Here is a 273,143-nt window from a genome sequence, read left to right as displayed (position 1 = left end):
CAGGTAGGGTTGCCACTGAGGATGAGATACAGCTCCTAGTAGACGCCACATGTTTTCAGAACTGCACCAGAGTAACGTTTGGCCTCATTTGCCTTCTGGTACGCCTGCCTCAGCTCCTTGATCTTAGCACGGCACTGCTGCGTGTCCCTTTTGTGCCCCTTCTCAGCCATGCCACGAGCAATCTGCTCTTAGGTGTCAGAGTTCCTATGGCTGGATCAGAGATGCAACTGCACAGCCTCCTTTCCCCCCTGTCCCAACAGATCCAGCAACTCCAGTGTACTCCAGGCCGGAGCACATTTGCTGTGGAAAGCCATCATGGTCAGCTGGGAAGATGTGATGTGAGCTGTCCACGCGCAGCAAACAGGAAGTGGAATTTCAAAAATTCCCAAGGCTTTAAAGGGGGAGGAGTGCATGCCTTTTTACCTAGCTACAGGGCAGCAGAGTAGAAACTGCTTACCAGAGCAGTCATGATGGGCATTGTGGGACAGCTATTGGAGGCCACTTAGGGTGACATAAGCAGGCGCAGTATCTGCACTGACACTGCGTCACTCTACATTTGTTGCAAAAAGCTCTATGTTGCTCATTGAGGTGTTTTTATTATGTCGGTGTAGCAAGAGAGTTTAAATCGGGGGGGAGGAGCATTGTTGTGTGTACGCCTCCATTGTTTTGTTGACGAAACCTGACTTTTGTCGACAAAACTATGTAGTTTAGACTAGGCCTAAGGCTACTTTCTGCTGGAAAACAATAACATGATGGGGTTGGCCTTGATCCCAGTAAAATCAATGAGAATTATTTTGCAAACACCTACACAGGCCAAATAGTATTTAATTTATATGACTATTCACAAGAGGTGAAATTCATCCCTGTGTTGAAGCGAAGTGGAACTTAAGTGATAGAGATGGCTGATTTTTACCTGATTCATTTTTGTCCAGGTTCATTATCCATTATATTCCCAAACAAAATCTGGGGAACTAGTTTTTGTTCTAGCAACTATTTTGCAGTAGTTTTTCATTACAGCAACTAAGGGTCATTGCTGATTATTTTTATTATACATTGAGAAGTGCACCCAATGTTGCACCCTTTTCTATTACAGTAGTGTTGTGTGAAAACATCTGGAAAAAGAAGCAAAAGGCCAACCATAAGGCAGAAATTGTCTTGTCCAAAATGGGAATTATACCACAAGAATTATTAGTGTAATGCTTCATTCACTGGACTACTGATATTCCGCCAAGTCTGGAGATGGCATGAAATGCTACTGTCCGTATTTTAATTCAAACTAAGGTCAGCCAGTACATAATTACATCCGTGATATTTCCCTGTAGTCTTTTGATACTTTTACAGGATTGATATGAAGGTTTCTCCATAGTTTACAAGGCTTTAAATGGCCTTGCATCTTCATTTTTGTCTGAGTTCATTATCCGTTATGTTCCCAAGTATAATCTGTGCTCTGTGATTGCTGCGGATGCCAGGGAGCAAATCACAGTTGGGTGGAGAAAGAACACGTTGGCATTATGGTTTTTAATTGTGACATTCGCTCTCTCTCTGAACGTTTCTGGATTTGAATGGGTGTGTTAATGTCACCTGGCTTTTTCTAATTAGCTGCAATTATCTGCTTTGCTTTCAAGGTATTTATTACATTTCAGGGATTAATGTAAAGTACCTTCGGATGCACCTCCGTAAAATGTGTCAAATGACATTAATGTTGTACCAACTACAACTCAAATGATTTTCTCCCAAGGGACCTCTCAGAATGTTTCCTTATATACTCTAATATGTGTGCTGGAGTATCTAGGTAAAACAAACAAAAGTGAAATGCTGAGAGAATTTCCTAGCTTGCATGAATTCATGTTAGATTAAACTCGAGGGCACATTTTCATCATTCAGTGCCTACATTGAATTTTGAGGGATTAAGTGTGACTTGAGTGGTACAGCCTTGTGTTGGTCTGGTGCTCAGGGCGGAAATTCATCCAATATTCCTGCATGTGCCAGCAGGTTTTTTATGTTATTGATTAATTATTTAGGGCTAAATCATGACACCTAGTCCTGTGTAAGGAGTGGCATGTAGCTGGCACAAGCACTTAAATGGCCTATGGTAGGGCTTTATGTAGGGGAAGACATATATACTTCATATGGCAGGGAATAGGACTCCATTGGTCCCAAATAGGTAGCAAAGAAGGGGCTAATAGGAGTAGGTGGAGGAGGGGCCATTGCCTCTGTGCTTTATATGGATCCAGTGACATAAAATCACACATAGCACACAGATGGGCTAACATACACTAACAGTAAAGTTATTTTAGGGGTGGGGTATCTGTCCCTCATAAGCCCTAAAGACAAAAGGGTAAAGTTTTTCAACATGTCTAAGTGATTTAGGAGCCAAAGTGCCATTGATTATTTTTTTAATGGGACTTAGGTTTCTAAGTCACTTAGGTGCTTTTCAATATAGTATCCACAGTCTAATTACTCAGGCTTTGTACAGAGTTGAATGCCAACTATGAGGCTATGATACTTCCAGTTCTTCCGGTATACCTGCATTATTATTATTGGAAATATTGTTATTAATTGATCAGAAAACAAAACTCTTCATATGAGAATTTTTGAATGAAAAATCTTTGCTTAAAATGTTTCAGACAAAATCTTTCCATTTTCCTTCAGGAAGTTTCAAAACAATTTGGAACAAAAATGTAATAAATGCCTCTCAATAAAGAAAACAAAAAGTCCTTTATTTTGAAGGAAAGCTAGGAAAAAAGGCTAACAGGCAAAACTTGACATAAACAGAAAGGCTTTCAGAGTTATGTTTTTCAAAGTACAATGACATTCTTAGGGCCATCTGAAATTCATCAAGATTTTGTCAGGTTGCACAAGAGGTTTGTAATTAGTTCTGTGTGCAGCTTCAATGCTTCTCATAATGTGCTTTCTTCTCATAGAGACACTGTCAGCTCTAACTGGATCCAAAATTTAAGTTTTGTGAAAATAAGCTTTTGCAAAATTTAAGACAGTGAGCTAGATTCTTTGCTGTGGTCAATAACACAGTCCAATGTGGGGGCGTGAGTAGTAGTGTTTAATGCACGCAAAGCTGACATATAGCTCACTTTTGCACTCCTTGATTCTGGGCTGGCTATATGTTGGTTCAGACCCCCCAACATTAAATAGAGCAGCCTGGAGACTGAGCTACGTCAAACCAGATACCAACAACCTCAAAAGTCCAATTTGGCAGGTGGGTTCAGCTGTGTTTAAAGGAACCTTGGCCTTGCCTCTTGGCAATGGCCACACCAAAGCTATGCTGGATCCATGTCAATGGAAGACCCCCCCAGTACTGGTGTAATTTTCCCATTGCTGGTTACACTGCCTTTAGAGCCCATTTGCACCAGAAGTTTTAACTCAAGGCAGCTGTACTGTAGCAAAGACTCTGGGCCACTATGCTCCTATGATATTTTAAAATAATGAAATAATACAAATATTTCTGTTTGTATGCTTGCATTAATGGTGATTTATTTGTACTTTTTTATTTGCAAATAATAAACATTCATGCAGTATTTACACCCCAAACAATGCAGCTAAAAAATGTATAGAACCTGACAGCGAACTTGACTAGAAACTGTCTATAAATAAAACTGAAAGTGACTTGTTCATTGTACAGCTCTGTTGAGACTTCAAGCTAGCAAATGGCTTGGAGAAGTTTTGGATGATAATGAAAGAAGAAAATACACAACAATTCCAAGAACAGAAAGCTCAAATCTAGGCACTAATGTAATAACAAATCTAGAGGCCCCAAATGAGACTGGGGTCCCATTGTGCCTGACACTGTACAGGCACGTAGTAAGAGACAGATATACTCCTCAGCATATTTACTAAGGACTGTATTGTGCCTTTAAGGCACAGTTGGCACTGGAGTAACCACTAAAGCAAGAGAGCCAAGAAGCACTGGGCCTGAAAAAGACATACTGGTTGTTACCCTGCTACAATAGAAGTCAATGACAAAACTCCCTGTAAACTGATGGAATGACTCAGCAGAAAAAAGTCAGTCAGCAACCCTTCCTCAAGGGTTAGTATTTATAATATGATAGTAAAATAAGTTAACAAAGTGAATAGAAAATTCCCGTTTAGGATTCATCCCAGTCCTGTGATCTTTTTATTGTGTAGCCCAACCTTCCCCAAAGTATTTTTTCCCTCTCCCAAGCATACACTCTTCTGGTATGCCAACACTTAACGTGTTAAACCATACCTAAAAAATTAACACCATTGTAAATTCGAAAGTAGACACTGTCATGCTGTCTGGAGTGGCTCATAACTGTGAGTGCCTATCTCAGGGCAGACTGTCAGAGAAAAGTTTGTTCTAGGACACAAACTTTTGTTGCTACTTGGGTTAAGCGCAACTAATGACAAACATTTGTGCCCTGTTTAGGCTAAAATTTGCAATAATTGGTTAATATGTTAAAATATGAGTAGAAATTCCAGTGTAGACATAGGCTTATAGACCTTCCCCTCTCATCTGCGCAAGGGGAAGGGGAAGCTGAGCTGAAGTTAAAATAGCCCTTTTTCTCAGGACTCCGAGGGCCAGATTTTCAAAGGTATTTAGGCACCTAAAGATGTAGACAGGTGCCTAGCAAAATGGGAGTTAGGTGACTCGTAGCTTTTGAAAATCCCACTAGGTGCTTATCTGCATCTTTAGATGCCCAAATAGCTTTGAAAATCTGGTCCCCAGTGACTTCACTGGAAGCAGGATTCATGTTCAATACCACAGTTCCAAAGAGCCCAGCGGCTGTGCCACCCTTGAAGGGGGTGCAGCAAAAGCAAGCCTTTGTGCCCAGCTTGCTCCACAGCCACTCTGGAGAGGTTAGCACTGCTACACATACTAGACTTGCACTCAGTAAAGCACGTGGTCCACCTTGGCCCTTATGTAGGTATGGGATAGTTCAGGAAGCTCCATGTACTTTCTGTGTTCCCTTTGCACATGCTTGCAGGGCTCGGCACAATCTAGTCCTAACAGTTCTTATTAAGAGAAAGAAAATGAGAAACTGCAGGCACTGCAGATGTTATGTTGTAGTGGAATTCCCAGATGCAACATGTGTGCTTTGTTTCCAGTAAATGGAAAATTGCCTGGAGCCAGACAAATACGTTCCAGAATAAACAGAGGAAAAGATTTGTAATTATAGACTAGCACTGATCTACTTTATTGGTCCTTAAACACTTGGGCCCAGATCCTCAGCTGATGTAAATTGCAGTAAACTTATTGACTTCAATGGAACTCTGCCAATTTACGCCAGCTGAGGAATTGGCTTTCACTGTTTACAAAGTTAGAATTGACAATCAGCTAGTTCATTTTTGTCTCGACAGATTTTTTTATAATTTGTGCATATATCAGAGCATTCAAATAAATACACAAAAGAAAGCCAAACAATTCTGTAACAATGAGCAGAAGAGCTTGTGCAAATGGCAGGTTTTCCTACTTTAAAATGAGTTAACATATTTAAAGTAGGGCAGCAACGTTCTAAAACAACTTTACTCTTTCCAGACAGGCTACAACGTGATGATCTATTTAAAAAATTATCATTTGGATCAGTTGCACATCAAGCTCAATGTTTGTAAAGTGCTTTGGGAGGAAAGGTAAATTATTATAAGTACATATAAGTAAACAAAAATTATTTTAGGATTATTTTTATTATTTTCCAGATCAAGCCTAAGTGACACAGTTTGCTGTATTTCAACTTCTTTGACTTTCTAATTAATAATATTCACTGTGACAAAGATTTTTTTCTTTGCTTTTGCACAATATTGTAAGCATGTGTTATATTTTTCAGAACTCAGGACCTAAATCACTCCTTGGAATATGTGAAGAAGTGGGCCTTAAGGATTTGTGTGTGGCAAACTTGCATTTGTGAACTCAAAACAGATTCCCAACACGTAGCTCATGTATGTTTTATACAGTTTGCATTGGCTCATATTCTTAGGTGCAGAGTTTTGAAAATGTGGTCCTTAACCGCCATATTTGGCACTAACTGGCACCAATGTTAGCAGCCTCAGCAAAGAGGCCAAAGACTGACTGGGTCATGGAAACTGAATTACCCTCTTACCTTTGGGAATGAATGCTTCTGTCAAGCATTCATGCCTATTGCACAAGATGTATAGCAGCTTCCTGGGAAAAGGGGATCAAGACATCATGCTCTTAGGTCAGACTGTTTAAGGCAAGGTTGGTGTCTAGTAAAATTATCAGCCTCCATAATTTAAATAAAGGTGAGACACTTGACAATAAATGTATAACTGGTTGGATGACAAAATGAAGGTGCTGTGCTGGCATAGTTGCATCTGGCAGGGTATGCAATTCTGCATGAAGCAAGAAAGAATTAATAGTGTGATGTAACCATCTTGTTTAAATCTGGCCTTAAATTTAGGTCTCCCTTTCCAAACTGCATATAAATGAGTGTCCTGGGAATGGGGTTAAGATGGGACCAAGATTAGTTTATTCCTAATTGTCCTGCTATGCCATAGAGCCCCTTTTGAGCTAGCCAAGTTCCCCTCTGCAGTTGTACTGGAGTCGCTAAAGCTGATGGTTCTTGAAGATGGCAAGTCTTCTGGTACAGCTCTGGTTTTGTGGATAGAATGACAACCATAGGGCTGATAGTGGTTTCTGGATCAGTTCAATGCAGCTTGGGTTTAGACTGGGATGAACTGAAGGTTACACCCTTCTTGGTGACTCTCCTTAGCTTTAGGAAGGAACATGTCTTTCTGTCAGGGCGATGGTTGTTTCAGTTGTTTGCCCTATTAGGTAAATGGAGCCAAGGCACTTCTAGAGAGTTCTAGGTGAAAATACTGTTCTGCTGACTGTTCTATTCTATTGATGGCTTGGTAGGACTTTATAATGATCTTTTGTCCTTGTCTATCAGTATAGTGACCTTGAATGCCTTGACTCCATCTCCACAGGTCACGCTGGTGTCCAGATGAGACGGATGTAGTGTGAGAGAGGGCAACTAGCAGAAATCATACACTGTCACTTAAAGACCTTTTGAAATCATATTCTCTGGCTCTGCAGGAAGTAAGAAAGCATTTCATTATCTCCACTATAACATCCTCAACATACAGAAATGTGGAACTGTTCAATGTGGCAGACAGTTATGGAGCATGATGTTTTAATGACAAGTCTGTGGTTTCTAATGGGGTAGATGGAGTCTCTCCTAGGCTGCTTCATCCCTTTCTTTCTGAGAGGTCTGAGAGAGAGCTCCTGGGGTGATTCCTCATCTGCCTGAAAGGCTCTCTCATGGGGAACCACACATTTCTCTCTGTCACTCTTCCTGTTCAATGTGAACATCAAGGTTAGGGCCTGATCCAACTCACAGTACAGTCAAAGGAAAGAGTCTTGTTGATTCAGCTTCACCTGAATTGGTTGCTGCAAGACTCATCTATCTCCCCCGGCTTTTGCTAAGGAACAGATTGAATGACAGTGGATAGTCTGATGTGGGGGATTGTTATTAAAGCATATTTTGTGACATGGGGTTGTTTTGAATGGGTGGGTTGTAATTATCCTTAATTTTGTACATTTAAATATCTGTGCAAGCACCTAGAGACTTGGATTGACACTTCTTAAAGAAATATGATTAAATAAAGGAAGAAATGTTATGACAAAATGTCCACGGCCACAATCCGGACATCTCTGTACTTAGGGCTGCCTGACACTCCTCATTATAAGACCCTGTTTTCAGTTGATCATAACTTTGCCAAACTTTAACCATTCAGGCTGAATTTTTTCATGCCAGGTGTCTGGTTCAGGCTGAATATTTTTTAAAGTTTGGTAAAAATGGTTAGTCATTTCTGAGAATGCAATTAGGAAAAAATACATTGCTTTATCCATGTTAAAAATTTTTTTACAGTCATTTCATTGAGAAGCCCTAGCATCTCCATGCTGTGGAGCAGGAACCTAACATTTGGGAGAGAGGTGGCCTTTGTATCATGAATATGCCTTTTGCTGTTCCTGTGAAAAAATACCGCTTGAATGCAGAGAGCACAAGAACCAGATCTGGAGTGGGAGTGGGGTGACAGAGGGAGTAAATTAGGACAAGGAACCAGGGGTGGAGTAAATGCTCCAGTGGCATAGCTATGCCAGAGACAGAAGGAGTTCTTCCATCACTGTACTAAATCCATCTCTCCGAGAGACGGTAGGTAGGTGAACGGAAGAATTCTGTAGACCTAGCAGTGTCTACACTGGGGCTTAGGTTTGCTTAATTACATCGCACAGGGCGTGATATTTTTCACAGCCCTGAGCAGTGAAGTTAAGCTGACCTTACTTTGTAGTGTAGACAAGCCCTCGGACTGACCAAGCAGACACTGCAACACGGAGCTAAGGGGGGAAGGAAATAGGGATGGTGGACTTCAGCAAAGCTTTTGACCAGGGCCGGCCCACAACATTTTGGAACCTGAGGCGGGGAGCTCAAATGACGCCCCCATACCCCCTCGCTTGGGCCAAAACTTTGAAAGGTCTCAATTCTGCCTTCTTCCTGTTCTATTCCTCTCATGCTACTGCTCTGTTACCTACCCCAATAAAGGAAAACTAACAACTTAAAATGCCTTCTTCAAAAATTTTAAGTAACACTTAACTTTCAAACGCCTGAACAGCAAATGTAACTTTTCTTGTCTGCATAGTAAACACTGGCATTTTTATCTGTTTGAATAATTAAAGTGGTGCTTTCCATGCCTTCTTGGTTGCAAAGATTTAAACTGCTTCCTGAAGGTCCACAGTCTGGGCCAGCTCATGATCTACTGAGATGGTTGCAAGGCCGACTAGCCTCTCCTGTGTCATTGTGGAGCATAGATGTGTTTTTATTAACTTAAGCTTGGAGAAGCTGTGTTCTCCACTGGCAACTGTTACAGGAAGTGTTAGAAGTACGCGCAGAGCAACAAAAGCATTTGGAAAGAGGGTGGTCATCTTACCTGTGAACATATATTCCTTTGGAGTTGATCCTGCTGAAATGTATCTTGAAAGGGCTTTCAGTTCATCACCTAAATCACTCGCATCAATATTGCGCATGTCATCATGTGTCAACACTGTCTCTAGTGCCCTGCATTGCTGGTGTAGGTCTTCTTTAGCTACAGTGAGGAGTTTTGGAATATCATACAACATCGCAGATATACTGCTGTGTTCCTTGAGCTGCATGAAACATTCTTCAACTGACTGTATTGCACAATCTAGCACCTGGTTAAAGAATTCAACTTTGAATTGTTGTTTGGGGTCTCTTATGGGATTATCCCATGCCTCATAATCAAAATGTCTTCTTCGGTAACTCTTGTATTCTTGAATGGATGGGAAAATAGCTTCAGTGTGAAGTTCCTCTGCCAACTTCTTTGCACTCTTCAGAACATTTTGAAATCCCTCATCTGACTGGTAAGACTGTAGGTATGACTTTGCTTTGTCCAGTTGTTCCATTGCTCCAGATATATCAAGGTCAACACCTTGGAGTCTCTTGCTTGCAACATTTATTTCAAACAGTATGTCATGCCACAACACTAAGCCACAAAAGAAATTTGAAGTTATGTATGTTTCTGGTGATTCCATTTCCCTCTGTCACTGTTCTCCCACAAACAGTTCCTGTCATAGCATTATCCTCCATAATGGCAACTGTGGCATCATCTATCTTCCCAATTTGGTGTTTGATAGGCTTTATCGCCTCCACTTGACTTTCCCATCATGTGGCATTCAGTGGTTTCACTGTCAGAGAGGATGTTCCCAGATGTTGCTTCAAAATTTGCCATCGATGAGTTGATGCAGAGAAAAATATATAGATGCTTTGAATTACATTTAAAAAATTCAGCAGCCTCACTAGAAGCTGATGCTGCATCACTCACCACCAAGTTCAATGAATGAGAACTGCATACGGCACAAAAAGCACGAGGGTTTAACTCTCAGATCCATGTCTGCACTCCTCTGTTCTTTCCTGTCATGTTGGCACCATTATCGTAGCCCCTCATCTCTCATGTCAGCCTATTGTAATTCCCGTATCTTTCAGCTTTTTAAGAAGCACATTTGTCATACCAGCTCCTGTTGTATCATCAATGTCAATAAATTCTAGAAAATGCTCTCCGACAGTCACCATTGCAGGGACATTTTTACTAGGTTCTGTTGTTGTTACAAAATGCACCATTAAAGTAATTTGTTCTGTATGGCTGATGTCAGGTGTGCAGTCCAGAATAACAGAGCAATATCTTGCTGACTTCAGCTCTGCCACAATCTTCTGTTTGACTTTTGTTGCCAGTAACTGTATGATCTCATTTTGAATTGTTTTTCCAAGGTAGTAGTGTGTGTACATTTCTTGGGTGGTGACTCTTCTTAGATGCTCCAGGAGTACAGCATCAAGCTCAGCCATCAGCTCCACAATTTTAAGGAAGTTTCCATTGTTTGGCACATACAGCTGATCTGAAGTGCCACGCAGTGCTAGGTTGTGGGTAGCAAGCATTCTCAAATGGCAATGAGCCTTTGTTCCTGTAGAACCCAATGTGGCTGGAACATTAGATTGGAAGAGTTTGCAACAAAAACAGTACGCAGCATTCTGTGTTTTTGAGTACATAAGCCATGGCCTCTCCACTTTGTCACCCTTGGGGATTTCACGCCAGTAATGTGTTGGATGGAACCTTCTATTTTCATTGTCTTTGGGGAACATGAAGTTTTTCACTTGCTGTGGCCCATGCAGGACACGGAAGTCCCTCAGGCTACTGCTCAAGTGGGTCCACGGTCCTGGATCATCAAGACTTAAGGAACTAAACTCAGCAGCAGCTGTTTCTTGCGCCTCCACCACACTCTTCTCTGATCTACACTTTTCTTCAGGAATGTGCATGGTTACATCCATTTGAGATGGAGATATGGATGCTGCAGTAGCTGCCAGGTCACCTGCACTCTGACTAACTGGAAAATCAGGCATCTCCTCACCACTCACATCCACACTGGGGCCGGAAGGCTCACCATGAACATTTGTGTCTGTGTATCTCTGGAGAGCTCCTTCCTGTTTAGATAGAAAAGCTTCCTTTGCTTTCTTTCTTTTTCTGAATGCTGCCCCAGAGGGGAGTTTTCTTCTTTCACTCATGACTGCTGTTCTGTGCCAGCTATAGTGGCTCTCAACACTCAATTGAAGGGGGCAAATAAGCAGGCTGGTAGCAGGGCCTGAGTGAGGGAAGATATCAGCATCTTAATGGCCTAACTGGCTCCTACTACTTCAGTTGGCTGCCTGTTCTCCTCAAGTGGGTTCAGGGAAGCAGCAGGAAACAGGAAGCTCCCTGAGAAGCTGGTGTTAATCAGTCCAGGCTTCTGGGGGTGCTAGAGAGGTATGTAAGAGGCTCCTCCTCCTCTCTCTCCCTGCAGCTCCTCCTGCTTTCTGTTATTCCCTCTCACCTTTTCTCCTGCCTGCCTGTTATGTCTCTTGTGCTCTCCTTCCTCCAGCACAGCACTCCACCATCTCTGTGCATCTAGAGCAGAGAGAATACATATGCACCAGCAGCAGACACAATTTTCTACACTCTGGGTCCTAGTGGCACCCCACTCCCCCCACAGTTTGGCACCTGAGCTGGCCGCCTCAGTTCGCCTCATGGTAAGGCCAGCCCTGCTTTTGACACAGTCCCATATAACATTCTGATAGGTAAGCTGGAGAAATGTGGGCTTGGCAGAATACATAATTGGTTAAACAACTGCAAACAATGAGTAACTTTTAGTGAAATGATGTCAGATTGGAGGAAAGTCTTAAGTGGGGTTCCACAGGGATGTGTTCTGGGTCGGTGTTATTTAACATCTTTATTAATGACCTGGATGTAGGAATAGAGAGCACACTGATCAAATTTGCAGATGACACAAAGCTGGGAGGGTGGGGGAGGGAGGGGTTGCCAACGCTTTGGAGGATAGAGCTAAAATTCAAAGGTTTCTTGATAAATTGGAGACCTGGGTTATAGATGACAAAATGAAATTCAACAAAGACAAATGTAAGGTGCTGCACTTAGGGAAGAAAAAACAAATGCACAAATACAGAATGGGGGATAACTGGTTTGGCAGCAACATTGCTGAGAAGGATCTGGGAGTGGTGGTGGATCACAACCTCAACTTGAGTCAACAATGCGATGCTATTGCAAAAAAAGCAAATGCAATTTTAGGTTGCATTAACAGAGGCCAAGCATGCAAATCACGGGAGATGATAGTACCACTCTACTCAGCACTGGTTAGGCCTCTGCTAGAATACTGTGTCGAATTTTGGTCACCAATGTATAGAAAGGATGTAGAGAAACTGGAAAGGATCCAGAAGTGAGTGACAAAGATGATCAAAGGGATGGAATGCAAGCCAGATAAGTAAAGATTGAAGGAGCTGGGTATGTTTAGTCTGGAAAAGAGGAGATTAAGGGGGGATATGATAGCAGTCTTCAAATACTTGACAGGCTGCCATAAAAAAAGATAGGAAAAAATTGTTTTCTCTTGTCACAGAGGGCAGGACAAGCGGCAATGGGTTCAAACTACACCATAGCAGATTTAGATTAAATCTCAGGAAAAACTTCCTAACTGTAAGAACAGTAGGACAAGGGAACAGACTGCCTAAGAAGGTCATGGAAGCTCCTTCACTGGAGGTTTTCAAAAGGAGGCTGGATGGTTTAGACACAACAAATCCTGCATCTTGGCAGAGGATTAGACTAGATGACCCTTGCAGTCCCTTCTAACCCAATGGTTCTATGATTCTATGACTGGGAGCCAGTGAGATGGGGGGGAAGACTGAGATCAGATGAGGAGCTGGGCCAGAGCCCTGGTCTACACTAGGACTTTAGGTCGAATTTAGCAGCATTAAATCGATGTAAACCTGCACCCGTCCACACGATGAAGCCCTTTATTTCGACTTAAAGGGCTCTTAAAATCGATTTCCTTACTCCACCCCTGACAAGCGGATTAGCGCTTAAATCGGCCTTGCCGGGTCGAATTTGGGGTACTGTGGACACAATTCGACGGTATTGGCCTCCGGGAGCTATCCCAGAGTGCTCCATTTTGACCGCTCTGGACAGCACTCTCAACTCAGATGCACTGGCCAGGTAGACAGGAAAAGAACCCGCGAACTTTTGAATCTCATTTCCTGTTTGGCCAGCGTGGCAAGCTGCAGGTGACCATGCAGAGCTCATCAGCAGAGGTGACCATGATGGAGTCTCAGAATCGCAAAAGAGCTCCAGCATGGACCGAACGGGAGGTACGGGATCTGATCGCTGTATGGGGAGAGGAATCTGTGCTATCAGAACTCCGTTCCAGTTTTTGAAATGCCAAAACCTTTGTCAAGATCTCCCAGGGCATGAAGGACAGAGGCCATAACAGGGACCCGAAGCAGTGCCGCGTGAAACTGAAGGAGCTGAGGCAAGCCTACCAGAAAACCAGAGAGGCGAACGGCCACTCCGGGTCAGAGCCCCAAACATGCCGCTTCTATGATGAGCTGCATGCCATTTTAGGGGGTTCAGCCACCACTACCCCAGCCGTGTTGTTTGACTCCTTCAATGGAGATGGAGGCAATACGGAAGCAGGTTTTGGGGACGAAGAAGATGATGATGATGACGAGGTTGTAGATAGCTCACAGCAAGCAAGCGGAGAAACCGGTTTTCCCGACAGCCAGGAACTGTTTCTCACCCTGGACCTGGAGCCAGTACCCCCTGAACCCACCCAAGACTGCCTCCTGGACCCAGCAGGCGGAGAAGGGACCTCCGGTGAGTGTACCTTTTAAAATACTATACATGGTTTAAAAGCAAGCATGTGAAAGGATTACTCTGCCCTGGCATTCGCGGCTCTCCTGGATATACTCCCAAAGCCTTTGCAAAAGGTTTCTGGGGAGGGCAGACTTATTGCGTCCTTCATGGTAGGACACTATACCACTCCAGGCCAGTAACACGTACTCGGGAATCATTGTACAACAAAGCATTGCAGTGTATGTTTGCTGGCGTTCAAGCAACATCCGTTCATGTGTTATCCTCAGGAGAGTGAGATATAATCCATGGTCACCTGGTTGAAATAGGGTGCTTTTCTTCAGGGGACACTCAGAGGAGCCCATTCCTGCTGGGCTGTTTGCCTGCGGCTGAACAGAAATGTTCCCCGCTGTTAGCCACAGGGAGGGGGGAGGGTTGAGGGGGTAGCCACGCGGTGGGGGGAGGCAAAATGCGACCTTGTAACGAAAGCACATGTGCTATGTATGTAATGTTAACAGCAAGGTTTACCCTGAAAGAGTGTAGCCAGTGTTTTATAAAATGTGTCTTTTTAAATACCGCTGTCCCTTTTCTTTTCTCCACCAGCTGCATGTGTTTCAATGATCACAGGATCTTCTCCTTCCCAGAGGCTAGTGAAGATTAGAAAGAAAAAAAAACGCACTCGAGATGAAATGTTGTCCGAGCTCATGCTGTCCTCCCACACTGACAGAGCACAGACGAATGCGTGGAGGCAAATAATGTCAGACTGCAGGAAAGCACAAAATGACCAGGAGGAGAGGTGGCGGGCTGAAGAGAGTAAGTGGCGGGCTGAAGAGAGTAAGTGGCGGGCTGAAGCTCGAATGTGGCGACAGCGTGATGAGAGGAGGCAGGATTCAATGCTGAGGCTGCTGGAGGACCAAACCAGTATGCTCCAGTGTATGGTTGAGCTGCAGCAAAGGCAGCTGGAGCACAGACTGCCACTACAGCCCCTGTGTAACCAACCGCCCTCCTCCCCAAGTTCCATAGCCTCCACACCCAGACGCCCAAGAACGCGGTGGGGGGGCCACCGGCCAACCAGCCACTCCGCCACAGAGGATTGCCCCCAAAAAAGAAGGCTGTCATTCAATAAATTTTAAAGTTGTAAACTTTTAAAGTGCTGTGTGGCATTTTCCTTCCCTCCTCCACCACCCCTCCTGGGCTACCTTGATAGTCATCCCCCTATTTGTGTGATGAATGAATAAAGAATGCATGAATGTGAAGCAACAATGACTTTATTGCCTCTGCAAGAGGTGATCAAAGGGAGGAGGGGAGGGTGGTTAGCTTACAAGGAAGTAGAGTGAACCAAGGGGCGGGGGGTTTCATCAAGGAGAAACAAACAGAACTTTCACACCGTAGCCTGGCCAGTCATGAAACTGGTTTTCAAAGCCTCTCTGATGCGTACCGCACCCTCCTGTGCTCTTCTAACCGCCCTGCTGTCTGGCTGTGCATAACCAGCAGCCAGGCGATTTGGCTCAACCTCCCACCCCGCCATAAACGTCTCCCCCTTACTCTCACAGATATTGTGGAGCAAACAGCAAGCAGTAATAACAGTGGGAATATTGGTTTCGCTGAGGTCTAACCGAGTCAGTAAACTGCGCCAGCGCGCCTTTAAACGTCCAAATGCACATTCTACCACCATTCTGCACTTGCTCAGCCTGTAGTTGAACAGCTCCTGACTGCTGTCCAGGCTGCCTGTGTACGGCTTCATGAGCCATGGCATTAAGGGGTAGGCTGGGTCCCCAAGGATACATATAGGCATTTCAACATCACCAACAGTTATTTTCTGGTCTGGGAATAAAGTCCCTTCTTGAAGCTTTTGAAACAGACCAGAGTTCCTGAAGATGCGAGCGTCATGTACCTTTCCCGGCCATCCCACATTGATGTTGGTGAAACGTCCCTTGTGATCCACCAGAGCTTGCAGCACTATTGAAAAGTACCCCTTGCGGTTTATGTACTCGCCGGCTTGGTGCTCCGGTGCCAAGATAGGGATATGGGTTCCGTCTATGGCCCCACCACAGTTAGGGAATCCCATTGCAGCAAAGCCATCCACTATGACCTGCACATTTCCCAAGGTCACTACCCTTGATATCAGCAGATCTTTGATTGCGTGGGCTACTTGCATCACAGCAGCCCTCACAGTAGATTTGCCCACTCCAAATTGATTCCCAACTGACCGGTAGCTGTCTGGCGTTGCAAGCTTCCACAGGGCTATCGCCACTCGTTTCTCAACTGTGAGGGCTGCTCTCATCTTGGTATTCATGCGCTTCAGGGCAGGGGAAAGCAAGTCACAAAGTTCCATGAAAGTGCCCTTACGCATGCGAAAGTTTCGCAGCCACTGGGAATCGTCCCAGACCTGCAACACTATGCGGTCCCACCAGTCTGTGCTTGTTTCCCGAGCCCAGAATCGGCGTTCCACAGCATGAACCTGCCCCATTAGCACCATTATGCATGCATTGGCAGGGCCCATGCTTTCAGAGAAATCTGTGTCCATGTCCTGATCACTCACGTGACCGCGCTGACGTCGCCTCCTCGCCCAGTAGCGCTTTGCCAGGTTCTGGTGCTGCATATACTGCTGGATAATGCGTGTGGTGTTTAATGTGCTCCTAATTGCCAAAGTGAGCTGAGCGGACTCCATGCTTGCCTTGGTATGGCGTCCGCACAGAAAAAAGGCGCGGAATGATTGTCTGCCGTTGCTCTGACGGAGGGAGGGGCGACTGACGACACGGCTTACAGGGTTGGCTTCAGGAGGCTAAAATCCACAAAGGGGGTGGCTTTACATCAAGGAGTAGTTCAGGCAGGACTTCACGGAGGGTTCCAATAAGAAATGGTGCACCTAAGTTATTGTTCTTATTGGAACAAGGAGGTTAGCCTGGCCTCTGATTGATACATGGCTAGATCTACCTCGCAGCACCTTCTCTGTGAGTGACTGCAGTGTGACCTAGAGGAATGAGTCCCCTAGACAGGGCAGGAGGCAAATGAGTACAAACATATCTGGTCTATTTCTTGTTTTGATCCACTCCATCTATCTTTTACATCTTTGGCTGGCAGCAGACGGTGCAGAAGGACTGCAAGCCATCCACATCTCATGGCTGCTCGGCAGAAGATGGCACAGTACGAATGCTAGCCATCCTCATCTCTTGCCTGCCTGGCAGAAGATGGCACAGTACGATTGCTAGCCATCGTCATCTCTTGCCTGCCCGGCAGAAGATGGTACAATACGATTGCTAGCCATCGTCATCTCTTGCCTGCCCGGCAGAAGATGGTACAATACGACTGCTAGCAATCCGTATTGCCTGCCTGCTCACCATTAGACGGTTCAATACGACTGACTGCAGGAGTAAAGAGAATGACCTGGTCAAGTCACCAAAAATTTAGTCCCTGCGCCCATGTCTGCCCAGGCGCTCCCAGCCGACGTGGCCAGGAGCACCTCGGACATGACGAGGACGGGTACCAGTCATACTGCACCGTCTGCTGCCAGAAGGCAATGGGTTGCTGCTACTGTGTAGCAATGCCGTACCGCGTCTGCCAGCACCCAGGAGACATACGGTGACGGTTACCTGAGCGGGCTCCATGCTTGCGGTGGTATGGCGTCCGCACAGGTAACTCAGGAAAAAAGGCGCGAAACAATTGTCTGCCCTTGCCTTCACGGAGGGAGGGAGGGAACGGGGGCCGGACAATATGTACCCAGAACCACCCGCGACAATGTTTTAGCCCAATCAGAGTGCTCCATTGTGACTGCTCTGGACAGCACTCTCAACTCAGATGCACGATTGTTTGCCGTTGCTCTGACGCAGGGAGGGGCGACTGAGGACACGGCTTACAGGGTTGACTTCACGGAGGGTTCCAATAAGAAATGGTGCACCTAAGTTATTGTTCTTATTGGAACAAGGAGGTTAGCCTGGCCTCTGATTGATACATGGCTAGATCTACCTCGCTGCACCTTCTCTGTGAGTGACTGCAGTGTGACCTAGAGGAATGATTCCCCTAGACAGGGGAGGAGGCAAATGAGTACAAACATATCTGGTCTATTTCTTGTTTTGATCCACTCCATCTATCTTTTACATCTTTGGCTGGCAGCAGACGGTGCAGAAGGACATATTGCCTGCCTGCTCACCATAAGACGGTTCAATAGGACTGACTGCCGGACTAAAAAAAATGACCTGGTCAAGTCACTAAAAATTTAGTCCCTGCGCCCATGTCTGCCCAGGCGCTCCTGATCACACAGGCGACCAGGAGCACCTCGGACATGACGAGGACGGCTACCAGTCGTATTGTACCGTCTGCTGCCAGAAGGCAATGGGTTGCTGCTACTGTGTAGCAATGCCGTGCCGCGTCTGCCAGCACCCAGGAGACATACGGTGACGGTTACCTGAGCGGGCTCCATGCTTGCGGTGGTATGGCGTCCGCACAGGTAACTCAGGAAAAAAGGCGCGAAACAATTGTCTGCCCTTGCTTTCACGGAGGGAGGGAGGGAAGGGGGGGACTGACGATATGTACCCAGAACCACCCGCGACAATGTTTCAGCCCCATCAGGCATTGGGATCTCAACCCAGAATTCCAATGGGCAGCGGAGACTGCGGGAACTGTGGGATAGCTACCCACAGTGCAACGCTCCAGAAGTCGACTCTAGCCTCGGTACTGTGGAAGCACTCCGCCGAGTTAATACACTTAATGCACTTCTGTGGGGACACACACACTCGAATATATAAAACCGATTTCTAAAAAACCGACTTCTATAAATTCGACCTTATTCCGTAGTGTAGACATACCCAGAGACTGAGACTGGCTAGCAAGGAGACTGGAAACCTGTGAAGGGGAGGGCTGAATGGGAGAGGGAATGTAAGCCAGTAAGAGGGGGAAGACTTGGACAGGGAGGCAAGGGGGGAACTGGGCCTGGCTGAGAAAGGAATCCGGGGGAATGGAGTTGTGGGTGCTCAAAAGCTGTGAAAATCAGGCCTGTTACATTTAGATATCTAAATATGGATTTAGGAGTCTAACTCTGGGCATCCAAGTAGGAAAATTTTAACCATAATGACCAAAGACTGTCTGTGCAGGATGGTAGAATTAAAAAACAACAACCCATAGGCCACAGCCAGGATGGTTGGGGGGCGGGGTGTATCTGTATGAACAGGTGTGTAAGGTGCTGTTTCTTTTTTCTTTTGCAGAATCGCAAATCTTTTCGGTTTGGTGTTTCCTGGGGTAATCCTGAGCTATGCAAATCTGAGACAGAAAGTACATTGTGGAAAAAGGAACATTTACAAGGCATGTTCCTTAAAGGAGAGTTTATTTCTGGGAAAAAGTAAATACTTCTATGAAATCAGTTACACATTAAATTATATATCCAAGTGGGTGTGTCTTCACAGCACAGTTAGGTTGAGTTACAACTTAACTCCCACCCATACACAAAAATCTCTAGTTTGAGATTTAAACTTGAGCTAGCTATTAGATGGGAAGAGGAATTAAATTCAAATCATGTTGATCCTCTGTGGGGATGCAACAACTCATTAGCAGCTAATTCAATCACTCTGCTAATCTAATCACACTCTGCTGCTAATCAAATCACTATGTATAATTCCAGTGTTGTTCTGAATTGTGGTTGCTTTAAGTCTGTATCTACAAAGTAGACTCTTGTTAGGGCTATGGGAGGGGCTCTCCCATCTGCATAGTTAATCCACTTCCCCAAGAGGTGGCAGTTAGGTCAATGAAAGAATTCTTCTGTCGATATAGCACTGTCTGCACCAGAGGTTAGGTCGGCTTCACTGTTGCTTAGGGGTGTGGATTTTTCACACCCCTGAGCAACATAGCTGGGTCAACCTGAATTTTTAGTGTACACCTGCCCTAACTTGAGCTAGGTTAGCATGAGTATAGTAACTTAAGTGTACTCACTGAAGTCGTGTCTACATTACCACTTATATCAGCAAAACTCATGTCGCTCAGGGATGTGAAAAAAACACCGCTCATTGAAGTGGTTTTATTATGTCGATGGGAGAGCTCTCTCCCATCAGTATAGAGTGGCTACATGACTGATCTTACAATGGTGCAGCTGCATTGGTACAGCTGTAAGCTCGCTAGTGTAGACACGGCCTAACTCAAGGTAACTGTTGCAGTGAAGATGAGGCCAGAAAGAAGTGATGAATTATTTATTGATTGTTGAAAAGTACTTGATTTGTTGTAGGTTAATTGATATTTTTTTAATGCAAAGGCATGGCCAAAGAAAAAGGAAATACTGTGATGTTCCTAGGTGTCTTCTTTGTACTTAGGAGCCTCTTCCAATGTGTAGAAAATGGAGTGTTTTATACCCGAATATGATGCAAACCATGACACTACACCTGTAGTGCTTTGAGAAATGTAGTTCAATAGCTGAGTAGTAATTTTGTTGCAGGCATATTTATTTGTGACTGGGGACATTAAACAGAGGTTCTTAACTGTGATATATGGACCACGGGTGGTCCACATAGTTTTTGCTTGTGGTCTGAAGAGAACTAGCTGGTTATGGGTAGTGACCTTCCTCATTTCCAGCTGCTAAGATGCATTAAAAGAAGCTAAAAGTATATTAACTACTCTCATAATATTATTTATCCATGTGAGCAATTGCTAGAGTTCTAACAAGAATGGGAGGTGAAGTGGGGTCTAAGCAATCATGAATGGAAGGAGAGATGTCCATAAGACATTCTCTCTACTCAGATGTCAACCACACTATAAAAACCTTTAAAGAACTCCTGCATTAAAAATATGAGTTCTATGAAACCTTATTTTCACTAAATTGTGGTAGATTTGGTTTCATTATATGTGAGTTAATTTTTTGTGCTGTTTTTGTGGAAGAGGAATATTTTAATGTTTGGGAGTGAAGGGATTATGGGTATCTTTTGTTACATATAGAAGAGAACTGAACATCCAGAACTGAACTGGGTCTCTCCCAGTAAGATGTAGGAATGGCTGGAGGCAGAAATGTCAGTTTTGCTGAAAGATTTTTTGCTTGTTTATTATGCATTTTACCAAGCAATCTCTTAAACTAAATAATTTTTCTTCTACCAATTTTCTTTTTTAATCATTTTAATCAAATAGAAGCTTTTTATACATTCACTGGTTTCTGAATGAATGCCCCAGCTTCTCACATATGTATCATCTTTGTTTACGTTTTATTATAGTAATAGAGATTTAAGAATTAAGCACAACTAAAACTTCGTAATATGAATTTCAATCAACTGACACAATTCACAGTCATTTAGTAGAGAGTCATCAAAGGGTTTCTTAGTAAATTGTAGGATAGGAAGGACTCAGCTAAATTACACTGTCCTCTAGTGGCAATCAATGTTGCTGTGCTCTACATTCTTACTAGAAATAATAAACTGTCTTGTGGTTAAAGGAGAGCAAATATATGGGATCAAATTTTTCAGTACTGTGTCCACTAATCTTAGGTGCCTCATCATTTGAGTGCCATCTTGATACATTTTGGACCAGATTTTCAGAGGTGCAGTGCACCTGCATCTCCCAATGACTTCAGAGAGAGGCAGATGCCCACAGCTCTGAAAATCAAGTTGGCACCCAGAAATTAAGGCACCCCAAATTAGTAAACATTGTTGAAAATTTTGCCTTGGGTTCTATTCCCAGCTCTGCCACAGACTTCTTGTGTGATTGTAGGCAGCCATCTAGGTCACAATGTTCAAACTTCAATGGGAGCTGCAAGCACTCATGGCTTGAGGCATCTCAGTTTGGAAAAGAGCTTTTAGCTTCCTTGGCCTTGTAAAGAAACTTGGTACTACAAGCACCTGCTATGTTTGTAGGACATCTCAGGCCTAAAGCTTTACTTGTGTCATCATCTTCTCCTGTGCAAAGTATTTTACATCCACTTTGTAACTCACTGTGCACAGGTATAAATGACTACACAGGGTGAAAGACAGTGGAAAATCAGGTCCTTCAGATCCTCACCACAAAAGTTCTTGCAATAGTGCACCAGTTTTTCTAGCACCAATGCAGTACTAGTGTGGACTGGAAGTGCTGTGCTGTAGCTGCAATGGTATAATTACTTCTTGAGTCTCTGGGCACGCCTACAAGGCTCCTTCCCATGCTGCTGTGCCAACTCTGAACACTGAGCTGCTTGTCAAAACTCTCACTCACTGTCTGCATGCAGGGCTGAGAACAGCTGAGATGGTACTTGGTCAGTCTTAGATTTACCCATTCCCCACTTCCAATATCCCAACCTCCCATAGCACTAATTAAAGGCTCAAAGAGATACTGCAAAATACACCTTTATTAACATTTCTAAGCACGTTTCCAAACTGGGTATTTTTTGTTCTACATGGGACTAAAATATTTTTTAAACATGTACATAGGCACACATTCCAATGTGCTTACTTTAGTGGCTGTTGTCATGCTAGTCTGTCCACTGCCACTGCAGCATCTCCTAAGCTCCTGAGATCAAAATAGAAAACAGGGAAGGGACATTAGTTAAAATATACATAGCAAGGTTTATATAAGGAAGATTGCCCAGATCCGGTTTGTACGCTGTAACATATATTCATGCTGTCTGAGCTGTTTGGATTTCCTATGGTGTCCTGGGTTCCTGGACTGTCTCCATACCGATCCTGAAAGATGTCCTTACCAGACCAGGCCACAGAGAGAAAGCCACATGACTTTATCTCCATTGGCACTGGCTAAATCCCAAACACTACCTGGATATCAACCTCTTTCTCTCTCTTCCCCTCCCCCCACCCCACATGTCCTTTTCCTTCCCTACCTTATTTCTTCTCTTTCCTATCCCTCTCCTTTTGCCTAATAAGAGTCCAGCCTAGCTGGTCAATACTGAATATTTTACAACACTGCTGTAAGCTTGTGATCAGAAAAATGCAGCAAAAGCATTGCCCTAAACAGCCTGATGCTAGTAGTGTACAAGTTTACCAGCACTCAGAAGGTATGTCTACACTAGTGCAATTAAAAACCCATGCCTAGCCCATGCCAACTGACTCGGGTTTGCGCTAAGGGGCTGTTTAATTGCAGTGTAGATATTCAGGCTCAGGCTGGAGCCCGGATTCTTAAGACCCTGAGTAGTGGGAGGATCCCAAGCTCAGGCTGCAGCCCGAGCTGGAACGTCTACACACAATTAAACATCCCCTTACGCATGAGCCCAAGTCAGTTGGCATAGGACAGCTGCAGGTGTCTATTTGCACAGTAGATACCCCAAGTGTCTAATATGACGATGTGCTGTGCCTGTATTTTTCCAGCAGCGAGATTGCAAGTAAGACTCAACACCAGAGACATTTTTTCTATCTTTGCTGTCCCTTTCCTTCCCCTTTATTATGTGTTTATGCTCGTTTTGTCCTTTAGGAAACGGGATCAGACTTTATCAACAACAGCTCCAGCCCATCTCACCTAACTTCTTCTCTTTTCCCCAAAAAGACAACTACCATCTAAGAGACTCTCATACAAGGATCCTCCCTCCCCCTTTAAAGACTCTCTTAAGGCTAAAGGAAAAAAAGGATGTTAAAATAAAAGCGTTACGTAATTCTTTACATTTCAAACACTTTGTTTTTCCTTCTTTTTTGTATTTTTAATACATGGTTAAAAACCCTTTTAACCATGTGTTTGCCATAGTATTAAGCAGCCTGAGATCTCTGTATATGAAACCCCAAACCCTGTTTAAAACTGTGTAATGTTGGACAGTTTAAGGGTCAAATGATCACCTTTGTGTCATATAGTCCATCTAAATTAATACAATACAATACATCCCACTGGTGTCCATCCAACACCTCCCACCTCCATAATCCAAGGAAGTGTTCAGGAGGCTGGTGGTTTACAGATTCTGTACCAGCACTCTGTTTACCTCACCAGAGGGAATACTCCAATTGACCATTCAAGCAGCTTTAGTCCCTTTGCAGTACTGGAACAATGAAAAAGATGAATTCACTTGTAATTATGAAGTCTATTATGATGCCTTACATTGTCAGACTCTTCCTGAACATAATCACAAGCAAGAGCCTTTGCTAGACTTATAAATGGGATTAAGAGTAGGGACATCCCTGACTTGTTCCATGGATTAAAATGAGTGTGGAAGAAATTATACTTGTGAATAACACTGCATATAATAATTAACTTCGTTAAATGTGTAAATCCAAGTCCATTTTATGTACTAGAAGGTTTAAGACTGTTTTGTGGAGTTGGGAGACTTTTCTTTATCAATTATAAGCAACTATTATCCCGTATTTTCAGGATCTGTAGCACACTGCATTACTTTCCGAAAGAGAATGAGAGGTGGCCTTGTTGAGCATCAGTCCCAAATCTTGAAATGAATGAGATTATCATACATGTTATTCTGATATCCAGCAATTCAAGAAGCTTTGTAGGTCACAGTTGAGCAACAGTATAGGTCAGTACGAAGACAGGTAAGTGGTGCTTACAAGGTTTGCAAAGTAGTGACATCTGAATCTGTCTACAAATGGTAGATTACTTAAAAATAACCTAATGATTTTTGAGCATTTGGGATTGGTGACACTGCATATTACTCTCCTGCATATGGTGACACTGCATATTATCCTCCCTTTCCCCTGTCCCTGCCCCCCACCAGGCCGGTGCCCCTATGCTAAAGTTGCCAGTTCTGGTTGGATCTATTCTGGGAGGTTTAATCACATGACATAACAGTTTTAAGGCCTGAACTACTGGGAAAATCATTTACAATTACTACCCAGCAGTTTGCCCCAGTGGAAAATAAGGACCTGTGGATGCAGCAGATTCTTCCTAGGCCAGCAAAGAAGTTCAAGCCAGTCCCATAATCACTGTGAGAATTCCCCAGGGTCTCCCCCCTAGTTGCTCACACCAGTACCTGGGGAATTAAGCTGTAATTCGTGATGCTTCAAGACAACACTGGAGGGTTGGCAAACAACCCCCTCCCCCCCCCCCCCCCCGCAACGCAGCTGCTGTGGGCCACCGGATCTCCTCCCCCTGCCCTGCCCCTGTGTTTCCCCTCTGCTCGGGCCCAGGCTCCCCATCTGTGTCACCCCATCTCCCGGGCCCTGGCTCCCCCGGTGTCACACCCTCTACCCTCCCCGAGGCTCTCCTGTCGTGTCATCCCTTCAGGCCCCGAGTCATGTCACCCCAACTCCCGTCCCCACTCCCCTCGAGCCCGGGCTCCCCCCGTGTCACTCCGTCTTCCATCCCGGCCCTCCCCCGGCCCAAGTTCCCGCCCTGTGTCACCCGCTCACCCCGTCTCCCGTCCCCCTCCCTTCGGGCCCAGGCTCCCTTCGTGTCACTCCGCCTCCCGCCTCCCGTCCCCCTCTACCTTCGGGCCCAGGCTCTCCCCCCGTGTCACCCCTTGGGCCCTTCCCCCAGGCGCCCGCCCCGTGACACCCCGTCTCCCTCTCCTCAGGCTCCCCCGCTGAGCCACCCGGCCCTCCGGTGCAGGCTCCCCGCCATGTCTCCCCGGGCCGGGCGGAGCGGTTTGGCCGCAGCACCCGGAAGTGGCGGGCGGGATATAGCGGAAGCGGTGGGCGGGCCCGGGTCTCTTTGGTGCTGGCGGCCGGAGGAAGATGGTGAGTGCCAGGACTGGGACGGGGAAAATCCGCTGCCATCCAGCGGGATTCGGGGCCTTGCGGGGCGCGGAGAGGCTGCCCGGGGGCCGGCGTGTCCGTACGCCACGGTGGAGCTGCGCGCCGGAGCTCTAGGCTGCCTCTGCGGTAAGGCCACGGCGGGCCCGCGCGGAGGCGCCGCCCCGGGAGCTGCCGCGGCCGGCCTCTGCTCCCTCTTGCCGCGCTCGGAGGCTGGAGGAGCTGGACACGCTCCCCCTGAGAGAGCTGGGGCCGCGGGGTCTTCCGCCTCCGGGTCCTCTCCGCGAGCATCTTCCCTCGCTGTCCCCCGCCGGGCTAGAACTCACGGGGCTCTGCGTGGAGCGAGGCCTTGTGCTGGCGAGGCGGCGTTACTAGAGCTCGGTATTGAAGGGTAAACCCCCAACCTGCCCTGTAAAGATCCGGTAAAAGCCTCCTGCGCGTTGGGGCTCAGTGGTGCAAGAAGGGGTTGTGGTAGCGCTTTAATAAGGGGAGCCAGGCAAACATTGGGGGACATGAGATAGGGAGGGCAGCCGAGATCTGTGACTTGTCAAAACGATCCTGCCGAGTTGTCTTTTTGATGAAAACTGTGAAAATGTATCATTGGCTTGTGCAGAACGAGCCTGCCTTGTTGGTGAATTGATGCTGTTCCCCCAGTATACTCACAATGAGAGATCACTTGAGGGGTTGAGAACAGAATTAGGAATCTGTAAAAATTTCTAAGCGGTTGTGTTATCTCATTTTTTCCGTCATAAAGGTGGGATATACAGAAATGTAAGTAATTCCTGTTTAAGAAAGTGAGATGTGATATGTAAAACTGAGATGTGTATGTTAGATGTATTTCCACTTCTGCATTTGTGTGTACCTTTGGTTGTTTCATTTAAAATGTCTGAATGTGAGAGTTTCAGAAGACTTTACTTTGTTTTGAGGTATGTGGTTAAGTGCTAGCCAAAACTGTGTTTTTATTTAATACAGCTTTCTGACATGCAAATGTCTGAATTGTATTTCAGACTAAGGGAACATCATCATTCGGTAAGCGCCGCAATAAGACCCACACTTTGTGTCGTCGCTGCGGATCCAAGGCATACCATCTCCAGAAATCCACCTGTGGGAAATGTGGGTATCCTGCTAAGCGCAAGAGAAAGTGTAAGTACGGAACCTTCAAAAATTATCTGTGTAAACTTGTTCTTTGAATTAGTTTTTCATGAAGAAACTGTTTATACAATACCAGGATAGTCACTTGTGAAAGTGATGGTTCTGTCTAAGTGAATACAACCAAACCAGTGTGGTTTTTTTGTGATTTAATAGAAAAAATATAAGGAATTCTGTGGTATTTTGCAATGCACCTTCTGTTTTCTTTATTTACATAGAGAAACTTCTATGAGAAAATACGCGTACAATGGGATGCTCTGCATATAGCTGCACTTCTCCAATATACAATGTATCCTGTAGAAACAACCATTGTTAATGGTTTAAAATTTTAAAATATTTTAGTGGTATTACTGTTGCTCTGGTTTATTCCCACTGTAAAACAGGGATGGTACTTGCCTATCTCATTTTATACACTTAATTGTGTAGGTGAAACAAAATAAATCTGTGTAAATTGCATTCTAGATAACTGGAGTGCCAAGGCTAAAAGACGCAACACCACTGGTACTGGTCGTATGAGGCACCTGAAAAATGTCTACCGTCGATTCAGGTACAACACTGAATTTCAATCATGCAAGTTACACTATAACATGAGATCTTACACAGACTTCAAATACCTTTTAAAAACCCATTATCTAAATGAATACTTATTGCCATTTTCTTTTGTAATTTATGCAGTACGTATGTAGTCTTAAATTTTTCAGTTTATTGTAAACATCTTGTGATGGAAAAGGTATTTGATAATTCATATATTTAACCCAACATACCTTGGTAGCATTCTCCATTGGTTTAGACTTGCAGTTCTGAGTCCTAATGTAGGATCTGCAACTAACATGCCAAGTGAACTTACCTAAGTCACCAAAGGTTTAATGAATGTTTATAAATGCTTTGGAAAGCTCAGTTAATGGGGGCTACATAGGGCATAAAGTAACTATACCAGTGTTTTGTTGTGAAGAACCCAAGAGGAAAGGAGTTAGAGGGGGTTTTACACAATGATAATACAGTCTCTTTGGGATAATTCGTTTTTTTTGTTTTGCTTGCTTGTTTTTGCACTTTTGTTTGGACTTTTTGAACTATGCATGTTTGGACTACATTTGTTCTAGCAGACTTTAAAGGAGTTTCACTTCATTACTAAAATGATCTCTTTTTAGAAGGTATGTCTTGTCCAGCACTTGTTTTTGAGCAGATTACTTCATGATATTATTAGATCTGCTGATTCTGCCAAGCACTGATAAAGTGAGTTGAAGGCATTCTGCATCTCACAGAATTGGGCCAGTTGTCCACTTGAAAGAATACTTATTTTTTTATCTTCTGGGTGGTGGTAGTTGCATAGTAACTACCTGTAACTCAACAAATTCCTGAAGCAGAACTTCTTGTAACAGGTCCTTGAAAGATTTCAGAGTTTTTTACCCACATGTGGCATTACCAGCAGAATCCCAGGATATGATTATGATCGTAGTATTTTGTTTTAAATTGTGGAGGAAATCACATCATATAAAAGAGAAACAGAAATGTTTGATTTTGATTTCCATAACAACAGCCCATGAATAGCTAACATATTTTTTGTTAGCCTGTTCCTTTTGCAAGAAATGCCATGATTGCCAGTGTTGATGAGTTAGCAATTTGGTATAGATACTACAGTAATACTAATCCAGGAACATGAAACTTATACAACTGAGAGAGTTATGTTTGATAAGTTGAAATTGCATTCAAAGTGAGAATTAATCATTTTAAAGTTGTGCCTTTCATGTTTCAACATAGAGTTCATATGTAGTCTAAAGCATCACTGCTCCATGAAGGTATAAAATAAAACTGAAACTTCCTTTAAAATGAACATTGATTTGATAGTGATGTCTGTAGTGTTGCTCTTGAAAGTCCAAAAAAGATTTATAGCTAGAGTCAGTGTTAGCTCTTATTCTTTTGGCCAGCGTAGTCCTTTCCTAACAGCCGCTGTCAAAAAAAAAAAGTTGTAATAAATCACATAATGTCCTGCTTCCTACAACCTGCTACTGGATACATCTAAGGCCATGTCTGTGCTACCACTTAAGTTGCTCAGGGTGTGAAAAAACACCCGCTGAGAGACATAAGTTACACCGACAGAGTGCTGTCTATACCGGTGTTTATGTCAGCAGGAGAGCTTCTCCTGCTGACACAGCTAACATTGCTTGTGGAGGTGGTTTTATTATGTTGATAGGAGAGCTCTCTCCTGTCGGCATAGAGCAGCTACACAGTGATGTGCGGCTGTAAGATCACTTATGTAGACATGGCCCCAAGGCATTGGTTAGCTGCATTTAATTGCCTTATCTTGGTGAACTTTGCAGTGACTGTTCCCTTGTTTGTTTGTTCCCTAGCTGCTCTCACTTTGCTTCAGTTTTACTTCATTAGTAATTGGAGACTGAGGGATTTGTGTTTGGAGTAGCCTTACATCTAATCATACAGTACTTACTAAAGTGAAACTCCCCTTGGCTTCAAAAATCACTTGCTGGGAAAAGAAAAATAGAATTATTTCTACTGGAGTTTACCTGAGTAAGCACTGCAGGATTGCATCCATTATGTTGAGACCTGTACTTCTGGGTAATATAACTTTACTAGGAGTGAAATTTTAAATAGACACACTGAAATGTTCATGAGCAGCTTGTCAATGATGTTTCTCTTTAAAAAATGTCTGAACATATGAGTTCCATAGTGATTTTGACTTCTAACTGAGATAAGCTGAACCAAAAACATTGTCTGAAACTTTCTAATAAATACCACTTTATGGAGCCTGGAATATAAAATGCTTTCAAAAAATACTAACTCTTATTGTTTTTGTACGTACAGGAATGGATTCCGTGAAGGAACAACACCTAAGCCCAAGAGAGCTGCCGTTGCAGCATCCAGCTCATCTTAAGGACTCATCTGTTTGTTAAAATAAATGGTCTAATCCAGAAAAAAAATTGTCAGGTTTTTTTTACACATATTTTACTTTCGTGAAATGGTAAGGTATCTATATATGTGCGCGCGAGTGTGTGTAATAGATTCTGACAGAGTGTTGTGTTGAAGTTCATTAAACCCGTTCCTTTAAGTGATTTCTCATCTGATCATATTTCTATCTTTAAGAGTGTTCATCTAAATACTGTAATTGCTGAATCATAGAATCATAGAATATCAGGGTTGGAAGGGACCCCAGAAGGTCATCTAGTCCAACCCCCTGCTCGAAGCAGGACCAATTCCCAGTTAAATCATCCCAGCCAGGGCTTTGTCAAGCCTGACCTTAAAAACCTCTAAGGAAGGAGATTCTACCACCTCCCTAGGTAACGCATTCCAGTGTTTCACCACCCTCTTAGTGAAAAAGTTTTTCCTAATATCCAATCTAAACCTCCCCCATTGCAACTTGAGACCATTACTCCTTGTTCTGTCATCTGCTACCATTGAGAACAGTCTAGAGCCATCCTCTTTGGAACCCCCTTTCAGGTAGTTGAAAGCAGCTATCAAATCCCCCCTCATTCTTCTCTTCTGCAGACTAAACAATCCCAGCTCCCTCAGCCTCTCTTCATAAGTCATGTGCTCTAGACCCCTAATCATTTTTGTTGCCCTTCGCTGGACTCTCTCCAATTTATCCACATCCTTCTTGTAGTGTGGGGCCCAAAACTGGACACAGTACTCCAGATGAGGCCTCACCAGTGTCGAATAGAGGGGAACGATCACGTCCCTCGATCTGCTTGCTATGCCCCTACTTATAGATCCCAAAATGCCATTGGCCTTCTTGGCAACAAGGGCACACTGTTGACTCATATCCAGCTTCTCGTCCACTGTCACCCCTAGGTCCTTTTCCGCAGAACTGCTGCCTAGCCATTCGGTCCCTAGTCTGTAGCGGTGCCTTGGATTCTTCCATCCTAAGTGCAGGACCCTGCACTTATCCTTATTGAACCTCATCAGATTTCTTTTGGCTCAATCCTCCAATTTGTCTAGGTCCTTCTGTATCCTATCCCTCCCCTCCAGCGTATCTACCACTCCTCCCAGTTTAGTATCATCTGCAAATTTGCTGAGAGTGCAATCCACACTGAAGTTTTTTATGGGAAAAGTATATAAGCATTCTTTATGCCAACACAACTTTTACGCTGAATAATTTCAAAACTCCCTTCTGCATAACAAGTCTTCTACATATACATCGCTTATGGTTGATATAATTACTAATTTGTGCACAATTCTAGATATGAATATAAATGCACATTTTTTCCTTATTCTGCCTAAAAGAAAGCATTTCACTTACGAAGGAACTATAAATATTCTCATCCTAATAGAGTTGCTATATGCACTGGAGTGTACTTTAAGAATAACTTATGTCTTTATTTAGCTGATGGCTGTCATTTAACGTTAGTATGTAAAGTTTTTATTGACTTATATTCTGAAAGTAGGCAGTTCTAAGGGAAAACTTTTTTAAAAAAGGGGTTGTCTGGTCTTATTTATCTTCTATTTTAGTGTACTAATGTTCTGTTCACTGTTTTTCACAATTTAAAAAAGACAGGTCTGCAAAAAGTGTCTAACCCATTTGTTCAGAGAGTCATCATTTGGGTTGAGTGAAGTTTCCAACTAATGGAAAGAATAGTGTTTAAGTCACTAATGAACATGTGGCCTTAGCCTAGTCCTTATTACTAACAAGACCTAATCTGCAATTGAGGGTCGGGCATCTGGATAGACACCTCCCCTGCTCCTCCAAAAAGAAAACAACAAAAAAAGCAGGACAGCAGTAACATTCTGTTGCTAGGATCAAGATACCATGTGTGAGGGGGTTCCCCGCTCTCTTCTCCTCCCCGTCCCCGGGGATTAGTGCTCTGGGGGTTAGGGATGTGCTGTATGTGTGAGTTACTTGTGTAGGTTAAATGAGCAGATGTTTTGTGCATTAGTCTGTATGTTGTGGGAGAGGGCTGGTTAGGAATCTCTCGGAATGGGTGTTGATGGTTCTGATACTCCATAGCCTGCCCTGGAAGACTTGGTTGGTCACCCACAACTGGTTCTTTATCTCTCTCAGGATGATGCCATTGGAAAAACTGCTGTATGGTGAGTGTAGGCTGGGTGCAGTGACTTGAGGCCCCTTAAGTGAGGGAGGGCAGAACAGGCAAGACAGCAAAGGTGAGCATTTCCTGCAACAGTAGGCCTAAAACCAGGCTGAGATGTTTATGGTTCCTTTTGTTTCACCTTGTAACAGGTCAGGAGTGCAGGGTGTCAACAAGCAACTGTTACTTCACCTTATTACACTATTGAAAGAAGGGTCAGTCACGAGTTTATACTCTACTAAAGTTTATACTCTGATATTTTGAAAGGATGTTAGTCATGTCTTTGCTTCCATAACCTAGACCTGGCCTGGTATTGTAGAATGATTACTTTCATGGTAAAGGTCTACCATATACCTATTTCCAGCCTGGTAGATGGGTATATGGTAGAGCACGAGCAAATAAAGATTGGGGAGGGAGTGCAGCAGATCTATCCAAATTATGTAATTGTAGATCTACTTGGGCCATTTCTAAACTAGGAAAAATTACTACTGCCCCACTCTCCTTCCCTCAGCTGATCCTGTTATGATAGCAGAAACCCACTCTATCCATCAATTGTTTTGATATTACCACTTTTGTTAAAGGAGACCTTTTAAGACTCATTTTAATTTCAAAAGCATTTTTAATTCTACAACTATGTAATTTGCTGTGGTGATGGTTTCTCATGTTAGTCTTGTTAAGTATGTATAGTTCGGCTAAAAAATGCCTATGCGTCGTATGTGTAATGAGATGCATCTATAGCACATGTGCCCCATCCTGGCAGAAGTGTAACTGAGCAAATGGGGATGAAATTAAAAGAAGGTAGGATGGTTAGGCAAGCTTCCTAGTATTGAATGCTTTGATATATCCCACTTCTCCAGCTTCCTTGAATGAGAGCATCCCCAGCCCTTGAAGCATAGGGAAAGCTTCTGTCCTGACACACCTAACAATAGTAGATGTGACCTGCTAGGTCTTTCCTTCAACAGTATGTAAATTCTTTTTCTACATGGTAAAAAAAAGTTCTGATTTTTTTTCAAGGACACAACTGACCTAGGAATTTTTATTTTGTGAGCAATCAGATCTACTGACTAAAAAAACCAATATGCTGTTGTAAAGAAAAATGCCTAGCTCTTTGCTACTACTGCTTGTCAGTTTCCCTGATGTGAAATATATTGGGCTGTCAGAAAAAGGTCAACTTATGTCATGATCAAATAGAAGTGCTGGAGCAGAAAATCAATAATGTGTGTAACACTGAAAGAGGAATGAAAGGGGATTTTTATTCAGTACTGCAGTATAATAAGCTGTTGATTACTCGAACACCAAGTGAAAAATGTGCAAATGTTCAGTTACACTTTTATATTGTATTCATGGGAATTTCATAAATGATAGAAAAGTCTTATATAGGTACAGTTGTTGGAACTGTTGGTCAATATCAATTGAACATTGTTGAATTTGTGGACTGAAGACTGAATATCATCAGTTTTTCCAGGTTCTTGCTTTGCTGTAATCTGCTAAACTACTAATGTTTATTATTGTAAGAAACACCATAAAATAGTTCATGTGATAATTACTGGTGAATTATTTAATGTTAAAATCACACTTTGTATTTGAGAACCATTTTTCTTGAAGGGTAGGAGTGAAGCACTTATAAGAACTAAAGTTTACAGTTTTTTAAACGTTCTGAAGCTTTCCAATACACTTAAGCATGTCCATATTCTAAAAACAAAACAAAATCTTTTAAATAAATATCCCTTTATTGATAACTAGCCTATCAATAACAGGACCATTCAGACCCGATTGTAATCAGTTTTAGTCTTTTTGCCATCTCTTTTTCAGAGCTTGGATCAGACCTTTGTTTATAAGAATCCTCTCTGGTTCTGTAGAGGGCTATAGCTTAGAGGATTTGGAAAAGGCAACTGATAGCTTTCTCCTCTGACATCCTCCAGGTTGGTTAGTTAAGTCACATTTCTCTCAAGTTTTGTTGAAACCTAATAGACCAAAATAGGTAGAGGCTGTTTTGTTTTCTAGTTTGGTGCAGGTAAACTTTTTGTCCAAAGTCTCTGAGAGAATTTCACTGCATTTAAAGTAAGATGGGGGATGGAGGCATCCATGTGGTGACCTGACATGATGTCTCAGGAGATGTGCTGCCTGCCAGGAGCCCACATCTTAGAAGCAATGGAAAGGGTGCTGAGGATCATCTGTCCCTCTGACAGTTACTCCATGCTGCTTATCCATGGAGGCACTAATGATACTGCCAGGTCTGACCATCAACAGTGACTACAGTGGCTCTGGGAGTGTGAGGGTAAAGGAGTCAGGGGCGCAGGTTGTTTTCTTGTCTATGCTCCCAGTCTCAGGGTAAGGGCTAAGGCAGGGACACGCACATCCTGAGGATGAATGCATGGCTGCACGGATGTTGTTGATGGGGGGGATTTCTGATTCCTCCACCATGGGATACTGTTTCAGAAAGAAGGTCTGTTGGGGCAAGATGGGGAAGAGCCTCTTTGCACACTGACTCACCAACCTAGGGAGGAGGGCTGTAAACTAGGTTCAAAGGGGGCAGGTGACAAAATCCCACAAGTAAGCATAGAAGTGGCCTTACCAGGGGTGGGGGGGGAAGGGAATAAGAAAAGTTACAATAGGGTCATAGGAGCAACAAGAGGGAAGTCATTTCAGATGTCCATACACAATATGAGGAAAAACAGGAAGAACTGGAAATATTAGTACATAGCCAAATTATGACTTAATTGGTATCACGGAGACTTGGTGAGGTAAATCTTGACTGGAACATTGGTATAGGGCAGTGGTTCTCAACCTGTGGCACAATCTGCACACAGCTGCGGCTCATGTGACATCCTCAGGGCCATTCAAGTAGTATTGGATGCGGCCCACGTAAGACGTGGGCTGCATATGTGGCCCACAATGGTAAATAGGTTAAGAACTACCGGTATAGAGATTTAGTTTGTTCAAGGACAGGCAAGAAAAAAAGGTGGTGTAGTTCTGAGGTCCAGAAAAAAGTGAAAAGCAGACCAGCTGAAAGTCTCTTGGTAAAGATAAAAGGGGGAAAAAATAGGGGTGATGTCATGGTAGGGGTCTACTCACAGACCTCAACATCAGGGAGAGGAAGTGGATGAAGCATTTATAAAACAATATCCAAAACACAACCCCTGGTAATAATGGGGGACTTCAGCTACTCCGACATCTGTTGGAAAAGTAATATGGCAAAACACAACTGTGATGTTTCACTCCATATTCTTTATGAAAATATGCTTATGATGTAAATATGACATAACTGAGATGTACTGTATGCAAGATGGGTCTCATAAGATATTGGAAAGGTTATAATTTCTTGAATATGATTATCCAATTTGTATGCCTGTATCATTTCTGTATCTGAAGTTATTGACTATATATCTGTATTTAAACTATGCTACTTTGGGTGATGCCCACTGCTAACACTTCAGGTACAACAATGGAAAAGCCAGACAGGGCAGATGGCTCATCAGCGAGGACAATGGAGTGTGAAAAGGCTTGGCCTTCCTGTGGACCCTCCATACTGCCACTAAACTCATGGATACTGTAATACTACAGAGTCAGGTGGTCTTGTCACCTGATACTAAACATTACCTGAGACTGCTTTCAGAGTGGTAGCCGTGTTAGTCTGTATCAGCAAAAACAACGAGGAGTCCTTGTGTCACCTTGGAGACTAACAAATTTATTTGGGCATATGCATGGAGTGGAAAATACGGTAAGTAGTATATAGATGGGAATTACCTTTCCAAGTGGGGGGTCAGTGCTAATGAGGCCAATTAAATTCAGGTGGAAGTGGCCTACTCTCAAGTTGATTACTTTTGTAATGCTAACGAGGACAATTCAGTCAAGGTGGAGGTGACCCATTTCCAACAGTTGACAAGAAGGTGTGAGTATCAGCAGAGGGAAAATTACTTTTTGTAGTGACCCATCCACTCCCAGTCTTTTTTCAGGCCTAATGTGATGGTGTCCAGTTTGCAAATTAATTCCAGTTCTGCAGTTTCTCGTTGAAGTCTGTTTTTGAAGGTTTTTTGTTGAAGAATTGCCACTTTTAAGTCTGTTATTGAGTGTCCAGGGAGACTGAAGTGCTCTCCTACTGATTTTTAAATGTTACAATTCCTGATGTCTGATTTGTGTCCATTTATTCTTTTGCATAGAGACTGTCTGTCTGGTTTGGGCAATGTACATGGCAGAGGGGCATTGCTGGCACATGATGGTATATATCACATTGGTAGATGTGCAGGTGAACGAGCCCCTGATGGTGTGGCTGATGGGATTAGGTTCTATGATGGTGTCCCTTGAATAGATATGCGGACAGAGTTGGCAATGGGGTTTGTTGCAGGGATTGGTTTCTGGGTTACTGTTTTTATTGTGTGGTGTGTAGTTGCTGGTGAGTATTTGCTTCAGGTTGGGGGGTTGTCTGTAAGCAAGGACTGGCCTGTCTCCCAAAATCTGTGAGAGTGAGGGATCGTACAACCTATCCACCTTGATTACTTTTGTAGTGCTAACAAGGCCAATGCAATCAACTGTTGAGAATTGGACTGCTTGTAACTTTCCACTAAAAGGGAAGGGGGGGGGGGGTCAAGTTTGGGAAACAAAGGATTCCCACCTTACGTAAATCCTATTTAAGGCTGGGGAGGAAGGCAAATGAGATTCTTCCTCTCCATGGCCTGTCTGCCCAAGAAGAAAGACATGCTAACGCCACCTGAAGGGAAGGCAAGGGGGGAGTCCAGACTGAGACGGGGTCCAGTTAGAAAAAGAATATAACTGGAACTCTGAACTACGGAAACTTTGCAACCTGTCTAAAATAACATTTAGGGTGAGAATTTACATTTTGTAAGCTGTTAAGTATAGTGAGCTTAGCTTGCATATTTTTGTTTGGTAGTAATCTGCTTTGTTCTGTTATCTCTTATATTCACTTAAAATTCACCTTTTGTAGTTATATTCTAAATAAATATGTTTATTAACTCCCATTTATGTAATTTCTAGCTGGGGGCAAGGACGGGCAAGGAGTTGTGCATAACTCTTCACATTGAGGAAGAGGGTGGATTTTTATGAGCTTGCGCTGTGCAGATTTTTCTGTACAGCGCAAGACAGTATTATTTTGGGTTTTATCTCCCAAAACGGGGTGTGGCCCTACCTCTGTGTGTGTGTACGTGTACGTGCTGCAAGAGGCCAGAGAGCCTAATATGCCAAAGCAGGGAGAGGGAGCCCAGGCTGATTGAGCAGGGGAGGTTCAGTGAAATCCCAGTACATCAGGTGGCATCCCAGAAGGGATTTCAACCCATCACAGTCCGTCACAACAACATTTACAGTAAGTTCTTGGAATGTATTGTGGAAACCTTTTTGTTTCAGAAAATGGAGGAAGTAACCAGCAGGATGGCCATTTTAGACTTGATTCTGACCAACAGGGAGGAATTAGCTGTGTATCTGAAGGCTGAATGCAATTTGGGTGAAAATGATCATGAAAGGAATGAGGGAGTGCATCAGAATAAGGATAATGGAGCTAAAACAAAAGAAGACTTTAACCAGCTCAGAAAACTGCTAGGTAAGGCCTCTTGCAAAAACAATCTAAGAGATAAAGTTCAGGAGAGCTGGCAGTTTCTCAAGGAACATATTAATGGAACAAGTACCAACTATCCTGATATGACGGAAAGATAGGAAATTACAAAAACCTCATGACTAAATTGTAGCCTTACTCATCCCTCAACTCAAGTTAATTTCAGTGGTTTTGTAGGCTTCTAGTTATCATTGCAGCTTGTGCAAAGTTTCTCCCAAAAGACCATTCTTCAGGCATCTAAGACAGGAGAATGGGCGAGATAAATGTTAGTGTGCTGCATGAGGTTTTGTACGACTCTCCAGTAACCGTGTAATAGGATGTGTGGCTTAAGATAGTAAACCAATGACACTGGAACACACCTTTTAGGGGGGAAGAGGGTATCTTCCTCCTTTTGCTTTCCCCCCCTCTTCCAAATCCCTGTCCCTTTCTTCATAGTGAGATGTTTGATTGCATGGGAGAAGCTTGCCTTTCCTTCACCGTAATAAGATGTCATACAAACAGACGAACAACTTTTTCTGCAATAACAGCAAGAAAGCATCCAAAAATGTCTTGAAGCACATACTATAAATTTGTGTCTCAGAAAGCTGAGAGTTTATGATAGCCTTAGCCTGCTCTTCAATTTATGTTCTATTGCTTGACCTGAACTAAGAGATACACTATATCAGATCACCCCCTCCCATAGCAGAGTATGAAGGGAGGAAATGTCCAGGAGGATTTTCTTCTTAATCATTGCTCTTCTGCAAAGGGAGTGGCAGGGCCTGTTTACAAAGCCCCTAGAATGGGTCCATGAGAGACTATGGGATTCACATTCCATGGCTTTGTTCTCCTGGCTACTCAGTGCTTAATTTTTGCCACAGCTGAGCCCCAGCACCTCTAGGCTTGGCATTCATAGCCCTGGCACCTCTGGGCTCACCACGTCCGTTATCAAAGTAAAAAAAATGCTTGAGCCCTGACACCTTTTTCATTACAAATTAAGCACTGTACCCACTCCCTTGCAATTGCTATTCATAGGACTGACTCCTACCCCAGCAAGTGTCTTAAGAAAGGCAATTCATCCCTAAAATGTATTATCTTTTTGGAAAATGTCAGTGGACAATGTGCATCCCATCCAACACTGGGCTGCTCACTTCCCACAATCTTCGCAAAAGACTGCCATTAAAATAGCCTATCCCTCCCACAAAACTTCAGGTGTGGATTTTATAGGTGCATGATCTGGTCCACTTAGATTTTTCTTCAAAGCAAATTAGGAATTCCCATATGTTCTGTTCTATGCCCGGGAGGCCTAGAGGTGCTCCGAAAAACGCGGCAAAGCGGTGAATTATTGGCTTTATTGAAGGTAAGTGACACACCCTCAACGGGGACTCCAAGCGTTGCTGTCACGGATGCGGAGAGCCCAGCGCACCGGAGCAATGCCTGGGATGGAGTCCAATGAAGGGGCGGATAGCAGGCATTAATATACGCTTAACATTATCAGCTCATGTATAATTACTAAGGGGTTGTGCTCCTTTACTGGCAAGAGGCCACATAAGGCAGTCAAGGCCGGCTGAGGATCGGTTTTGACTGGTTTCTCATGTCTGACACTTACCGATAGTAACCGTCTGCACAAGAAAGCGTTCTTCCCTACCTAGGCCATCACAGAGTCTTCCGCAGCCCCTTACACCATATTTACTTTTTTTGGCTTCTCTACTTTAGTAGAGTCCAATTCAATGATGTGCTGAAGACCCTCCAGATTCCACTGAAACTAATAGGAATTCATAGATTATAAAGCAAAAGGGACCATTGTAATCATCTCGTCTGACTTATATAACACAGGCCATAGGACTTCTGTGAATTAATTTGTTTGAACTAGAGCATACCTTTTACACATCCAGTCCTGATTTAAAGATTGTCAATGATGGAGATTGACCCTTGGTAAGTTGTTCCAATTGTTAATTATCCTTGATGTTAAAAATGTGTGCCTTATTTCCATCTGACATTTGTCTAGCTTCAATTTCCAGCCACTAGGTCTTGTTACACCTTTGTCTACTAGATTGAAGATCCCATTATGAATTTTTTGTTCCCCATATAGGTATTTATAGACTGATCCCATCAGCCCTTATTCTTCTCTTTGTTAAGCTAAATAGACTGAGCTTCTTGGCCTACATCCTCAAAGGTATTTAGGGTCCTAACTTCCAGTGATTGCAATGGAAGACAGGAGCCTAAATACCTGTGAGGATCGGGCTCTTTGGTCTATCGCTAGCCATGTTTTTCCAACCCTTTAATCATTTAATTCAGAGACCTAAGAGTGTTTCAGGATCAAGTCTTAAATGCCACAGAACATGCTGTTCTCTGTTCTATTTATTTGTTCTAAGTTTCAACTGTTAAAGGCCATTGATGTCAATTAATTAGAGGTTTAATTAGGATTTGTAAAGAAATTGGGTACCTGACATTATTTATAAATTTATAGTTATAATGCAAAATTAATTACAATGTAAATAATCTTCAGCTATTCCTTGATAAATGGATTCATTAATTAATAATTATTTTAATTGTATTGTATATTTAGAGGGGGGGAAGATTAGTTATTTCTGATAACATTTGGGAATAAAATTTCAGGTAGACATCTACTTGGCCTCAGCTTTTGCATGTGCAAAATCACATGCCTGCACTTTGCAAACACCTGTGCATTCCCTATCTTGGCTGTTAAACCTGGTGCAGTTACTGTCATAGTATCAGACTATATCCTTTATGAATGGGTTGACGAGTTGTTTCATCCATGGCCCAGGGGACTGTATCTAGTTATATGGTCCCCATCACCATAGTTACTGAGTGCCTCAGAATCATTAATGTGTTTATCTTCACAGTATGAGGTAGAGAAGTATCATCTCCAATTTACAGAGCGGGAACAGAGGCTAAGTGACTTACAAAAGGTCACACAAGAAGACTGTGATAGAACTGGGATTTGAACCAACGTCTTCAGAGTCCCAGGCCAGTGCCTTGACCCACAAAGCCATCTTACCCTCTTGTGTGAAGAGGTACTACTTTAAAACAAATCCTAATGGGACGGAAGCTTGAAAGAGGAAAATGATTCCACTGGGAAAATTATTCAAAACTTACATTTAAAATGTGTACAAACTTCATTTAAAAACAAAGGGGGGGGGAAGTGGCAAGTCTTCATGAAACAAACTGGATCAGAATGGAGTGGACCTGTTGTGACAGAGAGCAAGTTGTCCACTGGGCCCAAGAAGGGGAAGGTAGTGAAAAGGCCACTGTGTAATGTTCATTGCTCAGCAGAGTTTTTCCATGTGAAACAAAGGCAACTAAAGGAGATTAGTTATTCTACCACAGAAATAATCCTAACTGTATAAGAAATATAAACATAGTATAAACATGCTGAAGGTGCTGAAGATCAGTTCAGATATGGATAGTCCATAACAGCCTCCATGCTATGAGACCAACGATCCTCTGAGTAGCATACCAGATGATTCACAGGAAGGTATACAAAAAAAACAAAACCCTAGTGCACTTTGTCTACTGTACAGTATCAGAGGAGAAAAATATTTTCCTGACCTCAGCGAGCAACCAGTTTATAGACAATAGCGTTGCGATTTATTATTATTCTAGCTAAGGCACTAGTGCACGTCAAAATTTAGTGATAAAAATGAAAAATTGCTGCTGTACTATCTTGATTAGTGCTATCTTGTTCTCTCTACATTCATTATTTGTGTTGTGTGGTATTAAAGGACATCAGTTTAACTGGAATTGTGACTAATAATGGAACTGGACACAAATGTAGACATATTCAAAAATAAAATTAGGATCTGTCTTCAGTTACTCTATCCAATAGTTTCTTCACATTAGCTTTTATTACACACAGTCTGTATTTCCTGTAAACAGGAGATTGTGCCTTCTAAGGTTTCATTTTGACTTCAAGAGGTCACTTGCTGTAGATGTTAGCAACTGCTTTATTAAATTGACTCCAAATTCCTGTTTAATTTAAAAATATACAGGTGATTGGTTAACATACTATGCATTTTGAGTCAAATTCTGCTGTCACACACAAGTGTAATTCTTATTTTCTGCAGCCATTGTTTCTCTCTCTCTCCTGTGGCTAGAGTTTCTAGTAATTGGGCTTCATCTAAAGGGGGCTTTTTAAAAAAAAAAAAAAAAAAAGCCCCAGATTAGACAAGTTTCTAGCTGTGACCCTATCACAATTTTACAAAGACAGGGTTAAGGATACAGTCAAGTGTCAGATAAATATTAAAATGCTAATTATAATGTTTGAAATTTGAAGACTAAATCCTTATGATATTTACAAGAAATAAAACATACAATAAAATCTTACTTTCTAATTTCTGCAATAAGGGCTGATCCAAAACCTACTGAAGTAAATGGGAGTCTTTTTTTCAATTAATTTCAATAGGCTTTGAAATCGGTTTTAAATTATTGTATTTCATATTTAGGTAGGAGGTGTGTAATGTAAGAAATATTCTTTAACAGATGCAGAAGCAGATTCTCTTGCAAGATTAATGATCTCTACAGAAGAGTGCCTTTCACCAGGGAGTTGATAACCATTTCAAGAACAAACTCTGGAGCTTTAAAAGGTTTTTTGGCTTCACTAATAGAGTTTGAAAGTCTACAAGTTCAATAACTGTAATACAGATCTTATATAAACTATAACATACTACAAATTAAGCCAGAGAGGTGGATGATGACTTCTCATTGGATAACATCTTCCAGGCACCCACATATTGTTATGGTAACAAATTTCAGGAAAGGAAAAAAGTTAACATTTTCATAGTATTTACTTAGAACACATTGAACAAATATTGTACATCCTATTCCTGTATGAATTATTAAATGCATACATGAATATACTGTTTGTTTAAAAAATGTTGACCAGATTTTCCTTAGGAAATGCTGTTTCATCAAAATCTAAACATTTTTCAGGAAAGCATTGACAAAAAAAATTCAATAGGATTCAAATTCAAATGGAAATTTCATTTAGTCTCTCATCTGGTTTTGACTTATTTCATTCCAACTTTGTTTCACTTTTCAAAACTTATTTTAATATTCTATTCAATATTTATATCTTTTATATTTATATTATTTCAACATTATTGAAACAAAATATTTAGATGTCATTTTGATGCTTCCTATATAAAATACTTCAGAATTTTTGTTCTGTGGTAAATTTCTAAATTTTTACTTTTGTCCTGATTTGGACAGGAAGTAAATTTCAAAATGTCAGAATTTCATGTGCAACAAATATCCATTTTCTAATGAGCTCTGTTTGTGGTCTTAAATATATAATTATACAGGTTGTGCAGTAAGTCAAATTGAAGATTAATATAAATTTTGAGTATTTAAATTAATAATCTTGACTGTTTTTATATTTTAATTGTTGAAATATGTTCAGTGTCTCTCAATATGTAGCACCTATGAACCTAACTACAGTTAAATTTATACAAATGCATACGTACAGTACTATAGTTTCTGGAGCCATTGACTGCAGATGTTTCGTCAGTCAAATAAATCTATCTGCTAAAGCACCCTTCACTGTGACCATCAATTGTGAGTTGAAGGCCTGACTAAATGAAAATTGCCTAATTTGCCTCTGGTGTCCTGCAGTGAGCATAATCTTTTTTTATAAGGTTCTTTAATTGAGAACACCCTGCTGCTAGTTGTGAACAGTTCTAGGATCTGACAACCAGAAACCTAAAGGTCAACTTATGCCAGGGCTACACTAGTAACCTTTGAAGATATTTGTAACTTTAGGGGTGTAATTTTTTTTTAAACAACACTTTTTTTTATATCGGCAAAAGCCCTTGTCTATTTGCCTATAATGGAAAAAAATGCTTTAGCCAGTGTAGCTTGGTAAATTTGGGGGAGTTGTATAAGCTATACTAGCAAACTTCTTCTAGTGTAAATTATACCTTAGTCACTACAATGTGCCACAGGGAGAGGGGCATTCCCACAGGTAGCTGGCACACAGACTTTTCACGGCTTTATAGATCATAACTTATGTCGCCCTACCACTGTAACAAAGAAGCAGCAAGCAAAGCTTTTTCCTTTTCTCCTCTTCTTTGCCAATTTCTCTTACTCCTTCAGGGCCAGGTGTGGCTATTCTTACTCTGAGTAGCAAATTATTCCAGAAGCGGGCCCATTGAAATCAGTAAGAGTAGTAGAATCTAGTCTTCAGTGGAGACTGGATGTAGGGGCTGGGAAAGCAGAGCACACCAATCTCACTTGTGTACAGCATTGTATTCAAGAAAAGAGGAAGTGCTGTAATATCTGGGTTCAATACGTTTCCTTCTCTTCTGCAAGCAGTGCTGATGCAATTTGTCAGTAGGACCAGTTAGGGAACCCAGGGTGCTTATCATTGTGGTAGGAGGAGTTAAGGCTCTTCTAGGTTACCTGATAGGGTTGGCTGACTGCCCTATCTTTTTGTTTTTATTCCTGCAACAGGATTTGAACTGCGCATGGGCACATCCAAAACAACTAAAAATTTCACTCAACTTCCCAAATGATTGAAAATGATGAAAAGGTTGGGGAGGAGGGTGACCAAGTGAAAGACTGAATTTATAGATGTAATTCAAAATGCAGTGACTTCACAGGTCTAGTTGTGGGTCATTTTATTCTGTACTTTGAGCTCATAAGGCATTCCTCTTTGTATTAGCTAATGTTTTTTCTAGGTACAGTTCAATGTGTAGGTTATAATCTCTAAAGCCCCATAAGGTTTTGGTGCTCACTACCTTAGAGTGCTTCTCTCCTTCCATGGTTCCACAGTTGAACTCTGGAGGCAAGGATGCTCAGCAGAGGTTCCCTGCTTCTAGAATCCTCTCCCTCAGCTGGCCTGATAACCCTTAGTCCCTTCAATGGGACTACTCAAATTGAAGTTAAGCACATGTGTATATCTTTGTAAAATTAGCATTTTTCTCAGGTCATTTCTTTAGCAAAGCTAGAACAGAGTGAATTTTATTTATTCAGGAATGGGGGTCTCTTTGAATTGATTGTCAATTTTATTTCTTAATTTAGATGCTTAAACATGGCATATATGGCAAGAACTGGGGATGGGTACATATTTGTTAACTGCAAAGTAAATAACCAATATCTTGAATGGTTCCTGGAAGTGAAAAATACAGCAGTTTTTATGTTACTGGCATCTCAAATGTGATTAGGATACAGGAGCATCATTTAGCATCAGTAGAAACTTGCAGGTGTTCTCTAGAAGAAGCCTGGCCCCTAATACTAAAACTTTACATTTAAAAAGTCACTTCACTATTTACAGAGGCAGATTCCCTCTCTGCAAAACTATACAACTGACCAGATCGCAGTCCATAAGAAATCCCACTCTGATGGCAGTCTAACGATACTTTGCACTGAACCCACATTTTATTCAAATATGAATAATGGTGCATTCTCACAGTATTTTTATTATAAGTACACAGTATGTTCAAGATCTCCCCACTCTGGCATTACTAAGGAGACCAGGTGGCCCTGAAAACTGGGAATATTTAGTGCAAGCTTTTTAATTTTCTGGAGATGCTGGTTTCCTGAAGGAACTGCCAGCTGGCTGAGCTGGTAACACTAATTGGGCTGGGCACATGTGCACTTAAAAGAGCGTCTTCATCAAGCCTGTCATAAGTTATCATAACTTAAAACTCTGCCTTCCTCACTCCAGACCGTCCAGTGATAGTCCCCGATTCAGCTTTTCCCCTACCTGTAGACTCACCTTTGCAAGGTGGCAGGGAAGGCTGGTTGTCTGAGATGGGCACCAGTTTCTCTAACATCCACCCAAACGCCCTCCTGGACGGCTGCCTTCAGCCCTTATGGCAGGTGGTGGATTGACTGCATTTTGGAAATCTGCTTAGCCCCCTTACCCCACCCTCGCATTCTGTCCTCCGCGGCTTGCCTTGCCTTTTCCCAGCCTTTCCCCCTCTGCATTTCCCCAAGCAGTGGCTCGCTTCTCCCAGTCCAGCATCTGTCCCCCTTGCAGTCCCACCTCCTCAGTGTCTCCCCCCGCCCCCCAATCTCTCCCCTTGAATATCCCATCTCTAGCATCCCACCCAGCTCCCAGGGCTGCAACACACAACCCCAGCCCTGGACAACTACAGGACCAGGACGGAGCAACAGCCTGGGAAACACGTCTCAGAACCCCACCGGCGCGCGAGCCCTGCAGCTGCCCATCTGCGCTGCGCCGCGCCCCTGCCAGGTGCACCCTGGGAAGGCGATAAGCTACTAGTGTCCGGTTGTGGTTCCGCTTCCGGGTTTTGGTGCGGCCGGGCGCTGCGTGTTTGCTCCTCCCCCCCGAGCCGCTGTATCCCTCTGAGCTATCGCTATGCGCAGACTCGGCTCCTGGCTCAAGATGGCGGCGGCGGATAAACAGAAACATGAACACGGGCGGGTGAAGATCGGGCACTACATCCTGGGGGACACGTTGGGCGTGGGCACCTTCGGCAAAGTCAAGGGTAAGAGCTGGAGATATCCCCCTCCTCCCCGAGGGGCCGGGGAACTGCTGCCCTTTCCCCTCGTGGCGGGGAGGGCTGCAAGGTCTGCCCTGCGGGAGCTGGGGCCGTTCACCCCACCCGCCGGCTTGAGGGAGCTGGGTCCTTCTCGTCTCCTGCCCTGTGTACCCGCCGCAGCACCCTTGCGGGCAGGCGCCTCTCCCTCCCCAGTCCCGCTCCCCTCCGGCCTCAGCCTCCGCGGTGCGCGCCGCCGCGCTGGGTCCCCTGAGCGGGTGGGGCCCGCGCCGTGCCTGAGGCGTACGCCCGGCGGGCCTGGCTGCCATGCGGCCTGGGCACGTACTGAGCAGCTCGGGCGCCTTGCTCGGCTTCGCTTGTGGCTGGGCTCTTCCGGAGTCCGCGGTTTGCTCCTGACACGTGCCTGCCTTTATCCTAACGGCGCTGCAGCAGCGCGCAGCCCTGGAGCCCGGTTATCTGCCGGGCAGCAATTGCGCCTTGCAGCCAACCGCTGCCCCTCCTGGGAGACCGGACTCTCGCCTCCGCTGGCACCAGCGAGGATGATAAAGGCGATCGGGGCTGCGTTTGATCATGTGCGCTAATCACAGTGAGCTCCCCACGGATTAGCCGTCATTTTCGCGGTTTCAGACGGGTAATGGGTTAGGTGAATCATCGGGTTTGGTATGGCAATTCCTGCTTTTTCATATGGCCCGGAAGTTTAATCCAGAAACCAGTGAGGTAGGCTGGTAAAGCAAAACAGAGCAAAGACTGTTAACCTGAAGTTCCTGGAATTCTGCTCCCAGTGGAAGGACCGATAGCTGTGTCAGGGACAGCTCTTGAGTGCAGGGGTGATATTTCATTGGGACATCTGTGGAAGGTGGACACACTTGTGAGACTGGCGTTTCAGTTTAGGCATCAGGTGAACGTCTAGGTTCCAGCTTCAGTAATGTAGTTACAGCATGGAAAAATAATGAAATCAGTGCAATGCTTTCTGAAATCCTCTTCAGTAGACAGTGGTGTGGAAATGGCCTCTGCTGTGTTGTAACCATTAGCGGGAAACTACAATTGAATTTGTTGATTTTGACAGTGGGTGGGACCTACTGTCTTAGAACAAGAAGTAACCATTGTTTAGAAGAGGAATAGCTTTTTTCCAATTAAAAAATCCCAACTACTTACTTGCTGAAATTCAGTATCACGTCTTCAGTTAAGAGTGACTGTAACCACACTTGCATTTAGAATATTCTGCTTAATGCAATAAAAATATCAAAGTTAACATTAATTTAGTCTTTGTATGTAATTTTGTGATATTGCCACCAAAGGACTTAAAATGAAACTTTGACAATGTAAACTGCTGCGTAAACAGTCATTTCAGCAGCTTTGTAAGGCAGGAAGTTTCCCCAGTTTATAAATGGAGGAACAGCTGCATAGAAAAGTTTTGATGTACCCTAATTCATTGTATGGCCTTGGGTATTTCTACACAGCAAGTAAATCACAATAGTAGTGAAGATGTGGCAACATGGGCTAGCAACCAAACTAGTACCTCAGATCCCTGTGGGTTTGTACTTGGGCAGCTAATCTGCACTGAAGTTTGTGCTGCCACTTCCTCACTATTATTGCTACGTGGGTTACTAGATTAAAATGTGTGGATATGCCTGTCTGTGCTACAATCACACCTTCTTTTGCTATGTAGACATACCCTTCGTGACATTGCCAATACTAGAACTCTGAGATTAGGACTTTCTGTGCGGAATCCACTAGACCCCAACATTCTCAATATCTTAAAATATGTGAGAGTCCTGTTCATATATTGTGGATGTGTAAATTAAAAATTACCCCTCACAGCTGAGTTTGACGAGATGATAGCTTCCCTCAGTTTAATGGAAGGATGGGGCTAAGCCAGCAAATATGTCTAAGATTCTGGACCCATAGGACTGGAATATTTTGTTTTAAAGCAGGCCTGACTAGTTTAGTTTGTGTTTGGCTTCTAAGTTGTGGGGGAGGGGAATCTTTTAAGGAGGGGAGATTCTTGAATGAGATTCTATGTTCATGTGCACATGGCTTTGTTTGCACTCGAAAAAATACTGTGTTGGAAAATATTAGCCAGCATGACAGGTTTCGGAGTAACAGCCGTGTTAGTCTGTATTCGCAAAAAGAAAAGGAGTACTTGTGGCACCTTAGAGACTAACCAATTTATTTGAGCATGAGCTTTCGTGAGCTACAGCTCACTTCATCGGATGCATACTGTGGAAATTGCAGAAGACATTATATACACGGACACCATGAAACAATACCTCCTCCCACCCCACTCTCCTGCTGGTAATAGCTTATCTAAAGTGATCATCAAGTTGGGCCATTTCCAGCACAAATCCAGGTTTTCTCACCCTCTGCCCCCCCCCCCCCCACACACACAAACTCACTCTCCTGCTGGTAATAGCCTATCCAAAGTGACCACTCTCCTTACAACGTGCATGAAAATCAAGGTGGGCCATTTCCAGCACAAATCCAGGTTCTCTCACCCTCCGCCCCCCCCCATACACACACAAACTCACTCTCCTGCTGGTAATAGCTTATCCAAAGTGACCACTCTCCCTACAATGTGCATGATAATCAAGGTGGGCCATTTCCAGCACAAATCCAGGTTTTCTCCCCCCCCCCCCCTCCCCCACACACACACACACAAACTCACTCTCCTGCTGGCAATAGCTCATCCAAACTGACCACTCTCCCCACAATGTGCATGACAATCAAGGTGGGCCACTTCCAGCATAAATCCAAGTTTAACCAGAACGTTGGGGGGGGGAGGGGTAGGAAAAAACAAGGGGAAATAGGCTACCTTGCATAATGACTTAGCCACTCCCAGTCTCTATTTAAGCCTAAATTAATAGTATCCAATTTGCAAATGAATTCCAATTCAGCAGTTTCTCGCTGGAGTCTGGATTTGAAGTTTTTTTTGTTGTAAGATAGCGACCTTCATGTCTGTGATCGCGTGACCAGAGAGATTGAAGTGTTCTCCGACTGGTTTATGAATGTTATAATTCTTGACGTCTGATTTGTGTCCATTTATTCTTTTACGTAGAGACTGTCCAGTTTGACCAATGTACATGGCAGAGGGGCATTGCTGGCACATGATGGCATATATCACATTGGTAGATGTGCAGGTGAACGAGCCTCTGATAGTGTGGCTGCTGTTATTAGGCCCCATGATGGTGTCCCCTGAATAGATATGTGGGCACAGTTGGCAACGGGCTTTGTGGCAAGGATAGGTTCCTGGGTTAGTGATTCTGTTGTGTGGTATGTGGTTGTTGGTGAGTATTCACTTCAGGTTGGGGGGCTGTCTCCCAAGATTTGTGAGAGTGTTGGGTCATCCTTCAGGATAGGTTGTAGATCCTTAATAATGGCCCACCTTGATTATCATGCACATTGTAGGGAGAGTGGTCACTTTGGATGAGCTATTACCAGCAGGAGAGTGAGTTTGTGTGTGTATGGGGGGGGGCGGAGGGTGAGAGAACCTGGATTTGTGCTGGAAATGGCCCACCTTGATTTTCATGCACGTTGTAAGGAGAGTGGTCACTTTGGATAGGCTATTACCAGCAGGAGAGTGAGTTTGTGTGGGGGGGGGGCGGAGGGTGAGAAAACCTGGATTTGTGCTGGAAATGGCCCAACTTGATGATCACTTTAGATAAGCTATTACCAGCAGGAGAGTGGGGTGGGAGGAGGTATTGTTTCATGGTGTCTGTGTATATAATGTCTTCTGCAATTTCCACAGTATGCGTCCGATGAAGTGAGCTGTAGCTCACGAAAGCTCATGCTCAAATAAATTGGTTAGTCTCTAAGGTGCCACAAGTACTCCTTTTCTTTTAGCCAGCATGATAAACCCTATTTTGAGGTTAGGATGGATGAGGACAAGCTGTTTTGTTTTTGTTTTAAATGTCAGCTGGCTTCGTCACCTTAGGGGTAACCCATGACTATCTAACAAAACTTTAAGCACAGCTTGATCTTGTCTGTACCGGATGTTGTCATTATCTAACATCATGTTAATCAGTTTTCTAACGTGACACAGTTCCCAGTATAGATGTGGCATAGATGGCAAGAGTGAATGCAGAGAGCTTGCTGCTGTTCTTGCCACTGGGAAATTTGTAAAGGGAGCATGCTGTTGCCACATCCAAAGGAAAATCCAGCACCTAGCAGTCCATCAGACCTTGTTCCATCAGTAGATTCATTCCTTACCACTATCTGTTCATTCTCCTTGAATCCATCTGCCCAAAAGCAGCATGAGGATTTTGGTCCATGTAATCTCAGCAGCCCTAGACCTGAGAATATCTGGACTTGTGAAAGGGATGAAATTTTCTTCACCTATGAATACTGCGATTATGGTAGTGAGATCCTGTAAAGCTGCTGTGCACCACAACAGAGCCAAACCCTAGCCAGAATGTGCCTCATCCAGAAAATGGTGATGGGGTGTGAAAAACAGGGTTAAACTAAACTCCAAAAAATTAGTTGAAAGACAAGAAAATAACATTCTGCAGTAGTTAAGCCATTATGATCCATAACATAAAAATATATACCTGCAGTTAGTAAAAAGAAATCCAAAAACTGAAGTGCCTACTATGCAGAGTTACTCTTATTAAATTAAAATTCTATTTTTATGAACTAATCACTGCCCCTTTCAAAAGTCTTTTTAGACACTATGAAACCTTGAAGTCAGATGTATGAAACATTCAGACACCGCTTTAATTTAAATAGGAATGTTCCTCTTCGTATTGACTGTTGGATTGCTGCTGTTTGGAGTTTCAGCGTACCACTTTAGATGAGCTATCAGATCATTGCAAAGAAATATGGAGTCACTGTAAGAAGGTGTTCTCTCCAAGAGGGGTTGGAAAACTTAACTGTCATTATGACATTTCTTAATTTTGCTTATTCTTCATTGCTTGTTCATTATCGGAAGCAAACATGTATCCCTTTATTAACTACCTCTTTCATATCTTTCCTATACAAATTATAGTGCTTGATTATCTGGGGGGAAAAGGGTAGGGAGAAGATGACACTTTCATGAACGGAGTTTGGTTACATCACTCCAACCTGCACCCAGTATCTCTACTGAACTGTTTCCTTTTGCACAGGGCTTTGGAGCGGAGCACGGAGCAGCTCTGGAGCAGTGGAGCTGCAGGTTTTTGCCTGGAGCGGAGCCGGAGCACTGCTCCAAAGCCCTGCTTTTGCATATAAAATTTGTCACTTATAGTAGCAAATCTCCTCTGGTTGGACTGCAGCCTTCAGTGATTTCCTCTGCCTTACTCCCCCCACCGCTGGTTCACTTTGCTGTTTGGTTCTGTCATTCTGTCTCATGCTGTGTCTCCATTTTTGATATCCTCAACAAATCTGATCATAGTTGAATATACATTAAAGCCCCTGATAAGGACCTAAATTGTGCACTGTGTGGAGAGGTTTTAAGATGATCAGAAGGTCTTATGGAACCTCCAAATCTGGACTTGGCTTCAACAAACAGGAATCATTTACTTCTTGAAAATGGATACTTTGTTATGTTGATAAAGGCAGTCCCAAGTGGCAGCTTGAGAGCCACTATGCTAGGCAGTAACTGTGGTGGACCCTTGGCTTCCAAGTCCAGCACTCTCTGGGAGGAATGCTTTTACTGTTGCATTTTTCAGGAATCTGCAGTCAAGGTTGAAATACTATAAAGGTTAGGAACCAAGAGATTAGCGAAGCTAGAATTTAAAAACTAGTTTCCCTTTTGTTAAGCAAACATTTTGGCATAAATATATTTAATAGGAGTCAGCATACCTTTTTTTTTTTTTTTTAAATAAACTATGTAGTAAAGGAGCTTGCCTTAATCTAGGTTTGTGGGGCTTTTTTTCCTGCTAATTTAAAATCTTACATCTTAAATTGGTTCTGATTCCGACTGGAAACTTGGAAAAGGTAAAAAGTTCACATTTCCAAATGCAGTTAGGGGAAGCAAGATTCTTCATAAGACTTTTTTCCTCCATTTAAAAAAAAGTAATAAACTTATAGCAAGTAGTGTAGGGGAAACTTTTCTAGATACAGATTGGAGACAAAAGTAAATCCTAAAGATAAAATAGTGCACTTTTTTTTTGTTTGTTCCAACGCCCAAAATAGTGCTGGAAATCTTAGTTTGTAAAATGCCCAAATATGTTCTCAATGAAGCACTTAACAATAAAATTATTGCATATGGCCAAACCAGAAAATAAGGTAATGTGGAAGTGATGATAAAGTGGTCAAATAATGTGGTTGCTCAGCAAAGATGCATAACTTTCACTTATGACTTATTTTAATATGTATAAACTTGTTTAACTCCTATTTTTAAGAGGAGTCAAAGGTCCTCTAAACTTAGATTCTTTACTTGTTAAAATAAGCAAACTCAAGCTACAGTGTGATAAAACAACCTTCAATCTTGACTGTGTTCTCTTCTAAACTTGAAAACAGGTTTAGTTTATGTTGACAGAACAGCTTCATTATGCAAACTGCAGTCTAGGCTAAACCTGTTTCCTAAAAATTTCCACATTGGCATTTGAGTTTTTGTTAGCATGGCTTATGAGGCTTGATAAATTGTGAGTACTGTGAATAAACTACTGGATGCAAATTTTTGCAGATGAACACTAGCAAATGTTTGCTACTGCCTTTAGCCATAAGTAGAGATGATCCATCAGTATAGTTGCGGATCTTGCCGCTTAAAAAAACAAACCAAGCTATTACTGATACACTTGACAGCTTAGTACATGTTTGATTCTCTTTTGCCTATGATTTAAAATGTTTTTTAGGAATGATAAAATAATTCTAGCTTTGAAGAGTATAAAGTTCAACTAGGGCTACATCTAAGCTATATACCACTTCTGGGGTCATGTAGTGTATGTGTAGCTACATGCCGCAGTGAAGAGCACAGTTCATCCACACTGTGTGTAAGTTACATGTTTCAGTGGGGAAAGAGGTCAGAAGCTCCCTTCTGCCAAAGCCTTTACTGTGCCTTCCCTCCCTGCTGCTGGAGGCTTTCCCCATGGTGGGAAAGGACTCCAATGGCAAGGAAACGCACTGCTAACATTTCCCCTCACACACTTCTGCTGGAGTTTTTTGCTAAATGGTGGTGAATGGCTCCGGCTGGCAGGGAGCTGCTAGGGTCTTTCCACACTGTCTCTTTCCCTTTTCCCACTGCTGGAATCTTTCTCAGGGAAAGACTCCATCAGCAGGACACTACCTTGCTAAAAATATCCGTGTAGACAGGGAAGCATGGCTTAGGCTATGGGCAAGTAGAGAGCCATGTAGGGTCTGTACATGTACATACCAACACCATCAGACATGTCTTTACTTGGCTAAGACATGCCTCACCGTCTACACTGCTATTTATGTAGGTGTTAACGGGGGCTACATGGAAAGGTATACTACATGCTCCCAAAAGAAGCATGCGGTATAGAGACACACAAAATGGGACTTTGTTGGGTTGTGTGCCTAAGTGACTACTCATAGAATCAATTTAGTAGATGCCATTTAAATAAGTGGCCCATCCTCAGCTGCTTTTTAGAGGTTGGGGGGGTAAGTGAAATTGTGGCTTCCCTGGACCTCTCTGCAAATAAATGGCTGGTCCTGCAGAGTCTCAGTGATGGACATAAACATCTGTGCAGTTGAAGGTGCCCACAGTAGCTGGAGTTACTAAGTTAAATGGAAAATGTTAAGCATGTAGATGGAATCAGAATTTTGAGTCTAGGAAAGTAAAATAAATTTGTTAGTCTCTAAGGGGCCACAAGTACTCCTTTTCTTTTTATAAAATTATATTGTGAACCTAATTGTTCTCTTCATTTCCCCTCAAGGAAACTATATATTTAGTATGATTCATCTTTTTAAATCCAGTCACATGAATAATGTGTCCAGTTCTGGTGCCTACAATTCAGGAAGGATGTTGATAAATTGGAAAGGGTTCAGAGGAAAGCCACAAGAATGATTAAAGGATTAGAAAACGTAGTGATTGAGCTCCTTGAAACTATCCATTTAGCTTACCAAAGAGAAGGATAAGGGGTGACTTGATTAGTCTATAAGTGTCTACATGGGCAACAAATATTTAATAGCGGTCTCTTCAGTATAACAGAGAAGGTATACTTAATATGATCCAATGGCTGGAAGTTGAAGCGAGACAAATTCAAATGGTAATAAGGTGCAAATTCTTAATGGTGAGAGTAATTAACCATTGGAACAATTTACTGAGGGTTGTGCTGAATTCTCCATCACTGATGATTTTTAAATGAAGATTGGATGCTTTTCTGAAAGATATGATCTAGGAATTATTTTGTGGAAGTTCTATGTTCTATGTTAGATAGATAGGTCAGATTAAATGATCACAATGGCTTTGGAATCTATGAATCTGTGAAATCTCATTTTCAGATGAAAACAGCACTTTTTTGCATTTTAGGTTGAGGACCAGGGATCTTTTAAAGGGTCAGTGTGTGCCAGCCTTTATTTTAGGACTGCCAGCTCTTTTGGTACTCAGGTCCCATGCACAGGATGCCATCTTCCATTTCTCTTGCCTTCTATTTCTGTGATCAAAGCACACACATACTGTGCAGAACAGTCCCCTCAGCATGTCTTGGTGCATACATACAATTGTTAAAGCTTCTAGCCTCCATAGATTGAATGGCACATTAACCTGAGAGGAAAATGCTTTCTGTAGCAGCCCTTGTCTGGGAGGACTAATGGGTATATTGAAACTAGTATGCTTTTTTTAAAAGCATACTGAAAGTAAGTGAAACTTTGATCTTGTTATCAGTGGAAAGTGTTTCCATTTAAAAGAGAATTCTGTTCCATTACATGCTTGTCCTTACTCAGTATGTCTTGAATATCTTTAAAAAAGAAAATACTCCACCTGCTTCTTTTCACTTTCCTACAGAAATCTAGATGATATTTTGAGCTCTGAGGTCTGTCTTTGAATTCATCTCAAAAACGGGATCTGTAAAATAACCAACGATCTGTAAAATAACCAACAATCTGTCACCAATGAGTCTGGTCTATTTTGCCTGTATCAGTTGCCTTGAACTACTCATGCCAGAACTCCTTGCAACATTTTGGGTTGAGGACAGGAAGTACCTTAGTAAATTAGCTTAATTTAAAACCATGGCAATCTTTCTCTTGGAAATAGTAAACAACTATTTCATTTTACTATTCATAGGTGCTGGAACTAGGGGTGATGGGGATGCTGATGAGCCCCTGGCTTGAAGTGGCTTAATCATATACAGGGTTTACAGTTTGGTTCAGTGGCTCTCAGCACCCCCCCCATACAAATTGTTCCAGCACCTCTGTTACTGTTTGTTGTTTAGTTTATCGATGGTAGAAAACACAAGATTGTGTACTAACAAGAAAGGAAGATCAATTACAAAAATTGAGTCTTTACTGAGATTCATGGATAGAAAAACGTGTCTCCCTTGCAGATTGAAAACTGCCCAACCAGGTGAAGGAATGGATTTTTTTGGTTGGCAAAGTTAACGAATATTTCTGCTCACAATTCAGATTCAGCAGTATGGGATACATTTTGAGCCCTGAACAATCTGTTATAGCCAGTCCCTTACAGCAGCATTTCTGAATTTTCCTTTCGCAGGGTAGCTAACTTTATAGCCAACCAAAATATTAGTGTTCATAATGGAAAACATTGGGTGTGTAACTGTTCTGGTGATAGTAAAGTTTCATGACATTTGAAAAGCTCACTATTGCCTAATTTCCTCCTTAGGATCCTCTTTTCAGTGAGATTTTGGTTCTTTGGATATCTACATTGAGTGTAAGAAACTTGAAACAATGTTCTAACTCATAAAAAGAAGTTAAGTACCTTACAGTAGAAAGTTATTCACGATGCTTCTGTCCATAAACATCTCACTATAGGTGTGTGCACACTCCTTGAGCCTCTTAACCAGCATTGTCCATTGGAGCTGCCCATGCACCCTACACACCCTCATACCCCTGGGAATAGCCCCAATAGGAACTGGATTCCTTCACTAACTCAGAAATCCAAGTAATGCCTTCATATCAGCAGGGAAAGAGGGCAGGTCATGGCATCCACATGAACAAAGGCATCTCAGAGAACTGTTACAATATGTTAAGTAGTCTGTCTTTGAGTATTTGTCCACATGAATCCTATTGTGAGTGATTGGCATCCTTATTTTATCTGACTGTAGAAGAGCCTTGCCAAACTGGACATCTGATCTAGAAGTTGTGACAGTGGATAGGGACTACTTGTATGAACTGGATTCCAGGTAGCTGTTCTACAAATATTTGGGAATAGGGATTCCTCTTTAACAAGCCACGGATATTGACTGGGCCCTAATGGAGTAAACCTTAATTCAAGATGGAATAGCAAGTTTGTTCAGAATAAGCCATCTTAATGCAGTCTCTAACCCATTTTGAAAGTCTCAGAGAAAACAGACTGACACTTAGATTTATTAGCAAAAGCCACAGAAAGTCTAGGTGACTTATGAAAATGTTTTTCTACAAAGATAAAAGGGCATAGGCCTACGTACATCTTGTGTGTGGAATTTCTTCTCTGCAAGAGAATTATGTGGTTTAGGAGAAAACACTCAAGTGTATAAACTGGTTGGTATGAAAGTTTTAAACTGTTTGGGGTAAGCATTTTGGTGCAGTTTGAGTGTAACTGTCTTTATGAAATGATATATTGCTACCCTACCATTAATGCATGAATTCCTTCCCACCTGCAAGTCAAGATGTTAGCAACTAGGAACACGTCCTTAACAGAAAGGGAAAATAAAACATGTTACCGTTGGTGAAAATGGCTGGTCCATCAAATATGGGAGTACTGTATTCAAGTTCCAAGGGGGAAATGGCTCCTCGTTTGGTGGCAACACATCAGTCGAGCCTCTTATAAATCTAGATACTGCACAGTGAGAGAAAAATTGAGTGACCATCCACTGGTGGAGGATAAGCTGAAATAGCAGCCAGGTGGACCCTAGCAGAACTAATTGAAAGCTCAACATGTCTTAAAGATGAGTAATCGAAGATGGTTGATATAGGAGAGTCTGGGGTTTGGACATTATTCTGAATAGACCACAGTAGAAAAAAACATTTCCTCTTTGCTTGATCTGGCTTTCTAATAAAGGGCTTTCTACTTTGAATCCAAATCTTTTGTACAGCTGCCAACCATGATCTCTCCACAGAACTCGGGCTGCAAGATTCCGTGCTGTAGATTCTTGGTTGGATGAAGTACAGGGCCTTAGCTCTGGGAAATGATGCCTGGTAGATCTGGAAGTGGAAGAGGTGGATTGATTGATAGATGTCTCAGGTTGGAATACCAGAACTGGCATATTCAGGCTGGGGCTATCAGTATCATCCAGGCCTTGTCTTGGTGAAGTTTTCTTAGAACTCTGGGGATTAATGGAATGGGAGGAAAGGCATAAAGCAGATTGTTGTTCTTTTGGATCAGAAATGTATCTGCTATAGAACTCAGACTTCCTCCTCCCCAGGAGAACATTTGATGTGTTACATTCATGTTGGTAGCAAACAGGCCTAACAAAGGAAGACCCCCACTTTTGGAGTACCTGATTCATAATCAGAACTGACCTTTGCAACTCCCATTTGTGGTAACTTTTTCTGCTTTGGTGATCTGCCAAATTGTTTTGTGTCCCCAGAAGGTGAAGAGCTATTGGGTTGATCCAGTATAGGATGCTAGTCTCAGATATATCGTTGTATGACATAACAGTGATTATCTGCTTATGTGCTGCATAGCAATTGTATTGTCTGACAGAATTTGAATGGTGGTGCTCTAAATGAGGGGCAGAAATGTCTTGCAAGCTAGACTTAACTGCCCCGAAATACAGTACATTTTTGTGCAGTTGAGACTCTCTGCTTGGGACCATATACCTTGTGTTTGGGGAGCTCTCCAAACTCATCTCAGGAACGTCTGTCACAAGAGTCTTTTGAAGGGGGTGGTACATGAAGCTGAACACCTTGGCAGACACTTGGAGGAGCCATCCAATAAGGAGAGATGATGGCACCTTGTGAGGAACTTGTGTCTGTTTGGCTGAAGAAATGTCCTCAGCCAAAAGGGAAGGGACCAGAGAGGTAGCTGTGCATATAGCCATATAATTACAGGGTGCCATACAATGCAGCAGGCTGAGACAAATCCTTAGTTGGGGGAGACTGAATGTGATCAGTGATGTGATTTATGTTGAAAAAATTGGAAGAAGGAACACTCTTGCTGACCTGGAATCTAGGATCGCTGTTATGAGTTCTATGGATTGAGCAGGAGTGAGGTAGACTTGACTTGGCTGATCCTGAGGCCTACCATGGAAAGCAGTTGAGGAACTGTGCAAACGTCCTTGTTGACCTGACCTATGATCAGCCATATGTTTGAATGAGAAGACAAGACCTCTGTACTTACCAAATACTGGACTTTAATAGGAACTCATTTAGGGATCAACGCCCTTGGAGCTGTTGACAGGCTGAATGGAAGTACTCTGAACTGAAGATGAAGTCTGTTGACTGTGAATCCTAGATACTTCCTGTGTGCTGGATAAATTGACAATGGAAGTACGAGTCTTGCAAGTTGAGAGTTTCAAATCAATTTGTGGGCTCTAAGGAAGGGATTATGAAGGAAAGGATGACCATCCGAAACTTGAAATTGGCCACCATCCACCTTTCTTTTTCAGGATGAGGAAGTAGTAGGAATGGAAACAGTTGCTAAGAAACTCTGGTGCTTCCTTTACTACACCTAATCAAAGTATCTTTCTCTGCATTCAGTAGTGTATTGAGAAGTTTCCTAAAGAGGTATGGGGATGTGGAGCTGTCAGAGACTGAAATTCTTTCTGTGCAACTTCTAAGACCCATTGGTGTTAGGTAATAGCAGCCTATATACCGGGGAAAAAAAACAAAACCGGAATCAAAGGGAGGAAAGAAGGGGTGTAAAGATCTTCTGTGACTGGTCTTGATGAAGAGTGTATAGACACAAAGGAATTCTTTTTCTGGAAATGAGGTCTCTTTCTAGGAAAAATCACTGAGGATACAGGTATAAGGAAGACTGAGGCCTCTGCCTTAAAAAATGAAAAGTTTGTTTTCTCTACTGAGATGGCATAGAGCCAGAAATTGGAATGTCAGACTGGAATTCTTCAGTGTATGCAGTATCTCATCAGTTTTAAAATTAAACGTCATGGCACTCAAAAGGCAGATCTTCACTCGTGGCTTAAACCTCTTTTGGAATTCCTGATGACTGCATCCAGAATGGTCTTCTCATAGTGACCATTGATCTGGTTGCAGTGTTGGAGGTACTCAGTGAGACCTGCAAAATGGTTATTGCCACTGATGGACCTTCTGAAAGAAATTTCTCAGATAGCTGCAAAACTTTGTCCCATTGTATGTAATCGTACTTGGCCAGTAAGTATTGGTAAATGACTATATGAATCTGCAAACTAGCAGAAAAGTAAACTTTCCTCCCTAGGGGATACATTTTTCTTGGGCTCCTTAGCCCAGATCTACAGTTGTAAAGTTCTGTTGTAAAAGTTCCCTATGCACTTGTTTCTGTCTTTGGACATAACACACTACATCACTCCAGGCATCCGTACTCTAGCAAGATTCTTAGGCAGGAGAATGCCTGTCTTCTGGTTTCTCTCACCTGCAGGGCCCAGTATGGTAAGTATGCTCAGACGCAGAATGTCAAATTTAGTCACTGTCCTGTAAAATTTCATGAAGATCTCAGAGGTGTTTGCCATTCTTTTGAGAAGGCCCTGGAAGGTCCTGAAATTTTCTATAGTGGATGTACTTGTAAGGAGTCATACCCTCATCAGGTGAGGAGGATGATTAAGCAGAGGCCCAGGTTGAGCCTCATATTCTTCCACAAGGTCTCCCTCTTCACTAAGAGGTTTGTGGTCTTCAGGTTGTAGTGATTCCTGATGGACAGATTGAGGTTCCCTAGCAGAACTTTTAGGAGGAGGCAGTTTTACTCTTGGACCTTGAAGTAGAATAAGGAACAGGCAGTAGAGGCTATGGGATTCTGAGATTAATAGGGTTGGGTCAGTTTCCCATAAAGGAAGAACATAGAGTGCCACAATGGAGGGAACCATGAGGTGAGAGACCTCTCCGGAGCATGAGGCTTGTGCTGAGGAGAACTTCTGACAGGAGCACTCCTATGAAATAATCTGTGTTAAGGCAAATGCCTCCTAGACACTCTTATCATTAGGATCAGAGGATGCTGAAAAGTAAAGCTTCTCTAATGGAGGTGCAGATATCTGTGGAGTGGAAACCAGAAAAGTCTCTGATTTTTTTTAAAGCCTGCAAGGGAGCTACCCATACTGATGAGACTGGACAGGGAGGGATTTTTATCTTTGGTACCTCTAGGTTCCCATACCAACAGAACCCTGGACACGTGATAAGAGATATGTCTAACAATGAAGGCTCTGGTTCATCAGTGATCATAATGTCCACTTGAAATGTAAATGCAGCTTTAGTAGATAAAGGCAGAACTGGGACCATCAGTACTGGAAGTACACTCTCGGAAGAAGTCTTGTCAGACTGCAGTGCTGATAACTGAGGCCAATTGTGCACATGACAACATTGTCATCGAGGTGACGCTGATCACTGATGAAGCAGTACAAAAGGTAAGAGATGCAAGCTCTCAGTCTTAGGCTCTCTGCGCCAATGTGATTTTGAAGGGGCTGATTTTGGTACATGAGCACGATGAACATTTGTTCTCTTCTTGGCTTGGTTCTAAGCTCCACCAGGAGATCTGTGATCTTTCCTGTCGTGGGCAGCAGAAGCTACTGCCTGACCCAAGGAGAGATGGTGAATGAACTCTGTGTTTCCTAGCAGCCTGAGGTTTCTTGACTAGCAGATTTTATTTTCTGGAGTGACATCCATGTAGTTGGGGCACTTGAAGCTGATTTCCCAGCAGACAACAGCTGCTCCTTTGAATCAGACACACTGCATAGATTTCTCCATCTAAAATAATTTTTCACATGCATCACAACCCATCTGTGTGCACTTTGGGGGAGGGAGAGAAGCTACAAATGGCACACTGGAAGAGTCACATCACTAGACAAACCAACCAAGCATCAGTGTGTATATTAACAGTTACAGCAGCCTCTGATGCAGGGTACATTTTGAACTCTGGAGACTTTCTCTGCACCATTAGTCATGCCTTGGTACTGAGGAGTAGATCCACTGAGGAATAACATTTGATTTTTTGGGTTTTTTAACCCAATTGGTTTTAATTTATCAAACAACACTAAGCTAATTATAATCCTAAACTATCTAATTGCTACGGGGAAACAGAACACTGAGGACTCAGACTTGCTAACACAGGTGGTAAGAAATAACTGAGTGGCAGTTGAGGATGTCCTTGTCTTTATATGGTTGACAATACTGAACCAAGTCCCATTATGTTTTATGGCTAGGCCATAAGTGAAGTGGAAAACTTGTATCTTATAACTGTAGCTTTACAAGCTATAGGTAATGCTGCACTGGTAGCTTTACCAGATAAGGAATGGAATTGTACAAAGAGCTGGAAGGAGATGTATTCACCAAAAATATGTAAATTGTTTGTAACTACTTGTTTGACTGTCTAAGGTGTGTTGTGCAACTAAGAAAAGAAAATACCTAGCAGTAATCAAATAAGGGACAAAACCTTCTGAAAACGTGATAGCTATGCTAAATTGTTTAGCTATGAGTTATGTTAATGTTAAGTTTTTTTTCCAAGAATGTTTTTCACTCTTAAGTTGTTTAACTGAGGGGAAATGTAAAATGTAATTTCTGTGCTAGTTGCAGAAACATACCAGAAAGATAAGATAAAAGATTTTGTTGCTTAACCAACATGCATGCTGTACCAAGTTACAGCTAGTGCAGATAAGCTTTGCCTTTTGGAGAGCTACTTTCAAAACAAGATAAAACTGGTAAGAACTGATGTGTAAATCTTGTCTGTTGTAAACTGGGGAATATATATGAATAGAGTTGAGCTTGCACTTTGGGACAGACTGAAAGCTGTAAGTGCTGTGAAACTGTTCTCCCTATAAAGTAATGACCTTTCTGCGTTGTGCTGATCTATTTTTGATTGAGCCTTGTTTATCGGAGGACTTATCAGTAGAATAATTGAACCCCAACAACACCTTGTTGTGAGATGTGCACAGCCTCAATGGACACTGCTGGCTAAAAGGTTGATGGACAACCTATAGTAGGATCTTTGTGGACAAATGCTCTAAGAACTGTAATTTTCCTCTGACTCTTTATTGCTGTATTATATCATTTTTATTGTAGACTTGGGTAAAAGCGGACTGTTCCCTCTGAGTCAATTAACTTTTTTCATCGCTACTAGCTGCATAAATGGTCTTTGCAAGACCGTGATGAGATGTTAATATCCTAACAGGGAACTATCCTGCACTTACAGGGCGAAAGCTTACACACCTTTGGAAAGCTTACACTGGAAAGCTTTCCCATCTGACATTTGTGGTCCTCATGCTCTGGTTATTCTCCCATACTTCATGCTGGTTCTGCTGTGCTGACTAATGCAGTAAATATTCTGTGTAATACTACTTTGAGGTTTTCTTAATAGTCTGTCACAATCTCTTATAAATAACCCTTCTATGTAACTAAAGTAGTAATAGTATGGTTTAAAATTTAGTAACACTGCAGTCCCTGCCTTCAAGGTTTTTGACAATAATCCATTCATTTTTATACAGGCAAATTAGGGACAGGATGATGCATCTCACAGCAGGTCAGGATTATTAATACAACTGAGAGTGATCTTCCCCCTGCCAGGGCCTTTTCTTGCTGCCGTGGAAAACTTCAGCAGGGAGCCACTGGAGCCTTCCCTGCTGCCTCCCCCCGCCAGAGCCTTTCACTGTTGGAAACATCTAGGGAAATTGGGAGCAAGAGCTGGTGAAAAGTCCGAAGAGGAAGAAAGACTTGAGGAGCAGAATTAGGGCAAGGGCTAATCACTACATTAGAATATTAAGTTATTTAGGAATATTAAGCTTCACTGTTTAACTTCCAAATTCTTACAGGCCGTTTTTGTTCAATAAATTAAAAGGAGATGGAGATACTGCAATCTTTCCCATAGCTTCTACTCACTGTTTACCGAGTATAATCTGACAAAGGATTAGGGAGTCGAACCAGAGAACCAGTTTGAACTGGTATTTTTACTTGAACCTGAACCATAATTTTGTCCTATCTACTAAACCTGGACTGGGGGGGGAAAGATTGGGTTACCAGTTAAAATAAAGGTTCAGCATTTTTTAAGCTCAGTATTTTAAAAACTACTTCGATGTTGAGTTATCTGTCATCGGTGTTTTTTGCTGGGTTTGTAATTGGTTTAACTTTTTCATGACCACAGCTTTCCATATTTTTTGAACCATTCCTCAGTGGTTGGGCAATTATTACCCAAAACCTTACCAGTGTTTCTTTTATATATGCTACCACTAATTTGTGTGTGTGCTGTAAATAACTAGTGGTAAGATAACCATTCTAAATTGTATATGGGGTCAGATGAACTGAAGTGTAGATAAATAGACTTTAATTGCCAACTGTAAAGTGTGATTGAAGGTTTCTTAGCAGTTATTCAAAGTAACTGATGAAGCATAAAGTAGGCAATAACTCTATGTAGAAAGTAATGGGAGAAAACCCTAAGACTGATTATTGTCAGAAGAAGAATGTTCCTTGGAGCATGGGGGGGGGGGGGGGGGGGGGAGCAGACTTCCAAGATGATAGCTCCAGAGAAGTATGGGCCTGCTAGCAAATCAGCCAAAAAGCTTAGGTGATTTAGGCACAGTAGGCCAATGGGATCCCTGCTTAACAAGAAGGGTAATGATGGGAATACAAAATAGCCTTTCAGTTGAGGATTCTCTTCTTTGAGGTGCAGCAAAAATGCAGGAACACATGAAAAAGTATCAAGGCCCTGAAAGACATACAAAATCCCTTACTACACAAAGCTAGTGCATTAGGGGTGTGTGTATGTTCTTGTACTTCTAACTTGACTCCTGATCTTACCCTGCAAGTACAGAGGAGGGAGAGCTTCAAAACAAACCTTAACCTATAACCTTCTCCAGGATCATGGGGATAGGAGGAATACTCTAATCTTGCTTGGGTGTTTCCAGACCACACAAGGTTCCAAATGAGATTTATTTTTCTGAAGAGTGCTTGGCAATCCTGACTGACTGTTCCTTCTTCCCTGGCAGTTGGCAAACATGAGCTGACTGGGCACAAAGTGGCAGTGAAGATATTGAATCGACAGAAGATTCGCAGCCTTGATGTAGTAGGAAAAATCCGCAGAGAGATTCAGAACCTCAAGCTTTTTAGACATCCACATATAATTAAACTGTAAGTTTTTAATTTTTATTACCTCTATAATTAGCATTGTTGACCTGGAACACAAATAACCTAAAATATCAAATATAACAGTGTAAACTTAAAGGTAGAGAGCAATGTTACATTTTATTGGAGCAGTAACTTTTTTCCCCTCCAGCAGCTGTCCAATTTCAGGTATATGGGATTTTTTCCAGTGCTTTTGCTGCAACGCATCTTAAGGAAATTGATTTTCTGTGACGAGATGATATCTTTCCTTAGATCTTTGTTGGTTGCAAACTCATCAATAAGCTAGTGTTCATAAATGGAATTGCTAACAGAAATAAACACACAACCCTTCTGTCCTCAACTGGTAGTTAGTATTAAGTGGTTATATTGGACCCTATTTTTCTGTTTGCAGTATGGCTGAGTAATATGGGGTGGAGCTGAGGAAAATAGTTTTTGTAGGGAGGTCCAGACTTATTCTGCCCTAAAGTGTTTTTCTAGCTTCACTGCAGTATGGTGTATCCAGATGTAGGTTTGCTCTTTAGAAGTTTCTTTGAGCCAGGGAATCGGTAATCTCTGGCATACATGACTTTAGTATATAGAAGGGGAAGAACTCTTAAAGGGTGTGTCCTCACTGCAGAGTTAACTCAAGTGATCAGCCTTCAGGTGTGAGCACCTGGGTTGGCCTGCCTAATCTGTGAGGAGCAATTCTGCAGTCATCTGGCATCCACACTATTACTTTTGCTCATATGAAGCATTAAAACTTGTAGGGTTAAATCCCCTGGTACTTAGCACTGCAGTAAGTGGAGTTGCTCTGGTTCTCTCCTAGTGAATTGTGGGTGAACTTGTCTCTCATAGATATCAAGGTCAGAAGGAACCACTATGATCATCTAGTCTGACCTCCTGCACAATGCAGGCCACAGAATCTCACCCACCCACTCCTGCAATAAACCTCTCACCTATGTCTGAGCTATTGAAGTCCTCTAATCATGGTTTAAAGACTTCAAGGGGCAGAGAATCCTCCAGCAAGTGTCCCGTGCCCCATGCTACAGAGGAAGGTGAAAAACCTCCAGGGCCTCTTCCTATCTGCCCTGGAGGAAAATTCCTTCCCGACCCTCTTGTTCTGGTCACAGGTGGGAGTGGGGGTTGGAGGAATGCACGGAGGACTATCAGCACTTAAGTGGCTTATCCTGCATCCATACTGCAATGTGTGAGAGCTCCAGTCAAAGTGTAAGCAGCATTTAGGTTTTAGCCTGTACTCCGAGATGGGCCAGTTAGCTCAGGTGTTAAGCACCACTATGCTTGGGTGGGAGGCTTTTTATATTAGAGCTGGATTAGGGTAACACCTAAAAACTAGAGAGTTCCAGCTGTAATGAAGACAAACATTGATTAAGCAATGTCAAGTATGGTTTCAAGCTCATTGTATCAACTAAGAATGATTAAAATTCTCTGTTTTTTAAAAAAAAAAAGAGAGTAATTGCTTGCCCTAATTTGAAATATACCCTGTTGTGATCTTGACCCTTCTTAACAATAGGCCACAACTTCTTTCCACTTCTAAACATTTGTTCAGCTGATAAAATCTTAAAATCACAACATGTTAAAGGTTGACAGTTTCGTGGCTAAAGTGCCGCAATATAAAATTTTTCTCTACAAACTCATCTCACTGTCTCTAGAATATTAGTTTAAGATAATGTTTCCCAAAATATGAGGCACATCCCTCAAAGACTGAGAGGGTGTAAAGGACTAGTGGGCACAGGGGATGAGGTGTCTCAGATGTTTTCCAGAATTGAGTTTTCTATTTTGAAAACAGTGAGACCTTGTCTACATTTGGGAAGTTTTTATGGCACAGCCATACTGACAAACCTTCATAGTATAGATGCAGCTTGTATTGGGATAAATACCAGCACAGTTTACACCAGTTACCCAGGAAATGTAAGCTATACCCGCAAAAGCACTTATACCAGCAGAGCTATGTGTGGGGAAGAGGAATTCACATGTAGCTGACATACTAGGATAGCTGTAATTTCAGGATGTAGACCAGGCCCTAATCTCTAGCTGTAACCCTGAAGTTAACCCTGAAAACCTAACCCTAGTGCAACTGTTGCAGTAATGTCTGGCTAAAGCCAGGTCAACACTTAAAACTTAGGTTGACATGGCTACTTGTTAGGGGTGTGTAATAGCTAATAGCTGTATCTACACTGAGATTATGCCAGCATAGTTGCATCAGCACAGTTTGCTGCTATAGTCCCTGTAGTGTGGACATGGCCTGAGTTTTCAGAGCACCTGAACTACTAGCTCTGAGGTGTAAACTGTCCTATTTATTTTAGAGGGGGTGTGGTACCTGGGATGACCAGTGATACTTCCCATCTTCTTTGAGCAGTGAAATAGTTAACAAGGTTGACATTTATATAGTATCATATTACGAAGATCTAAACAATATATTTTGAATGAATGACCACTCCTGTTGGATATGTCTGATACCATATGTCATTTGTTTAATTTTCTTCAAGGGAGGCTCAGCTTTCAAAAGTTTAGGAAATACTGGCTTAAACAATGTTGTTGGTTAGAAATAACTTCAGAAGTAGTCATAATGCAGTATATTAAAGAGAATTTCATTGTAATGTAAGATACTAACAAGTCATTTAGATGATAAAGAATGAGTCACTAAACTGAAATATCTCAAATTAAACTATATAAAACTAAATCAAACAAGAATGAACTGCCTTAATAGTCTTGTAAGATAGAATAAGAGCCTCAGAATTCAGGATGCATTAGAAATCTGAGTATTAAAATATATTCTGTTCAGTATTTTGATTGTTTACAAGTTAGCAAGTATTAATCACCCAGGTGGTCTGAGAGCTCATTCTTGTCAGTGTAGCTCAAGAATAACGTGACCAGGTATGCTGAAACTTGTTTTCCCTTACCCTGGGAAATCTTTCTATAAGAAAACACTGCAGTCCTTCTGTTGTGTCTACAAGAAGTTAGTTAATTTGTACCACCAGTATACATGGCATGCCTAAACTGAATCACCACATGACTTTGCCGCTTGTCTGTCTTCATCCACCGTCTTACTGTTACCCCTACTTGTCACATCACATCTAAATATAGACTGTAAAATCAAGGGAGAGACCTAGTCTTTCTGTTTGTTCTGGAAGTAGTAGCTGGCTTTTGGGTGCTGTAGAACTTGTACATAAAATGTCATATAGGAAACCGAGAAAACAAGTCCAAGCATGTTGGGGTTGATTAAACAAACTGTTCAATTAACCACTTCTACATTACTTTAGTAAGCTTCCTAACTTCCTCTGCAACTGTTCGATCTCCTTAAACCCCTTCTAAAGTCCTTAAACCCCTTCCTGCTTGTATTTTAAAAACATTTAAATGTTTGACTCCTTGTACAATAACAAGAATAATGTTGTGTTATAGTGATGCCCTTTGTCTCTAACAAGTACTTGTCTCTTCCTTAGCTTTTTTTTTAGTTATGGAAAGGGGGCTATAATATTTTTAATAGGCCTGAGAAACTTCTGTTCCTAATCTGCTGGCTTAAACTAGGCCTCCTACTCAGAAGTGTAAATTCTCTTTAATATGCTTCCACCTGTTGCTGCAGTGGTCCCATTCCCTGATGAGAGATACTGAAACAGGGATTTCTGAACAACTTAATTTCATATAGGAAATATTTAGTTCTAAAGTATAGCTTATATCCAAATTTAACAAGCCCAATGCTGTTTTAATTATAATTAACTAGTTGTATCTTGTGGGTGTGCAGTGGAATTAATAGATATGTTACCTTTATCAGGTACCAAGTCATCAGTACACCATCTGACATTTTCATGGTGATGGAATATGTTTCTGGAGGGGAACTGTTCGATTATATCTGTAAAAATGGAAGGGTAAGACGACCTTCAGCTCTACAAAACAGTAGATCGCATTTTGTAATCACTTTTGCAAAAATGTTTCTCGCTAGGTGAAGAGCTGTTCTTATCTAGTCTTTCAGTTAGCAGTAGCATGTCTCAAAGTATCCTATCCTTTTTCTAACTCAGTAAACTTTGCTCTGAAACTAACACTAATAAGTGGCGTCTGCTAGTTTAAACTTTCATTCATAAATGTAGTTTTCTTATTTGAAACTGCACTTGCCTCTTTAATTGAACAGTGATACTAATTTTAATCAGTCAAAATTACTGCATCTGTGCAAAGCAGACTATAACTTTATGTAACCTTTCATTTTTAACTTTCTAAAGGTTTTGATCAAGTTGAATTTGCAACTTTTGATGTTTGTTTCAATCCGATATATCAAATGCTTTTTCTACATAAAGCAAAAATAGAGAATGCATGAGCTCCAAGGATGTATGTTCCTAATCACATGACCCCTATGACAGTCATGCTTCTGAAATTGATTGGAATAAGCAAGTTTTGACTGTGTAATTAACTCAGTGGATAACGTTCCTTAAAAGTGTTCTGTTTAAGGCATTGTGGGCTAGAAAAATTCATTCTGGGTTCTACTACTGGCTCTGCCACTGAATCATTGTGTGGTAGTCAGTTCATCTTCCCATCTGTTGTTTTATCTGTAAAGTGTCCAGGCTGTAAAATACTTAAGTGTAACCTGTTGCATTTTTTATTGCATCCAAATACTGACTTGCATGGAAATGTAATACAAATAATACTTACTACTTGCTGATTCAAGAAAAATGTTGGACAGATAAGAGTATTTTAAATGGCTTCTTTTCCTTTCTTAGCTTGATGAGAAGGAGAGTAGACGTTTATTCCAGCAGATCCTTTCAGGTGTGGATTATTGTCACAGGCATATGGTTGTACATAGAGACTTGAAACCTGAAAATGTACTACTTGATGCACACATGAATGCCAAGATAGCTGATTTTGGTGAGCATTTATTTTATTCTAAACTTGATCATGTTCAAGTTTCATCAGATGCTATTTATTAATGCAGAAAATATTCAATTATTGGAGTTGTGATACTTGGATACCATGGTGATGGGCACAGTACAAGAACCTAAGGAGTGTCCCAAAAAGAAATATGAGAACATTGCTTAGTGCACAGTTTTCTTCTCCTTATAGGCCATCTTTGAGCCAGACGTTTTCTGTGACTGGATAGAAATTAGTCTGGCCTGGTCTGGTAGAACAAAAATGTCACTAAGTATTAAATTGTATTTAGCATTTAATGCATGTTACTCCATTTATTTCAAAATTGACTTTTGGCAAGTTCCTTATCTTCTATATCTTTCTCCACTGGTAAAATCGGGACAACTATCCACCTTTTGTTTTAATAACTCAATGTCTTCTGATCCACAAGGACGGTTCAGCAAACTTCATAAGAACCACATCATTCTAGTGAAAGGCATTAATGATGGTATAGCACTTAGTACTATTATTCAGTACTACTTTCCATATCTAACTATAAATTCAACTTAAAATTAAAAAAGTAAAAAGATCTACCCTGATGATGTTGACAGTATAAAACTGAAACTTAAGATAATGAAAGGTAAAAGAGGAACTAACTTCTTACTAATTCTTGCACTTGCTATGTATTGTCTGCTTAGCCAAGGGAAGGAAGGTTATAGTTCTTTACTTGTACAGACTTGCTATAAAAGAGCACAAAATACAACTACAGAAAGACAGGGGCAGCTAGTTTTCAGGACTGCCAGCATTAGGAAACCTTCTTGCCATATAAACATAGACAGGTATCCATATTGCTACATAATCCTGATATTTCTCTTGTAGACATAGTGGATTATACCCGCCCTTGTAAAGCGCTTTGAGATCTCTGATGAAAGGTGCTATATAAATGCTAAGTATTCAATTATTTCAAAGGTATGGTGTTCAAATACATTGGGGGTTGGGAGTCCTGTTAATTATTTCTGTCAAAGGGTTTTACTACATTGATATGCAGAATGCTTTTAGATGAACGATTACTTATTCTTTTACAGCAAAACAAAATGCAGTATTAACTGTTAAAATGGCTTTATTACCGTGGATAAATTTTAGCAAAGCTGTTGAACTTATTTAACTAAACAAGAGTATTTATAAAGAAACCTGTTCAGTTTAATAAGTATGAAAACTGGTTGAGGCACTCTTCTCTATCACTTTAGATTCAAAAAAGGGAGTATTGCATTAATGCAGTAAGCCATAGCCAGAACACTCAATCCTATCCAAGCTGTAGTCTGCAGCTCCCCAGTGGATGTTGAGAGAGTGCCCGTCTGCTGCTGTAGGTATAATCACTATACTGTTCTGTAAAGAGCTGCTATTGAATCTTGTGTTCTGTAGAGGCTATTCCTTGGACTGTTCTGTGGTAGTCTTCCACTTCAAGCATTTGGAAGCAATCACTGTTAAGAATGCTTTCTCTTGTTGAAGTCCCACCTTACTGCAGTCCTGTGTCTCCCTTAGAACAACTGAGTCCTCCATTATGTCTCTGGACATTTCCAAAACAGACTTTTCTTGCTGCGTCTTGGAACGGATGTATTCTCTTAGGCATGCCTAGATCATGTGCATACATGTCTTTAGTTTTATTGAACTGATGCTGAAGAGCAAAACTAAATTCTGGTATACTGTATGCAACATCTTACACTGCACTGTTCTTTTTCTGTACACATTTCAGTAATTCTAAACTGCTGTACTTTATAATTTAGAAAAAGTAAACTGTAACTTATTACTCGTATTAGCATTAGTGGTTGGATTAAGATGCCCATACAGTATGTAATCAGTTTCCTGTAGCTGAATTTTTTTAGTAGCTGCTTTTGTACACTTTCAGGTCTTTCAAATATGATGTCAGATGGAGAGTTTTTAAGAACAAGCTGTGGTTCCCCTAACTATGCTGCACCAGAAGTAATTTCAGGAAGGTAGTATCTCTTATATTCGATAAATGTATTCATGTAGTTGAAAAATACCTTGCTATTCAATATTAAAGATAACAAGACAATATTATAGTACACAAGCTCAACGTTGACTTTCTGTCCCTTGCTAATTTCTTGAAGTTTACCTATACATTGATTGAAGGGGCCAATAAAGCTGACTAGACCACTAGTGTCACTGTACTGTATCAAGTAGTCCGAAATGCAGTGTGTGTATGCTGTATCCAAGTCAGTTTGGTAAAAATGCAGTTTTATCAACTAGAAAATTCATGTACAGTGAATATCATAAACTGTATCTATCACTTTCCAGAATTACCAAAATGGTCTGTTTAGTACAGTATTTTGCCAAACAGTGGGTTCCAACCCACCAGGGGATCGCAGGAAGGTCCCAGATGGGTCGCCATGTCCAGTGGTGGATTAACCCATCACTGGGCCCTGACCTAGGCAAACATTATGGTGCAGAGGGGAGGACTGGGGGAGATGGAAAGCGAGCTCACCCCACACTCACCCTGCAGTGGCAGCTCCTGTGCTGGAAGGCTGGGCCCAGCTTTTTGCTCTAGTGCAGGGTCGCAGCACCATTCAGGTTTGGCCTGGCTTCCCCTTTGTCATGGGGGGAAACTGGCCAAATATGAGTGGTTCTACAACTCCGTGCACCATGTTGCAATGCCTGGAGGTAGGTGCAGTCTCATGTGATAGGAGCTGCCACTGCAGGGTGAAGATGGGGTGGGCTGGCTCGCTCCCCATCTCCACCAGGCCTCCTCTCTGCACTGGGCCAGAATTAGGGTTGTGGTGCCGGGGCAGATGAGGGGATACGTGTCTGGTGAGTCACCAAAAAAAAACAAAAAAAAAAAACCAACCCCAAATGCAGTCGGTGGGTTGCCTTATTAAAAAGTTTGGGAACAACTGACCTAATGAATCATAGTTCACACTTTGGAAGTAGCACTTTATTTTCTGACTAACAGATAGAAAAGTTCCAGGCAGGAAAGTTTGGTATTAGTGTGAACTTTTACTGTGGCATATTAGGCCCAAATGTCACTTTCCCTATTTTAGCTCAATCCTGCAACTATTAAATCGTCCAACACAGTTAGTCAACAGTAGAGTGCAGTCAGATGTGACTTGCAGCTTGTGTAGGTATACACATGCTAGCTTTAATCTAGCTAGCTTGCTAAAAATCAGCAATGAAGAAACAGCTGTGCTTGCTAGCAATGCAAATATGTACCCTGGGAACTATGCAAGTTTGAACATTCCAGGCTGAAGCCCATGCCACTGGTGCATCTTCATTGCTGTTTTTACAAGATAGCTAGATTAAAGCTAGCACAAGTATACAGTACCTACACGAGCTGCAAATTGTACCTCCGTTTGCAGGATAAACATACCCTTAATGGCGTCTGTTCTGGACACCCCACTGACTTCCACCCCACTGCAGTAGTTACTGTTGCTGAGCATAATCCAGGCATCTGATTTATTAGTAAATGGGACAAGGAAACATGGGAACTTAATTTCCCTTCCCCCTAGGATGATGATTGTGGTTTGGATATAATTTGCCAAATACATGTTTACATTGACCAGCCTTGTCACTGTAGTATGGCCTTCCCCTCAATTTAGCACTATGGTAAATTACATAGATGTGTGATTCACACAAAGGCAGAGCAGAATTCATCTATACATCCATGCCCTACCTGTCTGGTGGAGTTCAGCTGCACAATCATGTGCATACTGTGCCTCCCCTGAACAGTGCTGGTAGGCCTCAATTTGTCTGTGTTCTTTTAACTACTACAACATATAAACAAGTTGCAAAAAGATATATAATTAAATGTACTGTGCTACTATAACTTATTAACAGATAACCTTTTCCAGATTATATGCAGGTCCAGAAGTAGATATTTGGAGCAGTGGGGTTATTCTCTATGCTCTGTTATGTGGAACCCTTCCATTTGATGATGATCACGTGCCAACGCTTTTTAAGAAGATATGTGACGGTATCTTTTATACCCCTCAATATCTGAATCCATCTGTTATTAGCCTTCTGAAACACATGCTGCAGGTGGATCCCATGAAGAGAGCTACAATCAGAGACATTAGGTAAAAAACAATAATTGATGTCTAATCACAGATGCCACAGTAGAAATCAACGGAACTAAGAAATCGTTCATAAAAATGGTTCTGCCATACAACCTATTGTTACTCTCCATTGGTATACATATTTGTGTTTTGGCTTTTGGAAATCTGACAGCTCTGGTTCCAAATGGCAAAATCTGCTTATGCCTAGAATTCTATTACTAATACACTTAAAAGGTGTTGGAGTTCAAGATATTGAAGTGTCTGTATTGATCCTTGAGGGGGAAAAAGAGATCCTTCTAAAAATTGGGATTAGGGCAGAAAGAGACATAAAGATGTACAAATCCTAAAGAAAGATAAGTGTTAATGTTAGTGTGTAATATACTTTTCGTGTACCTTCCATCAGAAGATATCAGTGCTTTATGAACACTGGGCCTTATAATAATTGTGCTAATTGGTAGGTGGGGGGCATACTAATCTGACAGATGCTTTTAACGAATAAGGTACAGAGAAGCTAAGTGATGTGATGAAGGTGTCTGGGGAAGACTGTGGCAGGGTAGGGTTAGATCTGATACCGAAGCAAGTGCTTTAACCATAAGACCATGCTTTCACTCCTTGTACAGGACAAATTGCAAAATTAATCTATTGGTTTCCTTGATTAACTGCCCTGTTACATTTTCATATCTTTAGATGAAGATTGTAATATTTTCATAGTCTTTACTACCAATTGTCATTGCAAAATTCTTGTTTCATGACACATCACTGGACATTTCTTATGTAGCTAGCTCAATGCACTGAAATGACAAATCTGCTCTTTATTGTATTTTCCAGTGGGTCAGACAACTTTGAAAAATAAGGTTTCTGCTGTATTTTAACTTTTATTGTGTTTTGAAATGTAAACTGTAAATCTTTGTTCTTGTATGTTGGTTAATACCAGACAGTACCAAAAGGCTGTCGTCTGACAGACTTTTCTTACCCTTTCCTTGGCAGTTTAAGTCTACTAACTTTTGGGGGCAGTGAGGGAAGCTGACTCTTGAATACAGATTAGAATGAACGATGGCTAACAAAATGTTAAAATTCTAGTTTCTTTACATCTACCAATCCCTGTCCTAATGCCTATCAAGGAGGTAGGTTATTCTATATAACAGGACTAGGGACCTTTCTTATGCACAAGTAGTATGTGGATATTGGGTCAAATTCAAGAAATACTTTTGGCAGAAAAAATTTAAAAAAAATTTCCAACCATTTCAAAACAAAACATTTTGACTATTTCAAAATTTAGCTGGACTTTTTTAAAACTGAAAAACACACAACAACAAAAAAAATTTATTTCAGGTCAAATAAAACTTTTTTGGGGGTTAAGCCTATGGACCGAAAAATCAATTATTGGTTCCGGTCTGGCTGGGAGGAGAAGGGGACACCTAATGCATGATGATCAGCAATGAGTAAACATTGTTAGAATCAGACTGAAAATTCCAAAAATAAGGAGTTTGTGTTTTTTGTTACTGCCATCAAGGAGTTGACAAACAACCTACTAGAGTGTGGTTCAAGTAGGGTATAATCTAGAGTTGAAATATTAAGGCCATGTCTATGCTAGGTGAAAAAGGTGGCCAATACAATGTAAAATACTAATGTAGACAAAGCAAATTGTAGTTCGGTATGAACCTCTACCCCCTATGTCAAGTAAAACTACAACTTGCCTGGTGTGTACTAACACTTTTTTAAAAACACACCTCCTTTTCCTGGTGTTGACCTGACCTAAAACAAAATAGAGCTTTCGGTTTCAGCTTTCGTGGGTTATCCTGACATCAACAATTTTCCTTTTTAGGAACAATGAAATGCTTTACTAAATCTCATAATTAATAAAAGTTTGTCTTTAACTATTCAGTTTTCCTTAAAAGTTTACATAAAATCTGTGTGGCTGAACTCAAAACTACTTATTTTTATATCCAGGGAGCATGAGTGGTTCAAGCAGGACCTTCCCAAGTATCTCTTTCCTGAAGACCCATCCTATAGCTCAAACATGATTGATGACGAAGCCTTGAAAGAAGTGTGTGAGAAGTTTGAATGCACAGAAGAGGAGGTGCTAAGCTGTTTATATAGCCGAAATCATCAAGACCCCTTAGCAGTTGCCTATCACCTCATTATAGATAACAGAAGAATAATGAATGAGGCCAAAGACTTCTATTTGGCAACAAGCCCACCCGATTCTTTTCTTGATGATCACCATTTGTCTCGCCCTCATCCTGAAAGAGTGCCATTTTTAGTAGCTGAAGCACCACGGCCACGTCACACACTTGATGAGCTCAACCCACAAAAGTCAAAACACCAAGGTGTAAGAAGAGCTAAGTGGCATTTAGGAATTCGGAGTCAAAGTCGACCAAATGACATCATGGCAGAAGTTTGTCGAGCAATTAAACAATTGGATTACGAATGGAAGGTGAGGGAACAAAAAGCTTTCTGACAGATGGTTATGTTTAGCTTAAAACACAAAATTGATACCTTCCTTTAGGACAGGGGTGGGCAAACTTTTTGGCCCAAAGGCCACATCTGGGTGGGGAAATTGCATGTAGGGCTGGGACAGGGGGTTGGGGTGTGGGAGGGAGTATGGTGTGCAGGAAGGGGCTCAAGGCAAGCAGTTGGGGTGAGGAGGGGGGGCGGGCGGGGTATACAAGGGGGTTCAGGGCAGGGGATTAATGTGCAGGAGGGGTATGTCAGGGGGCTCAGGGCAGGGGGTTGGGGTGCAGGGTGCAGCCCTGGAGCAGCTCCGGGATGGCAGTGGCACACAGCGGGGCTAAGACAGGCTCCCTGCCTGCCCTGGCCCCACACTGCGCTGCTCCCGGAAGCAGCCAGCACCATGTCCCTGCGGCCCTGGGATGGGGGAGAGGCCTCCATGTGCCGCCCTTCCTGCGGGTACCTCCCAGCCAGTTGGAGCCATCTTCCCCCACCCCGTCCCCCAGGGGCTGCAGGGACGTGGTGCTGGCCACTTTCAGGAGTGGTACAGGGCCGTGGGCTGGATCCAAAGCCTTGATGGGACGGATCCAGCCCACGGGCCGTAGTTTACCCACCCCTGCTTTAGGAGGTTTGTGTTTTGTATACATTATTTGTCACGGTCTTTAAAAATTATAATGGAAATTAACTATTTTATCTGTATTCTTTACCAGGTTGTAAATCCATACTACTTGCGTGTTCGAAGGAAGAATCCAGTGACTAGTACATATTCTAAAATGAGTTTACAGTTATACCAGGTGGACAGTAGGACGTACTTACTGGATTTCCGTAGCATTGATGGTATATGAAGGAGAATAAATACATAACTATTGGAATAATATAATTATAAACAATTGAAGAAACTGTAGTGGTGTAATTCGGACTTTCACACTTAAATATCAGTTAGAAATGCGATTTGGAAGGCCTTAAGGACCTGGGGCCTTGTCTTCATTAAGGAAAAAAGGTGTGGGTGGGCTTAATTTGTTAGCTAATTTTGAGGTAAAATCCTAGCAAAGACAAGGCAGTTGCAGTTTTCACATGAGTTGGCAGGTCAAGATCAAGACAATGGGGCATACTAGTCTTTACCTGGATCTGTTAACTACAAACTGCCTTGTCTCCGCTAGGATTTTACTTCAGATTCACACGTTATTTCCAGGTGAAGATTGCATTCTTAGTTTTGTCAGGCTAAGTTGTCCCATATTCTCTGCCAAAAAAAATCCAGTGACCGAAGTCTGCAGATCAAAATCTCGAACAGAATTGTTAATACAAAATTGGGTTTTGGGGTGGGTGTGGCAGATATAAGAGTAGATGGTTATTTACAATCTTTACTATGGAATTCCAGTCTCGGCTTCATAAACTGGTCTGCCAAAACTGCAAAGTGAAGGACAAGTTCAGCAGTGTGAATTTAAATATTTAAACTTATTTTAAAAAATTGTAGAAGTTCATGGTTTAGATAGAGCATAACTCAATGCAAACATACTTTTGTAAACTAATTTGAGCAGATAGTTGAAGACTGGACTAGAGGGTTACTGCCCTTGGTTTCTTCAGCTAATTTGATAACCAGTGCACAAGTGTCTTTGAGTAACTTGAATGTCAAACACCTGTGTTAACCCTGTGAAAAAATACAAGGGTTTGCTGCATCTGCTGTATATATTTTGATTTGTAACATACATATGCAAATGCTGTGTAAATAAAAGTAGAAAACAAGATTACCTTTCAAAGACTTGGTATTAATGGGTGAGGGGACCTCAAATTCTCAGTTTAGTGGCTGTTTGTTATATTTGCCGCTATAAAGTGTTTCATCGTTTTTTCCCGCTTTTTTCTAGATGAAATTATTGAAGCAAAATCTGGGACTACCACACCGCAGAGATCAGGTTCTGTGAGCAGCTATAGATCTTGTCAGAAGGAGTCTGATGGTGATGCACAAGGAAAATCTGCAGATCTGTCCCTTACCTCATCAGTGACATCTTCATTTGACTCTTCTTCAGCTGACTTAACCCCAAGATCAGGGAGTCACACCATAGAATTTTTTGAGATGTGTGCAAATCTTATTAAAATACTTGCACAATAATTTTAAAGATTGGCTTATTTCTTTTGTAGCAATAAGCATGCCTAAATCATAGTCAAATGCTTCCAATTATAATCAAGTTACAATTAACGAAGGCGCTGAAGACTAGCCACATAATGCAGTTTGCACAGGGATTGAAACATGATTAAGAGCAGTTAGATCTCTAATACACTGAAGCTGAAGTGAGTTATGATTACGTTGTCTACTATTCAATAGTATAATACAGGTACAGTAAATTACAGGGCCTTTGGGTGGTTCTCAACATTTTACACTGAGTGCACATTAGGCTTCATAGAACATTACTGTTAACCATAAGGACCGTTTTATTTGTATTTACACTGGCGGTAATTTGTTGCAGTGTAGGTAAATGTTCACCTACTAGCCCAGTGGCCTATGAGAGTGACTTGTTGGGCACAGTCTGCAATTGTAGTTTCAGTATACCATTCAGTTGTCTTACAGCAGGAACACGTTGAAGCTGCTGTGGTGTTCATCCCACTTATAATTGGCAGTAAATAGTCAAGCTAGTTTGGGCGAATATTTTTAAGCAAATCATAACTTACTACTTTTTTAATAACTTTGGTAGATTTTGATTGTGTATATGTTGGAGAGTTCAAACAGTCAGCATTTCTTATGAGTTTGAATACTAAGTAAGCACTAAAGATGAAATCCAGTGGGCTATATTAGGTCAGTGAAACAATTGTGGTCCCATACCACAAGGTTTGAGAAGGCTCATACAAAGGAGATTCTTCTGTCTCCTATGCACCATGAAACAGTGTTCCACAAGAGGGAAGGCTTTCAGTGGGTTCATGAACTGTTCGGTTTCACTAGCCCATTTTAGAGTAGTAGCAGTGGATCAGCTCCTGGCATGCTGCTACAGGCTGAGGATTCCTTAGCCCTATGTGTGTATTCCTTAGCCCTATGTGTGAGTGCTTTTCCAGAATCTGACACTGAGTTTATTCTTAAATTATCAGTGTTCTTTATATCACACGCTGGGTCAGCTATAGGACTGTATAGAACTCATTTTGCAGTTGGAACTATTTATCTAGATTAGGATGCCCAAATCATTTTATAGCACATCTTGTTGTTTTTAATTAAATGATTCTAAAGTTAACAGTGCAATTGATCAGTCATATTTAAACTGAAATATACAACTGGTCAATGCTAATAAAAGCACGTAAATTTGAGTGTTAATATTCCACTGAACTTTTAACACTTGATCACAAATGCTGACATAATTGGCATGAATAGTTTAAGGCTTCTAAATTTAGCAGGTCTGTTTCAGTTTTGCAGAAAGAAATTTGATTTTTTTTAATTTAATATTGGACAAATCATAGCACATGCACATAATGAAAACATTTTAAATGTTTCTCTATTTGTAGTTGGATGTACTTTTGCTCCTTTAACTATGATAAATACAAATTTGAAGCAATTTGTTTATGCCAGAAAATGTTTAATCTTACAGTTGAGTTGTATGTTAACTTCAAAATGGAGTCTGCTAGATCTCTTCCTCCCCCTAGTTTTTCTTTACAGTGCCACTTTATAATTAAGAGAACCCAAACATATAGAGTGAAATCTTGACCATACAGAAGTTAATGGGAGTTTTGCCAGTGAGTTCAGTTTGTCCAGGATTTACCCGCAGTGAACTGCTAAATACAGATGCAGTAAGAATAGTTTATCCTTGCATAGAGTAGTACAATAATCTGGGTTATCTAACTCTAGAAGTTCATAAGTGTTTCTAATATGCACTGAGTTTGAAGAAACCTGCAGCTGCTTAAGCCCCAGGATTTGCTGTGTCTTAGCATTATGAATTTGGGAGTTGCATGGTCTATCAGTAACTGGGTACAAGTTTCAATTTCAACTCTTGTCTGCCTGTCTTCAGAAAAGTGTCACACGTGGTCCCTATAAAGCAGGATTACACTACTGTATTTCAAAACAGAAAGCTGTATTTTTCTTTAAAGATGATGCTTTGGGTTTATACTGCTGACGGAATTTAGATGTTAGGATGGGGGACCAATTACAAATTCTACTATTTAAAAGTTAGTCTTGTCAGAATTAATTCTGATACATCTATTCAATAAGTTATTGTGATCCCTTTTAGCAATGCTGTTTTATTTTGAAATTGTTAAATGTTGCACTTGCACAAATAGCATAACAAACGCACAGTTTTTTATTGCAGTATTTCCTTGTTTGGAAACACTTAAACTGTCTCTCTTGCATATGTTAGATGAAATCTTTTCAACCTGTAGCTGTTCCTGGTTTGCAAATACTTTGTAATGCTCAACACACATGTAAAATGTCAAAGTGCATAAGCTTTACATTTTTATACTTTTCCAGCTTTTGTGCTTTAAGGCGACCATGTTTTTACTTTGTCTTGGAGTATGAAGTTTAACATATATTTCTGGCAGAATGCATAGTTTTAAATAAAGTAAATTTTATTGGTATAAGAAGTCAGTTTTGATGGCCCAAGGCTTTCTCATTTGAATTGATTTTTAAATACGGGGCAGTGAAGGAAGAATTGGGACTATTTAACCTATTTGATTCCAGTTTCATTCATCTGTTTCAAACTTTTACTCTGACAGTTTAAACTACTTTCTTCATCACACATAAAGCTGACTTTCTTAAAATGTTGCATTAGTATCTGGCAATAGGCTATCAAAACAAATTGTTTCACTGCAAGGCATAGTGGGGCTGTGTTGGGGAGATCTTAATCAACTACATCTTTAATTGCAAAGCGAATACTGAAAACTGCTTTCTAGATTTTTTTTTTTTTTCTTTTTTCCCCCCCCTTCCCCCTAAGCTTGCTATACATGGAGAGGCCCCTCAAATATTCTTGCTTTTTTATTGTAATTGTTCATAAAATGTGGATAAATCTGTTTGTCCACGTGTAATGTAACTTACACTGGTAAGGTGGTAAAAGTCCATCTTTGTGGTGCAATATTTCAGAGACCATTTTCCATATGTCTTGACATTGAAATAAATATTTACTGTCAGTTGATTACCATTGTATGTTGTAAGAAATGGACATTTTTTTTTCTTACAAACAAGATGTGCCTACTTCCTATTGCAATTTTTGGCAATACTGAATGAAAAATGCTTGTTATAGCTGTATGACTTTTTACCTTTCAAGGATGTGAAATTGTATGTTAGTCAATATAAAATACTCATCTCTTGTTTGAAAATTGTGTGCATGCTACTTTGTCTTTTTGGTATCCATAAAATTTTGTATACTAATTTAAAGTGGATGCTACATTTATTTCAAATCCAGAAAACTATAAGTATAGATTAAACTAATGGAATAGCAATAACTGTGACCACTGAATGAATTCCATCTCTCATTTCCGTAGCATGCTCACTATTGATGCTACTATCTTCTACAAGATATTTATCAATAACCATGCTTTATAGCTCTACTAACTACACTAGCTCAGCAGTTTGATCTGCTTTATACCCCATAAATCAACACCACAAAACTTGACTTCAGATGAAAGATTAGTGTTGAACTAAGGGTTGGGACGTAGCTGTTCTAAAGCACAGCCCAAGAAGGTGAGAGTTGGCAGTGGGGCACAGTCCCTAAATTGCACCCTCCCAATTCCCACTACCACTATGCCACTCCCCAATTCTGCACCAAAAATGTTGAGTAGCTCATGTTAAGGAGATAGTGTATCGGGAACCTCTTGACAAAATGACCCACAACTTGCTTTCCTTTGATCACACTCAGTTCATTTGTTTTGGAAATTTATCAGGTGCATGACTTGTGATTACATTATGCTAATTTCAAAAGAGAATCTTTCATTCTTCCCTCTTTAATTAATGCTGTTTTCCTTGATACTACTCAAATAAAATCAGAGAGGCCATGTGGATTTTAAAGCACTTTAAAACTTCAGGCCTTAAACCAGAAACTTGGAGCTCAGAACAAAACTTGCAAAAGGAACTCCTGCACAACGCAGACAGAGAACAAATCTGCATAACAGATTATCTGAAAGCTGCCAAGGGAGGGTTCAAACTCTCAGTTCATGGGTGCAATGCTCATCTTAAATACGACTAGGGTTACCTTGGACTACACACAACCTGTGACGCCATACTGTTAAAGTTAGAGCATTTGCAGGCGGAGTCTTGCAGCATGCTTCAGTCTCTGTGATGCATCAGTTTAGCTCAGGTTGGCCTGGAGTTACAAATTTGACCCTCAATAACAGCTGCAATGCCGTTTTCCCAAAGCAGCTATGGATGCTGGGCCAAAGTTGAGATAAATTCAAAGTAGGTAAAATTGGTTAGGTTGAGTTGCAGTTCTGTGCACTGCAAAAATAAAGACACACAATCACCAGGTGATTTTTTGGAAATGTATGATTTTATTTTTTTTAAGGGAGCTATATGTAAGGAACCTCTTGGTCAACTTTCTTGATCCTAAATTTGGACCATTAGTCCTACCCAATACCACAATGATGCAAAGCAAATTTCAAGACTACCTAAAGGAGCATATGGAGTTCAGGGCACTTATTGTCTAACCAATTTCTTGTCTAATAGTGACAATAAGTAGGGTCCAGTCAAGCAGGAAGAGGAAGTGTCAATGGCATCAGACATCAATTTCATGGAAATAAGCTGTCTCAGTTGCTCTGACCTGCTTTGGGAGAGAGGAAGGTATATAACACTTATTGTTTAGTCATGTATGCATTAGAGCAGTAATGTGGCTGCCTGTCCAGCCCATGGAGGTGAGGCTGGAGCCAAAGGATTGTAGCTCATGGCTTCATCATTGTAAGACAGCAGAGCTCTTTGGTAGCCTCATTTCAGTGCTGAGGGAAAGCTGGGGGGGAGGTATAATCACCTCACTTTCTAGACCATTTCTCATGTTTGTTTCCTTTTGGGGTGTGGTGGGGGGGGGAGTGACCAAAGGCCTCTACTCTGCTGCTTCTCATGGTACTGGCCATGTGCTGATCCACCTGGAGCTGGTCCCTGTTTGGGAAGGGAGGAGAGAGTCCTTAATTCCAGCAGAGTAGATGCTTTGTTGTACTATAGAATCATAGAAGATTAGGGTTGGAACAGACCTCAGGAGGTCATCTAGTCCAACCCCCTGCTCAAAGCAGGACCAACACCAACTAAATCATCCCAGCCAGGGCTTTGTCAAGCTGGGCCTTAAAAACCTCTAAGGATGGAGATTCCACCACCTCCCTAGGTAACCCATTCCAGTGCTTCACCACTAGTGAAAGTGTTTCCTAATATCCAACCTAGACCTCCCCCACTGCAACTTGAGACCATTGCTCGTTGTTCTGTCATCTGCCACCACTGAGAACAGCCGAGCTCCATCCTCTTTGGAACCCACCTTCAGGTAGTTAAAGGCTGCTATCATATCCCCCCTTGCTCTTTTCTTCTGAAGACTAAACAAGCCCAGTTCCCTCAACCTCTCCATGTAAGTCGTGTGCCCCAGCCCCCTGAACATCTTCGTTGCCCTCCGCTGGACTCTCTCCAATTTGTCCACATACTTTCTATAGTGCAATACTCCAGGTGTGGCCTCACCAGTGCCAAATAGAGAGGAATAATCCCTTCCCTCAATCTGCTGGCAATGCTCCTCCTTATGCAGCCCAATATGCCGTTAGCCTTCTTGGTAACACAGGCACACTGCTGCCTCATATCCAGCTTCTCATCCACTGTAATGTGGAGGGACCAGCTGAGTGTGAATACTGACTGCTGTTTGCATGCTTGGCAAAAATATTTTACTCAGTCTCCTGGATAACAACTGTCAGTACTTCAACTCAGTGCTCATATCATTGAGAGACAGGTGAGGCACCCTTGGTTCTTGAATAAAATGAACACTGTGAGAAAATCAATAAGCACTGTGAGAAGAGCAAATATTCTAATGACAGTACTTTGGTAAGAAGAACATGTAGTTCCTTGCCAGGCTATTTCACAGCTTGCAATTGTTTGGGGCAAGTTTTTTGGAAAACGACAGCTTGGGAGTTCCTGTGTTTTTCATCTGCACCCTGATCCCCATGCAGATGAGGTGCACGATTATTAAATTAAGCCTGTTGCTTAGCCGCGGTTCAGAGGAAACCAGTGGTCTGTTATTTTCCTTGTTGGGCCTGTCCTGGTCTGGGTACCCAGAAATCACCTACTTCAGGACAAGTCCAACAAGGAAAATAACAGAATACCACTGGCCATCACATACAGCCCCCAGCTAAAACCCTCTCCAGCACATTATCAACGATCTACAACCTATCCTGGAAAACGATCCCTCACTCTCCCAGACCTTGGGAGAAAGGCCAGTCCTCACTTACAGACAGCCCCCCAACCTGAAGCAAATATTCACCAGCAACCACACACAACACCACAGAAACACAAACCCAGGAACCAATCCCGGTAGCAAACCTCGTTGCCTATTCTGTCCCCATATCTACTCTAGCAACACTGTCAGAGGACCCAACCACATCAGCCACACCATCAGAGGCTCATTCACCGGCATGTCTTCACTTCAATCTTCCTGGACATTCTGTAACGGATTTGAAAGTAGCTATATACTCTAACAAAAAAACTGCAGAAACAGACTTCAAAGAGAAACAGCAGAACTAAAATTCATTTGCAGATTTAACACCATTAATTTGGGCTTGAATAGGGACTGGGAGTGGCTGGCTCATTACAGAGGCAGCTTTGCCTCTCCTGGAATTGACACCTCCTCATCTATTGTTGGGCGTGGACCACAGCCAGCCTGATAGAATTGGCCCTGTCAGCACTGGCTCGCCACTTGGGAGGTCACTCCATGTGTCAGTGTATTTATGTCTGCATCTGTAACTTTCACTCCACCTGAAGAAGTGGGGGTTTTTTAGGCACGAAAGCTTATGCTCAGATAAATCTGTTAGTCTTTAGGGTGCCACCGGACTCCGTGTTGTTTTTGTAACACGGCCACGCCCTGACACTTAGCAAGAGAAGTTCCCACTTCTCTGCGGCGCGAGAGAGCGGCGCCCGCGGCCCCCCCATGCCCCAGAGAGAGGGCGGGCGCACGGCCTGCTGGGAGTTGTAGTCCGCGGGCGGGGTCAAGCCGCCCCGTGCTCTTTTCTCCGCGGTTGGGGGAACCAGCCGGCAGGCCGGGAGGAACAACTTCCGCCTCCCCCCAGGTGGCAGCTGTTTCCGCTTCCGTGCGGGGCGGGTTCAAAGGTCGTGCGTTTCCAGGTGGCGGAAGAGCAAAAGCTGGCGAGGGGGCAAGGTAACGGCCTCCCTCCGTAGGGCCCCGGCAGCGAGCCCACCCCGCCTCCCCCGCGCCCTGGCCGCGCTCGGCTCGGCTCTTCTCCCCTTTCGGGCCCGCTCCGCCAGTGGGGTGGGCTCCGGGGCTGCGGCTGTCAGCTGAGCTAACGCGCCGGTTTGGGGTCGGCCAGTCTCAAGTAAAGCGCCTCTGCCCTCTCTGAGGCTGGTGGGGGCCCCGGAGATTGAACCAGGGCCCCCAGAGCCTGTGGCTGTGAGTCAGGGCAGCTCCTCCGCGAATGGAATAGATAGGCGCAGAGGGGGACGCGTAAGCTGCTGAACAGCAAGTTACAAAATCTCAGATCCCCCTCCTCCCCCGAGTCTCTGCCGTGCCATTATACGTGCCATTTATTTAGCTTTATAGCTTAGTATAAACAAATCATCCGCGTTTCCTTGGCTCTCGGTGGCTTTGCCAAAAATAAAGGTTAACTCATCTTCTTCTGGACCTTTCCCTCCGCACCTGCACCAACGTCTCTGCCCCCACCCACCATGCTGCTGTTCCGTGCTGAATGGGGAAGAAACCTTCAGCCTGCCCCAATGGTAAAAAAATTAAGGCCCTTCACAGAGAGCACCTTGCTGATAGCACAGTAGCAGTACGATGCAGAGAGGAGTGCAGTTCCCCAGATATTTAGAGCTTTATAGGTTTAGACCAGTACCCTAAATTCCATTAACCTTCTAAAATGTAGTCGATACACATCCTAGTTATCACAAGCTTTTGTAATTTAGATGCATCTTTGACCATCTTGATGCATCTTGTGGCCTCTGTCTTCTCTCTCTCTCTGCTAGGACGACTTCAGCATTCTACAGCTTTCAGCAACTTCAGACAACTGCTTCTCTTTTTAATCACCCGGACAGAGAAATGTTTCCCATATACTTTCAAAATTACACTGGCCTTGTGCGGTCACTAGACTGCCAGACAATTCAATATTCATGTGATTGAATGGCAGTTTGATATGTTACTTTCTCTGTATCAAGATGAGCAAATTAATCTACTGTATGATGTTTTTTTCCCTCTATACACGTAGAAACCAAATTGTTAAAAAATGTTTTCATCTAGTTTTTTAGAATGGCTTCCTTTGGGTGGAAGAGGAAGATTGGTGAGAAGGTTTCGAAGGCTACTTCCCAACAATTTGAAGCTGAAGCTGCTGATGACAAAGGTCTAGTTGATAATGATGATGTTGACTGGCTCCATGCCACTAAGAGAAGAAAGGAAATTCTGTTGGAAGACTGCCTGGAGAAAAGTAAACAGCTGAAAGATGAAGGTGCACGTTTGGCTGAAAATAGGAGGTACCAATGTTATTTTAATCTTTATTGGGGTTACTTAACACTAAATACCATTTTATTTTTTTCTGACTGGTAGGAAGTATCCAATAGAGCAGGGGTCAGCAACCTATGGCACGCGTACCGATTTTTAATGGCACCCTGCTGCCTGTCGGGTCCCAACCGCCAGCCCCGCTCAGCCCGCTGCTGGGCTGGCGGCTGGGACCCCGGCAGGCAGCAGCGTGCCTGCTCTCCCTGGCCTGCTCTTCTCCGCCCCGCCCCGCCCGCCGGGGCAGGGTGAAGAAGCTTGGTCCTGCCAGCTGCTGCTGCAGGGCAGGCAAGCTCCCCCCTCCCCCACCTCTTCCTCCAGTGTGCTGGGTTCCTGCCCCGCCTACTCTCCCTCCCTGCTGCCGATCAGCTGTTAGCCGTTGAGAGGGAGGGGGAGAAGCAGAGCCGCAGCGTGCTCGCTGCTCCAGGGAGGAGGCTGAGAAGAGGTGGGGACAGGGCATTGGGGAAAGGGGGGGTGGAATCAGTTGCATATCCCCTCCAACCCCCTGCCGTGAGCCACTCTGGGCAGGGGGCTGGGAGCACCCCCATGACTCTAGCCCACACCCCCAGCCCTCTGCCCTGACCCCTGCACCCCCCCACACGCTCCCAGCCTCCTGCCCTGACCCCAGCACCTCCTCACGACCCCAGCCCTGACTCCAGCCCCCCCCCACATCCAGCCCCCTCCACCCCATGCCCTGACTCCTGCACCCTCCTCACACACCCCCAGCCCTGACTCCTGCACCCCCCACACATACCCAGCCCCCCCACACCTCATGCCCTGACTCATGCACCCCACACATTCCCACCCCCACCCTGAGCACCAACCAAGAGCTCCTGCACCCCCCCCCCCCCCACACACATTCCCACCTGCGCCCCTTGCACCAAATGGGAGCTGTCCAGGTAAGCACTCCATACCCAAACTTCCTGCCCCAACCCTGAGTCCCCTCCCTCATTCTAGCTCCTGGCCAGACCCTACACCCCAACCCTCAGCCTGCTCCTTCACCCCCAGCCCTGTGCTCAGTGCACTCCCACCCTCAGCTCAGTGCAGAGAGAAAGGAAGAGCTAGAACCAGGGAGAAGGTAGGTACCCACTCTATGTGGGCAGGGCCGGGATCCCAGACCGGCAGTGGGCTGAGCGGGGCCCTGGCTGGCATGGGCTGGCAGCGTAAGATCAGCATTTTAATTTAATTTTAAATGAAGCTTCTTAAACATTTTGAAAACCTTGTTTACTTTACATACGACAATAGTTTAGTTATATAATATATAGACTTATAGAGAGAGACCTAAAAAACGTTAAAATGTATTACTGGCACGTGAAACCTTAAATTAAAGTGAATAAATGAAGACTCGGCACACCACTTCTGAAAGGTTGCCGACCCCTGCAATAGAGGCTTCTGGATTCACGTAGGTTTAAAAGATAAATCCTACTAAATTGCTTATACAGTCCAGTACTGAATCAGTCATTACAGAGCTGAGTGCATAATTGATTTTTTTCAGTTTAGTTGCTGAAAAGATTTTGAAACAAAATTATTTTTGTTGTTATTTTTTTCTCAATGAAAAACTGAAAATTTTTTGTTCAGGTCAAATAAAGCATTTTGAACAGTGATTCAAAATGACATTTTGAAACAAAATTTTGAACTGTCACAGTTTGATTAAAAAATATTGTGTCAAATTTACACAATTTGACTTTTTCAAAACTTTCTCCCCCATTTTTTATTTGGCCAAAACTATTCATTGAATTTGACTTGCAACTGCATTTTTCTGCATATTTAATAATTGACTGAAAAATTTCAGCCAGTTCTAGTCATTACCACTGACAACTCTTTGGTGGCCTACATGAAGTGAATTTGTAGTCCTTCCTTTTTTTTATTAGATATATGTTCACACCGCATAAACCAACATCATATGGGGTATGATTAGGTATCTTTGATGGTAGGGTAGTCTCAGCAGAGAGACGAAAAACTTACTGCATATGAAAACTGAACTACCTTCTTAGCCTTGGATACTCAGAATCAAGCTTTTGATAACTTTGGAGGGGTGAGGTAGAGACACTTCCACTGTCACTATCATACTGCATCCAGAAAAACAACTTTAAGATAGAGAATATATTTAGCTTATTAATAAAACAAGTTAATATAATTCTGTACAGCTTTTGTGTCTCTTCGTTCTGTTATTTTAGGTCTAAAGTATTGACATTCCTCCAAAATAACTAAAACCAGTTTTAAGTATGTTGTCAATATTTTTTAAGGTAGCAACAGTAACTGTTTATGTAGATACTTATACCAAAAAACACAAATTACACCACATACCTAGATGCATTGTTAATCACTTTGTAATCGTTCAGCATTGGAAGTATCACTTTATCTGTTGCACTTTTTTGATTTATACATTTGAAAGAGATTGTATTTTCAATCTTGACAATGTGAAAACATTCCTATTCTATTATATTCTATAGGTTTTTATACCACACTCATCACCATAATATTCCTAACCACCTGCACTTTTGTAGCTGAGTATTTCACTTGATACTGACCCTGTATGTATATTAGATATAAGCTGGATCTGAGTCTGTCTGTCTTCCTTTTCTTGTATTTTGCTTTGGGATATTGGACATAATGAAAGAATTATTGGCTCATTATGTATCTTAGTATCTTTTTGTATATTTTTACCTTATTTTTGTGTATTATTTAAAATGTAATAAAGCTTTTAAAAAACAGCAAAGAATCTCAGGTATATACACGGGCAGGACACAGATAGCATTAAGATTAAAAAGCTTTAAATTCACTTAATTTTTTCCAACTAAATATTTTGTTAACATAAATTCCACCATCAATATCTGTGGCCTTTTCTGTCTGTTACACTGTTACACGCTGCAATAGTAAGATGTGGACAGGGCTTATAACTTTATGGCAGACCTTAGGTTTTAAAAAAAATTCTAAATATTTCAAGTAGTTCAGAAGTGAAAACCCTCAGTCCAGACCCCTCTCAATCTTTTCATTACTACATTGTATTGGTGGAGGGTCTGAAAATGAGTAGGCAAACCTGGGGTAATTGTCTTCAAGGAATGGTTATTTTTTCTGATGCAAAAGTGGTTCATTTTAACCATGGTTTAGATCTGTGTATTGTATATTATAATGTTGTTTGTAAATGTATACATGACAAGCAATCCAGGCCCTAGGGTCAAAAGGCCTAACAAATTTAAATTCAATTAAAATTTCTTGTAGCCAGTGTGGCGGTGGTGTTTTTAGGAGTGAGACAACTTAGCACATAGTTTTGGGATGGCATTTCTTGCATGTGGGAAGCCTGGAAGAAGACAAAGTTGGAAATGAAAGAAGGGAACGGGGGTATTGAGGCTGGCATTACTGGTGGGGTGAAGGAGGAAAGCAAAAGGAAACAAGAGGAGCAAGAGAGGCTAGGAATAAATTATGTAAAGACTTGAAAACAAAGACAACCCAATTGACTTGCAGAAAAGGACCTAGGGGTTACAGTGGACGAGAAGCTGGATATGAGTCAACAGTGTGCCCTTGTTGCCAAGAAGGCCAATGGCATTTTGGGATGTATAAGTAGGGGCATTGCCAGCAGATCGAGGGACGTGATCGTTCCCCTCTATTCGACACTGGTGAGGCCTCACCTGGAGTACTGTGTCCAGTTTTGGGCCCCATACTACAAGGAGGATGTGGAAAAATTGGAAAGAGTCCAGCGGAGGGCAACAAAAATGATTAGGGGACTGGAACACATGAGTTATGAGGAGAGGCTGAGGGAACTGGGATTGTTTAGTCTGCAGAAGAGAAGAATGAGGGGGGATTTGATAGCTGCTTTCAACTATCTGAAAGGGGGTTCCAAAAAGGATGGCTCTAGGCTGTTCTCAGTGGTATCAGATGACAGAACAAGGAGTAATGGTCTCAAGTTGCATTGGGGGAGGTTCAGGTTGGATATTAGGAAAAACTTTTTCACTAGGAGGGTGGTGAAGCACTGGAATGTGTTACCTAGGGAGGTGGTGGAATCTCCTTCCTTTGAGGTTTTTAAGGTCAGGCTTGACAAAGCCCTGGCTGGGATGATTTAGTTGGGGATCGGTCCTGCTTTGAGCAGGGGGTTGGACTAGATGACCTCCTGAGGTCCCTTCCAACCCTGATATTCTGTGATTCTATGACTTGATAGGGAGTGAAGGGATTCAGCGGGTGTGTGTTTTGTGATTAAAGGAGTAGGTGAAGAAGATGATCTTTGGCAACAGCATTTTTGATGGATTCCAGGAGTGCTAGGTAAATAGGTGAAAGACAGAAGAGTAGGAGAAGGTTACAGGATTCAAGGTAGAATAAGGTGCAGATGAGCAGTTTGGATTAAGAAGGAAAGAAAGAACAGATCTTTGAAATCTTGTGTTAGAGTGCCAGGTTTGGTCCCTGCTTAGATGTGATGGAAGGGGAGTGTTTGTGTGTGTGTGTGTGGGGGGGGTGTGTGTGCGGGGGGCGGGTGAAGCGGGAGCCAAAGGTTACGTTATCAAGACTAAGGGATGCAGTGGAGAGGATTTGAAAATAAAAATAAGATCAGTTTTGACCAAGTGGCGCTTGTAATAATGCAGATCATCCAAGATGAGATATCCGTATAGGCTTGCTTACCGACAGAAATTACACTTAAAGTGGAATAAAAATCAGGTTAGTTAAGCAAGTGCAACTTTCTCTGTGGGCAGTTATAGGCCTATATGGCACAAGCAAAACAGATATATCCATTTAAATCTGTTTTAGGAATATTCATTTATAAAGTTGCACTGGTTAAAGCAAATCAGTTTAGAATCACACCTTTGTGAAACCAGTGCAACTTTGTGAGTAGATTAGGTGTAACGGAAAAGTCCAGATTGGAATAAGTACTAAAGTCCTGTTTCTATCCTTGATCTTTGAAGTTTATGATATGGTGAGTTAATAGTAAAAGAAAGCTAGAGGAAATTTTGAATTTGAGATAATTGTCGGTATTGTTGTGGATATGTATTCGCTCTTTCCTGCTCCTCTGCAACAGGAGTTGTGATGGCAACTATCCAGTAGATGGAGCTAGAGACCTTTTTAAACACCTTTATAGACACCTTTCTTATTATCTTGAAGAATGTGGGGGGGGGGGGGGGGGAGGAGGAGGAGGAAAGGGCAGCCAAATATTTTATTTTGTACAGGCAGAAAAATTACTACTTTTTAAAAAGTTCTTACTAATAATTTGCATTTCATTTTGTAGTTATGTAGTTTTTGCTTTTTTTAAAAAGTTCGAAGTTTGTAGAAACCTCACATTTCTGCTGACATGTATCCCTTATTCCATTTTGTACTTCATAAAAAAACCCAACCCTCTCTCTTCACCATGTGAAGCATGGTGATAAAGCATTTCAAGAACACTTTTTCATTCAGAACAGTTTAAAAGTTGTCCAGTGTCCGATATTTTAGTCTTTGTTCAAAGAAGATAAATAGTTTGGTTTCTCACATGTTAATGTAATTACGTTGCCAAATTGATGGTTGTACTGTGCCCATTCTCAAATTTTTCTTCTTGTGGCAGGGGGCAACCTGGGGGCGCTGCTGGTGCTCGGTGGGGAGGTCTGGGGGCACAGCCCAAGACTGCCGCTGCTGCTTGGGTGGGAGTCAGCCTGAGACCACTACTGGTGCTCTGGGGGAGGAGGGGGCGCAGTGGCTCGAGACTGCCCCAGCAGTCTTGTTAGGTGAGAAAAATATTCAGCAACAATGACACAGTCTATAGAAAAGATTTTTCTAGGCACACTTCACAATGTGGATAGTTTTTACAATTAATAAAATTACTATAGTATATGATACATGAAGTACAAAATCAATGTTGCAACAAGTGTTTCCCAATTTGTTTAATATTTTGAACTAAAGTAACTACATGGCCGCCAAAAGTATCCCACATGTTAAAAGATGACTGTGTAAACTGTAAATATTGTGATGGCCTTTGAACTTTGAACTTCAGATAGATAATGTCTTGGGTAGCCATTTAGAGATGGATTTGGTAAACAATGCTGTCCAGGTAATTCTTGGGTACAGTTACATCAGGGAGACTAAAGACTTCTGTTTTAAAAAACAAAACAAAGAACCCAAACAAAAACAACAACAGCACTTAGGCTTTAATACACACTCCAAAGGGGGTGGATGGGTATGTGTGTGTTAACAGTTATATCCTCAGTGGGGTGATCTGGTTCTGGTGGGGTGAGAGAGTAAGGAGCCCTTGTTCAACCTCCTCTCTGTCTCTTTTGCTGCTGGGAGGCCTCATTAAGGTTGCACAGTTAAAAAATTCAAGAAAATGAAATGTGAAGGTTCCTACCACAACATTAACTTGGCTATATTATACATGTGTTCTGTTTTCTATTAATATTTTCCTTGCTAAATGAATAATATATTAGTTTTTGTTATCAAATGAATGCCACAGATTATGTAGGATGTGCAGTGTGGCTAAATTATTGTTGCTTTGGGAAATTTTGCATTTCCTGACTTTGTTTTAACTGTTCCACAAACATAGGTTTTCTTGTGTTAAAATATTAAACAGAAGTTGAATAGGGAAACCTGGTGTTCTCGTTTTAAGAAGTTTAGTTTGATTTTGCATCCTTAGATTTTGCTTGAACTGCCATTCCTTTATTTGCCTATTCTTTTTAAACCAACATCTTCATGATGAGTAAAAGCTCTCCACTGTTCAAATTCTTTGTTGAGCTATGAGGAAATTATACTCATAATTCTCCTAACGAAGTATGGATAATACAGTAAGAACTCATTACTATTATTTGTAAGTGGAAAAGATTCATGTAATGTTGTCTCTTGATATCATCCTGGGTGCATATGTGATATTTTTAAGAGTGCCCATTTATTACTTGACTCCTCCACAAGGAGCAGTGACGTCCAAATAAATTGCAGTGAAAATGTCAATGGTAATTATCTTTGGTTAGTCTGCTTTATGTGAGTGGTCATAAAAAACATTGAAACGTTAAATAGCTTTATCGCTGTTTGGAAGAACATCTGGTCATATTAATGCAGGCAGCATGATGATTTTAAGCCAACATATTTGAGTTTTGTCTGTAGATTTTTTTTTTTAGAGATTTAGCATGGTTGCCTTATTTTAAACATCATAAAACTGTCCCTGGTGTAAAGGTGTCTTCTGCTGATAGCTCCACTGAAAATGCTCCATCATGTGTTCCCCCCATAAGAGGCAGAATATGTGAATTGTAATTCATGCAGCAGATTTGGGTTCTGGAGTGATTGTGGGTTGATCTTCTCCATGGATGGATCTGGTCGTGGAACATAGGTAGCTCACATTATTAATGCACTGTAAGATCATCAATTCTTTGTACATGTGTACTCCCAGCATCTGATCCAGCTATATCACTAAGCATCATGGACTTTAGGTTTGAAGGAAGTCTTAGCTGAAGACAGTGTTGACTAAACATAGCTGGTTGGAAAGGGGCAAGCAGGGACATGGATATGTGTGGGGTAAGGACCTGAGGACTTGGTCTAGGGACATGTCTACAGGCAACTGAGGATTTAAAGATGGGATTGGAAGAAGAATAGGAAGGGGTATGTGTGTGCATGCATGTGTGTGTGTAATACTAAAGGAATAAATGCTATGAAGCCCTTTAAAATGAGATCTTGGTAAAACAGACTACTTAACAAATCTAATCTGATTCTCCTAATAATGAAAATGGTAACGGATCTGTTGAAAATTTCTTTGTGTCAAGCTAGATAAACTGCATCAAACCCTGATTCTATACAATTAATTTCTGTTGACAAAATAGTCCTTTTCAAAGAATACTTTTTTGAAGACAAAATAGTTCAGCTTTAGCTTTTTTTTAAAGTGAAAGTAGGGCTGGTGAAGTATACCAAATTGACTAGAGACTGAAGTCTGTTGTGTATCCATAAGAAAAGAAAGCAAAGGCAGCAACAGTTTAAGTTCTCTGCTCTAGCAGTGTGCTGAACCCTGAGAAACCACCTCTAGGAGAGAGAAAATTGTTCAGAGCTTTGTTGTCTCTGCTGATATTGTTGACAGGCCTGCCAATCAGTGCCAAATGGTGGTGGCTGTGGATGGGCACTGGGACCACCAATACATTAAATTGTGTACCAGCTCATTTCACGTTGCCCACTAAGTATCTGTGCAGTGGTAACAACTTCCAGTTCCTAACTGACTGGGTAAGATTTGAATTGGTGACTTTGTATCCTAGTCTCAAAGAATTTTTAACTAAAACTGTATCATATGTTAAAAGTTTTCACTATAGTACTTTCTTATTAATAATGCATTACTTTTTCTTCCTTGCTATATGTTCTAGATCATGATCTTTTAGGATAAATTTAAAATAGCTTATGTTTAACTCTTGCTTTATTGATCAGCAAAGACATGCATCCTATCAAAGAGGTTTAGGTGCTTTTCTTAATGAAGGGTGGTTATACTTCTGAGCACCAACATTGCAAGTGGATTCACAAGACTAGAACTCTATTGACTTCACTAGGGCGCCATGCAGACTCTGGGCATGTGTGTGCTGCCCTGCAGTTTGGACAGGAGTCTGAACAGTGTGCGCCAAAGTGCTGCACTGTAACTCCCCCGTGTGGGTTGCTGCAGGCGTGAACTAAAAGGTTCCTAGTTGTTTGCATTAATATAGTCCTCCTCAAACAGGACTGCATTAATGTGAAATAGGAGCCTTTTAGTTCATGCCTGCAGTGTCCACATAAGGAGTTCCAGCACAGCACTTTGGTGCTCGCTGCTCACACCCCTGTAGTCCGGAAACTGCAAGGGCAGCGTAGATGTGCCCTATGAGAGCTGTCTGCATGGATTCACTCACAGGATTAGTGCCTCAGTCACTATGGTTAATTGGTAAAGTAACTTTTGGGGAGCTGGGGAAAGACTTTACCTTTCACATTGATATAGATTTTGTTTGATCTTATTTAGCTGACGAGTAGTCCAGTGGTCAGTTTGTTTAGAGATGAAACACTCCTCTACAAGGCACAAGGGGTGAAATAGCCAGAATTAAGAACGTAGATATGTCTAACATGACTGAAAAATTCAGACTATTTTTGTGCAATACAGGATTACACAACTGAATGTGTTTACACATGGCGAAATATATTGTTGGGCCACATTTCTGAGGTTATGTTTCTTACGTTCAGATTATTTTCCTCATTTTTTGGCAAAAAGTCATTTTGTAACTTTGTTTACTGGTCAGAACTTGCAGTGTGTTCAGGAGGCATTTTAATCTTACTGAATTTTTTAAACTCAGTAATAAGCGCAGAAAGTGTTTTTATAGTGTTTAACATCCTCACATCAATTGGTACCTGTAACAGTTTCATTTTAGTCTACAAGTTAATTATTATTGCCAGTTTTATTATTTCTCTCTCACGTGGTAAAATAGCTGTTGCTTCCTGATAATGCCTCCAGCTGGCTTATATCATTGAAAAGGAAACTCCTTGTATAACACTGGCTTCAAGTGGTTACTTCTATATAAATTTGTTCTGTTTATCTTTGATTTGGTTCCTTTCCTCTGATGATTCTAGCAAATATTATTTTCTAACAGCTCATCATTCTGCCGTCAGAAGGGGAGTTCAGTTTTTAACTGATTTTAGTGATGTTCTGGTTTCATTTGTAGATGTTTCCATGTTTATGTGTAGAAGGAATTACAGATGTTATGAAAACTCTTTATGTGGATTTTGGCTTTTTAAATAATATCCTTTGCTTTAGAACTTGTTACTGTCATTTGACACTAGAGAACTGTAGGATTGTAGCATCAATACCTTACTTGAACCCTGTGTATGTTTTTGTATATATGTATGTTACTGTGTATGCATAAATACTGAAGGGAAAGAATGTATTCAAAGAACAGCCGCAAACAATGAGTTTTTTACTAAGTGAATTCACACTGCATTCAATAACTAATTTCTAAATTCCTATTTGAAGAGGGAGTCAGAGCTCCGCCTTGCCACTCAATGTTGTCAAGGTACAAGGGACCATTTTTTTTTTGTAAAGGGAAAATCATCCAAATACTTGGATAATCATTATGACCTTTACTAGTGGAGAAGTTTTCATGTCTCCTTAATCAATCTGCTCTGATTGGGTCCCTAGTTTGATGCATAACTGAAGTAATTTTGTTTTAAAAGCTACTCGTCTCCTGGAAATATATGTCAAGTTATGTATCAAGTGATACATTAGTATGTGTGGATAATATTGAGTGGAGTACATTTTTTAAAAAAAAGCAGTTCCTCTCAGGTGAGAGTTCCATGACTGTTTCCATTTGAATCTAATCCTCCAAATTTAAGTATTCCATATAGAGGAACTATGTCTTATAAATTTTATTCTGCTGTCCTCGTAATACATGCTATATTCGAAATTAGTGAATGTCAGTTATTATATTTTTATATTTTCTGTTTGATTTTACATTTGGTTTCCACATTCAATATTTGCTTTTTGGTAATCAATGGAAAAATAATTACTAATACCCAAATTCCCCCAATACAAGCCTTATCTATTTTATTCCTAGCAGATTTAGCAAAGGACATAGAATTTCTATTCGTGTCCAAGTAGAATTTGTGGATTTGAGCCCAGAAGTTATATTAATGATACACTTCCATGTACAATGATCAATTTGGTGACTTTCCTATATCTTATTAGTAGGAGAGTAGTTGAATCTGTGGATGATAAAAATGCTGCATCTGGATATATCTGTTGCACGCTGAAGATTTCTGTAACATATACAAAGTTATGAAATCCCTCCATCCAAATCTCAGTTTCATGCTTGAGGAGCATATAACATTTTTCTGTAATTGATATTTGAAGCCATGAAAGGCAATTCCGTAATGCTTTCATAATGAAGTCTCTGATCTGCATATAAATACTGAATTACAAGGTTTATTAACCATGCATTTTTGTTGAAATAGTGTAAAAGACACTTTTTATTTTGTAAAATTATTGTGTGAAGCATAGGTGGTGGTAGGGACAAAAAGTAATAAATTATTCCTGATGAGAGGGTCATTTGGACATTGGCATATATGAATTTATTTTTATGTGCATGTGAGATCTGTAAGTTCAAAGAATAGTTTCCCAGGGTAGCTGATGGGCATTTAAAACTGAGTCTTGATAGATCATTGGCAAATGTACTGTAGAGAACAGTACTATGTTATCCGAGAGATGGATTCTGTGACCAAACATGTCTTTTTTGTGTCTAATTTCTGTGATTGTTCTTGAAGAAATGGACTCATCCTGAGGGTCCAACCTTTGGCTGGGCAATAAATCAGAAATTTGGCTGAAGAGAGAACACATGGTAGATATGTTTAAAAATGCTACTGGTATCATGGTAGATGTGTGAAAGGGCTACTGGGAAACAAATTTAAAATGTGCATGGCAGAGGGATATGTGAAAATTGTTTGCTAGTCTTTTAAGAACAAAAAGAAGGATACTGAAAGTAAATGGAAGCTGGAATGAACCTCAGTCTGCTCAGGGGAGCTGAGGTAATGTTCTATATAGAAGGAGTAGGAGTTAGGAGTGACTCTCTCCTGACTGAGATGCAGAATGATATCAAAATACCATAGTGCTAGTGAGATGAACTGACCGGGGCCTTGGGCACTGGGACAAGTACACATATTGAAAGAAATAATGCCTGTGTTAAGCCAAGTCCAGAATAGTGAGTGTTATTTAATGAGGGGTTATTGAGAAACTGTTCTGGATCAGGTGCTTTTTGAAGTTGTGCATCCTTTTGTGACAATCCAACAGTATGTGCTAAATTAAATTTAAACCTAAAGGTTAGCCTGTTATCTTTCAAAAGCTTTCTCTCTCTTGTCTCTTTAACAGATCAAGTGAGAGTAATGTACAAAAATGATATTTTAACTCTGCATTTCAAATATATTTTGTAATGTTATAGATGAAGATATCCAAGTGGAACCTGAGGTTAAAATTTTAATGAAAATAGCTATAATGTCAAATAACTAACAAACCCCTGTGAACGTAGGGGGGAGGGATAGCTCAGTGGTTTGAGCATTGGCCTGCTAAACCCAGGGTTGTGAGTTCAATCCTTGAGGGGGCCATTTGGGATCTGGGGCAAAAATTGGGGATTGGTCCTGCTTTGAGCAGGGGGTTGGACTAGATGACCTCCTGAGGTCCCTTCCACCCCTGATATTGTATTCTATGATTAAAGGTTATGAACCCAAAAGATCCATGTTAACGTATATGGACAGGGAGCAGCTGGTTCACTTTTTATTTGTGTGGCTCTATGTCTGCTTAGATCAGCAGAAATAAATATTTAGAAAAATATTGTATTCTTGTTTTAGCTCAGTATGTTAATTCAGTAATTGAGCACAAACGTATATCATTCCTTTTATTCTCATTTTCCCTATTTAATAATGTCCTTTCTGGAAGAGGCTGAAGCCAGCCTCAGAATGTTTTTTTCAAGGGCAGTTTTGAAAACTTTGAGATAGAATGACATAAACCTTCTCATTGCTGGCAACCTTGCAACCTCTTCAAGAGCAAGCAAAGGTTTTAGGAATAGCAGGAATGCTTAGCATTTACTCATATCTCAGTTTTCAGCGATAGTATATATTTCCTTCTTGTTACCCCAAATGACTTGATTTTGGTGAACTTTTTTTTTTTTACACACTGAGAGAGCAAGTTCTCAAGGGAACCAGCAGTTGTACGGTTTTATTCCCAGATGTGATGTTAATTTTGCCTTCCCCTTCTGTCATAAATATAAAGGGAAGGGTAACCACTTTTCTGTATACAGTGCTATAAAATCCCTCCTGGCCAGAGGCAAAACCCTTTCACCTGTAAAGGGTTAAGAAGCTAAGATAACCTCACTGGCACCTGACCCAAAATGACTAATGAGAGGACAAGATACTTTCAAATCTGGAGTTGGGGGGGGGACACGACAAAGGGTTCGTCTGTCTGTCTGTGGTGCTTTTGCTGGGAACAGATCAGGAATGCAGCCTTACAACTCCTGTAAAGTTAGTAAGTAATCTAGCTAGAACATGCATTAGATTTCCTTTTGTTTAATGGCTGGTAAAATAAGCTGTGTCTTTTTGTAACTTAAGGTTTTGCCTAGAGGGATTCTCTATGTTTTGAATCTTATTACCCTGTAAGGTATTTACCATCCTGATTTTACAGAGGTGATTCTTTTACCTTTTCTTTAATTAAAATTCTTCTTTTAAGAACCTGATTGATTTTTCATTTTTCTTAAGAGCCAAGGGTTTGGGTCTGTGTTCAGCTGTACCAATTGGTGAGGATTCTTATCAAGCCTTCCCCAGGAAAGGGGTTGTAGGGCTGGGGGGGGGAGGGGGATATTTTGGGGGAAGACGTCTCCAAGTGGGCTCTTTCCCTGTTCTTTGTTTAAAATGCTCGGTGGTGGCAGCATACGGTTCAAGGACAAGGCAAAGTTTGTACCTTGGGGAAGTTTTTAACCTAAGCTGGTAAGAATAAGATTAGGGGGTCTTTCGTGCAGGTCCCCACATCTGTACCTTAGAGTTTGGAGTCGGGAAGGAACCTTAACAGGTTAACAGTGGGGAAGGAACCTTATAATGTTTTATACTGAAAAAGAGAAATAAGAAGATTACACCTTATAATGTTTTATACTGAAGGTTACGCCTTATAATGTTTTATACTGAAAAAGAGAGATAAGAAGGACACCTTCTTATCTCTCTTTTTCAGTGTAAAACATTGTGATTAATGCTTCTCAAAAGTTTCTTAAAACAGTCATAACAATTAACCCTCCAGTTAGACAAGATGGTAAAAATAACAACACGCTTTGGTGGTTCATTATTTCTAGGGCTGTCAAGCAATTACAAAAATTAGTCACAATTAATCGTGAAATTACAAAAATTAATCACAATTAATTGCGCTGACAAACAATAATAGAATACTATTTTTAAATATTTTTGGATGTATTCTACATTTTCAAATATATTGATTTCAATTACAACACAGAATACAAAGTGAACAGGGCTCACTTTTTATTTATTTTTGATTACAAATAGTTGCACTGAAGAAAAAAAAAGAAATAGTATTTTTCAGTTCACCTAATACAAGTACTGTAGTGCAATCTTTTTATCATGAAAGTTGAACATACAAATGAGGAATTATGTAAAAAAAAAAAACTGCATTCAAAAATACAACAATGTAAAACTTTAGAGTCTATAAGCCCACTCAGTTCTACTTCTTGTTCAGCCAGTCACCCAGACAAACAAGTTTGTTTACATTTACAGGAGATAATGCTGCCTGTTCCTTGTTTACAATGTCACCTGAAAGTGAGAATAGGGGTTCGCATGGCACTGTTGTAGCCGGCGTTGCAAGATATTTACGTGCCAGATACACAAAAGATTCATATGTCCCTTCATGCTTCAGCCACCATTCCAGATGACATGCATCCATGTTGATCACAGGTTCTGCTTGATAACAGTCCAAAGCCATATGGACCGATGCATGTTCATTTTCATCATCTGAGTTGGATGCCACCTTCAGAAGGTTGATTTTCTTTTTTAAAGGTTCGGGTTCTGTGGTTGCTGCATTGGAGTGTTGCTCTTGTGAGAATTCTGAAAGCATGCTCCATACCTCATCCCTCTAAGATTTTGGAAGGCACTTCAGATTCTTAAAAGTTGGGTTGAGTGCTGTAGGTATCTTTAAAAATCTCACATTGATACCTTTTTTGCGTTTTGTCAAATCTGCAGTGAAAGCGTTCTTAAAATGAACAAGATGTGCTGGGTCATCCTACGAGATGGCTATAACATGAAATATGTGGCAGAATGTGGGTAAAATAGACAAGGAGACACATGATTTTCCTCCAAGGAGTTGAGTCACAAATTTAATTAATGCATTTTGTTTTAGTGAGCATAATCAGCATGGAAGCATGTCCTCTGAAATGGAGGCTAACGCGTGAAGGGGTATATGAATGTTTAGCATATCTGAAACGTAAATATCTTGTAATGCCAGCTACAAAAGTGCCATGCAAATGCCTGTTCTCACTTTTAGGTGACTTTGTAAATAAGAAGGACCAGCATTTTCTCCTGTAAATGCAAACAAACTTGTTTGTATTAGTGATTGGCTGAAAAAGAAGTAGGACTGAGTGGACTTGTAGACTCTAAAGTTTTACATTGTTTTGTGTTTTGAGTGCAGTTATGTAAAAAAAAAATCTATATTTGTAAGTTGCACTTTCACAATAAAGAGATTGCACTACAATATTTGTATGAGGTGAGTTGAAAAATGCAATGTTATTTTCACAATGCAAATATTTGTAATCAATAATAAATATAAAGTGAGCACTGTACACTTTGTATTCTGTGTTGTAGTGGAAATCGATTTATTTGAAAATGTAGAAAAATATCCAAAAATATTTAATACATTTCGATTGGTATTCTGTTGTTTAACAGTACAGTTAAAACTGCGATTAATCGCGATTAAATTTTTTAAATCGCAATTACAATTTTTGAGTTAATTACATGAGTTAACTGCAATTAATCGACAGCCCTAATTATTTCAGATCTGCAAGGGTTAGAAACATGCAACCACGGGAAAGCTTTGCAATACTAGATATAGAGGTCTTTTGTAAAACTGGAAGTCCCTCGATTTAGCAGTGTTTTTCGGCATTGGTCCAAAACAGTTAAAAGTCCCAGGTAATTTTAATTCTTTGAGGTAAAAGTCATCAAAATTTAGAACCCTTTGAGATAGCCTAGACTTTTGTGTAAACCAAACTTTTTTTAAAATATGTGTTTAAAGGAATTAAAATTTAATGTCATGGGAATTACTGGTTAGAAATGGGGAATTTTACTTACCTATTTCCCCCTCTTTAATTAAAATATGGTATGTGTGTGTTTGTGCAAGTATCTTAATTTTTTAAACATATTGGGTGAGATTCTGTGCTAAACATGTAAGAGATACATTGTGGAACTTACATCCCAGGGTGGGTTAAGGTAGCTTTAAGCCACCTTTGTGCCAACCTGATCATGCACTGCTCTGAGGGCTGGAAAGGTTCATGGTGTAACTTAGCTGCCCCCTACCGCACCCTTCTCCTAACACACTCTTCCCACCCCCTGCATGCCTCCTAGCCTGATTGCAAGGGGGTCCTTGGAAGACAGCCCACTGTGGCAGGGAAATTGTCACTCAGTTGGAACTGTGACTTTTAGTGCCTGTTTACCCCGTGTTAGTCTTTTACCTAACATGAAGCAGTTGGAGTGGGGTAGATTTTACACTAAATTTAAAATCAAATTAGAAGCTGTTTTGTCACAAAGTTTTATCATAGAAAAGTGATTTGTTATACCTAGGACATTTTTGCAGTTGTTTGAATTTATATTTATAAAGGTCCTGGAACGTTTATGTCCTATAATGACAGGTTTCAGAGTAACAGCCGTGTTAGTCTGTATTCGTAAAAAGAAAAGGAGTACTTGTGGCACCTTAGAGACTAACCAATTTATATGAGCATAAGCTTTCGTGAGCTACAGCTCACTTCATCGGATGCATACTGACAGTATGCATCCGATGAAGTGAGCTGTAGCTCACGAAAGCTTATGCTCATATAAATTGGTTAGTCTCTAAGGTGCCACAAGTACTCCTTTTCTTTTTATGTCCTTCTACTATCCCTCTCTCCAAATACAATTTAACAAAGTGGATCAGCCACATAAGGAAGTAACTTGATTCAAAGGAAATTATTCAGTTTTCCCTTAAACATCTTCTGCATTGCTGGGCCCCTCCCAATTCTGTATAGTTTCTTGCTGCTTTAAATGGACATTCAGGGAAATTTATAGAAAGTGAAGGCAGGCCAAGTATATTTAGTGAACTGTGGTGTGTGTGTCTACTGGATTTACAGTGCCTGGTACATTTGGTAACAGTGAAGCAGTTACTACTACATTAGTAACATCCTTATGAGCTGAGTTCTGTAAGTCCCTAGTTTGATCTCTCGTGGATCTCATTCTTAATAGTTTATCCTTTCTAAGGCTTCGTCCATGCACGGATTTGTACCGGTTTAACTTATTCCTTACATTAATCCCATCAAATGGGGTCTGCTTTATGGGTCGTCCCCCTCCAAAGTGCTCTGTTCAGTACCATATCCTCTATCACACTACATGCTAACGTATCTTTATGACATCCCACCACTTCTTCTTGAGTCAGCCTCTCTGTTTTTTTCCTTCAGCCTTGATCTGTTGGTCTCTCTTACATACGTAGTTGTCAGGAATGCACTTTACGTGACCAAACCATCTGAGCCTACACTCCTTCATTTTTTTGTGTAGGGATGTTACTTTGAGTGTGTCTCTAATATACACATTCCTCATGTGGTCTTTCTTGCTTACATCACTCATCCATCTCAACGTTTGCATTTTTTGTGGAACAGATCATTTGTTCATATTTATTCTTTGTTGTCTAACAGTTCCATATTTAAAACTGGACAGACCAGTGTTTTATAGACTTTTCTTTTTGATCTTACAGTTACGTAAAAACATAAGAATGGCCATACTGGGTCAGACCAAAGGTCCATCTAGCCCACTATCCTGTCTTCTGACAGTGGCCAATGCCAGGTGCCCCAGAGGGAATGAACAAAACAGGTAATCATCAAATGAGCCATCCTCCGTGGCCATTCTGAGCTTTGGCAAACAGAGGCTAGGGACACCATCCCTGCCCAACCTGGCTAATAGTCATTGATGGACCTATCCTCCATGAACTTATCTAGTTCTTTTTTGAACCGTGTTATAGTCTTGGCCTTCACAACATGCTCTGGCAAAGAGTTCCACATACTAACTGTGCATTGTATGAAAAAGTATTTCCTTTTGTTTGTTTTAAACCTGCTGCCTATTAATTTCGTTTGGTGACCCCCTAGTTCTTGTGTTATGAGAAGAAATAAATAACACTCCCTCATTTACTTTCTCCACACCAGTCATGATTTTGTAGACCTCTATCATATGCCCCCTTAGTTGTCTCTTTTCCAAGCAGAAAAGTCCTAGTCTTATTAATCTCGCCTCATACGGAAGCAGTTTCATGCCCCTAATCATTTTTGTTGCCTTTTTCTGAACCATTTCCAAATCCAGTATATCTTTTTTGAGATGGGGCAACCACATCTGCACACAGTACTCAAGATGTGGGCATGCATGGATTTATATAGAGGCAATATGATATTTTCTGTCTTATTATCTATCCCTTTCTTAATGATTCCCAGCATTCAGTTAACTTTTTTTGCCTGCTGCTGCACACTGAGTGGATGTTTTCAGAGAACTATCCACAATGACTCCAAGATCTCTTTCTTGAGTGGTAACTGCTAATTTAGACCCCATCGTTTTATATGTATAGTTGAGATTATGTTATGTTCATGTCACATACTACACCACTTATCCCTCTCCATATAAAGGATGCATTATCCTAGCTCTAATTTTATCCTCCATTTTCCCCTTTTCCTGGAATCTGGAACCCGGGTACTTGAAACATTGCCTTTTTAGTGTTGTCTGCCCAACTTGTTTCAAGAATGATTCTTTGGAGTTCATTGAAATTTCATGCAATATAATCTGTTTTTCCGCTGCTTATTTTGAGCCCATGTCTCTCCAACACATCTCTCCACCAGTTTAACTAAAAGATGTGACTTTAAATTGCAATGCAAAACTATGGGTGAGTACTCTTTATGTGATTTAAATCTGACTTATTTTGGTATAGCTTGCATTGATAAAGTCAGACGTAAGCTAAATTGGTATAAACAGTTTTAAACTGATATAATTGTGTTCAGACACGGGTTTGTACTGGTTTAATTAAATCAATTTAGGTATAACTTCTCTGTGTAGACAAGGCCTAAATCTCTATTAATCTGATAGGACTATAAGTCTTCACACTCAGCTTTTAGAGATTGTTATGATATAGATATTGAGGCCCGTCTGTAAGGCCTATACTTTAAGAATTTAGGTCTATGTTTATCATTTAGCTAGTTATAGAGGTATAAAAGAGAGAATCAAAATCTCTGTCTGCCTGTGTAAGGGCCTTCTCTCACTGTGACAGTCTGAGGCTCTGTTCTTAAGCTAAGGCCTTGGCTAAGCACTGGGAGCAGCCATAAGCTGAAAAGCATATGGTCACGTCCTCACACATATCAAACCAATCATATTGAAATAAGGTAATCTGGAGCTGTTAGAGAGGTGATCCAGTCTATCAACTCCTGATAAAGGGAAGAGCCTAGAAGATGTAAAAGGAAATTTAGTTTGATAGTTTTCTGTTTAAGAACTCACTTATCAATAAACATAGTTTGGAAACCCTTATGTCTTTATAGGTGCAGTTGTGAAATCCTCACTTCTGTATTGTTTTGTCATTGTAGTTCCCACTTTGCTATTGTTTATTTGCATGGTCTCTGTCTGGTTCTGTGATTGTTTCTTTCTGCTGTATAATTAATTTTGCTGGGTGTAAACTAATTAAGGTGGTAGGATATAACTGTTTAGCTAATCATGTTACAATATGTTAGGATTGGTTAGATACATTTCAGTAAAATGATTGATTAAAGTATAGCTGAGAATATTACTATATAAATTAGGGGCAAACAGGAAATAAGTTGGGATTCAAAAATAAGGAACAAGGGACTTGGATTTAAGCTTGCTGGAAGTTCACCCCAATAAACATCAAATTGTTTGCACCTTCGGACTTCGGATATTGTTGCTCTCTGTTCATGTGAGAAGGACCAGGGAAGTGGGAGGGTGAAGGGGAATAAGCCCTCTAACAGAGAGTACTGATTTTTCCACCATTTTTTACTTTGGTGTTTCAGTGCTAAGGGAGCAAGTGAAAGTTGAAGGAAAACAGAATTACTCAAGTGTGCATTAGTACTTATTTCCCTTTGAATCTAGCTCTGTCAGTGCATATCATTTCTTCTTTTCATCTTAAACATTGCATTTTCTCCTCCTAGGGAGCAAATGTCAATCTCTTCCTTTATTGCGCAGGGCTTTGGAGCAGAGCCTGGAGCTGGAGTGCAGAGCAGTGGAGCTGCAGGTTTTTGCCCAGAGCTGGAGCGGAGCCGGAGCACAGAAAATCTTGACTGCTCCACTGCTCCAGTGTTTTTTTCATTTTCAATCCAAAATGAATATTTAGCAAGAAAGTCCTAAAGGTGCCAAAAAGTTTCAGATTGTATAACAGTTGATATTAACATCTACGTTACCACTTTACGTAATATGTCACGGTTATTCTCACTTTGGCCGAAATCAAGATTTAATGTACAGATAGAAAATTACAACGTTTTTTGGAGATACATTTTATTAAAGAATCAGATAATTATCAGACATCCGGCAACACTGCAGACTGCTCCCACCCTTGCGCCAAGGTTAGGCGAGTATGTACTTGCGTAGATTAGTTAGATAGATTAGTATGTGTTGATACTTCTTTTGTAAGCGTTGATCAATGAGATGCGCTGAGTGCTGCAAAGTGAAGTGTGACGCAAGACGCAACATTTAAGATATCACAAACAGGTATATTGGAAAAAAAATAATGTTTTTGTTTATTGATATATTAAGATATCGCAAGAGATATTAACCACTTAAGTTCATTTCTCACATGGGCTCCCATTACTGGTACATTTGTTCATTTGTACATGCTCCCGTATCTCTCTGGCAGACTTATTTTATATGTCATCTGTTCAATGGTCTTTTGGTAGCGTTGTTCGTAATTTTAAATTTACTGAAAAAGTTGCCGGCAGCAGGCATATAAATATACAGTAAACATTTTTGCATAAATTAGGAGTGATTTTTGTGATATATCCAGAGTGATTGGAAAATGCCCAACACAACTTCGGGGGTGAATCCTTAGGTTATTTTAAGAAAAAACGTTTCTGTGAACACGTGTCCTAAAACTCTTCCTAAGAGAGCTACAGTCTCTTCAAGGAGGTGATGAAAAGTTAATTTCTGATTAATATCTCAAAAACGCTTTAATATAAAGTAATGAAATTATGTCTGTGTCTTAGCGTTAGTATGTGCTATCGTATTACATTATCCAAAATTATTTAAACCATAGGCGTCCTGAACTGGCAGTTGGTCATTTTTATTTCCTATTTCAAGAAAGGCTTGTTGTCGACTGCCCCGGCTACGAGTGGTAATATTATGTTCCATAATAAGTTAATAATCTTTAGTTATTATTTATTATTACATTTAAAATGTATGGTTCCAAAGTTGAAAAATAAGTAATAAGTAAAATTGTTTGTATTATTCTAAGCATCTAAGCAGATTAAAATTTTTAAACAGTTTTCTTGGAAACGGTTAATTATACAAAATAAATGAAGAGTACCATTTTAATGCATGTTTTAGTATTAAATCATATTCCAGGGTCATATCTGTTAAATAGTGGAACATTTAAAAAATATTAAATAAAATTGGCCCAGTCCCCCCAGTTCATGACGCCTGTAGTTTAAATAATTTTATTTGAATGATGTTGTATGATAGAACGTTGGAAATAAACTTTAATGGGAAAGTGGATTCAAATTGCAAGCACAGTCCTTTTAGTAGAGAGTAAATTTTCGGAAATATGTTTTTCCTTCATCGGCTGGAAACATTATACAAGATAGAACCTGTTATCTTGTATAATCTATTCAGGCTGATGAAGGAAAAACATATTTCCGAAAATTTGCTCTCTTTACTAAAAGGACTGTGCTTGCAATTTGAATCCTCTTTCCCGTTAAAGCTTATTTTCAACCTTGTAACATGTAGCCTCATTACTTCCCAACAATTAATGTTGTAGAACAGTGATAGCATGTACTAACGCTACAGCAAATACCAAATTTCATTGATATATCTATATTAAAGCATTTTTGAGATATTAAAAACTTGGAAAATATTTTGAATATTTTTACCGCAAAATTTCATAAGAAAAACTAACTTGCAATTTATAAATAAAAATTATATTAATTATGTGTATTAAAATACTTCTTACTTCATTAAAACTGCAAGAAACATGTTAAAATATTAAAATATACTTTAATAATAATTTTGTGTAAAAAGAAGGTGCGATCATTTTTGTCCAGAAAATCCAAAATAAATTGGAAGTACCTTAAGTGGTTAAGATATCACAAGCAGGTACATTATAAAAAAAATTAATGTTTTTGTTCACTGCTTTTCGAAGATCGTAACAAAAACCATTTGGATACGGTAGCAGCAGAAGAAGATTTGGCCATGGCTTCAACAAAAAAATCAAATCTGCCCCCCATGATTGATAGCCGATTTATGGAAAAGGATCCCAGCGACGTCTTCACTTTTGAATTTGATAAGCCCAAATTTGGGCTTTTGGGAAAAGCAAAGAAGAAATCAGCAATGTGCAAGGTGGAAAAGGAAGTGAATGGCGAGCTCAAACCATGTAGCTTCAAGACAAATGAAGCAAGTGCCGTGAAAAGTTTCAACCTTTGGTGGCATGTAAAACGTAACCATCCTGAAAAGTATGTGGCTCTGGTTACAAAAAAGGACCAGGAAAATGAGGCAAAACAGAAAGCTGACGCGGCTAAACGACGTTCATTTGGCTCTTTCAAAACTCCTGGAGAAAAGATTTTTTGCGGAGCTTCATCTGAAAAGAAACCCAAAATTGAACAAACAAAACTTGACTCATATTTGAAGTCCTTAAAGATTACAGTCACCATTGATGCCAATACTTTCCGTGAAGGGCTGATGGAAATGGTTTGCTTGAGTTCAACACCGCTCACTACCTTCAGGCTAAAGAACAAAGGATTCCAAACAATTGCAGGTGAAAGGGGTCGGCAGCTTGGCGTTTCGACGAGGCACGATGCGGTTCATCATTTAGTTGTCAGCACAGCTGAGTCTGGTTGCGAAGAGCTCAAGAAAGCTTTGGAGCAATAATTGTGCTACCTGAAAATGGATGCGGCAACCCATGGAAACAGAAATTTACTTGCAATCAATGCTTAGTACTACGAAGAAGGAAAAGATTAAGCTGTGGTAAAAACCGTGGACATAATCGACACTGAAGGGTGTCACAGTTCTTCGTATGTGAAAAATCAAGTAAAAGCTATTTTAGAAACATTTGGGATCAGTGAAATGCACGTGCTGAGCATCTGCGTTGACAATGCAGCAAACATGACGTGTGCCGTCAAAAATTTCAGCGAGGACAATGAAACCATTTCTATCTCTGAGAACCGTGATGTGGACAGAACTAACGCTATTTTGGCTGATGAAGGAACTAAAGGAATGGGTGAAATCGAACTCAACATGGATGCTGCTGCGCAATGGGTTAATGACCCTTGCCTCGTATGTCCAACATGGCTTCATGAGGATAACTCAAAAGTCCAACTTATGAGGTGTGGTATTCACACTCTTCAGTTGGCAATCTGGGATGGACTGAACAAAGAATATGCAAAGAAATTTCGGGCAAAAATTCGACAAGTCGTTGTCAAACTACAGACCCCAAGTATTCAAAGTGTTCTGCTTGATCTACATGGGGTAACTCAATCATTGGATTCTGTGACTTGCTGGGGTCCAACATTTGCGATGATTGATCAGCTTCTCGTTTTTCAATCTGACTGTGAACAAGTGGCTGCTGCTGGAACAAGAGAACTCAAATTAACAAAAGCTGAATGGGATGAAGTGAAGAATCTGCAATATCTCTTGGCAAAGCCAAACCAAACAACCGTGAATCTTCAAGCTGTCGATGTAACCCTGGGAGTTTTAATGAAGCAATGGCGAAAACTGTGAAAATTCTTGCAAGAAAATGGTGGACAAACTGCAGGAGGAATTCTGTCCTCCATGCAGAAACGTGAAGAGAAGCTTTTTGACCATATTCATTTCCTTGCTGGAGTTTATGTTGACCCACGGTATCAGATTCTTCTTACCTCAAGGGAAATACCAAAGGCAAAGGAAGGGTGCCTTGATATTGCTTGACGACTCAAAAAAACAAAATCTATTGCTACATTTGAACTCTGCGAAAGAGGTTGAAGAAAATGAAACACAACAAAAGGAGTCATCAACAATCAAATTTGTGGTTTCGGAAAGTTCACATCCTTCAGAAGTAGCAGGCTGTTCTCAAACTTCCGTCTCCACTCTGAACTTGTTCAAGCGTCCATCCCTGAGACGTCTTCAACCATCACAGGGAAATGGAGATAATTTAAGCACCGATTCTTCAGAAGATGATGCCTTTGAAAAGGAATTGGATAAACAAGAAAGACGCCAGCTAGTTTCTGCGATTCATAATTGTAATGAAGCATTATTCGAGAGAAACTTTCGGGAAGATTGTGAGGTGATGGAGCCTATTGGTAGGCTAAAAGTTGTCTGTTTTTGAGGCCATTCACAACTACCCTCACCGCATTCAGGCTGCCTGTAGAATTGCTTTGAGCATGCCAACAATTCAAGCTAGTGTAGAGCGACTGTTTTCGGCTTTAAAGTTAATTTTAAATGATTTGCGGCAGGCTATGAAAGACGACTTGATGGCTGCAATAATTTTTTACAGAATGAATTATGAATGATTGTAGCTTGTATCATTGCTGATGACATTTAAATTGTTTTAAAAGTCTGAATAAAAATGTTTTTTCAAAATTACAGTATGCACTTTTTTATTTAGTTAAAAATTAATTTGAGGCAGAGCGGAGCTGGAGCAGTCACTATTGGTGCCGGAGTGGAGCAATTCAAAAATTTGATTGCTCCAAATCCCTGCTTTATTGGACTAGTGTGATGTGTTAAAATTAGTGCATTGACTATTAGGCAGAAGTATAAAACCACTTGAATACTTACCATCTCTCATACATTGTTGAGTTGTCGACTCCTGCTTCTGATCTGACCAGGATGCCAGCTTTCATTTCCCACTTATTCAGTTTTCAACCAGGCACCTTCATTCTTTCTCTCACGAAGCCCCTCATTCTTGGGAGGAGTTTGCCATAAACATCTGCAAAACTCTTAATTACCCTCTTTCAAATCCCTCCTTAAAATGCTCATTTATTGTGATGCCTACAAAAAAAAAACTTAACAGTGGTTTGGCCACTAGTGTGCTGAGATTGCTGCCTATCATACTGACCAATGTTATCTTGTTATCTGTGTTCCTCTGTGTCTCACTGTTGTATTCACAAGTTGTCTCTTGTCTTGCCAGTTATTTGGGATGAGGACTCATTTTTATGTTCTCTGTTCCCTTCGTGCAGTGCAGTCCTGGTGCAAGACTGGAGCTAGGCCTTACTGAAATAGCCAGAGTTGTAATAACAGTTAATTAATTCTACCACCTCTGGGGACCACCTATCATGCTAACAGATCTGAACCTGTAAATGTAAATCAGTGTTCCTCTTTAAAGTTTTAGTTTAATTTACAACCCTACACAACAAATAAGGACTTGAGAACTATTTTTGTAAAAATGTTTTGGATTTGAGCTGAAAGTGTCTGTGTATGGTTTGATGGGTTTTTTAAATAAAATAACTCTTGAATCTTTAAAAATTGAGTATTTTGGTACATGGTAAAACATTACAGAGCAAAATTCCTATATTAATGTAAGTGATATTTTATTGAGAAATGCAAAATATGTCCATTGTCAGATCCTTAAATCCAGTGACACTGGCAGGATTGGGCTAAAAGAAATCTGATGAGGTTCAAAAAGACAAGGGCAGAGTCCTGCACTTAGGACGGAAGAATCCCATGCATGGCTACAGACTAGGGACCGAATGGCTAGGCAGCAGTTCTGCAGAAAAGGACCTAGGGGTTACAGTAGACAAGAAGCTGGATATGAGTCAACAGTGTGCCCTTGTTGCCAAGAAGGCTAACGGAATTTTGGGTTGTATAAGTAGGGGCATTGCCAGCAGATCGAGGGATGTGATCGTTCCCCTCTATTCAACATTGGTGAGGCTTCATCTGGAGTACTATGTCCAGTTTTGGGCCCCACACTACAAGAAGGATGTGGAAAAATTGGAAAGCGTCCAGCGGAGGGCAACAAAAATGATTAGGGGACTGGAACACATGATTTATGAGGAGAGGCTGAGGGAACTGGGATTGTTTAGTCTGCAGAAGAGAAGAATGAGGGGGGATTTGATAGCTGCTTTCAACTATCTGAAAGGGGGTTCCAAAAAGGATGGATCTAGGCTGTTCTCAGTGGTATTAGATGACAGAACAAGGAGTAATGGTCTCAAGTTGCAGTGGGGGAGGTTTAGGTTGGATATTAGGAAAAACTTTTTCACTAGGAGGGTGGTGAAGCACTGGAATGTGTTACCTAGGGAGGTGGTGGAATCTCCTTCCTTTGAGGTTTTTAAGGTCAGGCTTGACAAAGCCCTGGCTGGGATGATTTAGTTGGGGATCGGTCCTGCTTTGAGCAGGGGGTTGGACTAGATGACCTCCTGAGGTCCCTTCCAACCCTGATATTCTGTGATTCTATTTCATAAGATATTCAGTATTCACCTCAGTAATGCCATTTATGAATGCAGCCTTGGTACTATAAAAGCACGATACAGATTTTTTTTTCCATTTTTTTCATTATAAGGTACAGTAACTATTACATTTTTTAATAGGTCAAGAACTAACTAACTGCTGCGTATGAAGCATTATTCTTGCTTACCCCAATTCCATGAAAAGAGATTTATTTTAGATCCACTTTGTATATTATTTCTAATCTTCAAGTTAGTTGTTAAAGAGAAAATAAGTAATAGACGTATTAATTTAATACTTGTGTCCAGTTGCTTTTAAACAAAATCCTGTGATTGGTGTTGATAAAGATTACATCAAAAAACAATTTGTTTGAACTGGCTTGATTATTATGGTTCATTTAATTTAATTTTAAATGTTGTAATTCACGTGCGGTACAGTCATAAAACACGATGCCATAGCTATAACAGATCTGGGAGCTGTTCTAAAATTAAAACATACTAAATTGAAAGGGTCATAACTATTAATTAGCAGTTATATTAAAATAACTTTCTAAAGATGCAAGACCTAGAAATGGTACTTGTTACTCTAGTTGACAAAGATATTTAAAAAAAAACAAACCCTGATGCATATTTTGTTGTTACTATTAGTTCAATAAACAGTGTCTCCTATAACTTAGTGTTTTAAATTGGTTTCATATCTATATCGAAGAGAGAGCTATTAAAAAGTTCAGATTAAAAAATATCCAGCTAAAAAAATCCTCTTTTAATTAAGCAAGCAATTGCAAAGTTACTTCCAAATAAAGAGATGTGGAAAACCAGCTCTGTAACAGCTATTACTTTTGGTAATGGAAGGATTTGTCTTTATAGTTATGTAAATTACTTAAAAGTTTTTGTAACATGGACCAATACAAGAAAAGGGATCAGGAGGTCCCTTTTAAGGGTCTGATAATGCTTTTTGTGTGTGCAAGGGGATATTGGCAGAAGAATGTAATGCACATATACCATTTGTGGAGGTGATATCAATATGAGAAATTGCATTTATTATGAACCTTGACTGTCTGAACTGCTTTCTGCATCATTACTTTGTTTCTACCAGGGTTTAAAATTTTTATAGAGAGTTTTCATATACCCGACTACCCCACAGACTTGCCATTATCAGTTGGTTTATTTTGTGGAAGGTATTATGAAATTACTGGTTCTTTAGAAGAGATTTGAAGGAGGAGATGTTATTGACATAATCAGTTCAGAGAGGGTGTTCAGTATGTAGGGTAGGGGTAGAGAAGAAGAAAGCATGCAGAAGTGGGTAAGTAGGCAGTTAAGGCTGGCATCACTAGTCATTTGAACAAACAAAATTCTCATAAAGGAAAAGTATAAAAGGAAAGAGACAACAGCACCTGTCATACAAATGTAAGTGCAGTTGCTGGCTATGTGTGTAGACTGAATATACTGATAGTACCATGTTTAATTGTGAGATTTGAAGTAGGGAGTGAGGGTATCTTTTAGGTGACTGGAGGTGACTTCCACCAGGAAATGTTTGGAGTATACTTAACAATGCAACTTGGGTCTTAGGAAAGACACTTCACAGGTATTTTTATGAGTTGAACTCCATTAGAATCTGCCCAATTCTCCTTTCAGTATAGTGCCAGACTTGTAATAAGAGGCTGTCACTAGCTCAGGAGTTCTCAGAATACATTTTTTGGTGGCCTCAGAATGTGGCCACCAGTAAGAGTTCCTGGCTGCTCTCACATTTTTTTTAAAATACTTAATTAACTTTAGGATAACCAAATAAATGTGCACATATACACATCCAAATAGTTGTAATTCATTTATTGATAGCTAGCCAGTCTGTTGTGAAAAGTGATACTAACAAACATACAAGTATCACTTTTCACAGGAGACTTACTCAGCCCTGGCAAGCCTGGGGACAAATTAAGCCTTAGATGGAGGGTCGGGGGAGGCAGTGGGGCCAGGGGAGATGAGACCTGGGGAAGATAGCGGGGGGCTGGAGCCTGAAGCCCTGCTGCCTGAGCCTGAAGCTTTGTAGCTGGAGGAGGGGGCCCAAAGCTGTGTGGCCGGAGCCTGCCGCCTGCCATCGTGCAGCCAGGGGCTGGAGCCCAAAGACCCATGTCCAGAGCCTGCCGCCCTGCCTGCAGCTCAAAGCCTGAGCCCCACTGCCCTTGGGAAAGCAGGGAACTCACTGGCTGCCTGCTCCTACACCGCTGTGCCCTAGGTGACTCCAGAGAGGGGCCGGGCCCACTCCCTTCTGGTAGCGCCAGCAACCAAGGCAGTGCATCCAGGAGCAACAAGGAGGGGGTGCTTGAAAGTGTAGCCTGGTTTATAGATTATGAATAAAAATTCCCAGTTATCACTTTGAGGGTTGACAGATTAGGCCCAGTATTACAATTGTATTGTTGGGAACCCCGATGTGCAGGTGCAACATTCACACAATAGGAACTCTTTTATATTGACAAATAATTTATTAATATATTTAGCAAAGTTACACACACACTAACTCAGAAAGGTAGATAGAGATAATACAGAAAGTACATCTGAACATCCGTACTCATAACATCCCTTGCAGAACAACCTGAAATGTTAACCATTATCTTCCTCATCATCGTCACCTTCCTCATCTTGACCAGTGGCCATCATTATGACCCCTCCCAAGGGCTACATCTCTCTCCCCTACTGTCCTGGGATGCCACTTTTATAATATGCTATGCTGATGTTACCATGTCTAATGCATATTCAATAGGGGTTTCTCCCCTCTTCCTTATTTGTATTTCCTCCTCTTACCAATATTAAAATGTCCTTTTTCTATAGTTTAGTGTATTTATGATTTTACCCCATTATCAAATATGTCACTTCGTTGCCATGCAGGGTGGATTTGATTTAAATCAAATTGATTTAAATCATGATTTAAAGGAAGACTAGATTTAATCATAGATTTCTACATAAAAGTGCATTCTTGCTGGTTATAACCTCAATATATATATGTTCTTTACAACTCAGTGATAGATGTAGGTTTCACTTTTAGAAGGAACACACTATACATTTTTAAAGCGATTTATTTTGAAAACTTTTCAGATTCGTGTAACAGCTATATCAGAAAATGAATGATTGTTTGGTTATTTCATTTACCAAAGGTAATTGAAGCAGATATTTATGAAGTAATTGGGAGGTGAACTATCTGCAATTCAACAGGTTAATCATTAATATTTGGAGGATTTTCTTGCCATGCTGTATAAGGAGAACATCACCAGACAGACATTAAAATTGTTTTATTTAACTAAAACAACATCATTATATATTCTGGATGTTTTTCTTCAGCAGCAAACATAATATTTTAACAAAGCAAGCATATAAATTTTTGAATTTAGTTAAACATTCAAGTTTTTTTAAAATCAGGTTTGTTTTTGTTAAAATTGTTTTTAACTAAAATAGTTCAATGAAATATTTAAAAAAACAAAACAAAAATTAAATTGACTATGTGAGTCAGGTCAACATGAGAAACTTAAAATATTGGCTTCTGTAGCTGACTCAGTCGTCTTCACCTTCATTTTCCTATTTGTTCATAATCTGGAAAAGAAAAACAAGCTTTCCTGCTTTTTGAGGTCCCAAACAATTTCTCAATTTGGAATGAATTAGTCCAAAGGAAGAAAATATTCTTTCTACACCGGCAGAAGAAGCTATTGCTGTTAAAAGTGAGATTATCACTTCAGCCATCTCTGAAGGGTGCTTAAGTGACTTCCACCAGTTCACTGGTGTGACTTTCTTTAAAACATCATCAGCAAACATATATTTCTTGAATGGTTCACCCTTAGCTCTGAAGTTTGTTATAGTTGGCATTATGGAGGGATGGTTGCTGGATGTCCATGTCATAGCCATCTCCTCTTCTTCAGCAGTTAAGGTTTGACCCGGTACCGAGTATTGAGAATATTTGCAAGAAAATGTGCTAGAGATAGTGCTTGTCCCATTTGTCTTTTTAATGCTTGTAATTTAACTCTGTCATTGCATATGTCTCTTTTTAAGATATCACTCAGTTCCTTCCAGATTCAACAGCATCAGCAATAAAACAGTGATTTCCCTGCATTTTGTGCAAGGCTAGAGAAATAGGCTTCAGGGTACTCAGCATGTGTTCAACATTTCTCTTAAGCCCTATGTTGAGAACCTTGGTTGTGGCAGTGCCGTCTATTTTTTCCACGATTTTGTTCACAAACTGTCATCAGATTAGGCCAGTTCTTGATCTAGTGCTCAAAACAGTCCACTACTGAGTTCCATCGCACGTCTTGTGGGAGAGTTCGCTTGGTTCCTCCCACTTTTTTCAGAGCAGCTGCTGCAAAGTGATTGTTACGGAAGTATTTTGCAATTTTAACAACATTAGCCTTTATTTCTGGAACACTGAAGTCTTTGGCTAGGAGGTGCATCAAATGAGCACTGCAACCGTATGTTATTAGCTTGGGACTCGCTTCTAAATATTTTCTTCTCATCTTGGATACATGTGTAGCATTGTCTGTGACCAAGCTGCATACTAGACATTTGATTTTTTTTTCACAGTTTGTTATAGATTTTACTGCTATTTCTTGTAAGTATTCTGCTGTGTGTGCATTTCCTGATGTATCAATTGTTTCTGTAAGGAAGACATTCCCTTCTTCTGTTATCACACAAGCACATACAACAGGATCATTGTGGACATTGCTCTGGCCATCAAGACTTAGGTTAACAATTTCACCCTCTAGACCTTTTGCACACTGCTCAATTTCTCTTTCATATACTTTATCGGGCAATTTGCCTGCGACATCTGGTCTGTTGTGTGGACTGTATCCTGGTCTTAATGACTGAACCATGTTAATGAAGAGTGGGTTCTCAGTCATACGGAAAGGAGAGTTTGTTGCATAAACAAACCGGGCAATTTCCCCATCAATTATCTTTTTTGTAATCTGCTGGTTCTTATCACAAATTTATCTGTGCTTGTTTCTGGATGATGGAGATTTTTTTTCCTTTTGCTACAGGTGATATACTATAGCTATGTGACATATGATATGAGTGAAACACTATCATTGGCAGATAACTCTGAAACTATAGAAAATGATGGTGGTCTTGAAGGTGGATAGTCTTCAGAATCCATCCTCAACATACAGGATTCTCCTAAACAAAATAAGTCAGCGCAGTAATTTAATTATTATTACCATGCTGCTCATTTAGTATTACTCATTGCATTCACAGACACTCAGTACTACTTTAAAAGTGAAATTGTAAAAGGAAGAGCTGCTTATTTTAGCTATTTATTTTTTATCACAACTGCATTTAAAATGATAGTGCTATAGAATAACAACTATATTTTTTGCTCAAATATGAGAATTTAAGAATAGTCCAGGAGCAAGACAGGCAGTCTTTAAGAAAGAAGTCTGAAATAAAAAAGTTTACTAACCTGAAGATCTTGCATGTTCAGACATGTTCCTTTCATCATCTTCAACGCAGCTTCCTCCTGAAAAGGAACACTTCTCATCATGTTGTTTCATTTGAGAAACCAAACCTTGCATTTCTTTGCTTTACTGTTTGCATTTTGCATGCATGTCTGTCTTACTCACGGATAGAGGAACTTCATTAAAATATTCCCAAACTGGCTCTCTTTTACGGCCTGCTACCATTATAGGTTTTCCCTTCTAGAGAGAGAATGGTATGGTAGATCTCAAATCAATGAAGGCCACATTCAGAAAGACCTCAATACTTCTGAAATATGCTGCTCAAGGACTGTTTGAAACTTTGCACTTTTAGAGAGAGGTAAGGGATTGCCTCTGTGTACGCAAATTTGCAAAGGGACAATAGGGTTGAGGTCTGTTATTTCTCACCTCTATTTATTTATTTATTTATTTATTTATTTATTTATTTATTTATTTATTTGAAAGCATTTTTGCTGTTAACAAGCATGTTATCTCTAGAGACACAAATCCACAGTTTGAGAACTGCAAAACTATGCATCTCTGATGGTGTCTTCTAGACTGAGCACTGAGTCCCATTGGGTAGATAGAAAGAATAACCTAAATAATCTGTACAGAAGCCCCTGGAATCCCATAAGATTGGGTCTCTAATCCATGAACTATGGGAACTCATTTACAAAACTTTTCTTAAACATTATATGAATATATTGTCTCCTACTATAGAATTAGAATTTATAATCCCTATTCCATGATGATATATCTTTGAGCTATAATGTATCTTAATTAAAACTATCTTTAGATAAGTTTTTTCCTCAAAAAGCATTTTATCAAAAAAATCTGATTTAAATTAAAAAAATCCAATTTTGGTGATTTTTTTTAAAAAAAAATCATTGATTTTTATCCACCGTGTTGCCGTGGCACTCTTGCGGTCAGATGTTCCATCCAAAACCTCCCAGAAGCTGGTGTCAGTTCATGTTCTGTGCTTGTCTGATGTCATTATGGACAAAATTCCCCCCTGCACTGTACTTCCAGTTCCCCAAAACTTATGAGTCACCTAAATTTATATACGCCAAAGTTAGTAGGCTTCAAGCCTCATGCTAACTGTTGAAGCCAGTGACTTATAGGATACAAGCCATTACTGTGGAATATAATGCAAAGCAGTGAATATAATAGAGGTAAACTGGTCAACAGGGCTACACCCCTCCCATTACAGCTCAGGAGGCTGTGGCCACAGAAACGCTGCATTAGCCCTTGAAGGCTGCTGCTAGCACAACTATATAGCAGAGATATGTCATCATAGAAATGTTTCAAGTTTTGTTAGCTATAATTCCCTCCCCATTCAATGAGACGTACAGCTGTACGTAGAACTAAGGCACCTACCTTTACAGGTGAAGGCATACAAAAAGAGTCACAACTTTGAAAAAATCAATAACAATTCAAAAATAGTTTTGTATTCTATATGTGACATACTCAGAATACATGAGTGTGATGTGTTATAGAGGGTCTATCAGTGCTCATTTGGGATGACTTAATTACTGACTCTCATTTGTACTTACTTATTGAGAACAAAAGAATGGTTATGGTTTTCATCTCGCCTGTTTTATTGGTATATTTTATTTTAACCCTAGTATAAAATAAATGTGAGTGCCTAAACAGAGGCATAGTTCTACCCGTTAGAGTTCATTCAGTAATAGGAAGCATTTTTATGGTGTAATCCAGAGTTCTTCAGCCTGCGAGATTACACTGGTGTCCGGGGATTGAGACGATCCTGCCCTTCCCATATTGCTACATGGGAAGGAAATCCCGGGGATCCACAGTATAGAAAAGGTTGAGAACCATTGTTTTAGTCCAATAATCTAGTGGAAGAAGTATTTCCAGAACATTTTAAAGAGTCAGTATCAATAAATGCATACCTGGGACGGTAGCTCTTATGATTTATTATTAAATATTTGTATATAGCATTATAGGTATGCATGGCACTTTAGGAAGAGACTAAAGACACTGTGCCACATCTTCCGCTGGTTACACCAGCTTAGAGGAGCTTAAGCCTTATAGCATCCCCATTCCCCATAGCCAGGTGGGCTTCAGGAAAGAAACTGCAGGGAGAAACCAGTCGGAGATACTAGAGCAGCTCCAGGAAGCCATTCAAGCAGGGGCCCATGGACATGGATGATGTCATCAGACTGCTTTTTGCAGTTGTCACTCTGAACATTCTATTCCCCGGGCTGACTGGGGGTTTGCTCCAATACTTGCTGGCCTCTCCCTTCCTTTGTCTTTCCTTCCAGCTAATCCCCTCCTAAAATAACCCTACTGAAAGAATTTGTAAAAAATAATAATAATAAATAAATCATGGGACTAACAAAATGTTTGTGAGCCATCACATTGATTGTTCTGCTTGTATGTTATATCCCTTTCTTATTTGTAATGATGGCCAAAGATCCATGACGTAGCCTTGGAGGCAGACTAAATCTGTCAATCAGAAGCAGGAGCAGTGTGGCTCCACATCTGATAAACTCAAAACTGCAAGATTTCTTCTGTCTTTGCAGACCAGCTTCAGAGCAAATTTAAAGGAGGAAAAAAAGGGGAGGGGGGAAGGGTTTAAATCTCCAGGCTGTCAGTGTCTGCTTTTATCAGAAGAGAGGATTTCTTTTCTCCTCACTCCGTGCTCCCTGCTCAGCCCTGCTTAGCAGGCTAAGAAGAGCAGGATGGCTACTGACAGGGATCCAAAGACAGAGCAAGGAGGGACCTTAGGACCAACGCCTCCATCCTTTCTGCATCATGTGCTCTGCCCAGCCCTGCAGTGGCTTAGGGCTACCCCTGCCAGCAATGCCAGCCCAGTGCTGTCTCCCAGAACAGCAACTGGGCCAAGGAGTCCGTTGAACCTTTGGATTTGGGCAGATATGAACTGGCTATGGTGCTTCCTTCCAGAAAGATACTCCAGAGATGTGTTTACTTTAAGACACTTTAATATACTGGCAGGTATGGCTGAGGTTAACTTAAATAAGGCATGTTACACACCGCATCACCTAGTGGCTGAACAGCATAATACAGTTCAGCATTCCATTCCATGTGGGAACTTTGGAAGCCCCCTTCTGGATCCAGTCCAGCATAAACCTACAGTTGGAACTACCTCTTTCTCAGGGGATGAAAGCTGCTCAAAAGAGTAACCACAAGGTATCCCCTCACTCCAGGTCTCTGTCAGAAATTTTTCTCTCTCCATCTGAGGTGGAGGTGGATCAAGGGGAGGCATAAGAAAGAGGTTTCCCAGATGTTCAGTCCCTTCTACTAACCTGAACATAAAGCACTAACAAGAAGGAGTCCCCCCTTCTTCTATCCGTTTCATGTTCTGAAGAGTTTTATGTAGCGGATTCATCGTGGAGGCACTATAAGAATCACATAGTGAAATCTGTTTCCCTCAAACCACATAAATCTGTAGCGTACAATAGGGCAAAAAATCCTTAGTGCCTAATTCCCCTGCTCACCTTCACAAAGTGTAGCATCGCAAATCAATGAAGAAAAGACCAGGCTGTAGACATATTGTTTCCTCTAGGCATGCATACATACATCCCCAGAAAGAAATTTTCCCTGCCTAGGAGAGGAAGGCAAATGGTTAATTCTGGAGGAAAGCTAAGAGGTTCTGGCACCTTATTCACCATTGAGGTATCTCACAATATACTAATTTATAATACTTTTTAAAAAGTAGACTTGTTATTGGCCAAGTGTAGCAAGACCCCGCACTCAAAGTGATGGTATTTCTCTATTTGTTTGAATGAAATGTGATAACTTTTGAACACTGCATCCAAGGGTCCTAAGCATGAGTGGGAAGAACCTTATTGAGTTTGGTGAAAACTGGAACAGGAAAATGGACACACATTGTTCTTGCATCTGGTTAGCACACCCAATGGCTTCAACCACTGACTTATCTCCCAAACAGAAAGGAAAGAAGTAGGAAACTGGGGAGGAGGAGAGAATTTGGACAGTGGTAGAATGGGCATCATTGGTATGTGGAGAGGTGAAGTAGGGGACACACAAAGCCCCTGGCAGTGGGAAAAGGGTGCCTACAGAAACCCTGGTGTGAGCACCTCACACAGTCCTTGGAATGGGGGAAAAGAGAACCCATGGTGAAAATAGCCTTTGTGGAGGAGAGTTAACTCCTCTGGCCACTTGTGAATCCCCATCAATCCGAATGTTGCATGGAGAAACCTAGTGCCAAAGGTTGCAGTCCACTATAACATGAAGTATATTTTCTGAATATCACAAACTGCTTTGTTTTTTGTTTTGTAAAGATCATTGCATCAGGCCTGTCAGACTCTCTTTAGTTATATGCAGTGTAGTTGTAGCTGTGTGGATCCCAGGTTATTAAAGAGACAAGGTAGGTGAGGTAATATCTTTTATTGGACCAACTTCTTTCCTGTGTGGCTTGAAAGCTTGTCTCTCTCACCAACAGAAATTGGTCCAATAAAAGGCATTACCTTCCCGCACCTTGTCTCTCTAAACTTTCTTTAGCTATGGACCAGTTTTCTAATATACACTATATTTTACTGGTCAGCAGATAGCAAATGTGCTTCTGACTTCACACAGAAACATTAGCAGTACTGTGTAAACTGCTCATTAGCACACTTGTTTTGTGTGTTTGATTTAACAGGAAATCTTGTTTATAGGAAATGCAATCAGTTAATTAACTTGTTAATTAACAGGTGGGTAATTTGTATCTTTTTTTTTCCTACCATGTGTTGCTTTAAATAGATAAATTCTACAGGAGTTTGCTCTTGCTGGATTCAAACATTAGTTACTTGTTGAAACCCCTGCCATCTATCACTTTCTGTCCAGAGTATCCTTATCTGTTTCTTTTGGCAACTTCTATGAACATTTAAGAAGGGATTTCTCTGCATTAGGTTGATGATGTCGCTCCAACTTTATTCACATGTATTAATTCCTATATACTTCCCAACATCGGTATCTGTAAATATTGTTATATTATAAGAACAAAAAGATGCCAGCATCACAAGAAATATATTTATGAAATCATTCTTACAAACTGTATTTTCTCCATTTCCATTGTTCTGTTCAGTTTTCTGTTATAGTTCTTTTATATCATAGTTCTGCTTTGTTAGTGCTTGCAAAAACCTACATTTATTTCTTCCTAACTAACTACTGAACATGCTGTTGAGCATCCTTCAAAAGGTGGGTGCACACTGCACTTTCCTTTGAAAATGTGGCTCTGATTAGCTAATGCATTTGTAGTACTACTGTGGAAACAGTCAAATTCATTAGGTTTAGAAACTGATCTCCCTTAAAAGTCAATTCTTTTATTGGTTTCAAAGCAGGAGCTCCAAGCTATGCCAGAAAGAAAGTTTAAAGGGTTCTAGATGTAAATGTTTCTGTGCAGATGTTGGTTGTATTCAGAACGAAAGGAATAGATATTGTAACTGTAATTCTTAAATATTAAATAAAAAAATTACAGAATCAACTGCAGTAGTAAATTATAGATGTGTGCCAGATAAACAAAAGCTGTCATATGAAACAGGTGCCTCTGAGCAATCTTTGGAAGACCTGTGGTCCTAGGAGTCAGAATTTTTGTAATTTTAGCGATCTCACAGTATATTCAGGACAAATTTAGGTGCAAATCCTCCCCCTGTGCGCAAAACTTAAATGTCAGGTTTTGAGCATGAACTCTCTCTGTGTGTGTGGCCAAGGTAGGATTGTCTCTCCTAGGTCACAGACCACTGTCAAAGTTGCATTGTGGCTGCTGTTGCATTGTTTGAGTGCAGTTTCCTCTGCAGTTTCTTTTATATGGGTGTCTTGGTTAGTGGAGCTTCACAGTTGTAAATCCACTGGTTATGTCCACCAGCCCTCAGACTCTTCTTCATAGCTATGGAGGTGGAGTGCAAAGCATTCTTTGTAGGCTTCCACCTGTGCAGTAGATGGAGGCATAGGGTTTGGGTTATACACTGAGACAGTAAAAATGGGAGAAAGGGAAAACATTAATTTAAAAAATAATTTAGGACCCAGAGGCATAGAACAATGGATTGAGTGGGTTAAACATCTTCAACAGATAACCTAACACAAATACATGAAATGTTAATTTTGTGTTGAATCTTTTGTGCTTTTATTTCCCCACTTTTGCTTTGATGTGAGGAAATGGAAGGGGAGAGTTCTGGTAATCTGCTGCTGCTTCACCTCCTTTCACTTTTACTATGACTAACCATTATCACATTGCAAGTAAAATTTCCATGTGACAACCCAAGTCCCTTTTACAGCACCTTTGCTCATGAGCTAACATTTTTTACAGCAGGCTTTTAAGCATATTTACCAATCTTTTAGTGGCCATATGTCTAAATGAGACTGGATCACAAATTCATGCCTGCCCCTCCAATGGCCATACTCATGCCCATTTATTGAACGAGGTTTCTTTATGTCATACAGAGAGGACATTTCATACCTGGGACATTGCTAGTGGGAGAGCCCGCTCCTCTAGCCAATGAAACGTATACAAGTCCTGTTTAGGGCAGTTAGGAGACTGATGATGGTTTTCATACATCTGACTTTGGCCCTTGGTGGTTACATCTAGCTTTTTAATATATATTACTTTAGTCACTGGGTATCCTCAGTTAGGAATCAGCTTATAACCTTTCTGATTTTTTTTTCTCCTCCAATTTGTGCAGAGCTTGGCGGTGTATTATTTGTGAGGTATCGAAAACATGCTGATCCTGAATTGCTTTGCCATACTCGAGTACATCTCCCTCCATTGATCAATGTATTTAGTTTGTTCTGATATTTTCCAGCTCCTAATTTGCCTTGTATTTCATTGACACAGCGACTGCAACACTTAGGTTTTAAAACTAAGGGAGCTACATTTTTCAAACGGGTTGTCATAAATATAAAGGGAAGGGTAATCACCTTTAAAATCCCTCCTGGCCAGAGGAAAAATCCTTTCACCTGTAAAGGGTTAAGAAGCTAAAGATAACCTCGCTGGCACCTGCCCAAAATGACCAATGAGGAGACAAGATACTTTCAAAAGCTGGGAGGAGGGAGAAAAACAAAGGGTCTGTGTCTGTCTGTGTGATGCTTTTGCCGGGGACAGAACAGGAATGGAGTCTTAGAACTTAGTAAATAATCTAGCTAGGTCTGTGTTAGATTATGATTTCTTTAAATAGCTGAGAAAATAGCTGTGCTGAATAGAATGAATATTCTGGTCTGTGTGTCTTTTTTGTAACTTAAGGTTTTGCCTAGAGGGATTCTCTATGTTTTGAATCTAATTACCCTGTAAGGTATTTACCATCCTGATTTTACAGAGGTGATTCTTTTTACTGTTTCTTCTACTAAAATGTTTCTTTCCAAGAACTGAATGTTTTTTTCATTGTTCTAAGATCCAAGGGTTTGGGTCTGTGGTCACCTATGCAAATTGGTGAGGATTTTTACCAAGCCGTCCCCAGGAAGTGGGGTGCAAGGGTTGGGAGGATTTTTTGGGGGAAAGACGTTTCCAAACAACGTTTTCTCAGGAACCCAGAGAAATGTTTGGTGGTGGCAGTGGAAAACCAAGGGCAAGGGGTAAAATAGTTTGTACCTTGGGGAAGTTTTAACCTAAGCTGGTAAAAGTAAGCTTAGGTGGTTTTCATGCAGGTCCCCACATCTGTACCGTAGAGTTCAGAGTGGGGAAGGAACCTTGACACAGGTCTAATGGCACCCAGCTCCTACTGACATAATGGAAAAAGGCAAAACAGCCGATATATTTTTCAAGTAATAATCTGTCATATATATAAGAATACACAGATGCACATATGTCTATATATATGAATGATATACCTGTGTGCATATATACACACACACAGAGGATATGTGTTTGTGCCTACGTACACTTATGTGTATGTGCCAAAAAAATCGTTTTACTTAGTTCACCATGTTTAGCATTCTCTGCTCAACAGAGACTCTGGACTGGAAATTTATGGATGTTACATATCAAGATTGAGGTTAATTGTCTGAGCTGTGTAAAGAAATTTGCATAGTGCCTGCCCCTTAATCTATTGGTCTGTTCAGGAATACTAAATTATTATTGCCTTTTATAAGTCTCAGGGTGCCATACAGAATTACAAACTTCCTATGTATATCTTTATATATGGTCTCCTCTTTTGCCCATCTCTTTATCTATATAATCTAAAATCTGTGTTTCTATTTCACTCACCAGTAATATGGAACTTGGCAACCATTATACAAAAGCCAGAAATGGTTTAGGAGCAGAAAATAAGGGGAAATACCTTATCTGATTAAAGTAACAAGGGTATAATATCTGGATGAATAGTAATTGCTCATAATGCAATGTGAACAGACGACCAAGGCTAACCTGTTTGTGCGCCATCCAAAAGATGTTTCCAGAAGCACACTGTCCCAGCAGCACAGCACATGAGCATCATGTTATGGTCATAAATTATTGTGATTCACCAATGGTACTTTTTGTAGTGTTCCCATCCAGTTATTTTCTGTGGTTAGTTTGAGAGATCCACTAAGATCAAAGCTTGAGGTGGTATATGGTTGCAGGAACTGACAAATCTATGTAAGATTAAAAAGATAAAATGTAAATTCGATTTAACAAGAAAACAAAACTCATAGTCTTGAATCTAGATCTGCTACTTTGTTTCTAAAAGAATATCTGAATACATTCTCAGTAAAAGACAAGAGTACTTCTGAAAAATGATTAAAAATTCAGCACCAAAATTAATTTCCCATTTATGTTTTTCTGCCTACTGCTTTTAAAGGAAATACAGTTAGAAATTATTTTGGAAACTAAGCTCTGGCTTTTAAGATTTTGTATTAGCAGAGCAGCAACATGAAAGGGGATAATTTCCTTTAGTGTTTTAGACATCTGTAGAGTATTTTCCATTCAGACACTGGAGATTTTATATCTACTGCATGTGCAATCCCTTTGTGTGGCTTCTGAAAATAATGAGTGATTTGATCTTACTTGAAGGCTATAATATTGCTTCCCTTATCAAGCTTAGAAGGTCACAGTATAATGATCTTATCAGTTAAATTATGCTATTGCAGGTTCAAGATTAATAAAATTAATACTCCAGTTCTTGAACTGGGTTTCCTGATATAAAGCTCCTATTTTTCTCCTGTTTGTCATTGTTTATTGCAGTTTCCTACAGAATAATTGTAAACTGAAATGACGCACACTGCCCAAGTTTAATTGTATAAAATATCTGTTGACTTTGCTGAGACTAAATAGAACACCCACATGTTTATAGGCATGTGCTTTTCAGACATCGGGCATATAGATAGCTCCCTACGTATGTTCCTGTTTAGCTATTATCCTCCTGAAATTGTGGAAGTACACTTAAGCCATTGATAAACTACTGAACTACTTTCGGATAGATACATATAATTCATGTTTGTTCTGTATAATAATTTAACAATATGTTTATTTAGATTTATACAAAGTGTGATAAAAGAGCTCCCATCCAGTGCTTTGGGCACTCATGCTAATTTTTAAAAAATATTAACAGAACGGTTACTTCCCTATGAGCAGGAAGAAAAAGGTAGGCTTTGCAGCGTTTGTAGTTTTTTAATCAGTTTTGTCTTTGTTATAAAACTAAAAATGACACTATCCAGATCCTCTCCCTCCACTATTTTAAAGATAATTTTGGTGCTCACTGGGGAGAATGGGCAGTGGTAGGAGATTGGGTTTCTGTTTCTGGCTATGCCATGGTTTTCCGGCTTGTTTTAGATTGGGTAAGTTGACTTACCTCTCTGCTCTTCTTTTGTTTAAGAGTATTGTGCTGCACATACTGCATTTTTTAATAGAAAAAGGAACACTAAAACACTTGTTTAAAACAAACAAACCTGTAAGTTACATGTAGTTTGCGAACAGATGCAAGAAAGAAATATTAGGTAAAAGTTTTGGCCTAACAGTTGTGAAATGTGAATGCTGTAGGACTCACTCATAGTCTATTCTGTATTTACTATCAATCTCATACTGTGTTGTCCTCTAGTTTTCCTTTTATGTTAATAATTATAAAAATTTGCTCTTGCTTCCTTCTGTTTATCCTCACAGTTGTTCTTATGGGGTACTAAAATCACAGAACTACGGGCTTGGAGTTTGCCTGAAGAAACTAGAACAGCAAAACTACACACATGAAGGAAACATAATACACTCTTTGATTCTGTATTTTCTGTTAAGCTACAGAGGGACTAGCCGTGTTAGTCTGGATCTGTAAAAGTGGCAAAGATTTTCTGTTGTTTACCTCAATAATACTGAGGTGTTATACCCTTAGCTGATCAGATCACCTGTGCAAATGAATGTACTTTTGAATGTCTGTCATGTGAAAACTATTTGTCAACTTACAAGAGGTGTATATTTTTTGAAACTCTAGCATTGTCTCCTTGTTAGAATGTTAGTTGCAAAGTAAAAAAACCTTATTTTTTGGAACATTTTTGGCATTACTGGAAAGACTTCTAGATACTTATTAAGACTTATTGTAAGCACATTATGAACATTCATTCCTATAACACTCTGAGGCTCACAAATCCTCACACAATGATAATGCACATAAAATATTGGTCCTTCCCCTCTTCTCAGTAGATTTAATAGTAAAGTGCTATAGTGATCATTTATAGTACTAAAATGCATTACTTTGGCAATTGTACTACAGAACTGATACTAGTGCACTCTGAAGTACTATCAAAAGTAATTAAAATTAAGCTGTACTTGTCAAATAAGTTAATTTAATTTTTTATATTTTTTGTTTGCCTAGTTGCAAAGTTCAGGAATTTGTAGTGACTTGTCTACTTTTTACCATAGTCTCACAATTCTTATTGCAAGTTATCAAAATTCTACTAGGTTATTCCATTTTATAGTATGATGTGGTTAAGTATCTCTTCACCCTCCACTTCCAACATCATTTTGATACAGTTGGGGAAACTGAAATATAAAGTATAAATGACTGGTACAAGGCTGCACAGCAATTCAGTGACAGCGGGGAACTGAACTCTGGAGTTCCCAGCTTCTGAGCTCTGCACAGGATTGGTATCTTGAAGTCAATGAAAGAGCATATAGCTCTTTGTTAGCATATAGTATTTTGTTTTGCTGAACATCAAGATTTATTTTTAAGGAAAATATTGACCTTGGTTATGCCTCAGCCACTATTTATTTTTTGAATCAATACATCTTGATATTCACCTTAACTAAAGTAATTCTCTCATTGTTACAAAACCATTTATGGAGATACATATGCAGACACTAAAATCATCGTTGGGGATAGAGCCCCTGGAGCTTCACCACCATACAAAGTACAGGACCATAGCACTAGAGCTAAGGATTAATTCATCACGGTAACCAGCCATTTGAATGCGGCTTTTGCTTTTGGTGTTGAAGGTTCTGGTTTCTATCCCAGCAGACAACTGTTGTTTCTGTATGGATTTGGTCATGGGTTCAGTCTTTAACCCTGTTTTACAGAAGAGTGTAAACCAAGGCATGGAGATGTTATCTACCCAGGGTCACACATTGAGTTGATGGCAGTGCAAGATGTAGGACACCAGACTCCTGGCTCCTAGTCATGCGCTCTGACCGCTAGATCACACTTCCTTCCATATTCTATATTTCCAGTTTACTCTCTTAACTTGTTGATCATTTGTCATTAAATTGTTATTTATGGCAAAAATATGCCCTTCTATGGTGGATTATATTCAAGGGTCTCAAAACACTTCAACAAACATAATGAATTAAATCCCACAATCTGTATGACTTAGGTAAATAATATTATCCCCATATTGCAGATGAGGAAATAAATTAAATGTCTTTCCCAAGATCACACAGGAAAGCTATGGCGGAGGTGGGAACAAATCCCTAATCTCTTGGCTCCCACGCCTCTCCTTTAGCCAGCAGACCACCCCTCCGTTCCCTCTCCCACCCATGCCCATTTTCTTTGTATAGTTTTTTTTCTGATGCGGTATATAGTGAAGTTATATTTGCATAATAGTGGAAATGACCAAGGGGACCATATTTGCACGTGTGTATGAATTAACAATCTGGAAATTGAAATTATAACTCTTCTTAGAAATCTCATTTTCTAGTACAGCATGATGGTGAAGGTGGTAATTGCTTCTGTTACACAATGAAATGTTATTTTTCATGTGTTCCTTTATGTAAAAAAAGTGAATTAATGATCTTCACAATGTCCATTCATATAACCACACTTTTCTCTCCAATGTGCTGGACTGATTTATTTTTAAACTGATTGTTCTGTTATGAAACTAAATAAGTTTGAAACTTGCTATGTAAAAATGATTTCACTGTAATTTCAATAATTGAGTAATTTTCAACATGTCCATCACCAGTATCTAGGAATCAATAACAAAATTGGTACTGAACAGCTTAGTAGTTACTAAAATAGAAATTCAGACTAATAGTTATATACAAATCTTAATATGGAGTTAAACAAGTATGATATAGTGTATTGTGAGTATTCTAAATATGCTATATTGTGATAAAGTACATAATGTGATACAGTCGCTACTCTTGTATTCCTTGATAAAGCTACTCTTGTATTCCTTTCCCTTAATGACATCTTATTTCCTTGGCCTCAAAACCAAAGTTTACTCTGAACTAAGATTTTGTGTATAAAGATGTCCCCTCTCCCACAAAGGTTTATTATTTTTCTCGGGGAATACATGAATAGTACAAAATACAAATTTTCTTGAGTAGAAGAATTTGCCCTATGATTATAACTAAGGTACAAGTCCTGCTATTTTTACTCAGGGAAAACTCTCATTAAATCAGCCTATTAAATTAAAGATTGATTTATGAGGAGTTTTGACTGTGATGATGGTGGCAGAATTGGGCCCTTTATCCATTGCAAAACAAAAATCTTTAAGGTTGCTAAGAGCTACTGAAAAGAACATGTACTTCTACACATCACATTTAACAAAATAAATAAATAAAAATTAACAAACTTGTGGAAATGACCAGCTAAGGTTAAATATAGAAGTATGATGCTTAGTTTAACATCCCATTCTTCAACGAGCACCTATACCCTAGAATTTTCTGTTTGTGCTAACCCCTACGACTTTGCTTCCTGCTCTTTAGTGAATTTACCTTCCAATCTTAGACCATCTTCATTACCAAAAATAAAAATGTATTTTTAAATCAGGATAACTGTCACGCGGTAAAATCCTACTGGCACTATAGTTTTTTTTTTAAACCACAGTTTGGCTAAGTGAGGTTAGTCATGAGCAGAGTATAGTGTTGACCTCACTTAGCTACTTGCACATGGTCTTTACTAGGATTTTACAGCAAGATAGCTAAGCTATTTAGTTACCCAAAACCCACTTATTTTGGCAGTGAAGATGTAACCATAGTTTCTTTCATACCTGATATCTGACCCTGCAAGTTGAGGCTCAGAATTGTAGGATGTGTTGTTTTGGCATCAATAACTTCTTAAAGGGATTTTAGAATTTCACAGATGAAAGCTCTAGACGTCTTTTAAGTTGAAAACCATTGTGCTTTTACATGGTATTGCATTGCAGTGCTTCTGCATGGCCATACCATTGCAGTCCTTTATCATAATCCCTTTTAGAAGGGATTTAAACTGTTTGTAGTTTTGTAAATATAAAGTGATCTAGGTTTAGGAGGCTTATAAATGTAGATGCAAGTGTAGATACTTGTATAAACCGTGGCATATTGATTATGGTGGTGATTATATACCCAGATCTTGCATGCCTTTAGAACAAACAAACAAACAAACAAAAAACAGCTAAGGTAGATAGGGGCTTTTTTCCGTAATAAACCCTGGAGAATGCTGTATGCAATGTTGTAGCTGTATTGGTCCCAGAATATTAGAGAGACAAGGTGGAGTATGGGGAATGCTGTTTTCTGTATGTGTCCAATTAGAAATTTTAAAAATACGTTTCTTTAGCGTGGTAAAGTCCGCTGATTCTACAGTAGATCTTCAGATACCTTCGTCCAGCTGAAGAGCCTGCCAAATTTGTTCTGCCTTCATAGCTACATGCAGGCTTGACCCTTGTCTGCTGCAGAGCTGTAGGTTCTTTGGATCTAAAACTTCTCTTAACTAAAACAAAGTAAAAAAGTTTACATTTTGGGGTGATTGGACTTTAATTTGGCTGTGTCTTTGTCAAGCTTGTCAGCTAGCCTTTTGAGCTGAGCCACTTGACTCTTTGCTTCCTTTCTTGAGGCTCTGCAGCAGCACATGCTCTGGCATGCCTGTGCAGTCTCCTCTTTGATCTGTGCACTGTAGACCTGACTACAAACAGGAAGTCTTAAAGGGAATATTTGTCATCCTGCACAACTTTCTGGATAGTGCACAGATAGTGAGCTCTACTCATTTTTGTGGCCAGAGAGAAGTGCCCACACACCATTTCCCAGTTGAGAAAGAGATTCAGGATGAAGGTGGAAAAATGTGACCTGTGGGTGGTGGAAGGGAGGTATCTAAGGGTAAGAAGAATGATCTGATGAACTCTGTGTATCAATCGGTTGAGGAATAAAGTTACAGTTCAATCCTTTTATATGGGATAGTTGTGTGGCATAGCACTTTAGAAATTAACTGATCTTTGATGTTTTCTATCAGTTCTGCACATTGGAGGTATCATCAATGACCACGTATTCCATTCATCCTCAGTTGAGAGTGATTTGTCTTTCTACTCTCTTAGAATGATCTCTTATGCTGTCATTAGTCTAGTTCTTAGCCATTTGTTCTTTTGAATTTGTGACTCCTTAAGTCAGATAAACAATTCAAGTAGCACGGGGCTTCTGTAGATGGGAATTTTGTATTTAACATCATGTCTGACTGTATTCCAGATATTGTATGCCTCTCCACAGTTAGTGAGATAAATCTTTTACTTGTTTTGAATGAGTTATTCCATGTGTCCGTTCTTTGCTGAATTCCAATACCAGTCCCTAGCATTCTCTTGATGTCCTACCTGCATAGGTAACTACTTACTAAATTTGGGGATTTGATATCTTTGGAGAGAGAAGTTTGCCCCATATTTCTATTTTCTTTAAGGCCCTGATTTTTAACAATATACCTAAGCTTTGTGGCACACACATAACACTAATATAGTTGTTAAACAATAACTCATATTGTAGAAATTAATAAGGGTTTGTTTGTGTATGTGTGACTTGTTTGCATAAAGATTGTTGGATAGGGTCTCGCTCATTTAATGAGTAACTAAAGACAATACATTATTACAATAAAACACTGAAGTAATGAATAATTAAAACTGTATTTTTTTTATTAGTGTATGATTTATGTGTTCTGTAGCACCTAAAGATCCTCTTTGGACTTCATATATGCAAGCAAGATTATAAAAGCAGTGGCCCTGAATACATGTGATTCAAGCTGAATATCAAAGACCAGAATTTGTACCCTAAAGTGGGTATTTTACATAGAAGTTTTTAATTAAATACATATTTATATAGAAATCTGACTTTTGCTTAATTATCTTGTTTAAGAGTGTCAGGGATTCAGTTTCCCAGATGTGTTGTTGAAATAGTGAGTTGTAAGCAGGAGATGTTTATGTTTCGTAGATTTAGCAAGCTGTCCTGAAATCCTGCCAAGCCTCTATAGCTCCCAGATGGTTAGTAGCATAACTGAAGAAAGCAATTCTGGTAGTTTAGGGGAGCTTTGGGATTTCACATGCAATTAAATAAAAATTGGCAAGATTCTTCAAGTCTTGCTTTCTGAAACCATTGCAGAAGTATCCCATTTTCAAAAAAGAAGGGAGAAAACTGTATTGTTCTGCAGAGAGTCATTCCATTTTTAGTGAAATCACAAAGCCTATATTTTGTAGATGAAATGAAGTATGCTGTGTTATTCCACGGCTGTCAAGTGAGAATGAAATATTCAAAAAAAACTATGTAGATTTTTAAAAAACATTCTCTGCTGATGAAGATTAAACATTTGGATTTAAATTATTTGTGGAGTTGGGTTTTGTTTTTACTCGAAATAAACATTAATTAAATATCCCATAAAATTCAAATGTGCGTCTATTACTGGCCCTATGTGATTTGCCCAAGGTTACATAAGGTATTTTATTTCTTTTACATCCATATACATCTGAGAAAGGAGTTCCTGCTTCCTATGATAAAACTGCTCCCTGTTCTTTCAAAAATAATATTCATGTGGCAAAAAAACCCCCAAAAAACGAAGGTTTCATTTGTATCTACTATGCCACAACTCTGGGGTGGCTGTTAGCCATAGGCATCACATCATATCATGTCATTAAAATTAGGTATTCTGGATACATCTACAGCATAGTTTATAGATATTTACTTTTCATTAGGGGAAGGGAGGGCAGCACATTGATTTACATGTTTATTGTTTGGATGTTTCTGACAGTTGAGAGCAACACAGCATTTGTCATTTACAGTTGCTATTCCTCCTTTCTTGCTACCCCATAAAAAATTATGAAAATGAATAACATTTTAGCATTGGTTTCATCTGTGTTGCTTGTTTACTTGTCCTAAATGGCAACTATTAAATTAACAACACCAGCATCAGTCAATTAAAATTTTAACTGGAATTTTAAAGAAATCGTAAGTTTCTATCTGACTTGAGTTATCCAGGGAGTCTTACAGACACAAACTGAACAGTATAAGAGTTATTGCCACTTCTCACCATTCAGTACAGTATTTCATTTATCCACAATTAGTGTTTATTATATATCTGAAGACTCTTTTTGGAAAAGACTCTGGGCTTAGTTCTCCACAGTCTTGCACTTTGTGTAGTTAGTGACACGTTCGTAAAATGTTGCTATTCTAATTTGGTAACTATACATTGTGCAACAGAGTGAAGAATCAGGCTTCTACATATTTAAAAGTACTGTAATAAAATTGGAGTGAAAATTGTATCTTTAGACAAGGGGAAGTTACTTACCTATGGTTCAGCTTCTCTGAAAACATCATTTTGCAGATTTGTTTTCCTAACTCCCATTACAGTCTGGAGATTCCTTTTTTTAGTTTCAGAGTAACAGCCGTAAAAAGAAAAAAGAAAAGGAGTGCTTGTGGCACCTTAGAGACTAACCAGTTTATTTGAGCATGAGCTTTCGTGAGCTACAGCTCACTTCATTGGATGCATAGCATATCGTGGAAACTGCAGAAGACATTATATACACACAGAGACCATGAAACAAAACTTCCTCCCACCCCACTCTCCTGCTGGTAACAGCTTATCTAAAGTGATCATCAAGGAGGGCCATTTCCAGCACAAATCCAGGTTTTCTCACCCTTCCCCCCCCCCCGCCCTTTCCCCCACAGACACACATACAAACTCACTCTCCTGCTGGTAATAGCCCATCCCTCTTTGAAACCTCTCTTTATAATGCGCATGATAATCAAGGTGGGTCATTTCCAGCACTAATCCAGGTTTTCTCACCCCCCCCCAAGCGCACCCCCCCCTCCAAAAACCACACACACAAACTCACTCTCCTGCTGGCAATAGCTCATCTTACAATGTGCACAGCAATAATCCAAGTTTAACCAGAACGTCTTGGGGGGGGGGGGGTTTGTAGGAAAAAAACAAGGGGAGATAGGCTACCTTGCATAATGACTTAGCCACTCCCAGTCTCTATTCAAGCCCAAATTAATAGTATCCAATTTGCAAATGAATTCCAATTCAGCAGTTTCTCGCTGGAGTCTGGATTTGAAGTTTTTTTGCTTTAAGATAGCGACCCTGTTTGCTGTAGAGGATGTTGATCAGGTGATTCCGCAGTTTCTTTGAGAGCGTGTGGCACAAGCTGTCAGCATAGTCTGTGTGGTATGTAGATTGTAATGGATTTTTTACCTTCAGTCCTTTTGGTACGATGTCCATCTGTTTGCATTTGGAAAGGAAGATGATGTCTGTCTGTATCTGTACAAGTTTTTTCATGCAGTTGATAGATTTCCACTCCATGCGGCTAAATGCAGTGCCTTGCATAATGACAGGTTTCAGAGTAACAGCCGTGTTAGTCTGTATTCGTAAAAAGAAAAAAGAAAAGGAGTACTTGTGGCACCTTAGAGACTAACCAGTTTATTTGAGCATGAGCTTTCGTGAGCTACAGCTCACTTCATCGGATGCATAGCATATCGTGGAAACTGCAGAAGACATTATATACACACAGAGACCATGAAACAAAACTTCCTCCCACCCCACTCTCCTGCTGGTAACAGCTTATCTAAAGTGATCATCAAGGAGGGCCATTTCCAGCACAAATCCAGGTTTTCTCACCCTCCCCCCCCCCTTTCCCACACAGACACACATACAAACTCTCTCTCCTGCTGGTAATAGCCCATCCCTCTTTGAAACCTCTCTTTATAATGCGCATGATAATCAAGGTGGGTCATTTCCAGCACTAATCCAGGTTTTCTCACCCCCCCCCCCACACACACACCCCTCTCCAAAAACCACACACACAAACTCACTCTCCTGCTGGCAATAGCTCATCTTACAATGTGCACAGCAATAATCCAAGTTTAACCAGAACGTCTTGGGGGGGAGTTGTAGGAAAAAACAAGGGGAGATAGGCTACCTTGCATAATGACTTAGCCACTCCCAGTCTCTATTCAAGCCCAAATTAATAGTATCCAATTTGCAAATGAATTCCAATTCAGCAGTTTCTCGCTGGAGTCTGGATTTGAAGTTTTTTTGCTTTAAGATAGCGACCCTCATGTCTGTGATTGCGTGACCAGAGAGATTGAAGTGTTCTCCGACTGGTTTATGAATGTTATAATTCTTAACATCTGATTTGTGTCCATTTATTCTTTTACGTAGAGACTGTCCAGTTTGACCAATGTACATGGCAGAGGGGCATTGCTGGCACATGATGGCATATATCACATTGGTGGATGTGCAGGTGAACGAGCCTCTGATAGTGTGGCCGATGTTGTTAGGCCCTGTGATGGTGTCCCCTGAATAGATATGTGGGCACAGTTGGCAACGGGCTTTGTTGCAAGGATAGGTTCCTGGGTTAGTGGTTCTGTTGTGTGGTATGTGGTTGTTGGTGAGTATTCGCTTCAGGTTGGGGGGCTGTCTGTAGGCAAGGACTGGCCTTTCTCCCAAGATTTGTGAGAGTGTTGGGTCATCCTTCAGGATAGGTTGTAGATCCTTAATAATGCGTTGGAGGGGTTTTAGTTGGGGGCTGAAGGTGACGGCTAGTGGCGTTCTGTTATTTTCTTTGTTAGGCCTGTCCTGTAGTAGGTGACTTCTGGGAACTCTTCTGGCTCTATCAATCTGTTTCTTCACTTCCGCAGGTGGGTATTGTAGTTGTAAGAATGCTTGATAGAGATCTTGTAGGTGTTTGTCTCTGTCTGAGGGGTTGGAGCAAATGCGGTTGTATCGCAGAGCTTGGCTGTAGACGATGGATCGTGTGGTGTGGTCAGGGTGAAAGCTGGAGGCATGTAGGTAGGAATAGCGGTCAGTAGGTTTCCGGTATAGGGTGGTGTTGATGTGACCATCGTTTATTAGCACTGTAGTGTCCAGGAAGTGGATCTCTTGTGTGGACTGGACCAGGCTGAGGTTGATGGTGGGAGGGAAATTGTTGAAATCATGGTGGAATTCCTCAAGGGCTTCTTTTCCATGGGTCCAGATGATGAAGATGTCATCAATATAGCGCAAGTAAAGTAGGGGCGTTATAAACCCCTCCAACGCATTATTAAGGATCTACAACCTATCCTGAAGGATGACCCAACACTCTCACAAATCTTGGGAGAAAGGCCAGTCCTTGCCTACAGACAGCCCCCCAACCTGAAGCGAATACTCACCAACAACCACATACCACACAACAGAACCACTAACCCAGGAACCTATCCTTGCAACAAAGCCCGTTGCCAACTGTGCCCACATATCTATTCAGGGAACACCATCACAGGGCCTAACAACATCGGCCACACTATCAGAGGCTCGTTCACCTGCACATCCACCAATGTGATATATGCCATCATGTGCCAGCAATGCCCCTCTGCCATGTACATTGGTCAAACTGGACAGTCTCTACGTAAAAGAATAAATGGACACAAATCAGATGTTAAGAATTATAACATTCATAAACCAGTCGGAGAACACTTCAATCTCTCTGGTCACGCAATCACAGACATGAGGGTCGCTATCTTAAAGCAAAAAAACTTCAAATCCAGACTCCAGCGAGAAACTGCTGAATTGGAATTCATTTGCAAATTGGATACTATTAATTTGGGCTTGAATAGAGACTGGGAGTGGCTAAGTCATTATGCAAGGTAGCCTATCTCCCCTTGTTTTTTTCCTACAAACCCCCCCCCCCCCCAAGACGTTCTGGTTAAACTTGGATTATTGCTGTGCACATTGTAAGATGAGCTATTGCCAGCAGGAGAGTGAGTTTGTGTGTGTGGTTTTTGGAGGGGGGGGTGCGCTTGGGGGGGGGTGAGAAAACCTGGATTAGTGCTGGAAATGACCCACCTTGATTATCATGCGCATTATAAAGAGAGGTTTCAAAGAGGGATGGGCTATTACCAGCAGGAGAGTGAGTTTGTATGTGTGTCTGTGGGGGAAAGGGCGGGGGGGGGGAAGGGTGAGAAAACCTGGATTTGTGCTGGAAATGGCCCTCCTTGATGATCACTTTAGATAAGCTGTTACCAGCAGGAGAGTGGGGTGGGAGGAAGTTTTGTTTCATGGTCTCTGTGTGTATATAATGTCTTCTGCAGTTTCCACGATATGCTATGCATCCGATGAAGTGAGCTGTAGCTCACGAAAGCTCATGCTCAAATAAACTGGTTAGTCTCTAAGGTGCCACAAGTACTCCTTTTCTTTTTTCTTTTTTTAGTTATGTTTTTCAAACTCTTGCACCTTATTTTTCAGGGTTTTTTTCCTCTGAGGCTTTTTTTTTTTCTTTTTTTTTACACTTTTGGTCATTTTAATTGGCTTTTTCATCTAGGAGCTTCACATCCAATACAATCAAATGAACTGACTGAAATGTTTGGGGAGCTACATTTATACTAGACATCGGCTGGTGCAAAACGGCTGGCAGAATCCCGACCTTGTGTATCCTTTAGGATAAAAAACCCTTGAGAAGTTGGGGGAGTTCTGTCAATATTTTGCTAAAGAAGTAACATCTAGGAATGAGCCCACAGAAATATACTTTCTGTGAAGCAGAATGATAGTTAAGTAGTTTTGCTTTCTGAGTGCTGTCGTGTTTGGTCACCCCACCTCAAGGCAGTTCTGCAGCAGATTTTGAGAACGTTCTGAGCAGGGTAATAAAAATTGTTAGTGGCATGTCAAAGTTTACATTTGACAAGAAACTTCAAAAACTAGGATTATTTATCCTGGAAAAGAAAAAATGCTAAGCAAGTTAAGTGACATTTTCAAAATTATGAAGAACATATAGAAAATGGATCAATCCTTTCCTTTTATCTTGTCACATAATATGAGAGCAGGGAAGTACCCAGTGAAACTAAGGCTGTAATTTAGGAAACAATAAAAGGTAACATTTCTAAAGCAGTATATTGTCAATCAACCTGTGAAATTTTCTACAGAAAGTTATGAAGACAAATGCGAGATAATTTTATGGTCAAAAATACATTTTTTTAATGTAAAGTAATCCATGTTTTTTCTGATCACCCAAGGTGAAACTGGTCACTTTTCAAGTCAGCAGAAAATTCTGCCCTTTCCTTATCCTCGTGTACAACATTGCACAATTTGTTATATGTGTATCATGAGGTGGTGGGTAGGAGATATCTCTTGAGGCATCAGGTACGGATAATGCTTGAGGCAGAATAAACAGCAAGATGGAGAACTCTCTTGTTGCATAAACATGTTTAGTAACCAGGTTTTTTTTTAGATGCACAACAGTGTGTTCATGTTTTTGAGATTGGGATCTGGCCATCAAAGAAAATGTTAGTTCTGATGACACTGGTTGAGTCAGCATTTTGTTCCGATATTGAACAGGAACAGGTATTTTATAGGAATCAAGAAAAATATTAATGTTACTGTTAGTTTTCTTTCCAGGACTAAGCCTGATCTTTGGACATAGGTGCCAGATTTGGTTAATTACAGCATATCAAGGAATATAGCCTGTTTACTTGCTTAATATGCATTGGAACATAGGTCCAAAGGTCCCTCTAGCCCAGTATCCTGACTCTTAGTAGTCAGCACTTGATGCTGCAGAGGAAGATGTAAGCAGCTGTGGGATAATCTACTCCCCACATAGGTCTCATCCTGTTATCTGATAGAGATTGTCTTAAACCCTGAAGCACAAAGTTTAATATCCCTTCTAAAATTTGTTAATTATGATAACTCTATATAATCTTGATATCCATATAAATATCCCCAACCTTTTTTAATTTTGTTAAATGATTGGACTCAATGACATCCTGTGGCAATGAGTTTCACAGTTTAATCACAAATTGTGTACAAAAGTATTTTATCAGTTTTAAATTTCCCACCATTTAAATTGGTTAAATGTCCTTTTATTCTTGTGTTATCATAGAGGAAGAACAGAAGTTCCCGAATTACCTTCTGTGGACCACTTATTATTTTATATACGTTTATCATGTCCCCTCTTATTTGCTTTCCTTTTAAGATACATAATCCCAGTCTTTTCAATCGGCCTTCATATGAAAGTTTTTCTAGGCCCTTGATCATTCTCATCACTCTTCTTCTGAACCCTCTTCGAGTTCTGCAATACCCTTTTTGAAAAGGGGTGAGCAATAGTACAGACAGTATTCCAAATGAAGTTGCACCATTGATTTATATAAAGGCATTATAATACACTATAATATCAGTCACTATCCTATACCTTATACATCCTAACATCTTGTTATTTTTTTCGCCGTTCCCTGCCAATGGGAGATGCGGGAAGCAGTGGCCAGGCCCTCGCCGCTTCCTGCAGCTCCCATTGGCCGGGAACAGTGAACTGCAGCCACTGGGAGCTGCGGGTGCCTGTGCAAATGTAAAGAAATGGCCTGGCGGCCTGCCAGCAGCTTGCCCTGATGGGCCCTGTGTGCCCACGGGCTGCAGTTTGCCCACCGCTATGTAATAGAGTTAATAAAATCTCTTTTTGAAACTTTCTCCTATCTTCAGGATTTGGCTTGGTCCTGATCTCAGTTATAACTTTGTTTTCACTTCAGAAAGTGCCATAGGAAAGACAAAGGTTCAAAGAAGTGTGAAACATTATTTTGCAGATCAGTACTTTTGAGAGAAGATGTGGTTTAATGGTATGAGCATGGGGATGGAAGTAAGGAACTTCTCAATTCTAATCTTTTCGCCCGTTGACTCATTGTGTGTCCTTGAGCAAATGGCTTAATCTCTCTGTTTCTTGATCTGTAAAATAGAGGTAAAAAGGCTCAATTTTTTAATGTTGGTACAGCACTTTGAAAATGTGAAGTGTTGTTAAAATGCTAATAATTTTTGTTGAAACTAAGCTATTATCACAAAGCAAGCCATTAACCATGCCAGCCTGGGCATTACAACTTTTGATATCTCAATTTTTCAGCTACCTATGAAATGTACAATGGCCTAGTAAGGTACTCCCTGGTAGGGCTTATTGTGAATAGAGCATGTTTAAAATATTACAGAAAGAAAGTTGGTAACATTAACAGTGGTCTGCAGAAAAGAGAAGATTTTATCTATACCACAAAGATAGCAAATATGGAGGGTTAATATCTAAAACAGTAGATGGTATCAAACTTATTAGAAAGTCATGGTGTCGATAGTTTGAGTTATTTCCTTTTTTGGTGTAGAACAATTCTGCATAACATGTATGCTACACACAGTAGTGCATAGTTGTCTTTCTAGAAGTTAGATCAGGGTGATTTTTCTGTTTATTTACATGTCAAGGTACAAACTGAGTCCTCTGGAAAGGATTTAGGGGGATCACTGTAGATTATCAACTGAACATGAGCTCCCAGTGTGATGCTGTAGCAAAAATGGGTAACACAGTTCTTTGATATATGGACATTGGTGAGACAGCTGCTAGAATACAGAGTCCAGTTCTGGTTTCCATATATTATAGAAGAACAAGAATCATTTTTGGTCTGAAAAACATGCCTTTCAATAAGAGACTAAAGGAATTCAAACTTTTCAGGTTATTGAAGAGGAAGTTGATCAGGTCTATAACTACCAGCACAGAGAGAAGTTAACTGAACCTAGAGGGCTCTTTAATCTAGCAGGTAAAGGCTGTACTGGATCCAATGGGGAGAAGTCAGCAAAGATCAAACTGGAAATAGGATATTAATTACTCTTACAGTTAAAAACATATATTTGCAATGGATCACAAAGGGAAGTGGTAAATTCTCCTTTACATGGAATCTTTAAATCAAGATTGGCTATATTTCTTAAATCCTGCTACAGGTTGTTAGGCTCGATGCAGAAATCACTGGATAAAATCTAAGATCTATGTTATCAAGGTGGTCAAACTAGTTTTTAAAAATTATATAAATCTTTGGGAATGCTAATATTTTACTGTAACCTCATTGAAAGGAACCAGTCAGCGTAGCTTTGGGTAACCTGAGCCTAATTTTCAAAGATCAAGCATATAGAAATAGCCATGCATATAGAAATATATGTAGTTACTTGCGAATCCCCAAATGGCTTATTAAAAGAAATTTAGACAAAAACATGGTGATTGTTTATAAGAAGTGCATAAATGTATGCCTGGCTTTTGAAAAATAACTCATTGTGTCATATTGATGATACATTGGGGATAGTACTGCCAGAAAAAAATCAAAGCTGTGGAAGGCATTTTTGAAAAGCTAGAGGGATTATCAGCCAAAGGAGTATGTAAAATTTAAACACAAAAAGGTATTCTCCACAGATTGGTTTTTCTTGATATCTTTATAGCTCCTAGCTAAATATTAGAACAGCAATGATATCTCTGTTTTGTCTTCACATTTTGTTAACCTGCGTTGTTTTCCCCCTTCTAGGGAAATTATTTTATGAAAAAACGTACCTTTAGAAATTAAAATAAAAAAAAAACTTTGTGAAAAATAAAAGCCACAAAGATGTGTGTATGTCATTAGACCTACATAATGCGTATGTATGTAACTTACAGATTTTGAAAACTTGATTGCTTGAACTGAAATAAAAATACCTGCTAGTTTTTATTGACCTGCCATGGCACATATACCACACACCTATAGTTAATTCAAATAAGTTTGAAAGCAATTGGTTGCTTTCTGTTAAAAAAAAAAAAAATTATAATACTCTCACAGGAGAATGAGAATATGATTAATTTGTTCCAAATAAAAATATATATACGTTTTCTTTCATTTTCTATTATATGTATTTGCCTACTAAATATCATTTTCTTTGACGATGTTTTTCTTGTTTAAAACTTTTTTTATGCACTAGGATCTCTCATTTGTGTTAGGCAGGACTAGATAAAAAATAGATTCGCTATAGCTTGTGCTTACTCATATCTGCCTTTGAATGACAAATATAGATATGTTTTAATTACAATGGTTTCGTATTTTTTCTAGCTCCTTTCTGAGTTACAAGGGAGGCAGTGTTACCCAGTGGTTAGAGCACTGGACTGGGACTCAGGAGATGTGAGTTCTGTTCCTTGCTCTGTGATTGGTCTGCTTGTGCCTTTGGGCAAGTCACTTCATTCTATGACTCAGTTTTCCCATCTGTAAAAATGGAGATAATGGTACTGAACTTTGTAAGGCATTGAGATGTACTGAGAAAAGCACTGTATAAGAACTAGGTGGTGATGGTGATATTATTTATTATTGTTATTATTATTTATTATCATCATCAAGAACAACACATACAATGTAATTCTGAAATTCAGCATTTTATTTGGGAATCTTGCCAAAGTTTCATCAAGTTCATATAAGCTAAAACGTAAACTCACAACTCTAGTGAATGGGATGGGTAAAACTGGATTCATTTAATTCAACCCAGAATATAGTTTGACTTTGCTCTATGAAAGAAAGGAAGGCTTCATGAATAAATCTGTATGATTTCCAGCACAAAAAATGTCAAGTTAAAATTGAAAGCATATATCAAGGCTGCAACTGGTCTTAGTACAAATTACCTTTGAAAAATGTAAACAAATAAAAAATGGAACCCCTCTAATGTATGAAACCCAGAAAATAGAGTTAAGTTTGCTAACAGGGCACCTGAACTACCTTAACTTTGCCTGTGTGCAGATGCTAGTCTATCATCTTCCCTTTTCTGTATGTAGAGTATTATTTGGGATGTGCAGCACTGAACATTGATTGTGTGTCTCTGATGCTAAGTGATCTTAATAATCTTTGTTCTTTTGATGTAAGCATTATAATTTCAGCCTATGAAGTTTGTATATGAAGGACTGACTCCTGCATGGAGTTGTAAAGCTTGATCCTGCAAGGGCTGAGCACTTCTGTGAGTTAGAGTCCTCAGCCCTTTGCCAGATCTGTCCCTTAAGGAGGAATGAGGAATGATTCCCTTCAGCACGCTATTTGTGTAATTGGAAAGTGGTAAAATTTTTCTAAGTACTGTGTATAACCATTGAAAAGAGCCACACTCAGACAAGGATTTCTAGATTTTGTGGTCACAGAGAATTACACTCTTCACTAATTATGGATAAGGTAATATGAGGTCTTGATATTTTTCAGGACAGTGTTTTAAGGTACCTTGTTTGAGACGTGCAATTCCTTGATTTCTAACATTTGAATTAAAATAAAAAAGCCGTCCAAAATGTTTTTGGAAGATGTTACGGAGTTTGGGGTACAATCCAAACAAGTCAGGGGGTTTGTCACCTCTTACCCTGTAACCCTGAGTGCCTCACAATGCTTTGCCACTATAGCTCCCAGCCTGGGATGTTCACGGTCAGCAACAAGTCTGCAGGTCACACCCTGAGTGTCTGTGTGCTATGCAGCCAGGCCTGGTTCACCAACTCTGACCCCAGCAGCCGGTCTGCAGCCCACAGCCCCATTCTGGCTTCCAACAGCCTTGGTTACAACCAGCAAGGTGACCCCAACACACTCCCAGTCCCAGATTTTCCCAAAGCCATGTGCTCTTCAACATCTAGCCCTCTCCTGGACAGTTCAGAGGTATATAATAAGGTTATTTTAAAGAGAGAAAAGCACATCACAGCTTATTAACTTAACTGGGGTAAATATACCATTTCCTGCAAACACAGCAGGGGATAGATTAAGTGATGCCAAGTGAAAAGGAATAAAGTATTACAAGCAAATAAAGTGAAAACATGCGCCTTAAAGTCTAAAACTTAATATAGCAAGGTAGAGGCTTTGTTCAAGATGGTTTCTCTCACCAATCTTCCTTCTTCCTAGAAATGGCTGACTTTCTTTCAGTCAGGACCTTCCACAGAAGTACAAGGGGCTGGCTTCCCTTCTCTTCCTGTATGAAAGATGTTTGTCAAATCTGTATTCAGTTCCCAGAGACTTCAAACACCCTCACCCTCCTTGGTTGAGATCCATCTTTCTCAGCTTGCAAGATCTCTGTTCCCTTATGTCTGTCTAGTGATGGATAACTTAAGGGTTCTCTGCCCCTCTCTGTATAGTCCAGTAAACCTTTGATAAGCATATCTGTAAAAGTTAAGTGACGTTGTTGCAAGAGGCAGGATGACCTCATGCTGTTCTTCCCTTCCTGTGGGCTTCCCATCTCCTGTTGAGTTCTATGTAAATGAGGCTTCCATTGTTTTTGGTCACATCTTCCTTAATTTCTTTGAATACATGACATTCTCCTGACTGGGAGAGACCTGTTTCTCCCTTTGTTTGGGTCACAGACTGTAAAGCATAATATTAATAGTATTCATAATTCCTTATGTAACGTTAATACATACAGTTCACAGTGATATTAATCACTACAGTGTCATTGACTTTCATAGAAGACCTCTCCCAGTACACTTTTATAATTCAATAATATTGTACACAATCAGTTGATTCAAATGCTTATCACTTGAGGTTCAGCCCTCTTATCTTTTTAGATCAGTAAATCTTTGCAATATATTATTTGAAAATAAAACCAGACCAAGGTTCTGTCTCCTTCTGGATGTAGATGCTATGTGTCTCCCCCCACCCATTTGCTAGCTTAATAGCTTTATGTACCTAATATGTAAATAGATCTTCATTGTCTCTGCCTGATGACCAGGCTGGTCAGAGAAGCAAACACATTCCTTTGTCTAGGGCAGACCTGTTAACAACTCCCCTGACGTGCCTGGTTTAAACCCATTTTAATCATCATTCTAGCATGTATCCACAACTCTTAATACACACCCTGTATGTACATCACACAAGAATATTAATGATCAGTAAGTCACAGGTATTACATTTTCCAGTGATATATTACATATATTATAACCATACTGAGTTGGGGTACGCTGAATTGGTCAGGCCAGTGGAAACTCATTGCCTATTATGCTGCAGAAGATAATATCTACTCTAATGACTGATAAACCACTGATATGTGCCAGCAACATTAATATTAATAGAGATTTTGTGTTAGAATTTCCTTTGTTTTTAAAATAATAATAGAATGGATAAACTGTGGTTTTGGGGGCTTCCTCCCGAACCCCCCACCCCTTATTGCTGACAGCACCCCAACCCCCATGAGTAGGACATCCACTTCTGCCCCATGCCCACATGCTGTCCCACCAGTGACTCAATGATTGGTTGGGGAGCCATGAAAGTGGGTTCCAGTTGGAGGTTACTGCTACTTTGCATGCGCTCAAGAACAGCCCAATGGTATGTGTGGCAGGGAACACTAGCTCTTCTTCCCCTTCTTCATCTGATGAACCTCCTCTGGTCAGCAATGGAACTCCCCTTCTGATGAGCCCTATGAGGTTTATTAGATGGAGAAAGTTGGGAAGCACTAATGCTTTCCCCCAACTTCTGTTTCTGCAGCCTGAGCTATTCTTGAGCATCCCACTTTCCTCCCCTTTGAATCATGAACACTCGTCAGAATGACCAGCACCAATCATATGGAGTTAATGTTAATTACCCAGTTTTAATATACATTTATTTTGCTTGTCCTGTTTTGTTTCTTCATTCTGTCTCTCCTATTCAGGGAACAAAAGGAAAAAACAGGTTTTGGCGCGTGTGTGTGTGTGAGCATTCCACATGCACTGGATTAGAGGAAGAGTAGGTGAAAGGGACTCTGCTTTGATGAACTGCCTGTGGATTTTCAGAATGAAGCTCCGATTCCTTTGGCTTCTTCCCCCAGATCTCCTAAACTGAATCCTCACTTCTCTATCATCACCCCCATGCACAGCTCAGATTCCCCTCATTAAGGGGTCTTCTAACGTTCACGGGTTCCCTAGGTTGTGTACCAAGAGCAGGAATAGTGCTGCATATCCAGACAAGGATCCTAAGACTCTCTGAGAGAGGAGAGAGGATTGTTAATCTACAAATAGTTTGGAGTCAGTGCTACTTAATTAAACCTAAAGCAGTTATAATGTTTAGGGTCTGATTATACTGAATATGTACCTTTACTGTTACATATTCATTTTCCACTAAAGTTAGATGCAAAAGAAAAATACTAGGAGATGTTGACTGGTATAGAGAAAAGGATAGAGGGTAGTTTATTGTGTAGTTTGATAACTGCTCTTGAGTTAGCTTAATTTTTATTACAAACAGAATTTATGGTTTTCATCAAATATTTACTGGAATATCAGCTTTTACATCTGTATCTTATAGCCCCACACAGTTTTTTCAGTAGCATGTCTGACATTTAATAAACTACAAACTTTTTCTTTTAAAAGAATGAGCCAAGAAAGCTTTCGATTAGAGGTAAAACTCTGTAGAAGGGAGATTCCCCCCCCCCCCCTGCATATTATTACACTGAACAGCATGCTTCACCTTTGAGGCTCATACTCAGTTTTGTTTGTAGAACAACAATGGCATAATTTTTTTAGAATTAAAGTGTGTATGAACTTTCTGCATATTTGTAAAATAGATTTTCTACTAATGCAGTGGTTCTCAAACTTTTTTTTTCTCGGACCACTTGAAAATTGCTGAGGGTCTCGGTGGACCACTTAATGATCTTTCCAAATGTTGTTTGTACCATTAGTTAACTGTTGTAAAGCGCTTTGTATAAAAGCGCTATATAAAAAAATTTAATAATTAACATGTTTTTGTTCTACAAATAAACTCATATTTTAATATCGGTAGTCTTATCTTTGACGTATGATGGATGTGCCCTCTGACCCCCACTATGGCAGCTCTCAAGCTGGGGCTGGGAAGGAGGGGCGTCTCTCCCCCACCGCAGCAGCCCCCAAGTTGGGACTGGGAAGGAGGGGGGTCTCTCCCCCACCACAGCAGCCACAGAGCTGAGGCTGGGAAGGAGGGCCGTCTCTCCTCGGTAGCTGCAGCCCTGGAGCTGGGGAAAGTCGCCTCTTTCTCTGGCCGCTGTAGCCCTGCACGTCCCAAATTCCGCCCACCCACTCTTCTCACCCCACTGCCACCTACCCCCTATTCCCCACAAGGCCTTCACCTCATGTTACATATGCGTCTTTTCCTGGGTCAAGGCACCTAATTAGTGGAGCCACGCCTGCGCTTTCATTCTCTTGTGTGCAGCCACCCAGGCGCACATCTTAGAGGGAACTATCTGCGGACCACCTGAGTGGAGCTCACGGACGACGGGTGCTCCACGGACCACAGTTTGTACCTCTGTACTAATGGACGTATTTACATTTTTAACAATAAACTTAATGCTTTGAGAGAGGGTCAGATGAATTACACCTGAAATGTCTTATTTATACATAAGCAACAACAGTCAGTGGTGGGGTCAGAAGAACGAGTAATTTTTCTGTAATTGGTACAGCCCCTACCCACAAATAGGTCTCAATCCTACTGTGCCTTCCTTACAGTTCAAGTAGGTAGTTTTGGAGTGCTGCTCTCCGACAGTGGTCTTTCCTCTTTGATCACTCTGCCTTAAGTTCATAGGTTGAACTGAGAGCAGTGCTAATGAAATTAATGCTCATCATTCTGTTCCAATAGCTGGGAGAGCACACCTGGGCTCCGTGCCTCCCCGGAAGCAGCGACATCCTCCTTGCCCACCTCCTGGGCAGAGGCATGGCCAGGCATTGTACGCTGCCTGTGCCCAGAGCTCTGGCTTCGCAGCTCATATTGGCCAGGAACCGTGGCCAATGGGAGCTACAGGGGCAGTGCCTGCAGGTGGTGCAGAGCTGCCTGTCCATGCCTCCGCCTAGGAGCTGAGTGAGGGGGATGTCACTGCTTCCGGGGAGCCCCCCCAGGTAAGTGCTGCCCAGAGCTCGCCTCACCCCATCCCGTGCCCCACCTTCTGCCCCCTCCCACACCCAAACTCTGCTGCTACTAGCTAGGGGCGTGCACAGTGACCCAAGACTGCCCCAGCAGCGGCCAGTGCGACTGGCGCAGGGGCTGCCTGAGCTGCCCGGGGCGCTGGCCGCTGCAGAAGTCACGGAGGTTCTGTGACCCCCATGACAAACTCACAGCCTTACTCATGATTGAACTGAGGGATTTCCATGCTTATCTAATCCTTTTTGCTATTTAACATTTATATTGTGATAGTGCTGTGCTAGACATTGTACAAACACATAGCAAATGACAGTCCCTGCCCCAAAGTGTTGACAGTCTAAAAGACATCTTGCTACCCCGGCTGAGATTGCCAGCAATTATAATGAAATGTGGACACTTGTCTACTAAGAATGAAGTGAGGTCATAAATACTAAGTTGGTGGTTTAACTTTGAGAAAATGTGAAAACACATTGAAACATCCCTTTGGCTTATATTTAACTTGAATTCTAAACATAGTTGTCAGCCATTTTCATCTGTAAACTTTTTTAAAAGGGTAATTATAGCTGAAGCACTAGTGACAATCATAGTTTGATTGCCCAAGGGGTTTCCATTATAACCTGTTTTCTGTCACTCATAAAGTTCTGAAATCTTCATCTATTGGGCTGAAATTCTCCAGACCTGGTCCCTGCCAGAGAGAGGTTTTTTTTTTTTTTTTTTTTAAGAAAGATGGGATAAAAACAGCTGAAAGCTATTTTGAGTATGAAAAATGTGTGTGTAAAATTTTTCCAGTTTTATACATATTACATAAAAAGTTGCAGTATATATATCTTGTGACTAATTTTAATAGGTCTAGCGCCTAAGCAACTGAGTTAAAAGCTGAAATTTATCAGAGAGAAAGCCCTCCTTGAGGACAAGTGCCTTTGAATACAGTGGAAAAAATCATTATGATTTGATCACTTTATGTGCATTTGAAAATTGCATTTAACAGGCACAATAGTTTATTGGTGTAAAAATATGTGATATTTTTAACACTGATCCATGAGAAAGGTAGGCTGCACTGTTCATGCATGTATACATGGCTAATTTGGCTGTATATTTAAAATAGATACATTCAGTTAAAGTTTACACAGTATAGGCCTGATCAAAACTTATAGAAGTCAATGGAAAGACCCCATTAACTTAAGCAGGCAGTGGATCAGGACATGTATGAATCAGTTGTCTATACCAGTGGTTTTCAAACTTTTTTTCCTGAGGACCCACTTGAAGAAAATTGTTGATGCCCGTAACCCAACGGAGCTGGGGATGAGAGGTTTGGGTGTGGGAGGGGCTCAGGGCTGGGGCAGAGGGTTGGGATGTGGGGGTGAGGGATGAGGGGTTCGGGGTGTGTGTGGGGGGATGGATTTTGCAGTCATGGGATCAGAGAATATGTGGAGCCCCATCCAACAGCATTCCTAGTATTTATCTCAGGCCTTGTCTAAATTAGAAAAATTGCACTGGTGTAATGAAATTAATATAAATTCTGTCTCATTACACTTGTGGAAACCCCTAATGTAAACACACTTAAACCAATTTAAAATCTTAAATATATCAATTTAGCTTAAGTAGTACTTGTCTAATAGATAAAGCCTTAGCCTTTTTCATTTTCAGTCTGCTTCTTTCCATGTTCCCTGTTGGAGGACAACCTAATGCCTAGCAGTCAAATATTTTCCCAGTCACGTTGATGACTGAATCTTTAAATTTTAAGACCACAGTCAGTGCTCCGGTTTACACAGAATATTCTGTTATATTTGAAATTAAAGAAAGATAATTTGATTTACTTTTTAATATGATCTTTTAAAAAATAGGGATTATGATTAAATGCAATGTAGTGATTATACATTGAGTATCTCTTTAGTTGCAGTAGAAAAAATAAAACGGATAGCCAAATTTTAGTAGGCTTCTTAGACTGGAAAGAATTTTAAAAGGAAATCTACGTCAAGAGTGATCAGATGGGATGTTTTTTTCTTTGGTTGTGATTAAAAGAGATTTGCTACTATTTAATCCCAAATCAAGGGACAGAGAAGAAGGATGGTTTTGAAATTAAGGAATTGGACTGAGATTCAGGAGATCTGGTTACAGTTCTCAGTTCTGCCAAGGGCTTACTATGGGGCCTGTGGCAAGTCACTGAGATTTTCAGAAGTGCTCGGCACCCACAATCAGGGTCAGATTTTCAAGAGAGCTCATCTTTTAGGCATCAAAATAAGTAGTTATTTTTTCCAAATGAGCCCAGCATGTTGAGTGCTGATCTGTTTTGAAACTCTGTACATAAGTGGAAGCTGTTGGGTTCAGAACATTTGTAAAAAATCTGGCTCCAGTTGTCAGACCTGAGCACTTGAACACCTACTTCTTAATCTCTCGGTGCCTCAGTTCTCCCATCTGTAAAATGGAGGTAATAGTTCCCTGTATTGTGGGGTGTCTTGAGATATTACAAATATTAATATTTGTAAGATGCGCCAATACTTTGGTGGTGAGGATGATATCAGTTGAAATACCCAGTCTAAACGATTCATAAACATAGTGAGAACATAATATTGTTTTAATAACTACAGGTACTGGGATGCTGTTCACAAATGGGATGAAGCACTTCAGTTAACTCCAGAAGATGCTGCACTTTATGAAATGAAATCACAGGTAACTCATGAAAATTCTTTGTTAATTTAGAAATCCAAAGTTATATTGTAGTCTTAAACAGATTATGCCTAAAACCCTGTCACCACTTGTGTATGTAAAAGGAGAGTGCAACTGCACATGAGCCACTGAGTTGAAGAAATATTGCTTGTTATAGGCTCAGGGATAGATCCCTTTCTCCTCTTTCAGCATAACAGGGAATCTTCTACAGGTTAGAGTATTTTTACCCTTGCCAAGTGTGTCATAATAACATCTCTGTCCAGGTATGAATTCAACGTCTAAATGTAAATTTTAAATTCAGACATTGAAAAATTATATTTATTATCATTACTCCAGGTAAGTAAAGATCTCCGAATCTGCCATTAATAATCCATATGATCTTACTGAAGAATTAGTTTATTGCCACCTCCTTCCTTTTTTCTCACCCCCCCCCCTTCAAAAAAAGAATATATGGTATATGAAATACATGCCCCATATTTTGGTGTCCACTTACTGGCACAGACAAACTTTGGAGGAAAATGCATTTAGTCAAATACATTCGTTGGTCTCAACCATCCAGGCTCTGTTTCAGGGCTGTTTTGATGGGTTAAGGCTCCAGCAACCACCAACACAGCACTGAAACCTTGATATGTAATGTCCCTTTTCTATTCAAGCGGCTAGTGAAATTTTGGGGCCATGGGGACTTTCCAGTTAGAAGTAGAAATTTATGGAGTCTGGTATTCTCTTTGATGCAATCTTGTTTATTTACAAGGAAAGTACAAAGCTCCGCTTCTCCAAAGGCAGGAGGAACTACGAACAAAAGGAGCAGTTTCTTAGTTTATAGCTCCAGACCTCTTTAGCCAACAGACCCAAAACTCTCCAGTTTTCCCCAGGGTCATACTGTGCTCACAGGCTACTTCTTGGCTTTTTTGTTTTGTTGCTTCTGCCTCTTGCTTTGTTCTTGTCTCTTCTCAGTTTCTGTGTGTTCAGTCACACATCTGCACCTGTACACACACCTAACTGCAATACTAAGTGACCCCCCCGCCACAACCACACATGGTGCTGGTTTCTGGCAGACTGTATTAGTCCATGTTTTAGGTATGGTCCTTCAATGTCTCATACAACTACCTTAAATAAAGAACATATTCACTCACCGTTTTGAACTAGATTGTATCTCAGCCCATAATAAGGTTTCACCCAGCTAGTAGCAGTATCAGCTGTATGGACTAAGAAAACTGCTGACCTCACAGTGACTTACTTTTTATATGGCTTCAGTGGCAAAGTTACTGGACACCATTATTTTATGCATGTCCATGTGCTTGTATCCCCCTCTTGGCTAAGTAGAAAAATAAGATTCTTCTTCAAGTTATTGCTTATGTGTATTCCACAATAGGTGTGCGTGCTCGCCACGTGCACTGGTGCCGGACGTTTTTCCGCTAGCAGTACCCATAGGGGGGAGCGACCCCTGGAGTGGCGCCTGCCTGGTGCGGTATAAGGGGAGCTGCGCACTCCCCGCATCTTCAGTTCCTTCTTGCCGCCAGTGAAGGTGTGTCGGAACTGCTCTGCTCCAGCTTTGCCGTAGCTCGTCCCCAGAACTGTTCGTTCGTTCAGCTTTAGTACCTGTAGTTATTTAGCTGTTAAGTTAGTTTAGTTAGTCAGTGAGCCCGGGCTGGGGCATGCCCCGCACCCCTGGGTTTAAGTTGTGCGGCTCTTGTAGGCGTTCTATGCCAAGAAGTGACCCGCATGCAGACTGTTTGCGCTGCTTGGGAGAAACCCATATCAGCAAAAGGTGCAAGATTTGCAAGTCGTTTAAGCCTTGGACCAAAAGAGAAAGTGACATTAGGCTCCGGGCCATCCTCATGGAGTCGGCGCTGACCCTGACCCCAGCAAGCTGCTCCGAATCAGTACCCGGCACTGCGGCGTCAGTACGCAGCAGCCCTCCGGTGCCATTGACCAGTCGGCATCGCTGCCCGTCCCCGGGGCATGCCAAGAGGGCCAGAAAGACTCCCTCTTCTCAGCGGCACTGAGGGAAGTCTGGGACAGAGGCTAGGCCCAAGTCGGGCAGTCCTCGATCCCCACCAGGCCCCAGGCCTCTGACTCACGTTGAGTGGAGTAGCCCAGCCCCTTCAGAACAGGCCTCTCCAGATGTCCTGATGCTGTCCACGCCTGAAGCCCTCCAGGCAGCCCGGGGCGTTATGTCCATGCTGGTGCCCGGAGCGCCGCCAGTGTCGGCCCCGCACTCCAGAGGGAAGCATCAGCTGGGATCTCCGCAGTCGCCTCCGGCCTGGTACCCGTCTCGGTCGAGGGAACGTTCCTGATGCCGATCACTGCCCAGCAATCGCTCGGGGCAGAGTCCAGGTGGATAGCCCTCGACGCTGACCAGACTGTCTGGATGGGTTCTGTCTGGCCAGGACTCGCGGCACCGCTTGTCCTCAAGGAGCGAATATCAGCGGGACCGTGGCGGGCATCGCCATCGGTCCTTGTCTTGGAGAGGGTACCACAGTCAATCATGGCACGGTCGTCGACACCGTTCCTGCTCGGACTCCCGCTCCAAGTCTCCGCCAAGACATCGCAGACCCAGGGATCGATCGCCAGCATTTCACTGTTGTAGGTCCGCCTGTCAAGGCCATTCACGGAGCAGCTGTTACTGCCGGTACCGATCCTCCACGTCGAGATCGCGGTCCCATGGCCATCATAGATCCCGGCACCACCGCTCCTCCCAGTCCAGAGACAGCAGCAGATCTTATGCCAGCCCAATCTCCATTCGTAGCTGTCCTTCGATGGGCCAGGCCAGTCAACCCGAACAGCCGGCCTTGCTGGTGCCACAGCAAGTGCAGTGGCACCGAGCGTTGTGGCCAGCTCAATGGTAGCAGTGGGCACCGTGGCCTCCGGCGCAGCCCCCGGTGGGAGCTTGCTCGGTGGCTGGAGCTTCGGAGGCACCGTCGGCCTCCTTCTCCAGACCCCCGAGAAAGGAGGCGGTGGGACATGTGTCTTCGGCACCGTGCCCGGAGTCCAACCAGGTGGTGGATCCTCTGGTGCTGGCCTCTTGCTGACAGCCGGAGGAGGCGATTGTGGCCCCGCCCGCCTCCATCCCGCAAGAGGCCCACCAAGAACTCTTAAAGAGGGTGGCAGCAAGCCTCCATCTCCAGGCAGAGGAGATGGAGGAGCCCTCAAACCTCCCTGTTTAACGTGTTGTCCCCATTGGCACCAGGTAGGGTGGCCTTGCCTCTCCATGAAGGGGTGGCTAAGATTTCAAATTCCCTGTGGCAAATACCGGCCTCGATGGCCCCCATCTCTAAAAAGGCGGAATGCAAGTACTTTGTACCCGCTAAGGGGCATGAGTACTTGTATACCCACCCGGTGCCCAACTCCCTAGTTGTCGAGTTCGTCAAGCACATGAAATGGCAGGGTCAGCCAGCCCTGACCCCAAAGAACAAAGACTCTAGGAGACTGGACTCTTTCAGAAGGAAAGTTTATTCATCTTCGAGCTTCCAGTTACAAGTGGCAAACCATCAGACTCTCCTGGGCCGGTACAAATTCAGTCTGTGGGGCTCCCTGCCCAAGTTTGAGGACTCCCTCCAGGAGAGCGATAGGAAAGAGTTCAAGGCACTAGTGGAGGAAGGGGCAGCGGCCACGAGGGCGTCCCTGCAGCCAGCCTCGGATGCTGCAGATACGGCCGCACAATCAATGGCCTCTGCGGTGTCCATGAGATGGGCGTCATGGCTCCTGCTCTCTGGGCTGTCCAGTGGGGCGCAGTCTTCCATGCGGGATCTCCCGTTTGACGGGAAAGCTCTGTTTGCGGAGGAAACAGATACAAGGCTGCATGGCATGAAAGACTCCCTCACGACCCTCCAGACTCTGGGCATCTATGTCCCGGCTCCGGCAAAACCTAAGTTCCAGCTGCAGCAGACTCCCGCCCAGGCTACCCTCCTGAAGTACGAGGCCACCCATAAGAAGCAGTGGGGCTATAAGAGATGCCCTCAAAGGCAGTCTCAGCCTGCCCCCCAGCCTGGGTCCTCCAAGGGCAAGCAGGCGGGGAAAAGGAGTTTTTGACGGGACGCTCGGGGGCACCCCACCAGTCCTCATCGGGGATCCATTCCCAATAAAACTTCCCTTCTCCAATTGGTTGTGTGCTTTCCTCCTGGAATGATTACGGCTAACCTCGGACCGATGGGTCCTCAACACCATCTCCCGGGGCTACACCCTCCAGTTTAGTTCTTCACCGCCCCGTCCCCCTTGGGGGACCCCTCGCATGAAGCTCTGCTCGAGCAGGAGGTGGGGCAGCTCCTAGGTCTAGGAGCGATAGAGGCGGTGCCTGAGGAGTTCATGGGCAAGGGGTATTACTCCCGTTATTTCCTTATTCCGAAGGCCAAAGGGGGCTCAGGCCCATCCTGGACCTCCCAGATCTGAACCAGTACATGGTGAAGCTCAAGTTCCGCATGGTCTCCCTGGCCTCCATCATCCCCTCCCTGGAACCCAGGACTGGTACGCTGCCCTCAATCTACAGAACGCGTACTTCCACATCCACATATTCGAGGCGCACAGGCGCTTCCTCCATTTCGTGGTGAGACAGAATCATTACCAATTCACGGTCCTCCCGTTTGGTCTGTCCAGTACCCCCAGGGTGTTTACAAAATGCATGTTGGTGGTAGCAGCCTACCTCAGACGGCAGGGGGTCCAGATATTTCCTTATCTGGACGATTGGCTTGTCAAGGGCACCTCCTGGTCGCAGGTGAGGGATCAAGTGGCGCTCCTCCTGTCCACGGGCATTGCTTTGGGCCTGTTGGTAAACACCAAGTCCACGTTAGTCCCGGTCCAATGCACAGAGTTCATTGGGGCGCTCCTGGACACAGTGTCAGCCAGGGCCTCTCTCCCGCCAGACAGATTTGAGACCCTGAAAGGTCTCATCAACTAGGTCATGAGGTTACTGGTGACAACAGCCAGGGTTTGCCTACAACTCTTGGGTCACATGTCGGTGTGCACATATGTGGTCTGTTATGCCAGACTCAGGATGAGGGCCCCTCCAGCTCTTGTTGGCCTCGAAGTTCTCGCAGGCCACTGACAGGATGGACAAGGTCCTCACCGTGCCAAACTCTGTGATCACCTCCCTATGATGGTGGTGGTCTGCCCCAAACAACATGCTCCAAGGGGTCCCGTTCAGGGACAGGGTTGGGGGCCCCATATGGGAAACTTTCAGACCCAAGGCTGTGGTTGGCTCAAGACCTGATCTTACGTATAAACGTCAAGGAGCTCAGGGCGGTGCGACTGGCATGTATGGCCTTCTGCTCGCACCTGGAGGGCAATGTTGTCAGGGTCCTCACGGACAACTTGGCCTTGATGTTCTATATCAACAGGTAAGGCGGGACCTGATCCTCTGCTGCGAAGCCCTCAGGCTGTGGGACTTCTGTATAGCCCAGGACGTCCACCTGAAGGCCTTCCACCTACCGGGCACCTGGAATGAGAGGATGGATCGCTTGAGCAGGGACTTTTCCTCGCAATACGAGTGGTCCCTCCACCTGGAAGTGGCCCACCGGCTCTTCAAAAGGTGGGGAACTCCCCAGGTGGACCTGTTCGCAACTCAGCAGAACTGGCGATGCTCCCAGTTCTGCACCGGGGCGGCCTGGAGAGGGGCGCTCTCTCCGATGCCTTTCTCCTGTCCTGGTCAGGCTGGCTTCTCTAAGCCTTTCCCCCGTTGCCTCTAATCAGCAGGGTCCTGAAGAAAATAGACAGACAAAGCCTGGGTCTTCCTGATTGCCCTGGCATGGCCCAGGCAGCATTGATACGGGACCCTCACGGGCCTTGCGGTAGCTCTGCCGTGGCCGTTGCCGCTCCGCCTGGACCCGCTCTCTCAGGACCAGGGCCGCCTCCTCCACCCAATCTGGTTGTTCTTCACCTTATGGCATGGCTGCTCAATGGTTAGGTGGAGAGGAAGGAATGTGCTCAGAGCAGGTTCAGCGCGTCCTCCTCTAAAGTAGATGGCTCTCCACTTGCCGCGCTTATTTGGCGAAGTGGTCCCGGTTTTCTAGGTGGGTGGCGGACCAGGGTGTCTGCCCGGTGACTGCCCCGATCCATCTTATCCTTGATTACCTCCTCCACCTGAGGGCCCAGGGCCTGGTGCTCTCGTCAGTCAAGGTGCACCTGGCAGCCATATCGGCCTTCCATCCACTGGTGCAAGGGCACATGGTATTTTCTCATGCTATGACTGACTAGTTCCTTAAGGGTTTGGACCATCTTTTTCCATATTCTAGACCTCCCGGTCCCGCAGTGGGACCTAAACCTGGTGTTGGCTCATCTCACGGGGCCCCCGTTTGAACCCCTGGCCACGTGCTCCTGGTTTCACCTCTCGTGGAAGGTGACTTTCCTGGTTGCAATCACGTCGGCCAGGCAAGTCTCGGAGCTCAGGGCCCTGACCTCTGAGCTTCCATACATGGTCTTTCATAAGGACAAGGTCCAGCTCCGCCCACACCCCGTTTTCCTCCAGAAGGTGGTCTCCACCTACCACATGGGTCAGGACATTTTTCTACCGGTCCTCTGCCCCCAGCCTCACACGTCCAGTGAGGAGTGCCATCTCCAAACGCTCGATGTGCGGAGGGCTCTGGCTTTCTACCTCAAGCGGACCAAGCTGTTCAGAAAGTCCTCGCAGCTGTTCGTCACCTCGGCTGAGGCTTTCAGCGGCTTTCCAATTGGATCACTTTGTGTATCCGTTCATGTTATGAGCTGGTGGGTGTCCTCCCGCCACCCATTGTGAGGGCACACTCAACTCGGGTGTAGGCCTCTTCAGCTACCTTCGTGGCCCATGTCCCCATCCAGGACATTTGTAGGGCCGCCACGTGGTCTTCGGTTCACACGTTCACCTCACGCTGTGCGATCATCCCCCAAACCAGGGATGACACTGGGTTTGGCAGAGCTGTCCTCCGTCCTGGGAACTTGTGAATTCCTACCCACCTCCAACAGATATAGCTTGGAATCACCTATTGTGGAATACACATGCACAATCACTCAAAGAGGAAAAGACAGTTTTTCCATAACTGATGTTCTTCGAGATGTGTAGCTCATGTTTATTCCACATCCCACCCTCCTTCCCCTCTGTTGGAGTTGTCTGGCAAGAAGGAACTGAGGGTGGGGGCAGTGTGCAGCTCCCCTTAGGAGTTGCCGGGGGCGCTCCCCCCTATGGGTACTGCTTGGGGGAAAAACTTCCGGCACCGGTGCACGTGGTGAGCACGCACACCTGTTGTGGAATAGACATGAGCAACACATCTCGAAGAACACCAGTTACAGAAAAGGTAACTGTCTTTTTCCCATCTTTTTGTAACATACATTCAGTGAATTTTTGAATTGGAAATCAGGAGCCAGTTAGAGGGAGAGAAGATAAGATGTGTGGGTTCAATATCCTTTTACCTTTTTTTACTTTTCATTTAAGCTTTTGTTATGCCATTTTCGGTTTTTCATTTAAGATGTTTTAGGTTTGTTTCCCATTCACATGGTTGATTTGCTTCTTTTTGCTCCTTACCTTTTAAAACAATGTTAACTGCCAGACTGCTTCTGAATGTAGGCACACCACAGTAGAACATATCTGCTGTGCTGTCGAATATATCAGATATGTTCTATTATTTCACTGATTTCAGGAAATGACTGCAGCCCAGCAGATGAGGTGGAGGACCAGGAGAAACCATGTTAAATGTTATATGTTTACAGAAACCAAACCCTAGTGTTTGACTGATTCCCTAGTTTGGCGCCAGCAGTATGTTCTCCTCTCTCCACTTAGGCTTTCTCCCTGGCCTTTTAAAAATATACATATTCCTACTTTCTAATGGTGTACTGAGAAGAAGGCAGTTGACATATTCACAATGGCCTGTGTGTGCCTGGGGTATATTTCCCAAGGAGACATTCTGTTTTCTCTCAGACCAGTTGTATTAATACTTTGGGTACATACTTGCTCATAGCAGAGGCCTTAGTAAAATCTGGACCCGGTAACCAAAGGGGAATAGTTCTGGTATTATGTTGGAATTGCTGTATTTGTTGACTCTTACTACCCATTCAGATTTCCAGGAGAAGGTATTTTTCCCTATTGTTTGGGAGTATATGATGACCAAAAGCCACCTCTTCCCCACTCCCATCTCCATGAATCCTCAAATACTATTTTAGAAATTAAGCATATATATCATGTTTTGTCATAGTGCCCTATTGGGAAAAGAACCAAAGGGCTGGTGATTGGCAAGGGGAAGGGACCAATGGGTGGAATGAGACAAAGACAGGAGAGAGAACACTGCACGTAAAAGTAAGAGGAAGTCCACATCAGAAAAGAGAGAGGATTAAAGATTAAGAGAATAAACAGTTAAAAGGGGAAAAATACTCTGAAGGAAAATGTGGCTATTGAAAAATATAGAAGAAAAAAAACAGGCTAGTGGGCAGAAAAGAAAAAGGACAAAAAAAACCCCAAACCCCATGGTGCTATAGTAAATTAATTGTTGTTTATTTTATGGGAAATATGCTTTATTCATTGTTAGAATCTATAATATTATAATTGACTGTTTCCAGTAAAAAAAAAAAAAAAAAAAAAAAGTAAATAAAGGCAAAACTAAAGAAAAACAAAAACCTGAACACTATTTGAATGGGGATGTGATGATAATCACCTCTCACCTCTTTGGATGTTGTCATGTTTTGTTTTTCCTGGGCTGGAGAATGTTTGACTCCTCAAAAATGTGGAAGTTTATTAATAATCAAATATATAGAGACCATTTGTAGTGAAATAACACCAAGATGGCATCCGATTGTGCATAGATACTGAAGGTTTAGTCCTTCTTTAATTGTGGCTTTCTGTTCTTTAGTAGTTTCAAGACACACCCTTTACAGCTTATATAATTTTTCTTCATGAATTCCCTTGGGTAACATATCAAATATACTGAATTATTTGGCTCACATCTCTATGCACGTTATATGTTACATTAGAAAGGCTCTGTTGAAACAAAGGAGTAGGCCCCTGTATTAATTAAAAATGGTCCTTTTGTTTCAGTGGAGTAGACATTAGGATCCATTAATAGCTTTCTTTTGAAACCACTGAATGTTTCTAATGAAGCACACTCATAATTTGTTTTACATTAACGGATCAAAGAAGTGGACGTTTATTTTTCCTTTCACATCCGGCTACAGTTCATAGTCAATTATTTTCCTCTTGATTTTATACAACAAATTGCTTCTCTGAAATTCCACTTAACTCTTTGCATTATTCAAAGCCTGTAGGAGGCAAGAAGGGGCACCTAACATACCTTCAAATATACTTAGAGCCAGGTTTACCAAGGTATATATGCATCTAAAAATGCAGATAGTCACATATGAGGAGTTTTAAAAGCTGACAATTAGCAAAGATACAACTGGTTTTGAAGTGTGTCTGACTCACAGGACTATAATTAGCCAATTCATCCCATTTACTCATTTTAAATATTGGCACAACATTAGCTTTCTTCAAGTCTTCTGAAACTAGCCCAAGACCTTCTGAAAATCAACGTCAATGGTCCAATGAGATCCTCAGCCAGCTCTTTTTAAACTCTTGAGTGCAAGTTATCTGGACCTTCTGGTTTTAAAATGTTCAGCTTCAGTAGCTGCTGTTGAACATCCTCCTGAGCTACTAGTTTAGTGGAAAGAGTATTATCGTTCTCATATGATGAGACTACATAATCTGCTTTTCCCCAAACACAGAAAAGAAATATTTATTGAACACTTCTGCCTGTTCTGCATTACAGAAGTATTGATAATTCTACCATGTCCATCTAGTAATGGACCGATACCATTGTCAGGATTCTTTTTCCCTCCTAATATATATAAAAAACTTCCTTTTTGTCCATAACTCTGTTGGCTATAGATTTCTCCTTATGTCTGTTTGCTTCCATTATCAATTTTCTACAATTCCTAGCTCCTGATTTACATTCATTTCTAACAACTTCCCCTTCCTTTCATTTGTTATATATTATTATTTTTTATAGGTATCTTCATGTCCCCTCTAAACCGGGTCATTTATTTAGCCAATATGGCCATCTTCCTAGATTGTGGCTTTTTTGGGGCATCTTGTAAAATGTTCTAAAACATTTCTCCATTGTCACTGACTTTTTTCTGATTAAATTCTTCTTCAGAGTTGATTTTTCTTATAATTGTTTTCAGCTTTGTGAAACTGGAGTCCTTTTAAAGCACCAGGTTTATATGTGTGTGAGTGCATGTGTAAATGTATAGATATAGATATCTATATCTATATATACGTCCTGGTTTGGACTTTATTCTGTTTGCACATAAAAGTGTGTGATCAAGTCATGATCAATTGTACCTAAGCCAGCATTAATTTTTAGTTCTCTGATCAGTTCCTCTTTATCTATGAGGACAAGATCTAATATAAAATTCTGCTATGTTGCAACATTTGTTTTGTGTTAGGGAATAGTCATCTATAATATTAAGAAATTTAAGGATGTTTTACTACTGGCAGTATGAGTCCTCCAGCAGATGTCACTCAACTGAAGTCCCCCATGATCACGCAGCTTTTTTTCCTACATATTATAGATACATGCCTACAGAAGCGGTCATCCTGTTCCCTAGTATGATTTGGTGGTTTGTGGCAGACACTAACTAATAATCCATCTCGTGCTTTATCTCTTAGGACATTGAGCCATAAGTATTCAAGATCATTCTATTCCTAGTTATCAGCAAATCGGAAAGAGGTAATGCCATTTTTGACATAGAGTGACACTTCTCCCCCTTTTGCCCACTCAGTCCTTCCTAAATAGGTTATAACTATTGATTTTAACATTCCAGTTGTGCAAATCATCCCACCAGGTTTCAGTAATACCTACTAAATTGAATTTATGCCCATGAATGAGTTCCAGTTCCTCTTGTTTGTTACCCAGGCTCCTAGCATTGGTATATAGGTAACTCAAGAATTTCTTCTCTTTATGTCCGTTAGGTCCTTGATTAATTTTGTTCATAACATCTTGATTCTGAGCTAAAATGAATGCTCATATCTTCCCTCTTTTTACCCTCCCATTTCGTTAGTGAACTCCCCTCCTGACTATTCCTCTCCTTGAGGAGATTTGTTCCCTTCTGCTGAGGCTGAGGCCATCCAAACTATATAGCTCCCTTTCCCCATAGAACAGTAGTCCCCAAACATTTCAGTCACGCCCCCCTTACCCCATCCACCTCTGGGAACAGAGCTTCAGCCAGGGGCCGAGGCAGGGCGTGGGAGCAGAGCCAAGGCTGGGGGTGGAGATGAGGCTGGGTCCCAAAGCGAAGCTGTAGCCGGAGGCCGAAGCTGGGGGCAGGGATGAGGCGGGGGCCAAGAGCAGAGCCGGGGCTGGGAGCCAAGGCTGGCGGCGGGGCCGGGGCTGAGCTGAGAGCGAAGCTGAGGCTGAGCTGGGGCCTGGGAGCAGAGCCATGGCTGGGGCGGAGCCGGGACCTGGAATGGAGCTGGAGCCGGGGCTCAGAGTGCAGCCACGGCCTGGGGGCAAGGCCGGGAGCAGAACCACTGCCGGAGCCGGGACCAGGAGTGGAAGCCGTGGCCGCGCCGCAGTCAGGGGCCAAGGCTGGAGGCAGGACTGGGGCTGGGAGCAGAGCCGCAGCTGGGTGTGGGGCCAAAGCAGAGCTGAGGGTGGAGCGGGGTCTGGGGCCCACCAAAACGTTCCTCCTTGCCTCCTTAGGGGGGAGAGTCCCACACTTTGTGGACCACTGCCATAGAAGGTGGACCAGTGTGCTACAAAACTAAACTTTCCATTGTACGCCACTTCCCCAGCCAGCAGTTCCCTTACAAAATCTTCTTACTCCTGAGACAGGAAGGATTTCTAAGAACATTGCTTGACAATCTTCTTCTTCAGCCCACTTCCAAATTTTCTGAGGTCATCTATTATCTGTGAGATACCACACAATGCAGTGTCATTAGTGCAGGTGTGAACCATCACCCATCAATCTTTGCCCATCAACTTCAGAAGCCTATCCAATCTTAGAGTGGTATCTTGGCTTCAGAAAGACAGAACACTGTGCAGTTGGCCTATGCAGAGAGCTCTTTCAATATTTCTGAGTATTGAATACCCAACAAAGATTGTCTGTCTTCTTTAGATGGTTGGGGAACTCTTTGTGGGCAAGCTTGGTTTTCTTAGAAGTTTGGCTGAGCTGCCGTCCACAGGTATGTCCCATACGTCTCTCTGTTCCCTTGGATCAGCCAGTTCTTGAGAAGTACCTTCCACAGTTTCCACATTGAGGACCTGGTATGGATTGGAAACTTCTAGCTGTGTGGAATTCCTCCCAGTCGTCTTCTCTGTGGTGGCCACTGCCTGCCCATCCTCATCTATCTGTAGCTATGAAGAATGCTGATGTTATCTCTTGCTTCTGTACATCTAGGAATAAAGAATGTAGGCCATACTTACAGGATGGGGGACTCTAACCTGCGAAGCCGTGACTCGGAAAAAGATTTTGGGGTAATGTTGGATAATCAGCTGAACATGAACTCCCAGTGCAACACTGTGGGCAAAGGGGTAAAAGTGATCCTTGGATGCATAAACAGGGAAATCTTGAATTAGAGTAAAGAGTTTATTTTACCTGTGTATTTGGCACTGGTATGACTGTTGCTGGAATACTGCATCTAGTTCTGGTGTCCAGAATTAAAGAAGGATATTGACAGATGGAAGAGGGCTCAGATAAGAGCCACAAGAATGACTGACGGATTAGAAAATCTGCTTTATAGTGTTAGGTTCAAGGAGCTCAATCTATTTAGCTTAAGAAAGAGAAGGTTAAGGGATGACTTGATTACAGTCTATAAGTACTTATACAGGGAACAAATATTCTATAATGGGCTCATCAGTTCATCAGGGAAAGGAATTACATGATCCAATGGCTGGAAGTTGAAGCTAGTCAAATTCAGACTAGAAGTAAGGTGCACATTTTTGACAGTGAGGGTAATTAGCCATTGGAGCAATTTATCAAGGATTGTGGTGGATTTTCCATCACTGACAATTTTAAAATTAGGATTGGATTTTTTCCCTAAAAGGTATGCTCTAGGACAGTGGTTCTCAAACTTTAGCAACCCAAGGACTCCTATTTTGATTAATTTTTTTTTGCAGACCCCCAAAGCCCCCGCTCAGCCCCAGTCCCTGCCCCCACTCCACCCCTTCCCCAAAACCCCACCCTCTCCCCACCTCTTTCCACCCCTGCTCCATCCCTGTCTTGCCTCTTTCCGCCCCCTCTCCCAAGTGTGACCTGTCCCCGCTCCTCCCCCTCCCTTCCAATGCCTCCTGCATGCCACTGAACAGCTGTTCCCTGGTGTGCCGGAGGCACTGGGAGGGAGAGGAAGGAGCTGATCCTTTGCCATACTCAGGTTCAATTTTAGCCAGCTGTTCTTCATCCAAGAGCTGATCTCATCCAAACACTGGACCGTCTTGGTAGTACTGGTGTGTCATATGTGGTGATGGGTAGCTAGAGCTGTGTGTCATCTGCATGTTGCTGGGACCTAAGTCTGTGTTGTCTGACAAAGGCATCCACCTGCATGGAATACTTACAGAGCTGGAACCATAGTTTGTATTTAAAAAGATACTGGCAAGATTAATACATGTGTTTGTAAAATGTCCTTGCCTATCTTTGTAATACCACTGGAGAAGATTGAAAATTGAAAGAATTTTTTAAATAACATTTAGTTTTCACCATTTATTTTGTTTCCTTCCTGCTTTTAACATTTACTTGGACAGTTGTAACACAATTGGTCAATTTCATTGTGGTGGTCTGAGTTCGGTTTACTTTCTGATCCTCTTGTAGTGCATAGTACTGTTGTGATCACATTCAAAAAACACTCCAAGAAAATGTTCAAATATAAAAATATTTTGAAAAATTGTAAAGAAATAATTTCTTATCTGTGTGGTTTCTAAAACCTTTTTTTAAAACAAAACCTACATTTTGGGCCTTAACTAAGTTGGCAACATTCTTATAATGCAAGCAAGTGGCTAGTACAGATGTCATTTACGATCTGACTTGTGTTAACTAACTTCCAGGAAGCATAACTTGGTGTAATTTGATGCCCTTCTGCTTTTAAAGGCACTAATCTGAGCAGTGAAAATATTGTTTATCCCAAAATTGGAACGTATAATTCATTCCAAAAATATTATTGTTAATATTTAAACAGTATTTTCATACACTTGGGTAATTTGTTCCAACCCACCATACCAACAAAAATAATAAAGCTGTTGTGCAGCTAAATCAGACAATTTTTTAACTGCAGATTTAGAGAAACAATAATGCATTCACTGAGCAAAGGATCAATTTGTCAGAAAAAATGTTGAGGTTTTGGAAAAAAAAATCTGCCTAACACACTACAGAATGTGATTCCTCTTTAGAATTTCTTGGGATTAGATACAAGGATTCTTTAGAATCCCTTGTTTCAGAGTAGCAGCCGTGTTAGTCTGTATCCACAAAAAGAAAAAGAATACTTGTGGCACCTTAGAGACTAACAAATTTATTTGAGCATAAGCTTTCGTGAGCTACAGCTCACTTCATTGGATGCATTCAGTGGAAAATATAGTGGGGTGATTTATATACATAGAGAACATGAAACAATGGGTGTTACCATACACACTGTAACCAGAGTGATCACTTAAGGTGAGCTATTACTGGCGGGGGGGGACATTTCCAGCAGTTGACAAGAATGTCTGAGGAACGGGGGAATAAACATGGGGAAATAGATTACTGTTTAATGACCCATCCACTCCCAGTCTTTATTCAAGCCTAAGTTAGTTGTATCCAGTTTGCAAATTAATTCCAATTCAGCAGTCTCTCACTGGAGTCTGTTTTTGAAGTTTTTTTGTTGAAGAATTGCCACTTTTAGGTCTGTAATCGAGTGACCAAAGAGATTGAAGTGTTCTCCGACTGGTTTAATAACGTTATAATTCTTGACGTCTGATTTGTGTCCATTTATTCTTTTACGTAGAGACTGTCCAGTTTGACCAATGTACGTGGCAGAGGGGCATTGCTGGCACATGATGGCATATATCACATTGGTAGATGTGCAGGTGAACGAGCCTCTGATAGTGTGGCTGATGTGATTAGACCCTATGATGGTGTCCCCTGAATAGATATGTGGACACAGTTGGCAACGGACTTTGTTGCAAGGATAGGTTCTTGGGTTAGTGGTTCTGTTGTGTGGTGTGTGGTTGCTGGTGAGTATTTGCTTCAGGTTGGGGGGCTGTCTGTAAGCAAGGACTGGCCTGTCTCCCAAGATCTGTGAGAGTGATGGTTCGTCCTTCAGGATAGGTTGTAGCTCCTTGATGATGCGTTGGAGAGGTTTTAGTTGGGGCCTGAAGGTGATGGCTAGTGGCGTTCTTTTATTTTCTTTGTTGGGCCTGTCCTGTAGTAGGTGGCTTCTGGGTACTCTTCTGGCTCTGTCAATCTGTTTCTTCACTTCAACAGGTGGGTATTGTAGTTGTAAGAATGCTTGATAGCGATCTTGTAGGTGTTTGTCTCTGTCTGAGGGGTTGGAGCAAATGCAGTTGTATTGTAAAGCTTGGCTGTAGACAATGGATTGTCTGGTGTGGTCTGGATGAAAGCTGGAGGCATGTAGGTAGGAATAGCGGTCAGTAGGTTTCTGGTATAGGGTGGTGTTTATGTGACCATCGCTTATTAGCACCGTAGTGTCCAGGAAGTGGATCTCTTGTGTGGACTGGTCCAGGCTGAGGTTGATGGTGGGAGGGAAATTGTTGAAATCATGGTGGAATTCCTCAAGGGCTTCTTTTCCATGGGTCCAGATGAGGAAGATGTCATCAATGTAGCGCAAGTAGAGTAGGGGCTTTAGGGGACGAGAGCTGAGGAAGCGTTGCTCTAAGTCAGCCGTAAAAATGTTGGCATACTGTGGGGCCATGCAGGTACCCATAGCAGTGCCACTGATTTGAAGGTATACATTGTCCCCAAATGTGAAATAGTTATGGGTGAGGACAAAGTCACAAAATTCAGCCACCAGGTTTGCCGTGACATTATCGGAGATACTGTTCCTGACAGAATGAGAGACTACTGAATTGGAATTAATTTGCAAACTGGATACAATTAACTTAGGCTTGCATAAAGAATGGGAGTGGATGGGTCATTACACAAAGTAAAACTATTTCCCCATGTTTATTTCCCCCCACCGTTCCTCAGACGTTCTTGTCAACTGCTGGAAATGGCCCACCTTGATTATCACTACAAAAGGTTCCCCCCCCCCCCCGCCCCGCTCTCCTGCTGGTAATAGCTCACCTTAAGTGAAAAGAAAAGGAGCACTTGTGGCACCTTAGAGACAATGCATCTGAAGAAGTTAGCTGTAGCTCACGAAGCTTATGCTCAAATAAATTTGTTAGTCTCTAAGGTGCCACAAGTACTCCTTTTTTTTTTTTTTTTTTCTTTTAAGAATCCCTTGCAAATCTTTTCTTTTCAGGCATGAAGAATAATAGCTGTTAGGTATGTTCTCAGGATTAACATAGAAAGAAACTACTTACGTAAATCTTTGCATATCTGTAGTCCTCTTAATTAGTTAAGTTTGTTAAGGAAATTTTATGTTAATATATAGCAGGTGCCCAATTTACGTAGTCAGCAGCAAAGTAATGTATTGTAAGTGTACAGATTACTTTGTTGTTTAATAAACAGCTTAAATGAATATGCTATCTAAAGACAGTAGGAATCCGTAAATATTTATAGAAAGGAACTAAACAGTTATCTATCCATATTATCATTAATGTATGTTTTATTTTATTGGACAAATATATTTTAAGAATTTTTGAAGAGAGGAAATGAGGTTTAAAGGCCCTAATTGTCACTGGAGGGCATACAGTATGTGCTTACAGAAACTCATCTGGGATGTATGTAATTGCTTAACTAAGGCTTGATTCAAAGCCCACATAAGTCACTGAGAATCTTTGCATTGCTCTCAGTTACTCATTGGCCCATACAGAATCACATAGACAGTACATAGAAAATTTTGTGATGCCCTCCTTTGAAATTACAGTGCAAAATGTACAAGGAAAGGTTTAATTGTAGAGATGTGAGAGATGGTACCATTGTTTCTACGCCATCTTCTAATCACTCACATAGCCCACTGGGAAAAAGTTCCAAGTGGTGTGGAGAAATCTATGCAAACAACCGTCTTCTTGGGTTTTGCAATAAATTTTTTTTTAGCACCCTTTATATATTAAGTTCATTTTAAATATATTTTCCTGTCATTGAACTAGGGTCCAATGGAATAATAATAATAATATTTGGATAATACTTTATATGTTCAAAGTGGTGTACAAGAATCTTCATGAAATATGCAATTTAAATTTTAGCGATGTTAGTACAACGACGTAGGCACTGGTTGGGTTGTTTTATTGCTGTTTTGAATTAGAAATCAGAAAGAACAGACATGTAACATTATTTTATGCATTTAGACCCTGGTTTTCAGTTAGCTCTGCAGGGGAAGATACTTGTAGCTGATAAAAAATCCCTTGCCATCAGTGCAGTTCCATGCAGACAGAGGATTCTACCTGCCCTGAGCTCATTGCTCCTTTTAAAAGGTAGAAATTCAAAATTGGTAAAAGGATATACTTTTTCACACAAAACACATTTAATCTTTGGAACTCATTGCCACAGGAAGTTATTAAGGCCAAGAATTTAATAAGATTCAGAAAGGGATTGTACATTTATTTGGATAAATGGATAAGAAGAATATACAGAGTTAGGAAGGGATATTAAACCTCATGCTTCACAGTTTAAATCAGTCTCTATTAGGCATTTAGATGAGACCTGGTGTGGGGGGCAGATTATTCCACTTCTGCCTATTGTGGAATTCTTCCTCTGACAGCCATTGGAACTGGCCATTGTCAGAGCCAGGATACGGGTCTAGATGAACTCTGTGAGATCTACTATGTCAATTACTATATTCCTTTTGGAGTCTTAGTGGGTATTATTCATGTAAATATGATATTGACTCTGTGTTCCACATTCTAAATGTTCTCATAATAGGTGGTTTTCAATTTTTTATAAATCTGTGTATTAATGAAATGTTATAATAGTCTAGTAACACCTTAAACATTACACCTAGTGAAGTAAACAGAATAAATACAAATTTTTATCTCTAAGTATTTATTTTGACCTGTAAAAGCCATATTAAAGTAGAAAAATATAGATGCCAAAGACATTTTTAAAGATCGCTTTTAAAACTGGAACATAATGGTAAAGATTCAGCACCGAAAGAATTTAGGTTAATTGTAGAAAACTAGATGACAGAAGTAGCAGATAGGTCAAAGCCTGGTGGGACAGTAATTAGCTATTACTGTGCATGTCTTCTAAAAACTACTGAGTACAATTACGAAGAATTTTATTCATCAGCATTTTGAAACTGACTTCATGGAACAAGGAATCAGATCAATTTCACTGGCCATGTGCCCATGTGTACTAAAGCGATCCAGTCATAACAATACAGGGAGCTCATTTAAAGCAGAGGTTTTCTTCAGTCAAACTCACAAGAATGTAAGGCTTAAGTAATTCCAAAGTAATGTGAGTAAGAAGTCATAATACTTCTTAGATTTGATTGTAAAGCCAACCTCCTGAGGAATATTACCATGTTTTAATTAATTTTTACCATAGTTTTGTAATTCCTATCATTTGCCATAATTATAACTTCTTTTACATTAGAACCATTAAACTTCAGTGCACCTTAGTTCTATGAATCTTCATTAATTTAATTCATGAAGTGGTACAAAGTCCATTTCACAATAGAATTGTACTTCTGAGGAGCCACCTACTTGAAATCTTCAAAAGAGACCATGAAATTCTCTAAGGTATTTAAAATGACAAGACAGAAATGTTTGTTTAGACAAGGGGGTCCTCAGACACTGGAATTTCTACTCCATTTTATAGAACATTAATTTTAAATCTTTAAAATTTTATTTAAGTTTTTTAATAGATTTAAGAACTTGTACTAATGAAATGTTTTAATTATAAATGGGAAATGAATCAAACCTGCAATCAGAAAGCTTGACTGAGTAGGAAAGGCAGATTTCTTCTGCCTTCCAAATGAAATTTGAGAGAGAGGTAGGAACCAGCATGTAAAATGAATTTTTCAGGAAAAGCGTGTCAGAAAAGAGCTAGAAACTCTATCTATGGTAGAAAATCCTTAGAGAAAACTGTATATGAATTAGTATAGGCAATTTGAATCATACTTGGGAATTTTTCAGAGATTTTGCCTTGAGCACAGGATGGTAGCATGGAGGATTTAAAAATAAGTTTGTGATTAGTAAGGAAGTTCTCATTGTTGATAGGGTCTGTTGGATCGGTAGAGAAGTATGATGTAGAGTGCATTCATTGTGGGATGAGGTAGAACACAGAGAAATTTGGATATTCATGTGACTTTACTGGAGACCTAAGAAGGTAATATTAAAGTGTTCTGGGGGATATTTGGAAGCTTAGATGTGTATCCTTGCCAAAAAACTAACTGGACTTAACTGTTTATTAGAGATTAAAGACTAAGTTCATAAAAAATCCTCTGAGGGTTTTAGAGGTAGTTTTTAATGGCATATACTCCCTTTGTAAAGCATCATGGACATTTGTCTGTAGAAATACAGATCTATGAAAATATTGTGGGGAAATGTCACAGGAGCCTCTACTCACCGCTAGGGAAGCCTCCTCCTGGCTGCTGCTGGGATTAGCTCTTTCAGCCTGACTCCCTCTTCTTGTGGTTCCTTGGCCAATTATTTCATTCTATCACTCTGCAGCCCCCTCTTACTCCTCAGGAGCTGCAGCACCTCATCTTCATGGCTTAGCCCTCCAGCCAAGTCACAAGAGTCCTTCCCTTCCAGCATATTATCACAGTCTTCCACACTGTCCCAGGCAGTCCTTAACTCCATGGCCCTGGTTGGGCCATTCCTCAGTGTCTAGAACAAACTGACTTGGATGGGCTGCAAGTTCACTGCCCAGATTTTGCCACCCACTCAGTGATAGAGGAACCCAAGTCCACCCTGTACTCTGGTTTCCAGTCCAGATCCTTATCTTCAACAGCAAAGGTCTGAGCAACCAGTAACCTTCTTGCCACTCCCCTGGACTACTTCCTACCTTGCCTATATCCCATGGTTGCATTCTCCACCCTTCTAGCCAAACCCCTTTCTTTTGTGTCTGCTAGACAAACCTTTCCTTTTGGGTCTAAATCTCTTTCTCTCGTTCTGGGGTGAGTGACTGTAGGCCTTTTCCCTGTAGCCCTCTTTCTGCTACCAGGTCCCACCTGTTCCTGCACAAGCAAGCTTCCCTTAATTAGGGCTCTCTTTTCCACCGAAATATCCCCCGTTTCAGCCTAATAGGTTGATTTGCTCATCTGGCCTATGTTAACCCCTTCAGGGTGAGTGTGGGGAGCACACCCCTACACAGGAAGAGACCTCAATATTGATGCAAAATGATATTAATAAAAGTATTATAATTGAATATATTTTAAGTCATTACAAACTTGTTTGCACCTTTACTAACCCTTAAGATACAGCTACAAGAATGACATAGTCAGGATGCTTGGAAGTATAACAATACATATATTGATCTAATTATGTTAAAGGTAATCCAAGAAATTTCAGGTTTCTGCTTCTATCTCCCAAGGACAAACAAACCTCAGAATGACAGACCACGTAAAACATCAATGTTTTAACTGGAGGCCTAATTGTAAAAAGGAATGTACGGTATATTATCAGATCAATACCTCTAAGTAAAGTGGGCTCTACCAACCCCCACCTTTTTGCAAGCAAACCTGCTTGTCGTCTTAAAAATTTAAGAGAAAAACATATGTGTAGTTGGAGAAGGTTTAAACTTTTGTTTATTTTTTAAATGTTAATATGACAAACACCTTTTGCAAAGTGCATACTTGCAAATATGCTGGCTAAATACAAAGCTTCTAATGTCATTGCTTTATAAATGGTAAATGCTTTATATGCTAACATGGAATCTAGTGATGTTGCTTGACTAGTGTAAGAAGCCATTTAAGTATAGAATATTTATATTCATGGAGAATTAGCTAATTACTGGCAGTGCACAGGCAAACCATCAACCAACTCTGGAAGACAAGAATCATATCTAGAAAGTCAATAACTTTTAATTATATTTAAGCTAAAGAGTTTGTAAGTTATTTAATTTAAAAAGAACTTTTAATAACTAAAACCTTTTGTATAAAGAACAGAAGTGTTCAGAATTTTTGAAAACAGAATTTCATTTCCTGTCAGACTCTAATAAAATCAAGAGACTATCTCATAAACTAGACTAAATAAAAAGAGTTAAAACTAACTTTAAAATTTATCTGAACCTTTCCTACCACAAGAAGAGCAAAGGCAACTAACGAAATATTGCATATGCATTAAACAGACTGCATATTCAGAAGCTGAAAGTGTCACCTAACTCAACCCCAAAGGCATGAAGCCATTGAAAGGGTGACAGCCACCAGCTTTAAATCTAAACAGACCTGAAAAGGGTGTGTTTTCCTATCATTTCATGAAAATAGGAAGAAGGATATAAAACTCTGAAGTGAGCAGCCTTTACACATCCTTGGCTACCCTGCTCAGACACAGTACAGCACTCCATAAGCAAGCTGCAACAGACAAATAAGAAAAATGGAGAAGACTCAAGAAGAAACTAACCCAGGAAAAATTCCCCAAGACTTCAGCATGGATTGGTGAGAGGAAGTTAACTAAAACACCACCAAAGGATTAGAATTAAAACTCTTGTAATGATTTTGTTGGAATATTGAAATACTGTAACTTAAAAGACTAACAATTTGTCCCGTTAATCACCATGTTGTTAAGCCATGTATTCCTGGAAAGGAGACTGGGCTAAATAATGTTAAATAGAGAAATAGTGTGATATAATTGGATTTAGGATTCTTAATATTCATATTTAGCCTGTTTTAACACAGCTTCTTCTAAGTAACTAATTTAAATATCTTCTTTGATTTCATAGGATTTAGTTAAGATTCTTATTTTGCTCAGCTATAAACTGGTCAGATTATTATTAATAACTAGATAGGCTTCACTGGTCCTTAAATTATCTTGCCCATACATAAACAGTTTTAATTATCTAATAAGTTGCTAAAACTGAATTCACGATAATTTTGTGAAATAATATACTTTTGTCTTAATTTACTAAGATAAAAGCATCCCCCAGAAGCGGTTCACTCTCAAGGGTGTAATCTCTGTTAATAGGTCTCCACAGAGAGGCATATGGAAGAGATTAATGGAAGTAACCAGTTTATCATTTGTGTTTGATTGTTTGTGCTGTTTTGTTTAATGTTTTGTTTTGGTTAATGTTAATGAAATAGCCATGGTTAATAATTTTCATTATTTTTGCTTGGTCTTGATTATGATGTCCCTTAAGGTATGTGAAACAACATCTATATCTAACTGCTCACACCTTGAATACTGCATGCAGATGTGGTCACCTCATCTCGAAAAAGATACATGGGAATTGGAAAAGGTTCAGAAAAGGGCAACAAAAATGATTAGGGGTATGGAACAGCTGCCATATAAGGAGAGATTAATATGACTGGGACTTTTCAGCTTTGAAAAGAGATGACCAAGAGGGGATATGATAGAAGTCTATAAAATCATGACTGATGTGGAGAAAGTAAATAAGGAAGTGTTATTTACTCCTTCTCATAACACAAGAACTAAGGGTCCCCATGTGAAATTAATAAGCAGCAGAATTAAAACAAACAAAAGGAAGTATTTTTTCACTAACGTACAACCAAGACTATAACAGAGTTAAAAAAAAAAAAATAGATACATTCACGGAAGATAGGTCCATCAATGGCTATTAGCCAGGATGGGCAGGGATGGTGTCGCTAGCCTCTGTTTGCCGGAAGCTGGGAATGGGTGACCAGGGATGAATCACTTGATGATTACAGAATCACAGAATATCAGGGTTGGAAGGGACCTCAGGAGGTCATCTAGTCCAACCCCCTGCTCAAAGCAGGACCAATCCCCAATTTTTGCACCAGATCCCTAAATGGCCCCCTCAAGGATTGAACTCATAACCCTGGGTTTAGCAGGCCAATGCTGAAACCACTGAGCTATCCCTTCTCCCACCTTGCTGCAATCCTGAAGATTTCAACTGCTCAGTCACTGAGGCCAAACATCAACAAACTGACAGAACTGAAGCATTGCCAGGTGTCTGGCAAACACTAAAAACTCTCTGGCAGGTGAAGAATTGTATGAAGTTTTATGACAGTTTTATTATTTCTAAGAAATTCAAAATAAAAAAATACAATATAAATGTTTTCTGAACACCATCTTCAGTGACATTATTGGCCCGCTGGGAGGATTTGAAGACTGGCCCTGGCCCTGGCCCTAAGGTAAATTGAGTTTGAGACTCCCTAGTCTAAAGTAATCCACTTTGGAAGTGAATAAACTAACTTGGAAAAAGGCTGTCTTATTCTGGAGTGAGTATCCACAGGTGGGTTTATACTGAAATGACTATTTCAGAATAATTATTCCTGAATAGCAGTCATGTAAATTTCCAAGTGTAGACAAGCCCTTAGGAAAGACACAAAAAGTGAGTGTAAAAGGAAAGAGGGGAAGGGTAATAGTAATAATAAGTAGTATTTTGATAGACCACCTATGGGTCTGGTTCAGGGCCCATTGAAGTCTGTGGAAGTCTTTCATCAACTTCAGTGGCCTGTATGTATAGCTTGAGAGACTTTTTTTAAAATAAGTATCAGCAGTCCATCTCCGGCTATGTGCCTAGCTATTACCAATAGGCAAATTCCTGTAAGAATTGCAATAGAAGTTGGTCTTGAAGAGCGATATGAATGAGAAAAACGATTGTCTTACAGACCAATTCAGTAAGGCATTCCATGTGTAAGGGTTGGAAGAGAGCAGGGACATGCGTGTGAGAGAAGCAGACAAATGAACTGTCAAGGCTGATATGATGGAGCAAAGGAGGCAAGAGCAACTCAAGAGCAGATCAGTAGGGAGGGGCATGGAAGGATTCAGGAGGAGTGACATTTTGAATTGACTGGCTGGACTGATTGGGTGTCATGGAAGTAGAGGGGATTGCTGTAATCAAGACAGGCTTGGGCAGGATGAAAAGGCCTCGATCTTAGAGGTGTTTGTAAGGAGAGGTGGCAAGATGTGAGTATGGGCTGGATTTGGGTGGGGCAAGACAGAGGGAAGATTCAAAGATAGTGCCTGAGTGGTGGTTATGTCACTACTAGAGAAAGGAGGAAGTACGAGGGTTTGGGAATGTGGGTATGGATTTACTTTTAGCCATGTTATATTTAAATTGGTCATGAGTCATCCAAAAGGAGATGCCATGACATGGAAAGAAATCTATTTTAGGGTATGTTTGAGGGACTGGCAATTAGAAGTAAAATATTTTCACTTGCAAACTGGGATAATTTGATGTGAAAATTAGTGAAATGCAATAAATACAGCACCTTGCAGTAGTATTTTTACAAATTCATTTTTCAGGATAGAACTGCCCTTGAAAGTAGGTTTTGAACAGCTCCTCTTACATTCAAATAAAACTCAGTCACTAGGTTTTGAGCCTTTGGTGCACCATTCAAATGTATATACATGCTACAGCTTTTTCTGGGCATGTAATCTTGAAAATGGATTTAGAAGTATGGTAGATTTTGTCTTGATAGTATGATGCTAATCTGAGCAGAACAAAAGCTTCATTGTACATATTTTGTTTTTATTCATTGTTACAGTGTATTTACTGACCTAGTAAAATCAGATTCTGCTACCTCAATTTCTAAGTAATAATATGGTCAACATTTCATTCTGTTTACATTAATTCCTCTTTGCTAGTCCCTGCAGTGGCCACTATTAAAATGTTATTTGTTAAAGCAGGAAAGTCACAGGTAGATTAATCCAGATCAAGCCAAAATGCTCAAGTGAGTCAGTTTGGTGCTGATAATTCTATCTGAAGACAGGAAGAAGGAGAGTCCTCTGTATTGTGAGTCTCCTTGTTTAAAAATTATCTGGGACTTAAGCAGTTCAATAAGCATTTTGTTCTTTTGTATGCATTCTTTGCTCCCACTCAGAGCAATTAAATATGATATATATATATATATATATATATATATATAAATTGTGCCAAAAAATACACATGTGGGTGTCAATTTGTACCTGTTTTGCATGTGGAAATTGGATATGTCTTTTTGAAAACCTCTCTCTAAATTGAAGAGTTGATTTTAATAGCATTTATTATACATTCCAAGTTTAATTAAAACTCTCTTCAAGGACTTCTTAAAGGACTTTGAAAGAACATTGGTTTGCTGCACAAAATATACACACCCCAGTTCAGCAAGGTACTTAAGCAGATGCCTAACTATAAGCACATGAAGCGCAGTCAAGTCAGGTGCTGCACTAAAGAGCGTTAATGGGTAGGGCCCTGATTCAGCAAAGCACTTAAGCACATGCTTAACTTTATGCACATGCTCATTGCAGGGGAGATTAGAATGGAAGATTTTTCCCCATATTAGAAAATGTATAGCTCAGTAAACAAAAAAGTAGAAAAAATGATGTTTCTGATGAATGATTATTTGAAAAAATAATGAATACATATGTATTATATCGCTGAGTTTACTTTTAGGAAAGGACATCTCCAAACTGCCAATAATATCAGCTGCATGAGAAAACACTCAGATATATGTTTTGGAGTTACTTTACATGGAAAAATATTGGCAGGAGGCATTGAATGCCATATTAGGCTCCTAAAAGTGCCCTGGCCAATGTTTCCTCAGATTTGTACTGTACTCCTGTAGCAACAGACATATCAAGAGATGAATATTAAGACAAATTTGTTAATGCTGTAGTTTGGGCAGCTAACAAAACAAGATCACTTTTTAAACTGGAAGTCTGAACACTGGCCAGCTAATAATTATTGGATGGTTCTGTTTACAAATCTGTTGTAAACGGGAGGAAGAAGACTAGTGCACACAAAATTATAAATAATCTGAAGACTTTGGAAAAGTAGTGGAATATTTTTCAGGCTTTCCTCAAAAATCAGGTCTGCTGACAACTGATATGAAAAAGAAATGGAAAAAAGGCATTAAATCATGCATTTCTCAAAAGAATTCCAGCCACCCATTAAACTCTGTTCTAAGATTATCAAGTGGAATTGAACTGAACCCAGATTTCTGAATTGTACCATAGGGTAGTTACACTAAAAAACACCAACAACTTTGATTTAAAGTGTTCATTGGAATGCTGTTTGTTTTGTTTCTCTTGTACAGAATTATTAGCTTTCTTATCTGTCTAGTGCTTGTACTGTGCTCATCATAGTGCTATCAGAACACTTTACAAGTTATAAAACTAAACATTCAAAATATCTTTGCATCTTTTTTCCCTTCAATCCACAGTCAAGTCAATATGTGGTGGTACTGGTTTAATTTATTGTGGGACATCTAGGTGCAAGAACTGGGTTTTACATTTTGATATGAAGACACAGTCTGTCATTCTAATCTACTCTGGTAGTAATTTTCATAGTTGTGAGCCAACCGCTGAGAAAACAGTTTCCTGTACATGATTATCAGTTGTGACATTTCCGTCATTTCAGTGGAATGTAATTGTCATTAGACTGGTGTCAATTATCATAGTAGAGAGTGTCCGAGATAGTGATCTGAAGTGAGGTTGTCTTGGTAGCAGGTGCCAATTCCACAGAGGGCTTGAAAATAAGTGGATTGTGCTGCTGAATAGGAGGGTCTCTGCATTTTAAACCATATGCAGCTTTTTTCGATTGGTGAATTTTCATTCCTAGGCATAGTGCTTTGCAGTAGCAAAGCCCAGAGCTTTCAAATATAACTATCATTGTTAATTACAATGGAAATTATATATGTTGTTATGTGATCTGTAAGGTTCATTTCCAGACGTAGGTTACTCATGTTTGCTATATTTGTATTTGATATATTTTAGCCTTCTGATAAAAAATACTTTTTTGAAAAATACTTTGAGTTCGTGTCAGAGTTTGACCTTTAATGTTTTCGCCTTCTAATGTATTAAAGTAACTATGTTACTAGCTTAAACACAATTAATGGAACCACCATGGCTTAGTAGTAGATAGGGCTGGAGACTTCCATTCTGCTCCTAGTGCTGCCACTGATTAGCATTTCAAAAATTACTGTGCTATTGAGCAAGTCCCTTGACCTGTCTGTGCCTCCGTTTCCCCATCTGTGAAATGGGAATATTTAACTTGCTGTTGTAAAGCTCTTTGAAATCCATGAATGAAAAGTGCTCTGTAAGAACTAAGTATTAGTAGTAGTAGTAATGGCTATCCAATAATTCAATTCTGTCTAGTTTTTACAAGACAACTAAAAAACAATCCCTTTTGTAGGGAAAGTAAGGAAGCTGAAATTGTTTAAAGATGATAGAACAAGAATGAAAGCTAAGAAAAGTAACCCATTTCTAGCATGTCAGATTCTGAGTATTGTGATGAAAGTTAGTATTGTGTAGGTGAAACACACAGTGCTCTGTTGTTGCTGGTTGTCATATCTACCGCTGATCTGTATATTGGGCAAGTTTGTGGCCCATTTCATAGATATGCATAGGAGCTAACCAGAATAGAGGCCTCTGTGCTTAGAGGAGCATAGGTGCTGCTACTGATGTGTTCCCTCCTGCTACAAGTTGGCAAAGAGAGAAGGCAGTTTGTGCTCCTCTCAGTGCAACTAGGAAATCCCCCAGAGCCAATATGTATATGCACAATCAGTAGCAGGGGGCTCTGGCTGTTGCAAGCTAGCTATTTATGATTTTCTGTTAACTGCTTGAGATTTTGGGGTATCACTGACTAACCTACACCTACTACTTTTTCATAGGTCTTGATGGCTCTACATGAGATGTTCCCAGCAGTGCATGCAGCAGAAATGGCCATCCAGAGAAATCCACATTCTTGGGAGGCATGGCAGACTTTGGGACGTGCCCAGCTTGGATTAGGAGAAATAGGACTGGTAAGAAAACAGCCTTATCAAAGAGTGGAACATGCAGATCATGAATTCAGAACCACGTGTGATAGAGTAAAAGTACCAGAATGCCAAAGTAATTTAATTTCCTTATAAAACTCGAATGTAAACAAGGCAAAAGATTATTGTTCCTTTTATTTCCAGTAATCTTAACAAACATTTCCCGTATAACGTTATTGTTGGGTTTGTGAAAGACCCGGCCAGATCAAAGCCATTCACCTTATTCACATGAGGGATTTAACCAATAGTGTTGTTGCACATATCTAACTATACAAGTGCAGGTGCCTATTGCCTGGCTAGATTCAGTGCAGTTTACCATGGTTTGAAATCCATGTACCTGTTCAAGTCACGGTCTGCATTGGAGCAGCTTGTCTGTAATAGGGGTTTGTACTGTTGCAGCTACATCAGTGTCCTAAACACTCATCTAAACAAGACCTTACTCTTTTCTTCAAGGAGAAGTTTATGAATTTAGCAAATCTATGTGAAAGCAAGGTTGAGTTGTCTACTCCATTAGAATACTTAATTTTGGGGATCAAATATTATAGCCCTCTATTATATCTAGTTTGGCACTGATAAGTTAATTTTACATTGTGTTTAAGAAATATAGGTACATGTGCCCAGAGATAAGTGTGATGGATGCTTAAGTGTCATGACTCGGACATTGGTGGTCAGACCTAGTGGTTGGAGCAGGAGTTGGGAGTCCAGCCAAATCGGGTACAAGGAGGTCAGAGTTCAAGACAGGCCAGTGGGAAGATGGAAAATCTGGCATTAGGAGGCAGGTAAGGTGAGGTCACTGGTAGGCCAAAGTCCAAGGAAGGTCAGAGGGCAAACTGAGAGTCAGGTGTCAGGAGGCAGGCAGGGTCAGGTTACCAGGAGATCTGGGTTGGGCACCAGGTTACAGACAACAATTAAATAGCGAAGTCAAGGACAAACCAGGATCGGAAGCTAGAGTCTAGGGCAGGGGTAGGCAAACTATGGCACTTGTGCCAGAGGCGGCATGCGAGCTGATTGTCAGTGGCACTCACACTGCCCAGGTCCTGGCCACCGGTCTGGGGGGCTCTGCATTTTAATTTAATTTTAAATGAAGCTTTTAAAACATTTTTAAAACCTTATTTACTTTACATACAACAATAGTTTTGTTATATATTTTAGACTTACAGAAAGAGACCTTCTAAAAACGTTAAAATGTATTACCGGCACGCGAAACCTTCAATTAGAGTGAATAAATGAAGACTTGGCACACCACTTCTGAAAGGTTGCCGACCCCTGGTCTAGGGTCTGTTGCAAGCAGAAACAGGCAGGTAGTCTGTGGTGTTCCTCAGACAGCTCCCTTCCATGCTTCATGGTTTAAGTATTGGCACCAGCCAATTAATGGGCTGTGAAGCGCTGCCACTCTGGTCCTGCTGCGTGGTACTTTCTACCAAGCCCAGACCTACAGGGTCCTCCTGTAGGAGCCCAATCTAAGCCTCCTGTACTGATGTGGTGGCATCAGTCACCCAAAACCGCCATAGTCTCTGGTTCCAGCCCTGCTGGTTCATACGTTGTGTAAAATAAAATATACAGAGATCTGGAATCGCATTGAGCTGCAAGTTAATGTTGTTGAAATTTTTTTTAAATTGTTTAAAATTCTTTAACAAAATAAATGAATAAATATAGGTTGGACCCTTTAGCAGATCCTCTTTTTGCAAAAGTGTACACTAAAATACCCTATTTTTAAAAAATACACTTTTACTGGGCAATTACATTGTCCTTGTACATACTGTACATATATGTGTGCGTATTATTTTTTTTTAACTGATAAATGAATAGGTACACAACAGTTATACCCAACTGCTCCTCAACTTACCTTTCCTTGTTAGTGTTTCAGAAGAAGTAGATCTTGTGAGGGAGGAGTCGGTGATGGTCTTCTGGACTAGTTCAGGGAAGTCATGCCATGCACAGCAGTCAGTATATAAGAAAGCATGGAGATGTTTATGACAGAAGTAAACAAGTGGATGGTTAAGGCTAGTGTAGCAAAGTGCAGGAGTTCTGATCATTGTCTCACAGAATTATAAAGATAAAAAAACAGTTTCCCAGGAAAAGCTCACATCAACGCATAGACTAATGAACTGGAACTACAAATAAAAGGGTGGCTATAATTAATAATATCTATCTAAATATCATTCAAACCAGCTATCTTATAATAAAGAGCAATATGGGTGAGACCCCAGTGTTTGTGATGATTAAATGTATGTGACATTCATATCTGTGTACACAGTTTTCCTGCTGTGTTAATTTGAAAGCACAACCAAGCAGAGCTGTTGATGAAAACACATGTAATGAAGGCAAAAGGCCATCAGTAAAATGATTAATAATGGATTCTGAAATAAAAAGATATTTGCTTTATTTTATTTGATCTTTTGTAATACATGGAGTTGAGCAGCTGTGTGATGATCCAAGAATATTACATTTACAGGGAATTCAGAGTCGTGTTAAAAAGAGAATGATTAAAGGTGTAATGTTTAGGCTGACATTTCTTTGGCCATTTATGAGAAATTAATATGAACTGTTTTCTTTTTTTGTTTGTTTTGTGGCTGGATCACTCAAAGTTTTTAAATTTTTTTTATAAATAGAAGCGTCAGTGAGGACTAGTGCCTTTACTGTATTTGAAAAAATTTGATAACATTTGAAAGCTGTATACTATATATGTACAGTGTCTAATTTCTATTGTCTTGATATCACAAGATGAGGATGTTTTACATACAAACTCATGCATATCTAAAGTGTGGCGCACTGAATCACCAGTGAAATTCTATGGCACACACCAGCCTCTTGTGCCCCTACACCAAAGTAAGTGGAACACTGCTATTTTATCCCCCCCAAGGACACTGGTTTTCTGATCACCCACCCTCTGCCAAATTCCCTGGTAATCAATGCTGCCAGTGCACGTGGCCGTCAGCAGCACTTCAAATCAACACCACCAGATCACAGTGCCAAGAAACTAGACTTGCTAAGTAGAAAAGTTTATTCATCGGTGGGGTTGCAATTTTGTATTGCCAGTTACCAAGCCATTTTGGACAAATATGATTTTCTGTTCTATTCCCATCTGGTGGACTTCCAGGACTCTCTCCCTCCTGACCGACAGCAGGACTTCCAACGCATGCTAGATGAAGACAAATTGGTGGCCCAAGTTGCACTCCAGGCAGCAGTGGATGCTGTAGACACTGCCTCTCACTCCTTAGTGTCCAGGGTTGTCCTCCGTCACGACTCGTGGCTCCAGTCTAGTGGTCTTCCAAAGGAGGTTCAGGTGATGCTGAAAGACCTTCCCTTTGACAACAATAAATTGTTTAGCGACAAAATGGACAAATCTTTTCACTCCCTTAAGGAGTCCCGTGCCACCCTTTGCTCCCTGGGTATATATACTCCAGCTCCCACCTGCTGACAACATCTCCACCCTTCTGTCCTCGCACCGCCTATCAGCCATACCCCCGATGACCTTTGAAACTCCTCAGCATCAACCTCACTCTCAACAGCCCTGGCACTCTCCCTCAGCTGCCTCTGCCACTTCAACTTCCCACCGATGACCCAAACAATCGTTTTGACTCTTGTATCAAGACCCGTGAACTGTCCATAACCCTTCTGGACACACACCCCGTTGTATTCAGGGATCGTCAGGCACTCTTTGCCCACACTTGGAGTTCCATCACCTCCAATCACTGGGTGCTGGACATCATCCATTAGGGATACCTGATGAAATTCCTTTCCTTCCCTCAGTGCCACCTGCCGGGGGACGCCCCCCAGACCTCTCCCAACTCCATGTTCTCCAGAATGAAGCCACCACCCTCCTCTGTAAGGGCTCCATAGAACCTGTGCCACATTGCCACCGTTTCTTCTATTCCCCCTATTTCCTCAGTCTGAAAAAAGGGGATGGTATATGCCACATCCGTGCCTTGAAGAAATTCATTCCCAACTTTAGTTTCCAGATGGTCACCATCCTTACTATTCCCTCCCTCCCCCATAGAGCCTGGTTCGCAGCTGTGAATATGAAAGACGCATACTTTCATATAGACATATACCCTGCTTATCGCAAATTCCTTTGTCGTGGGGAATGCCCATTATCAATTTTGTGTTCTCCCCTTTGGAATCACCACTGCCCCCCCTCCCCTTATATTTACCAAGGTCTTTGCAGTTGTAGCAGCCTATATGTGCCGACTGGGACGCCCTATTTCCTTACTTAGATGACTGGCTTCTGGTGGCATCCTCCCACTCCCGCCTCCTGACTACCCATGCACTCCCTGCACACCAGCCTTCAGAGACTAGGAGTATGCATCAATGAAGAAAAATCCGTCCTCGTTCCTACGCACATGCTTACCTTTATTGTTATACCACTAAAATAAAAATCAGCAGGATCTTATTAAAGGGGAAAAGGCAAAATGCCACATTTATTGTGAATACAGAAAGAATCATAGTGAGCAGTTAGTTGTAGCTATAGCATTCTATTCAATTTCATATTTATTCACACATTCATTCATACACACACACACACACACAGGTTCTGCAAGGTTGTTATCATAGTTACCAGCCTTAGACTTTCTCATGCCAAGCCACTGGCCAGGTGGCCTGGACATGAGGAGGACATGTCAGCTGCTCATCTAATGCTCCTGGAAGTTGGTTTGCAGAATCAGACCCCAAAGTTCTCACTTCCTAGAGTCCATTTTTATAGGAATTTCTTCCTATGCCAGTCTATGGAAATTGCTTCATCATGCTGTTGCTGAATCAATCAGCAGATGGCACATTCCTGACGGCTCCGTGCTGCCAGATGTTATCTTGTTCTTTGGTTCTCCCATTCTTGAGACTGTTGGGTGGATTCCAGACTGCCCTCCGGGGGTCCTCTGGTTATTTCCACTTGACACCTTCTTCAGCCGATGGACACTGGATTCTTAGGCTGGCACCTCCCTGATCATTCAGTTATTATCCACACCAAGCATCCATCCACATACATCCTCTATCTCTATTTTAATCACAGTTGTTAACAAAGCAAGATGACTACAACAAAAGGGCAGGGAATCTCTGGGTGCTGTTTCTGTTGTTACAGAGTATTGCTTTGAATCTCTCTCTGTGTGAGCAGTTGTTGTTACAAAGAATTGCTTTGAGAACAGACTCTGTCTTAGAATGTACTAACACAATTAGCAGCTTGCAAGTTTCACACGTAGAGGGAGAGAAACAGTACCAAAAACCAAGAGACCTCTTAATTAGTAATACCCTGGAATTTAAACTATGGGGAATCAAACTCATTTGTGATTTTAATACAGAACTTCTTTAATATGATCCAACTTTATAGGAGCACGTTTGGACTCCATGGCAGCCAGAGCCTTTGTTCCCAGGGACTGCTGCACCACCCTTGTTGCCCTCCTTGTCACACTCCAACATCATCCACGCACATGTGCCTGCCAGTGCCTCTCCCTTCTAGGACATATGGCGTCTTGCACTGCTGTTACACCACATGCCCGTCTCCATATGCACGGCCTCCAACATGGGCTCTGAACAGTCTATGATCCACAGGTAGACTCTCTCACCAAGCTGCTGGTCCTTCCCTCCCATGCACTGACTTCCTCTAGTGGTGGTACAACCACTCCACAATCCTGGTGGGCATGCTATTCACATCCCCACTTCCCAAGCCTTTCTAAACTTCCTCCACTCCTGTCATGTCCTAGTACTCTCAGAGTATGTCTACACTATGAAATGAGGTCGATTTTATAAAAGTCGATTTTTAGAAATTGATTTTATACAGTTGATTGCATATGTCCTCACTAAGCGCATTAAGTCGGCAGAGTGCGTCCTCACTACTGAGGCTAGCATCAACTTATGGAGCAGTGCACTGTGGGTAGCTATCCCACAGTTACCGCAGTCTCCGCCGCCCATTGGAATTCTGGGTTAAGCTCCCAATGCCTGATGGGGCAAAAACATTGTTGCGGGTGGTTTTGGTACATGTAGTCAGTCGCCCCTTCCTCCATGAAAGCAACGGCAGACAATCGTTTCACGCCTTTTTTCTGTGCAGACGCCATACCACAGCAAGCATGGAGCCTGCTCAGCTCAGCTGACCATCACCGCTGCTGTTGTGTCCTGGTGCTGCTGTCAGCAGATGGTGCAGTACGACTGCTAACCGTCATCATCCACCGCTTCCACTGCAACTCTGCTCTCCTGCTCTTGTAAATGAGCTCAGTCTCAATAGCAAATTTCTCCATTTTGTCATCATCCACTGTTTCCACTGCAACTGTGGTGTCCTGGTGCCATGACTCCACCTCGCAGGTCCTCTCGTCGTTCTGTATAAATATCTATTCTCGGTGGCATCCGTCGTCATCCACCGCTTCCGCTGCAACTCTGCTCTCCTTCTCTCCTGCAGACGCCATACCACAGCAAGCATGGAGCCCGCTCAGCTCACCGCTGCTGCTGTGAGCATTGTAAACACCTTGCGCATTATCCTGCAGTGTGTGCAGAACCTGTAAAAGCAGGCGAGGTGGCGACGACTTCAACTCCCTCAGGGAACAGATGGCCAGGATCCCCTGGGGGACTAACATGAAGGGGAAGGGAGTCCAGGAGAGCTGGCTGTATTTCAAGGAATCCCTGTTGAGGTTACAGGGACAAACCATCCCGATGAGTCGAAAGAATAGTAAACATGGCAGGCGACCAGCTTGGCTTAATGGTGAAATCCTAGCGGATCTTAAACATAAAAAAGAAGCTTACAAGAAGTGGAAGGTTGGACATATGACCAGGGAAGAGTATAAAAATATTGCTCGGGCATGTAGGAATGAAATCAGGAGGGCCAAATCGCACCTGGAGCTGCAGCTAGCAAGAGATCTCAAGAGTAACAAGAAGGGTTTCTTCAGGTATGTTAGCAACAAGAAGAAAGCCAAGGAAAGTGTGGGCCCCTTACTGAATGAGGGAGGCAACCTAGTGACAGAGGATGTGGAAAAAGCTAATGTACTCAATGCTTTTTTTGCCTCTGTTTTCACTAACAAGGTCAGCTCCCAGACTGCTGCGCTGAGCATCAGAAAATGGGGAAGAGATGGCCAGCCCTCTGTGGAGATAGAGGTGGTATGGGACTATTTAGAAAAGCTGGACGTGCACAAGTCCATGGGGCCGGATGAGTTGCATCCGAGAGTGCTGAAGGAATTGGCGGCTGTGATTGCAGAGCCCTTGGCCATTATCTCTGAAAACTCGTGGCGAACGGGGGAAGTCCCGGATGACTGGAAAAAGGCTAATGTAGTGCCAATCTTTAAAAAAGGGAAGAAGGAGGATCCTGGGAACTACAGGCCAGTCAGTCTCACCTCAGTCCCTGGAAAAATCATGGAGCAGGTCCTCAAAGAATCAATCCTGAAGCACTTACATGAGAGGAAAGTGATCAGGAACAGTCAGCATGGATTCATCAAGGGAAGGTCATGCCTGACTAATCTAATCGCCTTTTATGATGAGATTACTGGTTCTGTGGACGAAGGGAAAGCAGTGGATGTATTGTTTCTTGACTTTAGCAAAGCTTTTGACACGGTCTCCCACAGTATTCTTGTCAGCAAGTTAAGGAAGTATGGGCTGGATGAATGCACTATAAGGTGGGTAGAAAGCTGGCTAGATTGTCGGGCTCAACGGGTAGTGATCAATGGCTCCATGTCTAGTTGGCAGCCGGTGTCAACTGGAGTGCCCCAGGGGTCGGTCCTGGGGCCGGTTTTGTTCAATATCTTCATAAATGATCTGGAGGATGGTGTGGATTGCACTCTCAGCAAATTTGCGGATGATACTAAACTGGGAGGAGTGGTAGATACGCTGGAGGGGAGGGATAGGATACAGAAGGACCTAGACAAATTGGAGGATTGGGCCAAAAGAAATCTGATGAGGTTCAATAAGGATAAGTGCAGGGTCCTACACTTAGGATGGAAGAATCCAATGCACCGCTACAGACTAGGGACCGAATGGCTAGGCAGCAGTTCTGCGGAAAAGGACCTAGGGGTGACAGTAGACGAGAAGCTGGATATGAGTCAGCAGTGTGCCCTTGTTGCCAAGAAGGCCAATGGCATTTTGGGATGTATAAGTAGGGGCATAGCGAGCAGATCGAGGGACGTGATCGTTCCCCTCTATTCGACACTGGTGAGGCCTCATCTGGAGTACTGTGTCCAGTTTTGGGCCCCACACTACAAGAAGGATGTGGATAAATTGGAGAGAGTCCAGCGAAGGGCAACAAAAATGATTAGGGGTCTAGAGCACATGACTTATGAGGAGAGGCTGAGGGAGCTGGGATTGTTTAGTCTGCAGAAGAGAAGAATGAGGGGGGATTTGATAGCTGCTTTCAACTACCTGAAAGGGGGTTCCAAAGAGGATGGCTCTAGACTGTTCTCAATGGTAGCAGATGACAGAACGAGGAGTAATGGTCTCAAGTTGCAATGGGGGAGGTTTAGATTGGATATTAGGAAAAACTTTTTCACTAAGAGGGTGGTGAAACACTGGAATGCGTTACCTAGGGAGGTGGTAGAATCTCCTTCCTTAGAGGTTTTTAAGGTCAGGCTTGACAAAGCCCTGGCTGGGATGATTTAACTGGGAATTGGTCCTGCTTCGAGCAGGGGGTTGGACTAGATGACCTTCTGGGGTCCCTTCCAACCCTGATATTCTATGATTCTATGATTCTATGACAGCGCGATAACAATAGTGATGAGGACATGGACACAGACTTCTCTCAAATCATGGGCCCTGGGAATTTGGACATCATGGTGGTAATGGGGCAGGTTCCTGCCGTGGAATGCCGATTCTGGGCCCGGGAAACATGCACATACTGGTGGGACCGCATAGTGTTGCAGGTCTGGGATGATTCCCAGTGGCTGCGAAACTTTCGCATACATAAGGGCACTTTCATGGAATTTTGTGACTTGCTTTCCCCTGCCCTGAAGCGCAAGAATACCAAGATGAGAGCAGCCCTCACAGTTCACAAGTGAGTGGCAATAGCCCTGTGGAAGGTTGCAACACCAGACAGCTACTGGTCAGTCGGGAATCAATTTGGAGTGGGCAAATCTACTGTGGGGGCTGCTGTGATTCAAGTAGCCAATGCAATCACTGAGCTGCTGCTATTAAGGGTAGTGACTCTAGGAAATGTGCAGGTCATAGTGGATGGCTTTGCTGCAGTGGGGTTCCCTAACTGTGGTGGGGCGATAGACGGAACACATATCCCTGTCTTGGGACTGGACCACCTTGGCAGCCAGTACGTAAACCGCAAGGGGTACTTTTCAATGGTGCTGCAAGCACTGGTGGATCACAAGGGACTTTTCACTGACATCAACTTGAGATGGCCGGGAAAGGTGCATGACACTCACATCTTCAGGAACTCTCGTCTGTTTGAACAGCTGCAGGAAGGAACTTACTTCCCAGACCAGAAAATTACCATTAGGGATGTTGAAATGCCTATAGTTATCCTTAGGGACCCAGCCTACCCCTTAATGCCATGGCTCATGAAGTCATACACAGGCACCCTGGACAGTAGTAAGGAGCTGTTCAACTACAGGCTGAGCAAGTGCAGAATGGTGATAGAATGTGCATTTGGATATTTAAAAGCTCGCTGGCGCAGTTTACTGATTAGGTTAGACCTCAGCGAAACCAGTATTCCCATTGTAATTGCTGCTTGCTGTGTGCTCCACAATCTCTGTGAGAGTAAAGGGGAGACGTATATGGTGGGGTGGGAGGTTGAGGCAAATCACTTGGCGGCCAATTACACACAACCAGACACCAGGGTGATTAGAAGAGCACAGCTGGGTACCCTGCGCATCAGAGAAGCTGTCAAGGTTCCTTCCCCACTTTGAACTTTAGGGTACAGATGTGGGGAACTGCATGAAAGACCCCCTAAACATATTCTTACCAGATTAGGTTAAAAACTTCCCCAAGGTACAAACTTTGCCTTGTCCTTGAACAGTATGCTGCCACCACCAAGCGATTTTAAACACAGAACAGGGAAAGAGACCACTTGGAGACATCTTCCCCCAGAATATCCCCCCAAGCCCTACACCCCCTTTCCTGGGGAAGGCTTGATAATAATATCGTCACCAATTGGTACGGATGAACACAGACCCAAACCCTTGGATCTTAAGAACAATAAAAAATCAATCAGGTTTTTAAAAGAAGAATGTTATTTAAAGAAAAGGTAAAAGAATCACTTCTGTAAAATCAGGATGGTAAATACTTTACAGGGTAATCAGATTCAAAACATAGAGAATCCCTCTAGGCAAAATCTTAAATTACAAAAAGACACAAAACAGGAATACACATTCTCTCCAGCACAGTGAATTTTACAAGCCAAAAAACAAAAGGAAATCTAATGCATTTTCTAGCTAGATTACTTACTAACTTTACAGGAGTTGGAAGGCTTGCTTCCTTGATCTGTTCCTGGCAAAGGTATCACACAGACAGACAAACAAAAGCCTTTTTCCCCCTCCTCCAGATTTGAAAGAATCTTGTCCCCCTCATTGGTCATTTTGGGTCAGGTGCCAGCGAGGTTACCTTAGCTTTTTAACCCTTTACAGGTGAAAGGATTTTGCCTCTGGAGGGATTTTATAGCACTGTATACAGAAAGGTGGTTACCCTTCCCTTTATATTTATGACAGAAGCTTTGAAAACCAGTTTCATGACTGACCAGGCTACGGTATGACAGTTCTGTTTGTTTCTCCTTGATGAAAACCCGCCCCCTTGGTTGACTGTACTTCCCTGTAAGCCAACCGACCTCCCCCCTTTGATCTCCACTTTCAGAGGCAATAAAGTCATTATTGTTTCCAAGTCATGCATTCTTTATTAATTCATCACATAAATAGGGGGAAAAGTCACAAGGTAGCCCGGGACGGGTGGGTGAGGAGGGAAGCACCAGGTAGGGTGGTGGATGAGGGGAAGAGGGAAGGACAAGGCCACACTACAGTTCAAAACTTATTGAATGCCAGCCTTCTGTTGCTTTGGCAATCCTCTGGGGTGGAGAGGCTGGGTGCCCGTAGCCTCCCCCACTGGCGTTCTTGGGCGTCTCGATGAGTAGGATATGGAACTTGGGGAGGAAGGCAGGCGGTTATACAGGGGCTGCAGTGGCGGTCTGTGCTCCTGCTGCCTTTCCTGCAGCTCCACCAGACACCTGAGCATGTCAGTTTGCTCCCCAGTTAGCCTCAGCATTGCATCGTGCCTCCTCTCGTCGCGCTCCTCCCTCCTCTCACCGCATTCATTTAACGCTTTCCTGGACTCTGCCATTTTTTACCTCCACGGATTTTGCTGAGCTCTTTCAGCGCAGGAGGACTGCATGAGCTCTGAGAACATGTCATCGCAAGTGCGTTTTTTTCGCCTTGTAATCGTGCTGGCCTCTGGGATGGAGATGATAGGGGGAGTGTAGAAACATTTGCAGCTGCGGGAGGAAAAAAAGGGAGAGTATTTTTTAAAAAGATACATTTTAGAGAACAAAGGGAAGACTATTTCACACTGAATCAAGCGATTCACATTAGATAGCACATGTGCTTTTGGTACAAGGTCGCATTTTGCCTCTTATATTCAGTGCCTGCTGGTTTGGTGTGGGACATCACACATGCTCGGCTGGGCAACAGAATTCGGCTTGCAGGCAGCCATGGTAAGGCAAAGGGTTTTGGCTTCTTCAACCTTCATAACATGTGGTAATGGTTTCAAACAGCAGCTCCCTCCTTCCCCATACCAAGCAAAGCCCATTGGGTTGGCCATTTAAAAGGAGGGCCTGCAGTTTTAGGGTGAATGTGCAACACAACCCAACTCCCCTCCCCCTCCAATTCTCTGGGATGATCGCTTCACCCCTCCCCACCCCAAAGGCAAACAGCCCAACAGGGGACATTCAGATCTTTCACTGCACTTTAGTCATTATAAGTGGGTCATTAAAGGTTGGTTTCACTGTACTGCCAAAGACAAATTGAACAGTCATTTTCCCTACACTTTAGGATCTTCATCAGTACAATAGCTTTTCATGAGAAAAATAAAACGGGTTCTGTTTTTTGTAAAACAAATAAAAATAAGAAAGTAGTATAAAGCAGAATTTTGCTAAGTGACACTGTTATAGAAGTTTGCAAATTAACAAGTATCATGTCTCTTTTGTAAATATGGGGTTTGCAGATCAACAAAGAGCAAAGTATTGTATTTCTGCTAGAATGCATATGTGCCAGATATACCCAGTATTATTATCCATATATATTGCTCATAGATCTAGCCAACTCTTGTATTACGTTGGAAGTTTCTATTATAAATTCTGACATAAACCGTTTCTGGACTTTAGATGGATTCCTGTGTCATTTGCCAAATTTAGCTAATTAGAAATACAAAGATATGATCATCAATGGGAATGCCAACATAGCGTGTGACATTAACTTCTGAGTTAGTGGTTCAAGCGTAAAGCAGTCAAATCTGTGGGGTTTCAGACCATGTTGCTGCCATCCTAAGGGAAACAAATCATAACTCAAAACTGATTTTTATAGTTCTGTGTAGGATTAAGGCATTACGTTTTATCACAGTGTTATAATATTCTTTTTTTCTAAGAAGGACACAGTATGCAGATTATTTTGCAGTCAGTAAAATACTGTTTTGAGCACAGTGTTGGAATAGTATAACTCTGCCATTAATATTAAAATCATAAGTGGACACTTGCTTTTCTATTAAGTACACAAATGCAAAATAAAGATGCAATTAAACTTTTAAAAGTTACTGTTTGTTTTATATTTGTGAGACAAGGCAAGTGAGGTAATATTTTTTATTAAATCAGCAGAAGTTGGTCCAATAAAATATATTAACTCACTTGTCTCTCTCGTATTCTGGGACCAACACAACTACAACAACACAGCAAACATTTTATATTTGTTTCAGCGAAAAAATTGGCATTGAGCTTTTCTTTACATTATTCAGCTTGTAGTTTTTTATTTTTGTATGTTCTGTAAATATTGGTATATTCATCAGGTTTTGGTGTGAAAGAAAATTTTTCTTGTTAAGGCATATTTCCCCAACCACAAAGCCAGTAACAGTCACATTTTAGCAGTCACATTCTAGCACACAGTATTAAGGGAGTGTTTGGCCAGATTCTGGGGGAAGTGGAGCTGAGGTGAAGCTGGGGCTAGAGCTAAACTATCAGGAGGCTAATGGTAGCACTGCACTTGGGCTAACTAGCCATGTTTCCAGTATTGATGGGGCAGGAGGGTAGGCAGTCCATACCTCAGACTTTGCATGGTTAGGTGGTCACTTCAATGCCTCTGATAGTCTCGTCAAAGAGAAGACAACACTTTCTCTGCATCTACAATATGGACTTAGTTTGTAGCTTTTGCCAATCCATTGGTTTTCCATGGGAGGCAATAATACTATCCCAAGTAGCTGTTCCCAAGCCAACTTGGGGGGCAAAAGTGGTAGAGAGGAACCATAGGGTCTGAGACAGCTACATGATCTCTGATTTGAGGTAGCCAAAAACTGCAACCAAGAAAAACATAGACTTTGGACATCTGTGCTTTCTCTGGCAGTGTTCACAGTGAAAATGGGAAAATATATCATAGGTAATAAGGATTATCAAGTATTAAATTATCCATCAAAAATAAGAGAAGTACAATGAAAATGTAATAAAGCAGTGCAGACACTTTGACATAAGAAGAAAGAACAGAGGAAATGTGACTCAGTCTTTAAATTGATGGCACAAAATATTCTTTCATTGCCAATCCATTAGTTGACTCATTTGCAACAAAATAGTCAGTCAGATAGCAGATAGTTAATACTTTCAGTCTTTTCTTCGGTATATTAAAGTTGATGATGATCCAGTCAGAACTAAAATTGATTTGTTTTAATTGTTTAGTGTGTAATTTACTTTAATATGTTGTTGAACTAAACTTTGGCCATTTTCCATCAATTCTAGAGCAAATATATTTAAAAAAATCATGTTTCTTTGTATGAATTTGGTACTCACAGAAATAAAGGGTTATAACAGTGAAGCATAAGAAGCATTCTTCACAAAACTCTGCCAATACACCTTAATCCTAATCTGCTACACTTCTGTTGCTCCAGTCTTTGACCTCTCTTGAAAGTCTTAGTTACATTTATGTGCTCCCTCCAAACTCATTTTTACTCATTCTGTAACTCAAGGGAGCACTTACCCACTGAGCTTTCCCATTTTCCAAATCAATAAATTAGAAATGCCTCCAGTTTTCTAAAACCCTAACTGTTCTTTTATAAATAATTTTACGATTGTTATCGGTAGACCTGGTAAAGCCACCCGCAGGCAAAAGTTGCCTAACACTTTCCATGATCAGACCCTTTTTCAGTCACTTAAAACTGCAGACTTTAACCATTTGGCCTGAAATTTCCCATGCTGGGTGTCTGCTGATTTTTCTTAAAAGTTTCAGCTAAAATGATTCAGCTGTTTCTGATAAAGAGATTAGGAAAAATAAGTTTTACCCATCTTAAAAAAATTCTTACAAACATTTTGCCGTAAAGCTTTAATGCCTTCATGTTTTGGAACAGGGCCTTGAAATTTGGCAAGGGGGAGGGTTACTTTGATGCCTAGGATGTGCCTTTTGCTGTTCCCTATGAAAATTTGACCAAATTTGGCTCAATTATAAACCTCTGAATAATCTCAGTTCACCGATGCTCAGTATTATTATTTATATTGCCAGACCCTTAGTCATGGACCAGGTTCCCAGCGTGCTAGGTACTGTACAAACACAGAACAAAAAAACCTTCCCCAAAGTGCTAAGTCTAAAACAAGAAAGAGCAGATGGATACAGACAGACGGGAAAGTGCGAGGGAACAGTGAGACAGTATTGGTCAGTATGGTAGTCAGTGGTCTCAGCAAAGCAGCAGCCTAATCATTGTCAAGGGTTCTGGGTTTTTGTAGGTATAATAGAAAAGAAGGGTTTTAATGAGAGTTTTGGAGGAGGAAAATTAGGTAGCTTTGTAGATGTTTATAGGGCAGGGCTCTAATCAAGCAAGAAGGGTAGCTATGGGAGAAAGCATAAAGGTGCTTGTTTGGAGGCGGCTGTTGGGATGGAAGGCAGAGTTGACATCTTGATAGTGAATGAGACATTACATGGAGGGTATGGTTAGGCCTTGAAGAGCTTTGAAAATGAAAATAAGTTCCTGGTTTTTGATGCAGTAGAGAAGCAGAAGCCCATGGGGGGATGCAAAAGTGAGGTGATGTGGTCCAAATGACAGGCTGGGGAAATGATTTGAAACAGCATTCTGAGTGGATATAGGTGGGGCAAAATTGCATTTGTCAAGGCCACAAAGAAGGATGTTTCAGTATGTGACAGTCAGGGTCCAGATGGTTTTTCCCTGGATCCTGATTGTCACACTGTAATGCGAGATTGATGAGTGCCTGGACCAGAGAGAGAGAGTTTTAGCTGTGTGAATGGATAGGAAAGGCCATATCTTAGAGGTGTTATGCAGAAAGAATTGGCAAGATTAAAACATAGGCTGAATGTGAGGACCCAGATTGTGGTCTGAGTCGAAGATGAGGCTCAGGTTATGGGCCTCACTGGCATGCAGGATGATAATGTCCACAGTGATCAAGAAACAAAGTAGTGAGAAGGGCTTGGGAGGGAAATTAGAGTTCTGTTTTAGCCACGTTGAGTTTTAGTCGATAGCTAGTCATCCATGAAAAGATGTCAGACAGACTGAGATTTTAGCTGAGATGAAAGATGACAGGTCTGAAATAGAGAGGTATTTGAATCGCCAGCAGAGACTGTACCTGAATTTGTGTTTGCAGATGAATTTACTGGGAGACCTGGTTAGAGGGAGAATAGGAGGGATCTAAGGACAGAGCCCTGTGGAACCCACACCAAAAATTGAGGAGGGATTAGGAGGATCCTCTGAAGGAGCAATTAGAGAGGTATGAAGAAAACTGGGAGAGGACAGAGTCACCGGCTAAAGAAAGACAAGATTTCAGGAAAATGTCCATGGTCAGCTGTGTCAAAGATGGCTGACAAATAAAGGCGGATTAGGAAGGAGTACTAGTTCTGCAGTTTGGCCAGGAAGAGGTCATTAGAGACTTTGGTGTGAGCAGTTTCACTGGAATGCAAGGGTGGAAGCCAGTTTGGAGAGGGCCTAGGATGGAGCTTGAGGAGAGGAATTCCAGACACTGATTGTATGCAAAGTTTTCAATGAGTTAGAGATGGGAGGGAAAAGGGATTTTGGGATGGTAGTTGGAGAGGCAAGTGGGATTAAGGGTGGGGTTTTTTTAAGACAGGAGAGACTAAAGCGTGTTTATAATGTGAGCTAAAAGAGCTAGAGAAGAGTGAGAAGATAAGGGGAAGAGTAAGGTCGGGAATGAGATTGGCATGAGTGAGATCAGGAGTTGGGATGGGTCAGTGGGACAAGTGGGGGGGTTTGTAGGAAAGCGAAGATAAACTTCTGCATCTGTGATAGAAGAGAAGGAGGAGAGTTGAGGGAGGGGAAGGATGAATGGAAGGAAGGACAAGTAGAGGAAGTTCACTAGTGAGACTAGTTAGCTTGGCAACTAAATTATCTGAAGATTTCGTTTGTACTGAGCATGCACCAGCCCAGAGCTTTCCCTGAATTTGCTCTTTCTAGCTGCCAGAGGCCATTGTGTCTACAGGCACTGGTCTCAGCATTCTTTTGTCCTCATCACCTCTCCCCTCTGCATTCAAACAAGTCAGGCTGGTGTCATAGTAGCCACTGCTGTTAGGAGGAGAGAATTTCAAGAAAAGTTCTGCTTAGCTTTTGGATATCCTGCAGTTCAGGAATGGAGCATGCTTAGCTACTCTGTGGGGCTGGGGAAAGCTCAGTCCAGTGAACTCATAGGAGCTGTGATGGGATGGAGTGTGCTCAGCAAAGGCAGAACCTTTGGAGAATAATGTTGTTAGCCTCCAACAAACCTCTATCGAGAATGTGCAAACAGAGATTTGTAGGGGCTTATAACTTGGTCAAATTTGGGAGGATTTTCACAAGGTTGGCACAGGATGCATCCCTGACACCAAGGCAACCTCTCTATCAAATTTCAGGTCGCTGCTCCAAATCCTGGACGCATTAGAGCTTGTCAGTGAAATAGTTGTAAGAATCTATTAACATCAAAACTTCAAAAAATAAGACTTTTTAATAAATGCAGAGAACTTGTAAGTAAAGTTCCATGGAAAGAAAATCTAAGAGAAGAAGGAGTTTAGTAGAGCTGGGGCAGTTTTTCAAAAAGACAGTATTAAAGGAACAACTGCCAACTATCGTGATAGGGAGGAAAGCTAGGAAGTATAGTCTAAGAGGCCTATACGGCTCCATCAGGAGCTCTTTAGTGACCTGAAAATCAAAAAGCAATCCTACATTAAGTGGAAACATAGACAAATTGATAAGAGGAGAACAAAAGAATAGAAACAAAATCAGAAAGGCTAATGTACAAAGGGAGTTACACCTAGCAAGGGACATAACAGGCAATAAGAAGAGGTTCTTTAAATACTTTAGGAGCAAGAGAAAGATGAAAGAAAGTGTAAGTCCTCTATTTAATAGTCAAGGAGAGCTACTAACTGATGACATGAAGAAAGCTGAGGTGTTTTATGCCAGTTTTGCTTCAGTCTTCACTAAAAAGGTTAATGGTGACCAAATACTCAACACAAAAAGGGGAAGGAATATAAGCCAAAATAGAGAGAGAATAGGTTAAAGAATATGTTGATAAGTTAGATGTAGTCAAGTCAGCGGGGCCTGATGCAATTAATGCTAGGGTACTTATGAATCTAGCTGAAGCAATCTTGGAGCTGTTAGCAGTTATCTTCGAGATCTCATGGAGGATGGGTGAGGTCCCAGAATACTGGAGAAGGGCAAACATAGTACCTATCTTTAAAAAGGAGAACAAAGACAACCTGGGGAATTATAGACCAGTCAGCCTTACTTCGATACCTGGAAAGATACTGGAAAACATTTTAGACAATCTGTTTGTAACCACCTGGGGGATAGCGTTATAAGGAATAACCAACATGGATTTGTCAAGACCAAATTATGCCATACCAACCTAATTTACTATTTTGATAGGGTTAGTGACCTAATGGATGGGAGGAAGATGTAGTTGTGTGATATCTTGATTTTTAGTAAGGTTTTTGATGCAGTCCCACGTGATAGTCTCATAAACAAACTAGGTAAAAGTGGTCTAGATTACATTTCTATAAAGTGGGTGCAAAACTAGTTGAAAGACCGTATTCAAAGAATAGTTAGAAATAGTCAAACTGGGAGGGCGTAATTAGTGGTGTCACACGGGGGTCAGTCCTGAATGTAGTACTAGTCAATATTTTCATTAACGACTGGGATACTGGAATGGAGAGTATGCTTATAAAATTCACATATGACACCATGCTGAGAGGGGTTACAAAGACAGGATTAGAATTCAAAAGGACCTTAATGAATTGGTCTGAATTCAACAAGATGAAATTCAATGACAACAAGTACAAAGTATTTCATCTAGGAAGGAAACATCAAACGCACAGCTACAAAATGGGGAATAACTGGCAGGTGGCAGTATTGTTGGAAAGGATCTGGGGGTTATAGTGGATCACAAATTGAATATGAGTTAACAATGTGTTGCAACTGTGAAAAAGGCTAATATCATTTTGAGATGACAGGAGTGTCATATGTAAAACATGGGAGAGATAATTCTGCTCTGCTCAGAACTGGTGAGGCCTCAGCTGGAGTACTGTGTCCAGTTCTGGGTACCACACTTTAGGAAAGATATGAACAAATTGGAGAGAGTCCAGAGGAGAGCCACAAAAATGACAAAAGGTTTAGAAAACTTGACCTATGAGGAAAGGTTAAAAAACCGAGCGTGTTTAGTCTAGAGAACAGAAGACTCAAAGTCTTCAAATATGTTAAGGGCTATTATAAAGAGGGTGGTGATCAATTGTGCTCCCCATCCACTGAACCTAGAACAAGAAGTAATGGGCTGCAGCAAGGGAGATTTAGGTTAGATATTGGGAAAAGCTTTCTAACCATAAGGGTAGTTAAGCTCTGGAATAGGTTTCAAGGGAGGTTGTGGAATCCCCATCATTGGAGCTTTCTAACAACACCTGTCAGGGATTGTCAAGGTTTACTTGGTCCTGCCACAGCACTGGGGATGAACTTGATGATTTCTCAAGGTCCCGTCCAGCCCTATGTTTCTATGATTTGATGGGCAAAACCACATATTTTCCCCAGACCTTGTTCTTAGAAATGGATGAAACATTTACAAAATTTTAAACTTTAAAAAACTTTTTTAAAACTCCTAAAATTTAAAAAAATAAAATCATTCTGAGACTGGCACCTGGACTGGAAAAAATTGAACTGAATGGCTAAAGTTTGAAAAAATAATAAGCAACTCAAAAGAGGATGTTGCAATCAGAATGGATTTGATTTAAATCACTAGTCAGGAAGACTTGATTTAATCATAGATTTCTGCATAAAAGTACATTCTTGTTGGTTGTCAAAACCTTAATATATATTCTTCACAACTCAGAGATAGATGTAGGTTTCATTTGTAGACGGTACACGCTATACATTTTTAAAGTGATTTATTTTGAAAACTTTTCAGATTACTTTTAAACCTATATCAGAAAATGAATGAATGATTGTTTTTTTCATTTACCAAAGGTAATTGAAGCAGATATTTATGAAGTCACTGGGAGGTGAACTATCTCCAATTCATCAGGTTAATCATTAATATTTGGAGGATTTTCTTGCCAGGGTGTATTAGGAGGAGAACATCACCAGACAGACATTTAAATTGTTTTACTTAACTAAAACAACAGTGTTATGTATTCTGGATTTTTTTCTTCAACAGCAAACATATAATATTTTAACAAAATAAGCATATGAATTTTTGAATTTAGTTAAACATTCAAGTTTTTTAAAATCAGATTTGTTTTTGTTAAAATAGTTTTTAACTAAAATAGTTAAATGAAATATTAATAAAAACAAAACAAAAATTAAATAGACTATGTCAGCCAGCTCAACATGAGAAACTTAAAATATTGGCTTCTGCATCTAACTCAGTCGTCTTCACCTTCATTTTCCTGTTTGTTTATAATCTGGAAAAGAAAAACAAGCTTTCCTGCTTTTTCAGGTCCCAAACAATTTCTCAATTTGGAATGAATTAGTCCAAAGGAAGAAAATATTCTTTCTACACCGGCAGAAGAAGCTACTGCTGTTAAAAGTGAGATTATCACTTCAGCTGTCTCTGAAAGGTGCTTAAGTGACTTCCACCAGTTCACTGGTGTGACGTTCTTTAAAACATCATCAGCAAACATATATTTCTTGAATGGTTCAACCTTAGCTCTGAAGTTTATTATAGTTGGCATTATGGAGGGATGGTTGCTGGATGTCCATGTCATAGCCATCTCCTCTTCTTCAGCAGTTAAGGTTTGACCCTGGTACCGAGTATTGAGAATATTTGCAAGAAAATGAGCTGGAGATAGTGCTTGTCCTATTCGTTTTTTTAATGCTTGTAATTTAACTCTGTCATTGCATATTTCTCTTTTTAAGATATCACTCAGTTCCTTCCAGATTCAACAGCATCAGCAATAAAACAGTGATTTCCCTGCATTTTGTGCAAGGCTAGAGAAATAGGCTTCAGGGTACTCAGCATGTGTTCAACATTTCTCTTAAGCCCTATGTTGAGAACCTTGGTTGTGGCAGTGCCATCTATTTTTTCCATGATTTTGTTCACAAACTGTCATCAGATTAGGCCAGTTCTTGATCTAGTGCTCAAAACAGTCCACTACTGAGTTCCATCGCACGTCTTGTGGGAGAGTTCGCTTGGTTCCTCCCACTTTTTTCAGAGCAGCTGCTGCAAAGTGATTGTTACGGAAGTATTTTGCAATTTTAACAACATTAGCCTTTATTTCTGGGACACTGAAGTCTTTGGCTAGGAGGTGCATCAAATGAGCACTGCAACCGTATGTTATTAGCTTGGGACTCGCGTCTAAATATTTTCTTCTCATCTTGGATACATGTGTAGCATTGTCTGTGACCAAGCCGCATACTAGACATTTGAGTTTTTTTTCACAGTTTGTTATAGCTTTTACTGCTACTTCTTGTAAGTATTCTGCTGTGTGTGCATTTCCTGATGTATCAATTGTTTCTGTAAGGAAGACATTCCCTTCTTTTGTTATCACACAAGCACATACAACAGGATCATTGTGGACATTGCTCCCAAGACTTAGGTTAACAATTTCACCCTCTAGACCTTTTGCACACTGCTCAATTTCTCTTTCATATACTTTATCGGGCAATTTGCCTGCGACATCTGGTCTGTTGTGTGGACTGTATCCTGGTCTTAATGACTGAACCATGTTAATGAAGTGTGGGTTCTCAGTCATACGGAAAGGAGAGTTTGTTGCATAAACAAACCGGGCAATTTCCCCATCAATTATCTTTTTTGTAATCTGCTGGTTCTTATCACAAATTTATCTGTGCTTGTTTCTGGATGATGGAAATTTTTTTTTCTTTTTGCTACAGGTGATATACTATAGCTATGTGACATATGATATGAGTGAAACACTATCATTGGCAGATAACTCTGAAACTATAGAAAATGATGGTGGTCTTGAAGGTGGATAGTCTTCAGAATCCATCCTCAACATACAGGATTCTCCTAAACAAAATAAGTCAGTGCAGTTATTTAATTATTATTACCATGCTGCTCATTTAATATTACTCATTGCATTCACTGACACTCAATACTACTTTAAAGGTGAAATTGTAAAAGGAAGAGCTGCCTATTTCAGCTATTTATTTTTTATCACAACTGCATCTAAAATGGTAGTACCATAGAGTAACAACTATATTTTGCTCAAACATGAGAATTCAAGAATAGTCCAGAAGGAAGACAGGCAGTCCCTAAGAAAGAAGTATGAAACAAAAAAGTTTACCAACCTGGAGATCCTGCATGTTCAGACATGTTCCTTTCATCATCTTCAATGCAGCTTCCTCCTGAGAAGGAACACTTCTCATGATGTTGTTTTGTTCGGGCAACCAGATCTTGCATTTCTTTGTTGCACTGTTTGCATTTTGCACCCATGCCTGTCTTACTCACGGGTAGGGGAACTTCATTAAAATATTCCCAAACTGGCTCTCTTTTACGGCCTGCTGCCGTTATAGGTTTTCCCTTCTAGTGAGAGAATGGTATGGTAGATCTCAAATCAATGAAGGCTACACTCAGAAGGACCTCAAGACTTCTGGAATATGTTACTGAAACAGTTTCACTTTTGTTTCTACTGCCTGTCTCTCCCTTCTCTCATTTATCTCCAGACTTCTTCTCCTTGTCCAGATCTATTCTGCCCCCAACAATCTATTCATTGAACTTTTTGAAACTTTGCACTTTTAGAGAGAGGTAAGGGGTTGACTCTGTGACACATGTGCAGAGGGACAGTAGGGTTGAGGTCTGTTATTTCTCACCTCTATTTATTTATTTATGTATTTGAAAGCATTTTTGCTGTTAACAAGCATGTTATCTCTAGAGACACAAATCCACAGTATGAGAACTGCAAAACTAAGTATCTCTGATGGTGTCTTCTAGACTGAGCACTGAGTCCCATTGGGTAGATAGAAAGATTAACCTAAATAATCTGTACAGAAGCCCCTGGAACACCATAAAATTGGGTCCGTAATCCATGAACTATTGGAACTCATTTACAAAACTTTTCTTAAACATTACATGAATATATTGTCTCATACTATAGAATTAGAATTTATAATCCCTATACCATGATGAGATATCGCTGAGCTATAATGTATCTTAATTAAAACTATCTTTAGATAGGTTTTTTCCTCAAAAAGCATTTTATCAAAAAATTCCAATTTAAATTAAAAAAAACAAAACGATTTTTAATATTTTTTTAAAGAATCATTGATTTTTATCCACCCTGGTTGCAATCGAAAGTGTTGGCGGCAGTCTTAACTATCGGTGTCAGTATTACCTCTTCCTATAATAAATAACTCCTTATACAGACAGCCGTGTGATTAAAACCACCTTTTTCTTCTAAAGACTGCAAACCAATTGTGGAAATGCTTCACGGGAGAAAGGTGAAACCGACACAGTTCAACAGCGATAACAAAGATAAAATCTTTTGAAAAGGTGAGGTTTTCAGGTGTGTAAAGTGGAGAAGAATGGATTAAAATGGATATCAAAGGAAAGGCTCCCAGAGAAAGTACATGTGCACTTAAAGTACAGTGGTGGAATCCCTAAAAAGCAGATGCTGTCACAGCACAGATGTGCATAAGAATAAAGCTGTGTCTCGACTATAGCTAGTGTCATATATTTTTTTTAAATACCAGTTAAGCAATTAGAATAAACCAGAGGGATGTCGAAGCTGTTCCAGAAATGTGCATTAAAAGTAGCCGATTTGCACGGATATGAATGGTTTTAGCATAATAGTATTATCCTGCAGAATTTGGTTTAGGGCAGCAGTCTGTGTGATTAAAGATGTAAACTGGATGAGAAATAAGAATAAAAACCAGTATCTTACCTTCTGTTTGGGTGTTTCAAACTAGATAGGAGGGCACTAGCAAGTGGTTACAAATATTTTAACCAACATTGGGTGGATTCATGGATTGCTTTGTTTTCTGTCGATTCAATTCTTGATTTTGGCAGAAATTGATAAACATTAAAACATTTCTGATAGCAACATAAAATGTTTTCCATACGTTACAGTGCTGCACTTTTATGAGGATCTTTGATCTGATATAAAGCTAATCCCACCAGTTTTCTGCGCCTCTTTATATTAAGCATTATAATATGCAAATACTTAGCTTAATGTTAGGCTTACACAGAAAGAGCATGATCTATTGTATTCATGTTAAGTATCCAGGCTACACATCAAAATATTGAGAGAAGTGTTGTTGACTCTAGAACATCTGTCTATCTGCCTGCAATTATTAATCTATATTTTATGATAATTATATTTTTACAGTGCCATAAATGTGAATGGTACTTTATGGACAATGATAGGTCCCTGCCCTGTGGATTTAAAAACTTAAGTGGACGTTTTTGTTTTCATTTTTCAATACTTTAAGAAGTTCCAGTTGAGGGCATTTTAATATTAACTCACAGCTCCAAATATCCTCTTGAAGTTAAAAGCTGATTAAAATCAGTAAAATGACACTGTTCTGCAAGAATTAAACTGTACTGTTCTCTGTGTCCGGAGTCCCTTGATTGCAGAACCTTTAGAGTTGGTTATATGCCTCCAAAATAAAAAAAATATATATTTTTCCTGGAATTGAATGGCAGTTTATCAGAACAACAATACCAATAACATATTCTTAAAAGAAATCATGGGTTCCTATTTCTTGAGTGTTAGGATCAATTTATGTAATGGAGTACGTAGATTCCTCTGTATTTTGACAAGAATAACTTGCAGCTCTTTAAACCCAAAAGAAGGACAGAGAATTTTGAAGCAACTCAGATATTTTGTGTACTCACTAAATTAAAGGGAAAACATTGCTTTTGTAGTTAAACAGCTGATCACGTCTGTTTTCTTGTCAAGTATCTATATAAATTGGTTGTAAGGCTAAACTGTATCTCAGCATGATCACCACTGATTTGCAGCACAGTAGCAATGGTTTTGTAGCCAGTTGTAGCTGAATTTGGATCAGTCAGGTGGAAATTTTCATAAGCAAAATACTTTGGTTTGGTTAGCAGTCAGCTTTGGCTGTGGTTGCTTTTAGGAATCAAAATACTTTTCATTGGCTTGAAGGTTTTGTCAGTTTTGTGTGAAGAGGTACTGACTTTACAGTGAATTTAGTTTTACTGTGAATTCATAAGATCATAAAAGCAATGCATATAGTAAGTCAAAGGCTATACAGTAAATCTTAAATCCATTTGTATTTAAAATCTAATCAGTTATAATTTGTGCTCCAGCATTTTTCCAGTATTTCAGTACTTTCCCCTTTATAACTAAGTGTAAAAGCCTTTATTTGATCTGACAGTGAGGCTTTTGAGATTTACTGCTCTCTTCATTTTGTCCTGGATAATCCTGGAATGCCTAGTACTTGGATTTGCTGGAGACAGCCACAATTTAGATTAGCAAATTGGAAGGTGGTCACTCCAAATAGATACAGGAGTACTTGTGGCACCTTAGAGATTAACAAATGTATTTGAGCATAAGCTTTCGTGGGCTAAAACCCACTTCATCGGATGCATGCAGTGGAAAACACAGTAGGAAGATATATATATATATATATATATACACACACAGAACATGAAACAAAGAGTGTTATCATACACACTATAACGAGAGTGATAAGTTAAGGTGAGCTATTACTAGCAGGAGAGAAAAAAAACCTTTGGTAGTGATAATCAAGATGGGCCATTTTCAGCAGTTGACAAGAACGTGTGAGGAACAGTAGGGGGGAAGAATAAACATGGTGAAATAGTTTTACTTTGTGTAATGACACATCCACTCCCAGTCTTTATTCAAGCTTAATGTAATGGTGTCCAGTTTGCAAATTAATTCCAATTCAGCAGTCTCTCGCTGGAGTCTGTTTCTGAAGCTTTGTTGTTGTGATAGTGCGACTTTTAGGTCTGTAATCGAATGACCAGGGAGATTGAAGTGTTCTCTGACTGGTTTTTGAATGTTATAATTCTTGACGTCTGATTTGTGTCCATTGATTATTTTACGTAGAGACTGTCCAGTTTGGCCAGTGTACATGCCAGAGGGGCATTGCTGGCACATAATGGCATATATCACATTGGTAGATGTGAGGTGAACGAGCCTCTGATAGTGTGGCTGATGTGATTAGGTTTTATGATAGTGTCCCCTGAATAGATATGTGGACACAGTTGGCAACGGGCTTTGTGGCAAGGGTAGGTTCCTGGGTTAGTGTTTTTGTTGTGTGGTGTGTGATTGCTGGTGAGTATTTGCTTCAGGTTGGGGGGCTGTCTGTAAGCAAGGACTGGCCTGTCCTCTGAAACCTGTCCAAATAGATAGTAAGTATTCTTGCTTGGGAAGAAAGCTAGATCATTCACAAAAGTTCTCCACTTCTTTGAACAGCTCTGCAAAGTGGGAGAGTTTGTCTTTTGCCATAGTTCCCTGATGAGATCAGGTTTACATGCTCCAGAAAGCTGCTAATCTTGTGGCCAAAACAGTGCATAGTATTAGATCTATTTATGAGATATGTGCTAATTTAAATGGGCAATGTGGGTGGTGTTTATAAACCTCAATAATCCAGATTTCTCTCTTAAATTAAACTGCATCTGTCTGCTCTTGCCCTCCTGTGTGTGTGTAGGGGGGAGGAGGTAGGCGGAATGGAGAGCCAACAAAATAAAATGAGTTTGGCTTGATTTTTTTCTTTTAATTGATCGTATACTTTTGTCATGTTCTTATTAGCATTAAACTCTCTTACAACAAGCGTGGTCAAAATGCATAATTATAAGGAAATGACCCTTTTTATAATTTTGGGTTAGCAACATGTAACCCTTCATCTCCATTGTGCTTTAGGGCATTTCGTCATTCTTTTGTATAACAATGAAATTCTGTGATCTGCTTTTAAATGGTGTTTCTGTTCAGAATGGTTCATGTTTCCAGAGAGAGAAAATTAGTATTCATTGTTTGGCACTACCATTTAAGAGAGTTTTATATTTGATTTTGTTGGATTGGCTAATTTGTATGAAGGTTGTTGCTGCCTTGAAATATGTGAAAGAACACTTTATTATATTCAAGACTTCAATCCTCTGCCAAACTCTCATTTGAAATAATAGCAAGTATTTTCATAAGGCCTTGATTTTCAAACAGTTGTGTGTGCAATTGCAATCCTAATTTGTACTGGTAATTAGCACAGTTGCATGCACGAACTGGGTATCTGCACATGACAATTTCAAGTTATGTACCGTTTGCTGGGCAAGCACCTGATTTCTTCATGTATTCATTCTATTTTCACACAAATTAGGCATGCACATACGATTTTTCAAAAATCAGGCCCAAATTATATGTAAAACTAATCATGGAAAAGCATTCTAGGGAAAAGGGGAGAAGTGCTGTCAGTTGATTTTGAAAGTGGGCTGGACGGAGCAATAGAAAGATACTTAAACAGTCATCTTAGTCACAGGTGGACTAAACGATCTAGAAGGCTGTTTTCATTTCTTTGATTAAACATGTCAGTTCAAAAAATGCTAATCACTCTCTGTTCATTTGTAGGCAATTCGCAGCTTTCAGGTGGCCTTGCACATCTATCCAATGAGCCCTGAACTATGGAAGGAAGACCTTACCTGGGCAAGAAAGCTGCATGAACAGCAAAAGAAAGCAACAAAGACTAAGGCGACACAAGCTGAGGCAAAAGAAGCAGATGTTGCCCATGAATCAATTCCAGACTATGACTTTGAAAGTGATGAGATTGTGGCAGTTTGTGCAGCTATCGCAGAGAAGGAGAAAACTGTTTCAGCAACTAAAACAGTAGTGATTGTGTCTGCTTCAGGCACAGTAGAGACCGTAACTGAGAAGGAGGAAAGTTCGACAACCCCCGATGATACCGTTTTTATCAGAGCCCGATAGTGCAGCATAATCTTTTGCTAGTATTCTTTGGAAATCTAACGTTACTTATCAAGAGTTGGAAGAATTCTTTTTAGCAGCAGTGGAACAGGGTAAAATAGAAGGGGTCATTATTTCTGAAGTAGCTTTTTCAGAGGAAAAGGGTTTTAAAGAAAATATGACAAAACGACAGATAAGCAAAGACCTGAATTTCTGCTGCTTCCATACTATCAACTAGGTGTTGATATTAAAACCCATATTGTAAGACTTCACACATACAATTTGAAAACACTGATTACATTATCATAACTGCTTTCATCCAACTCAATTTCTTAATTGCACAGTCTAAACAACATCTGCTGTTTCTCCTGTAATTAATTATCAGATACTTAAAAAGAAACTGGAAAAGAGAAAGGTGATTTAAGTATTACAGCTCAAACCTGTTAATAATTAACATTATAGATCAACACAATTGAAGTGTGACTCTGAAAGCTTGTTCTCAGAAGTCTTTATTTTCAATAGAGGATAGGGTTTTTTATGAAGAAGTTACAGATCACAGATAGTCCTTGTAAACCTGGGGTCAGATTCCAAGCCTATTGAGATCAGGGGAAAGATTCACATTGATGTCAGTGGGCATTGGATCAGGCACTTCATGCATTATTTGGAGGGTGGTGCAAAACCAAGCAACAATTACACCACACATATTTAGGCACTATTAAATACTTAACTTACACCTACAGAAGAAAGGACATTCAAAATTGAGACTGGAACTGCTCTTACCTTGACCCATCCCAGTACACGTAAGTATATCGCCTTATACGCAACAGTACATAAAATGTTAGGAGTCCCCAGTGCACAATGGGGAATGGATTAGGAATAGATCTTTAGATGCAACTTTTTTATGCTATGGTGATTTTACAGCAAGACTACAAAGAAGGGAATCTATTGCTGTGTTGTGTGGTCAGGTTCCTTGTGGTATGGCACTGCACTCATAAAGAGTTCGATGATTTTTTGTTTTTAACAAGCCACTTATTCTGGATAGCATCTCTTTTTATTTCTGTTGCTTTGTGGGGGCTGTGTACACTTGCTAAAATACATGAACAAAATACATCTTGTGCTGCACACGAGGAACACAGGATGCTTCATTTCGTTTGCTTGCTGGCTAATTCTAAAATTTCAGTAATTCATAATGGGTCTCCCTTTCGTGGGTGGGGTTCTAATGTATAGAGCACCCATATATGGGAGATGTGTGTGTATAATCTTTCCCTTCTGTGACAAAAAATAGTTAAAGCTCTTCTTTTGTAATTTGGAAAACATATTTTGTCCAGGGCTGATATTCAGAGGCTAAATTTCAGCTCAGATAAAATTTTCCTTAATCCCTCAAAGACAGGCTTTATAATAGAATTACTGATAAACCTATACTTGTTGGACCAACAGGCACTGTAAAACTGTTGTACTATATATGTTAATAAGACCGTCTATACAGCCATGAAAGGATCATCCTGTTATTGCACAGCCTCAAGAGAATCTGTGTTCCACTAGGGTAACATTGGCACTGAGAGGGATCAGAGCAGATCTTTCAGGTACAGGGAAGTTCTCCTACTTGAAGATTTGTGCATGGGGCTGTAATTCTACTTGTATGCATTGGTAGGATATATTTGCTATGTCTCACTTGGATAGAATTGGACTAGATGACCCGATATGTCTCTTCATTCTATGCCTTCCAGTGTATGGTACATTCATACCATTCATCCAGTGTATGGTTTCCTTCCTCCTGTCCCAAGTTTATATAAACCCATATCTGCTCCCATTGAAATTAATTGGAAATTAATGGTTCAGGGTCAGGCTCATGAAAGGATGCCCTTGCATACTGTCAACTTGGGTGGATTTTAGGCCAGGTTTGAGAGGTCAGCACTTACATCCCAAGTGTGCAGAACATGTGTTTCCCTCTGATTAGATTAAATTAGATTATTACTTCCAGGTAGTGAGGTGAGTAATAACGTCTTGTATGAGGGAGCACCTAGCACGCTTCTTGTGGTGGTGTGTTATTCCCAAATTGGGAAGTTTGACAGCTGGTGGTATGAAGCTCATTCTAATGTTGTACAGTGTGTTGTGCTTTGCATGCTTAGGTCTTGCTTGTTGGATATCTCCATATTGTAAATAAAGCGTGGACTTCTCTGCTCGTCATTGGTGGCTGTTTATTGTGGAAGCTGGGTCATCGAGGGAGGTGTGCAGTTAAGGGAGGTGTGCCCCTGATGTTTAGTATGTTACGGTATGATCAACCTATTGTCTTTTGTTTCTGAAAGTATTATTTTTTGTATATTACTCTAAAACGTAATAATTACAGTAAAAATTGGTATTGAAAAATCTTGACCAACACTTAAAAATATCCAACTTCTATCCAAAGCAAGAGTTTTCGGTCCCAAAGAGGGAAAGCATTTGAACTGAAAGGGAAATACCTTTGAAACCTATATATGCTTCAACTGCCGGAATTTATTGCCTCAAGCAATTATAGGTAGCAATGGAAACAAAATTGGTATTTTCCACTTTTCAAGGCTTCTAACAACTTACACTTTAATATTTCACACCTTAGTTTAGTAGAAAAACTACAGAAAGCGTTTGTGGTTTATAGGGGCACAGTTATGGCAAGATCAAGCAATAAAAGGCTGTGGAGGAACAGTTTTTTGTCTATATATTTTCCATTCAAGTATACTGTATGCTACATGGCTTAACATAGCTATGTCACACAGTTAGAGTTAAAAATTAGAGAGAGAAATTAAGATGTAGGCAAGGGTTGCAGCACTTCATCACCATGATAAGTAAGTTAAACACCCCCCGCTCATATCCCCCCACAAAACAGACTAAATCAGATCAGGAGAAAAGAGATGCTTTCCAATTAAATTTGAAAAGAGATGAAGAGTGGATGAAGGAGGACTGCTTATGTGACACAGGCAGCAGAGATGGCTGTTAAACAAACAGTAATGAGATAGCATGAGACCAGTCAATGCTAGAAAAATAGCAATTTTCTCCAACGTAATGGGCAGAGTTTGGAACCTGGATATGAGAGAGCTAGCTAGCTGAGGCTCAATTCAGTCAAAATACAGGTAATATTGGTAGGTGTGGGAAGGAATGCAAGAGGTTATATAACTAAGGTAGTGTCACACAAGTTCACAACTTTGATAGGTCATTTTAGATCCACATCTGATTCTGGATGCCCAGATAGCTGCAGTGGCTAAGAGCATTTTCCCCCTCCTCTGTGCCTAATGAGAAGTCTGACCATTAATTTTAGATGCAGATTGTCACTTCAGGAGTTACTTCCAGACCATAGAACTTCCCCAAAATAATCCCTCAAGCGTATCTTTTAGAAAAACATCGAAGCTTGATTTAAAAATTGTCAGTGAAGGAGAAGTCACCACAACCCTTACAAATTGTTCCAATGTTAAAAATGTACACCTTACTTCTGGTCTGAATTGTCTAGCTTCAGCTTCCATCCTTTAGATCATGTTATACCTTTCTCTGCTATATGGAAGAGCCCATTATTAAATATTTGTTCCTCATGCAGATACTTATAGACTGTAATACATAGCACTTCTGATGCAAGTACTTGTGTGTGCTGGCGTACCTTTCACTTTCTACATCCATTCATTCAGGTAAAATGAATGAACTCAATTGCTCCAACGTTAGTGGAAAGCAAGCACAGCAAGGGTGAGAGCACAGCCAAAGATTTTTATGTAATAATTTTGAATGAAGACTCAAGTGTGTTTTTGAAGAATTCATCTAGCTGTACTCCCAACAGAGATTCTGCAAGATGACTCCTTGTTGACGGTGATAGTTGTGTAGCTAACGCCCTTTGCAGTGCTTTGGAAACGGAAGGAAAGGAGTACATTTTGACAGCTGTTAAATAGCATGGTTTGAAAGTTGTGGTTTATTAAGATGAGGGCCGATGGGCTGGCACTGAGTGAATTACACACACAATTAAAGACTTGCGTAAACTCCTGAACTCAAGCGGAATGTTTCCATTTAATTGCGATCTCCAAAATGATTTTGGTCAGTACAACTGCTTCTTACACATATCATCAATATCAGGCTCGGGATTTTAATTACAATAAAGCAATTCACATGAAAACACTGTAAGCAACATAACATGCTTAATATTTCTTTGACAAATTTTTTTCCCAAAGATCTATACAGAATTAATGTTTGATACAACAATGCTGCTGGAACAAGATCTATCTTTTAAAACATAAACAAACAAACACAAAACTCCTTTTCATCACTGGTTAACAGTTATTCTTAGTGATGTGGTTGGCACTACATCTTAGTGGTAAATAATTCTCATTGGGGCTGAGTATGGGGTATGGGATTATATACCTGTACTTTGTAATGAAGATTCTGCTTTGCTTGTTTCATATGATTATTTGATGGAATATCAGATTACACAATCATAAGATTCTTTTTACTTATTTGAAGTAAAATGACAAATGTTATGAAAAATATCTTTAGTACATTGGTGATTTTTAAACTAGAGTGAATATTAAAAATATTAACCAGGGATTGAAATATTTAGGCCCCAATCCCAAAAGCAATTTATGCAAATGCTTAATTTTATTCATGTGAAGAGTCCAGCTGACTTCAGTTGGACTGCTCGTGAGTGACATTAAGCATGTGTGTAAGAGTGCAAGGTTGGGGCCTTACTACTTAGAAAGGAGAAATTGTGTTCTGCAGATAAACATTCACAGCACATAAATAAATTCTAGCTTTTTAGAATGTACACACACTGGAAAGAATATTTTAAACTTAAAAGATGTGTTTTCTCCCTTAATAGCACAAAATGTTTCCATTTAAGTCAAAAAGTTTTTATTTGTTCCCATCTAGAGAACTAGTTCTCCATCTGCCTGTAAACTTGTATGGAAAACAAACCTAACTCAAGACTGTCTATCATCAGCCGGCACTATTCAGAGGAAATGAAGGCTGGCAATTGTTTCTATATACCTTGTATTAATAATAAACCTTCTCATAGAGAAGAACAGACTTTTAAATATATTAAATGATATTTACAGCAATAAAAATTCACATTATCACGCATTAGTGAGACTCTTTAAAATTGTACACCAGGCAGTTGTCATAGTATCTCTACCCAGTTCCCAGTAACTGCCTCGCCTTCAGCTCTCTAGTACCCAGAGACTTAAACCCTTGATAGTTTTGGCGGGAGGAGAGAGAGAAAATACGTTTCTAGCAGATTTGGACAAAAAATGACAGATCTTTTCAGCCACAGAGTCCCAGCAGCAATCCTACGTCACAGAGCAATACAAGGTAATAACAGTGTATGTTTCCAAACCCATTAGATCTGTCCTGTATGTTTTGTGATGGCAGGGCCTGACTGTAGCAAATGTTCCATGGTATGATCCTCAGTAGTCTGGAAGAACTGTACCCATCACATGGCAAGAGAAAAATAGCCCTTCAGAGTGTAGCTGACCCCCGGCCCCTTAGTAGGCAGAGTGCGTGTCTATTGCACCAGTTTTTCCAAAGTATTGGGAAAGGATCACATGTGTGTGATTCCTTTCATTGCTATATACACTTTTCTGATAAGTTCAACGTTTCACTGGGAAAGGTGACCTGGAGGGAGCTGCTTTTGGGCATAGAGCTGGCTTCGCCACCAGACCCGACTTCATTCACCAGAAAGACACTCTCTGAGTCCTGTCCCGGCAAAGAGTCTGAGGTCTCTGAGCTGCGTAGTGTCCTCACTGATGTAGTGTCACACTGAGCGAGACCAGCACTGGCTCCCGGCAGCAGCATGCGACCCCCAGTGCTACTTTCGCTTAGCTCTGGAGGGTAGAGCAATGTCTGTGAGGTGCTACTGATTTCCCTCAGCTCCCGAGAGATGAAGGAGGGTGAGTGGCTGGACATGGCGGAGGAGGTTCGGCGGCCATCCGCACAGTTGAAATTGCTGCCAGAGTGTTGCCTTCGAGCCCCTCCAATGCGGCAGAAGAGGCACTTGATTTTCTCTATGACTTTGCTGAGCACTGTCTTGCGGAGAAGGATGTAGACCCATGGGTCCAGGATGGGGTTCACTGAAGCAATGCGGATGGCCTGCAAGTCGGGGTTTTGACTGACGTCCTTCACTACGGCTGGCCGGTACAGTTGGTTCACAAAGACACGTACCTGTCAAAGGGAAAAGAGAGACCCATATTTAGAGTTCAATCCAGCAAACCAGGGATGACATTTCAAAGGAGAGATCAGGCTTAGCAATTGCATGTTACAACAAGGGGAGAGGTTGGCGAAGCCACGCTTCTCATGTCAGCAGCTGGTTTATTTTTGGAAAGGGCAAAGATCAAGGAATGAACTCTTCTGTAAATTGACCTTTTTTCCTTATTCTTGAGGAAAAGAACTGCTCTCTTTTCCCCTCCTGATTCCTGCCTACACCCCTGAAGTATCCTTGTGTCCATGAACCTTTTCAGTTTATCCCTAAAGTTTTTTAATTTTCAAATCCCAGGTGGTTGTTTTTCCTTCTCTTTATAGGACCCAGAATTCAAGATTTAGACCCAAATCCTTGTATAACCAAATCTTTGCCAGCCAGGGGTGCAGGAGGCCCTAGGTCAATTGAGAAGACCTAATCATTGCATATTTTCTCCAGCAAGGCTCTCATAATTGTATGTTTAAAACCAAATGAAACCCACATTACCAGCTATCAGGCAAACCGGTCTCCGGAGACAAGCCCAGAGCTGCCTAATCCCTAGTTTAGAAATATCTGTGCTGACAGCTTCCATTATTAGAGCTTCAAGGCAATATTTTAATACCTTCAACATTCTGCTTGTGGGCGCTTGTTTTAAGAAATGCTAACAGCTGCCTCTAACTGCCAGATTTTTCATTGATTAGGATGATTCCAGCACTGAGCAGAACTGTAGATCTTCCCACGTGGGTCTGCATCTTGGTTTGGTTTGCAAAGTGAAAAAATAATAACCCTGAAATGTTCAGGGTGTTCAGTTAAATTGTTGGGATACAGAAGCTTGTTTAAATAGTGTTTCTAAGTAACCACTCGGAAATTTTGTGGTGAATTAACACTCGATTGGGATCTTGTTTATCCATGGTAGCATTTGACCATTCAGGCTCCTCGCTTTAAAGAGAGGGGAAAACAACAGCACAGTTCTAGCTCGTTCATTAAGAGCCCAATCTTGCAATCACTACTGTGCATAAGGTCCAGTCCAACACTAATGTCAATGGGGTTATCTTTCCAGTGACCTTACTGAGTCCTGGTTTGGACACACAGACCTTATGATGTTGAACAGTCCCAAGCTGAACTGTTTCAAACAATAACTTTAACTAACAATCAGGACTTGAAATGTGTCCCAGGAATAGGAAAGCCATTGGAAAGCCTTTCCTGTGGAAGACCCTACCTGCTTTGCAGCCAATATCAGGTAAGTTTAGGCAAATCAATTTTCCTTATTTGAAGTCCTAAATATCCAGTACCAATAACATATGTTATGAAGTCTCCTCTTTGTCTTGACTTCTGAAGTGAATGTTTGTCAGGTTTTGGCCCAGTTGGATACGGTTTCAGAAAAGGGGTTTAAATGAAGTGAAGGAAAATATAAGCAAACCTCTGAAGTCATATTTACCAGAAAAGTGTGTGTGAAACAATCCAAGTCTGATGAAAAATTTCACAATTCAGTACAGTAATGTGAAGTTTGGATTGATTCTTCCTACATAGGAATTCAGGACTTGAATTCATTCCAAGCAACTTTAAATTCAGCAACTTTATAAGAAAAAAAAAAAAAGCCAGTCCACCTCTTGAGTGGGAATCTGAGTCTAACGTGTATCACTGAAAGATAGTGAGTATGTGATGGTTCCTATGCTGTCCTGCTTAATCTGTAGTAATCATTTTCTGAGCTATCTCTATATAATCTCTCTGTATATTCAGGAATGCATTCCATTACCTGCTTAAAGTTAGATAATTACTAGGTTGAGATACAAGTATCACTCATAACTGATATAAAAGTAGGTTTCAGAGTAACAGCCGTGTTAGTCTGTATTCGTAAAAAGAAAAAAGAAAAGGAGTACTTGTGGCACCTTAGAGACTAACCAGTTTATTTGAGCATGAGCTTTCGTGAGCTACAGCTCACTTCATCGGATGCATAGCATATCGTGGAAACTGCAGAAGACATTATATACACACCGAGACCATGAAACAAAACTTCCTCCCACCCCACTCTCCTGCTGGTAACAGCTTATCTAAAGTGATCATCAAGTAGGACCATTTCCAGCACCAGTTTTGTTTCATGGTCTCTGTGTGTATATAATGTCTTCTGCAGTTTCCACGATATGCTATGCATCCGATGAAGTGAGCTGTAGCTCACGAAAGCTCATGCTCAAATAAACTGGTTAGTCTCTAAGGTGCCACAAGTCCTCCTTTTCTTTTTTCTTGATATAAAAGTAGTACAGGGAGTATCCCTATCAATTTAACTACCAATTAGTTCCTCTTAAAGGGATTTTTTTTTTTAGTTACTATATTAGGAAGCGTAATACCACCTTTTCTGACCTGAGTGGTCCCCTTATATCACTGCTTGAGGAACAATTGAAATAAGACATTTAAAATGTATTTCCTCTATACATAAGTAATCCGATTATGTAGCTTGACCACAAAGTCTAATGGAAATTTTACCACTAGGTGGCACCATTGTCACACTTTTAAAAGCTCCTCTTCCTGTTAAGTATCCTCACACCTTCTTGTCAACTGTCTAAATGGGCCATCTTGATTATCACTACAAAAGTTTTTTTCTCCTGCTGATAATAGCTCATCTTAATTAATTAGCCTCTTACAGTTTGTATGGCAACTTCCACCTTCTCTGTATGAGTATGTATATATATATCTTCTTACTATATGTTCCATTCTATGCATCCGATGAAATGGGCTGTAGCCCACAAAAGCTTATGCTCTAATAAATTTGTTAGTCTCTAAGGTGCGACAAGTACTCCTGTTCTTTATGCAGATACAGACTAACATGGCTGCTACTCTGAAACTCTTCCTGTCTGTAGTTTGAAGAAACACTGAAGGATCAGTTACTTAACTATGGTAGGTTTCAGAGTAACAGCCGTGTTAGTCTGTATTCGCAAAAAGAAAAGGAGTACTTGTGGCACCCTAGAGACTAACCAATTTATTTGAGCATGAGCTTTCGTGAGCTACACGAAAGCTCATGCTCAAATAAATTGGTTAGTCTCTAAGGTGCCACAAGTACTCCTTTTCTTTTAACTATGGTACTTGCTTTGACAGGGAGAGGTACCCTGAAAGACATGCAATGGCCAATTTAAAGTTCTTTGAACGTATGACCAATGCCAAATGCAAACCATGCAGGCACTGAAGAGGTCTGCTGCTTAACTCCCACCCCTCTGAGATGAACTTCAGCACTGAAACGCTGTCATCTCTCTTACACAGACTCTGTGTCTGAGAAGTGGCAGTCAGAACTCCAGAAAGCAGCAGTGTTAGCTTTCTTTGACATCTGCTCCTTGGTTTTAAAAGCCATTCTTGGAAGTTTCTTGGAAGGAGGAGAAGAAAAATGCTGATATTTTGAAGAAGGAAAAAAAAAAGAATAAATCTCAGAAATATAAAGTTTAAATTGCCAGAGAGGATTTTCCTCCTGATACTTTCTCAGAGGAGATTTTTTTTTTTAATGCAAAGGACTTCTTCCACAGCAAGTTCAAATATACCCTGCAAATGTATATACATCTGTCTTGACACAGACCATTTCATCTTTGCTGAAGGACTGATCCCTGAACTGACAGCTAGGGCTCCATTAGAGAGTATATTGTATATTGTGGTTAGAAGCTCAGTCTTTATTTTCCTTTAGCCCATTCCAACTGACATTTATACTCCATGTAAACAAGATCAGGAAGACTTCGGCAGGGGAGGAAACAGTATTACTGATACATTCAGCTGATACAGCAGGGACATCTTGAAAGAATTTGCCAAAAGCACTCATAAGAAATGGGTTATTGTTCCAACTTTAAAAGTTGATCTTTTTCATTCTATTTTTACATAGCTGTAATTCTGGACCATCAGTTTAATGTGAATGATTAAAAGGTAAATTTAGTTATCAGCTAGCAGCATCTAAACAGGAAATTCATGTACTTGACACATCCCTTTATGTTTACCTGGCAGAGCTTACTGTAACATGAGAATCTACTGTAGTGCTGATTAAACAGTTGATAATGATTTCCAATCACTAACAATGTCTGGTTACATTGCAGCAAATCACCTTATGATGTCTATATTCCGAATAGTCCACTGACAGATGCATACTAGGTATGGATAAAAGACACTTAATTTGGGCCTACTTTGTGAAAACTTTAGAATGTACACAGCTGTTACTACATTCCCAACAAGCCTACACCATATCTTTTATCACAAAATCCAATGGCATATCAAACTAGTTTTACTAGTACATGCCCATACCAACTGCATGTATCATTATTAATCATATGTCTGGCAAAAAAGAAGCTGAATGGATCTGCCAGTTCAGTCATTTCTTAACCAACTGAATTAATATTCACTTACAGCATCTTCTGCAGAGCAACAATGAAGTGCATATAATGTTTTGCTGAAAAATGCTCTTTTACAAGATTGTTTGATGAAGCAAAGTCAGCCTGGCCTCTTAAAATGAGCATCTAATCAATCCATTCGATTACCTTAAGGCAATGGATTACTGTGTACCTGAACTAGTTTGACACTTGAAGTTGTCCAGTTTGAAGTTCTAATTAAAGCAAGAAGCAAACTGGGACTGATCAAACCCTGGCACCAAAACAGGTTTGCACTAGTTAGATTTCTCAACTACAGGAACCAAAGAGTGGCTTTTTAAGGTGTATTAATGAATTGCTTCTTGTGGCTGTGTTGAAATTGTTCTGAAGTTTATGCCCAAGTGGTTAGATTCTAGAATCACTTGGCTGCTACTGCTTCTGCTCACACAGTGCAAGAGTCTGGTTTTTGCTTTTCCTTCTGACTAAATGTAAATATAAGTGGCAATTTCTACCCATCTGTAGTACCATCAAGTGCCTTTTATGGTAGTTATTATACAGAGTAAACAAAGGAGTAGTCCTCTATCCAGTTTTCACCTGTCCTCATAAAAACTTCCCCATATCATATATTGACATACTATTAATAGACACCTAGTTAACAGCAAGCAGGAAACAAATTCTGCAGTTGTGTAAGCCAAATATGCTTTGTCCCACAGGGACTTAGTATTTGACATAGCTGACCATGCCATCACTCCAAAATCTAGTCTGCCATCTCACCTCTGGCCATGGACAGTCCTGATACTTCAGAGGAAAAACAAACAACCAACATTAACCACTGGGCCAATTATAAATTAAGTTTAAAAATTCCTTCCTGGGCCCTTCAGGGATAAATGTATGCAGTAGAATATGAGATTTTATTACACTAACTACCTTAGTTTACCAAGCTAAATTTATTGTTAGAGATCATTAAATGATCATGCCCTTTAAAAAAAATTTGACCACCTGCAGCAGTGAATTCCAAAATTTGACTATCAGGTATCTCTTTACTCTTATGAGAGTGTAAAAGCAAAAACACAAACACTAATTTCTACTATGTTTTCAATCAAATCCTCTCTAATATCATCTTTTCCATACCTTTAACTACCTTTACTGCCATTTTGTAAACCTTGCAATCATTTAAATATCTCTTTTAAGGTTTGAAGTGACCAATGATGAATTCGGATAAAGGTCTGGACATATGTTTTGCATTATTTCCTTTCTTCATTCCCTTGATCAGACTCTTCACCCATGCCATCCACAATAACTTCCTGCAAATTCAGAGCATACTGGTGTATGTGAAAAATTTTGATTATTTTTGCTAGCATGCATTCCTTTTAGTGTTGTCGGTTCATTTTATCTGCCTTCATGCTCTTTTGTTCTCTCAAGTCCATCTAAAGTTTCTCACAACATTTCATAGATTTTATTAATCAAAGCCATTTAGTGTCATCATAAAACTTCACTGATTCACTGTCCAAATCATTAAAATATTAAAAACACTGAGCTCTGATAACATCCCATGGTTACCTTCTGTTCACTATGATTCAGTTTCCTATTGTTTAACCATTCTGTAAATAAAGGCAAAACTTTATTTATTACACCATGGTTATTTGTTTTTCTGAAGTTATTTAAAAACCTTTTGTAAACCTACATAAATGAAGTCCACTGGATCACCTCTATTTTATTATCTCCTGAAAGAGCTCACTCTGAGAAAGTAAGATGCTATGATTCTCTCCTACCGAAGCTGTGTTGCTCTGACCCTATTAGGTTATGGTTTATTCAGCTTCTGTCACCAACAGGAAATCAGGTCGTCAGAAAATTTCCTAGCCACAAAGAAGCCTCTGTGTCTGCCTTACGTAACTGTAGAGTGCCACCAATCATATCTGGATGCTCCTCCTCTTCCTTATCAGAACAGACTATGCTGTAATAAGTGAGACCTATCAGTTCCCTCTGTAGCAATGGCTCTAAGTTTAATCAACAGGATCTGCGTTGGCTCATAAAATGTATAGGCAGGTTAATGATTTTCCAGTCTTTCTGCCCAGTGGCTGCTTTTAAAGGTATATTGCATATTCATACCTTCCCTCCACTATTCCACACCTTATTTCCTTCAGAACTCTAAGGGCATGTACACACAAAGTTGTACCACTTTAACTATACCAGTGTCATTGAAGTGGGCCAACCCCACAAGTGTGGATGCAGTTATAACGGTGTAAAGGTGCTTAGATGGTTATAGCTTAAGCCTGGTCTATGCTTAAAAGCTGTTGATATGGTCACATCAGGGTGTGAAAAGAATGTTTCCCTCAACCTAGCTAACACCAGCAGCACGGAGAGTTGGTGTTCTTACAGCTGTGGTAAAACCCCTTTGGCTGGGAGTCGGTTGCGCCCACAGTACAAGGTTATGGCGGCACAGTGATGTGCCATAGCTATGCCACTATAGTCCCCGCAGTGTAGACATGGCCTGAAACAGTTAAATCAGTAAAACATCTATGTGTAGATCAGCCCTTAGGTCTTGCGGTCACTGCTAAAACGGTGTGTTTTTACCTCACGGTAACCAAAGTGCATGAGCTATCCTGAGTTAAAAACAGTGAAGATCAGGCACTTTAGTTTTACCATGAGGTAAAGTAGGCAAGGCCAGCCCAAGATCAGAGTATAGAGTTGACCTCCCCTCGCTTACCTTACAGTAAAACTAAAAGTGCCTTGTCTACGCTCTGTTTTTATCTCAGGATGCATGTTACCATGAGATACAAAGTACCACACTTTTAGCAGTGAAGACAAGACCTGAGATGGATGCATCACATCTGAGTCCTCTTTTCTCTTGGCACCTGCCTGCGCCCACAGTTTATACAGTACCAGCATGCCATCAGTGGGCTTCCCACCAAAACCGCTCACCCCCCAAGACCATTAATTTTGATTGTCAACAATCCAGTTGCCTTTCTTGGTAGAGCCCCCCTCCCCCATGTTTTGGTTATTCTTTTTGTAAAAGATTCTCCAGCTCCTAATGAAATTGAACCACATCTCTTTGCATTAGGCACTGATGCTTCTTAGTTCCCCCTCTCTATCTGGTCTTGCACGTGAGACTCCTATCACTTTGAAAAAACTGTCAGGGACCTTGAACTGAAACCTTTCACCCACTCGTTTATATTTAGCTTTCAGATCCTTTCTCTTGCATTTATCTATATCCCTTCCAATAATATAGTATTAAAATATTTTTCAAAGTTGTCACAATGTCAGCTTAATCTAATTAAGTATTTTCAGTCCAGTGTCAGGAGGTTAACAATTATATGACCTGATTGTTGATTGGGTAGGAAAACAGAATAACTGCACAGTTTCTGATCTTGGACTACACAGCTCTAAGCACTGTTCTTGGATCTGATGTGTGCACACACGTGCGCACGCACACTATATAGACGCTGATACAAAAACCATGCTTTAATTGAGCCAACCTTCCAATTCTTAAGACTTTTGCAAGACATTAAGATGTTCTGCAAGCAATAACATGGCAAAGTGAGCAGTTGTGCCAGGATGCACTGCAAAACATTAGGCTGAAGGCCAAGTGGCTGCCATCAAAATGCCAGGATCCAGGCATAGCTGCACTTCACCGAGTTTTATACATGTTAGTAATGTGTCAAAACCGGCCTGACCCCTGCAATTATACTATTTACCTGAATAGTTCACAATCCTAGTTGGCCAACCATATTTCACCCTCATTATGTGGTTCCCTGTTATAATAATCCTGATATGGGGCTATTCCAGGATAGCTGCCACCTACAGTAAACTCTATTACAATTAACTGTGTTCTAAAACCACCTCTTTCTAATAACACTCCTACTGCTCAGCTCACAAGATCCTGTTTTGAGAGAGTGGCAACTATGCATAGCCAATTGTGTATTCTTTTAATCTATCTGAGTCAACAAGAGAAAGAAGTTTGGCAAGTTTTATTTGTAATTTTTTATTGAGTGGTAAGCACTGACTGAGCCCAAAAACTGGTATTTTTGGTATTAACTTTCCCTGCAGTTAGGGTGGAGGGCAAGAAGAAGGTGTAGTTCACTAATCAAAGGTTGGATCCTACTCCCATTGATGTCCATTGCACCAATGGTGGTAGCTGCAAGATTGAGCCCCAAGTGATCTGTTCATCTGTTTTAGGAAGTTAGACAGTTATCAGTGATCATGCCCAGTACTAACATGTGATCTCTAGATTACTTAAGGCCAGATTCTGCCACTCTTACTCTAGCTGAGAAATCAGCAAGAGTCCCCACAGATTAAGGGATGACTCAAGGAGAGTTAGGATGGTAGACTCTATCCCTATGATAGTAAACTTGTCAGGACAGGGAGCTTGTTTTTGTACTTTCTGTGAAGTGCACAGCACACTGTTGGTGCTAAATACATAATAACCTCACTCTCCTCTGTGTCTTAAGAAATGCCATAACCTTCAGCAACACTGTAAATACTTTAAAAATGCATTAAGTGTCCTCAAGTGCAGGCCTATCCCAAGCCACATTCACTTGCAGTTTGATTTAAAAACAGATTTTAAGATACCTTACAGTCTTGCCAGGATTTTGCTATGATATTTCTCTGAGATACTGAGGAAGCCACTCTTTTTGGTCATATTTTTAATACTACAATGTCAAAGGCACCTGGAGCCGAGGACAAGCATTTATTTTTGCTACCATTCTAAATCAAAATAAGTTTAGATCACTGCCTATGTGAGTGTAATCTCATTAGAATTGTTTTAGTGACTTGTGAGAGCCCAGAAAATAGAAGCCTTGTCCTACAGCCACAGACTAAAAGCTTTTGCCCCAGAGGACTTGGTGGTGGGGAAGACGGAAAGGGCAGTGCAGTGTTACTTACCACCAGAGGAATGGAGCAGATGACCACAACCAGAGAGGTGGCAATAAGCAAAATGACCATCTGGATCTCTGCTCCAGCCATGCGCCGAAAGCTCCTGCGCCGGCGAAAGTCAGACAAGCGATTGGCAGTGTTGTCTGTGCCCAGGGAGGTGCGTCGCATGAACTGGCGGTGCATGCGAATCAGGGCCACACACACCAAGACATTGCAGACTACCGTGACCATGATTAGGAAGGAGCTGAAGCCGGCATACATGTAGGAGTAGGCGGCATGGGTGGCCACCTTGGTCTTCCAGTCTATGAAACACCAAGTCTTGGGGTACTGGAAGGTAGATTTGCCCAGTCCCATGCTGGGCAGGGCGCAGAACAGCACATTAGAGACATAGATGGCAAAGAGAGTGAGCCCCGCCAGCTTCTTATCCACATAATGGTTGTAGAAATAGGCATGGTTAATGGCCAGGTACCTTTCTATAGACATGGCACAGATGATGCTGAGGCCAGAGAGCCCGAAGAAAAGGAGGATGAAGGAGCTGTATTCACACAGTGCTAGTCCACCTGGCCAGCGGTTCTGCAGGTATGTGGCAATAGTGACTGGGCTCACCAGACAGGTCCCCAAAAGGTCAGTGATTGCTAGCCCACACACCAGTGTGTAGAAAGTGGTCTCCTTCTGCTCCTTCCTGGACTTGCAAAGCACCACGATGGCGATCAGGTTGCCCACCACCCCAAAGATGAACATGACTGTGGGGATGGTGGGGGGCTTGCCGTCCCCATGCTCACTGGTGGAACTGTTCGCCGTTGTGTATATGGTGGTGTGATCAAAAGACATGATGATGAAGATTCTGTTGTGGGTTATTAGGGGAGATGAAAACAAAAGTGGATCCAAAAATGCAGTTCAAAGACAAGTCCCTCCCCCTCCTTTCCCCACAAAACTTCAATGAACAAACTGCAGTTCAAGACAAGAGATTCAGTTAAAAAACCTCTGCATTTCAAGGCCAGGGGCATGAGCTTAAAAAGCAACTGAATTCAAGAATAAAACAAACGCAGTGGAAAGTGAAGCCACAAAAAAAGCTTTGTAATTCAGAAAAGCTGCAGTTAATGTTTTTTCTTCCTACAGCTTTTGTTGTGGCTGCTGTTCTATCAGGTTTTGAGCAGCTTCTTGCACTTTCCAAAGTTCAGCTCAGAAACAGATCCCAGCATCTGAGAGTGGGGACTTTCCCCCTTTCCGGTGCGAGCTGCTCTTTTCCTTGTCTTTGCCCCTCAACTTTGTACAGTCAAAACCTTCCCAATGGTCTTCCTCCCAAAAGAGGTTCAGATAGATCCTTGAGGCATCGGAGATGCTTTCCAAACCCTGGTCTTTTGCCGTGTGTGTCCCTGCGTGCCAACAGCTGCTGAGTCCAGTTCCTCGAGGCGTGGAAAGAAGGATTCAGAGGGGCAGGGTGGGGACTGTCCCAGCCCAACCTTGGTCAGGACCCTTTGCGGTGGGAGCGCTCAAGCCGCTGGAGTTATAAAAGCAGCGGGCGGCGAGCGGCGATGGCAGGTGCGTGTCTCTCCTCCCAGTCGCCTCGGCTGGATGCTGGACTGAGCGGCTGGCAGCTCGGTGCTGAGGCTCCCATGCAGCCCGGCTGTGTGAGCTGTGCCAGTGGCTGGCCCCTGGAGCTCATCCCTCCTCGGAGCATGTGCTGCCGTGCGTGTCACGCTCGCTCTCAGGCGGGGCTCGCCTTCGCTCCCTTCAAGTTTCTCCAGCGGGGGAGGAGGCAGAGAGGGCAGCTCCCCTGGGCTCCTCCCCGGCCCCTCACCCGATTGGTCGGAGGAGGGAGGGCACCGCCCGCGGGCGCTACCGCCTCGCCCGCAGCAGCAGCCGCGCAGCGAGCATCGCCACAGGCGGGCTGGGCTTCGGGTTGTGCGGAGCTGCGCCTGGGACACGCTGGATGGATCCTTGGGCTCCGGGGGCCTCGTGAGGGCGGGGGAGACACCGGGGTGGAGCGGGGGGCACTGGGAATTGGGGGCAAGGGAGAGAGACCAGCGGGGGGCTGGGGGTGGACACACTGAGAATTGGGGGCCAGGGAGGGAGACCAGAGTGGGGCTGGGGGGGGTGGACACTGGGAATCGGGGGCCAGGGAGGGAGACCAGAGTGGGGCTGAGAGGGGGCACTGGGAATTGGGGGCCAGGGAGGGAGACCACAGTGGGACTGGGCAGAATGTTAGGAAATTGGGGGACAGGGGAGAATGACGCCTGGGTGGGGGGCAGCAGCCGGGGTGGTCTTAGCGAGAGGGGAGGCAGGGACAGACACTAGAGTGGTGGGTGGATGGGGCAGGCCAGGTCCAGTAGTGACATCTGCTCTCCCTCCTGAGACTCCAGTGCCATCCTGCAGGGCCGGGCTGAGCAGAGAGTGTGGGAAGAAAAGGGGACTCAGGAGAGCCTAAGCTAGAGGAGCCACTCTCAGGAGGGAAGAAGGAAAGCAAGACTGGGGAAGTGGAGCAAGGGAGCCGGAGGAGGAGGACGAAGGGGAGTGCAGGAGCCACTGCCAGTGAAGGGAAGGGGCCTGGTGATGGGACAGGGGAAACTATCTACGTGCTGGCACGCTGCACGAAGAGGCCAGGCTGCCTTTATGTGAGGTGTCAGCATGGTGCATCCCGGCACTGCATTGTGAAGCGCACTAGGGAGGCAGCGGCTGGCCTAACTTGAGGATGAGGCGGTTGGAGGGAGGCAAAGGGACTGGGCGGTGAGGAGCAACTAGCCGGCATTCTTTAAGAGACCATTTAAGGTGGATGTGATTGGCATCATATGCAGCCCAGCCCACCCCCAGTCTCAACTCTCTGTTCCTTTGCTTTAGCTTCCCAGCCAAGCCATATGGGATGTATTTTCTCCCAAGTCCTTTCTGCGTGGTTCTGTCATGGCTCCACAGCTTGGGAAAGTTTGTCTGGCTTCCCCCACTTCTAAGAAGTGCATAATTAAATCCGATCTGGGGTCATGTACCAGTAGGCAGAAAGCAAGGCCCCTGAGTTTGCATTTCAGGTTGAGTGCTTCCATTCCCAGTGATTAGAAGTGGAGGGCAATGGGAGTGGAGGGCCCTCAGCACCTTGTAGGATCAGGCCCTGAAGGGCCTTCCCAAAAGTACTGTTTTTCTGTACTGAGCACTGGCAGTTTGCTCAGCAGTGTTTTATCATAAAAGCCTCACAAATTTCTGGAATGGAACTTTGGGAGAGGCCTCATCTTTTCCTCCTCCAGGGCAATGTATAAACTGAAGATGTGCATATGGGAGGTAACAATGTGCCTTGCAATGAGGTGATGTGATATCACTGCTGTTGACCATATAAGGAAATGCCTGCCATGCAAAGTTGATTTCACCTCTTGTTTATTAATGACAAGAAATTAAAAGGGGATCTCACCTGGACTGGTTTCTGAGACGATGAGTGCAAGAAAAGTGACATGACATTCCGAAGTACAACATGACAAACCCCTATAGCAGGAGTCTCTTGTGCCATAAGATGATCTCTCTACAGTATGGCATGTGTAGATAATAAAATTTACCTGCATTTAGCATGAGTTCTTTATTATTTAAATATTTACTAAGCCCAGGAAGGGTGTGTGTGCACATGGGGAAAGGGTTCATATATTACTGTGAAGAACTTTATCATGATCAGGAGAACTGGATAACACAGGGGATTGGTAATGGGATTGTGTAGTAGGGTGGACACCCGTTAGGGCCCAAAAGGGTTTAAGATAGCCCTAGGAGAGGGCTGGGGCAGGGGAAGAGCTGGGCTGATTGGTAGACCAGCCGCAGCTGGGGGCCATGCCCCAAGCAGGGAACTAAGCGGAGTACCTAGATTGGAGCAAGGCTGGGAAGCTCCAGCCAGGAAAGCCCTAGGCTGCGGCCTCGCATTAGGCCCAACAGGTACTGGGGTTGCAGGGGACAGTCCAAGGTTAGACAGAGGCAGCAGGTCCAAACCCAACCTTGCCTGTGATGAGTGGCTCATACTGCAGTCTGCCCCAGGGTGCGGGGGCTAGCTGGTGACTGGCAGGAGCCTACGACTTAGGCAAGGTAGGGATAGTAGGTGGGGGGTTCCCCTGGGAGGGGGAGACCCAGAACTGTGGGGTACTGCCAGAGGGCAGCACCCAGTGAAAGGGGCACCGGGGTCCTGGGAGGGACACGGGAGCCAACAGCAAGGCGAGACACCGGCCTGAAGAGGGCACTCTGGAGGCTGAAACGCTAATTCCCTGAGACGACCAGCAGGAGGTCTGCCGGTGAGTCTACGCCTGGTTACAAAGTGGTGGAGAATGCAGGCATGAGCTGTCTGCCCCTGATACAAAGGGCAAGGGCGTGGACTGTGGAACGATTACCCGAATCGGAAAGGAGAACTTGAAGGTGGAGAAGCAGGGACGATGGATCCCAGGTACACCAGGGTCTTCTACGGGGAGTCCCCGGGTGTTGTTCCTGGGTGGGGCCCGGTGTCAGCGGCCCAGTGGAAGGGGGGCAGACGGCCTGAAGGGGGACCGGGAAACCCAGGATGGACTATGGGAGGCACAGTGGGCTCTCCAAGGACAGATGGCCCAGCTGGTGGGTGAACAGTAGGCCTTGCGGAAGCTCCTCCGGCACGTGTTCAGGAGGAACCGCCAAGGCCAGAGGGAGGAGACTGGTGCTAGGGCCAGGAGGCCCGGCGCAGAAACAAGGACTTGTTACGCCTGTCCCAGGCGTGGTCACATAAGACAGGACTGTCCCTACGGGGCTGAGGGTGGGATGCCTCAACCCGGGACAGGACGGTGGCAGGTCCCTCAAGCCGTCCGCTGGGTAAAGGAACCCAGGCGGCTCCGGGCGAGTTGGGACTGTGGGCGATGGGGGCACCTTTGACGAGAGTGCCCTGGCCCAAGGAACACAACCCAGGGCAACCCAGGAAGGGCTGGCCCAGCGAGGGACAACGGGAAGAAGCAGGAGGCCCGGGCAACACGGAGGTGGGGAGCCTGCTGGCGTTGCTGGGAGCCGGGCCACCTATGGAAAGACTGCCCCCTAGGGGGAGGACAAACGTAGCTGGAGGTGGCCAAGAGAGTGGCTAACCAGCCAGTGGGCCACCCAGGGGAGGTGGTGAAGACCGCAACCGGGAAGGCAGGGATCCTGTGACCGGGCGGGACCCAGACCGTCGCCGGGGAGGTCTGTGACAGGAGGCCGGGACACAGGTTGGGGTAGGACAGGGAATAGTGGGGACCCAGACAGAGAGAGAAGAGGCTCTGGGGGACCCAGACCTAAGGGCGTGACTTGAGGCTGTGGAATGGGCCCGCCGGAGGGCAGAGACCCAGGTCCGGGAGATGGCCCGGGCCTGGGTGGCCTCAGAGAGAAGGTGTGCAAGCCTGGAGGGGCAGGGCCGGTGCAAGGAGGTTCATGCCCTAGGTGAAACTTCCACCTCACCCCACCCCCCACCCCCGCGGCAGCTCCCCGCTGCCCCCTTGGCCCCTGGAGCGGGGCTGGGGAGCTCCAGCCAGAAAAGCCCTAGGCTATGGCCTAGCATTAGGCCCAACAGGTACAGGGGTTGCAGGGGACACGGCAAAGTTAGACAGAGGCAGCACGTCCAAACCCTACCTTGCCTGTGATGAGTGGCTCATACTGCAGTCTGCCCCACGGCGTGGGGGCTAGCTGGTGACTGGCAGGAGCCTACGACTTAGGCAAGGTAGGGATAGTGGGTGGGGGGTTCCCCTGGGAGGGGGAGACCCAGAACTGTGGGGTACTGCCAGGGGGCAGCACCCAGTGAAAGGGGCACCGGGGTCCTGGGAGGGACACGGGAGCCAACAGCAAGGCAAGACACTGGCCTGAAGAGGGCGCTCCGGAGGCTGGAATGCTAATTCCCTGAGACGACAAGCAGGAGACACCGCTGGTGAATCTACAGATTGATTATGCCTAAGGCTAAAGGGCAGTTAGTTCAAATTTGGCTCAGGGTTGGTAGTGGACAAAAATTGTTGCTAACTGGTAGCTATTTGGTGCCCTTTGTGAAAGGAGCAGATGGTCATAGAGTCCTGGTGCAAAAGTGTTCTGATACAGAGAGACAAATCAAACAAAAATCACCCACACAATCGTTCTCTCAGCAGAGGGGCATTAATGACAGGAGTTAGTACTTCCATGTCAGGGTGAAAAACATAGGAGCTGCTGTCCCAGATGTTTCAGAGGAAGGTGAAAAAGCCTGTGCCCTGAAGCATGTGGTTTATACCCCTTATTTAAAAAAAAAAAATCCCATCTGATGTAAGTTTTCATTATGATATAAATGTCTAATCCTTTTTTGAATCCTGTGAGTTGACCTTTCTGAAACGTGGCAATGAATTCCACAGGTTAATTATGAATTGTGTAAAAAATTATTTGGCTTTATTATCAGTTTAGGTTAAGGCACATTGACACAGTAGACAGGGTGTGTGTGTGTGGGGGGGGAGAGTTTGTGTTGGAGTGGGGGACACTTTTGGGGATAGATGAGCAGTTTTCAGTTGTGAGTGTGCACACGTCAGTGATGTAAGGAAGGAGCATATTTTGTGGTTCAGTCACTTCAGTTTCTAGTGCTGTCAGTCTGGCATATTTGAATACTAAATTAAATTTCAGAATAAAACAAAAAGCTTTTCTGTAGTACACTTTATGGAACTAAGTAGCTAAGACTAACTGATGTTGATCTTCTTGAGGGAAAAAACCACCAAATTAAACTATTTATGTGCCTTTCAAGTTAAAAGTATGACAGCTCTTCCTCCTTTGCACCTGCAAAATCAAGTAAAAAATAAGTTATTTTTCATTGTTAAGGTGTGATAGCAAAATGATGTGTTATGGCAGCAGAACAAAATAAGTGTGTGTGTGTGTGTGTGTGTGTGTTCAGGGTTTGCCTCACAAGGCAAATTGATAAAATGGTAGGCATCTTTTTATAAACAATTCAAAATATTTTAAAACTAAGGTATAGCACAGCAACTGTTTTTCTTAATTTTGTGATAGCTTTTTCAATGGATTTTTAGTATTAACATAGGACCAAAACACCCCTCAAGGATACAGAAGTAGCTAAACTACCCTTGGGAAAATTATCCTTGCTCGCTCAATAGGCGTTTGCTCTGGCAGCATAAAGAGGCCTTAAAGTGGATGTAAATGCAACTTAGGGGTAGCAGTCACTACTAGCATAGAGAAGGAGGAGACACCCTGTTTCCCCTGATCAACAGAGTCCATTTATAAAATCTAAGGGCAGAAAAACACTGTTTGTTCTTTATTGCTTCATCTCTGTTTCACTTCCTGCTTATTATGGATCTAATCATATGAGATGTTGAGACGGTTGCCGCAACTCCAGTTGACATACAAATAGAGGGTGCTCAGATCCTTCATCTCTCTCTCTCTCTCTCTCTCTCTCTCACACACACACTTTTGCAAGAAAATGGACACACATATGTCAATTTTGTGGTGCAATTGCTCCATGTTTCATAAGAAATGCATGTAAAGAGTTTGTAAAATGCAGGGGAAATAAGAGAAGTGACTGAAAAGCCATCAGAAGTATACTTTTGAATGCAAGGATACTAAAATCAGCTTCTAAAATGAATATTGTTCTTCTACTAGAATACCCCATGTGACAGCATTTTAGAAAACAGTTATAAAATAACAAGACAGATTACACACAGATTTGCTCTATCTTGTTTGTTCATTGTGTGAAGACTTGCAAAGCATTAGAAGAATTTAGAAGTTTTAGTATGCTTGAAACCAAACTGGAATTTCCTTTTGAACTCAATGTTCTGATTCCTTGTAATACTATCAAGATGAAAATCTTAACCGCACAAAACACTTAAAAGCTGAAGAGGAAAGAAGAGGCTTAAAGTGAAACTGAAAAAGTTGAAGAAATTCCACTTGCAACATGAACAATCATCAGGTCACAATGACAGTGTCACACACTTCATAAACAGGTAACCACAAGAGAGTCTTCTGTCTGTGTGGAAATCACTAGAGTGACTAAATACAGTGAATAAAAAGCAGCAGAGATAATTTAAAAAAAAACAACAAAACTTTGTTAATATCAAGGGCTAAACTAGAAAACAGTGGCACCTATGCACCTTCTAGTAATTCAAATGCCAGCTGCTCTTTGAGTACATATAAATACACTCAAATACTTATTGGCACGCACAATTACCAGACTTCCACATACAAGAAATAAGGTGTCAATTTCTAACATTGAGAGCAATTAACCACTGGAGCAACTTCTTTAATGGTGTGCTAGATTCTCTATCACTTGCAATCTTTAAATCAAGAATAGATATCTTTCTAAAAGATATGCTATAGCTCAAACAGAAATTCTGGGCTTGATGCAAATTATTAGCTGAGATTCTTTGGTCTGTGTTATGCAGGCAGTGAGATTAGATGACCAGAATGGTCCCTTCTGGCCTTGTGTTAAAATCTATGAATGTGCCTTTGTGCATGTGCATGTTTTTGCTGATGAAGCTTAAGTGGTAGTGTTGAAAAAGTGTCGATAGCGAGAAATAAACCAATTTGCATGTAATAAGAATAACAACTTTGCATTTCAGTTCTAGTTACCTTCCTAGTATGCTTCGTTAAAGAAATAACCAAAACAAACTTTCGTTCTGATCTAGGTGCTGATGGAAGTTAGAAGCTTGTTTGCACTGACGAGAGCCAGATCAGTGTAAGCAGATCCACTGTGTGGCATCTACCTACAGCCCTGCCATTGTTTCTGAATCATGATCTTCAATACTGATCTTGACTTCTTGGGAACAAAGAGAGCCAATTAAAGAAAATTGTCTGGCAGTTTTGCAATATGGACAAAATGTCCACGAGAAACTAGGATGTATCTACTACATGCATTTTCAGCAGAGATGAAAATCAAAACCTGCTTTTAGGACACCAGTGGGGAAAATTTTTGTGCCTCCTAGCATCATGTCTTTTTTTGTATGAGCAATTTTAGTTTATATTGAAGAGTGGCAGCCTCTAAAACTCTGGTAGTATAATATAAAGGCCAAAATTTTAAAATGTGGCTGTTTAAATTTAATCTCAAACCCTGGAAACAATTATGCAGGTGCTTAATTTTATAAGGTGAGAAGGCTGATTGGATCCAATGTGCATCAAGTTGAGCACCTGTGTAACTGTAGGATGGGAGACTTTGGCACCAGAATCCATTTTTAGTCACCTAAGCAGGTGGCTTGATTTCTAGCAGTGCTAAGCATTTCAATAGGAGTTGCTAGTCATCCATCAGGCCACAAGAACCTAAATATGGATGTAGGTGCTCAACTTTGGCCAGCCAAGTCTGAGAATCTCCCCGTGCTGTGAAGCGCTGCGTACTCTCAGCTCCCACTGAAGACTCCAAGGGTTTGTCTATGCTGCAAAAAATACAACAAAAAGCCTGTGGCAGCAAGTTTCAGAGCCTGGGTCAATTGACTTCAGCTTATGCTACGGGACTAAAATAGCAGTGTAGACATTCCTGCTTGGGCTCTAAACCCATCCTGCCCCGGGCCCTGCTGCATCAGAGCCACAGCAGGAACATCAACATTGCTATTTTAGTCTTGTAGCATAAGCACCACATTACTGAATCAGTTAACCCAGGCTCTGAGACTCACTGCTGCAGGGTTTTGTTTTTGCGGTGTTGATGTACCCTAAAGGTATATCTTCACTGCCCAGTTAACCCTGCAGATTGGGACCTAGGTCTAAGCACCCAGGTTAGCCAAGGCTAGGCAACCCTCCCCAGAGTGAAGCCCTACTCACCTGATCATGTGCTCGCCATTTCTGCACTTGCCCATGTGTGTCTGGGGGCGTATCCCATGCTTCTTTGTTCTGAGATGCTCTAGGATTTTTTCCAGTCAATTGCGGGATAACTTGTCGGTTCTTCTAGGTGAACTGTGGGAAGGCACTGGAGGACTATCAACACTTGAGTGACATTTCCTGAATCCTCACAAGAAAGTGGGAAGGTTCCAGCCCAAGTTAAACTGGAGCCCCTTTTCTAACCTGTACCCCCCAGCCAAATAAGCCACTCAGGCTTAAAGCACCTCCAGTCATGGGTCAGAGGTTTTTTTTGTATGGATGGTAAGGGAGTGAAGACTTACCTTATGTGCTCAGTAACTCTCATGAATTGCTCAGCATTTTGAAAAGATCAGGCCCCTGACATGTAAATTTGGCTTATGGAAAGTTTTTTTTCTTTTGTTTTTAATTTTTGTAGGGCTAGTTCTGATATATTAACATATTTTTCCTTTCTGGCATATATATCAAAAGTTATTTATTTTTAGAAAAACACATACAACACTAATACAGAATATTACTAAAGTTGAACCTATGTGCTGAAGTACAATTGTTATATAATGTAAAAATAACAGAGTATGGAGATGCTACTCTGAATCAGATCTTATGTAATAGTCTTTCTTTGGTTCATCAAAAGGCAAGAAAAGTGCATTTAAAGAGTAACTAGAAAACCCATAGAAAAGAAGCTGGGAAACTTTGTGCAACATTCCCAATGGATACAGCATTGTAAGTAGGTAAAACATCTTAACTTCAAAACCCATAGTATGTTCACCATTCATCATTTTTCTTGCCAGAACAAGATATTTAGTTTAGTGGTATAAAGGATTTTCCAGAATCTACCTATCTAAAAAAGTAATTTCTGGTATAGATCCTTGACACCTACTCCAGCAGATCTGGTGAGTTGGGGATTCCCCCAATGAGGTGACAATGCCGTCTCATTGCAGGTTCCTTCTCACTCCTCCTAAGGTAGTATAGAAAGCCAGCCAAACCCTGCACAGAGGAGCAAGCATGGCTGGTGTACTGCTGCATTCTAGTAATTCTTTCTGGGGTGAGAATCCTCTAGAAGTTTGTTACCAGCTGGCAGAATTTAATGCAATTCCAAGGCTTTTCTAAATTATCCCCAAGTCCGAATCTGCTCACAACAGTCCCAGGCCACCTTTAAGCCACTGTTGCCTCCTCTTCCACAGCAGCTCTGAGTAGCTGGGGATCTGTCCCTCTATCTTTAACTATGGACAAACACCTATTAGATTAAACAGAACATGAGCCACAGAGGAAGTGTGTGATTGTCATCTGAATGAAATGTACACACCCAAGACAGATACTTTTGCATAACACACACATTTTGAATTTCCTTTTGCCTACATAGGGTCAATAGTGTGTTACAGAGCACCTTGTCACTTGTGTTATGTTTTGCTCATGTCTGTGGCGTTTTTTTACACTGTGATGAGAGTAAATTTATCTCTATTTGAAATTGATTTTTGTGACTGCAGCTGTACTCCTTTTCACTTCTTAAGAAAGATAAAGAACCCCCCCCCCCAACCAAATGTCTTTTAAAAAAGCCATAAAATGAAATTGGAAAAAGTATCTGTATATGTTAGCAGTTAAGTTTGCATTCTTTTAGCGAACTGTCCTCTGTCAATTTGCATGGAACTGTGTGGAGTAGATTAGATTATCCCTTTGCTCAGCTGCAGCTCCCAGATCTATATGTAAACAAAGGTACCTTTGAAAACATATTGTATGATTTGTTAGGTTTGACAATGGTTGTGTTCCTTTCAGATGACAGCAGCAGATATATTATTGTAATGAACTAACAATAATAATACTTAGCATTTAACAGAACTTCTTCCCATTTCAAAGTGCTGTGCAAAATATTAACTCATTAATGATGCACACTAGATATATCAGTCACCGTCCATGCTGATGAACACATGAAGGGACAAATTCTCTTGCGGCATAATCTGTCGTAGACCCATTAATGTCAATGAATGTGGGTTTGTTTTTTGTTTTTTTTATAATGGCTTGTTTTCATGAGGGATGTTAGTGTGAAATGTGTACATTAATAGCTGAAAAAATGTCATGATGTGTTTTTTCCCAGTATATTTTAAATTGAGCAATTGCATTTGTTTCATTTTATTTAACAATCTCCTTGTGGGTACAGCACTTCACGTGGGGGTGAGGAAAGAACTGATGGCAGGAGGGAGCCATGCTGGCAGGGCATGATGATGGTCATTTATTCCAGAGGCTTGAAAAATTCTTCTCCCTCCTCCTTGTAGCAACCTTTTATGTACTTGAAAACTGTTATCATGTCCCCTCTGTCTTCTCTTTTCCAGACTAAACAAACCCAATTTTTTCAGCCTTCCCTCATAGGTCATGTTTTCTAGACCTTTAATCATTTTTGTTGCTCCTCTCTGACCTTTCTCCAATTTGTCCACATCTTTCTTGAAATGTGCTGCCCAGAATTGGACACCAATACTCCAGTTGAGGCCTAATCAGCGTGGAGTAGAACGGAAGAATTACTTCTCGAGTCTTGCTTACAACAGTCCTGCTAATACATCCCAGGATGATTTTCGCTTTTTTGCAAGTGTTCTACTGTTGACTTGTATTTAGCTTGTGGTCCACTATGATGCCCAGATCCCTTTCCACAGTACTCCTTCCTAAGCACTCATTTCCCATTTTGTATGTGTGCAACTGATTGTTCCTTCCTAAGTGGAGTACTTTGCATTTGTCCTTATTGAATTTCATCCTATTTACTTCAGACCATTTCTCCAGTTTGTCCAGATAATTTTGAATTATAATCCTATCCTCCAAAGGACTTGCAACCCCCCCCCGAGTTTGGTATCGTCCACAAACTTTATAAGTGTACTCTCTATACCATAATCTAAATCACTGATGAAGATATTGAACAGAATTGGACCCAGAACTGATCCCTGTGGGACCCCACTTGTTATGCCCTTCCAACTTGAGTGTGAACCACTGATAACTACTCTCTGGGAACAGTTTTCCAATCAGTTTTGCACCCCCAATTATGCAAATCCCTGGCTCTGGCCAGGGGCGCTATTTCAGATTTTGGTAGGGGCAACTTTAACCATGAGTCCTGGGGCTACTTAGGCACTTGAAAACTCTAGTTTTTTGGCAGATAACTTAGCAATTAGCCGACAAGATCCCTATGTCTAATTCCTATATAAAAGAAAGAACATTAAATAAATATTAGACCCACTCAGCTCTAATAATAGCATGTTCTGATATCTTGTGGCAAGTCACTTAAGGGACACTGGTTACGTTTAAAATGTTAATGTATATTCTTACTAACTCTGCAGAGAGAGAGAGACCACATCAGGACTCCTGGGTTCTATCTCAGCTGTGAGAGGGGAGTGGGGTCTAGTGGGTTACAGCGGGGGCAGATACATCTGGATTCTATAAAAGAACATCAGAATCACCATACTGGGTAAGACCAGTACTTCATCTACCCTAGTGTCCTGTCTTCCAACAGTGGCCAATACCTGGTGTTTCAGAGGGAATGAACAGAACAGGCAATTGTCAAATGATCCATCCCCTGTGGCCTATTCCCAACTTCTGGCAAACAGAGGCGAGGGACATGCAGAACATGGTGTAGGATCCCTGGCTAATAGCCATTGATGGACCTATCCTCCATGAAATTATTTGTTTTTAATTGGAACCCAGTTATACTTTTGGTCTTCACAACATCCCCTGGCAAAGAGTTCCACAAGTGGACCGTGAAGAAATACTTTATTTTGTTTGTTTTAAATCTGCTGCCTATTAATTTCATTGGGTGACCCTGGTTCTTGTGTTATGTGAAGGTGTAAACAACACTTTCTTATTTACTTTCTCCACCCCAGTCACGATTTTATAGACCTCTATCATATCCCCCCTTAGTCATCTCTTTTCCAAGCTGAAAAATCCCAATCTTTTTAATCTCTCCTCATATCGAAGGTTGTTCCATACATTGCTTTTCTCAGTAGCTATTCCAATTCAGAGATCTCTTTTCTGAGATGGGGCAACCGATCTGCATGCAGTATTCAAGATGTGGGCGTACCATGGATTTATATAGCGGCAATATGATATTTTCTGTTTTATTATCGATCCCTTTCCTAATGATTCCCAATATTCTGTTCACTTTTTTGATTGAGCAAATGTTTTCAGAGTGCTGTCAACAATGACTCCAAGATCTCTTTATTGATGGGTTCAGCTAATTTAGACCCCATCACTTTGTTTGTATAGTTGGGATTATCTTTTGCCATGTGCATTACTTTGTATTTATCAACACTGAATTTCATCTGCCATTGTGTTGCCCGGTCACCCAGTTTTGTGAGAGTCCTTTGTAACTCTGTGCAGTCTGCCTGGGGCTTAACTATCTTGAGTAATTTTGTATCATCTGCAAAGTTTGCCACCTCACTGTTTACCCCTTTTTCCAGATCATTTATGAATATGTTAAACAGCATAGGTCCCAGACTAGACCCCCTCGGGGACACCACTATTTACCTCTCTCCATTCTCACCATTTATTCCTACTCTTTGTTTCCTATGTTTTAACTGGAGTGCCAGTCAATGCTCTCAGGCTCATCTAACAATACTTAATTTATTTTAATGACAAGCCTTTTGCTATTTTAATCACCCTGCCTCTGCTTATAAACAAACTCCCTGCCCCCAAATGCTGTGCTGCTCCCAGGTGCCGAACTCATCAGATATCACACTCAAGCTGTGTTGCAATTAAAAGTTCCACCTGGGGCTAGGGTGAATAGACCTCTGGTATGCCTCTCATGGCATCCTTCAACTCTGTGATGATGAGTGCACAGGACTCTAAGCCAGTGGTTCCCAAACTGGGGTTCATGAACCCCTGGGGGTTCAGGAAATGTATCAGGGTGTTCTCAGAAAAAAATTCTGTAATGGCGGACAGAGCCGTCTCTAAGGACCTCAACCCCCATAGGGGCCGGCAGCCTGAGCCCCGTGACTATAGCTTCCTGGCAGAACAGGTTCAAGCTTTGTTGTAGTCGTGCATTGTTTGCCTGGACTGCTCAAGACCCAAATGTTTGTGGGAGGAACTCTTTATTTGAATTGGCTTCTTAAATACCTTCATGCTGTTTCACATCTGGTACTCCTTGATGAAACATGTACGAGGCTTAATCTAAGTGATATGAGCTACAGAAGTGAAATCTTGGAAGAGTGTTGCCATTTTCATAATGTCATAAAATTAATAATGTAATGATAAATAGTGAGCAATAAGCAAGTCATAAAAAAACCAAATTCTTTCTAAGATCACTGCTTCTATAATTTATGATCAGGTAACAGAGAAAATCCCTGGAAATATTCATTTTTAGGGGGGGGTTCACGAGATTTGATATTTTTGTGAACGGGGTTCGCGGGCTGTTAAAATTTGGGAACCACTGCTCTAAGCATTCTCTCTTTGTTGTCATGAAAAGCACTAAGGGCTCTCCATGTTAATTTTCAAAGGCTGCCTCCCTCTCTGAGGTGACACTGAACTTGTCTACAGCAGAACTAGTGTAGTTCCTCTGTGAAAAGAGGGCAGGATCCCTTTAGCCTCTACTGATCATGCATGCTCTTTGCACAACATGGAGACCAGCTTGGACATAGGGGGATGGCCAGCTGAAGGAGCTGTATTTACAGGGATTTTCTGGTTACTGCCTCTTATGTGTCGGGGGTGTAATGGCTGTGGAGGCTACTAGACTGTGAAGGCTATTAGACTTGAGTAGCAGATCTAGTGCAGCTCTGTGGCAGCTTCAAGTGTTGGTGGAAGCATTATTCTTTCCACATTCCTTTGAAGAATTCCCCAGCAGCCAGGTGAGTTACTCAAGATAAGGCCCTGGGAGAATGATTTCCCCCCCTTTTATAAACACTTAGTATCACAATCATTCAACAAACACTTTGTACAATGATTTCTAGGGCCACGGTAACTGATTGAATGCTGCACGAGGCACAGTATTTTACCTCCAGCATTGCACCTGAAAGTCTCTGTGCCTGGGAAAAGGAACATGTTCCTATAATCGGTGTGTTACAAAGTATCGTTACTAAGTCAGCAGGCTGGCTTGGTTTTTAGATAAGCCATACATACTCATTTGAGAATGCCTAAATTCTATGGGAGTGACTCATGCATTAGGTGAGTGGGTTACCTTTCACCGGGAAGATACTGTCTAAAAATAGCTGGAATAAACACCAGATTCATTCAGCTTGTAGCAAAAGGCAAACTGTATCATCTGGAACTGCTGAGTAGCTTTGTTCAAACTCTGTTACAATGTTGTTCTCTGCTTTAAGGAATCCATTCCTTGCATGCAGACTCTCTCTTGCTCCAGCAGAGGGTAGTTTATCATCTAGGTCGGAAGTTAGGTGTATTAAAAGAATGATCAGGAAAGGTAACTACTTACTCCCTCCTCTCCGTACTTGGGAACTAGGGAAGTAAAAATAAACACCAGCAGACTGAACTCAACAAATTAATATACACAAATATATTGCTAGGCTACAGTATGTTCCCAGGCTGGCACTTGGAAAAGGCAGCCAAGTTCAACGTAAATCCCATTTCTGTCCTGCTACCAGACATTTCATATGACCCAGAGGAGGATTTGCTACATTTTGCTTCATATGCTGAGACTAATTCCATCATCAGCTTGGTGCTTCTGAGCTGGGTATAGTCCTTAATCTTCATTTGGCAGCTGGTAAAATTCGTAGAACTTGAAATGTTTTATATTTAATGCATAAATGTGATCACCCTAACTTAAACATATTTATTCAGTCTGTTTTAAACAATCCTATCTGCATGGGAGTGATGATGTGACTACCTTTAGTGGCCTTTTACTTTAGGGGCCTTTGGTCCCAGCATGCACCTGCAGTCAGATGATCTCAAGCATATCCCTTGATCCCCCAACTGCTGGTCAGCTCTTTCCTGATTCAGTAGACCCCTCTAAGACTAAGCAGCCAACAAGGATGTAGGCACCAGCATCTGTGGGCATGGCTTCCCTAAAATGCAGCAGAAATAGAGCTGAGCAGATCCACTGGTAGAGTAAGGTTATTATGTCCACAGAGACCCTGAGGAATTGCAGAAGAGATTGTGGAGTGGATCTGCTGCCACTGTGTGGCTTGGATAGTGGGGGATAATTAATCTTCCTCCTCTACCCCCAGTATTGCATATCTGAGCTAGGAACAGGATTCACTCCAAAGTTCAGGTCCACTGGTAAAAGAGATGTGGGAAGAGGAGGCACCGGCAGCTCCTTCAGTTTCTGGTAGGGGGTAGTAATAGCTGAGGTGCTCTACCCTCAGCTTAAGGGGAGAGAGTAGGTTGCAAGCCTTCTCCATGCCACTATAGCATGAAGCCTCCTTACTCAGGCTTTGCTCAGGACAGCAGCGCATGGACCCTGTACAGCACCTGACAAAGGTTAACTCATTGCCATAGCTGGGTCCAATGGAATTCTGGCTTTAGCGCAGCAGTTCTCAAACTTCATTGCCCCATGATCCTCTTCTGACTACGTGACCCCAGAATGGGGGACCGAAGCCTGAGCCCGAACGAGCCTCACTGCCCCAGGTGGTCGTGGTGGTGGGGCAAAGCCAAAGCCCAAGGGCGTTAGCCCCAGGCGGGAGGCCTGTAACCTGAGTCCCTCCACCTAGGGCTGAAGCTGATGCCTGAGCCCTGCCACTCAGCGCTGAAACCCGTGGGCTTCACCTTTGGCCCTGGGTGGTGGGGCTTGGGCTTGGGCTTCGCCCGCCCACTTCCTGGATCCCAATAAGGCCAGCCATGGTGACCCTATTAAAATGGGCTCATGACCCCCTTTGAGGTCTGGACCCACAGTTTGAGAACCCCTGCTTTAGAGGGAAAGGGTAGGTGCTCTTTGAGCCTGACAATAGGAAACTGAATGGGGTGCTGCAATTGCTCCACACAGGGCTCTGCAAAACCTTGGGCTAGGCCTACAAAAGCTGTCAGCACAGCCACTAATAAGCCACTCTCGTAACTTTCAAGGCGCGTCACAGTCAATCCCCATCCTAGGTAGCAGCTCTCATTTACAATTGAGCTGTTGACATTCTTTTCATCAGCCCACAAGGCAGCCTTCATTGTCCACTTGTTAAGTTTTCAAACAAGCACTTTTGTGTGCTTTCTCCCAGGCTGCCTCTCACACTTGGGAAGCCCTCCCTGCACACATGCGGAAAGCTACTTCATTAGCCTCCTACAAATCCCTCCTCCAACTTCGCCTTTGCCATGATGTCCACAAAAAACTTGACAATCCTTAGGCTGCTGCTGTGCTGAGACCACTGCCTGCCACCAATATGGTCTCATTGTTGCATTATATTCCCCCATCGGTCTGGATCCATCTGGTGTCTCTTGTCATGTACTTAGAGTGTGAACTCATTGGGCCAGGGTCCTTTTCTTCTGTGTGTGTACAACAGAGGTCCTAGTTCATGAATGCTAACCGCTACTAAAAATGATACGTCACTTAATTGAATAACCAATGTTTATTGTACATAGTCTAAGTGATTCAAAAGCATGAACTACTGAGTCTTCTATAGGTTTTAATTTTGAATTCCAATTTAATTTGCTCTGAAAAATAAAAATTTGAAATACCCCTTTAAGACTCTTGTAACTAGGGTTACGCTGTGTCCATGGAAATAATTTCACAGCCAGTTTGTGCTCACTGTTAATATCACTCAGACAAAGTTTTCACTGTGGTGGATGTGACTACATGTTTGTTCTGTTTTTCAAATATTATATCTGAGTCAGTCATGCTTGTAAAGTAAAGTCTGGTGGTATCCTTTTGCTTCCTAGACAAAAGTTAAGGATTTTTTTCCTACCCTGACTTTGAGTCTAAATTCAGAGATACCAATTTAAATTGTTTTTTGTTTTAATTTAAAAGTCATTATTCCCAAAATAAATCAGGGAGTAGATAATGTATCTAAAAGTCATCTTTTGGGTGACACTGATATTATCAAAAATTACTACTTTGATTATATTATATGGTAACAGTAATGTAAAGAGGATGCAAAGAAGTCCTATATAAGTTGTCAAATCGCACTCATATATAACAAATATATACCTAGATATCATTTTTTATTAGCTTAACGGTATTGCCTAGACGCCCCAACCAAGATCGGATCCCCCATTGTGCTAGGTACTGTGCAAACACAGTGAGAGACAGTCCCTGCTCCAAAATGATTACTGTGTAAATATACACGAGACAGGTGGGTGAGATAATATCTTTTTATTGGACCAAATTCTCTTGGTGAGAGGCACAAGCTTCTGAGCTGACACAGAGTTGTTCTTTGATACAGACAAAGGATGGGAGGGGAACAGGTGATTTCGTCCAAAGTCACACAGCAGGTCAGTGGCAGAGGCAGGAATACAGTCTAGGCCTCCTGAGTCCCAGTCCAGTGCATTGCCCACTGACCAGACTGCCTTTCCAGATAGCTAGACAGATCTAGCTGTATTTCTGTTTTAGGTCATGTTTTATATTAAGGTATGTGAAGGTTCCTTCCCCACTCTGAACTCTAGGGTACAGATGTGGGGACCTGCATGAAAACCTCCTAAGCTTACTTTTACCAGCTTAGGTTAAAACTTCCCCAAGGTACAAACTATTTTACCTTTTGCCCTTGGACTTTATCACTGCCACCACCAAACATCTAACCGGTACATTACTGGGAAAGAGCCCGTTTGGAAACGTCTTTCCCCCCCAAAATCCTCCCAACCCTTGCACCCCACTTCCTGGGGAAGGTTTGGTAAAAATCCTCACCAATTTGCATAGGTGACCACAGACCCAAACCCTTGGATCTTAGAACAATGAAAAAAACATTCAGTTCTTGGAAAGAAACATTTTAATAGAAGAAACAGTAAAAAGAATCACCTCTGTAAAATCAGGATGGTAAATACCTTACAGGGTAATCAGATTCAAAACATAGAGAATCCCTCTAGGCAAAATCTTAAGTTACAAAAAGACACAAAAACAGGAATCTACATTCCATTCAGCACAGCTTATTTTCTCAACCACTTAAAGGAATCAGAATCTAACGCATATCTAGCTAGATTACTTCCTAAGTTCTAAGACTCCATGCCTGTTCCGTCCCTGGCAAAAGCATCACACAGACAGAGAGAGAGGCTTTGTTTCTCCCTCCCCCCAGCTTTTGAAAGTATCTTGTCTCCTCATTGATCATTTTGGTAAGGTGCCAGCGAGGTTATTCTAGCTTCTTAACCCTTTACAGGTGAAAGGGTTTTTCCTCTGGCCAGGAGGGATTTTAAAGGTGTTTACCCTTCCCTTTATATTTATGACAAGGTACCGTTGTAAATGGTTAATTGATATTATAAGCATGTTATAGATGTGATGCATTATTGATGGTTATAAGCACATCAGTTAAAAGTGTTCTAGACAGTTATAAGTGACCTACTGATATATTGTACTCTATAACAATTGATTAACCACTTGTTAAAACACATATGAACCATTTATAAGCTATTTATAAATGGAATCTTAATATAAAGTATGATTGGTATTGATCTATACTGCGGATCATTGCAGCAGCTAGGTGTTGTAATACAGTCAAATAAGAGACTCAAACCAAATTGGGCTTCATTTTCTCTTTAGAAAGGAAAGGCAGTCAGAATGTTTGACTTAAGGGTGAGGGATGTTTGTTTAATTATAAATGGTACACTTAGCATCTAGCCACACCATTTGATTGTGACAGCCTGTCAAACGGAATCTAGTTTTTCAAAAGATAAGTGTACCCTTGACTTGTGTACCTTGGCCATCTCTGTGCCCTTTTCTCTCTTATTTTAGCAGTTAGGTATAACACTGATCTTCTATGTGTGCATGTTTCAGACCAACACAAGATGATGTGTTATCCAACTATTCTTGACTAAGCACTCAGAGGATCCGGCTACTCAATGGAGCAGTAACAGTTTGGGTATCATATATTGAAAGCTCAGATTACACTCAGTACAAATAAAGGTTTAGGCCTGTGTTATATAATGCAGTGCCGCTGAGTCCACCATAGTTTTGAGTATGGCCGTCAAAAAGCTGGTTGATTATTAGGGCCTGAATTGTCTCTTAAAAAACCTGGTTTGTGCTCTTCCCTCGCTACGCATGAGTGAGGAGGCGAATGCTCTTTCTACAGCACTGTCTCCGCTTACTCCCCTGGGCTTTGTTTCCAGCTGGAAGAGCTCTGTAGGGTACAGGGGTGGAGGCTGGGGGGCAGGTGCACTATGTGCACTGTACTCCCCTGGAAACAAGCAGGCATTCCCCAGAAAAAGCAAATAAACCTCAGAATGAATTAAGCTTTGCATCAAGCTCTAGGTTGTGGGAAATCCCTGTAGAGGTGCTGATGCGGGGGGACGGGGGGGGGGGGCGGAGCAGAGCCGCTCTTTGGATGGTCCTGGCCTCTTGCAATCTCAGAGATTTATGCCACTTTGCAGCCTCTCTTTAATTTTTTACATGTAGCTGCTCCCCTACTTCCGTTTCTCAAATACGCTCATTCAAATAAACTCCAATCACCCCCAACTGAACAGATGCCCAAGGTAGTAAAGAAAAATCACATCACAGACAACTGGAAAGAACGTGTATGACACGTGTCTCATTTCACTGACACGTATGCCACAGAATGCTGCAGCCCTGACAACCTAGAGCTGCAATGCACATTCAACCCGTAGGCTGAGCCAGATCCTCGGGTGACGTGAATCAGTTGAAGTCCTGGAGCTACACCACTCCACATCAGCTGAGGATTTAGCCCACTGTCCTTGTTTACAGGCATTTACAATCTACATTAAATATAACATGGAAGAGGTGCTAGTAACAGCTGAGGTGCTCTACTCTCAGATTAAGGGGAGAGAGTAGGTTGCAAGCCTTCTCCATGCCACTATAGCATGAACACCTTACTCAGGCTTTGCTCAGGACAGCAGCACATGGAGGTCCACGTGGTTTTAGTCAGTTTGTGAAGGAGACAGAGATGATGTGGTGGACAAGATGAGGAAGGTCTTTGCCAGTGCTGAATGTGAAAGTATGGAAGTGGTGGTAAAAGAAAAAATACCAAAGGGACATGTAGCAAAGCAGAGTTAATGGACAAAGCTGGGTTTCATCTTGATTCCTCTCTCCTTCACCCACTAATCCTGACACTTCTTTCCCTAGACGGTCTCCAAAAGCTATCCTTGCCTCTCTAACCACACTGCTAAAACTCTCAGCTATATCTGGATTATTGTAGCCTTCCTTTCTCTTGCCTCCTCACTTCTCAACTCTCCCAGTCGAGCCAAACAGCCACTGCTAAAGTCATCATCATCCGGCTCTGACAATGACACCCCATCTTTGAATCCCTTCACTGACTGCACTGCATGTCTTAACTGTTACAAGTGAAACACCCCAGACTTGTTTTTAATGCCCTACACAGCTTTCCCCATGCTTCCCTTTCTGCTCTCATACCCATTTGCTTTCTGGGCTCCTCCCAAACGGTTCTCGCTTTGTCAGCTTCCCCCATTCTGGGCTTCACACTTTCTTTCGCATTGCTTCCTATGTTGCCAGTTCCTATCTGTGACTTGTCTCTCTCTTATGTCTGAAATCCCTCCTTTAAACACATGATTTCCACAGAGCTTTCTAGGCTCTGTTCTGTTCTACATAGGTTCCTATACTACCCTCATCACCCTAGTTTCTGAGCACCTGCTAGTAATGTGCTAAGTAATGTGACTAAGCTCTACCATATGTAGTTTGACATTGCAGTGTGCTTTCTACCCCCTGCTTCTCTGCTAGAGGGACAGATTAACCTCCCTTATCTGAACAGTCATCCCATGTTCTGCAGCATCTTTATTACATTGCTGTTGCTCCAGAAAAGGACACCAGTCATATCCAATGCTTGTAAAGTGCTATTTAGAGCACTATATAAAGCTTTCACAAATAATAGAAATGACCTGATGTGATGAGTCATCCCTGCACTAGAACCTGATTAATCCACATGCCTTGATGAGTCATTCCTGTGCTAGGCTCCGGCCAATCCACAAGCCAGGAGTTGGTCTGGTGACTCTCAGGGCAGGTATAAAAGCATCACAGGAGAAACAGCAGCTCAGTCTGTCTGATGTCACTTTGTGGCTTGGAACTCTCTCCTGTCTGATAGTGGTGACACACTACACAGGCCCTAGGCGACTCGACCTCCAGCCTAGCTCCCAGCTGACCTCCCTCAGCCCCAGAACCCAGCACACAATGCCTTTTCTGCAACTCCAGTGGAATGTGAATCTCGTGGTTTCTGGAGAAGGGGGTAAAAGTAGAACTGTCTCTTAAATGTATGCTTCATTTCTTGCATGTGCTTAGGGGACAGCTTGAATTTGGTCCCCAAGAGTTTATTATATAACCATTGTATGCACATATACACCTATATAAGCCCATTCATGTATGCACACACCCAAAAATCCTAATGTATACATCTAACAGATATACACCTACACGGTATAACCAGGAGGGCTATAATAATGATATTCTACTTTGTACAACCTTTCATTTTATGACTGCTGTTCTCAAACACTTTGTAAATTCCTCATTTCACTTTTATTAGTATGATTTTTTTTCCATTAAATGGTGAAAGAAAATAGCTGTTATAGTGCACTTTTCATCCATATAGCTCAAAGGATGTCAGTGTCACTATCTATTTTTTTACAGGTGAGAAAACTGAGGAAGAGAGAGAGATGGGAAAGTAACTTGCCCAAGGTCACCTAGCAGGCCAGTGTCAGTGCTAGGTATAGAACTCCTAAGGCCCAGTCCAGTGCTTTAACCACTAGGCAGCACTGCCTCCTTTGCCTCACTGACTTCTTTGTCTCCTCCTCACTTTCTTAGATACCTGTTGGCCAAAAGGGATCCCTATGGACAGGGAATTCCACATATGCCATCTGCACAGATCCCATTGTAGAATTGGGGATTTAGAGGCTGGATAAACATAACCAAGCTCTCTGTAGGCAAAAATGGTAGCTCCCCTTGGAAGAGTGAACTAAACTTGGCTGCTGTGTCAGTTTGACTACCTTCCCATAAAAGCCTCTATGGAGGCAGAAGCGGTTGCAGAATGTCTTTTCATTAAAATCTCTAGTCTTTATACTGTATAATTTTATAGTAGTTTGTCACTTCTGTACAATTACAAAATGCACACAGACATGACTATGGGCCTGATTCTCCCCTCACTTCCACCACAGTCATTAAGGAGTTACTCTACTGAGGTCAATGGCAAGTGTAAGGGCAGGATCATGTTAATTTCTTCATTTACCTTATTCTTGGATATGGCATTACAAAAAATGTGTACAGTCATTAAGAAACAGTACTAAGTTTATATAAGGAATGTGAGTCAGCTTCTATTCTGAGCCTAATTTTGACCCCTGCTTTAACTACCTAAAAAAAAAAAAAGTTTCTCTCTCTGCTGCAGTAAATCTGAGGTTAATCAAATACGATGCTGAGTGTTGGACTTGCAAAAATGTGTGGATTTTTTCTACTTTTTTGAACAGTAAATTTTTTTGTAAAAGTGTTTCTGATGATGTCACATTTGCTCTATACCTTATTCTTCAATTTAGCTCATGTAATGTGAATCCACCTTTAAAACTCCGTGTAGCACTAAACCAATAGAATGCTATGTTATACTATAAGGAAGGCCTAGAGCAGGGATCGGCAACCTTTGGCACACGGCCCATCAGGGAAATCTGTTGGCAGGCTGGGATGGTTTCTTTACATACAGTGTCCGCAGGTTCGGCTGATCGCGGCTCCCACTGGCCATGGTTCGCTGTTCCAGGCCCATGGGGGCTGTGGGAAGTGGTGGACAGCACATCCCTTGGCCCACTCCGCTTCCAGCAGCCTCCATGGGCCTGGAATGGTGAACCATGGCCAGTGGGAGCTGTGATCAGCTGAACCAGCTGATTTCCCTGACGGCCTGCGTGCCAAATCCCTGACCTAGAGAATGAGAGCAAACTCTTACCCATGTGACTAGCCCTAAAATAAAAGTTACATTGTTACACTATTCATGTCAAGAAGGGTTTGCACGATTGGACCCATAATCTATGTCTGTGAAGTGTAATAATATAAGAGTTTGACTCACCATAATGTTCTGTTATTTGGTGCAATAGGCCATTTTATAAAAATGGATCGACACTACATGAGCTCAGTATTTTCTCCACATTGCATTGGCTCTGTATTCAAGTACCTCTATTAAGTCTTCATTTCTGTCTCATCTATAGCTTAGCATTTCTTTTCTGTCTTTCTTATTGTCACTTTCCCCGGGTCTTCATTTAATTTCCCAGATGGTTACTTTTCATTTAATTCCTCCTTGACTGCCTTCACAAACCTGTAAGATGTACACAGAAAATAGGCTTAAATAGTATGAGGTTTTTTTTTTTTTTTAAAAGTCTCTCTATGAAAAATAAAGTGAACTTCTGTTAATTTCCACACTAATTTAGCAGGATAACACTATCTCAACTGCTATGAGTTAAGCAGCATCATGTACTGGAGGTTACTTGCTTGCAGAGAGCCTTGGTATTTCATACAGCCTAAGGGTCAATCAGTTTCAACTTTAACTTTTAGAGATATTGACACTAATATAAAGTAAACAAAATGTGAAATGTTTCTGACAGATGTGTTTTCCAGCCATGTACTTTTCACCACTGAGATCAAATTTGTTGTTCTTTGGCTCTTGTTCTTTCGTACCTTTCCCCTCAGAGAAACAAACCAAAGAGAAAGAGCCCCAGACAAGCATACTTATGACCCAAAGAAAGCTACTGTAATGTTTCCAACTTTCATCCTACTTAAGAACAAAGTGACTTCATTGAAGCACTATATAATGAGGTGAAATAATGGAAAGTGAGTCTGTGAGGTTAGTGTAATTGTACTGATTCAATGTGGTGAAAGTGGGCTTTGCAGCTGAGACACACTAGGAGCCTGTCTGTTCTTGGTTTTTATTTCAAATGTCAGCCATTACTAAACACATTTGACATATTCTCTTAATATCAAAGTACAACATTCTTATTGCCCATCTAGCCTGGAGAAATGGTGATTCAAATCTTTCTTGTCCAACCTTTTCACACCAGTCGTATGTCTTCAGCAAGCAATCCACTACAGCCTTGTTCTTGTTTATATAATTTGACTGACTAATATCAAATAGTATGAATTCCTTGGTCCAGATTCTGCCACCATTGCTCATGTTGAGTCGTGTAATCCATGAGTAGCCCCAGTGATTTGAATGGAACTAGTAAGAAGCTGCTCCATGTAAAGGCGGCCAAATATGCTCCATCATGATTTTCCTAGTCCTTCTTTCCTGGGACATGGAGACTGATGGAGGTATATGCAGTATTTTAAAAAAATATCATATGCCCTGCAGGTTACCTGAATTACATGATATTATCATGCTGAATGCATAGGGCTCAATCAAAGGGGCTGTTAGAGGAGCCAAGTGGCAAAGGCAAAACCGTGACACAGATAAGAGGTCTTCTACACTTTCCACAGTGTGCATCCGATGCAGTGAGCTGTAGCTCACGAAAGCTCATGCTCAAATAAATTGGTTAGTCTCTAAGGTGCCACAAGTCCTCCTTTTCTTTTTGCGAATACAGACTAACACGGCTGTTACTCTGAAACAGATAAGAGGAAACACTAGAGCGCTGTTTATTGGAGAATATCCCCTAACTGGCTTCATCCAGGCGAAGATGGTTTACTCTTCCCAAAGCTCAGGCTAGAACCAAAGCAGAATGCTAAACCATGATGGGACCCCTGGCCTAGAAAAACAGGGGCATTTGGGTGAGCAAAGGGGGCTGCCCAGAGAGTGTCAATGAGAGCTGACAGGCTGACATGGTGACACAAAGACAGACAGAGCATGCGGTGAGCAGGACAATCTGCTTCTCCCAGTCAGAGATGTGGGTTTGCTGCGCCAAAGGGAACTTACAAATAAGTGGAAGGAAAGATTAAGATGGCGGTAAGAGGAAATACATGTATAGGGCTCTGTCAGGGTTCCTTCCCCACTCTGAACTCTAGGGTACAGATGTGGGGACCCGCATGAAAGACCACCCCTAAGCTTATTCTTACCAGCTTAGGTTAAAAACTTCCCCAAGATACAAACTTTGCCTTGTCCTTGAACAGTATGCTGCCACCACCAAGCATTGTAAACAAAGAACAGGGAAAGAGACCACTTGGAGACGTCTTCCCCCGCCCCCCTCCAGATATCCCCCCAAGCCCTACACACCCCCTTTCCTGGGAAGGCTTGAGAATAATATCCTAACCAATTGGTTCCAAAATCATCAAAGACCCAAACCCCTGGAGGTTGGAACAATGGAAAAATCAGTCAGGTTCTTAAAAGAAGGATTTTATTAAAAAAAAAAAAGGAAGGTAAAAATCATCTCTGTAAAATCAGGATGGAAAATACTTTACAGGTATTCAGATTCAAAACACAGAGGATCCCCCTCTGGGCAAAACCTTAAAGTTACAGAAAACAGGAATAAACCTCCCTCTTAGCACAGGGAAAATTCACATAGAACAAAAGATAAACTAATCCGCCTTGCCTGGCTTCCCTATACTGGTTCCAATATTGGAGACTTGGATTAGGATGGGCTGGAGAAGATGGATTTCTTTCTGGCCTCTCGCAGTCCCCGGAGAGAACAAGCACGTAAACAAAGAGCACAAAACGAAATCCTTCCCCCCAGCCCAAGATTTGAAAGTATCTTGTCCCCTTATTGGTCCTTTGGGTCAGGTGCCAGCCAGGTTAGCTGAGCTTCTTAACCCTTTACAGGTAACAGGATGTTGCCTCTGGCCAGGAGGGATTTTATAGCACTGTATACAGAAAGGTGGTTACCCTTCCCTTTATATGTATGACAGACTCAGTTGTTTTAACCCTTTGCTCTATGTGCTTTGTACCTTTGGGTGAATGAATAATTAATGCTTTGTTCTGAAGATGCTGTGTCACTGCAAGAAAGGCTATCAAAGCCATGTTCATTTGGGCCACTTATGTTAACATGGTACCCTGGGGCTGCAGCTCAGAGATCCAGTCTAGGAGTAGTTGGGCCATGTGGGTTCACCCAGAATGGGGTGGAGGAAGCCAGGTTTGTCACCAAAAGGGTGCACTTGAAGGGGCAGTTTGCCTTGTGATGATGACATGGCATCACAGATTTAATTTCTCTGCTTTCTTTTATGTCTTTTAACAATGTTGGCTCATTAAATGTGCTATATTGTTCTGCTTTGGGAAGTTTTGTGTATGTGCTAATTAAAACACAAGATACTTGTCCTAATACATCAGCCAGCGTTCAGAGACTTTCTTCTCATGTCTGATAAAATTATAGTTGAGGTGGGGTTCTTCCTGGATGACAGCTATTACGCTGCTTTAGTGCTTTGTTAGAGTATAGGCTGGCTATAGAAAAGTCTATTCTCCTGTACTTGAGATGTCAAATGAAGGTCTCTTCTGCCCATTCCTGGTAGCAACCAAAGACATGTTCCTAAAAGATTTGGCGTGGTGGAACCCTGGCTCCACTGAAGTCAATGACAAGACTAGCATTGACTTCAATGGGGCCAGAATTTCACGCTTGGTGTCCTGGACAACATTCCCTCCGGGAACAAAATAAGTTCTAAAGTCCTTCTGTATGGGTGAAATGTGTCAGAAATGAGAAGGCCTGCAGCTGAGCCTGGGACTGGCTATCCCATGCTGCAGGCAGACGAATGAGTGCAGATGGGTTGCATCAGGAGTGCTCAATTGACTGAAGGGAGTCTGCTGGTGTGCTCTTACGCCCAGCAGCAGCAGGTCACCGACTGCTCAATGCTTATGCCTTGAGCTGCAATCACTGCTGTGCCTGCCTCGTTCCCAGCCTTGCTTCTGCATTGTTTCCAGCCTGGCTCTAGTCTTGTTCCTCTGAGCTCCCAACCCTTCCTCCAGCCTGATTCTCTGTTTTGCTCCAGCTAACCCTGGCTCTGATCGTTGGCTCTGTCTCCTGACACTGGCTCTGCCCCTTGGCTCTGGTTCTTGGCCCCACCTTGCTCAAGCTCCAACAGGTAAGTCAGACCTCCCTGGCCTCAGATCTGACAAAATGTACCTATGTACAGGAGGCCAGGACAAAGGTTTAAGTGGGACATAAATGTGGCAGTGGGGCATGAGCCCTGTGCTGGCCTCTGCACTGAGGTGTCCTCCTCCAATGTGACCCACAGTACTGTAAGATACTGCACTACCAATATCTTCTTCACTGCCATGTAAAGCACTCAGGGACGTAAGTATGGGCCATGCTATATAAATCCAAATTTGGTTTTAATCTATCCTTCTTTTAGAAATAAAACTGTTGACAATGACCTACAGATTAAATTATATGATTCATTAACTTTGATGGCTGGCACATAAACACGCACTTTACAATGCAGCTGTGCTCAAGTACAGCAAGATTATTGATCATAAATCTATGTTACCAAGCAAATGACTTCTGCAGTTGGTGACGTTTTCAACGATCACGATGGGATTGTAAATTACTTTGCAAATCATTTTATCAGTTTAAAAATGGAAGGTCTGAATAACAGATTGTTTCTTCATATGCTATTCTGGGGGAGGATGATGGCACTGGAAAATTGCAATTTCTTTGCACCTGTGCTCACTTTTCATAGGAGGACAGTAGGGCTCTCAGTTCTGTCTCTTTTAGATGCTTGAATAAGCAGCTGCTCTGCATTAGAATGTGTTCATTTCAAAACAGTTAGTTGATAGCAGTAAAGATGCAATAAGTGTAATTTGATAAGTATTGACCCATTTTGGTTGTTTCCCACTTGTCCACTTTATCTGAATAAATGTCCTTTGAAAGCCTGATACCATTAGCTTTTCACTGTGGAGAGCTCTAGTGGAATGAGGACTGTCAAACAGAATCTGCTCCCATTGCCAGACATGCAAACTTAAAATCAGAGAAGCATGAGTTTTGTTCCATTATAATTTTATAGGAAGTGTTTCTTGTGAACAAAGACAATGACACTCTCCATTTACGGGCCTTGATTCAGCAAAGCAAAGCAGGTGTTTAGTTCCATGAAATCAATGGTGATACTCACTTTATTAAAGTGAGGCACTTGCTTAAGTGTTCTGCAGAGCCACAGTGCTATATTTGAATTTCTCTGATATCCCTCCATCCAGCTTTCTTTGTTCCTGTCATTCATTATGGTCTACATTGTACAAACTGCCTTGCAACCTTGTTGGAGTCCCTGTGTCAGTGACACCCCCACAAAGAGTGGTAGTCGCATCAAAGTTCCTGCAGATGCATTTCAGTTATATTTGTTTTGCAGTAACAAGTGGATGCAATCATCAGGAAATGGGAATGGAATTTACAAAGTATGATTAATAGAGTCACCAAACCAGTTAATTCATTAGCACAAGATGTTCTCATCTTAAGAACTTCCAATGAAACAAATTACATCAAAACAGATTTAAAGCCAAAATATATTTTACCTGATAATCCAGCTTGCTGCCTGATGCTAAGAATCAGTTTTGGCTACACAGTGAGTCTTTATCATTATGCATTTGAAGTGAAATTCATTCCTGTGCAAAGCAGCTGCACAAGACCTAAGTGCTGCTTAAAGCCCATTTACGCTCTCAAAATAATGGCCCATAGATCTTGTGCTGCTTCTCTGTGCAGGGGTAAATTTCTCCCTTGAAGACTGATTGGACTGATAGAATTTATAAATACCAGACATACCTAACTTGAAAATAGTAGAATCCCAGATGAACTAGAGAATCTCTTAAGATTCAAAGACTTCCTAAGTCATTGTGGAGGGAACATTTGCTGTGGTTTCTTTCATATTTACTAAAATGCAGTGACATTTTTCTTCTTTTTCTTTTGAAGTTATATCTCACTAAATTGAATTTTTTAAAAAGTTTCCCATTTAAACGTGGTAAAAAGCACAGGCCTCATCATGCCACTGTTGGTAATGGTGAGTAGTACCCTATTGCATCAGTAATATCATTAAATCAATAGCATTGTGTGTGCTATTCAGTAAGAGTGGTACAATTCAGTAAGGTACTATTCAGTAAGAGTGGTACAATTGAAGGTACTATGGAAATAGTAAATCAACTCTACTGGGATTTGAACTGAATATGACCAAAGGAGCAATTTAAACAGTCTCCCCAGGCAAAATAAAATCAGCACAGAGTGAGAAGTATGATACATATGTTAAAGATGACTCTGTGTAGCTCTAATGTACATGGTCCTCACTTATACCAGCTAGTGTGATAGGCATCCATTATTTGTATAGCATCAACAAGCAAGTCCTTTGGACTTCATTCAGCAGTCTCACAAAGTCATCCATATCATTTACACATGTAGCACAATATTCATTCATGCAGGCTCAAAAACAAAACAAGTTTCTGCTTCAGCCCCTCCCTTTCATGTGGGTAAGCTCCAAGGAGCGCTGCTATCCCACTGGAACTCTAGACATGTTTGCGTATAGCTTCTGAAGCATTAACAGGACCCGGTTGCCAACATACATAGCTGTGCATGAAAAAACAACTTGCAAGACCTTTGCAACACACAGCATTTCTGGAAAGGGGGAGTATAATGTTTAGGTTGTTTTCCGGACCAACCTGCGTAAATCCTTTAGGCTGCACAACAAATTCATATTATTCGCTATGTTCTTTAGGGAAGGGAAAAAGGTTCTTAACCAACAGCCAGAGCTTGTGCTAGTGAAGTTAATGGCAAAGTTTTCATTGACTTCAGTGCTACATGATTAGTCCCTGAGCTACCAAGATGTACACATTGTGAGCACGACACTGAGTAACTGCATTATCATATTGGTCCGCCCTTATCTTTCCACACTCAGTTCCCTCTCACTGTTTGTCACACTCGATTGTATTGTCAGATTTAAATCATAGGCCCCAATCCTGCTTTACTCCATGTAAGCAAACCTCTGGGGGCATGTGACCAGCCCTGCTGACTTCAGTGGGGATCTGTATGGGTGCCGGGGTCCAACCGCATGGAACTCATTGGGGGACTGGGGCCATAGACTAGATATTCTTCTGGGCAGGATCTGTCTTTCTGTGAAGTACCTAGCACGCTCTCAGCGTCTATTAATAATCAACAGATAATACACCCAAAATGGGGTTAGAGAAATGTAAATTGCAGACTAGAGCCTAAAGGACTGAGGATCAAATCCTGTTCCTAATAAAGTCTATGGCAGGACTCCCATTGAACTCAAGGGGGCAATGACTTGGTCTTGAAAAAGGAAGTGAGCTGGAGAGAGAAGGCTAATAGGAGCTAACTTTTCTTCTCAGCAGTAAACGTGTAAATGCATTTTTCACTGCATGTTATTATCTGGAATATGCGGTAGGTTGTGGCAGGACAATGCATGCCATTTGCCGCACCCTATCAGGTTATTTCCCCTTATTTTTAATGACTAGTTCAGGATATTAAGCAGTAGATATTATTCCAACAGCAAGCTTAGTTCCTTGGCAGACTCCTTATACCTCTGAACTGACAGGTCTGGAGCTGCCACTGGCCAGAGGTGGATTAAAATTTATTGGGGCCTTGGGCATGAAGAACATTTGGCCCTGCCCACCACACCTTGGTGATCAGTTCCCCTGTTGCAAAGCACAGCACCTGCTAGTGACACCAGCCTCTTCCCAGTGGCAGGGGGTACAGTGGGCCTTAGCCCCCCTCACCATGGGGCCCTGCTCCCTGCTCTTCCTCTCCCCCTGAGGCCCTAAGAGCCTCCTAGGGAGCCTGGGCCGTTGTGGGGAGCCCTGGACCCTTCACCTACCCTGGACGGTGTGCCCCAGGAGGTGGGGGGACAGGCCAGGGGATGCTCTTGGCTTCTATTGCTGCCCAGCTCCAGCTTCCAGCCTGACCAGGGGTGGGGCCCCAGGGGAAAGAGAAGCCACAGGGGTGGAGGGGGCACAGTTCTGGTGCTGGTGGCCCTCTGCCCATCTACTCGGATTCTGGCACTCATTGGCCAGGGCCCCATGGACCTGTGTGTTAATCCACCACTACCTCTGGCCACTGCTTATAGGCTGCCTTGACTTTCTTTCATGGAGAAGAATGTGTGCCTAACTGCAGTCATGTAAATCCCTCAATGTGATGTTGTCATAAACTGTTGTAAAGTGAAAAAGGGCAGGATGCCTCCTTGCCCATATATGGCTCCTGCATTAATCTTCTGGGCTTTGGCTCTGAGGCTGCTTGACTGTAACATATATTTCACTTCTGCTTTAGACTACTTTCTGCAACAGAAGGAAATTATGAAGCTTCTCTGCAAGAGAGAAAAATGTTTTAAAACAACAGAGGGATGCTGACCTGTTTGGGGCCTCTCGGCGCTAGTGGACTGCAAATTATCATGCACTACATTTCCCAGGGAATGTGTCCCCCTAAGACTTGGTTCAAAAATTGCTGACTATAAGCCCTGCCCATAGTTTAGTGGTTAGAGCAAAGCTAGCATTCTTGAGTTCTATTTTTTTGCTGTGCCACTAACACTGTGGATCCTTTGGCAAGTTATCTAGAAGATAGATTTTCAAAAGCATGAAGAGGAATTGGGTGCCCAGTTCCTATTGCAAGTCAATGGGATTTGAGCTCCTAACTTCCCTTTGTGTCTTTGACAATCTCCGCTTTAACTTTCCCTGAGTCTCAGCTTACTCACCTGTGAAAATGGGTGGAATAATTACCTTGTTCATTAGGGTGAGGATGTGTTACACAAGAACTGGCAGACTATATCAGGCCCAAAGTCCATCTAGTCTAGTATCCTGTCTGATGGTGGCCTGCACCAGATGCTTCAGAGGACGGTGCAACAAACCTTATGTATTGTGAAATGATTTCATGCGTCCAAGGAGAAGACAGGGTGGGAGCAGCAGAATAAGGAAAATGAGCTTCAAAAAAGAAGACTTTAACAAACAGAGAACTGGCAGGTATGGTCCCAGGGGAAGAAACTCTAAGGGAAAAAGGAGTTCAGGAGATCTGTCAGTTTCTTAAAGACACAATATTAAAGGCACAACAGCAAACTATCCTGATGCAGAAGAAAGACAAGAAGAATAGACAAAGGCTAATGTGGCACCATTAAGAGCTCTTTAATGACCTGAAAGTCAGAACTGGTGGCCAGCTTAAACTCTGAAGCATGAGCTCTAGAAACATAAGACAAAAACTGTAAGTGAGCCCCAGGGCTGTTGAACCCTGTCCCCCATTATCACAAGCAGCCCTATTATGCAATTGCACTCATAAATTTGTCCAACCCCCCTCTTAAAACTAATTAAGTTGTTTGCCTCCACAAGTCCTATTGGGAGGCTGGTTTCATAACAGGTTTAAAGACCACAGGCAAAGAGAAGTTATCAGTGGTTTGCTATCAAACTGGGAGGACATATCTAGGGGGGTTCCACAGGGTTCTGTTCTGAGTCCAGTCATATTCAATATTTTCATTAATGACTACTCATCCTCCTTTCCAGCTCATTAATATGTTAAAACACACTGCACTTCATAGGGATCCTTGAGGCCCCCCGCGCATGGGAAATCTTCTGCCATGATGAAAATTGTCCATTCATCCTACTCTTTGTTTCCTGTCTTTTAGCCAGTTTTTGATCCATGACAATGGTTTGAATCTCACCCCAGGACTATTTCGTTTCTTTAGTTGTCTTTTGTGAGAGACCTTGTCAAAGAGTGTCTTTTGCGAGAGATCTCTGAAAGGCCAAATAAACTATGCTAACCAATTCCCATTTATCCACTGCTCTAGTGACATGTTCAAAGAATTCTAATAGGCTAGTGAGACATGGCTTTCCTGTGCAGAACCTGTGCTGGTTAGACCCTGTCAGACCATGAACTTCCAGGTGTTTTATTATTCTATTTTTGATGATTGATTCACCTAATTTACTGGGTACCAATGTAAGGTTGACTGGTCTGTAATTCCCTGAGTCACTTCTTGGGCCTTTTAAAATATAGCTACAACATTTTTCTACCCTCTGATTCTCTGGTACAGTAGTTGTTTTTAATGAGAGTGCATATCTTTGCCATCAGTTCATCCACCTCATACTTAAACTTCACAACTCTTCAATGTCTACTATCTGGGCCTGGTGACCTCGTGCTTTTCAAATTAGGTGTCATTGTTAGTGTAACACCGACAGACCCCGGTCCTTGGAGGGCGGGATCGAACTGGGGACTTTTGGAGCTAAATGCGCGAGCCTCTACTGCATGAGCTAAAAGCCAAATGGCTCTTAGTTAAGGCTGAAGAGGAGACTCATTAATTGCTCGCTCTCTCTAAGTGGTCTCGGTGCCACTAGATGGACCAGAACACCACACTCAGGAGGTGTGTGAGTTACATTAGGATTCATTGATTAAACATTGCAAAGCAGTTTGATCTCCTTGGAGGCAAGGCACTACAAGAGCACAAATTATTGTTGTTCATATTAAATATTAGGGCTAGATCTGCAGGTGGCGGAAATGGGCTCAACTCCATTGCTTGCAATGCAGCTACACTGATTTACATCAACTGAGGAGCTGGCTCCTAACTATGTTGCTGAGGAAGCTGATTTCTTTATCAAGCCCCTTTGACCTCACAAGTTGCACTGGTATGTAAAAACTCAAGTTTGAAACGGAATGGCACAGTAAGTAGTCACGTAAAGCCTATCTCAGTAGCTCAGACACAGCTATGCAGAGGCTTGTTGGATTTGTGGTAGAAACATGTCTTGGTCTGCTGACTCCCATCCCTCCCTCGTTGGGCTTCCATAGCCCTAAACTGTTTCACAGGGCTGTGACAGTATGTCTGCTAGTTCAGGGTCAGCTGTCATAACAGTGGAAACCTTGTGAGTGACATACAATGCAAAATCCCAGGCCAGAGTCTAATGTTGCTTGTGCCCCAAGAGCTTCCAGTGTTAATGTCCTTAGTTATCCTTCATAATATGCCACCTCTGTAATTGTATTTCTTCTCTGCACACTTTTCTTCCTGGGAACTTTGCTGTTTAAGAATAAAAAGTGTGCCCTCTGGCTGGAGGGAAGAAGGGAGAGGCTTAGCAAGTCTGAATTTGTTTACTTTTATTTGGCATCTTTATCGCATCATTCTTATTAAATGATCCAGCTACTGTTTTCATTGTGAAACTATTGCTGCGGTACCACTCCTCATTCTGTGAAAGACTCAGTTAGAAGACTCTGTTACAATTACCAGGTTGATAACAGCCCTCTCTTTCTAACAGACAGAAGTACTGTATTAGCTTCTAGCGATGGAGTTATAAAAAGGGTGGTGTCTGTCTTTATTCTCTCTACAGGACAAGATTCCTGGCCTTTTTCCTTCTGTTTATAGGAGGAGAGAGGATGCAGAGAAAAAATCTGGGGTCAGCTAGCGTAGATTGGCACAGCTACTGCTTTATACCACCTGAGGAACTGGTCACTTATTTACACACTCAAATATACAGTGGTTGCACTTAATGACTTTCCATTTTGCCTTTATTAACTAGACCATGTCACCTCTGACTGGAGTGTTCACTATACTTCCTTCTACACAGCATAGGGACTATGTAGGAAATATTACATTTGTAATATTTGACAAGGTCCATTTTGTTCCCCTGGGCTTTGACGAGAGGTAGGTGGGTTGAGTCATAGACAGATGTAAGGATGGATTAGTATTGGATTGTGTGCTGCAGCTTGGAGGAAAGTAGGGAGGGGGAGCATCTTGGCGATATAATTTTAAATAACTGGCATGGTACTCAGAAGCTTTGGGAGTGGGGCTGGTCTCTTCTCTTGAGCAGATGCAGACATATGTTTAGAATGCGCAGGGGCAGTCACTGTCACTGTAGATGAGCCAATAACACAGAAAAGTTCCTTTTCTTGCAGGCAACATGAGAGAATCATAAAAAGAAAAGGAGTACTTGTGGCACCCTAGAGACTAACCAATTTATTTGAACATAAGCTTCCGTGAGCTACAGCTCACTTCATTGGATGCATACTGTGGAAAGTACAGAAGATCTTTTTATACACACAAACCATGAAAAAATGGGTGTTTACCACTATAAAAGGTTTTCTCTCCCCCCACCCCACTCTCCTGCTGGTAATAGCTTATCTAAAGTGATCACTCTCCTTACAATGTGTATGATAATCAAGTTGGGCCATTTCCAGCACAAATCCAGGGTTTAACAAGAACGTCTGGGGGGGGAGGGTAGGAAAAAACAAGGGGAAATAGGTTACCTTGCATAATACCCGATGCAAGTGCTGGAGGAGCCAACTAGGGGGAGAGCTTTTCTTGACCTGCTGCTCACAAACCGGGAAGAATTAGCAGGGGAAGCAAAAGTGGATGGGAACCTGGGAGGCAGTGACCATGAGTTGGTCGAGTTCAGGAGCCTGACACAGGGAAGAAAGGTAAGCAGCAGAATACGGACCCTGGACTTCAGGAAAGCAGACTTTGACTCCCTCAGGGAACTGATGGGTAGGATCCCCTGGGGGAATAACATGAGGGGGAAAGGAGTCCAGGAGAGCTGGCTGTATTTCAAAGAATCCCTATTGAGGTTACAGGGACAAACCATCCCGATATGTCGAAAGAATAGTAAATATGGCAGGCGACCAGCTTGGCTTAACAGTGAAATCCTTGAGGATCTTAAACATAAAAAAGAAGCTTACAAGAAGTGGAAGATTGGACAAATGACCAGGGAAGAATATAAAAATGTTGCTCGGTAATGTAGGACTGAAATCAGGAGGGCCAAATCGCACCTGGAGCTGCAGCTAGCAAGAGATGTTAAGAGTAACAAGAAGAGTTTCCTCAGGTATGTTGGCAACAAGAAGAAAGCCAAGGAAAGTGTGGGCCCCTTACTGAATGAGGGAGGCAACCTAGTGACAGAGGATGTGGAAAAAGCTAATGTACTCAATGCTTTTTTTTGCCTTTGTCTTCACGAACAAGGTCAGCTCCCAGACTGCTGCGCTGGGCAACACAGCATGGGGAGTAGGTGGCCAGCCCTCTGTGGAGAAAGAAGTGGTTCGGGACTATTTAGAAAAGCTGGACGTGCACAAGGCAATGGGGCCGGATGCGTTGCATCCGAGAGTGCTAAAGGAGTTGGCGGCTGTGATTGCAGAGCCATTGGCCATTATCTTTGAAAACTCATGGGCGATCCAGACGACTGGAAAAAGGCTAATGTAGTGCCCATCTTTAAAAAAGGGAAGAGGGAGGATCCTGGGAACTACAGGCCGGTCAGCCTCACCTCAGTCCCCGGAAAAATCATGGAGCAGGTCCTCAAGGAATCATTCCTGAAGCACTTACACGAGAGGAAAGTGATCAGGAACAGTCAGCATGGATTCACCAAGGGAAGGTCATGCCTGACTAATCTAATCGCCTTCTATGATGAGATTACTGGTTCTGTGGATGAAGGGAAAGCAGTGGATGTATTGTTTCTTGACTTTAGCAAAGCTTTCGACACGGTCTCCCACAGTATTCTTGTCAGCAAGTTAAAGAAGTATGGGCTGGATGAATGCACTATAAGGTGGGTAGAAAGTTGGCTAGATTGTTGGGCTCAATGGGTAATGATCAATGGCTCCATGTCTAGATGGCAGCCGGTATCAAGTGGAGTGCCCCAAGGGTCAGTCCTGGGGCCGGTTTTGTTCAATATCTTCATAAATGATCTGGAGAATGGTGTGGATTGCACTCTCAGCAAATTTGCGGATGATACTAAACTAGGAGGAGTAGTAGATACGGTGGCAGGTAGGGATAGGATACAGAGGGACCTAGACAAATTGGAGGATTGGGCCAAAATAAATCTGATGAGGTTCAACAAGGATAAGTGCAGAGTCCTGCACTTAGGACAGAAGAATCCAATGCACTGCTACAGACTAGGGACCGAATGGCTAGGCAGCAGTTCTGTGGAAAAGGACTTAGGGGTGACAGTGGACGAGAAGCTGGATATGAGTCAACAGTGTGCCCTTGTTGCCAAGAAGGCCAATAGCATTTTGGGATGTATAAGTAGGGGCATAGCCAGCAGATCGAGGGACATGTCTATTCAACATTGGTGAGGCCTCATCTGGAGTACTGTGTCCAGTTTTGGGCCCCACACTACAAGAAGGATGTGGAAAAATTGGAGAGAGTCCAGCGAAGGGCAATAAAAATGATTAGGGATCTGGAACATATGATTTATGAGGAGAGGCTGAGGGAACTGGGATTGTTTAGTCTGTGGAAGAGAAGAATGAGGGGGGATTTGATAGCTGCTTTCAACTACCTGAGAGGTGGTTCCAAAGAGGATGGTTCTAGACTATTCTTAGTGGTAGAAGATGACAGGACAAGGAGTAATGGTCTCAAGTTGCAGTGGGGGAGGTTTAGGTTGGATATTAGGAAAAACTTTTTCACTAGGAGGGTGGTGAAACACTGGAATGCATTACCTAGGGAGGTGGTAGAATCTCCTTCCTTAGAAGTTTTTAAGGTCAGGCTTGATAAAGCCCTTGCTGGGATGATTTAGTTGGGGATTGGTCCTGCTTTGAGAGGGGGTTGGACTAGATGACCTCCTGAGGTCCCTTCCAACCCTGATATTCTATGATTCTATGACTTAGCCACTGCCAGTCTGTATTCAAGCCTAAGTTAATTGTATCCAATTTGCAAATGAATTCCAATTCAACAGTCTCTCGCTGGAGTCTGGATTTGAAGTTTTTCTGTTGTAATATCGCAACTTTCATGTCTGTAATTGCGTGACCAGAGAGATTGAAGTGTTCTCCGACTGGTTTATGAATGTTATAATTCTTGACATCTGATTTGTGTCCATTTATTCTTTTACGTAGAGACTGTCCAGTTTGACCAATGTAAATGGCAGAGGGGCATTGCTGGCACATGATGGCATATATCACATTGGTGGATGTGCAGGTGAACGAGCCTCTGATAGTGTGGCTGATGTTATTAGGCCCTGTGATGGTGTCCCCTGAATAGATATGTGGGCACAGCTGGCAACGGGCTTTGTTGCAAGGATGGTTCCTGGGTTAGTGGTTCTGTTGTGTGGTATGTGGTTGCTGGTGAGTATTTGCTTCAGGTTGGGGGGCTGTCTGTAGGCAAGGACTGGCCTGTCTCCCAAGATTTGTGAGAGTGTTGGGTCATCCTTCAGGATAGGTTGTAGATCCTTAATAATGCGTTGGAGGGGTTTTAGTTGGGGGCTGAAGGTGACGGCTAGTGGCGTTCTGTTATTTTCTTTGTTAGGTCTGTCCTGTAGTAGGTGACATTCCACAGAAAGATGGACTACAAGCCGTCAAGAACACTATCCCCGATAATGTCACGGCTAACCTGGTGGCTGAACTTTTTGACTTTGTCCTGACCCATAACTATTTTACATTTGGGGACAATGTATACCTTCAAATCAGCGGCACTGCTATGGGTACCCGCATGGCCCCTCAGTATGCCGACATTTTTATGGCTGACTTAGAACAACGCTTCCTCAGCTCTCGTCCCCTAATGCCCCTACTCTGATTTTCCTAATATCCAACCTAAACCTCCCCCAGTGCAACTTGAGACCATTACTCCTTGTTCTGTCATCTGCTACCACTGAGAACAGTCTAGAGCCATCCTCTTTGGAACCCCCTTTCAGATAGTTGAAAGCAGCTATCAAATCCCCCCTCATTCTTCTCTTCTGCAGACTAAACAATCCCAGTTCCCTCAGCCTCTCCTCATAAATCATGTGTTCCAGTCCCCTAATCATTTTTGTTGCCCTCCGCTGGACGCTTTCCAATTTTTCCACATCCTTCTTGTAGTGTGGGGCCCAAAACTGGACATAGTACTCCAGATGAAGCCTCACCAATGTCGAATAGAGGGGAACGATCACATCCCTTGATCTGCTGGCAATGCCCCTACTTATACAACCCAAAATTCCGTTAGCCTTCTTGGCAACAAGGGCACACTGTTGACTCATATCCAGCTTCTTGTCTACTGTAACCCCTAGGTCCTTTTCTGCAGAACTGCTGCCTAGCCATTCGGTCCTTAGTCTGTAGCCATGCATGGGATTCTTCCATACTAAGTGCAGGACTCTGCACTTGTCTTTTTGAACCTCATCAGATTTCTTTTGGCCCAATCCTCTAATTTGTCTAGGTCCCTCTTATCCTATCCCTACTCTCCAGCGTATTTACCACTCCTCCGAGAGTACTGTCAGTTTAGTGATCCTTCTCCCTTCTGAAAACCAGGTCTAAGTCTCTTTGGTAGCACCTGTGCTCTCATCTTCCTTGGTGCATGGGGTCATCGCACAGGAGGTTGACATGACCAGATTGAGCTAACAGTTCATTTCCTGGGCAGAAGAAATCAAAAGGTACAGGCAATGGCAACCCAGGGGTTGGTGCAAAGGAAAGGGAATGCAGAGATATCTGAGGATGAAGTTGTCAGAATGGCTGTGCATGGAGGAAGAAGCAGCATTGCTGGATATTTTCAGATTTGAGAAGGACTCTGAAAGGTAGACTTTGAAAGTCTTACCTTCAGTAGTGCCCCATTTACACACCAGAGCAAGCTGTGCAGCACCAGCAGTGAATGGGTGTGAGCGAAGCTAGATTGTTGCATTCCTATAAATGTGCAGGACACTATGGGTATTCCAGGGGCTAAGCCTATCCAGGAAGGTGGCATCTATGGAGGAATTTCACAAAGGTGTACCGGGAGAGACAACCACCATTTTCCCCGTGGAGTGAAACAGTTTCGCTCAAGATAAGACTGGTGCCCTATTTGTGTCTCAACCTCCAGCAATACATCCTCGATATGAACCAGGCACACAGCTAGCATAAGCTGAGCATTCAGTAATGATGTATGTTTCATAAACTGGTTTAAGACAAATGGGGGAAAGATGATTGGGAGCATGCTGTTACATGCTGTATGCAAAGGGTCAGTGTCTTAAACTTCCCAGGCAGATGTATTTCTGATATACCTATTTAGCTCTTCTTGATCTCTGCAATGATTTTTTTTTTCACATGGCAAACAATAACAAGTCTGTGGAGGAATTTAACTTCTCAGCTCATTCCAGGAATAGACATTGCTCATATTTAAGTACCTATGTAATGAGTCTGGTCTGGTCTGGTCTGAATTCTGTAGGTATGTTTTGTCTTGCCAAAATCCTTCCTGACTGGTTCTGGCTCTACTGAAACAAGGAAAACCTCAGATTAGAGGCCATTTAAATGGGTCAGCATTGGTACACAAACCAAGTGTGTAAGTAAGCCAGGCTTGGTGCATATTTAATTGAAGGAAGGACATAAATGTTTTGCATGTGCGCCAAAGTATTAGATGGGCTTGCTTAATATTAATCAATAAAAAGATAAGAAACACAATATAAAGGCATAAAGTCTTGTTATGCTCATGAATATAAACACCACATAGCTTTAGCAATATACGCAAATTAAAACAGAAAGTGCAGCAGGTCTTAGATATGTTTGTTCTCTCTATCCGGAACAGATGCTTATTCCCACTGGAAACAAACTGTGATTTGAGAAACGTTTTGGACCCAAGTCCGTGCAAGCTCTTGTTCAAGGACGTAGAGCCTGATTTTCCTCTCATTCCACCCAGGTTTATATCCGTGTCACACCACTGATTTCAATCAACTTAGTTCTGAGTTACACTAATGCACATAGGTGCTGGAACTAGGGGTGCTACGGGGGCTGCCGCACCCCCTGGCTTGAAGTGGTTTCCACCATATGCAGGGTTTGGTTCCGTGGCTCTCAGCACCCCTCACTGTACAAATTGTTCCAGCACCCCTGCTAGTGCAAGAGGAGAACAGGGCATCTAAAGCTTTTACAAGAGAATGAAATGCCACATGAGCCAACCAATGATGGTTGCTAGGCTGAGCAACAATTAGGGATAAGAGTTTTATTTATTTATTTATTTATTTATTGCATAAGTGTTTGAACCACCAATCAGTGCAGGTACCTAATCCATGTAACCATGTGATCTTCTTAGTGTTTCCGTTCCCTTCCCCCTTCTCTCCTACTGTCACTGGTTGTATCTTATTTAAAATTAGACTATATGTTCACTGAGGCAGGAACAGTGTCTTCTGTGTACAACACCTAATACAATAAGGCCCCTTATTCTGACTCACTACAAAAGGTTTTCTCCCCCCACCCCCAACCCCAACCCCACTCTCCTGCTGGTAATAGCTCATCTTAAGTGATCACTCTCCTTACAGTGTGCATGATAAACACCCATTTTTTCATGTTCTGTGTGTATATAAATCTCCTCACTGTATTTTCCACTGAATGCATCCGATGAAGTGAGCTGTAGATCACGAAAGCTTATGCTCAGATAAATTGGTTAGTCTCTAAGGTGCCACAAGTACTCCTTTTCTTTTTGCGAATACAGACTAACATGGCTGCTACTCTGAAACTTATTCTGACTGGGGCCTTTAGCTGCTATTGCTATACAAATCATTCATGCTAGCATTAGCCACCACTAGAGCCAGGTGAATAATGAAAACATATTGTATACAACGTGTGATGTATTTATAAGTCTCTAATTTATGGGATGTAGAAACTAGTTCTACCCTTTTCTCCGAAAATAAATACTACACATGGGAACTAGTTTTCCCATAGCCAGTAGGATTATCCCCAAGCATAACTGTGGGTTGTAATACCACAATATTGGAAGGGACCATTATTCAAACAAGCATATGTTTGGATATGCACCTTACTTTTTGCTCTGCTTTTGTAAACATGCACCACTAATCTGTAATTTCTTCTGTAAATTCCAATTATATGGGCCACATTTTAAAACTTGGATTCCTAAATTAGACATCTAAAGCCCTTGATCCCACACTGTGATCCACACAGGCAAACTATTTGCTCTTGCTCAGCGGGGCTTTATGCTAGCGTAGCAGTCTGCCTGCTCAGCTCACAATGCAGGATCGATGCAGGAATTCTGTATTTAGGCACCTAAATAAATGGCCTGATTTCCAGAGCTGCATAACTTTCACAGCTCTGGTTCACTCTAGTGCAAGTTGTGGGTGCTCAGCAACTCTTAAAATCAAACCATTTATTTAGGTACTTACATATGGATTTAGGTACCTAACATTAGTAAAGAAGTTTGAAAATTTTGGTCAATATCTATTCACATTTTTTAAAGAACATTTTGGGGCTTGTTCCCATTTAAGTCAATGGGAGATTCCCTTTGACTTAAACAGGAGCTGAGTTGGCCCTCTGTAAAATGCCTGCAATTTAAAGTTAGGAACCATTTAGTACTTTATATAAAATCCCTGGAAAACCATGGTCATAAATATGCATCCAAATATTTGCTTGGAGTACTTGAGAACTGTCCAGAGGTAAAGTACAATTGGAATGAGCATTTGATAACAGTTCCAAGAATCCAGCTGTTTTCTCCCAAATATATCACGGCCACAATAACTTTGGTACCCGGAGTTTACAGAGCTAGTGAACTGACTATAAGTAATATTTCTTTATGCATTGTATAGGACATGTTTGGAAGGGCAATTGTTTGCCAGATGGAGATAAGGGTGGACTGAAATGTTTCCACGGGGATGATGGCAAAACATAGTTTAAGCGTGAGACAAATAAACCACGACTAGTTTTTTTAAAATTATTTTTCTGACTTTTTTGAAACATTTTTTGTCAGTTTTTGGCATCAGACAGGGCATTTTTGTGGTGTACCGCAAAGGAGCCCTTGTGGTTATGACTATTGTCATGTTAAACACAAAAACGCAGAATTAATGCTATGTTATGGTAGGAAATTCAAAGTTACGTTTCATGCAGTAACTGTAACTTGTTGATGAAGTATTTTGTTTGTCTGTAGAATGTATCAACTTTAATGCCTTTATATAGGCTAGGCCCCATTACAAAGTCATCATTTATCAACAGTTACTACACAGGGGTATCCACCACATCTCATTTATATCCTGTTCTAAGTATATGACGACCTCTGTGGTATCGGATACCTCAGTGGTTAGACACAGATGAACGGAAGGATAAACAAAAATAAATCTGCGACTAGGGTTTTTGATTTCAAAAGGGCTGACTTTCAAAAATTAAGGAAATTAGTTAGGGAAGTGGATTAGACTGAAGAATTTATGGATCTAAAGGCAGAGGAGGCCTGGGATTACTTTAAGTGAAAGCTGCAGAAGCTATCGGAAGCCTGCATCCCAAGAAAGGGGAAAAAATTCATAGGCAGGAGTTGTAGACCAAGTTGGATGAGCAAGCATCTCAGAGAGGTGATTAAGAAAAAGCAGAAAGCATACAGGGAGTGGAAGATGGGAAGGATCAGCAAGGAAAGCTACCTTATTGAGGTCAGAACATGTAGGGATAAAGTGAGACAGGCTAAAAGTCAAGTAGAGTTGGACCTTGCAAAGGGAATTAAAACCAGTAGTAAAAGGTTCTATAGCCATATAAATAAGAAGAAAACAAAGAAAGAAGAAGTAGGACCGCTAAACACTGAGGATGGAGTGGAGGTTAAGGATAATCTAGGCATGGCCCAATATCTAAACAAATACTTTGCCTCAATCTTTAATAAGGCTAATTAGGATCTTAGGGATAATGGTAGCATGACCAATGGGAATGAGGATATGGAGGTAGATATTACCACATCTGAGGTAGAAGCGAAACTCGAACAGCTTAATGGGACTAAATCGGGGGGCCCAGATAATCTTCACCCAAGAATATTAAAGGAATTGGCACATGAAATTGCAAGCCCATTAGCAAGAATTTTTAATGAATCTGTAAACTCATGGGTTGTACCGTATGACTGGAGAATTGCTAACATAGTTCCTATTTTTAAGAAAGGGGAAAAAAAAGTGATCCTGGTAACTACAGACCTGTTAGTTTGACATCTGTAGTATGCAAAGTCTTGGAAAAAATTTTGAAGGAGAAAGTAGTTAAGGAGAAAGTAGTTAAGTTACATTGAGGTCAATGGTAAATGGGACAAAATACAACATGGTTTTACAAAAGGTAGATCGTGCCAAACCAACCTGATCTCCTTCTTTGAGAAAGTGACAGATTTTTTTATCAAAGGAAACGCAGTGGATCTAATTTACCTAGATTTCAGTAAGGCGTTTGATAAGGTGCCACATGGGGAATTATTAGTTAAATTGGGAAAGATGGGGATCAATACGAAAATTGAAAGGTGGATAAGGAATTGGTTAAAAGGGAGACTACAGGGGGTCATACTGAAAGGTGAACTGTCAGGCTGGAGGGAGGTTACCAGTTCCTCAGGGATCGGTTTTGGGACCAATCTTATTTAATCTTTTTATTACTGACCTCGGCACAAAAAGTGGGAGTGTGCTAATAAAGTTTGCGGATGATACAAAGCTGGGAGGTATTGCCAATTTAGAGAAGAACCGGGATACCATACAGGAGGATCTGGATGACCTTGTAAACTGGAGTAATGGTAATAGGATGAAATTTAATAGTGAGAAGTGTAAGGTCATGCATTTAGGGATTAATAACAAGAATTTTAGCTGGGGACGCATCAATTAGAAGTAACGGAGGAGGAGAAGGACGTTGGAGTATTGGTTGACCACAGGATGACTATGAGCCGCCAGTGTGATATGGCCATGAAAAAAGCTAATGCGGTCTTGGGATGCATCAGGCGAGGTATTTCCAGTAGAGATAAGGAGGTGTTAGTACCGTTGTACAGGGCACTGGTGAGACCTCGCCTGGAATACTGTGTGCAGTTCTGGTCTCCCATGTTTAAGAAGGATGAATTCAAACTGGAACAGGTACAGAGAAGGGCTACTGGGATGATCCAAAGAATGGAAAACCTGTCTTATGAAAGGAGACTCAAGGAGCTTGGCTTGTTTAGCCTAACCAAAAGAAGGTTGAGGGGAGATATGATTGCTCTCTATAAATATATCAGAGAGGGAGAGGAATTATTTAAGCTCAGGACCAATGTGGACACAAGAACAAATGGATATAAACTGGCCATTGGGAAGTTTAGACTTGAAATTAGACAAAAGTTTCTAACCATCAGAGGAGTGAAGTTCTTGAATAGCCTTCCAAGGGAAGCAGTTGGGGCAAAAGACCTATCTGGCTTCAAGATTAAACTCGATAAGTTTATGGAGGAGATGGTATGATGGGATAACATGATTCTGGCAATTAATTGATCTTTAAATATTCAGGGTAAATAGGCCCAATGGCCTGTGATGGGATGTTAGATGGGGTGGGATCTGAGTTACTACAGAGAATTCTTTTTTGGGTATCTGGCTGGGGAATCTTGCCCATATGCTCAGGGTTCAGCTGATTGCCATATTTGGGATCGGGAAGGACTTTTCCTCCAGGGCAGATTGGAAGAGGCCCTGGGTTTTTTTTGCCTTCCTCTGTAGCATGGGGCACGGGTCACTTGCTGGAGGATTCTCTGCACCTTGAAGTCTTTAAACCATGATTTGAGGACTTCAATAGCTCAGACATAGGTGAGAGGTTTATCACAGGAGTGGGTGGGTGATATTCTGTGGCCTGCATTGTGCAGGAGGTCAGACTAGATGATCATAATGGTCCCTTCTGACCTTAATATCTATGAATTTCACCCCCATGGAGCCAGGTCCACATTGGGTTGATCAAGCAAGGCACTAAGCACATGATTATCGTTAAGCATATAAGTCTTCCCATCGGTATTACTGGTTAAGCACATGCTAAAGTGTTTTGCTGGATTTGGGCCTTATGTAAAGACGTAACCTTGTTAATGGTTTTCGGCACAGCTGTATACAAAGTTACTTGGCTGGTTTACTTGTGCATTTAATATTCTTTTGCTAATTTGTCACTCTGTACATGCTGGTTTACTTAGACAGATGTCCTTTACTTGAGCAGGGCAGGATTTTCCCCAGGCCTGGCTGTATTACTAGTGTAAATGGGCAGTTTTTACTCTAATTTATAAAATTACAAGAAAAATAACCAGGGGCTATGTTATCTAGCAAAAGAGCCTTTTAAAAAAAGCAGTTTTGCTGTTTTCTGGTGGTACTGCAAACTTCCAGCTCACAATTAAGATTTAAGTTTCTCCTGCTGTGTCACTTTAGGTAATCTTTCCACAGATTTTAGTGGATGCTTTTATCTTGATGCTTGGGGATTAACTGAGTTATGTGCGTAAACTCCTTTAATCAAAATGAGACTATCAATATACTTTCTAATTTGGAGCTAGTAGTTGTTCTCATTTAGACCATGTTGTCTTGTGTGATTTACCTCCTAAAGGGCAATATAAGCTTTCTGAAGTTAGAGAAGTTACAAACAAAAATAACACCTGGGAAAGATATCTTTCCAGTTCCTCTTTATAGCAATGGACATTGATAAACAGATTACTGGTTTGAACCATCTAAGCATGTTAATCTAGTCTTATGAAACACTATTCTATTTCCTTTTGACAGAATCCTGGAAAATGTACCATGTAATTTTACTGCGTATGACATTAAGAAATAGATCATTGATTTTATCCACACACCAGAGTCTATTCTTGTGAAACAACCAATGACAAACTGCAGGCTGGAAAATCCAAGGTAGTTTTAAAGACATGATAAAGACATGATAGAATCAATGGTTGTGAGTGATGTGATATTTAGAGACGTGTACAATTTAATTTTGGTTAAACAAATGCACAACTTAATGCTTTGCTTTAGCAAACAGTGATGCAATGAACTTACCTGTCATGGTGTGAAAAAATAACACAAACAGAAAATCCTGAGCATAAACTTGGTGGGACCTGCCATAAAGGAATTGAAAAGACATGTCAAGTGAATCATCTTGCGCTATTCTGAAAGCTGCTAAAGAGCAATATTTAACAAGGTGGTCTGCCAGTTCAATACTGTCTATGCCTAATGTGTCAGTCCTCAACTAATGTATGGCCTATTCAGCAGGTGGTTCAGCATGTTTCAAGCATGTGAATCGTCCTGTTGACTGCAGTGGGACTCCTCAAGGGTTTAAAGTTAGTCACATGTTTAGTAAGAGCGCTATGCTGAACAGGAGCCTTAAGGCCTGATCTAAAGCCCATCGTCGTCAATGGAAGTCCTTCTGTTGACATCACTGGGCTATGTGTGGGCCATACATTATACATCAGCCACTCAATTAAATGCTTTACTTTGAGAGACACTAATATAGAATTCTGCAACCTTGAGTAATATAGAAGAACTTCTCAACATGTAAACACATTGACAAATCTCACTTTACTATCAGAAAGAGAATTTCATCAACAGTGCTCCCATAATTAGCCACCCGCAGCTACTAAGGAAACTGATTGAAAAATTATAGATTTTAGCTTAACTCATAATTTTGGAAATAGTCAGTCCTCTCACTTCCCTGCCACTCTGGTCATGTAACAAAAGGAGACTTACTGTGATGCACTAGCAGAAAATCTTGTATTGGATGGTGGCTTCATGCATCAGATCTGTTGAAGATAGCAATGGTTTGACCCATTTGGGTTTACTTGTTTCCACAGGGTCACATTAGAATCATAGATCATAGAAGATTAGGGTTGGAAGAGACCTCAGAAGGTCTTCTAGTCCAACCACCTGCTCAAAGCAGAACCAGCCCCAACTAAATCATCCCACATAGGGCTTTGTCAAGCCTGGCCTTAAAAATCTCTAAGGATGGAGATTCCACCACCTCCCTAGGGACCCCATTCCAGTGCTTCATCACCCTCCTAGTGAAATAGTTTTTCCTAATATCCAACCTAGACCTCCCCCACTGCAACTTGAGACACTGCAACTTTCTGAGTTTCTAGCTCAATGTGCACCCCAGATCCATGTAAGAAAGAGCCCCCTTGCTCAGGGATCAGCTGTTGTTGCATGGAAGGTGCATTCAACCATCTCTACAGTAATGTTCCACACCTGCCCCCTCTCCCAAGACCCCGTGGAGGGTACTTCTGGTGGGTGGGCTCCACACATATAGAAGAGGCTGGGAGGCAGGCTTGCGTTGGGCAGGGGTAGGGCTACTGAGAAAACTCATTATCCCCTTTCCGGCCTTTCAAAGATTAGGTGGAAAAGGTAATACCGGCTGTAGATATCTTACTTTTCTGCACCTCTTCTCCGTGGTGGACGTCTCCCTTTTGCTTCAGATGGAGCTGTAGGTGAAAATCAAGACTCTGGTAGACAGCTCGACAGAGTAGATTTTGGGGGCACAGGCCATCCATTGAGAATATTGAGCTGCTGGCTGTGGAGACAGTAAAGAATGATGCTCTATGTCTATGTTTTGATTATTTTCTGTTCAATTGGGTACATACTTGCTAGTTCTGCATTTCTACAGTAAAGGACCATTTGGCAGTGTGTAAATTTCATAGTGGCAGTTCACTGGTGCCAGTTACTGAAAATGGGAATCAAAGCATCAAACAGAGAAAATGACAGGAAACCCTGGCACAGCCTGGCAATTGGAAACCTTATTGAGTGCTGACTAATGACTAATTCCAGCATATTAACAATAGTCTTTGAAGCCCATGAAATTATGCATGATTTGACAGTATCAAGCTGTCATGTCTTAAATGATTTGCAATAAAAACATATTCCAAAGATTTAACTGAAGGTGATGGTGAGCGTAGGGAAAGGACGGCTGTCCCCCCTTCTCTTATTACATTGTAACCTGAGGTTGCAAGCATGGGAAACTCAACATAATAAAACCAATAGAAAATGCTGTGGCCCGCTCTCATTTCCCCCCAACATATTGTTTTTGCACAGCACCTAGCACAATGGGACCCTCGTCCATGATTGGGGCTCCTACATATTCTGATAATACAAATAAATAATAATGATGATGATGAATATAATAAATAATAATATAGCAATAAATACATTAAAATAAAAGTCTTACAACAAATGACTCCATTCCCACATTTTGTGGATCCCACAATACTTGCATTGTTTTTGTTCAGTTGCCTACAACTTAGTGAACAGAGTGTATATATAGTATAGTCCCCAGTCCCGTATCCCTAAAATTCTAGCACTCTTAAGAGGAAAGTACGTATCTCCTCACACAACTCCAGGAACTCCAGTCAATGGACTTCACTCTGCAGGAGTGGCTTATAAACAATGGCCGTATCCCTTCTGCAGGCAGACTGCTACATGGCCAGGGCTGTTCCATTCTGTACATATAAATCCTCTTATATGGCACAACTTCATTATAACTGACAGCTCACTGTAACTCAAAATATAATTTTTATAGTGTAGTACACTGAAAGACTTTGGGACTTTACTCTGGGCCACCTTGCCTGCTCTGATGCATCAGGGAGAAAATGGGGGGAAATGCTTGAAAGAGGCGCACAAGCAATGAGGCAAACACCGCAAGCCACAAACTGGGGTTACAGGACGGGGGTTGGCAAGACAAATGCTTATTTTGTATGCAGCTTGGGAGAACAGTCCAAAATGACCACAGTACCGCTGAGCATTTTGCTTCTGGAGAAAGCAGCAACAAACAGTGCCTTGCAGTACACTGGTCGCACAGCCAGATGTGTGATGCTGCCCCTGCTGCATATGGTTTTTGGCTCTAGGACTAGGATCTAGCGCCTATAAATGGTGTTTTACTAGGGACCTGATCCAGACCCCAATGAAACCAATAAGAGAAATGTGTCCGGCCTCAGCAGGGACTACTCACATAAATAAAACTA

General features: G+C 41.5%; 5 protein-coding genes, 1 long non-coding RNA gene and 1 other non-coding gene across 7 annotated transcripts; 5 read left to right on the top strand and 2 right to left on the bottom strand.

Annotated features, from left to right (window-relative positions):
* Nucleotides 1-13,169: 13,169 nt before the first annotated feature.
* On the top strand, nt 13,170-23,990 carry LOC141987927 (uncharacterized). Its single transcript, XM_074953759.1, has 3 exons — nt 13,170-13,692; nt 14,272-14,502; nt 23,911-23,990. Exons 1-3 carry the CDS (start codon nt 13,287-13,289, stop codon nt 23,988-23,990), a joined length of 717 nt encoding a protein of 238 aa, XP_074809860.1. The 5' UTR covers nt 13,170-13,286.
* Nucleotides 23,991-25,104: 1,114 nt separating this feature from the next.
* RPL37 (ribosomal protein L37) lies at nt 25,105-29,323 on the top strand. Its single transcript, XM_074952505.1, has 4 exons — nt 25,105-25,226; nt 26,249-26,384; nt 26,853-26,937; nt 29,208-29,323. The coding sequence occupies exons 1-4, from the start codon at nt 25,224-25,226 to the stop codon at nt 29,275-29,277; spliced, it is 294 nt and encodes a 97-aa protein (XP_074808606.1). The 5' UTR covers nt 25,105-25,223; the 3' UTR covers nt 29,278-29,323.
* Nucleotides 29,020-29,101, top strand: LOC141988325 (small nucleolar RNA SNORD72). Its single transcript, XR_012639745.1, has one exon. It is a non-coding gene; the product is annotated as a small nucleolar RNA SNORD72 (small nucleolar RNA).
* Nucleotides 29,324-45,301: 15,978 nt separating the features above from the next.
* On the top strand, nt 45,302-80,327 carry PRKAA1 (protein kinase AMP-activated catalytic subunit alpha 1). Its single transcript, XM_074952503.1, has 9 exons — nt 45,302-45,436; nt 63,598-63,739; nt 67,503-67,596; nt 68,440-68,584; nt 70,470-70,557; nt 72,427-72,651; nt 74,581-75,067; nt 75,792-75,918; nt 76,944-80,327. Exons 1-9 carry the CDS (start codon nt 45,307-45,309, stop codon nt 77,186-77,188), a joined length of 1,683 nt encoding a protein of 560 aa, XP_074808604.1. The 5' UTR covers nt 45,302-45,306; the 3' UTR covers nt 77,189-80,327.
* A 3,936-nt stretch (nt 80,328-84,263) lies between these two features.
* On the top strand, nt 84,264-208,855 carry TTC33 (tetratricopeptide repeat domain 33). The gene is made up of 5 exons (XM_074952502.1): nt 84,264-84,374; nt 85,467-85,696; nt 151,174-151,255; nt 179,031-179,162; nt 206,300-208,855. Exons 2-5 carry the CDS (start codon nt 85,476-85,478, stop codon nt 206,651-206,653), a joined length of 789 nt encoding a protein of 262 aa, XP_074808603.1. The 5' UTR covers nt 84,264-84,374; nt 85,467-85,475; the 3' UTR covers nt 206,654-208,855.
* A 1,700-nt stretch (nt 208,856-210,555) lies between these two features.
* Nucleotides 210,556-223,711, bottom strand: PTGER4 (prostaglandin E receptor 4). The gene is made up of 2 exons (XM_074952501.1): nt 222,017-223,711; nt 210,556-212,791 (listed from the first exon to the last, which is right to left on the bottom strand). The coding sequence occupies exons 1-2, from the start codon at nt 222,836-222,838 to the stop codon at nt 212,198-212,200; spliced, it is 1,416 nt and encodes a 471-aa protein (XP_074808602.1). The 5' UTR covers nt 222,839-223,711; the 3' UTR covers nt 210,556-212,197.
* A 23,219-nt stretch (nt 223,712-246,930) lies between these two features.
* LOC141988089 (uncharacterized) lies at nt 246,931-270,935 on the bottom strand. Its single transcript, XR_012639656.1, has 3 exons — nt 270,883-270,935; nt 270,196-270,254; nt 246,931-247,041 (listed from the first exon to the last, which is right to left on the bottom strand). It is a non-coding gene; the product is annotated as an uncharacterized LOC141988089 (long non-coding RNA).
* Between the last annotated feature and the right edge of the window lie 2,208 nt (nt 270,936-273,143).

This window comes from Natator depressus, chromosome 5 (genome assembly GCF_965152275.1).
Source record: "Natator depressus isolate rNatDep1 chromosome 5, rNatDep2.hap1, whole genome shotgun sequence".
Taxonomy (NCBI): Eukaryota; Metazoa; Chordata; order Testudines; family Cheloniidae; genus Natator; species Natator depressus.
This window is presented reverse-complemented; position numbering and strand designations above follow the sequence as displayed.

Excerpts from the sequence above, each read along its gene's own strand:
- TTC33 (XM_074952502.1), top strand. The coding sequence starts at position 85,476 with ATGGCTTCCTTTGGGTGGAAGAGGAAGATTGGTGAGAAGGTTTCGAAG. Across the intron at positions 151,256-179,030 it reads TTTATGAAATGAAATCACAG|GTCTTGATGGCTCTACATGA; the intron begins GTAACTCATGAA and ends ACTTTTTCATAG. Across the intron at positions 179,163-206,299 it reads GATTAGGAGAAATAGGACTG|GCAATTCGCAGCTTTCAGGT; the intron begins GTAAGAAAACAG and ends GTTCATTTGTAG.
- PRKAA1 (XM_074952503.1), top strand. The coding sequence starts at position 45,307 with ATGCGCAGACTCGGCTCCTGGCTCAAGATGGCGGCGGCGGATAAACAG. Across the intron at positions 63,740-67,502 it reads CATCCACATATAATTAAACT|GTACCAAGTCATCAGTACAC; the intron begins GTAAGTTTTTAA and ends TACCTTTATCAG. Across the intron at positions 67,597-68,439 it reads ATATCTGTAAAAATGGAAGG|CTTGATGAGAAGGAGAGTAG; the intron begins GTAAGACGACCT and ends TTCCTTTCTTAG.
- PTGER4 (XM_074952501.1), bottom strand. The coding sequence starts at position 222,838 with ATGTCTTTTGATCACACCACCATATACACAACGGCGAACAGTTCCACC. Across the intron at positions 212,792-222,016 it reads TCTGCTCCATTCCTCTGGTG|GTACGTGTCTTTGTGAACCA; the intron begins GTAAGTAACACT and ends TCCCTTTGACAG.
- RPL37 (XM_074952505.1), top strand. Across the intron at positions 26,385-26,852 it reads TGCTAAGCGCAAGAGAAAGT|ATAACTGGAGTGCCAAGGCT; the intron begins GTAAGTACGGAA and ends ATTGCATTCTAG. Across the intron at positions 26,938-29,207 it reads AATGTCTACCGTCGATTCAG|GAATGGATTCCGTGAAGGAA; the intron begins GTACAACACTGA and ends TTGTACGTACAG.
- LOC141987927 (XM_074953759.1), top strand. The coding sequence starts at position 13,287 with ATGAAGGACAGAGGCCATAACAGGGACCCGAAGCAGTGCCGCGTGAAA. Across the intron at positions 13,693-14,271 it reads AGGCGGAGAAGGGACCTCCG|CTGCATGTGTTTCAATGATC; the intron begins GTGAGTGTACCT and ends TTTCTCCACCAG. Across the intron at positions 14,503-23,910 it reads TAAGTGGCGGGCTGAAGAGA|GATCTGTAGCACACTGCATT; the intron begins GTAAGTGGCGGG and ends CCGTATTTTCAG.